General features: G+C 41.0%; 1 protein-coding gene and 2 long non-coding RNA genes across 4 annotated transcripts; 1 reads left to right on the top strand and 2 right to left on the bottom strand.

Annotated features, from left to right (window-relative positions):
• Positions 1–20,048: 20,048 nt before the first annotated feature.
• MYLIP (myosin regulatory light chain interacting protein) lies at positions 20,049–37,929 on the bottom strand. 2 transcript variants are annotated; one of them, XM_075745112.1, is made up of 7 exons: positions 37,589–37,929; positions 36,252–36,442; positions 25,430–25,615; positions 24,475–24,672; positions 23,992–24,156; positions 21,785–22,205; positions 20,049–21,414 (listed from the first exon to the last, which is right to left on the bottom strand). In XM_075745112.1, exons 1-7 carry the CDS (start codon positions 37,673–37,675, stop codon positions 21,325–21,327), a joined length of 1,338 nt encoding a protein of 445 aa, XP_075601227.1. In that variant the 5' UTR covers positions 37,676–37,929; the 3' UTR covers positions 20,049–21,324. The 2 variants fall into 2 exon arrangements, with proteins under 2 accessions (XP_075601227.1, XP_075601229.1); XM_075745114.1 differs by lacking the exon at positions 37,589–37,929 and adding an exon at positions 36,819–37,340.
• Positions 36,938–170,490, top strand: LOC142600462 (uncharacterized). The gene is made up of 3 exons (XR_012833955.1): positions 36,938–37,013; positions 125,835–125,949; positions 170,138–170,490. It is a non-coding gene; the product is annotated as an uncharacterized LOC142600462 (long non-coding RNA).
• On the bottom strand, positions 65,830–71,733 carry LOC142600463 (uncharacterized). Its single transcript, XR_012833956.1, has 3 exons — positions 71,039–71,733; positions 66,876–67,011; positions 65,830–66,304 (listed from the first exon to the last, which is right to left on the bottom strand). It is a non-coding gene; the product is annotated as an uncharacterized LOC142600463 (long non-coding RNA).
• Positions 170,491–202,633: the final 32,143 nt, after the last annotated feature.

Raw genomic sequence — 202,633 nt, forward strand, 5'->3', positions numbered from 1 at the left:
AGAATGGTTTCAATGAGCCAAAAAAATTATGTGATTTTAAATGTTCCTGTCCTCTAGCACAGGCACAGTGCCAGCAAATCTGTTCAAGCAAGCTTTGAGGATTAGGGAGATGCAATTCTGTTAGTTCCCAGGCAGTTGATGTCATGTACAGCTTTGGAGATGTTGCTCAGTACCAGTAGGGTGTATCCTGAGATACAGAGAAAGAGCCGGTGGCTGGTTAGTTTGGAAGAAAACTGCTTATGCCAGGATGGGGACATGAAAACTGTCTGGGTGTAGGTAGCTTCATGAAACTTAAGCAACACAGAATTGTACGTATCAGGAGCACTAACGTTCATGAATTGGATTTACCACTGGTGTTTTCATAATGTCCAAATATTCTAATTTTTACTTTTATTGCTGTTGTAATAGCTCGTAAGGGCAGCAGTTCAGCTGAGGGCCTGATTTTACAAACGTATAAGAGACAGCATTTGCCTGAAAGCTTTTTAGTCCAAATGAGGTGAAATAAATAACGAATTGAAGAAGAAGAAAAAAAGCAAGATGAGGGGAGGAGTTGCCCTGAAGTAAAAGGGCAAATTAGGGCAAAGCCAGAACTTCCAAGTTCAGCATCATGCCTGTAAAAACCATGCAGAGCTGTTCAGCGAGTATAAACCACAACTGTATCAGGACCAGCATTTTATACAGCATAATTGCCTTCATAAGGGAAAGCAATGTGGCATGTCAGGCCCTCTGAAGAAAGAGGACAGAAACACTCAGGAATTTAGCTCTCAAATGGGTATTTTGGGCTCTGGAATGTTACAAAAATATATTAATTTGCTATGGAAGAATAGAGATCAAATTCAGGCTGTCTACAGATTCAGGACCTAGCTATGAGCACCAGGGCCTGATCCTGCTATGGAGGCACAGGGATACAGGATTTACGTGGTGTTCACTACAGCCTTGAATCATGGCTCACTCCTGCCCAAACTCCTGCCTGCCACCATCTGTACTTAACAAAACACAGCAAGAACTGCTAAGCATTGGAAATAAGCTTTCAAGGTCATTGATTTTAGCCATTTATCCTTCCCTGTTTTCCACGTGCTGGATTATGTGGTTTTACCTGAAGCTTTTTTTGAGCTTTCTTTCTCTTCTGTGGCATAAAAAGTCAGCCTGCAGTCTGAGCTCCTTTGCCCACCAGTGTCATGCTCAAGAGCACACAAAAGCCAGAAACACTCATATAAATTACCTGCAAAGAAAGATCAAAGGCAATGAGCTAGTGTTGACTGTTCTCATTCGCTTCAGTAAGCAGCCATAAGTGCAGCAGAGTTCCTGCTGAGTGCCAGTGTAGCCTGCCCTATTTCCTTCAGACCTCTCACCCCAAATAGTGCCTGTTCAGCTGTATTGCTGGCTTCTTTTAGATCCAGAGGAAACACTTGAATTATAGGAGGTAATAGTGTCCTGCAGTAATGTATGAGCAAGAGTCTTTTATATCTCTGTTCCTGCCTGCAAAGCCAGCTGACTCACTCAAGGCTAGATGCAGGCGGTAAGCCGGCAGGTAGGCAGCATGGGCAACAAGGAGTTTTGGCTTAGCAGGACTGAGAACCCAAGCTAACACAACAGCACTGACAAAATCCCTCTGCAAAATCAATTGCTTTTTTGCAGACGTCAATTAGCCATTAGGGGAGATTTTTACAGAGAATCTCTAATAAGTAACTCAGAAGGGAACAGGATTTTCTCTGTGATGGGAAAGATGGAGATTTTGAAAAATCATCTGCTTCCTCTTATTCTGCAACAAAATCTCAGAGTTTTTTGTGCTATACGTGCCTGTATCCTCTGTTTCCCAGCTAGGCACTTTCCCTTCTAAGTGGGCTGCATGGGGAAATGGCCAGATGAGGAACCAGCTGCTTGGACACTTAAGTGAGGAGCAGACTGAGGAAACACTTTGATTTTGATAATGTTTCAAAAAGCCCAAACCTTTTTATGTTGTTGCTGATTTTGGCTGGGGTAGAGTTAATTTTCTTCATAGTAGCTGGTATGGGGCTATGGTTTGGATTTGTGCTGAAAACAGTGTCGATGATAGCACAGGGATGTTTTGGTTATTGCTGAGCAGTGGTTACAGAGAACCAAGGCCTGTGCTGCTTCTCACTGCACCCCACCAGTGAGTAGGCTGGGGGTGCACAAGGAGTTGGGAGGGGACACAGCTGGGACAACTGACCCCAACTGACCCAAGGGATATTCCATACCATATAATGTCATGCTCTGTATATAACTGGGGAAGCTAGCCAGGAGGCAGAATCGCTGCTCAAAAACAGACTGGGCATCGTTTTTTTTCTTTCCTCTGCAGGTGGTGAGCAATTGCATTTGTGCATCACTTGCTTTTATATGTGTGTGTGTGTATAACTGCAATAGAATTGCTCCTCCCCATAGAAACCACTTCTCAGAAATATGGACGGAAGTAGCTGAAGAGTTCTAGGGCACTCCTGGGTTTTGTCTTGGAGTGGTAAGCTGGAGAAATATTTATTTGCAAACTTCGGTCAGGGAACAGGGAGCCACAGAAATGACTTGTGGGATCCTAGATCTGCCGAATAAGACCTGTTTGAAATGACAACCCACTGAAGAATACAGCATGTCTTGAATGAGTTTAGAGCCTCCGTGTAGAACTTTTATAATAACAAAAATACCTTTTCATTTCCTTAGTGTGTTAACTCCTACAGGTTTGGACACTCCCAAACAGAAGAAAGCAGGTGACTTGCTTGTTCTTCTGCTGTCTTCTAATGTGAGAAGCAGGATATATCTTTAAGAAAGTCGGGATGGATTTGCGTTTTTGGTCCACGTTCTATCTAAGAAAGTCCCTGTGCTGTTTGGGAACAGGCAGCTGTGACATGCCCTGACAGAGGTTTTGCAAAGGAAGGCAATATCCCATTCACTTGCCTCTCTAACTCGAACCCTAACTCCCTCTAGAGCAAGGACTTTTCACAAACAGGCTGCAGCCTGTAAAACACAATAAAATTCACAAAGTCCATCAATATTCATAAACTACAAGGGGCTCTGGAGAGATTCTCGAATGCTTTATTACTAAGGTAATTTCCATGCTTTTTCTAGATTTTATTCCGTCGGACTTCTCCACAATACTTCCAAATCACCCATGTTACAGATGTCATCTGGGGGAAATAAAGACACTGCCAAAAAGCACAGTCCTTAATCTGAGTCCTTTTTTGTTATTTGCTCTTGTTTTAGGTAGATAAGGTTGAACAATGTGATCACATACATGGTTAGTATGCATGGTTAGTTACATGATATGCCTTATCTGTTGTTGCATCTACAGTTGCATTTTGACGTGGTACAGTAGTGTAGTATTAAAATGACCCCCCTGATCATTCCCATTTCTGGTGCACAGAATTGCTTGGCACATGGGAACTAGGCTTCCTTTGAAAGAAACTGCATGAAAACCTCTACTCCGGACATGCATCAAACATGCCCCAGCTCCCAATGAGAATATATGGCTCTGGACATATGACCCGTCCATCAGAGAGCTTCAAACCACAAGCCTGGGGATGATCAGATGACACCCTATATGAAACCAGATGAATTCAAGCTCAAGATGTTCCTTGTGCAAAAGGCAGAAGGGAAAAAAGCAGCCTAGACTGTCAAATCAAGTCAGACAAATGAAGTCAACAGCAATGGTACAGATCATTGTCTTCCCTCAAGATATTTGCTGTGTGTCAGTCTCACTGACTGACTGATTCTCTCTTTCTCTATGACATTTGAAAACCAAAAATAAATTAGGAATCTAATATAAATAAATTAGCAGTGAGGACTGTTATTGCTATGCAGGGAGGCCTGTAAAATCTGGGCTAGGAGCCCTAGAAGTTACACTACCGAAGAGTGAGTCCTGGTCAGCCATGCCCTTTGCCTTCACAAACCACTGATGCCAACCCTGCTTGGGCTGAACTCTGGGTGATGAAGACTTTGGTGTGGCTTGAACTGTGCCTTGCTGGCAGATGCAATGGTGCATAACTGTGGCCCTGCCTTCTTGTATCCCTCAACAAACCCTAACATTGCCACTTCTTCACCTGAGTGTTTTGCAGTCTGAACTGTTTCTTAAGGATAGCTCCAATTTTGGGGAATAGCTGAGTGTAAGTAGCTCCTATTTGCTGTTACTTTGCCTGTGTTAAACATTGGATTTCTCTTGGAAAAGCAGTGTTATTTATTGTCCTGCCTCTTGCCTGTGCTCCATTCCCCAAATATCTTATGAGGCCAGAGCACTCCTCATGAGCTGAGCACTGTGCTGGGTATGCTTCAGATCCTCAGTGTTTCCCTAAGTCTCCAGTAGAGACGGGGAGATTTATTTGCAATATGAATTGCATTTGTGTGCTTTATGATTGCACTGTGCTTCACGCATCAGAGCTTCTCGATACTCTGTTGTCTTGTCATTATTCTGAACACAGACGGCACTGAGAAGGCACATCCTGCGCATCCTGCGCACCGGGGACATATCAGGCCAAGGGGTCCAGGCGAGCTAGTTTTTCCAGCTGACAGCTAGAGGTATGACAGCACCATGTTGAGCTGCTTTTGATTCACCACCTAAAGAAACCAATTATAGCTAGTCCATATGGGACTAGCATGAGTTTTGAGCCAGATCTCAGGACCTGTAGCAAAAATCTGAGCGACACTGCACCAGCGTACCCTGCCGTGGGTGTAGTCATTCCAGATTGCACAAAACCTTAAAATAGCAAATCTCTCCAAATTCGCATTATCTTTCTTCTTCCAGTTCTTACTGGTTTCTCAAGGAAATGTCTTATAAGGGCTGCCAGTTATACCCATCACTTTTTAAAACAGTCAAAGCATCCAGGTATCTTTCAGGGTAATCTCATTTTCAACCTCTTCTGTTTGTTCTCACAAGAATGTAAATATGACTTCAAACCTTCAAACCGTCTTGTTCCATTCTCACGAGATGACAGTGACCCATGAGGGGTTGGGATGCTGAGGCTGTGATGGGTTGTCTGCTGCAGGCTGGTTCTGTAGGTAAGATGGCAGGTCAAAACCTTCTTAGCCTCTGTCCAAAAGTCACTGAGCTGGAATCCTACCCATGAAAAACAGACTCCAAGAAAAGGGCAAAAACATAGCTATCATTTTTTTCTGTTCTAGCTACAACGTTAAATATGGTGAAATGATTGTACAGCATGAATAATTATTATAGTCTTATTTGTGTTTATGCTGTATAGAGGAATTAAGCTCCTTGAAAAATTTAAGAACAATGTAGTCACAGTCCATTGGAAACAATTACGAGGGCAGAAGAACCTGAGATGTAACATCAAATACCTTTCATTTTGTGTTCTTTTTTTCCCTCTTCTTTTTCCCTCTTAGTTTTTCTTTACATGGCTTTGCTGACAGCATTATGTCACATTTTTCCTAGATAACTTTTGTTGTGAATTTTGTAAGATGTTTTTATCCATTCTTCAAGGCTGATGATAAGACGAATTACTCAAGGCACCCTATTGTTCTGTGGTTCATATCAACTTCATGATTTAATCATTTGACATGGATCTTTGTACGCTATTTTTTCTATATATAAATCAAATGAGAATCAAAATAACAAAACACAAAAACATACGTTGTGAGTGCATTGTCAGATAAGGCAAGCGACCAGGCTGCCACTAACAAGGATTATTGATATATTTATGAAAAGAATCCTCCGTTTCCATCTCAATGTACAGTTGATTTGAATGTCATTAAGAAGTTCATTGCTTAGTGTTGGGGAAAAAAAAAAACCCATTAATTATAAATAAACAACCAGTTCTTGATTTTTGCAATGCTTAGCATAAAATTACAGCACTAATAAACCGGCACACACAAAAGCCTCTGGCTTTTGGCTGAGCTTAGGTGGGACTGAGGTGCTATTGATGGGCAGAGATCTGTAAGCATTGCACTCAGACCTGTTTCAGGTAGTCAATTTAGATGGCAGAGCTCACTTCCTAAGAGAAGAAAATGGTGTTATTACTAATTTCTTTCTGACTGACAAACAAAATTCAATGCTTGGGTTAGGCTTTTCCCGGGAACTTACATACACGTAGCTGTTCATGTCAGCTCTGTCTGTCGCATACAAGCAGGACCACAACAAATGATCTGGAAAAAATCATGTAGTGTTTTTCTCCTGCAGGCTTTGAGGAAAGAAAAAGAGGGTATTACAGCACTGGCATATCCAGGTAAATTTATCACATATGAAACTAAAAGCCTTTATTTTGGTACTTAAGTACCTCTGAACTCCATGGTCAGCCACCTAATAAGCGTGGCCTGTGTTCAGCCAAAGGCCAGCAGAGATTCTCCTTCAGTGTATGTGGAAAGGACTTGCATCTTCATTTCAGGTATCCATGGCTGGTGGTGCCATTGTATCTTCAGAGATATTGTGGCCATGCAATAGTTCTGAATACATTTCATAGTGGAGAGATAACATAAAGAGGTTTCCATATGCTACTGCCTCTTCACTGAGCAAGAGACTCTGCATGCAAGTTGGCTTTGCATGACTGTTGGCTTCTTCCAAAAATACAGCTGGTCATTAAAGCAACTGTTCTTTTTTGTTGGTGGTGTTAAACTGAGAGATAAATCGAGTGTTTGTGGGTACGTTGGAAGGCAGGCAAGTAAAAGAGAAAACAGAAAACCAGAAAGAGGCAAATCCATACAACACACAGCATGATAGCACTCACAGAAGTAGGTTGTGTGTCCCTGCAGTGTTTTTATTTGTCTTTCACCGCGCCATAGTGTGTGGGAAAACAGGCCTCATAACCTGCTGAAACACTGGAGGAACACAGTGGGCTCCTGTTCATGTTCCTTGAGGGACTTTAACTTACTGAGACTGCCCTTAATTGTTGGGATTGAAATGATAATCAAAGAAGGGCTTGAATAGGGATGTTGGTACTTTTCCTTGTGTCTACAGAAGTGAGAAAAATACCTCAGGTCAAGGTTGCTTCCCCAGAGATGTGTTTGCTCAGCTGTCTAACAGGTCTTGCAGTTGGCAACACCTATATTTAATTACAACTTCAGCATCATGGTAATGGAAAACTGTTTTTCCTCTGCCCTCAGACTCTTAGATGTCAGGCTCATCTGCTGCTCTTTTCCAACTCCCTGATGGAGCCGTGGTGATAACAAGCCGGTGCTTCCAGATGCACTGTGCATAAATACTCCTGGAAGCTACCCAGAAAATACCCTCCAGGAAAATTCCAGAGACACTCTTGATGATTCACTCAGTGCTAGTGAACCACCTAACTGGATGTGAGCACTCACCCTGTTGGAAAGGGCTTAATCTAATAAGCAAAACAGGAGACTGACTCTCAGCCCTTTTAATTTTTTTTCTTCTTTCAAAGCCATCTGCTTCTCTGACCTATTTCAGAACATGCAAATTCACAAGCGAGGTGAAAATTCCCATCGACCAGTAGCTTGTGAAATATAATTACTGTACTAATTTTGAATTCAAAACGGTCAGCACAGGCTAGGAGTGCTCGCTCAGCAAACACGTTAATACAATTACAACAAATATTAAAAACAGCCACACTGAGACTTGGCAATGACTCTGGAAAATGACAGGTAGCTTTTTGGGGGTCAGAAAACAGACAACAATATGCCTGATAAATGTTTTTTTATATTGCACATATGCATTGTCAATAGAAAAAGTTGAAGGCAATAGGAAATGATGGTGAGAGAGCATTGCATCCAGGCTGCTTACCCAGCAATGCTCAGAAAACGAGAGGCTCTTATGAAACCTCTGCTCTCTTGCGAGGTCTTTGCTACCTTGTATGACCTCTGTCAAGTTATGCGCTCATTCAGCACTGCAGCCTGTCTATAACAGGGGCTAATGAAACTAAGCCTGCTGGATAAATCCATGTGGGATTTATGGCTGTGCAGTGCACAGCGTTTCAAGGTATACAGTATCCCAATTTGACAGTATCAGTGACAGGGGTAAGGCTGTGAAGCTGTTTAAAAAGAAAATCTTAGAAAAATCCTGCTTATGAGATAATTTTCCCATTGCTTCACAGTGGAATAGAAGACTGAGATTTAATACTATATTTTAATGGAAATATTTTTGCTGCTTCCAGTAAAGACAGTACATGGCTGATATATATTTTTTTTTAATTCTTTCGGGAACATCTTTGGGATTCATCTAACATTAAAGAATGTGTTTTGATGCTGACAGCGGGTAATACATGAGCCAAACTCCATAGTAAATTGTACTAGCACAGCCTTGCCAAAGTAACCGGGAACGTCCATTTTGCCCATTAGCATCTCTAACACTGGGGGTGGGTTCCGGGCTGTGAAGCATGGCAGAGGGAGCTCAGCTCGACAAAGCAAATCCCCACCTCTCTTCTGGGGAAGCAACACTCTTCGACCTGCTGCACTGCTTACCTTGGAAGAGGAGCTACAGGTGCCGCTGGTGTGCTTGTAGCAGGACCTGAGGGAATCCAAGTAGCAACCCTTTTGCACGTTGTCTCTGTTCCTTGGGAGGGTCTATGTACAAGGTGTGCATGGAGTGGGAGGGGGAATATGTCTCTCTGCATCCAAGACCAATTTCAGTCTGTTGTAGCATAGACAGAAGAATCAGAGAGCTCAGCAGGAAATACACAGAAGAAATTCCTAATGCAAAGATAAGACAAAATGTACTGATGGATGGGGGGGCCCGGCATCCATATTGACATACATACTTAAATGAAACAGCCCAGTGATTAGAGCACTGGTTCAGATGTAATCTGACTTTGGACAGACCTGACTGAAAATCCAATTACAAAAGGCAATTTCCCTTTCCCCTTGGCGCTGCAAGTCTGCAGAGTAGGGTCTGGGGGCAGAAGAAGACCTAGGGGTGCTGCTAGATGGGAGTGCCAGGCAGCACAGCGCTGGCCTGCTGCAGGTACTCGTGGGAGAGTATAGAAGCTGCCCTGCAGGTTCAGGACAGTAATCTGCAGTGTAAATGTGTTTTAATAACTAGCTGGGAAAAGCATCCTACATCACATGGCTGACATCGTGTGAGAACTCCATGTAAAAGCAAAATCCAAATCCAGCTCTCCAGTGCTGAGAATTGCTACTTTAAGCATAAAGTCATTTCTCTCCTCCCTCCCCAGTGGTAACACATTCTCCAAGTCAGAGCCATTTGAATGAGGCAGGGTAGGAAGAAAAATAACCACAACTGAATAAAAAATATATATATTTATATGCACAGATACATAGATATATGTGAAGACATGTATCTATATGATCTAGATGGTACACACAACAAGGAGTTTGCATAGGCAAGAGCTTTTAGGATGGCAAAACAACATATTTTTCCTTCGCGTCATTCTTAGAAAATTTTAGTCAAGGTTTAAAAAAACCTCTGTCAGTCTGAAACAGACAGGCAACACAGTAAAATAAATTTTGAGTGATGCAAATTGGCATAGTTATTTGAATAGAGTTAGAAGCAGACATCATAATTGTTCCCGCCTGCCTATATTAAATGTCTCTGCTATACAAAATCTTCCATGAGCTGCAGTTCTCCTTTCTTTTAAGTGGTTGTCCAAGCTTGTTTACTATTTATGGTAAAACAATACTGAACATTTTGCTGTCATGTTGGGTCACAGAACAAACATAAGGACAAACAAATGAAAGAACACAGGCAAACAAAACTAAGAGGTCAGTGTATAGATGTCTGACATTATATCTGACTGGAAATGATTCCAAAAGTCAACATATGCAAGTAGTTAAATGTGGCTTATATTTTCCCTTTGGTCCAGGGCCCTGACTTTCTTAACGGCAAACACTCGCAAACACACCATCTGTTGTTGAAGAGTGAGCAGTTTAATGAGGAGGATCAGATTCTTTCCGTCTCACTTATTCCTTGGTGCCCATTCCATTTTCTGGGCAGTTGTCGTCTGCAAGTAAGACAAAATTTCCTTTGGTTTGCTTGAGCTGTTGTTCAGACTCTTAACTCATTAGATTGGTGATTTGGAATGCAATCAAGGGTGTCAAATACATTTTATGTTTTTTAAATCAATTGCTTTTAAAAGGAAAGAGACCTGACAAAAATCACTCAAATATTATTGTCAGAGCAGCTGTACAGTGTTTTAAACCATGTTTTAAACCCAGAGGTGTAGCACCAGCAAGAGCAGTCACAGATACATGCACCACAAATGCTATGGTCACCTCACCCTGCCTTTCACCAATCTATCGATAAAACTATGAAGGGAGGCGATACTGGTGTCTCTGTGTCCTTCTTCATTTGGACCATTTTTTCTGAGCTTTGGGGCCATGGTATGGTACATCACCCACAGCCCATTCCCCATGCTGAGCTGGCGCACTCATCCCTTGTGGGCCTTTTCCAAATGCCGCCCTTTGCTTTCACCTCCCCCTGGCAAAAAGGCTCCAGGTCCTCTCCCTCCAGTTTCCCAGTGCTCTTCTCCCACTGCAAACCTACCAGGAGGAAAAGCAGGATGTTTTACTCTGGGAGATGATGATCCTCACTCGAGCTTTACCCAACTGACAGCCACATTAGCAACCAGCAAGGAGCCCGTGAGCAACCTGAGGCTTAATTTTCATAAAACTGAGCCATTTATTTCTTTAATCCCATTGCACGGCTAAAGAAGCCTGACTGTCCAGGTGGAGCAGCAGAGGCTGCCACGCTCCATCTCTGCCAGCTACTCCCTGTGGCAGTTTGGCTTTACACTGCGTTTGTCCCAAGGAAAATGCCAGCAGGGGCCATGTCCAGACAAAGACATAACTGGATCAGTCCTTATGTTTGAGATGAAGGTCCTGTTACGCCGTTGTCCCCATGAAATATGGTCTCATTCATGCCTCTTTTGCACAGTCCAGCAAGTCTAACGGAAGTTTGGAGAAACTGGGAATCCAGTTAGTCATAGCAGCATTGACGGCAATGTATGGTTTGGTGGGGTAAGCAAAATGAAGCTCAGAGAATAACTGATATCCTAATTAATGTCCACGTAAATGCTTGCACAATAAAATGAGTCTTAAGACTCACCTCCCTTAGCCCAAAGCAGCTCTGGAGGAAATGGACATTTTCCAGAGAAGCAAAGACAAGGCAAGAAGCAAAGATAACCCACCCACTATGAGCACTTCTGTCGGAACAGAAAGACCTATCTTTTGTAGGAGGGCGCAGCATTTTCCAGAGGATGGAAATCCCGAGGTAGTAATTACCTGATTCTTCAGCTTACAAACCAGAAGGAAAGAATGAGTGTCAGGGGGAAAGAACATGTCTCGGTATTTAACAAAAACGAGAGACATGCCTGAACTGTGCAGCTGAGATCCTGATCCAGATGGCAGTCTCAACTTTGAACTCGCAACTGGAGGTTTATCTGATTTCACTTCAGTGCCCCTTACAGATAAAATCCAGGACCAAAGTCTAGAGAGCTCTAATGCTGGCCTCAGACTTGGGCCTGTATTTGTGGCAAACTGTGATATCTTATAAAATCACTAAGAGGAAATATATATATCACAAAAAACCCTGTTAGGCAGATGGCTAAGAACCAAAAATTCCAGTCTAGACTGGAGTCTGCTGCAGGTTAAGTCACTTACAGCAGAGAGAAACAAAAGTTTAGGAGGATTAAACAATTAGCAACTCTCGTTTATTGGTGACTGTGCAGGAAGCATTGCTGTAAATTCTTTCTTGTCTGGGATGAGTTAGCTACAGACATGTTTCCTCTCAAAGCCTTTATAGATTCAAGAACATCACTATCAAAACCCCAGAATTACTGACAGTAGTTTAGGTCCCTAGGTTGTTTTTTTTCCTCCAAAAGATAATAGAAGCATCACTGGTTTTGGACTACACATCTGTAAGGCCAGCTGTCTTTTGCTTCTTTGATAATCAATTCATCAGAGATCCAAGTGCCCACACTGTGGCATCTCATGTTTTAAAACACACAGCAATGTCCTTCATGAAAAAGGCAAAAGATCGGGGGGCACAGGCAATTTGTAGGCAGAGCCAAAAGATTATAGGTAACTGTAGGGATTTGGCTTAAATGAAGAGTGGGAAAAATACTGCTATGTAGCAAAGAATACAGCAGCGTGCAGACAGAAGGTGGTTTCGAGTTGAGGCAGCTGGTGTGCACCTGGGTTCGGGTTCAAGAAATCAAGAGCACAGAAAAGGACAATCCAAAGCATGAGACTGAGTCAGGGGAGCAGGGCAGGGTTTTGTGGTGAGAGGGGGAACAAGGAGATTACAGGTAAAGAAACTGGTGGCTGTGGAGGGCAGAAGACCATGGTCAAGCCAGAACATTACGTTTTCAGATGTGAAGCCAGAACATCACATTTTCAGAACAAGACAATGCCATGGGGGATAATAGATGTAACAAAGCACGCAGCAGAAGCCATAACTCGGTAGAAGAGCTTCACATTGGGTGCTGTGTGGAAGCTGAAAGTGAAGTTTCAATCTGGTGATGGTTTGGTGATAGAATTATCATTGAATTTGCATAACAGTTTCCCTTATAGCTGCTTGTTTAACAACCTGCAAAACTTTCTGAAAATGCCTTATCCTGCAACTGAAAATTTTCGTGTTTGCACTGAAGCAAAAACTATGTGTGCCTGTGTGAACGTCTCATTCTGTTCTGAGGGTACGCAAAACTTGAAGACATCATTCTTATGACCATTTTCATAATCTAGCCAGAGCTACAAAGGAAAATACCCTTTCACCAAGATAACTAGCTTTTTCCCCTTTGAATACATTCACTTTACTAGAATAAAACACCCTACCAAAGTAAAATTTCACATGCAAATTAACCTTACTTAGGAGAAATGTATTTTGATAGGGCTGCATTGGTTGTAGAAAAGTGAGTTTGCAACCGTGTAGGGGAATAGGGAAAAAGTCCTAAGAGACTGACATATGACCTTGCACATAGATAATACTTCTCGGTAGGTATCCAGTAAGGTGGTGGTGAAGCTACAGGGTGTTTCACACAACAGCGCTGTATCCCTTTCACAAACAGGCTGGGCAAGAACAGGGTCCAAGGAAAAATCTGCCCTCATGCAATCGTAGAGGACTTGAGTCTTTTGAAGAAATCCAGGGAGACAGCACTCCGCTGAGGATTAGGTGTGAGGGCTGTATCTGCGCCACCAAAGCAACCTTGTTTCTCTGTGGCTGTGACTGGTATTAGACTAGGTTTTGGCAGCCAGGGGTTGCTAATTTAACATTTGCATAGCCAAGAGTAGACAAAGAAGCATATGACACGGTGCCATTTATTATTAAAAACCACAGCAATGTATTTGGTTTTTGGGGAGTTGTCCTTTATCACCGTGTCATTTGTTCCTTACCCTTGCTGGTTCCTCTTTCCAGTCACATGTTCCCCTCTAGCTCAAGGACATGATTTTCAGGACAACTTACAGTTATGCTGCTGACTCTGTGTTCATTAGACCACACTCTCTTGCTGGTGTTATTCTGCCTCTTTCCATTGCTACAGAGCTCCCTGCCACATAGAGAAAATGTTGTTTGCAATCATGATGTTGGCTTGCAGGATGTGGCGGTTGATATTGAGGGAAATCCTTCTGGTAGGAAGATGACTTGAGGGGGAAATGCCAGCACTTGGGCACCTACCCAAGATTGCGATCTTTTGGGCGACAGCGTCCATTGTAGCAATACACTTGTGTGTCTCCTTCCTCCCAAAAGTTTTTCTACACCTATCATTTCTACCAGTCTCCAATGTCTCCTCCAAGAAGGGGCTGACATTATTCTTAAAACCAGAAACTGACCAATCTTCTCTCTCTCTCTCTCTCTGTCTCTCTTTTTTTTCCTTTTAAAAAGATCAGGGAAGAAAGCCACGGTGCTCTTCTTCCTCCTGTTGCAGCAGAGGGATTGTTCACTCAGGGAACAGAACAACTGTGGTCATTTACTTCTTCAGCCCCAGGGGAGGTTCAAATGCACATCTCCCCCAGGGCAGGAGAGCCCCAGCGACAAGTTGGCAAAGCACCACCTTACGGGTACTAAATACAAAGACCCTGCAACTGCCCTTCAAGACTAACATGCATGTTGCCAGGGCACTGCCCAGGCAGGGTGCTCTCAGGACACTTCCGTATTGCTTCACTTTGTGGATCTTGGAGAGATGGAGGAGGAAGTCAGCTGCTCAAACCACAGCAGAGCTGAAAGTACTTTTAAAAAAATTCCAGTTCAAACAAGGACATAGGCAAACAGTTTTAAGGTCAAACACGGAGACCCGGTGTGTCAGTGTATCTTCAGGGCTAGTTTGCTGCTGGTCATGTGCTTTCTGCATTGCCCTTTTGGAACTTCAGCTTCTGAAGCAAGAGTTGGGTTGGCTTTAGAGTGGAAGCCAAATTTTTGGCCATGTTCTCTGTGCCTAGTTTACTTCAATCATCAATAGTGTTTGAATGAGAGTCCTCTATTGACTATTTATAGTTCTAAACAAGGAAAACAAATACCGCCTCTTCAGATGAGCTGCCAATGTCTCTGTAATTCCCGCAGTTGTAGTACTATGATTGGAGTTTGGTGCCAGATGCATGGATTCCTCAGACAAACAGCTTTCTGGCAGGAGAGAGGAAGATCTGGCTCTGGCAAGCCTGTTTATGTAAAAAGTTGCCATGTTACTGTCTATCATTACCTGCATTGATTTGCTTCGAAGAAGCGGAGAAGCTAGACACCAACTACTGGATAAAAATAGAGATTGCGAACACCTTCACACATACACACATCTGGTTAATCCCATTATAACCACTAAATGACCCTGAAAGGGTAGCTATAGACAAACATTTTTGTTTAGGCACCCCAATGGTAAGAGGAAAGATTAATTTATACTGATCTTTTTCTTGCTGCCCCAGGTGGAGATGGTGCCCTTTGCACTCCTGACAAGGCACAGAGAGATCCTCACTGGATGGTGCTGGCCAAAGAAAGTCAGATTCTTTCCCAGAGCAGAGTTTATGCGGACAGTTGATAGAAGAAAGGTTGGCTTCAGAGCCTGGATCTCAGAAGTCATTGGTGAGAGAACAGAAGAGTCTTCAGGAATAAAGAAGGCTCAGCAAATAGTGGATAGGCTAAATCAGGTCACTCAGGAGAGGGTCAAAGTGAAGGCAGAGAAATGCATCAGCTTTCAGGGGCAGATTAATTCCCCTCCCACTTGTGTCTCGCCCTTCCCCAGCCTCCAAGCAGCTGAAAAGGATTCTGCATTTTGGTTGGGAAGAAATCAGCAAGTGACCTGTTGTTAAGCTCTGGGAAAGCTGGTATGGTTTGGCTGGCCTTTTTCTTTAAGGAACTTGGTCTGTGCATGAGTGCTATGAAAGTTAGCTGCTGGCCAGCCCCTACAAGTCCCCATCCCAGCAGGAACAGGAAGTCACTCCAAACCTTGCTCACCATCTCTGAGCATAAGGGAGCACTGGCCCCATTCACTCTCCTGGATCCCTCGCATCCTGCTCTCACATGGAGAGGAATCACGATTCCCACTGAGTTTTCAGAGTTGCCACAGTTTGTTTTCCCACAACCGCACCAACCAGTGATTCCTTTAGCTGGGGCTCTGAGACCCCTTCCTCAACGCTACTCCTGACACCTTTTCCTAGCTCACACCACCCTTTGCAGGAAACTACAAGATCCTAGAGCCATGACAGCTTTTACCACCCAGTACTGCTGAAGGAAGCGCTGAACCAAGGGGCTCCAGCTGGTGGTTTACCTTGAAGTCATGTGATGTTACAGGCTCCTTGCAGACCGGGAGGTTTGGCTGTGGCCTGCCTGGAGTGTGCTCTGGTGGGACTTTCCCCAGGGAGTTACTGGCCCGGCAGCATCTCGCCTGCCCCGGCATGCCTCCTCAGCCGCCAGGCCCTGTCCTGCCTCTCCCAGACCGCTTCCCACCCAGCCCCTCCTGCTGAGGGCCAGCAGCGCTCCCTGCCAGGCCACCTGTCCTGGGGGCAGCCGCAGCCCCGGACCCCGCACCAGGAGTCCCCTGGGAACTCCCTTCCCCAGGGTTCCTCCAGCAAAGCTGCCCTCAGGCCCTGCTGTGGGAAGTCCACCTCTCTTCTGGCAGTCTGCTCCGACTGTGGTTTTACTCCCCTCCACAATTTTACTAAGGTTTCTTACTTTCAAACCCATTTATCAGTTGCTACTTTCTGTTTTAACAAGCTCCTGCTGGCTGAACCCATGGGCACAAAGGTGACCGAAGCACTTACCTGGCACTACAGCATGCTCTCACCGAAAACAGGGAGGGGACAGGAATTCAAGAAAGATATTTGACCAGGCATTACTGAAGCTAAGATTTGTCAAGTCGTAATTTTAACACTCCACAGAAAGTTTGTTGTTTAAAACCATATACAGGAAATCTGAGCTGTAATTTTCCCCGTCTTTGATCAACGTGCCAGCGTGCTGCTGTGAAGTGAAATAGTGTAGGCTGACGGATGAGAATTTTCCCCCAAGGGCATTGTGTTAGGAACGCAACAGTGCCGATTTAGCAAGGAAATACATCTTGAAATATACGAATGCTGCTGTGTACATGCTTTTATGGCACTTGGGGAAGAAATAAAAATAATTTAAAAATACAGAAGCCTTCATTCCACAGTTCTTTAGTGTTTTAACTTTTGTACCTACCTTGAAACGAGCAACTTCGTGCTGGAGGACAGACCAGTTACAGTTGTACCCTGACACAATCCAGCATCCTGCCTTTGTAGCCCCGTGCAGGTTGAGCTCTCCAAAACAGATGTTCGTGGGAATTGCACCTAAGTGGTTGAAAACACAAGTGTCCGCTTATCTCTTATACAAACATTGTGGATGGAGATCCGCAAGGTTGGTATGAGAAGCAGCCGAAGGAGGGAGTCTTAAAGCAGCAAGATTGGCCCTGTTTTAGCTAGAGAATGTGGAATAAACAGATAAGATGGTTTCTACACAGAATTTTGAAGGCCGCGGTGCTTGGAGTGAGACCTTTTGCTTCATTATCCATGAAATGAATATTCAAGTTGACAACCCTAAATATGCTAATGAGCTAAAAGGAGAGTATATAGTCATATACTAAACATATATGACTATAGTACTGGACTCTTCACCCAAGTCATGTTAAACGTCACCCCTAGGAGGCAACAACTAAGCTTGGGGTATAAAGGATATTAAGAAAGTTACCTCTGAGGAGGGAAGAAATTGAAGACCCCAAAGAGGCAGTCGATGGGCCGTGCTCCTTCTCCTCCACCGAAGACAGGGACACCTTCTTATTAAGAAACTGTGATTTCACCTTTTGGTGAAAATACCCAAGATAGTATTTTGCTGGCATTATAACGATAATCAGTCATATATATTAGCGCTATTGCAGTGAGTGCATTTATCAACTACAATTCTGAACTCTTTAGATCTGTTGCTTTAATAAACTTTCTATTAGTTTCAACTTTGCAAAACTGAGTTAGTGCAAGACCTTTGGGGGGCTCTGACAGGCAAACATTGACTCTGATATGTGGCTATATGCATATAATCCTTTAGACGTGAACTGTTGACCAAGTCTGGGACTAAGACAGGACTTAGTCGCACCTAGGCTCCTCTCTAAGGAGTTTAGAAAGCAAGGGGGTCCCTTCTGAACCTCATGACTGAATGGGAGAGCCTCCCTCACACAGACTTTACCTTTTATGTGACAACACTGAGGGAGCAAAGGGAGGATGAAACCACTGGAGAGCTGGGAGTTCCCTGCCCTAGTAGCACAGGATTGCTAGATCCTTGTCTTCTTTATTAGTAACATTTATGTGTAGCCATATTTTAGTAAGAACATCTCTCCCACAGTTCAAAATCACAACCGTATCTCCACTCGGCTGCTTTTGAATGCTGTTCTACCATCAGGAGGTCCATGGAACTAACAGGGATCCTGCTCTTGAATTTACCCAGCAAGTCATGCTGTCTCTGAAGGCAAGTTTTTCCCATTTACATACTTGTAGCAAAAACTTGTGGGACTACAGCAGCTGCATTGCAACTTTGAAGATAAACAAGAACTCAATTTTCAGTGAGTTCTCTTGCCAAGTTGTACTAGCTTTGAGTAGCTAATACCAGTACAGGGGCTAACTTCATTATGAGTGCTGGTACGCAGATACTTTAAGGTGTGAGAGGCACCAAATGAAGCTTTGTGATTGATCCTCCCACTCCTAAGAAGGGTAAAGGACACAAACTGCAGTTGTTTCCACAAACTACTCTGTTGGGGCTTTTGGGGTTTTGTTTTTTTCCCCTGCTGCCATAAATTACAACATCCAGACAAAGCTTCTTTTAGGAGAAAGAACAGCACTCTGGCAAACAAGACCTGACTCTTTCTGCTGTGTGGCATGTGGAGTTCAAGACATACTATTGTTTCTTTTATACTCCTCACAGCTCATGTGAATTGAACACAGTACTCACAAGTAACAGTGTACTGAAATGGCAAACATTGAGCAATGCATGCTGCAGCAGTTTTGGATGGTTAAGCAAAAATTTTCTAGCATAGTATGATCAACTATTTCAAACAACACTTCCAAAGAAAGCTGTCTGAACAAATCAAAGCTATTCTTACATTGTTTTGCAACTTCCTATTAGATCTTACATATCAACCAAGTGAGGCTTTTAGCGATTCGCAACAGATCTCACTCCTCCTAACTGAAAAAGCCATTAGCCTCTGCCTGTGCTCCAGGTCCTCCCTTGCCAATACAGCACTAGGTTCCCAACAGGCTCAGGTACAACCAAAACTCAGCAGACTCTTGTCTGGACCTGTACCTCAGCCCTTCTGCCTGATCGTCTGCAGCACAGAGTAAGTTTATGGTAGTGCCAGGCTTTGCCTGGATTCCACCTCTAGCACATAACCTGTCAAACCCCGCCTTGATTAGAGTTCTAACTACTGGAATTATTTTTGTTAATGATGTCTAATTACACAGCCAATTTAATGACAAGGACCTGGAGTTATGCTTGCCTATTTTAATAGCTTGATCTTGTTGAATGCTTTACATCAGATGCCTGTATTAACATCTATTTATATTAATTTACAATCCATTTCAGCCAGCTGCCACAGGATGATGGATTAGATGTTACTAATGTAATTCTGTTAGCACAAAGTAATCTTGGGAAGCGAGGAAAGGTGGCTTTAGCACTATTGTGCACTGGTACGGTAGCTGGATATAGTCTTCTCTGAAAACACTTGCGTATCTCTTCCTTCCTGTAAATGGCATGTAGGGACAATGCAACTTCTCTCCAGAACTTTTATCATCTTTGAAAATGAATTTAGTAGCACCCACTTGCCAAGAGATTAAATTTCTATCTGTAAAAGGGTAAGTTATCTTGTGCCTAATGCACTTAACAGAGATACAGCTCTTGCATTTAGAATTCATGGCCTGATTGCCAGCCACCTTCCCCCTTCCATGATCAGCAGCGCTTCAGAGCTAGGCTAAAATAACTTTAGGTCCAGAGCCTCAAGCTTCAATCCCTGATAAGCCATCTTGACAACAGGGCATGCTACTCTGCGGTAATCTGTTTTAAATAGCAATAAAATTTAAAAGGCCATAGTTAAGTGACCAGTTCACACTCACCCCAATAGAGCTCTGTGGATTCCAGAGAGCTTTGACCTGATCCCAGCACTGGCTTACATCCTTCAGCTTACTGGCAGGGGTAAGCCAGAGGACTGTGCTGGAAGTGCCCAAGCACCAGCTCTTCAAGAATGTGGGAGCAGAGTCATAAGTTAGTGAATATGAATAGCTTCAGTCAAAAAGACACCAACGCATCTGTACTTAAGATCTTCCCTAGACAGGATTGCTGAAACTTCAACTCTATTCTCAGGCTGCACTTTTTTTTTTTTTTTTTCATTTCTCCAATCTCACTGGAATATACCCCATATATTTGGGGCAATTTACTGTAGGAAAGTTCTTCAAAGTTAGTTCTGAAGGCTGCTTTACAGTTACAATATGCCAGCTATTTTAAGAGTACACTGCCTGAACAAAGGCGGTTATTCCTTGCAGTTTTCTTCCCAACTTTGAAATTTGCACATACCTGAGGAAGATTTATTACCTCTTAAAACATGACACAACATTCAAGACTAAACATGAAAATATTTCATACTGTATTTTCAGTTCAGTAATGCCTCAGATGAATTTTAGAACAAAATTAAAGTCTTATCAATAACACAAAGTAGATTTTTGAAGTCCTTTATTAATCTGAATATAAAAAGACAGAAGTTGCCTAAGATATAGGACAAAGCTCTTGCTTCATGAGGAAACAAAATTTTCTTTACAAAGTGAAAAAATAAATACCCTCTTAGAGTAAGGTTTATATGCTAATGTGTCATAAAAAAGTAGAGTTTTAATATTTTGACAAAATGTCTGTGCAAAGAAACAGATGCATAAACACACATTACTGCTACATTAAGGCAATATGAAAAGTATAGTCAGAAAATTTCAGTAAAGTGACAGTGTACTTTTCTAGCTTTAAGCCAGTATTGCACCCAAACATGGCCTCTAGTTCCCTCTGTACCCTGGAGAATACACTAGGAAACCAGAGCCTAAAATGTCCAAGTAGGGGGGTGGAGATTAAAAACACTTTAGCAGGAAATGACCTACCCAATAAAGATGTTAACTGATGAAAGCATTTAAAATTATACACAACCCTTTAGAAACTAATGGTACATGTTTAATAGTTTAAAAAAAAAAAAATCAGTCTCCAAGAATAAAGCCAACTTAAATAAAGGGCAGCTGACTGCAGCTCCTGAGACCACCAGCCAGGTTGGATGTGGGACACCGGGGAGTGCCTTGCCCACAGAGCTGTGAATGAAGGCCCGTAACAATGCTTCCTCAGAACACTGCCAACCAGAAGACTTTCCTGACCCACTCTTTAACAAACATCTCCTACCCTTCCAATGCTCTTCTCCAAACTGTTTTCTACTTAACAGAATTCTGAATTTAACAGCTGCTTGACGAAGCCTTGTAACTTCAGTTTAATAACCATTTTTAAAATTTCTCTCCACTTAAAGCAGTTTACTAAAAGCAGAAACTATGAGCCATACTAAACTGATATTTGTAAAAGCTAGTCTTACTATTAAAATAAATGGAGTGACTGTACTAAAAAGGATTTAGAGAGTGTAAAACAAAAGGCTGCGCTGCTCTTGCTGGGTGTATCAATATGCATATGCCAATTTCTCCAGGGTTACCTAGCTTTTTGGCAACTCTGCCATGCTACAAACTTGCGCATCATTCTCTTTTTAATAACATGAATTGATTACACTTCTGCTCTCAAAGGATGTCCCAAACCATTTTGGACATGCTGAACAAAGAATATGTTCAAAAATGCAGTATTTTTGCTTTTGATTGGGGATAGGTGCCAGAGTGATTGCCTTCTTCACAATCAATGGTTGCATTTCATATTAGTGCAGTTTAAAAAAGTACATGATGGGTTTAAAGTGTATACGTAGATCATATCACAGTCAGATTGAGAAGACTGGTGTGGGTTGGCAAATACACGTGCTGGACGTGCTCTACACGAGATCTGCAAACAGGACACAACTGGAAAGAAAAAACACCAGGAAATTAGTTTACTTCATATTTTGAGAGTCTCTACACTTATCGGAGACTTCCCTCCACGTACACAATAACAGAGCACTTTTCCATAATCTCCATATTTAAAACAGGGTATCAAGAGATACATGCAGCTAATTCTTACCCTCACCACAAGTTAAGTTAGCACAGCTAAAACTTACTGTCAAACACATCATCTAAACAGGATGTTCTTTGGAATTAGTTTACGACAAACAATTTTAAAAATAAGTTTTACTAGAATAGCAACATAAACATATTAATCCATGATGGTTAAATATATGGAAACCCAAAACTTCCACATATTTGGTAACTCATATCTTAATGGCATTGCAATTACCTGTAACTGGGCAGCACAGCTCTTGCAGCATACTGTGTGGCCGCAGGGACAAAAGGTTGAATTTATTTCTTCTTCACAACACACCATACAGAGCATGGACTCCTTTAGCTTCCGCAACTTCTCTTGCAGAGCTTTTGTTTGTTGGCAGCTAAGACCCTCACAGTTGTCACAGTTCATGCTGCTTTCCGAAGACTTAAGGGGGGAACTTGGTGGAGTTTGGTCACTTCTTGAAACAAGATCCACAATGCCAGCATTATACAGAGCTCGCCTTGCATGATCATAAACTTCTTTTGATGTTCTTTTAATGTCAAAGACGTATTTTTTACCAAGATTAATGTTTTCATTCAAGAATAGAGATGCTAAGTGGCCCTTTAAGTCTCGACTATACTGCATCATGACAGCACTGGTGACAGTGTCACACCTATAAAACAGGACAAGTGCAAACTTGGTTAGTTAATACCGATAGACCTACCCCTACAATAATTTTTTCCCAAAGTTGAAGCAACAGCTCTGAAATTAATGCAAATAGAGAAGCTTGATATAATATTTAAGCTCTTGAATGTTGTTTGCATGACAACTCTACTTTGAAATGTGTAAAATGGAAGAGTGACAGTTATTTTACATCTTCAGATTGTGAAGTGTCTGGTAAAATAGAGTCAGCCTATGGAAGGTACTTAAGGCATTATGCTAATATAAACAGCCAGCACTTGCTTAATCCACAGTTCAGCTTGGCAACGCTTCTTTACATGGTAATTTCCAAACACTGCATTAAAGAATTCCAATTAATAGTCTTTGGCATAATGCCTCTTTCTTCAGACAGGCTCTCAAAATTTTTTACCATAGACTCAAGTAATATCTAACCAAATTTCCACTCAGTACTTCACATACTAGTATTATATCATCTGAAGAGAACCAGTGCAAATGCAATGTAGAGAATTAAGCCATTTGTATTTGCCACTGAGTATTTCAGCTACCCTAACCATGCTTGTCACATATTTCAGTGACAGAGTTAAATCTGCAGAAGCCTATGCATATCACTTCTCTAGACAACATGGGAAAGAAAATACAAACCCAGAAGACAAGGACTACAGCCTCACTGGGCCTAAGGTTCAAGATCTAAGCTTATGGCCAAATGCTACTGCCTAGCTAAAATTCTGATTAAATTAAAATCAGAAACCGCAAAGGACAGCAGAAGTTACAAGCAGAGACAAAGTTAAAACTATCTAAGAAGTTACATAGTGCTTTAATTGCCTGGAAAAAAGTATGAAGAGTACAAAACAGCAGTGCAAGGGCATATAATTACAGAGCAAAACAAGACATGCTTAACATCAGGCTCACAAAATAAGCAGTGGTTAGCTGCCGATTAGCTGCAGCATTTATAAAGGCAACTAGTTGATGTTCAGTACTGGATTAGAATGATCTCCTTTGAGAAGTTGGATGTGGAAAGGTCTTTGCCTAGCATGTGCACTTTCCTTTGCTTTAAGTCCAATTCTTCTCTTACAAAGTAATTGAAACCGATATGCGGTAGTTAATTTAGAGAAAACACCACTGTCTTTGACAGTTATTTCTACTGATCAGTGTTGGACCTCACAGCAGGAATGAAAGAGGGTTTAAAAAAAATCATCCATGAACAAATGAGTATAGCACCCTGAACTCAAAGAACAAAAGCATAAACAAAATGGATAGCTCCTGGCATGGAACAAAATCCTGGGCATGTGAGCAAGGACAGAGGAATTGTAGGAAAATTTAAATACATGGGATGGGAAGGTGGCATACAGACAACTTCTAGCAACTGGAGGACCCAAATAAAGGAGAAACAGGAGTACGTGTGCATGAGCTATACCTACATATTCTGAAAAAGAGGATCTTCTCCTTTGGTCTCTCATCCTCCCTCTTAAGATAGGGACAAAACCCCAGTATGCATTGTTTATGAAGTATCAAAGAACATAGTAAGTTTATATTCTGAAGTGCTGTTATTCATAGTGGAAGACTGAGAAATTTTACTTGCTTGTCTTGTAGTCCCACACCACAAAATGGAAAACAGCAAAAACCTGTTCAGCTTCTGGACTTAAGAGGAAAGTAGATGCTACAAAGACAATGAAATTTTGCAGAGAATTTCTGAAGTGCAGTCAGACTGCTGGCTGCTTAAGCACTTAATTCAAATACTGTGGAGAACAGCAGCAGTTGACTCTAGTGGCAATACTGACCTGTAAAATGCATGCGTCTCTGTAATTGCTCTATAGAGCCCACTTGCTGCTCTTGTACTGATCATCTTAAACAAGAGAACTACACTATTACCAGACTCCTTGGTAACAGTCAGATATACATTCTTCCCAGACTGAGTTGCCATTTGAACAACAGGATAAGCAATCCTAAAAATGAATATAAAAAAGAAAGGTTATTTAGTTTTTAATAAGGGCATTTTCCACAAACTACTACGGTGCACTTTTATCAGAAGTTACAATGATCTCCAACTTGTCTGCAATGCTGGATTCAAGATGCCATCTCAAAAATATATATAAAAATCAAAAATATTAAGGCCAGTTGTAGTCTTGATTACAAGCAGGTGGTGCCCTCAGACCCTACATTCCAATAGCTCCTTTTAGTAATTCATAGAGCAGTTCTGTGTATTTATGTAAAAACTAGAGGCATGCTCAGTACTTCTGAAAATAGTTCTACAAAATACATACCTGTTGATAGGACTGAAGTCATCTTTACAGATGGATATGCCTTCAGGTCCAACACCAATAAGGAGTTTTTGCCCTTCACTATCTCTCACTGAGTGCCACTCTACCCCATAGTTCTCCAGTGTCGTAACAATCTGTAGAACTTGGTATTCAGCAGAAGCTTGGCTTAGGCCTTCTAGGTCCTTGTGCTTTGCAACAATGCTGTTGATAAAAAGATTAAGGATAGGTGAAATAACTCAAGTATGTGCTGTTACTGGCAGCAGCTCATTTTAACATGGGTTATCAGATGACCTAGTTAAACAGATTATTAAATGCTCCTGACCTGCTTTATCTGGTTATAGATTTCCAGTAATCATTAAATGGAAAGAACTGCGAAGTACCAAAACACCCTGAGAGTGTTCATGAAACAATACCATGCATTTGCTTAGAAATTAAAAAGCAACATGTAAATCAAAGCTTTCCAACCCCCCCCAACATATTTTCCTGAACAACTACTAAGTTAATAACTAAAAAACAAAATCTACAGAAAAGCATGACAAAGTTGCTTGATATTCAGGATTTGAGCTTACGAAGGTGTTTTGGGAATCCTGTTTACTTCTCAGTGTAAGGGTACTAAGCCAGATAAATTCTTGTTACTTTCTTTCAGAAGTGTAGGTTGACGACATACTTGCAATTTGATTACTTTGCTCCAAGTATTTAGATACCTATATTTCCCCAAGTACTAGAGTTCAACGGCTTTTGCTTATCACAAAAATATACTCATAATTGAGCTTAAAAATGAACTGAAGTCAGAACATTAGTTAAACATTCAGGTTGTATTTTGATCTCCAAAACTATCTAAATTATTAATTTTTATTTTTTTTAACAAGATACACTGTAGCATCAGCAATTAAGGGCATAATAAAATCTTATGCTTTTGGTGTCCAAAAAGGAGGTTATATCATTGTGCTCTTTTTACCTCTCCAAAATGGTAGTGGTGAGCTCTTTTGCACACAACTCTTCATAATTGTACTTGGCAGTGTTCTGGTTATAATCTCCAAACTTCATCTGTGCCAACAATGCACTAAGTTCAATTGCATGCTCTGAAGAACACTGAAGATTACCAGCAAGAAGATCTTCTTTTATATGCAAGAAAAACATATGCCTGCAATGGAATCAACAATATTTGCTTATACAAGATGTTAAAAGACATCTGTAATCAAGTATCAAATAACATTTCAGATGTTTGGTAGCCGTCTGGTAATCAAGAATTTGCAATGAATATACCAAGTAGAGAAAGTCTGGCAAAAGGGAAGGAAAAAGGCTTCTATCTTTTTATTCACTTACATTTAAAGATGAGGCTACAACTGAAGACAGAATCTAAAAGCACTATTAAAAGAATGAGCACTTTAATATCATAATCTTAAGAATAAAAACTGCTTTAACTCTTAAGGCCACTTAGTTGCTAAATTGAAATTAGCATATCAATGAAATATATTTGGATTAGTTTCCTATGTTTAAATTTCTTCGGTTGCCCATTTACAAATTATCCTGCATTTCAGAAAAGCAAATTTGTGAAGAGCAGCCCAAAGGAGCATACACACATCTATCATGCAACAGAAGCCACACTTTCTCTACACAGCTGAAATGCTTCTGCCACCAGTCAAAGGGAAGGTGGTGCTTTTGCCAGTGACATGATTGACAGAATAACTTGAAACATCTGAAAAGGCACTGTGGAATAAAATACAAAAACATCTAAAGTATTTGTCAGACCAACCTTTACACTTGGGATCAAGGCAGGTTTGACAGCTAGCTGGAAAATTCACAAAGCTGCTCTTAATTATCTAACAGGTCAGTTAGACAAATCAAAATTTCCATCAACGCTAACAGCAGCCTCCTAATTTCCCCTGTAGTCTAACTTAATTTCTATAAATCCATCCTTATCTCCCCTCAGGGAAGACAAAAAACTTTCTTAGCATTTGTTCTTAAGATTCAACATATTTACGGAAACCAGATGCAGAAGTAATTACATATCACTGGAAAAAAATCTCAATAAATGAAGCCTATACCCACCAGGATATGTCTTAGCTTCCACAGTAATAGGACATTTACATTTTACTTTTTCTAAAATTAAGTGTAATCTTCTTTTAAGAAACTATATTGAATCATTCATCACTGAAGTTGAAGATGCTAGTAAGTGATTAGCTTTCCTTCCAGCAGCAATTTTGGATAATATCTCAGATATATCCTGTTATAGCACCCTATAATTCAATGTACAACAGAACAAATAGGGCTAATTTTTCACCGCTATGAGCAATTACAAAATTTGCAAAATTTGTTTTCATTCTTAGCTCTACTATGGTAAATGCTGCAGCTAAGAAAATACTGGGCCAAAAGACTCCCCAAATCCAGAACTTTTGCAATCAGGGAAAAAAAATAGGTATTAAATTATCCCATAAGCTGCCCTACAATCCATTTCATAGAATCATAGAACAGTTTGGAAGGGACCTCAAAGATCATCTAGTTCCAATGCTCCTGCCCTAGTTCCAACCCCCCTGCCATGGGGGTTCCTGCAGCAAGTAACAGCTCCAGCACCTCCCTTTGCATTGAAAGCAATTTGAGGCATGCTAGAGCTTCATGACAGTTGTGATGCAAGTGCTAAATTGCATCACTCTGATGTCTAGACATCTGTCTATACTTCAGCAGTTCTAGTGGGGGGTCTGGTCCTCACTCTGTAAAGGATACAAATTTAGGTGGCAAGAGGACCAGAACTTCAGACAGTACTCTCCACCATTAGCAGGTTATTCCTTGTTTAGGCTTTTTTTTGGAGCAAGTTCCAAACCTCTGCTCCCATCCCCTTCTCCTACCTTGCTAATTCATAACCTTTGGCTTGGGTCACACAAAAGCCTGTGGCTTTTAAAATGCATTGTACACATGTACATTGTACACATTCCTTTTGGGGCTCAGTCCATAAATCTAGAAAAAACATTTGATGAATTACTAAAACACTATGGCTGAAATACATTCAAATAGTAGGCATTTCCCTAATTCCAATCATTATTATGTAAAATAAGTGGCTTTTCATGCCCTTCTGATCCTCTGTTAGTACCAGAACAGGTTTTCCAGTCATTATAATTATGTACTAATTACACATACAGTATTTCAAAGAAATATCTGACAATTTTCTTCTGATTAGCTGACACATTTACAACTACCACGCCTAAATGCTTTAGTTTATTTAATGCATACGACAGCACTGACTACATAGGGAAAAGTCAGTCTTCTCCCCTTGCTGAGAAGACCTTATTGACATCAAGAGAGGAGCTGAAAAACAAAAGATTGCTCCTACAAATACAGATGCATTACAGAAACAACTACAGCACAGGCATGGCATGTCACATTACATTACTAAAAAGCCAAGTAATGGCATAGGTAGATAAACAAGTTTAAGGTACAATGTTAAACAGCATCACATCAGCTGATGTGCAGTAACTTCCCATAACTGAGTCCTAACACATAAGGAAAAACACAGAGTAAGCTACTTTGTGTTTTTCTGATAAAGGGGACAAAGGTACGGCATGTAAGGGACAGTTATTGCAAAGTAACTAAAGCTATGCAAGTTCATGTCTTGGCTTCCACTATAGTAAGCTATTTTGCCAAGCCAGAGAACACAGATAAAACCACCTGTATTTAACAGTCCATCTCACAAAATCATTGGTTTGCATGTAAAAAACCCATTGCTGGCCCAAGCCCATTGCCTAAACTGCACCCATAATACACTGGAAACTAGTTAACATAGAGCATACCAGTGAAATCAGTTTTTGAATGGCAATGAATGACTTCATATTGATCCCCTATAGCAGCTACCCTGAACCAAAGTTCAAGCAGCAAATTCACTGTTGTGCAAATTCTGAGTTGCCCATTCAGCCAACAATTGCACTTCTCCAAAGTGATATTAATATCCATTTCAAAAATCATTCCCCTTCAAGGTTCAAAACATGACACTAGCCAGAATCTAATTATAAAAGCAGATTTTTCTTTTCACACAAAATTGAAAAAAGTCTTTTAATCCTTAAACAAAAAGGCAAAAAACCCATATGCTTTTACTGCTGAACACAGTCAAGCAAAACTAAAGCATTAGGAGCCTTGAAGCAGTTCCTTATCTAATTATGGCAAAGTCTAAAGGACTCAACAGATTGTCTGTAGAAAACCTGGTCATATTACAGATTCTATTAGTTACCAGAAAGTATTTATGTAAGTTTTTGTAAATTAGATTGTGACCCAATTACTTAATAGCACTCAATCCACTGTCCCTCTCCTCTCTAGGAATCTCTAGATACAATGAAAAAAACTGTTAAAGCTTTTCCCACCTCTAAAGATACTTAGGTTGTGCAGTAAAAGGGTACTCAGTTTTTCAAGGAATTTATTTCAATGTTAGTATTTTATGCTTAATGGATTTTTTTACCTAGCAACTGAACTGTTTATAATTGAAGTCCTCTAAAGGTTAGATTTCCAACATTGCTGGTAGAATGTCTTAGTTTGATCACCATATAAGAAACTAATTGTTTTCGTTCCTGCATAATTCACCACTTCAGTTACACATGACACATTAATATTACCTGTTACAAATTTGAGAAGTAACTCAAGTCAGATAAAAGGTATGTTTCCTATCCCCCTCCCCCAATATTCTCTTAGCACATTCTGCAGCTTTTTACTACTCTTGCCAAAGTTCCATTTTATTTTTAAATCCTCATAGAAAACAAGCCTTCACAACCCTGAACTTTACCAATCAATTGTTGTGGCTCCTAGTCATCTTAACATCTGCCAGACTTGTTGGGACATTGAACAACTAGCGGCAGCTTTAACAACAAACAGACCTTTCCATTGCACTTGTAGCCCGAGTTCTACACATGACAACATTAGTACAAAAAACAGTCTATAACCTAAACCAGCACTAGTTCCCCCCCAAAACCTCATGCTAGCTAGATATTCCTATATATTCAATTATAGAACATTTCCTTTGAGTTTGTAGTTCAAATTAGTACATGGAAATACTGATTAGAGTACAAAGCATCAAGTTTACCAAAGCTATGCTTCATTAGCCACTGCCCAGGAAGAATTTCTTCTTTTCCAAAGGAAGAAAAAACAGTTTGAGAATTAGAAAAGGATCACATGCTTCTTCAAGCACTAGTTACATTGGTGATTTTATATATTCATTTTGTATCCTTATTTTTGCCCCAGATCTTTTCATATAATTTAAGTTCTACGTGCATATTAAAACACTCAGTAAAATCAAATGTACAGTGTATTTTAGTTGCACATAAATAATTTGATACAAATACTGTAGAAAGGGGAATTTGCAAGGAGATTTCAGTAGATGGCCCATTTAAAAAAAACCCCACAGCTATCAAACCAAAGTCACAATCCTAGATATCACATCAATTGCTTTTTGCCTCCCTCTGAAGTGATTTATGCAGGCTGACTATACTGAACACCACTTCCAGAAACAGAGTTGGAAGACAGGGACAGAGAGCAGAATAAACCCCCCATAATCTAGGAGAAAGCAGTTAACAACCTGCTATACCACCTGGACACTCACAAGCCTATGGGGCCAGATGGGATCCACCCAAGAGGGAGCTGGCAGAGGAACTTAAGAAGCCACTCTCCATCATTTATCAACAGTCCTGGTTAACAGGGGAGGTCCCAGATGACTGGAGGCTTGCCAATGTGACACCCATCTACAGGAAGGGCTGGAAGGAGAATCTGGGGAACTACAGGCCTGTCAGCCTGACCTCAGTACTGGGGAAGATTATGGAGCAGTTCATCTTGAGCGTGCTCACCAAGCATATGCAGGAAAACCAAGGATCAGGCCCAGCCAGCACAGGCCTACTCCATGCAATGCTACAGGCTTGGGGCAGAGTGGCTGGAAAGCTGCCTGGAGGAAAAGGACCTGGGGGTGCTGGTTGACAGATGGCTGAACATGAGCCAGCAGTGTGCCCAGGTGGCCACAACCAACAGCATCCTGGCTTGTATCAGGAATATTGTGGCCAGCAGGAGTAAGGATGTGATTGTGCCCCTGTACTCAGCTCTGGTAAGGCCACACCTCAAACACTCTGTCAGTTTTGGGCCCCTTGCTACAAGAAGGGCATTGAGGTGATGGAGTGTATCCAGAGAAGGGCAATGAAGCTGGTGAAGGGTCTAGAGCACGGGTCTTACGAGGAGTGGCTGAGGGAAGTGGGGTTCTCTAGCCTGGAGAAGAGAAGGCTGAGGGGAGACCTTAGTGCTCTCTACAACTACCTCAAAGCAAGTTGTAGTCAGGTGGGTGTTGGTCTCTTCTCCCAAGTAACTAGCAAAAGGACAACAGGAAATGGTCTCAAGTTGTGTCAGGGGAGGTTTAGATTGGGGATTAGGAAAAATTTCTTCACCAAAAAAGTGGTCAGGTATTGGAACAGGCTGCCCAGAGAGGTGGTGGAGTCACCATCCCTGGAGGTGTTCAAAAAAATGTGTAGACATGGCACTTTCAGGACATGGTTTAGTAGACATGGTGGTGTTGGGTTGACAGTTGGCCTTGATGATCTTAAACATCTTTTGCAACCTTAAAGATTCTATGATTCTATTTCACTACAATGGAATTCCTACAGGAGGCAAATCACCTAGTTACTGTTCATACAACTGAATTGGCAGTAACAGCCCCACAAAATAAGCACTATGAAAAAGTATATACATAATACAAGATTAATTTCTCTTAACTCATTGAAGATAATTATGTGCATTAGGATTCAAAGTTCTGCACTGCAGACTACTTCAATCAAGGAAAGGAAAACAGGACAAATAAAACTTTTAATGTAGTCTTTAGACTTCTAAGTTCTATGCTTATCTGTGGAAAAAGTGACAAACCCTAATCCTTTACCAATTAAAGTATCTGCATATGACTAATGATTCCTAAACTAGAAATACAGCCAAAAGAACCCAGTCTCTTGCCAGACTACTGGTGGGAACCTTAACATACATCCCAAGGAACTGTCCCTTCTCTGGGGTATGACACTCCTTACCACATGGTAAGGCTCTTTCCTGCTGCTAAGTAACTTTCCCACTCTGTAGTCTGAAGGCATCAAAATTAAGAGGCATAATTGTTCTCCTGAAAAATATATTGATAAAGATCTCTTAGCAATAGAATATAATTGTTTTTAAAAGCAGACATAAGGGCACTCCAAATGAAAAAACAAAACCATGCACAGTTACAATTATGTCCCTCAGTATCTTTGTTCTTATTTGCTCTCAGCAGAGTGGGGGAAAGGTTACCAACTGCAATTCACATCTGATTTAGACAAACAGGCCCATTAAACTCACCCTGGTGTCTATTACAGCAAACTTTTATTGCATTGTAACATACCATGACACTGCTGCACTGGCTAGCTAATGCTATGAGATAACAGGATGTTTTTCTTATTTTCTACCTACTACATGTATATAACTGCTTACAATAATTTACAAGCTAGTTCTTCGTTTTAACTAATTCATCAATACAACAAAAGCAATGTCCTTTGTAAGTATAATTCAAATACTGGGAATTACCACACAACTTTGAACAGCTTCCAAAACAATAATTACCTATCTCAAGGCTGGCAAAATACAGCTATTTTGATTGCATCGTGAGATTGTGTGGCTCATTAGAATCTGATATTTTATATTGTCATGGCTTACATATCAATGTTTGGTTTTCAGTCATATTACACAAGACAAATAACTTTCCCATTTTGAAGTACATCTGGGTAAATCTTACATTGCTCAAAAAACTATTCACTTCAAAATTATTTCCACTTGTGCAATCACTGCAACGTTGACTTCATCCTGCCAGACTTAAATGTCTCCTGGACGACCGTTTGGCAGCACAGTTTGCCTGTTGTGCGTCCCGGCGAACACAATCATTGTTAAGGTGCATATAAGTTTCGATATTTCTCCGCTACACGTCTCACAAAGCAAGCTTTTAGCCAGAGCAGAAGTTGTTTCTGCCCCGAGACAGAGGTGCGGGCCAATGAGGAGTTGAGCTCCTCGGCCTGCTGGGCCGTTCCCCAGCGCCGCAGCCGCCGATTCGCCCGACCCGCCGAGTAGCAGCTGTGAGCCGAGGTTACTCCCAGTCAACGACCTGGAGTTACACCGTGCCGCCTCTCCCCGCCCGCAGCCCGCGGGGCAAGCGCCAGAGCCGCACCCCGCTACCGCGAACGCCGCAGGCAGCGCAGGCAGCGCAGGCAGCGCAGGCAGCGCAGGCAGCGCAGGCAGCGCAGGCAGCGCAGGCAGCGCAGGCAGCGCAGGCAGCGCAGGCAGCGCAGCTCCTCCCGGCCTGCCGGGATCACTTCCCCGTCCAAAAGTCTCCTAAAAATTCTGGTTAGTGCAGTAGAACCGTTTCTCCAAGTCCGAGCTCCTCAGGAATCCAAATGCGTACGAATTCGATAAAAGAAACACCCATAAATCATTCTGACAAAACCTCGCCTTTTTTTTTTTACTAACTGTTGCATTACCTATCAAAAAAATACAGTGAAAACGAACATGGCATAAGCCAGAGCTTATGATCTACATCTTGGACTATCCCATGTATCTTTAAGCAAAAAGACAGCAGTTCTTTTCAAGCCAATGCGATTTTCCATTAAAAAAAATGTATAGTTATTCAACCTCCTCTATACAAGCACACTGTTCACATTTCAGACTTGTTTGTAAAACTCTAGTTGACAGCAGCAGATTAAATTTGAATAGCATTCTTGCACTGAACCACTTTCATTCCACTGAAAACAATTCTAAACTACAAAATCCTGTGGGGAAATTCAGTACCAGTCAAATAAAAATTAGAAATTGAGATACAAAGAACAATAGAAATAAACCACTTTAACCCTGTAAAAGGAAATAAAGTGTAGTAAGAAGGGGGGTTTGCATGCAATTCTCCCATTCACAAAGTGCTTAGTGAAGGTGGTTTGTTGCCATAGTGGTCAAAGGAACAATTATAACCTGCACTGCATTTGCACTCAGTAGCAAGAAGGCACCCTCGCATAAGAAGATTAAAATGCACGAGGTTGCAATCTTCCACTGGATTGCACAATGAGTAAAAAACCAGCAGAAGCAGAGGTTGATGTTCAATTGCCAGATCGGCTTTTCACACAGCATGTAGAAACCTGAACATTAAATTGCTACAGATGTACACCTTGGTTTTAAATTTAAGTGCAAGAGACAAGTATCTCTAATGAAGCAGTACAACTGGGGTTGACAAAGCTTCCAAACTATATAGAAAAAACCTGGTAACAACTCAGTCACAACATTCCCTATTACCATCATGATGAAGCATATCAACAAAGTTTAGAATTACTCACAGCTTCCCAGATTTCAAAAGCAGTCTCAACATGCATCCAATTTATATGTAAAAACAGCATCAGGGGCAGCAAGTAAGACTGGGAGGCTTCCTCAGCACTACAACTCTGCCAGAAACACCCTATACATCAGTTGTGGACATAACTGCTAAAGGAAACCAAGGGTACCCATCACTATTTCTTCATCGACCAGCACATTGACTTTGCAAGTAAAGGTAAGAAACAAGGTGTCAGCTGCAACTGTACAGCTAATCCTTGCAATTCCATGATACACCTATTGGTTTAAAGTTCAGTGACAGGTTTAACAAGTTTCTTGTTTTCTCCTTGATACCCCATGTGCTTATGTGCAAGCTAAGTATGAATGCACAGCTATATGTGTATGTAAATCCTCAAGCAGGCCTGAACATAAAAAAAAAAGAGTTGATCACTGAAACTCAGTGTCAGCACTACAGAAATATACATTAACCACAAGCACTACTGAATTCTAGATCTGCGACATATAGACCATTGGGCGCACACAACTAAAAGGCAGCTATTGCAAATTATTTTACAACTTGTATTTATTTTTGGTGACAACACTAAAAATACTTGGGATGTAGACTGAATAGCTTAGCTGAAGCCTCAGGACTATTCATGTTTGCAAGACAGAGTGACATTAAATACTAGTTTCAGTGCCTGTTGCTCTCTAAAACGGTAAGTAATTATTTCCAGAACAGAATTTTAATCATCTCTTCTGATGATTGACCCTCAGTTCATTTTAAAATTGTTTGTTAAAAATATTAGTTTTAGAACACTCTTAATTGATACATAAAAGAAAGCATGTCCCAACTGCAACCTTTTCAAGTCATCTTTATAGTGGAGAAGTACTTGCTACTTTGATGTATGTATACAAGCTCTGTTACATTCTAGTTACACAACCTGTCTTTTAGGCCCTTGGGGTATGTTTCACCAGTGCAAGCTCTTTATTAACTTGCACTCGCATAACCTGCCAAGTCTTGCATTGACTGTGTTGGAGGCAGCAACACAGGTGCTTGCAGAAACCTTGTGAAGTTGAACATTCATTAAGGATAGCATGAAACTGCCAATCATATCAGCTTTAGGTTTCCTCAGATTCACCCTGATTTGGCCTGTGTGTGGAGACACGTCCAACATGCTCAGGGTAATCTCTTCTGCCTCATCAGGTATGAAATTATGTTGCTCCTTTTGTTCTACACAAAAATCCTTCATTTGGTTTTATACTTATTCTCACTGAGAATATTTAAATAAGAGGACAAGTTTCTTTAAGAAAAGTACTTACAGAGAGCCCAAAGGTATGCCATAGATAGAATTTATTTTTCCCAAATAAGGTACATCAAAACTGGAATTTGGTTAAAATGCACTTGAAACTAAAGCTGTTATATAGGACAACTACGGTCTAACTCCATAGCATTCTGAAAACTTCAACCAGATCAATGAGCTGAAACCACTGCTCCCCAAAAGCCTCTCCCCTGTACATTAGTTCAAAAATAAAACAATATATGCATACTCCTAACTCAAACCCTTTTTCCTATGAAATAAACACCAAACCATGCTATAAGCCTCTGACCAAACTCTTTAGACAAGTATTCTGTGCAGAACTACCATGTTGTATCCATGGTCTTAATTTTTAAAGTACCAAGTTAAGGCAAGTAGTGAAAACATGTTTTGGCATTATCATATAGACACTCATTTTCAGTTTGCCCCATTTGTATGACCTGTACTATCTAAAACTACCGGGAAAAATTAGTTGAAAGGTCAGCATTAAATATATGTGCTCAGCTTTCTTTACAGATAACTCAATTGTAACTCATGTGGTAATCAAACTCAAGGTGTAAAAGCACATGTTCACTACTAATCTTCAAAAACTAATTCTTACAATTGGATAACACTAACAATTTAGTCAGGAGGACTACCCACACAAGAAGCAAAACAGCTGTTTCTCTTGTAGCCTCAACGGGCCTGTAGCTATTTGAAAGTTACTGTAACATAATACCAGACAAAAAAGAATTCAGCAAGTTTTTTTTGCTCTGTGGGAGGAATTGTTTCCTGCCTTTCTGTGGTTTAGAACGACCTAGAGTAACACCACTAAACGGAGGTTACTATCGGACATGCAAATGCTACATAGTTTGCTACTCCTAACTTAAGTTTCTTCCACTTCCAGCATTACGTGCTCATGGAATTACCTACGGTCATTACTCACTGTTAGCTGCACAATACTTACAATATTAACAGTTTTATTCTTTTTTTTTTTTCAAAAAAAGCATAATACATTTAAATAACACTAAGTTTTTAAAACTACACAGAAAAGTCAAGCTAAGATTACCAGAAGATGGAAGAAATAAGGTCAGTGTGTAATCACTTTCATAAGTTACAGAAATTGAATACAAAATAATAAATTAGATCTACTTACAACCACTTTTACTTTACCTTGTCTGTTCTTGTAAGATAAGATGTGGCTCTACAAAAAACTTGACTCTTAATTTGAATCGATAAGGGGCTAAACCATCCATCTGCTGAGAGATCCTGTTCCTCAAATTCAGCCACAGATTCTCCCCTTTGCTGCCAGTGAACTGCAGTCCAAAATAATCAACTTCTATAATCCCCAGCCTTCTGCAAACCTGAAAGAAAAAGGTTCTTTATAACAGCCGTACAATGTAACAATGAAAAATACCACCTGAGTCAAGTACTGTTTCAGACTGCTCACTTAAAACACAAAAAAGAAATCCTGCTGTAAGCACCTTTATACAAAAGATTACTTGATTACTTGGATTTTAAGTTGTGTACAAAACAGCAGGTAGACAAATACTAAGAATAAACTGGGAATTTCTCCAGTAGTCAAAAACCACATGGACCTCCGTGGCCAAATTCCTCCTCAACCCCAGGACAGACACTTAAAAGGGTCAGCGGATTTCCAAAAGAGGAGAGTATCTCTTATTCAACATCACAGCCAATAGTGCTTTCTACGCAACAAAAGAGAAAAAAAGTACAATCCACAAGTTTTATTTAGATGCCACCAAACTAGGCTGCTGCGTTTGGCTCTCTCCAGCATCCTCACGGCAGCCGCCGCAGCCACATCGAGGCGGTAGCGACAGAAGGGCGAGAGCACCTGGACAACAGCTTCAGCCAGCACGGCCCCAGCAGGCGACGGGGATCATCTCGGCACCGCCCGGGTGGCGTCACCCCGGCCAGGTGGGTCCCACTCGTGCCCCCTACCCTCGGGGCAGTTAGAGCAAGCCGCAGCAATAAGGCTGAGGCCTTCCCCTGGCTCCCCCGCCTGCCCTTCCCACACGCGCGATAAAGGTGAAGGTAGAAGGGCCGGAGAGCCCCGAGGCGGGGGATGCAGCAACCTCTGCATCCAATATGGAGGGGAAAAAAAAAAAAAGGAAAGCGGGGAGACTGCGGCGGTGGCTCCCCGCCCCCACCGCCGCGGACGCCCGTGCGCAGGGTTGCGCCGTTGCACGGCCCTGCCTCGCGCCACCGCCGCCCTCAACGGCCGGGGCGCGCGCCGGGGGCGCCGCGAGCTGGCGAGGCCGTGCTCCTCGCCCCTCTCCCTCCCCCCCACCCCCAAGGCGCGGTGGCCTGGGGGGGCGTGGGTGTATGTGTGCATGACGCGCACCCGCCGGCTCTCGTGCGCGTCTGTCAGGCACCAACGGTCTGCGCTGCCCAACGATCCCCGTCACCCCCTCGCCCCCCGAGCTCTCGCGCCCCTGGAAGGCGGTGGGCCAGAAGGGTGACGGAGAGGAGAAGGCAGCGCGGCCCCTCACCTGGTTGAGGCAGTCCTCGCCGTTGGCTTTCGCCTCTACCTCCACCTCCATCACCACCGCGTCCGGCCTGGTCACATAGCACAGCATGACTGGGGCCAGCCAGCGCCGCCGCCGCTGCTGCTGCTGCCACAGACAAGCGGAGGGGCTGCTGCCGGCGAAGAATCGCAGCTGTCGCTACAAGCTGAGGTGCGTCCCCGGCCGCCGCCTACGCCACCCGGACACCGCCAGAACCAAAGCAGCCGTCTCCCGCTCCCCTAGTGCTTGCGCTCCGCCGGCCCCGCTCCCTCCACATATACCCTCCGTCTCCCCCTCCCCCCTCCGAGCGGCACCTGCGGACCAATGGCGAAGCGTCGCTCATCGCTGCGGGCCGCCGCCGCCACCAATCAGCGCCCCCATCCCCGGGAAACTGCGGCGGCCGGGAGGGCGTTTGTTGTGGTCCCTCTCTGGCGCCCCCTGCCGGAGCGCAGGGCCGCGGGCCGCCGGCGGGACTCCCTGTGGGCGCCCCCCTCTTCCCCCCCGACCCTGCCCGGCGCGGAAAGCCGCAGGCCCTGCCCGGCCGAAGGAGCCGGTCCTCGGGGAGCTCTTCCTCTTTAGCACCCGGCGTCTCCCATTTACCTTCATCCGTCGTCACCTGCAACAGTCCAGAACTTCTTACCCTGGAATTACGTCCGGTTAAATCTCAGCAAAGTAAGTTCTTCTAAGTGGAGGTGGAGACCAAGCCCATTTGGCAGGAACTCTCTACAGAATTAATTTGAGAGCAAGTGGCCGTGAGCTAGGAGACAACCAAATATTTTCATGGCTCATCTTCTAGGCTTTGTGAACACTCCTTTTCATTGAGCGGAAAATAATATCCAGATTAACGCTCGCTCTCCCATATTCTCTTTGGTCTTTGCCCAATTTTGTGTTATGTAGCATGCAAAACACTGGAAATGTGGAAATTTTAAGGACTGGTCAAGTGAATTGCAGTCTTCATGCACTGCCATGCTAATGGATGATGGAGCTTTTACACTGGTTGAACTCTGTAAGTATGAAGTTTGTAGGTGATTCCTGGCCAGGGGAGGAACACCTGCACCACGTGAGGCCTTAGAAGTATTTGTTTGACAAACATACACGAGGTACATAAAGCAGTTTATGGCTGCTTTAACAATGTAAATTGAAACGACAGGGAGGACTAAGTACAAAATCCATGCTGTGTAGGTTCCCTAAAAGAAATGCAGATCAAAGAAGTACTGAGCAGTGCAGTGGTGAGGAACAACTAGGCTGTCAGAGGAAGACTAAGAGAGGAAATGGGGATCTGAAAATGCAGTGAAGTATAATAGAAGGAACAACAAACCTCAGCACTAATGCAAGGTCACCACAGGGCTGAGTATTAGCTTCTGTCTGTGTATGGGTCACTTCTGTCTGGGTATTTCTGCTGTGCTTGTCAAGGTTGTTAGTATTTTCAATTTGTATTAAAGGAACTCTCAGAACAGATGCTTACTCTGCTGGGAACTCTGCAAACACAATATATGGCTATCCTGATAAGTGTAGATAGGGCTGTATCCATTTTGTTCATGTGAACTCTGTAACTGGAAGACTGCTCAGTTCTGAACGAGGCAGAACAGTAGGAGGCAAGTAAGAGTTAGGACATTAGATGTCAAACCTGAATGGTGTTGTGTTTCACCTGTACGCTTACTAGCTCAGATTTTTCATGCCCAGGTCTACAGTGTTTAAGTTGAAGAGCTTAGAGTCGTCAAAAGCCAGACTCAGAGAGTGAAGGGTAGAAAAAGGGAAATAACGTGAAAGAAAGACAAACAAAATCATAAAATTATGTTAACTCTATGATTTTATGGGGAAAAAAAAAACCTCTATGGGAGTGACTTATTTATGAGGGAATTAGCCACTAACAAAAAAAAAATCACAAAGTATTTTAGTATGGAAAAAGGCCTGTATTCTCCATTCGTTCTTTTGTTTCTGTTGGAGTGGATGCAGGAAATAAAATTTTAGTTTTATTTTAGTTTTACTTCTATATATTGCAGTGCTACAGTATTTTGTGTGATTTTTGTATTTCTGTCATAATCAAAGGAGTCCTAGAGTTGCTATGAAGAAGCAGCACAAAAACTGCCATGATGACTCATGCCATTAGTATTCTGATATCCTCTCCCTGACAGTAGCTCAGATCAGATGTTACAGAGGAAAGTGCAAGAAATCTTTATGTAATTGTGAGATAATTTTCTTGTATATTTTCTCTAGCACTAAACAGTTAGAGCTAGCTTAGACCTAAAAGGTTAGTCTTTACTTTTTTATCTGTGTTACTTGTATACTAGGAATCAGTTCATCTTGTGCTAGGTGTTGTCCAGACAAATAGAAACAGAAGGTTCTTGTCCCAGAGATCTTACCTTTTCTATCTATATTAATATCCTTTCTGTGCTTTCTTTTTATCTGACTTAATGTAAATGCAGGTGTTCTGATTATGTCTGCAAAAGTGTTATCCCGCTTTGAAACCTGCTAAATGGTAAGCCACAAAAATAGCTTGTGGCAGTAAATTGCATAGATTGGTTAAGCCCGGTGTAAAACAAGCATTTCTTTTCAACAGTGTCATCTGGACACCGTTCTCATAGAAATACGTTCCATTTCACAGTCTCTCTTTGATATTTTATTCATGCTGTACAGGAGAGAGTAAAGGACCGAGTCCTGCATTAGCACACAGGAGACTGCTCTTGCGACAAGTGGCTGTTGCAACCCTTTGGGCTCTATCTGAGAGAAAAAACTGAAATGTCTTACAGCCTCCTGCTTCGTTTCTTTGATGAATCAACAACACTCAGTGAGGCACACTGTCAAAGTGCTCATAGCATGGATGTTCACCCTTTGTGTATCACAAAAGAACATTGTTTATCAACATCTCAGTGCTATATATCATGAAATGCTATGTGCTATACCACAGTAATATCTCTATGATGGATCAGTCGTTTGCTATTGTGTCAATTTGTATGTAAGTAATTCACCTTATATACATTTAAATATATTTAAAGTTTCTTGCCTAACACCTGTTGATTATTTTTCTTTGATACAATCCCTCTACAAGGTTAATTTTTGGTCACATCCTACTTCAGGTAGCAAGCATTAGTTGTAGTGTCTCCTTGTCAGACATTTAAATGGAAAGCCTGTGAAAAGCCCATTTGCTTGGAGAGGGGAAATAATAAGTTCCAGACCTTTGATTTTTTTTTTGCCAACATGGCAATATTGACCCTTGTTTCCAATAAAGGCTAATGCCTTTCCTTGTACAGATTTTTGTTCACAAGGTTCCCCAGGTAGTTGCTTCCAAGCTATTGCCATGATACTCCATCTTGTGAGGAATCCAGTAGTGTAGTTATGGTCTCACTAACCAGATGTTTATGCAAGATCTTCTCTAAAATCCTCTCTTGTGTTGCTTGTTGCTCATGGTATCGACTCTGATCAAATTCAGGATACTTTACCGCTACAGAGTATAATGCTATAGGGTAAAAGGTCAGAAATGCTCAGCTCCTGCTTGTGCTCAGGATGAGGCTCCACAGAGTATTCAGAAGTACCTATCATTTATCTTTACTGTCCATTGGTGGCAGTTACATTAAAGGCATGCATGGAACTGCTGCATTATTCCAGCTCTTGGTGCCAAAGATGTGCTTTACAGACTGTGAGGGAGACGATAACCCATACAAATGATTAGCTTCTGCAGCCCTGTATAAAACAGCAACCTGCCCTTCTCTAGGAAAGCTAAACACCAGCAGACTTCTCACACTGCTGGTTGTGTGTAGTGCCTTTTGTTCTGGCAAGAGTGAATGGCTGCACAACAAAGTATTTTTAATTGTAATACCAGTTTATACAATAATCAGAAGCAGTATGAGGATGTTAGTCCCTGGTTTTCTGTTTCCCTATTCTCGTACCTCATATATGCTCTTGTCCTGTTCTGATTTATTGCTTGCTTATTTGGTTTGGCTTAAATAAGAGATATTAAGTAGGTTTAAATACATACAGATTGTTAGGCTATTGACAGATCATCGGGTTACCCCCACACCCATCGCAAGAGTGCCACGAAAGGCCCAGCTTCATAAGCCCAGAGGAGCACAGGGGGCACAATGGCAGGCAGGAGCCAAAATTAAAGACTCAGAGGAAAGGAGGCCCTGTCTGGTCCCTTCCCAGGGTTGTCCCAGCAGAGCCTCAGCCCCACTGCACAGTCATGAAACCCATCACCATGAGCCATGGGGAGCAGCTCTCCATGTTACCTTTTGGACTACGGGGGCTGCTAGCTAAGAGTGTGGGACACATTAGGGGAGGCAGGGGAAGAGCTTTAGGGGATCAAACAGGACTTATTATGGGATGTTTAGGGGAGGAACCAAAGGTGGGACGAAGGAGGGATTTAGGTGATTTGGGCAGGAAATAAAAGAGTCCATCCATGCGCAAAGAGTTGGCTGACCAGGATGCCCTGCACCTCATCAGCACAGTCTGCTCTGTCTCCTCATTAAACTCCACATTCAACTGTTTTGCAGTGAAGGGCTCTTTACTCTCTGTGTGTATGGGGTATCTGTGGTGCAGCAAATGGAGCAAGTGTGGATGTGATTGCTAGCAAAGATCATGCCAGACGAGCCAGTGAGTAGGTGAAGTGGGCTGGGGGCCGGGATGGGTTTGGAGGTCTCTAAGGGCTGCCTCTGGGTATGAGAGTGGCTGCATGTTTATAGAGAATGAGAGCACAGTGGGGCAGCTATAGGGACCAGGGGAGTCCTGGACAGCTTTGTGTGTGTCTGTGTGATGGTCTGTACCAGTAGCTAAGTGGGGTGCATCCTCAAGGGCTTGTATGTCCAGGGGCAGCAACTGAGGAGACTAGGATCAAAGGGCAGCTACTGGACAGACTGCCTAAGCCCAGCTGCTGGAGGGTTTCAGCTTGGGATATGTATATATATTCCCACTTACGGACCTCTGTCCAGCTCAGCCAGAGCAGGGAGCAGAGGATGAGGCTGTTGGTGCTGTCAGTGTTGGTGTGAGTGCTCTGTGTGTCTGTGATCTGTACATCCAGTGGTGTATATACATATATATATGTGACATATACATGTGCTTTGTGTGCATCTGTCTACTGGGAATACATGTTCAGCCTCACTACTGGTTGGACCTGGGGGCGTGAAATGGCAGCAACCTCGCTTCTCTTGGGCTGCCAGATTAGGTATATTTTCCACTAACACAAATCCTTAGAGAAAAGCACTGGAAAGCACATACCACACCATTATTACTTTAGTTCTGCTTTCCTTTTTCCTTTTTATTTTCTGACTGTCTCTTTGTATTCTGTATCAAACTGAGTAACCAAGGACCAGGTCGGCATAAATGCATTTTAGGAGGATTTGAAATGAAACTGAGTGGGATCACAGGACTGTAGTCAGTTTCTTCTGCTGTCTCCTCCCTGGGTAAAATTGCTTTGTGCATGAACACAACGGTAGTGTCTAGTTTCTTTCTTGTCACTGTCAAGGCTGCTGATCATGTTGCAAATGTACATCGCTCACATTGATGATGGTCTTCTGACTGAGAAGCATGGAGGAAAGCATCAAATTTGGACCTATTCTGACAGTGATGGTTGCTTAGGGGAAACACCATCATCCATCCCTAAAGACACAAATAGTTTCTTTTCTACTTGAAAGATTCTTTTAGTGTTCTCATATATATCATGCCTCTGTCTTAACTTTTTGAAAAATATTCCTCTGCTCCACATTGTCCTGTGGTGCTTAACCAGCTTCTATGGAAAAGTGCATGTCAGTGATTGACATGCATCCCACAGTGCTGGTTCGCCTTTACCAGTATAATGAACACCGAATAATGTGCTAAGATTGTCCATGCAGCTAACAGGCCCTAAGGTGGCTCTTTTACTAAGCATTATCTGGTGGTCATCCCCAAGGCTCTTGACAAAATTAAAAAAAAAAAAAAAAAAAAATTGAGGGTACCTGGTCTGGGACATTTTAAGAACATAAAAACAATCCCACCAGATCAAACCATGGATTCACATAGGTCTGAATCCTATTTCTTGGGGATTTAGTCCAGCGGTAGACTGCATGCTTAACATGCAATAGGTACTTGTTGATACCTATATGCTGCAAAGTGCCTGAGGCCAATAACTCATGGTATATCAAAGAGTATAAGAAGAAATTCTTATTCTTACTCCGCAGAATCCCCTCCCAGCTTCCACTGATTTGCAACTCAGAGACTTCCAGACTGGTTTTGTGTTAGATAAATAATTTCGTCAAGTAGAATTGCACTTCCTGCTCAAAAATCTTCCCAGTTTGAGACCAGACTCATCGTAGAAACCCTGTTCTAGTTGTTGGGACATGTATTGGCTGCTTGTGAAATCTATTAAATCTATTTTATAACCAATTTATTTATAATTGATCGCAGAAAGAAATCCCTCAGTGTCTCCACTTTTTCAGAAGCTCCTAACATCAAATCACCTTTGAATTTGAGCTTGTTTTCCAGGTCATCGATTCAATTTCTGAGCATTTTACTTCCTTTAGTGCTTGTAGGATGGAGTCATCATTGATTATTTTCATGTTGTTAAAATGTGCTCTCATGGTCTAGAATCAAAGCTTTCACAAATTAAATTCTCACTAATATTTTTTCCTACTACTGTCAGTATAAGCTCATATATTTAAGCTGTTTGCTCTTCCCCACACCACTTTCAGAACTGCCAGGACATTGAGAAAAATGGGTCGGAATTTAAACATTAAAATACCAAGAAATACTTGGTATACTAGCTACTTTTGTATGTGTCAACCAACCAATAACCACAATTTAAAAAAAACAATTACATGTATGCTCATGGTTTCGCCCCAGCCAGCAGCTAAGCACCATGTGGCTGCCAGTAGGATGGGGAGGAGAAGTGGAAGAAAAAGATATAACTTGTGGGTTGGGATAAGGACATTTTTCTGGGACAGCAAAGGAAGAGGAAAATAACAACAACAATACTTATAAAAGAATATACAAAGTGGGAGATACACAATGCAATTTGCTCACCTCTCAGAACCAGATGCCCAGCCCATCCCCAAGCTGGAACTTCTCCCTGGCTAGCTCCCCCTTTTATATGCTGAACATGATGTCATAAGGTAAGGAATATCCCTTTGGCTAGTTTGGGTCAGCTGTTCTGTGTCCCTCCCAACTTCTTGTGAGAATTAATTCTATCCCAACTGTAAACCAGGACATATATCTAGGAAGGTTTTACATTGTCATAATAATAAAAGTCAGTTCCACAAAATACAAGGGATATAATAAAAAAATAAATATCAAAGGTATTTTTTATTCTGTGTTATCAGAGCTGTCAAACATTGATTTTATAAATCCTGTAGTATAACACTTGTGTTTTTAGCTCTGTCAATCAATCAGTATAACCCTTTTAATATGCTCTTATTACAAATAACACTTAATGAAGAGACCAGACAAAATACATATTTCTCTATTTTTGGTTGATTTGATCTGTGCATACGACCTAACTTTACTTACACTTATTTCTGCTGTTTCTCTAGTGCAAACCCGTCGTTTGTCGGAAGAAAATGCAACACACTGTCACTGATGGAAAAATTGAAAAAAAACCCCCAACAGTGTCATTAAGACTTGATATGATAACAGAGAATATAAAATAGTAAAATAATGTAAATTCTCGTAATCAATTCTTCTACTTTTTTCTAGGTTTTTTTGCAAAGTTGATTTTTAATCTGTGTGTTTTTCCCAGCAGTAAGGCATAGGACTTTCAGCAGTAGTTGAATTTTAACATTATTTGTTCTCAGGGGATGGAACTTAGTTTTAAAAACTAAGTGGGACCTACTTTCAGTATGACATTTGCTACGAAGTATAAGACTACTGGGGAGGTATATGTACCTTTTCAGTGATGCTTTATAATATGCTAGATGATGTATATTGACATTTTAATTTTTAGGGCTGAATATATATTTCTAAATAACCATCAGTTCAATTATTTAATCACTGAACTACCTTTCTAAAGCAAAATATGAAATATATTGCCTATTTATATTTTGCATGATGCAATACTTTTCTAATACTTATGAAATGAGATTGATCTGTTCTTCTTTCTCACATAATTCCATGTAATAATAGCAACAAAACACATTGGGAATGGGTTTTGATGTGAGAATTGCCCTTCCTCATTAATACAACTTATGAGCTTCAGCTTCTTTCAGTATAATTCCACCAAATTAAGACTATATTAAGACTACCATGCTTGTCTTACCTATCTATTTATTTGTGGGGTAGGGTGTTTGTTTGCTATTATTTTATACTACCTTGCAAATTTCAGTTTCACTTACATGCATAAAAAATACAAAAACCCCACCTCAATTCCAAGAAATTATGTTCTGTGTGAACAGTAAATTTTTGTAACAACTGTAACAGAGGAACTTTGGAGAGTCTATTTTCCCTCATTTCACAGACCCTGTAACCCTGAGCTCAGATTCATCCTTGCTTTTTTAAGTACCTGTCTGGGTAATCAAAACCGTGTATGATAAGGCACATAAACAAGCAGAGTGAATACTAACGGCAAAGATGTTCTTAATTGTAACATATTTTAAAATTTGGAGTTCATGACTTTGCAAATACAGTAACTATTCAACAAACTATATTAGAATAATTTAAAAATGTTATTCAAAGCAAAAAAGTATCTCCTCTTCCTACCTCTTTTTCTTCTTTCCCTTGTTACATTTCATCTCATCAAAGAGCCTCAGTGTCACATTCTTGTGCTCTACAGAAACATTAGCTCCACCATGCTGACCTAACCGAAGCTAACAAAATTGTTAATAGCAGTAGTATTTTATTAAAAAAAGAAATCATGTTTTCCTTTTATGATTGGAAAATATAGGCTTCTGAGGTCAGATGATGTCACACTGGTTATTTGATTGCAGAAACTGAAATTATGTGAGGTGAATTCCTCCAGAGTTTTGATAGACAAAAGGATCTCTTTCTAATTCTATTGTCCTGTAATAATGGTCTGTTCTTCTGATTTTAGACCTACTTATCAGATTTCATGGATCCATGTGCAGGTCAAAACATTTCACATCATGTTTTAAAAAATATCCAATCTTACGAATCTTTCACAAAAAGTCAGAAAGGGACTTGGGCATTTTCTGTCAAGGAATTTAACAGTAGGTATTCCCCTGACTTCTTTTAAATATTAATTCTGAAGAAAAGAGACTATTATGGCTACTGTTATCAATTCAATTTATATTTTTATTTCACTTTTAGAATTTACAGAAACATCATCATTTTCTTTAATCTAGCAATAATTTTTAATGATTAGTATCTTTACAATGTTTTATTATATTATTTTATTCTACAACCTAATATCTCAGTTACAATTAGTATAAATTTTATTCACACCATTCTTATCACCAATTTAATACATAATTTGCTTATAGCCTAAAAAGGAGCAGTAAGAAATACCTGGTTTATTATATCTGTGTCTTCTGATATACACTGTTTGCTGCTAAATACCATGTCTCCCAAACATTATTATTAAAACAGTTTGAGAAGACAGCATTTGATAGCTATCAGTTATATTTACTCAAAAAAATATAGTCTTTAGGAATTAATGTCCCAGTATTTAGCAAATGAATGTCTGAAACAAAGGCACATGAACACAAAAGTGATCTGATTGCACAGTTTTATGAGCATGTTTTCTAGGAAGGCATTTCAGTGGACTATTATCTTTCAATTGAAAGTATTTGTAGTCAATACAATCACGTTCTGTTTTAAATGTCAGCAAACAAGATTGCCAACAAAACAGAAGCAAAGCTGGTTGCCTTTAGAACCAGCATAACTCACCACTATTAGTCATTCTGTCTCTTACAATATCTTCAAATTGGTCTATCTTCCGTAACTTCAGTGTTCTTATTTCTTATTTCATAATTAGAAAAAAAGTTAGGGTCTATAGCTTTCATGACCACAGTAAAGAGCTCATAAACTAATTGGAGGGAGTAGTATTGTCATAATTATCAAATGTTGCTCATTATTTTTAACAAAAGCAAAACTCTAATCAGACAAAATATCAAAAGTTCCTCTTCTTTAGGGCTTGAAGCATGCATTGAATTTGTTGTGAGCAGAAGAGGAACAGATATCAAGTTGTGGTAATTCCAGTTAGGGGGAAAAACAATGAGTAAATTAAGATAAGTCAGAAACTTCCAACTCTGCCATAAAAGGAAAATAAATCTTTTATAAAGGTGATTGTTCCTTTCTGTGAATAAGCTAAGAAAAGTCAAAGTAAGCAAGTGTAGGTTCGGAGGAGTTAATGCAGTGTGTGGATGTTCTCTCTATGTGCCATGTTTTAGGGAGAATTTAGGTCAAAGTCAACGATTTTGTCACTTGACAGATCCAGTGCTTATCACTTCTGCAAAAAAAGGAAGATCTAAGCGACACAGAATGCTGCCACCCTGGTGGCACAGTGTTTTTCTGTGCTGAGGTATGGAGTAGGTAATGGCTTCTTTCACAGCCCTGAAGGGAAACTAGCTCACAGACTAGCTGCTTAGCCTGCGTACTTATATCAAAGACAGCACACTTAGGGAAGGAAATTTAAAAAAAAAAAAAAAAATTTTGTTATTTAGTTGAAGGAAAAAAAAAAAAAGGTTCCTGCTAGAAAAAATAGTTCCTGCTAAAAATATACACACATGTATGTGTATACATATATATGTATGTATCTTTGTATATGTGCACTTGTACTTTGGTCAATACCTTCTGAGTGTGAAAGGTTAGTTATCTTGCATTGTAAATGCTTCCCCAAAAAGGTGATACCATTTTTTTTGTGAAGTCAATGAAAAAAATTGCCACTTTCAAGAAATGGATAAAGTGTGACAATTGATTTTCTGAAACATTTGTCTCACAGTTACATGACACATTCTTAGCAGGATTGGGAACTTGTAAGACAAGAGGCAAAGCTCACAATACTGACTGTGTTGTGAATTAATTTGTTTGCATGAATCAGATCCCCAAACTGACACTTGCTTAGTGTATTCTTGAATGCAAAAGAAAAACAGTAATCATTTTCTGAAGGCTGCGATCTGATAGGTAGACTGCTTATTACAAGTATTTTTAATAAGCTCATGAAAAAAGATATTTTATTCATAGAAACTGCCCAAACTTAGCTGTAGTGGTCTTTAGGGCAGTTAATGAAACTGCTAACAGAGCTGGTAGAACTTAACTTAGTATGTTATTTGATTAAACTAGTATAGTAAATAATCCAAACATAAGTCACAAATGTTAGACATCTTTAAGGATACATAGTTGATATATGTGAAAGGCTCCAATAGCCACATTTGCAGCTTATTGGCACTGCAGTAGTTCTATAGTACAGGGATTAATCTATTGCTGAGCTTGAAAAGAACATTAGTGAAGAGAAAAAAACAGCAAGGATTTTGGGAGGTGCATATGTAGGAGAAAGAGGTTGGTTGTTTGCCTGGTGCAATTTGGGAAACTAATTGGAGCAGTCAGCAGTGAGCTGAGGATCTATGGCAGTGTAGGGGAGACAAAACAGATGAACAAAATAATACATACAAGTTTAGAAATAGAAAGAGATGCAATGAAAAAGTTATGTCCTTGATAATGAAAGAAGATAATTAGAACTAGATTTTCTTTCCTCATGAAAGACTGGAGGAAGAAAACTATATGAAAAGCGATCTGGAGATTCTTCTGGGAGACCTCTGTGCACTAACCACAGAATACATAAATGAATGCAATACTTTACAGAGAACATAATATCTTGATTCAGGATCATCAAAAACATCAAAAAGACTTTACAATTATTTCATTTTCTCTGCATTCGTCTTCTTTTGAATTTGGTTTCATACTTGAGAAGTGTTTGAGAAATGCCTACCTGCAGATAGTAAAATATCTTAATAACCTCTAATGCCACAAGTGAAAGCACGTAAGATTGGTCAGAGATTAAGGCAAAATCCAAGAAAAGTGTGCCAGAGCTGTGCTTTTAACTTTACAAACCAAAAAATACTCACATTTCTCAAAAAGCAAACTGGATATGCAGAAATGGGTATCCTGTATGAAAATCTCTCAAAATTATGGTTGATTTACAGTAAACCATAGCTGGGAAGAGAACAAAAATAAAAGTTTAAAGTTTTCTATAAAATAAATGCTACAAATCTAGAAGTCAGATAAATTATCCATATTCTCAGAGGCTACTTTGTATGTTCTAGAGCTTAGCAAGAAAACCAATAATTTCCATAGACTGCTTTTGCATCTGCAGCTTTTGTGGTAAAACGCTATTGCTCTGAAAGAATTCTAATGTGTTTTGTTGTAGTCTTAGTCATGTACAAGTCATTAAAGTCAGAGCCCATCCATTGTAAACTCATCATTATTGCGTAGGCCAAGGTTGAAAAGAAAATGTCTGGTTTATGAGTCCACTCTTCTAGCTCTATATCAGCTCTTGTAGACAGAAAAAAAGTGCTTGAGAACTGACAATTGTTTGCAATTTCCAAAACCTCAGTTCAACATCCATTAGCATCTCTTTGAAGACTCTTGGCTAAAATATTATGTCTGCACCTGGCAGTTCTCACAAAAGTTTAAAGAAAAGAAAGAAGTGTAGCTACAAAATAGTATGTGCACACATCTGACTTTCAGCACAGAAAATGCTGTTTCACTGTCTCTGGAGCTCTTGGAGATTCATAAATTCCATTTACAAAGAGGATCATATACTCTTCATATTAATTACTATTTTAGACTGAGGAGAAAACAAAATCAAACCAGAAAAAAAAAGAAGAGTGATATGCCCATGAAAGAGCACAGGACTGTATCTCTTGCTTGAGGAAACCTATTTTTCATGTGCCATCAACATGGGCTCTTTCACTTGACTTGCTCTGTATTTTTCACAGAGCTCTAAAACTACTTTAATGTCAACGTTCATATAAGGCCAGTATAAAACCATCTGTCTCTTCCCATAGATTTTTAAATCCCTAAATGACCTCCAGATAGTTTTTAGAAGTTTTTTCTTTTCTCTCTAGTGTCTTCGGAATCACCAACCTGGTACCTTGAAATATCTCCCATCTCTAATTACTGAGGCCTTCCAATTAACTGGTGATGCCTTTAAATATCTCCCTCCTCTTATTACTGAGGCCTTTCAATTAACTGGCGACTGGAAATATGGTGTCCTGTACATTAGTCTGAATTACTGTTGCGGGAACTCATTCTCAGCAGGAAATCTGTGAGTCAAAACCTACATTTTCTAAGAACCCAGTTCCCTTTTTAAGCTGTCAGCACGTAGGTAACATAGCCCTCGATCTTGTTCTGCTATCCCTTTATCGAATGTTCACAAAGGTTATGTTTGTTGGGTTGTTGTTTTTTTAAAATCAAACCACTCCCAGTTTTGTATTCAGTTTGCAAATCATATTTTGGTAGGTGGAAAAAATTATGTGTTTGTGAAGCTACCTTTGGCTACGGCAGAAAGTCGTTAATGAGGAGTTTCAGGGAGTGCTGGCGCCCCATAGATAACAACGATTTCCATGAGCATCAAAACTAATGAAGTCTATGGATTCGTCTTGTGGTTGGATTCCAGGCTGTTTAATAACCCGCTGCCTCTCACTGAGGCTTTTCCTTCGACTGGAGCATTCATAATGTCCCACTCGTGCGGTTTCTCTGGTGTCTAATAAAGGCTGGGTTCATGCTGCAGTCTTTCCTCAGTGAAGGGACTAATGCTGTCTCTCTTCTCTACACAAGTACCCAGTTTCACAAAACTTTTATAATAACCTGGTATCTCTGAGACAACTGTCCCTCTGTCAGACTTAGTTGAGACTGGTCAACAGTTTCAGAAGTTACTGGATTAGGGATGAGCAGAGAGAACAATTAATTTACCATATTTCCATATTTACTTAGGAAACCATGCTCAGTGTTTTGCTCTTGATGTTTTTTACATCCAGCAACTGAGGCCACAGTCTTCATGTCTATTTGTTTATGCATACCTATCAGTTTTTGCTAGTGAGGGATAAGCTAGCAGTCTCTGGGTTTGACGATATGATTGTAAGAGAAGTGTGTTGGTAACCTTCTTGAACTATCCGTGGCCCTTTCCCATAGGACAGACTCTGTAATTACCCTTCAGTGTCTTAAATTCCCTTAAATTTTCTGTTCCAGGCATCCTGCAGTACCAGCTGCCTGACGGAACACTGCCCTCAGATTGCTTGTGCAGGCTAACTAGGTTAGGCACGGGTTTTTCTGCAGCAATTGCTTTTCCAATGACTACTTGCACCCCTTCTCTGTTGGAAAGAATTATCGGTGAAGACCAATATTTCAGGGAATATCTATGTATGTTGTGGCATTTGCTAATTCTAGCATGCTAATTCTATTATCATGTATTTGCATTTCTGTTTGTTCAGCTTTGGCCTGGTAATCATGTTGCTACCCCAATTTTTACATGAGTCTTAGATCAAAGCCATCCTCTATGCAAACTTGCATACTCTACATCAAAACCAATCTGTGGCACTTTGTGGTGAAACACCTCATGCCAAACAAAACAAGTGTGGCGGTGGGTGTGTGGTGAATGTCTTATAAAACAGGTATTTAAGTATATGCTAATATGCACTCTGCTAACAGAGTCTGACAGAACCCTGCAGATACAAAATGGAGAGAAAAACATTTGGCATTAGTCATCTCACTTAGAAATTCTTCCTGTGTAAACAGTAGCAAGTGTTCCCTTTGATATATATATGTATTTACTAATTTTTACTATGTGAAGCATTACTTCACTGAAGTGTTTAATTTCTTCTTTAAATGTGAAAAGTTATTCCCTTCATTTGTCCCATTGCTCCCTGAGGAAAAAACATTTCAAACATTATTTTAGCATATACTTTACCATGGTCTTTTGTTGGAGTCACAAACTCTGGGACAGCACGACCCTTTCAGCTCTGCTCTGCAAAGAGGGGTTTTTGCCTTGGACAATATCTTTAAATGATTTTTCAGTGTTTTGTTCTCCTGAACTTCAACTGAGATCAACCTCTTGATGACAGCAAGAACTTGCTGTAAGTATTAAGTCAGTAATAGGTACTTTAATACCATTGCAAATTACACGCCTCATGGAGACAGAGGTAAGGGCTTAAAGTAGTTTCTTTAACTGCTGATAGTCTTTCTTTCAATGCCCCATTACTTTTTGGGGTACTATACTGTCTTGTACATCTGTGTCCAATCAAAATGGACAAAGAAGTATCCCGTTTACTGTCACATCTCCATCTTCTACTGTAAGTATTAGCTTTTGCAACGATGGCGAATTTTTTTTCTGAGCTAAGCGTGCTGTTGTCATTCTGTTTTGCTGTATGTATACCAGCATGCTCTGCTAGTACTTGCAAATTCTTGCAAAGTAATATAGCTCACTGAAGTTCCTCTATCTTATGTTATGACTAACAAGCCAAGCTCAGCTTGTGTTATTTACCACAGCATGTGCTGGTTTTTTGCAGGCTTACTTTGACCTCCACATACCTTCCTGCCTTAAGCTTCTTTTATCACAACTGCAATATCTGAGCTTTGTCTATTCTCTACAACTGTTCTGGACAAAATAATTTCTTGTTAGCAAATTCTGGTTATTTTGTCATGGACTAATTTTAGCCTGCCTGTTGCACTTATGCTGTCATACACGCTCTCAGGTTTTCATCTCATGTCCCGATTATAATTTGGTCTCCTATGAGGCCAAAATTATCAGTTTGTCTTTTCTCCTTTGGATTGCAGACTCTGTTTTTCTAAAGTCTTTCTGTACTCTTTGGTGGATATTTACATACTGTAATTTAGATGACTAAGAAGGCTCGTGTCCTACAGCTTCCTATACAGTCAGTGAAGAGAGAGAGGAATTCCTTATGAGGTTAACAACAGCATTTAAACTAGCTCCTGCTCTGAATTACTCTTTAGAGGAGCCTCCCACTCCCAGCCCTTCCCTTCCTCTCTCTTTCCAATAATAATCTATGAAGCTATCTCATTTATAAGACTAAATTTAGGCAGTCTGAGTACTCCTAACTGCTCAATAATGTATTTTTCATGTGTTTTATTTCTAGATGCTATAATGGTACATTTCTATAAAATTTTATAGTTAGCTTTTCCTGTTCGAGCTAAATGGAAGCTATTAAAATCGTGCAATGCTTCAGAAGCATTGTTAACAAAATAAAGCCACCTTTTGACCAATCATCCCGGTTTTGCTGGCATCCACTGATTTAACCTTCCCCCGTTGTCCTCTGCACTTTACCTCTCCTGCAGAGCTTTTAACTGCCCCATCCCTTTACTGAGGTTATTTTCTCATTGGTACCACTACTCCTGGTGTCACATCCCATAGCTCAAAAATCATTCAGAGCCAAATATCTGACAGAGCCCTGCTTCATTCAGCTTCTCACTCTGACTGATGAGCGCTGTCTGCCATAAGCCTCTGAATAATCTGAGTGTCCACTTGCAGCTGGCTCATGTCCCAGCTTCTTAAAAAATAGAGTTATTCAGAAGCAGTGCTTCTCCAAAACATTGATATTATAAATCTGAATATATTCTTCAGAGCAAATCTGAAGAAAGGCCCAGAACATAAAAGTCATAGCCTTTGAAGCCTGTTCCAACCCTGGCATGCCCATTTTGGTTGGCATTAGTCTACATTCAGCTATAACTAATAACCATCATCAAAGAGAAACAGTATCGTAGGGTGAACTCTGCAAAGCAGATTCCTAAAGCATTTTAGCCAGATGGCTGTGCTAATCCATGAAGACAAATTTACAAACCAAGACAAAAATGTTCCAATGTTAAGAAACAAGTTGTAAATAGGGGTGCTAAACCAGGATGTAATTTCTATTGGAAGTTATGTGCAGTTCCATTAAATTATTTCCTGTTCTCTAAAAGATGTAGAAATAATGCCTATTTACCCTGCATTAAATGTGCAGTTAGAGCTTTTGAAGATTTGCATCACTCATACTCATTGCAAACATTTAACTATTAGGGAGTGAGGGATTTTGAGGGTGGAGTTTTGTGTTTACATCTTGCAGACAGCTTATTGAAGAAAATAAGATTTTATTTTAAACATTTTTAGTTAGGATTTCAATGAATCTTTTATGATTTTTCGAATTTGAATAAGTTGCTAGGAATCTGACATGCAGTACAACCTGCAGATTTAAAAGTACCTGATACTATTGTTCTTTGTTATTTAAAGTACTACAATATGTCTGCATCTTAAGCATGGATTAGAGTCCTGATGCTTTAGGCATTTCAATAAATGGGAGAAACTGGTTCTGCTTTTCATATTTGTACGCTAGGTATGATTGAGTACTCTATAACAAGAACTGCTTTCATCATGTCTTGAAATGGGTCAGCATCAGTCTAAGTATTTTAAATGGGTATCACTAACCTGTTGAATCATCCATTTAAAACAGAAAATTGTTCCTTGATTCATGGATACCTACAAAAATATACAACATAGTATCAGAGTCCCACATTTGGAGCTTTGATAGAATTTTGGGTAAAGCTTATCACTGTTTCTACTCATGGAGAGTGCAGAGTGCTTTACTGGTGGTAGCATTTTGGAACAGATTTTCAGGTTTTCAGCTACATTGATATAATGTAGGTCATTGCTGTTTGTTACCCAACAGATTCATCAGTATTTTATGCTCTCATGGTCCTTAATAATATTAATATGGGCTAGGTCTGGAGGTGCATGTACCTCAATGTGAGAGGACAGAGTGCTGATGATGAGAAAGTAGATCTGAAGGATAAACAATTATTTTATCTCTGATGGTATTTATAGGCCAAAGTGGCTTTCGTCCCTTTACAAGAATTAAGAAAAGCCCAATTAAGTAAAACTTCATTATGTTAATTAAAAGAATACAGCAACCTAGGACATTGTGTTAGGAGAAAATATACCGAACCTGGCAGCCCAAGGGAGGCAAGGCTGCTGCAACTCCATGCTCCCATGTTCAACCAGTAGCGAAGACAGACTGTGCTGATCAGGTGCAGGGTATCACCAGACAAGCATCCTGGCCAGCCGCTGCTTTCCACAGGGCATCCTTTGGAAGCTTTAAGGCTTTTAGCTGGAGGATTTTGTACATCGATCATAACAACTGTAATTATCTATGTTCCCTACACAGGCCTTACCGAGGATCATCTTTACACCCTCTTTCCTTAGAATAGCCATGAAAAGTTGGAGTCTGCAATGCATTACTGTTAATGCAAAAAATCACTGTGGAATGAATAAAGTGATCCAGAGCCCCTCCCAAGAAAAACAATTAAGAAAAGCTTGACTGGAGCAAGAAAAAAAATCTGTTTGAGGAAAGAAAGGGCTGGACCACATCTGTCTTTAGATTATACAGCAAACCGAAGTGAACACAGAGTGAGCAGTAGATAAGTAACCTGGATCATCCCAAGGGATGATAGTTTGTATGACATCTTGCGAAGATTTCAGACTTAAAAGAGTTACTCATCTTGTCTGCAACATGACAGCAGGATTGAAAGCTGCTTTTGAGTTTCAGATAGGTTTTACACTGCTTGAAAGAACTTCACAAACAATGATTTCAACTGCCTTTAGGCGTTTCTCTTGCTTATATCATGTACGTAAAAAAAAAAAGAAAATAAAATAAGACTTCTTAATAAGACATTCATCTGAATAAACTTGTAATTTTCTTGTATTAAAAGTGTTTATAAGGTGCTGAATACAATGCTTCATCTTCACAAACTATAAGGCAGAGAGAGTTTGACAAGCAATTAGGAATCTCAAGACAGAAAGCACTATCAAACTCCAAGGTATTCTTATTATTAATCATTGTGTAGATCCCTACTCCTGTAAATCAACAGCAGTACATTGAAGTCAATGGAGTAATTGAAGCAACATTGATTTTTCAGAAGCTGCAAAGCTGACCCAAAGCATTTCAGTTTTCTTCAGGCTTCTTTAAAGAAATATACTTATATTTTTTCTCTCCTCACCCTTTTTTAAGTCGAAGAAAGTAAATACCAAAGCTAGCATTAATTAAGTGTTTAGAATTGAGCACATGAGAGGATTAAGAATGTATATTAAGATTTTTTTCAGCCTTTCATGTATATAATGTTTCTGTTCCTGTTTCTGAACCAGATTGTAATTTCAGTTATGGCAATTTAGTTATGGAGCATTGCTAGTGAAATACAGTGCTATTATTGAGATAACATCTGACTGATAGTATTTTACACACACTCCAGTAATAAATTTACATTATAGTAATTTTTTATATGGGAAAATTTTGCCAGAATACGTTACAAAATATTTGTGTAATCACCTGCACTGTGTGTTATCAGAGTGAAAAATAGATGCAATGGATTAATGAGAGCAAGGTGAGTTCCTACATACATCAAATAAAATACTGTGCTTGTTGAAACTAAACTTCTGTGTGTCGATTGTTATTTAATTGTTCACCATTAAATATGCAGGATATGTCAGATAACACCGGGGTAAAAAAACCCACTTACCCTAGTGTTTTGGATTGCCTGAATTTTAGGTAGTTCTTTTGAGCTATAACATTTCCAAAAGCTAAAACGATGGAGCAATGGAGAGGGGAGAACATCCCTGTGGCAGCACTAGAAGGGGTGGCTGGAGAACGCCACTGTTCACATCTGTGCTTCCATACCTGTGTCTTCTCTACAAGGCGGGAAGGACGTACACTGCCATTTAGTAACCCCAGTGACTCTTGATCTGCAGTATGCTGTGCTCCCCACTCCTCCCATCACATCCCATTCCCCCAGAGTACTCCTCCTCCCAAGTCACAAGTCTACACAAGTTACTGCAAGCCTCCTTCTTTCCTGCCTTTTCTCACAAGCACATGCTACAACCCCTCACCCCCCACACCACGCTACCAACCCACCTCCTTTCTGCTGAGATCAGGCTCCTCCAACCTTGGAGTTCTCCATGTATTGCACACCTTACGCTGCCTCCTTGCGTCTGGCTTCCCCACGAGGCTCCGGTACGTGTCATGCCAGTGTGGTCTCCTCCAGCTCTTCCCAGTCAGCTGCTGTTTCTGCTGTCTTTCTCCTTGTGATCCGTACTTCCATGGCTACCAGCATGCACTGAGTCCTCTCCTGATTTCAGCACCTTGCCTACAAAATCTTTCTTGTGGCAGATGATAAATTCCAGGTACAGGTCGCATGTACCGAAAATCCACTTAGTGGGATTCTGAAGAAAAAAAACACAAAGTAAGATACGTTCAGAAGAAAGGCCCACAAATATATCATGGTCCTACTAATTTCTCAAAATTAGCATTATATTAATACATTATTTGTTTGAACTTGGTGTTAAATATGTGCAGATTCTGTTACGCAACATATCACATCACAGAGAATACAGTGTGCCGTGAATTTATCACATCTGACACGGAATAACCTCAAGCAATAGGTCAAAATGAAAGCACGTTTTTGATTCTTACTCACAGTCAGACCCAATTACCCCATGGAAAATATCCGGTTTTGAAAGAATGGATCAGATTTGGAAGCCTGGAAAGCAGTCACTTACAAATCTGCGTAGGGTACTTCACCAGATCTATATTTACCCGAGCCTTGTCAAACTGCCTTCAAACAGATGTTGTAAATAACTCTTGTCTTGAGTCATATCATTTTATTGCTAAAGTAAATGAACTGAGGAGGAGACAGAGCAGAGCAGAACAGAAAAGGTCAGCATTACTCTCTCTACAGTGACAATAAAACGTGCTAAAGCGGGGGTACCAAAACAGCGGTGGGAAGAGGGGAATTGAAGGGAAGGATACCACGGTACCATCTTGCAGTAGCACGTGATTCGTAAAGCAGCAATGCGTGAAGAGGAGAAAGGGTGATTCACCTGAGATTTAACACTACTTAGTACTGCAGCACCTCTCATTTCAGGGATCCGAAAGCATACGTCTAGGCTGCAAACTCAATGCTGCCCCTTGGTATTACGCTTGCATTCTCTGCAAGTAGCAAGTCTGAAAAAAAGGACCTCAGGTCTGATCAGCTGCCATAGAAATGCAGCCAAAAACTATTATACACCAACTTTCAGTATCTTTTCGAAAGAGGAATGGTGTTTTTACCCCAATTTCATTGAAAAAGAACTGAGGCACAGCTAGGTTAACTGCCTTTCCTGAACTCAAAATACAAATCAGTGGCTAAGCTTTCATTACAACCCAGATACTTTCTTAACTGTGTACCATCACTACTCAGAAATGACCTATAAAAACCAATATTGTCTCAGAGTTCCCCTGAATTAGCTAAACAGGAGCAGCAGTTGCTGTTGCAGCAGCAGCCAGTTTAGGTCTCTCTGTTCTGCTCTCCTGTCACACATTTCCCATGACTAGCTGCCTAACTAGGAACTTTGTGCATTTTAAAATCACATTTTTAGACGAATAACTGCAATTTCTAAAATTTTATTTCTGTATTGGACTATCACGCTATATAACTGAAACATAATGTCTGCTGACAATTGTGCATTTCATATACACAAGGGTATCAAACCTAGTAAGTAAAGAGCACTACAGGAGTAATTGGTAGCATCAACTTTCGAGTAGATTGGTTGAATTTAACAAATCATGAGAGAATTTTTGGATCAGCAAGCTGGTAAGCCTAACAAGCGCAGCCTCTATTCTTTCCATCCCTGGCTCTCAGAAAGATGGAACGAAGGAGAGGAAGAGATACTCGATACATCGGCAGAGCTGCGCCGCTGATTAAGAGCATACCAGAAAGCTTACTCTGCAGTTCCGAGCCCTCGGATGCCATCTGTCTCTCCTCCTCCTCCTCCTCAGATCTGCAGTGCTGGACAAAGAGATGGGAGGGCTCTGGATAACCCAGCCAGCCCCAGCAATTCACTGCTGCTCCTGATCTAGAAATGGAGGGTTTAACTCATCTCTCATTTGCATGCATGTCTGAGGCACAGAAGGGAGTCTTTTGCTCCGGATGATTTTCACAGAACCGATCAAATCTAGCTAGCGGAGGGGAGCATTACTTTGCTCGGTGCACTGGATATCAAGAAGCAATAACTGTGATATTACGTTGCTAGCTATATGTGATGTGCTTAGTACACGTGAGCCCATCATCGTCTGCCTTCAAAGATCAATCACCTCTTGGTGAAGAATGTCCCTGGTTTATACTGAATTAAGGGTGCTATAAAAGTAAATTAGGCAGGACTGGAAACTGAGGAATGCTTTTCCCAGTTAAGAATGCAAGCAGCAATTATTTAGGCAAATTGCAGTTGGAATTTGGCCAGTAAAATCAAATTCTGTTTCTATGAGAAGCAGCACAGGATCCTTAGGAGCACAAGTCTAATCTAAAAAAAGGAGAGGAGATGGAATAACTGCTCTTTTTTTTCTTATCTTAGTAATGTTCTTTCTTTTTCCTGATTTTGGCTTATAAATTACTTCATTATATTCTCTATTCATAAACATTCTACGATACAGTTGCCTGGAAGTCTAATCCTACAACTGTTATTGCAAATTAACAGAAATATGATTTGAAGGGCTATACATTCAGGATAAAATATCAGAAGAAATCCCTTGATCAGGAAATTAAACATATTTTGGTGAACTGAGTACAGGTCTCATAATAAACACATATATTCTAATATAAATGTGGAAACTCCAAACATGAATTTGGAGACTTGTTTAATTTTTATATCTGAAGCAGACACTTGTTGTTTCTCTCATGATTATAAAAGCCAGAGAAAATAAAGGTGTCATTTTTGACACAGATGTAAATTTGTGTTATGTTGGACATTTTTTATTTGTTTGCAAAGCAATTTTTTGTTGCATGGAGTGTAGGTGAATTTCTAAACAAAATGAAGGGCAAAGTGTAGTCATAACAAGCAATGTTCTCTGAACCTGATAAGGCTGTGGTTTGTTAGAAAAAAACCCTACGATAACGAAGTATAGTACAGGTGGATAAAGATTTGTTGTTAATATGAAAGGTATGAAAGCTGAACAAAGAAAACTGTCAGGATAAGATGATTTTAACTTTTAACTGTACATATAAATATATATATGTGTGTGTATGTTGTTGAGAATGAAAGGAAAATATTCCTTCAGATGGCTTTACAAAGGGAAGAGCTAGAAGAAGCAATTTTCATTTTTCTTTTGTAATCTAGGTAGTGTAAAATTATTCCATCTTCACAACCTCAAGGCAAAGAAGACAGCCTGCTTCTGTAGCTATAAAAAACAATCTGTCAGATTTTTTAAAGGAAGTCACAACTGATTTCTCATAAAATAAAAAGCAGGAGGATTAGAGCTTTGCAGTGACAATGAAATCTGCTCAAAACTTTTACAGTGAAACCCAGAGCTCCAGCAAGGTCCTGCTGGATGCACCGATCCTGCAATAAAAGCAGTTTAGATTCTGTAGGTTCAGGGCTTGAACTGCCAAACATTTAGAAGCCCTTATTAATCCAGATTGAAATTTTTGCAAAGGTGCCTATATTTGAATAGAGCTGAAGGTTAACCAAATTAAAACAACCTGCAACATACAATCCTCACACCTACAGCATCTACACAATCCTTGTCCTCCCCTTAGAAAAGTGGTTGCAAGGTGGGTGGAAAAATATTTTTCCGAAAACACATGTACTGTGTCATGTAATGTGTTAAATTTACTATTCTGCCATATTACATGCTACTATGTCCAACTGGCATTCTTTTTGTATACTACCTATTTGCTGTTACAGTTAATTTCTAGCTTTGGGGTGATGTTCAGTTGTTTCCCTTTTGTGGATTTGAATATGATCATAGTCTCCGCAGAGTTTTCAAGAGCCCCAATATTAAGTTATTGGACTACCCTCTAAGAAATTACATGGAATCATAGAATCATAGAATGGTTTGGGTTGGAAGGGACCTCAAAGATCATCTAGTCCCAATCCCCCTGCTGTGGGCAGGGACATCCTCCACTAGACCACGTTGCCCAAAGCCCCATCCAACCTGGCCTTGAACACTTCCAGGGAGGGGGCATCCACAGCCTCTCTGGGCAACCTGTTCCAGTGCCTCACCAGCCTCACAGGAAAGAATTTCTTTCTAACATCTAATCTAAATTGACCCTCCTTCAGCTTGAACCCATTACCCCTTGTCCTGTCACTACACTCCCTCATAAACAGTCCCTCACCATCTTTCCTGTAGGCCCCTTCAGGTACTGGAAGGCTGCAATTAGATCTCCCTGGAGCCTTCTCTTCTCCAGGCTGAACAAGCCCAACTCTCTCAGCCTGTCCTCCTCATAGGAGAGGTGCTCCAGCCCTCTGATCAGCTTCGTGGCCCTCCTCTGGACTCGCTCCAACAGCTCCATGTCTCTCCTGTACTGGGGCCCCCAGAGCTGGACGCAGTACTCCAGGTGGGGTCTCACCAGAGTGGAGTAGAGGGGCAGGATCACCTCCCTCGACCTGCTGGTCACGCCTCTTTTGATGCAGCCCAGGACACGGTTGGCTTTCTGGGCTGCAAGTGCACACTGCCGGGTTATGTTGAGCTTCTCATCAATCAATACCCCCAAGTCCTTCTCCTCAGGGCTGCTCTCAATCCATTCCTCGCCCAGCCTGTAGTTATGCTTGGGATTGCCCCAACCCACGTGCAGGACCTTGCACTTGGCCTTGTTGAACTTCATGCGGTTCGCACAGGCCCACCTCTCCAGCCTGTCAAGGTCCCTCTGGATCGCATCCCTTCCCTCCAGTGTGTCGACCACACCACACAGCTTGGTGTTGTCGGCAAACATGTTCTTCTCTGGGTCTAAAGCCCGGTCTAGTGCCTATGAAAGGACTCTGATGAACTTTTAAACACTAAGCTCAGGGACCTGGAGTAGAATCAAAGGAATTGAGGCAAGGACCTAGCTTTTCTGCTCAGAACTCTTTTGCAAAGGCTGGATCATAGTCTTATTTAGAGCTGAACAAGCTTAATTTGTGCAAGTAGGGTGCGGGGAAATCTTCCAGTACTGCTCACGCTTGGTCATTTGCCAAAACAAAACAGAATCTGTATCCAAACAACTGAGTACTTAAGATCAGGAAATTTATGTCTGTATTTGTTTCTCTAGTAGTTAACATGTTGTGGAAGGCGTGCAAACAATCAGTCCCAAACCTCCTGAGTACAGGCAGTTCTCTGTGCCAAGTTATTCAAAGTCCAGGATAGTATTTAATCTAACAGTTTACAGAGATTGCCATTGTGTTAGGTGCGGACCACCACAGAGAGCTAGCCCAGCTCTAGAGCAGATTAAAAAAAGATTCAGACCTGTCCCTCATAGTTATTGAGAGATTTTAAAGGAACAAAAGGAACAGCAGCCTACAACTACTTGAAGGGCAGTTACAGAGATGGTGGAGCCAAACTCTCCTCGGTAGAGAATGTAACAAGGCAATTGCCACATAGATTTGGGTTGGGCGTTAGGGGAAATACAGAGACACGGTGGAACCTCTGTCCTAGGAGGTTTTAAGAACTTGGCCAGGCAAGGCCATGGCTGGCAACAGTTCTGCTTTGAGGGGACTTCCAAATGTCAACTGGCATTTCTGTGACATGGTGATGTCAGATAGACATTTTCTGTAGGTTTACTTACATAATCTTGTGCTTTTGAAAATCTGTACTTTAACAGGATTTTAACTTTCACAGGAATGGAGACGGAAGAAGTAACCATCTGTAGGAAAGAAAGGATACTCTTCGTGCTTGACTGATACTTTTCCAAGTCTGAGGACAAACATCAAGTAGGTATTTTGTTACTGACTGAAAAGATGTGATGTTCACATATGCCCCAAAGAGGTAACATTCACCATTTTTAACTGAATTGTACCTGGATTTTGTGCATGCACACACAAACCTCAAAATTCAGGGTAGGTGAAATCTAAGGGACATAACTAGATCACATAGAACAGGCTGGCATTCCACTCTTAAAATAAAAAGTGTATTTTCCAGATAGATGCACTGTGCGGATACTACTCATTGCATCCAGGTAGTTACCACACTGCATCTGCCTTTCCTGTGCAAGTGAGAGCAGAGTATGGTTGGTCCTGGAGCAATACATTTGTTTTATTGTATGTAGATGACATTGTCCTTTTGCTTATTTTAATGCAAGTCTCAAAATCAGCTTTGCTGTTAACTATATTATATTTAGAGATACATACGCTTTCATCAAAAAGAAGTTTCCCCCTCATCAAGAAACACGTCATAATTCTCAAAGCCCGAGCACGCAACCTGTCTTCAGCTTGAAGCCCTGTTTTTGCAAACAAGCATCCATTTTCATTTACTTGAGGAAGCTTTGGTCTGGGGAAAGGTGCAGTACTGGTGGCTGACTTATTCTGCTTGCAGTCAAGTGGAAGAAGTCTCACCCAATGTTACTGTAGTAGAAACACAGGGAAGGAACGAGCCATGTAGAAATCTGCACAGTTGCCTGGAGGCCAGAGCCGAGTTTACAGCAGGCTGCTCACCTCTGATCACAACAGACTCTGTAGCAATGCCAAAAATCAACCATTTGTACCAGACTAAACAGAATACTACACCTATTACAAAATAATAATGTGTCAAGAGCAATTTTCTTTAGAAAATTCGTTATTAGTCATGGTGGTTTAAAGGCTTCCTGCACAACTTAAGAAAAAGGGGAAGAGAATATGTTAGAGCAGAACTAGGAACTCACCTACCACATTACTTAATGTTCACTGGAACTTGAAAAGGTACTCAACCATTTCATAAAATGATAACTCGTGTAGCGTTACTACTGTTTTCTTGCCTAGAAAAGGAGATATTATTTATAAAAAAGTAAAAGATTGAGAAAGCAGCTTGGCAAGATGTCCTGTCATGTACTCCAGATTCCTCATTTATAATTTATAATTTCATGAGGCCATTCAGTTTGTAATTTCCTTTCTTCCCTTTTCTATCACCAAAATGTAAGAACAAAGACAGAAATAGTGAGTCAGAGAGAAACTTTTGCTGCTAGATATACCCTCCCCCTGAAACTAGAAACCATATTATGAATTTATCCAGTAAAGCAGAACAAGTTAATTAGGAAGCTAAATCATAGAAGTATTTTGTAGCCTCAATTTTTATACATACGCATTTCTATAGGTATTACATATTTTATAAATTATGTGCCCACCTGAAGCACATGGCAATGGTACCCACCAGAGCTGCATCAGGGAGTTGTCCTGGCTCTGCAGCCTCATAGTGGCTCCACAGAAGTGCTTGTTCACTGAAAGGGAGACACGAGTACTTTCTTTCTGCAGATGAACCAGAAGGAGCTCAGGCTTCCTTAAACGTGTCTGACATTTTCATCTGAATAACCTGTAGTGTACCAGCAGACAGATTAGGCTGCATTTTCATGGCCTGTTTAAACCAGTCTAGATGTAGACGGCAACTGAAATGTGTGATCTCACCCTTCCCCGGCACCCCAGGAGATGTTGCTGCTCCCGGCTTTGCACTGCTGCTTGCGCTCGTGCGTGAGGGAGAGCAAAAAGTGGCCTGGCTGGAAACTATCGCTTTTTGCTGGGTTTTCAGACAGAGCAGCCCCCTGACCTCACTTGCATGAGAGCGCACAAATGCAAGTGTCAGTGCAAGGAGGCATGGGGAAAGCATGGCATGGAGAAGAGGGGTGGGTAGCAACCATCTCTTTCAGCAGCAGCTATAAGTTAGCTCAAACCATTCAAAACAATCACACTTACTCTTCCATGGTATCTCTTCTGTGGGGATTGGAGTACCAGTGAAGCAGTGTCCTTCCTGGCTGGGAACCCGCCCAGGGGCAGATTGCAAAGACCAACCAATTCCTCCACCTTCCTTCAGGGTCTTGATCTGTGGCATACAAAGCTCTTGCCTCAACCTCTCAACTTGTCATTTGTACGTACAGCATGGGCCAACTAGAGACAGCACTTTCAGATTGAGCTGCTAGCAAGGAGGTTAGACATCTAGTGGAAGAAAACATCCATGTTTTACTTTATGAAAAACTTCTCACATTTCCAGTTGGACTTTGGTTCCCTTATAACACACCGGCAATGTAAGAGGCCACACATGGGGTATAGATACTGGATTGTGCTATAAAGGAGCTGTGAACCTAAAAAAGTTTCATCTGCCTGGAACACTTTGGGACAGAAATACATTGCACCTGCCAAAGGGGCAAGGGAAGGATGAAAGGCTAATGCTATAACTCTATGACTTTGTTACTGCAGGTCCTGAAATATTGTTTGGTTGTAAAATTTCACTACTCATGTCCCATGATGAAACATGGGCAAGTCTATATCAAGCAGCCACTGGCTTTCTAGGGATGGAAATACAAGGCTGAATGAGGAAAATTGTTTTAATGTATTGATGACAACTTGCAGTTTGCATGCAACAGAATTGTAGAATATCCATTTTGATAGAATATACATGACAGAATTCAGAAAAGGGAATAATATGCTACCTTATCACCTGTGGGACAAACACTGCCTGTCGATTTGTGTGGCATTTGCATGTACATGCAAGAAGAGAATTTGTAGACATACAAATAGAAAGATAAATGGATTTTGTAAAATCAGAACTCCAGTTTGTACTGACACAGTTCACAATAAAAGACTGAAGAGTGCTTATAGTGGTCCTGTTTTGGTAAGCCTTTAGCTTTTGGAGTGGTTAAGTAACAGTTTTCTTTTTTGCTCTTTGTAAAGGACATGTAGCACTGTGGAGGAAAAGAGAGTGGATTTGAAGTCCATCTTAAAAGCAGTAAGCTTTATCATTTTATCATCATCATTCCTACTGGAAGGCTGTTGCAGAACTTCATTGCTCTTATTATTAGGATTGTTCTTTTAATTTTCAGCCCAAATCAATACACTTTCTGAAATAAAAACAAAAAACCAAACCCCAAAGTTAGTTGTTCAGCTGAATTCTCCTTTGTTCCAAATTAAACTGATTTCATTTTGTCATTTCCCTTAGCAGAAATGACAAACAATTATACAGCAACAGTTTTACCGATGTCCTCTTTATACCCTTTATAGCCCTTTCTGTGTTAGAAGGCATACATCTCACTTGAATTTTCTTGCTTCTAGACCAAAGACAGCCAGTTGTTTCAAACTCCATTCATAGGTCCTATTTTCTGAACCTCTTCTTTCTGCTGCTCTCTCTTACAGCAGCCTCAGAGCGGGGTGCCCTACGCTGGCACACACCTCCCGTAGAAGCCCCTACAGGAGGACCAGAGCACAGAAGTTCTCTCCCATGTGTTTTATATGACATTTTTTGTTAATGCGCCCCAGAATACTATTTCCCATTTTGGCATCACGTTGCTGGCTCCCCTGTAACTTTCTACACCACCACCTTGTTTTCTGCCATGCTGTTTCTCTGCCAGATATTCCCCAATTAGTATTTCTATGTATCATTTCCCTTCCCTGAGCACAGCACTTCATGCTCACCTTTCCTGCAGTATTTATCCTGGAGGTGACATCCATATGCATATCGTCAGTCAGCCTGACTCCTTTATTACAGAAGAAATATGTGGTAGCTCTTCTAGAAAACACTGCTTACAGGTGTGCTGACAATTAGCTACATCTGTAGGGGGAAAAGAGACAGGCAGGGCTGCATATGGTGGAAAAACATTGATCAACAATTATACAATTAAATTGTAGTGTGGATTCAGCAGGCCCTCAAAGCTATTTTATGTTTGTAGATCATTACCTAGAAGTGAACGTACAGGTGTCCTGGAGAACATCACAGAAAGAAGGCAAACTGCACAGTAGATTTATGACAAGAAAAAATGTATGCATTTGTGCTGCACCCCGTGAAACCGATGGATTGCGGCAGAACAGCAGGGCTGTAGGAGTCATTTGCTAGTGAAAAATGTGCAGAGCTGGTTTAAACCTTTCAAAGTACAAAAGGGAACAAGAATTCAAGCTCAGGCATGACAGTTACCATATGCCAGGGTTTTTTTGTGTATTCTTCCTAAAAAACATAGGGCGGGGGGTGGGGAGACCATCTCATTTAGGCATAGGTTGCCCTTATTTGCATTTATGGAAGTGTGCGAAGAACTTCTCCAAGTCCTTTGAGCTCAGGTCACCCACAGAGCAACCCTGATACTCCAGAAAGGACATGTTTTCTCTGTCTGTCCTCCTGCTCACCCAGGGAGGCTAAGCTCAAGCGGTCAGTAGAGCTGCCCTCCTGCCTCCACCACCCGGCAGAATGGGGCAAGGGGGACACACTGTAGATGGTCCAGCTCACACGTTACCAAGGGCACTTCATGAAAAACTTGAAAGCCCGTCCCTGCCTGATATCAGAGCTCCTTCTTATCAGGAGGTGGCACTGCATAAAAGATTGTGCTAATTGCGACAACCCAGCCTTTGTCAGCAATTCTTTGGGAGGTGACAGCATGGAGGAATGGCAGGGCATTTTCACAAGGAAAACTGAGGTACCCCTTTCTGTAGCCAAAACAGTTTTGCATCTGCATAGCTTGATGCATATCATCATCCTACCTGATAATTTCTGCCCACTCTAAGCTGTATTGGCGTATTATCTGCTCTTAGTTTACTTGTAGGAATGGTGTTCAATGGGAAAGGTCTGTCACTTTCTGCAAAACCTACTTTTACGCAATTGATCTGCATGGTCTGAAAACTTCATTTAGAAGGAATAGAAATACCTAGGATAGCAAAATAAGGACTGTTAGAGTAATGGCCCTTATGCATTACTACTACGAGTTTGAGAAATGTAGAGTAAGTTATTTGGTAGGGTAATGTAAAATGGAAGTGGGAAACCATAACAAAAATTTTGTGTCTCAACTATAATCACTCTATCAGTGTCTATCAAAAATTGTTCACCACAAATGACAAAACAAGTGGAATTGTCCCTGCTTATGCATAACTATTATGTTGCATAGTTCATACACCTGATACAATGGAACATAAACTGGGTTTTCAGATTCTTCAGTGACGCTGATAACTATGTATATTTGTGTGTGCACACATGTACATACATACAGATGTACATATGTAAGTATGTACACATAGATAGATATATAAAAACACAGACGCAACATTGCACTTGTAATTTTTTTGCACTTGTAAAGTGTGGGTAAAACCAGCAGCTTAAAATGTCATATCAACTATACACATTTTTCACTTAAAAATTCCTGTGAAGTTGCTTTACTCAAAGTTGTTTTCATTATCATTTTTCTGTGAACTTCTCTTTGCTTTCTTCTGATTCTTGAAGTTAGTATTCAGGTTGAAATACAAAGCATTCCGAATGAAATACAAAGCATGGATCTCACTGAGAGCTTGCATGAACTCAGGGCCAGTGAAATCACATCCTTGAATATTCATGTCCTCAGGGGCTGCCTGTGCCTCAGTATTGAATAGCATCCACAAGTATTTGATTTGCTACTCTCTTTAAAGCCCGTGACAGATTGAAGACACTTGGTCATTGAAACTTCCCTCCAACTCCCTGCTCCTTGTCAGAGGACCACTGATTAACGCCTTAGAGGAAAGATTTATCCTCAAAACTTCTCTTTTCATGATATTGACTCTCAACCTGTTCCTCAAGGCTTGGCAAGAAACATATTCCTGGCCAGAGACTCTCAGATAAATTTAGGATTTGTGTGCAATGACAAAAATTCATATTCTCATCATGATTGCTGCTGCTAAGAGCAAGTGCTGGTGAAGCTGAGAAGAATTTGGCTTGTTGGCTGTCTACGAAACAAATTTAAAGATAGTAGTTCCAAATAAAGACGCTTATGAAACTGAGCATCACCAGACTGTCACTGTCTCTAAAGAAAGCAGTAAACGAAATACTTGCTGACATCCATTAGCTGGACTGGTGGCAGTCTAATCGTGCAGTTTAATGGTTTTAATGGTGTAGTTTAATGGTAACAGACCACCATGGTGGCAGTCTAAGGTGGCCTTGAGGCTGCTTTGGTAAATGCATGGCCTCAATGCATATCGCATCCAGGTATAAGGGTGAGTGTGGGTAAGGTGGATAATCAATATGCCTTGTTCTTGCCAAAGTCACCCAGGATCTCTCTTAAACCAGATACTCTTTAAAGGGGAAAATCCATGTTGATTGTAGCTGAATGTAAATAGCCATTAAAATATTGGAAACAAACTTACAGAGGACAAACAAAACCCAATAAAATAATTTTGTAAAATATAGAGTTACAAAAATACATTCCTATATGTCATTGTGGATCTCTGAAACTTAAACTGAAAGAAGAACCCAAAATCTTCTACCCTGAATGTTATCTTTAAATATTAACTTTCTTCAGCTCACCTGGGTGGTCTTACTCTGTATCTCCAACAAATGCTGCTAGGAATCTTTGTGCTCTCTCCATCCATTTGTTCAGCACTGAACAGTCTACTTTCCCAGGATTTGCCATATTTCTTAGTGATTGCATTTCTTGATTGTTTGCTCATCCTACAAAAAAGTGCCAGATTATAGGAAGTTTTTTTCCCTGTGTGCCTCGGATCAATAGTTGCTGCGCTCAAACTACATCTGCTGAATACCCTGGGGGTATTTAAAAGACGTGTACATGTGATGCTTAGGGACATGGTTTAGTGGTGGACTTGGCAGTGCTAGGTTTATGGTTGGATTTGATGATCTTAAAGGTCTTTTCCAACCTAAATGATTCTATGGTTCTATGAACGACTCTCTGGATTGCCTTGTCAAGCATTATGTAAGTGAGGCTGGATAAACTGATTTTGGGTAGGACTCACTTTCAACACACATCGTATTCCACAATGAAAACTCCTTTTGTAGAGGCTCAATATGCAGAAGATACTGAATCAATTGCAGCAGCTATTGATCATCAGTGCAGATGACTGACTTTGACTTTGCCCCTAGATCCTGTTTAATGCCTTCCATCAAATCCAGTGCTCTTCAGTATCCTTTCCGTACAACAAGAGGGACAAACCCAGCATCACTTTTATGGTTTACAATTGGCCGTGATACTTTTGGCTGATGGACTTGCTACAGATGTAGTAAGTAGAGACTCATACAGCCTCTGATCCAGCCCTCAGACAAGGACCTAAACTCACACTATCATGATCAAGTACTCCGTCCGTAACTTGAGTCACTGCGCCTGGGATCACGATGGTTCTCTGTCTTACCACTATGGATAATGACTGATCTCTGCAAATCAGAAAATCACAAGCAGAACAGTCAGCTGGAAAGACATAAGTTACTTGTAGGCAAAATAACTTGCTTACTACATTCATAAGACAATCTTTTGGAAGACAATCTCTTTCTGACTGCAGCCTGGCTATCTTATCCCAGAGGCCAAAACAGATGGCATGAAGGTCTCCTTGTACTGTCTGCTGCCTGGCACACATCTGTCACCAGACTTCAAAGTACAGGGATACTTTCTATCTTTTCTAGAAGTGTGTCAATATGAAAAACTGGCAAGGCAAATCTGATCTAGGCCACTGACCTTTGAAAGAATTATACTTTGAACTTTGCCATTAGTCACCCGGCTCAGACAAGCAGTGACGCAGTGACTGGCTGATGCACTGGGTGTTCATTATTTGCACCACCATGAAGACAACATCAGTTTGTGCGGATACAAACCAGCATGTGAGCATGAAAAGATATTATTTACCTTAAAGCTGCTGTAGTTCTTCTAGGTGTCATCAGTGTGGAGTTCATGGCTCAGCCTCCGTGCTCACTTTCTTGCTCCCTCCATCACCTTCAGATCTGAATTATGAAGGAACAAGGAACAGATGGATGCCACTGCTTTCACCGTTGTGTGAAAGCATGAAAAGGCACAGAGCACACCGCCAGCACTTACCAGCTTAAAGGTTCCTCTGTCATGCACAGGAGATGCACATACATCTACAGCAGGGTCATCCTGCACCCTGATGCCCACTAGATCAGTGCTGGCTTTTTCCAGGGGAACAGTAAAATTCCACAGCTGAGTACAGGTTTTACTCTACAAGGGCAAAATAAATTGGGAAAGGAAGAAAACACTGGCAAAAGGGTAAAGGATGGGGAGAGAGGGTTTTTGAAGTCTGATGGATGACTCAGTTTATTTGGCCTTGCATACTGCTGATATGCTCCCTATTTAAAATTTGTACTGAAAGTTCTTCACCTGTAACTCTTTTCAACACTATCAACACTAGTAATAAAATTTATAAAATCCTAATCTTCCAGTCAGTCTTTCTCACTCCCTATAATTTCTATGCTCTGGAGGGCAAAGAGTGAGCCTATGAATCCACCTCACACAATTTTCTTACTCTTTGGAGTTTGGGAACCTTACCTTTTTTTTTTTTTTTTTTCCTTTTCTTTTTTTTTCTTTTCTTTTTTTCCTGTCTGAGATGACATGAGTGTGAGCCATATGATCCCTGTTGTTTTCTTTTTCCAGCTGTTCCATGTATGGTGAAAATGACTCACATGAAGGACCGTAAAGATGTACTTGTGGCTTGCTAAGAGGAAGTTTTTCCACTTTTTTTTTTTTTTAAATTTGCTGTTTTTAAAAGGAATTCATTAATTCTCCTGCTTCATTGGCACATCAGGAAACTGATGGGTCCAGTTTCTCTGTGCACCAAACTATGACAAATCTTACCAAAGTTGTTAGACATCCATACAATCCTGGTCATCATCATCTATGCCATGGAAGCTTGCAGAGAACTGAATCAGTGAATTTTGAGGCTGTCATGGAAGAAACTGGGACTCAATTGATGTGTAAATATTCAAGACTAGCCCTACAGTAAATGAAACAGTTCAGAACTTATCATGCTCTTTTAGCTGTCTCCGAATGTGCTGGACTCAAGCTTTCAGCTGGCATTAATTTCTTCTTGATATCGGGTCTTATTGTCAGTTACTGATGTATTTAGACAGAAAACAATAAATATCTTTTTCTTTGTTAACAAGCTTGCCAGCATGACATAAGGGCTCATTTTTTTAAAACTAAGATTTCTCTATTTGTCTCTAAAATGTGTTTTTCAGTTCTGGAGGACAGAACTGTAATCCTATAATCCTTTTATATTTTGCCATCTTAGGAGTTTACTGGCATACCTTATATTTATGGACATCCCATAGCGAATAAACTACACATAACATTACACACACACACATCCCCCACACCCCCCCAAACCATCAGTGGTCTGGCCAGTGTCAGAGCCACAGTGAAAAAGAGACAAACTAGAGGAAAAGCAAGCATCTGAGGATGGAAATGCTTCTGTATGGTCTAGATGGTGAGACAGGAGAAAATGTCTTTGTTTCTCTATGATAAGGTAAAGGTTTATTTTCTTTAGCATTACAGGTAAAGTTGACGTTCTAACACAGAAATCGCGGGCTGTATTTTTCAGGAAGAAGATTGTGTGCTAGGGATGCCAGTTTATTAGAATTACATTCCCTCACGCTTCACTTTCACTCTCTACTGAGTGTCAGGGTCCGGTCTTTGGAGGACAAGTGACTTGCTAGACCACGGCTCCCTCCTTTCTCTGCACCCCTGGGATTTATGAAAGGTACAAAGCTGCCTTTCAAAATCTGCTCTGCTTTGCAGTTATATATAGATCACTTGCTTTAATCATAGTGGCCACAAGAAACAAGCTTTTGGAAAATATTCATGTTATATTCATTCATAAACATATTTTATATGAGAACAATGTTCTTCAGTTAAGAACTTTAAAGTTGCAAAATAAATACTTTAGCATTGAACTAAGGCTGTCCAACCTCCTGCTTCTTCTCTCTTCCATTCATACCATGCCTGTGGGAAGTAATCTCCTTAAGTTCAAAATGGTACAATCTTAGGCCGTGACAAATTATTTTTCTTATAGGAACATACTTCATCTAGTACACAGCCAGATAGAGCTGAATGAGTGAGCAGCTATTCAATAGACTGCTTTCTTCTCCCTTAGCATCAAGCCCCAAGGTCTATTAACATCACCAGCCAAACCCTAGTAAAAGGGCCATTATAAATTTTCCCGGGGGTTATCGCTGGCAGTCATCCCTACAGTATCTTGGTGAATCATCAGCATGTTCTGGCCTAATTTAAGATTTTTAGGCCTGATGTTTTGTGACTACTTAACATTGCACAGTTCCATTCATTTCAAACGCAGCCACAAATGCTGCAGCACTGTCACACGTCAGTCTCCTTAAACAAGGTGCTCAGAAAATTAAGAATCCAAATTTGCAGCTATTTATGAAAAAATTTGGCTTAAATGACTTACCTCACATAACAGAAATCTGTTGTATAAGTAAGATCAAGTTACTTGGTATCATATTTGTCTTTTACAGATAATTAAAAAATAATATACTTGAGGCTAATCAAACTCTCCATCCACCTCTCCACCTGCCTCTCTGCCTTGACAACGTGTGAACCTGCTGGGCAGTTTCAGCCCAATTTCACGGGAGGTCAGTGATGTCAAAGGTAATTAACACTCTTAAGATTGCATGCATTTGGGTAGAGGTGGGGACCCAGACTGGGCTCAGGCACAAGCAGCAGCCATTTGCTTAGGCAAACAGAGAAGCTGCAGAAGAAGCAGAAAAAGGGCTTTAAGGAATGGAAGGCTAGAAACTACAGGAAAACAGGTTTTGCTAGTTCTGTAGTTCATGGAAAGATTTATTTTTCCATGGACTTGCATACATCCCAAGCTTTTTAGGTAGAGCCCCTCTTTTTTTATTAATCTCCTTCACTATACAACCCTAATTAACTCCCAGAGAAAGCTTAGGGAAAAAAAGAATAAATATCTTTAAAGACTGCACGAGAACCGTATATATGTCAGCAGGAAAGGTGAGGATAGCAAATTAAACCTGCACGAGGCTGCCTTAATTCTGCCATTCCCTACCTCATACGTGTTTGGTGCTTGAACCTTAGAAACCTTGCTTTTAACAAGGTGTTTTGCAAATCTAATTTTTACACATACACAGATGGGAGCCGCAGGACCAAGAGTGTGTGCAAAGCATTTCTAACTGCAATATCATTCCTGCAGTCGAGAGTTTGAAATATAGAGTTCTTCACATTGTCCTATTAGTGAATTGCTAAATCTGGCATATTTTAAATTCACAGTTTGACTATATTATTTGAAAGCAGGAAACAATAACTGAATTTGCTTTTAGAAATACTTAAGTGATAGCAGGATGGGCTGAGCATGCTTTTTCATGTTGATGCAGCTGGGTCCTGAGTTAAAAAACTTACTTCGTGGATTTCAAATAACACATTTAATGTCTTGCATTTTGAAAGAACTGAACAGGCAGGGTTTCACTGATTTCAACAGACTGACTTACAGATAGCAAAAGGGCAACAAAGTTCTATTTGTACAATTTTTTTCTAGTATTCTTCATTCTCACAGGAAAAACATTAGACTTTTAAATTTATCGTTTCCTCATTCAGGAACTAGATGATAATTGACTGAAGGAAAAAATATCCCACAAGATATCTGTAGTTAATCAGTGTTGTAATATATGAGCCCAGTGAGTAGGACACGGCGGTAAGCAAGATGTAAGCCTTTAAGCTGCACATACAAAATACGCTTGTACGAAGGCAAGTGTTAATTACACATACGTCTGTGCCTGTCTTTCTCTCCATATATGTGTATGTACACTTCGTCGTGTGCAGAGATTAATTAGGGAAGAAGCCATTCTGAGGAAAGAAGAATTCCAAGGTCCTAGATCAACGTTCAAGGCAAATACAGACAGTCCCGGGCTCTCACAGACTGCAATGCTCTGGGCTCCGGGGTCCAGGTCACCGTGACGAATTTGACATATGCTAATGTAGGTCTGGAAGCCTAAGGTTGAAATTTGCATCTGTGCATGACTAGGGCAGGAATTAAAATAATACCTAGAGAAAAGCAGAAATAAAATGGTGGTGCAGGGAGCATACAAATGGGTCAGATGGAGCTTTGGCAAAGTGAAACACCTGGCATATATTGGAGGTGCCTTACTGACTAAATGGGTTAAATCGTTACAAATCCTTTTGAGTCCTGTCTTGTGGCTGAGGGTTTTGACTCAATCTGATGGCAGAGGGAATGAAAACATCATTCGGTGGCAACAAAATCATGTGTGCCTGAGAGGTTTTCTCTCTCCTGTGATGCCTGGACTCTGGGATTTAGCTAGGAAGGGTTGGTTTGAAAAGCATGGTAAGCATCACACAGGAATTCATGCCCTAAATCTCCCAGCAGCTCTGGCCTTGCCCCCTGCCATCAGGAACCCTACTCAGAAGTGCTGTCTCTCTCTTGAGAAATAAGGTTTTCCTGCTCTGTTTTCCCACTAGCAGAAACAGCCATAACATCGGAATGAATAACACGGGAATTGCAGGCAATGTTTCCTGATTTGCCTAAAGAGAGAAAAATGCATGGGGAATAACTGACAAAGGAAAGGAGAAGTTGTGAATGACAGTGACATATCAAAGCATTCACTTAAACATTTGATGGTTTTAACCCTCTGTGAAATTCCAGATGGGGACTTGAAAGCAAGAGAGTCTGCCGCCCGCAGCCAGGTCAGTACTTCATCTTTTCTAATGAGGTGGCATCACTCAACCGGACAGAAATAGACTGCTCCTCCACAGAATCTAACAGCCAAGCAAAATCCACAGGAGTTCCTTATAGTTCATAAATACGGTCAGGCTACAAACCCATGATTTAAAGGCCTTTAAAATCACTGATTATTTGGGCATCTCCTGTGATAAACTGTCACACGATTTAATTATCTTCCGCAGCATCAATTTAGCACGATCCCTCGAGACATGCCATTGAACTCTGTCTTCACACTGAGCGAATGGTTCAATTACATCCTTTTCAGCCCTTTGGACGCAGAGGAGAGGCACATTTGTCAGTCACACGCCCCACTGAAGTACCATACTTCAGTAGTCATCTTTGGCAACTTGTCCTTGCCGCTGTTTTTTTGCATCTGTGCCAGCTACGAGCCCCGTGCCCCATCAAAGAGCAGAAACCGAGGCGGAGGAGAGCGGAGGAAGCCCCCAGGCACACACTTGCTCTGCCTGCTCTTTGCCTTCTTCCCTGTCACACCTTCCTGTTCCTGCCTGGAAAGCAGTTTCCGAAGGGAGAATATTTCCACCTCGTTGCCTTGCGTAACCTGCTGGTAGTTACGGAAAGAGGCTAGGAAAGCATTCAGAGATACGAATGCTTAAGCAAGGCTTCATTCCCACACATTGCACAGGGACCCCGCTCCGCCCGTTTGATCCTGCAGTAAAGTTGCATAGCTGGTACGCAACAACCTCCGTGAATTTTGTGATGACAGCAGCTCACAAAATCTTGTGAGACCATAGGAACAGCATATGGTCTCACTGCAGAATAAAACAAAGCTGAGCAACCCCTCCTACACACCCACTACCCCTCAGTTCATAACAGAGCAAGAGAAAACTGTAAGGTGAAGATACTCTACAGCTGAATGCCTGGGATTAAGAACCCAGAACAGCAAAAGAGAAACCGCAAACTTTTTCTGGTGTGGAGACGTTTATGAAGAAACCTTACACCTGAGCGGGCCAAACTTCACAACAGCTTGGCTCCAGACCTGGTGTTGTGGCTCAGGGTTATCTCTGCTTATCACAGGGAATGTTGTTTTGAAAGAAGCATCCTGTTTTTTCTGAGGTCCTCGCCGTTCCCAAGGTTGTCCTTTAATCCCGCAGCACGGGTTAATTCTGCCTGGCTGAGGGGAGCGCACCAGCAGCGCAGGAGGTTGGGGCTGGGCAGCCAGGCCCTGCACATGCCCTTGCTTTAGCTAGAAGTTGCACAGACTCCTGCTGGGTTTTTGAGAAAGCCTGATCCTCCTCGTAAGGGGAGCAAAGCCAACGCTCACATGCTGGAAAAATCATTAAAAGCAACAAGGTCGGCAGGAGCCCGACAAAAAAGATTTTTGCCTTTCCAAAATTCAAAAGATCCCTGGAAATAACTGAACAACAATCGAGGTAGCGGTGCTGAGCAAGCTTCCAAACAGCTCTGGGACTCGAGACAGCAGATGGATACAGGGAGATGGGTGCATTAGGTCTGCAAAGTCAGCACTACCCTGTTCCCTTGCTTGGTTGAATTCCTGTAAAGGAAATTCTTCTCCCAGTACAGTTTGAGCATCAGTGGTTTTGTGGATAATCCACTAAATTATTGTTATTAATATTACGGTTATTATCTTTAAAGGGCCTCTCAACCAAGCTCTATCTCATATCTTACATGGCTTTCAGAAAATTATTTAAATTTGTTACTTTCCATCAGTATGAATCACAGCTTGCTTAAGTGCATAAGGAGTATGGCAAGGAGAAAAGTCATTTATGTGAGGGAAGCGGTCAATTACTCCATTGATGTGTGCTGGTTTATAGGCCTTTCACTGCCAATCAGCATCACAGCTTTTCCTCTCTTTTTCTGAACAAGTGCACATTATTTCATGCAGTTCAACTGATTTTAGCCTGACAGCACTCTGTAAATAAAGCTGTCCCTTGTCAAACAGTTAACTTCTTTCCCTTTGCACATCACCTCTGAATATTGCCGGAGAAATACGCAGCCACCGTCGGTGGTTATTGGCCCAGCCAGGCACCAGAAGGCAATCTGACCATCTCCATTTCACTTCAATGCAAAACGCAGCTGGAGAACAAGAAGTGTATTTGCAGCCTGGGAGCTATCTCAAAGCAGAGCAAGGTTCACGGTATCCTCCTCTGGAGCCTTTGGGCAGGAGGCAAATTCCAATTACTTGGTACAAAGTTGAGTTATTTTGAAATGTGAAGACTGAAAAGGGATTTGGTTTTGTGGTCTTTTGTGGGGTTTTTTTTTTTTTAAAGAATAGCTAAGTGAGAAGCAATCTGATGGGGAAGCAGCAGCAGTCTCATCACTCCGGCACCAGTTTTATCTGCACTGCCCGTTGAGTGTTTTGTTGCAATATTTCTTAGCTAGTGGTTTCAGCAAAGGTTCCTGTTCAGCTAATAGAGACATAACCATATAAGCTGCTGAAGACCCGTTCCACTTAGAGAAAGGGCTCTTGAATCTCTGAAACAGCCCCTGTTGCACCAGAGACCTCTGTTTATGCAAACTGCCCTAGTCTCTGGCAAAGGCTGTGCTGAAAACAACAGGAGAGTGTTGTGTTCCTCCGGACAGAAAAAGAAAAATAAAAGCAGCATTCAACCAGGACCTCCTCAAGAGGGTCTCGCCTGAGTGAAACGGTGCTGGAAACTCATAAAAGCTTTGCTGTGTCCTACCCAGCTGGGAAATGCGCTCGCTGCACAAGAGACAACTTAGTTCATTCACGCTGTACAGCAACATACACATTTTTCCAGCTCAGTGACTCTTGATATGCAGACATGGGTAAAGCCAGAGCGGGGAAGCAAGCTGAAATGTTGTCTGCATTCAGGCTTTTAGCTCTAAGACAATATTATCCAGTGATCAGGCTACTGCTGTCCAGACCCAGCTGTTATTTTTGGATTTGCCCTTTTCCAAGTTTGTGACATCAGACAGTTACTGAAATTCAATGTGCCTCAGTTCCTTCATCTATAAAGTGGGGGTGAAACACACATTTAAGTATGAAGTCAAAATGTTTTCAAAATGCTGGGGTATTTTCCTAAGAATGACTCCGAAAAAGCAAACTATTTCTGCCTTACAAGCTACCATTAACTTGTAAGTTGACCTGTCATCTCTTCAAACATGTGGGTGGCAGAATTTTTTTGTGACTAAGTTTTTATTTTGTCCACCAGGAAACTTTTTCTTAAAGTGTTGATGGTAAACGGTTCAAAGTATTATGAGAATTGTCTTTACTTGTCCTTACGATGAGCTAAACTTTGTCCTTCTGCCCAGAGAGAGATGAAACCAGTCAAATTGGGGATTTCTGAATATATTTCAATTTTATTTCAAAAGCAGAGACAGGGGATGAAAATTGCAAGCACTGTTAGAGAAACCAAACGTTTCCGTACTTTGCAGCCTATTTAAGACTTGCCTGCTGAGCTTTTGGACTGTAGCATCAAGTTAAATGACACTCAGTATGCCTATTTGACCAGTGGTTTAAGGTGAGGAAGGATGTAGAAGGATTTTATGATCAAATGTAGCAGGTGCATAAGAAACAAGAGAATCCTAGGGTGTAATAATATTGCGGGAATTGTTATAGAATAATTTAAAAGTGTAATTGGCAGAGGCATTGTCTGACCTGGTCAACAAGGGAAAGTTATGTATTCAATTATAAGTTAAAATCAATATATGTGAAAAGAAGTCCTAAGGTATGTCTTTAAAAAATACAAAGGTAACACTAATCAAAAAAGATAAAGACAGTCTTTTGGACACTGAGAATTAGGTTCACTTGCTCAGGTACATCATTTACTTATGAACTGTGTCACAACAGTGCTTAACATTGCTGAATTCATCATATCGCTTAGCTCTGGCAAACTTACACACCAATGAATAAGCTTTATAGGTGAATATTTGCATTTAAAAAAATCCAATAGATAACCTTTTCTAATCCAGCCTACCTTTTTATACGCATGGTCTCTTTGCTGGTTTATCAAAAGCAAAAAAAAAAAAAAAAAAAGCATGCCTCCAAGGCTTAAGTGGCAGAGCAGAGCCCATGTGAGGCTGCAGGCATCAACCTCGCGGGAGAACGCCTGTGCTGGCCTGATCTGGGAGGTCAGCTCCCAGAGGGACTGGGTGGCAGCAACTCCAGTACTTATTAAACACATTCGTTTACAGCTCCTAGGACTACTTCACACCTCTCGCTCCACCAAACAAAGGAGCGAGCCCCGTTTATTAGAAGCTAGCGAACACCGCAAGCTGGTATCTTCAAAGCTTCCTGGCCCTTGTGCTCAGGAGCATCGGGGTCAGCAAAGCAGGGCTTGGCTGCTGGCATCAGAGAGTCTCCTTAATGTTTTCAGGAATGGTGTAAATCTTCTTCATAACAAAACTTGAAATTAAAGTCCTTATAAATGAACATTCCCCCCCCCAAAATAACAGCAAAGATATTCCAGAAGAGGATGCTGAAGGTATTTTAGCAACACAGCAAGATGTCTGCAGCATAGCTCAGCTCTGCCTTAACCTGTGGCATCCAGAACGTGTCTAGTTTAATCTGCTATTTTCCCACAGCTTGTCCCTTGGCTTCCTCAGCCATCACAGCCCTATATTTACACAGCTGCCTCTGAAGCTGTAAGTCAGCAGCAGTGATTGTTGCACAAATAAATGGAATGTGGATGTTGCCAAATATCACTTATCGTAGTTTTCCTCCTCCTCCTTAAGTAATTTATATTTTGGCACTAACAGGCTTCCTGAAAATTAAAAAGAAAGTACTTTCCGCTGTGTTTCATGCATAATGCATATCTGTTTTGGCAGAAAAATTTTTGAATAGCTTTAGGATGGGAGAATATTCAGATAAGAGAAGTTTCAGCATAATGCAGCAAGAGCCAGTGTCACATCGAGCCCAGGTACGCGTTACCTACCGCCCGAGCCACAGAGCCTCCTCTGCTCCCAGCCCTGCACACGGCCATTCAGCTTTAGCTGGAGAAACACGTCCTGCCAGGTCAAGCTCATTAACACAATCTAACACGTAGGGGCCAGGCTCAGCAGTCGCATTTGCTTTTCTCCCTCTTTCAGTCATACCCTATGGTGCTCAGGTTATCAGAATAGCAAAACAGCTTTTCACAGCTTAAGGATGCATTGTAAAACATGACATTTTTTCAGCAGCATTTTGATGATCCCTTCTGCTGGAAGTCAATTGATATGACGGACCTCCAACATCTGTTTTCTTAATTTCTTTTCTTAGTTACACCAGTTGCAATAAAGGAATTGATGCCATTGTTTGCCTCTGGAGGTGGAAAATAGCCCCTGCATGCAAAATGAACACTGTGCAACAGGGAACACCATGCACTGAATATGGAAGGCAGATCAGGATGAAGACATATCTTTGTTCCAAAATTAAGTTATCAAAAGTCTCTGAAGCTACAAACGTTGCCATAAATAGAACAACATCCTGCATTACTAGAGACTTCAGAGGAGTCTGTTTCACAGTACTTCATTCCTCTAAAAGTAGAGATAGGGGTAGACAGGGTTGTATCAAGTTCAATAACACAAGAGGTGTGTTATTGAAAGCAAGAAATATCCAGGTATCCATTTAGCAGCATTGAAACTACAGAGTCCAGAGTTATTTAGGCTGGAGGAGTCACTGTGTCACCGAAATCCGGGAATAAACCTCGTAACACCAATGTAGGGTTAAAAGGCAGGCAGCACCTCTTTATTGCAGCGCTGGATGCATGGGGGATAGCTCCACCCAACGTTCATGCCAGGTGATCACCAACACACAGGTTATGTGGGATCAAAACATACATATTCATCATTTTTCTCAGAAAAGGCAGTCCTATGATAATAATTTCTTAGAATCCATTTCCATATTCTCCTCCCTGTCACGCATACTCAGTGATTTGAGTTGGTGGTCCTCAAGGGTCTCTGGTGGTCGTCAGTGGTCTTGCACCGGTGACCGCTGGATGACCCCCTTCATGCAGGCATGCGCAGTATCCTTGTTGTAGGTGCACCTGTCCATAGCAACTTACTTCATAAGATTAATATCTCCAAACCTATTGTTCAGTTTGGTAGGGACTGTACATGGAACAGAGCAGCGTTGTACCTTGCCATGGTCAGTTAGCTTCATTACCTATTACCTTGGTTACGAACTAATTATCTCAACCTGATTCTATAGTTTCTGTTTCACGGCCCCTATCCCACGGTTACAACTGACATCAGGTTGCCCAGGGCCAGCCCCTCTAACACATCCCTTGGAGGGGCATACCTCCTGGGGTACCCGTGCCACTGTGGGATCACCCTCAGGGTGAAACATTCTGCTTTCTATCTGCAGTTTCTCTTGTTGCAACTTGTGTCTGTTGCCTCTTATCACTGTGCACCTTCAGGAGAAGTCTGACTCTATCTTCCCTATGCCCTCACGTTAGGCAGGGGTGTAGACGTAGTCTTTACGCTAAACAAACCCCATTTTATAGGTAAACCCATTCAGCAGTTTCTAGCATTGAAGGCATTCGTTCTTTCCCCACTCTGCTCCCCTCCCCAGAACACAAAAGCTGTCAAGACAATTTGCAGAGGTTGAGTGTGAAGAAATAGCACATCAGGAGAAAAGAGGGTCATAAGAAACCAGAAGCACCTCAGTCTCACCCTTCCTTTTAGCAAATGCCTTTGGCAGTTACAGCTGTGCCAACCAAGGATAAAGATAAATCTGAGCACATTTGATCAAAACTACTGCAGCAGGAAGCAGCCTGCTTGCAATCCCACTATGTTTTATTACAGCCTCACTGAGCCACACAATCTGTCAAGTTTTGGTCAGGGTCAGTGTGTGGGTGGAAAAATTGAAGGAGAAAGTAGCAGTACCTGCTGTGGGAAGAGGTGTCAGCTCTCCAGAATTTTATCTCACATGATGAGGTATTGAAACACTGCTGTCACACCGCGCTTGCGGAGTACTGCAACACTGTTGGGGATATAAACATTTAGATCCAGCAGGTTTGTGCTACAGACCCTGAACCGATAAGATCCCTCCCACACAGGGCAATGCAGGGTTAGGTGGGATGCCCCAAACCTTGGGTCTTCATCTTTTGGGGCTCCAGATGCAGCAGCGGAAGCTGCTGGGCAGGGGGTCACCCTGGAGCTAGGACCTTCAGCAGCACCAGCAACTCGACACATGTCTGAGGGAGGACTGGTGACTTTCATAGGTTAGCAAACCTATCTGCAAAGAAATTTTTCCACTTTGTTTCCCCATCAGTCCTAAAATTGTGTACTCTTTGCCTTCCTTGCAGCCTGAGCACCAGTCTGCATGCAGGTAGCCTGCAAGACTATCTCAGGCTCGGCTGCCAGGCAGACGCAGGAGCTGTGAGCACTGCTCAGGCTTCACAGCATACTCCTCTGTGCACGGGCACCCATGCTGCGGGGCAAAAAAGGGGCTCAAAAAGCTCTTCACAATAGATTATGGTCCAGGAGAGAACCAGCTTGCTCCTCAGACGCCACTCTGAATTTGCAGAGCTGCCGTCAAGGAAACTTGTACTAGAGAGTACTCCTACAGCACAGGCGTCCAGACGCGAGTGGGCTGGGCTATCATATGGATCAGATAGGGCAGCCACATTTCATTTTTCCTGCTAGCAATCATTTTGATAAGAAAAAAACCAATATAACAGTAGGGAATCTCTCTAATTACAGTCTCCCAGATTGCCCTGAGGGATTAAGCAGGAAGAGCTGTCACCGAGCTGCGAGAAGGCTGCGAGACGTCAAGACAGACTTTCCGATGTCGGGGCCAGCAGGTTCAATGGGGATTGGTAGAAGCCAGCTCTCTGCAAAACGTCTGTACAAGAAAATTCATTAGCACTGAAGATTAATGAGAGTGCTATTCTTTGAAGAGCTAGAGGCTCATGTAAACCTTACTGAGTTTTATTACACCCAATAAAAAAAATAAGTCTTTTGCTACTGAATTTTCCTTTTAGATGCTTTCAGTTAATTACACCGCCAGTATCTGCAGCCGGAATACCTTGTCTCTCTTTGTAGCTGGATCCTTTTTCAGCTGAGGCCAAATGAGACTTCAGCCTTTGAATGTACCTGGAACAGTAAGAAGCTGTTATGGCCAACAGTGGTAGGTTCTTGCAGGTGCCAAAAGGATTTGGGAAGACATTCCTTCATTTTGAATTTAGACCAGGTGATGATACGTGAATTAGCACTATTTAAGAGTACCATCCTTATCACATCCTTAGTAACTAATTTTTCTGTAATCAGTTTTAAGTTCCAAATTAGAATATTCCTATATTCAATTTATGCAGGTAATTTTTCCAAAGTTATTATTAGCAGTGACACAAAGTAAGTGTAGCACATGCATTTTCAATTTTCATAAAGAGAGACTGCAAACCTAAGTTTTCTAATGCAGTTCAAGGCTTCTGGTATTTCCTGAACTTCCTTTGACTTCTCACTGTTAACTCCAGCCAGAAAGTCCAATACAATATATCCTGTGCTGCCAAAGAGTAATTATTTCACTCACACTAACCCATAAGGGGGTCAGACTTCATTAATTCTAATCTATTTTGCACAGATATTAAAGAAAATTAATGTTCAAGTTTAAATAAAACACAGGTTTTAAATATAGATTAGCAATATCTAAGAAACTAAAGAGGTTAGTACTGCTCTTATTGAACTTACACCCATGGGAGTTCAAAAGATGAAGAAACAGACTCTTTCATTTCTTCTTTAGTTAAATGGCCCAGATTCAGTGGTGTCCTACCTGACTGCTGAGTGAAAGCCAGACATTTGTCATACCCAAGTATGTTGTTTACAAAATTTAAACTGTATAGAAACAATGATTATTTAATATTTGATTTCAACAATTCGGTAAATCCTTACAGTTGGTACACTTCCACCACAACAAAAATTGAGAGTTCTTAAAATGCTTGCTCTTCCTCATTTTTGGAAAGCAATAGAGCTTTTGTACAATCATGGTAGGAATGAACAAGTTGATCAGAAGTTAGAGACAACTGTTGTCATTGTAAAGAAACCCACTTATTCAGGTTGCTCCTATAAATTGGAAGAACCACAGCTGGATGGAGGTTTCCACGTGACTCGCCTAATTTGCCAGCAGATCAACGTGGTTAGTGGCGTGACAGCTGAACAGAAAGGAGTGTCTAGCTGAGCTATAATAGCACAGGAGTTCTGCTGAAAAATCAACTGGGAAAACCATGAACAGTGCCCAGTCAGAGCATACAAGGAGTAAGAATACGCTGGTTTGATGGGATTTCTTTTATGGTTATGGCACTGCACTTTCTTACCCGGAGCAGATTGTATCCTTGAACAAGGCAGTGAAATTGCTCTGGCAGATATCCTTACCAATAAATAGTATTAAATATTATTAAACAGAAGCTTCATAGTGCTATTAAATGTGTTTTAAAGCTGGATAAGCAAGAAGCTCAGTCCTGCAACTCATTGCACACTGGGATCCCAAACAAAAAATATGTGTAAAAGTGACCTCTACAAGGCCATGTAATGCTTCAAGTTGCGTGGCAGGTAAGGAAGTGTTTTATTAGATACAGTCCAGAGTACTTATTGTAATGTTGAAACTTAAAGTCAACGGTGGAAGTGACACAAGCTGTTAGCAAAAAGTCAGGAGAACAGAGGCACATCATTTCTCAGCAAAATGAGGATATAAAAGGGAAATTGTGCATGCAATAAGCAAGCCAATAGCAACTGTCCAATATGTATCACTTCCTGTATATTTTGGTTTTCCTTTAGTGTTCCATATTTTTTGCTTTTGTCTACAAAGCATGCTTCAGTTAAAGGAACTTTTGCCTATATCCTATCTAAAAAATGACACCCCAGTAAAACATTCCTTTAATGTATTGTACTCTTTGGAGGATCTGTATGCATCGTGTTTTCTGAGCGTGGTTAAGCCATTAGATTTCAACATCTCAAAGACCGAAAGAGGTAATGTAAGAACACAAGTTAGTCATACCGCTTGATACTGACCACTGATGACAGGACATCCTAATACTAGTCAATACTGCTTAAGGAAATGCAGGTGTATGTAGAGAGAGAAGACAAACACATGGCCTTTTTTATACTCACGATTGACACCAAACATTCAAAATATATTGCAACTGTGGCCACATAATCCAAATATTTATCCTGTTGGGAAGTAGATTTATCTATTAAGCTCCTGATTACCAATAAAGACTACTAATCTAAGTAAATGTTTCTTGTAAGCAGTGGACTTGAGTCCTTTTCAGCAGGAATGTGGTCATTTGAACTGTTAGCTGCTTTGAATATGGAAAGAAAACCGGAGGCATGTAAAACAAGAATAAAATCATATCTAGCATTCGTAAGATCTTGCCAATTCACTGTTTGCATCCTTATTGCCTCTAAAGCAAAGGGCCAGGAGAGACTTCAGCTCAGGTGTAAAGAGCAGATACCTAACACTTTTGCCTTGCTATACAGGACAAAGAATACCATTATTACATCACCCAAACACCTCTCATTTGAGGTGAGGATGCTTTGTAGTTCCAGGAAGACTTTTTTGCAATGCTGATTTTGAAGGATACAAGTTATTATGATGCCAATGGCAGCAGAGTTTGGGAAAAGTCCATCCAGAGCAAATGAGGGAAACCTGAGATTTCAATGATTTATAGCTTTGTTCCGTTCCAGGCCGTGACATAAGAGAACAAGGGAAAAGCCAGCAAGAGGTTCAGCTGCCCCAGCCTCATGCTGTAGCATACAGCTGCCAGGCTCTGACAAGTGAGACCCACTTGCCTCTTTTGAAAGGTTAGTGCTTCTAGATGCTGTTAACATACACAATACCCATATACCTCTTCAAATTTGAGGGCAGTAAACCCATTTTGTAGTTGCAAGCCCTTAGTGAGGCAGGAGCCTTCCTCTTGGTGCCAGAAGTTACCAGCTTCCATCCTTCACCTTCTCCAGAGGCTGCACTTACCTTCCTACTGGGGGAGTACACTGCCTGCCTCCCTGTTGCAGATGGGATTCAGGGCTCTTCACGCTGCTACATTTCAGAGGAGATCCTGTTTGTCTCCCTTTCCTCCTCCTAGACAGCACACCTCCTGCAGGACAGATGGCCATCTTTCCTGGCCTTAGAGAGAAGCCCCAGGCACTCCCTGCAGCCTGGGACACTTGCAGGGCTCCATCCAGCGTTTGAAACTCACTCTGTGTTAAAGCCTCTACTTCAGCACACACAGCTGCCAGGGAAACTGCTCTGTGGCACGCTGCTACCACCACATCTGAGGCTGCTACAGTAGAACAAATTCACCCAAGTCCCTCTTCTCCACACCCTTCTATACAGATCACTCAATCAGTTGGCTCTGGGAGCTGCACTCTTATACGGTCCTCACGTGAGCACCAGCTGTAGCAAAGGCTCGGGGCACCTGGGTCAAAGGCAGCTGATCACGCTGGTTAGGACCTGGTAGCAGCAGGTATCCTCAAGTTTCTTAAAGGGCTCCCAAGCATTCCCTGGTGATCTTGGACCTTGTCACCAGAAGGTCAAGAAGCTCTCAAAGCCGAAGCCAGAGACTGCTGTGCAAAATACTGCATCTGTTGGCTGCCTCTGATAGTTATGCTCTCACAATATCCGGTTCATAATATTCTGAATTAAGCCTCTTTTTAAACCATATACCTGATAGTGGGTCAGTAAAATGATGTGATTTATAAAACATGAAAAATGGTTGGGAATCATTTTTCACAGCAGGTCCAGCTCAGGCTGTAGCTGTCTCTCACTCCAGCCAGGTCTAGATGTTGCAGAAGATCATGAAATACTTGCACTTCTTCCATTTCAACTTTAAACTACTACTTCAGATGCTGAAGCTGGAAGATTAAACCCCTATTCACTATTATGATTTAGGGCACCAGTGAATGTTTGGGTAAGCCATGCCTCCATCCGGTTTTTAATCCTACTAAATTCTTGATCTCCACCCTATGCTATAGCAATGAATTCAAAAGTCTGTTTCCACAGAAAAAACACGACACTTCCTAGGACTCATTTTGCTTACGCCTATTATCATGCAAACTTCTCTTCTCTGCTACCGGAAACGCAAAATCTGGGTGTTACGTTGACCCTTCTACTTCATTTAATATGAAAATGACACTCGATCCCATAGGCCTTGAACACAGCCCTGCTTTTGTGGATCAATATTATGAGTCTCATTAAAAGACAACCCAAACCCTTAGTTAGCTCAATAACGCGACTCACTTCTGCTGTTATTCTGACTCAACAAGTATGAAAGGTGCTACTTCTTATTCTACCAATATTAGGCACGAGCAAATATGGTTTATAGTGCGATAGTCAAACCAGCTGTAAAAATTAATAGGTACTTCGCTCAAGTTCACTACTCTGTTCCACTCCAGCTGGAATGAAACTCATAAAACTTAAAATGCAGTTGAGGGAAGGCTTTCACACCTTTATTGCTTGATGTTGTTTCATGAATCATTATGCTGCTCTTTTAGCCAATCTGATGACTGTCAGGGCATGACACAGAATTATTATCCAAACAGGAAATTTCAGGTCCGGCACTTGGTTTCCTGTTGACACAATTCACATGATGCAGGATTGTTTGGGTTTTTTGCATTTTGCATATTTTCCAGTAGACTATCAATAACGAAAATCAATCAGTGGCCGATAGTGAATGTCAAGACCCCCGTGATGCTAAAAAGACAGTAGCTTTTGAATAGAAAACAGGTTTCTGGAGGCAGGGGGCAAGGAGCCTCAAAGGTGCAAAAAATTGAGAAGTTTGGCAGACTGCAGCAATGCTTCTGGCACTGGGTAAAGCCCATTTGTCAATGCTTATTTTAGGAATCTGTCATTATTTGCCTACAACTAGCGACTACACTGCGTGTTACTTTGTCTAACATCCTCACATCAAGACACTGTTTAATGATTGAAGCAGCACCGGGGAAAGACGCATCAGAAGACATTAGAAGATTACACATCACACCAATTTAATGCATTACAGAGCAAATCAATTGTGATGGATGGAACTTCAAATAATAATCTGATTACAGAGGGACAAAACCAAGAAGCATCCAGGGAATACCATAATGTGGAAAACCTGTAGATTAGATCTGAAATTAATCTGAACTAGATAATCGGTTTTGTATTCTGGACTTGCATGCACGAAGGTGACTGGCAAAAACGTACGTCACCCCAAGGGCTACCATAGGAGTCGGGGATAGAAACCCTCTCTTCCTCGGTGAACATCAATGTTGCCATTCATTTCCAAAGGGCTTGCACATACCAAGACCAAATTTGGCTTTATAGCTTTTCCATTCTCAAGGGCACATTTCTGTTACACTCCACGGGTTTTAGCCCATTTCAGAGGGTTGTGATGAGCTCTTTGCAGGGGGACAGTCTAAGTAAGTCCTCTACCCTGCAGACACTTAAGCATGTCCTTGTGTTTAAGGCTACGAATAGTCACACTGACTCCGCTGAGATTACTTGGATACTGAAAGTCAAGCACATATCAAAGTGTCTGCAGGACCGCCGCCTGGGGACTGAGGCACAAAAGGTTGCAGGAAAAATATTCCTTAATGAGATTCTATTAAAAAACCCACAAATGTTATTAAACTTTGGTTAGTTTGTTACTGATCGAGAAGTACACTGACTGGAGCAGTGTGTATTTTCCACTGTAATTTTTTATTATTTGGATACATGCTATTATGCATGCATACAGTGATGTTATCTACACTAATATCTTTCAGATATTTTACTTTGAATATCAAAAGCACATAAAATCAGTTAATTCCTTTCATGTTATGAATGCAGAATACTAATTGTGAAGCTATTAGTAATATGCATTCAGAGTATATAGCGCACTGACTCTGGAAGATCCACAATTGAATGCTGAATAATTCACAAAATTTGACAAAATGCAAATAAGGTGACTGACATGATATCGGAATGCTGAATTCCCAGAGGAGTACAAAGGAGGTATTAGTGTTTTGTTCGTCCTGTAGAAAAAATTACTCGTGAGACTACGATTTAATTCATTTCAATTTTTATTAAACCCCCTTTCATTATTCTGACCCATTGCATGTGACAGCTGCATTGCAAAATTAACACTAATTTGCAAGTGCAGCTGGGCTCCCTTGACAGTGAGACAAAGCCCAAAACATTGTTAAGAAAGAAATTAAGGATGGAGTTACATGTATCCTTAATTTTATAGTACCTATGTTTCAGAATAATTTATTATAAATATAGCCCAGTGACATCAGTGCAAATTTTGCACCTATGCAAACTGCAGTTCCCTGCTCCTGACTCTCTGTGACCCAGATCTCTGCAGATCGGTTTGGGCCAAGTGTACTGCGCATTACTATTTAATCGTAGGCAGCTGATCCCTTCCTGTTTACTCTTTCTGGGCTACAAACACTGCCGTGCAGAGATGTGGAGTTTGGGTTTAGGGAACTGAAAGACTGGTTTTCCCTTGCTGGAGGCAAGCTGGAGGCAGTGACAGCTTTGCGAGGGAAAGGAAAGTTTCTCGCAGACTATTGCAGCGCCAAACACCAGCACATCCTGCCCATTTTGCAATAGCTAGCGTAGCAAGCCGGGCCCAGGCTCAGCCAGATACTTGCTCGTAAGCATGTGTTTATCCAAAGGGATTGCTTGAAGTTTAAGATTTTCTTTGATGGACTAAGGCCTTAAAAAAAACTGTTGGAGCTCTTCGAGGTTTTCTTCTGCTATATGTTAATAAAATAGCAATAACTAAGGCAACATTTTAGCTTTTGAAACATCTAATATATATATAATTTCCAAGTTCTAAAATATTTAAGTTCCAATGTATATCCAATTTAGCTTTGGAAAGTTCTAGTATAGCAACTTTCAACCTGAAACTTTAAAAAGTACTTCTTATTTACAAATTATCCAAAACCTACGTGCAAAAAGACGCTGACGGAAGTTAGCACAAACAATAAAGTCAGGATTGAGACCCCAGCTGTTGAAGTGTTCTTGCTGGTCAGACACTCGCCTAGAGATGGCCACATCAGGTTTTACGTGGCCGTTTCCAGAGCTCAGATCCCACTCGAGGTTCGAGACTGTACCATGCCTCAGATATAATTACCCAGATTTCTAACCTTCTCTGCCCTTCCCTCCTCTGGCCTATGACTCTCAGTCTTAGTTTGAGCTGATCTGTGTTGCTAATGTCTCTTCGTGGGTGCTGCTGGCAGCGTCCAGCAGTGACCTCTCTCATCCTGCATTTTCTGCGTTTCACTACAAGCTTTTTCTATTAGCAAAATCTCTTCTTGCCCCTTTAGCTGTCATGTCACACACCTACCAAGCTGTTGATGCAAGCCCAGGTCTTTGTGAGCCTGTCCTGTCCTTTTTGGAGGTGGTTGAAACATGCTGACAAAATGCCACGCGAGGAGGACTTCTGCCTTACATTTTCAGTGACACATGGAGCATTGCGGGCTCCCACATCGTCAAGGTAGTCCCTCTTATGTCACTTCTGTCGACAGGGGTCAAATAAAGTAACACCTTTAGCACTTCAAAAGCTTAAGTTTATTGTAGGATGTTTAAACCTTCACAGCATCTTATAGGTTGTTACACAATGTGATTTGTTTGCGCCCACTTACTTTGTGGCAGTGTTTGTCTGCGAGCAAACCTCCTTGCAATACCCGACAGCATGACACCACGTCCAAGGCCTGAACCAAATCACTTCAGAACTGCGCTGGGCACCCACCAAAGCACTGTGTTCTGACACGCACACGGAAACCACAACCCTTTCCAAGAATTGAGAAGAATACAGACAGACAACTCCGCGGCGGTATCGTTGATGTGCTCACAAGGTACTTGATGTTCGAGGTAGGCTAGATTAAAACCTGCTTTGGTCATCACATCCTTCCATGGGAATTAATTTTAAATAAAAATGGTATTAATTGGAAATTTTGGCTCTTGATAAAATCAAGCGTTCCTTTGCATTAAACTCTGCCTCACAGAGAGAGAGAGGTAGTCGCTCTATGATTTGTCTAATAAAATATATTATTTGTCTAATAAAAGGGAATGTTCAGATCTATCAGTGGTTTGCTAAACATCTCATTCATTTTGGTTTGCATAGTGAAGCTTTGGGATGAGGGTGCTGATATTTTTGAATACCTGCCAGTCCCCAGGGAAGCTGGAAAAGGTTAAAAATTTATTGCAGGCACTCTGAATACACTAATGTCTTGCAGACAGAGCTGGCATTGATCCTTTCCCATCTCCCCCTAAATCTTCAGCAGATGAGAGTAGCTATTTGCTTTCCATTGTGCCAGCAGAGCTCCTTGAAGAGAAATAAAATCTTTCTAACTTGGAACATACTGCTTGGAGCAGAGTTGGATTTCTGTTACACAACGACTGATTATTTCTGTCCTAGCAATAGCTGGGGCGAAGAAATTGTGTCTTCAAGAGCATCAGCACTAGGTGAGCCGAAAAAGAACTGACAACATGGAGATGTCAGCAGAAGCACACAAGGCATTTATTTGTCTGGGCATGGGCAGAGCAGGAGTAGCAGCAGAAAAGCATGTTTGGTTTTTTTTTTTTAAATTAGGAAAAAAAGGTGGAGAGTGTTCAACTAGGAAACAGTTTAATTTATATGAATATAAGGAACATCTCAGTATAAAGACAGGAATTTTATTGTGATGGTGAAGATAAATGAGGAATGGTGTCACATCTTCCAAAGAATTTCTGGTGCTTCTTTTAGTAGAGCACTTATTGAAAAAAATCGGGTTGACTCCTTTTTAGGAGTCGACAAATGTTTCTTAGGAGCGCATGGCACACCTCAGCTCCAACTCGTGAAATATTAGATTAAAATGATACATGCTCTTATCAATATAGCTTTATCAAGATGCTACCAAATCTCTTGCACTGTAGTACGTGCCGTTGAAAAAGATGGGGTAGTTCCATTTAGTTCCAAATTCAGCCCTCAGAGATGTATACTCTCAGCTCTTGTGAGAATTAATGGAAAGAGTACATGAAATCTGGCTTTAGAGCACAGCCCTTTATGAACTCTGCTTCTGAAGCATTTCTCTATTGCTTTGATTTACAGAAGTATGTGCTACAGTGTCACCTGAAGATCCCACCAGCTCTTGGGAGCCCTTTGAGCTGGGTACCATTCAGACTTGCACCTGGAGACAGGCTCTGTGGAGTCCCAGTCTGATTTGTTGCCCTCTCTAGGCAGCACGGAGGGAGCCAGAAAGTTGAAAGATGCCCCGTGGTATTCTCTGCTTCCATATAAATAAACTTCTTTAAGACATAAACAGGGTTAAGCTAAATTGTATATGAATTTACATAACTATAGACTTCTAAGCAAATGCCTTTTGAAAGGATTTGGCTGGCTAGGCTCCAGCACCATCCTTTTATGAGAAGCTTGGGTAGAAATACAAAGTAAGACTGGCGTAGCACAACCTACCAAGGTGGCAGATAATTTAAGAGGAGCTGTAGATGTGCCTCAGCTGGAGACACTTGCTGTGTGCCCCAGTCCCAAGAGCGGTGGTGTCTTCATACAACCGCTCATTCTTCTGGGCAGCTAATAAAACCCAGTGACTTGCTGATAGTATATAGTTACCAGAATTTTGCACAGGAAAGATCTGACTTGTTATCAAATACAGAGCTGATCTTGACATTAGTCTTTTTATGCACAAGTCCTATTTTACGTGACCATTTTAAGGGGAATGTATTCATTATCAGCTACATCCCTGACACATTCAATAAATGCACGTACAAAGAGTAAAGCTCTACTTTTGCCCTGCATACCACGGTGCAGAAAGCAGCTGTGTAAGGCAAGCGGAGTAAAAGAATATGGATGGTGTTTGCATGAATCCTGTAATCCAGAAACCTCAGACAGAAAATCTGAATGGGAGCGGCAGGCTGACTGGGCTGCCCTAGGACTGTCTGGTTGCAGCTGCAGCCTGGAGTTACCTTCCCAAACTAATCACCACTTTGCTTGCAGAGGACTTGTTTGTGAAATGCCTCTGCACGTCAAGCAGAGCTCTCACCTACATTTCTGACCCAAGGAACACCACTCTTTTCACTAAAGGTTGCGTAACTGAACATCTGAATGCATTAAAAAGTGCTCTCAAATCATATGGGAAATCCAGGATTATTTTTTTTCTTTCTGGTATTCCATTTTCCTACGAAAAGGCTCTCTTTCTTTACAGGTAGGTTTCTTGTTACCTTCAAACGTTCTTCTCTGCCTCTCACTGATCGCCACAGCCCAAAACTTTCACCATTTGTATTAAGAGATGTGACGGGGAGGTTGGGAACTGACTTGCAGGCTGCTTTTAACTTCAATTGCTTTTTAAATCAAGAGCAGCTAAAGCACTGGAAGACCCTGGATAAGAGACAGCTCTGCTCTGTTTAAGAGAGGATTATTGTGGTTTAATTTAAACTGCTCCCTTAATCAAATTGACATAAGCTTGCTTGATATCTATTTAAGTTTCCATATTATTTTTTCTCTTGTTTAATTAAATCCACTTTGAATTATGCTTTAAGGCAAACCTGTGCAACTCTGTATGTACACAAGCTCTCGGATGGTGTTACCAAGATCCCGTTTGGAAATGGTACAGCTCATTAGCTTTGCTGGCTCCCAGACAGTTCAGAGCAGTTTGAATTTCCTGCCAATTCAATGGTATTATTTAGTTTCTACTTAAAAGCTCGTGTTTCCTTTTGACCCACGATGGTCACCAAGCGCAAGCACTGAAGGGCCTGGTCTTTCATCAGCGTCTGCAAGAGCAGAAGAGCTCGGAGACTTTGGATGAGTGCAGTGCATTGCCTTTTGCTTCCTTTTACTGCTGTTCTACGGAACAGAAGGAAGAGACAATGTGAGCTTTTGTACAAAAGTGAGGTGACCTTTCCAAGTTACATGTGGGATCTGCTGCTGTTTCTATAGAGACCAAATGCATTAACCTGAGTCAAGTGGGAATGCCTGAGGCTCATTGAAAGGGATATCGGTTCTCAGAGAAAGCTGGAAGATTTAAGTAAAAGGGTTGATTCATGTGTTTTACTTTTTAAACAAAGGGAAGCTGCATTTAAAATTCTTCAATTGGATGTCTGAGCAAAGACATACTTTTTGTGTCTGGTTTCAGCTTCCAATTTCCAACTTGCATCAGCCTTACCAAAAAACTGTCCTACTTTAGGGTCTCAAATGCTTCTTTGGCTGAATAAGACTGTACAAGAATTGGTTTCGGACCAGTGAAAGATGTTTCTTGTTCAGTCAAAGAGTCTAAGATGCTGTTTAGTTTGTCCATCCTGCGTCCATGAATTCATAAACCAAAATCAAATCTCCACTCAAAGCAGGTCCTAAGACCTAACTCATTCCCTTTGGACCTAAACCCATTTTGTTTCAATATTCAGAACTAGTGCACAGAATAAAATACTTTTGACAATGTAAGAAAGATTTAAAAAAAAAAAAATTCTGAAGGGATCAGTTGCATTTCTTTTCTGGGAGCTGACAAGAAAAGAGAATAATGATAAATTTCTATACTAACTAATAAAATAAAGTGTTTTCACTGATTTAAGGTTCTAGGCATATTTAATTTGCAGGTGGGTGGACATGAATCATGTCACAAGCACTACTTGCTGTCATCTGTCTAGATATATCCTGTCTGATCACAGAAGGAAATTCAGCTTCTGCCTATGTGACCAGGGAGTTCAGTTTTCTGGTGGGGGAACAGAGGGTAAAGCTAGGATTCTCTCCAAATCCAGATTTCTACTTCGTCCAACAGGTACATTTCATAAAATAGAACTTGCTCTGTGGAAAATCATGCCCCAGCCCCTTCCAGTGGTTTCCCCTCTGTGTATTTGGGACTCTGAAAAAAGGGGGGTTTTTGTTTCATGATTTTTCTCTTTTCATCTCGTAGGCATGCACTTATATGCCCATCCCAGGCTTTGGCAAGGGGTGTGTGCCTGCTAGGCTGTAGAAGTTAAAAAAATAAAATAACAGGGAAAACCAGCTCATTTAAAAAAAAAATAAAAAAGGAAAGAAAGAAAAACATAGTTACAAAATGGCACAGTTTAAAGCCTGATTTAAAGGCTAATTTGACAAATGTTGCATAGGAGACAACCATATAACTTACAAATAGGAAAAATTCCAGTTATCATCCATGAAAAAGAGATAGTGAGATTAGTTTGAACTGTGTTGAACCTTTGACTACTTTAAGGAAAGTATTGTTCAAAAAGGCAGCCAATGCACAAACAGCTCTTCATCTTTTACCTAGCTCGGCTGGCTTTTAGATGAAACAAGTCAGATCAAAGTTTGTTTTTACAAAGTCTCCTTTAGATGCAAGAGTCCCAAAAGTACTTTATAAAATGTCCCTTTGAGAAATATAATATCTATCCGGTAATAAGTTGGAAATGCAGAATTTAGCAGAATAAAGAGAGATGCTGGGTATCAGCAAGGAAATAATTGGTTTTGTCATCTCAAATACAAAATGAAATATTTCTAAATGGCTTGCATTTTCCATTCTGCTCACCGATCACATAACACATACAAAATGCTGTCGTAAGGGCCTGAACACTCTATTGATCTTAACGGTTTTCATGGCACCGCTCACTGCTGCGTGTTAGCATTCCTGGAATGTTTAATGGTCAATTTTAGGACGCCCTTTAAGCTATCATCTAATTGTACAACCCAAGGGTGAAGGTTGTGTCCCAAACACAACTCAAAGTACCTTGCTTTTCCTGTTTGCTGGCTTGCTGCAGCTGGGAACCAGAGATTGTCCGCTGCCTATACCTGGCGCTCTGGTTGTAACAGGTCACGGAGCGAGAGGATGCGGAGAGGAGGAGAGCACTGACGAGGAGCGGAAAAGCTTTCTAAATTGGAGCTGTTCTGATCCGGTGCTCTGTGGGTACATGCTCTTTGCTTGAAAAGGGTTAAGCTTTTTATTAAGGACGTTCATCTGGGTTCGTGTGGGTGCTTTGTGTGCCTGCACAATACGATACCTCCAGATAAATAAAGGGCATCAGTTTTGAACACAATCCTGGTTTATCCAGTGCAATAGCACATGCATATGAATAGACTGGAAATATTGACATAGAGTAACGGAAAAGGTTAAGACAATGTTTGCTCAATGCTGCAATCCAGAAGTCATTTTTGTGCAGCAAATTCTGAGATTCCTGAGCAGGAAGTAAACAAAAAGGTCAAAGCAATTAACAGATAAGTTAGGTGAGCTCAGTGCATGCCCAAACAGGCACAGCAAAGCACACTGCTTGTTCCAGTCTGCTGGTCAGCCTGAACACATTGGCAACGTCTTGCTGCCTACGGTTTTGCAGTTGCATGTTTTCCTCCCTTGCAGGGGGCATTAAGTCTATTCTTATTTTGGGATGTGTGACAGGCAGCAAAGGCATCGAGGCCCTGCTGGGGAGGAAGGAATACAGGGGTGTACATTTGTGGGGGTTGTGTTTTTTATCGAAATAGGGAGCTGCTCCTGTTCATATTGGCAGTGGATATATTGACTTCTATAGGAGCAGAACTGGGAGCCGAAGGAGTCATCAATCTTGTTACAGAGTACTGAGCAGCATATATGTGTATAATAGATGCTCAAAACAGTCTGTATATTTTTCAGTTGCAAGAGCAATGTATCACTGGATAACATACCTTTATAGGAATTGATCTGACAGCCAGAATCTGTAACTAAGGACAAGCAGTGCGGTTCAGGAAGGTGGGATCAAGCAGGCTGAGAGTAGCAGCTCTTCGAGTCTTCCTGGCTAGCAGCAAGCAGAGCCAGTTACCTGGCCAGACCCAATTTGTCTTACTGCTGCAAATTACACCATCTGCACCACCTCATGCTGGGCAGCAGCGAAGCAGTTAATGTGACTTTTGTGGGAGAGATATGAGCTCCTTACAAGCCTAGGTAAGTAAGTCAATACTACAAAGCAAACTCCATAAAGAACCTTAGGTTCTCTGGCAGACAACCTTCATTAAAGCAGCAAGCGAAGCAGTACGTTTATTTTCCAGGGGTCAACCACTTACACCTTATACTTTCAAAAATGAAATTTATTCCCTATATTCCAAAAGACATTATACATAGTAGTGCCCTTTTGGGACTGTAAAATCAAAATCTCTGACATTTGCCTGAAATTTCTGTCACGAGAAGGAGGGCATAGGGATTGTGTTGTTAGAGCTAGCAACAATACGAAGGACACTAGAGTGCCCCGCAGTGCTAGAGCTCTCTTTTTGAATACCTGAGCCACTCTTGGCTGAGATGGGGTACCTACAGGAGAAAATCAACGCTCCAGCAAAGACTGGAAATATAGATGGTTTCCAGAGAGAAACAGAACTAAAGCCTTGGACTGGCGCTCCTCAAAACTCTACATTCAGCTGCAGGTATTTTTCTAGCAGCAACACACTGATGCACTGGAGTAACTTCACTTGGAATCTCTTGGGATGTTCTTTGCTGGTGGTATTTAAGTCCCAGACAAATCTGGTGACCTAAATATAGGTGACATTATCTTGTGAGGAGGCCAGACCAGCCTGTTTCTTGAAGTCCCTTCAACACTGTCTCTTTTGCTCAGGGTCATGAAAACTCTACCATAGCCCAGGCCAGTTCTAAGACTTCAGAGAAACTTCAGGGAAGATGCAGGAGGATGACGTTTTCCCTGGCAGAGCAGTCTGCCCAGTCACATGCTTTACTTGTGCCGCAGAGATGGCACTCAAAACCTTGCAGTGTCCTTTTTTTCTCCTCGTGCATGATTTTGGTGATGGTAAGTAATATTGGAGAGGTTTTTACACAGTTTGTCAACTACTTTCTTAGCCACAAAACATGGCAGCATGAGGGACCGCTTGTCTGAGGGTAGACATTTTTAAAATTGAAAATAAATTTCCAAGCTGAGGCTCATAGAAGTCAAAGGGGAATTGCAGATCAAAATAAACACACAAAATGAATATGAATGTCTCCCCATATAAATGACTTTTATGGAAAGCAACTTTTCTCATGCCACACATTTGAGATACTCAGGTAAATCTTAGAAATATGACTCAGAACACTGAAAGTAATGCACAACATGTACAAAGTTGCCCTGTTTTCCCTGGCGTCAGTTGCATTCGAGATCTTGGGAACAGCTTGTATTACCTCATTCATCAATCTCTTGTCCTGTTCTGTTCCCACATTGTTCTAACTTGAAGTATAAAAAACGTTCCTGTTTTATTTAATCATTTATATGTAACAGATATCAGATGAGAAGGAGGGCAAGAAGAGTGAAAGAGCTAAAGCAGTGCCTGTTAGGTACGTGCAAGTCTATGAACTAGCTAACCTGGAGGTAAACCAAGATAATGGATACAAAAAGCTTTTCTTTTGGTAGTTCTTCAAGAAATATTTAGACTTAAGAAACTAAATGTGTTAGACATTTCATAAAGAGCTCGGTCTATGCTCAGACTACCAAACTGACAGGCTAAGATGAAAAGGAGAATTAATTAGGTTTAGTCTTAGAAGGAAGAGGGGAGCTGTTGGAAACAGATCAAATTCTTTCCGGAGAAAGTTAGAAGCTGTTTCATTACCCAAAAAAAAAAGAAGAGCAAATATTTTTTGATCTTGAAATCAACTGATCCAAAGCAATTTGCACCTGACCAGCTGAGGAGTATTTATTCAACAGCCTACAATGTAATATAAAAACACGTAAGCTAACTAGAGTCAAGCTGAGTAAAAGCAAACAGTGTAAATTACCTGGAATAGACTTCCATTCTGACGTGATTAGACTGCTTTCAGTGCTTAAGATATACTCTTTTAACCTCAAACCTTTTCACACCGCACTAGCACAGAATTCTTGGTTCTGCTCTTTTGCTGCAGAACGTTGTACTGTGGTTGAACAGAAAAGGTGGAAAATAACTTAATTTTAAGTTGATCTGAAAGGTCTTTTTTTCTTTTTCCATTGTCCAGAAAAGTGTTTTGAGTTTAAAGACCTTATATTTGACTTTTAGTTTTATGTTTTCTACAGATTTGTGTTTTTTTCTCACCATTTTACATGTCTAAGTAAAACAATCTTTTGGGGAAAAAAAAAGTTGTTTTGAAAAATTTAATTTTAATGAGGGGAGGGGCTTGCTAAAACAATTTGAGTTTGGTGGTAATTTGTACATACTTTTGATCAATCTCATTTCTTGGTAGTTAAAAATTATTTGCTCTGGGCCCATCAGCATTTTCAGTGTATTTAACTAAAAAAAAACCCCTTTAGTTATCCATGTGCATCTGCTTACCTGCATCAAAGTGCAGTCTTAATATCAAAGTGGAATTTAAGCATCATGTGGTCCTGCTAACAGACTTCTGACCGCTGAGCATGAGAAAGTTACACATCCTTGCCTTGCTCTTTTTGCACTGCAGTGTGCTCAGGGAATGCCATGAGCGACTGTGGGCTGTAAGATGTGTATCCACTTAAAAGATTTCCATCCTAAGCAGACATACAACAAAACGTAATCTCCCTCTGCACTACTAAGGACGTCTTTCCTGTCCTACACTATCTAAGAAATATCCAGTTCATCTATTTTCTTTCTGAGAGGGAAAAAAAAAAAAAAGAAAAAAAAGAATTTAAGACCTTGGAAAGCCTTATGACTGCTAGATAGAGGAGCAAATTTGGATAATAGGGCCCATGTGATCAGGCTGACTGACAGTACATTATTCGGCCTAAAGAAGAAACAACTATGGGATTCAGGAAAGGTGAAGATAGGTGCCTTCGAGCAGTGTTTTCAAACCAACAACCACTGAAAATGCTATAACCAAACACCTGAAATATCCTTTCTGGGATATATACTACTAAATCCTATCCCTAACAGTGCTTTCCAATGTGAAGATTTAGAAGGCAGAATAGTTTGTTTAATTAGTTAGAAAAAAGGTATTATGCCTAGGAGTTACTGTATTTTCATTCCTCTTCTTAAAACTATTTTGCCTTCTCCATGCTTAAAGGACAATTTAATCTAATCAAGATAGATTTTTATGTCTCAAGATACATATTTGGTCTGAGTGCCCTTTAATGTGCTCCAAAGAGCCGAAATACCCCTCTGAAGCTGTCGATTGGGCAAAAATGTATGTTGCCACATGTGTATAGAGGAAAACAGTTGCAGAAGTGTAGGCAGGGATTTTCAGAGGTAATTAAAGGGAAGAGCTCAATAGCAAGCACCTCTGCTCATACCACAATTACCCTGGGGACATTTAAGTAGAGAGGAACATAAGAGAAACCAACACAGCTCAAAGAGAATAGAGTCATCGGTCTTTTAAAAACAACTCAAACTGCTTTTAGGAACTGTGCAAGGATAAAAGGAGTGCACCAAGTTTGGTTAACAGCATACCCAGGTATTCCTTGCATGTAATTCATGCTTACTGTAATAAACTGCCCCTTCCTTCTCATGTTAGCTAGGTTTCAAATGACTGTAAGAAATGAGCCACGGGAATATGGCTGAAACAAATTGATGCGCAATATTTGTCACCGAGGGAGGCAGACAGTGCCGTGTGAGGGCACAGGCTGCATTAAAATATTTGTCAGCTTTTTAGACAGGCAATTATCACCTCAGTCTTTTGTAGGCCTCTGATACCTAATGTCATAGTCACACACAAAAACGTTCTCTCTCACTTCTGCATTTGCCATTTTAACTGCATTTCTCTAATTGAGCTCTTTTGATGGAGATTAGCAAGCTACTCTAACATGGCAGCTATGGCAGTTCACCTGGAAGAGATGAGGGTCAGCGGGGTGAGAGAAGCTGCCAGCCAAGTTAATCATCCTCTGAACATGAAAATGACAGAGGAGGGAGGCAGTCTATTCTGTGCAAATAAAGACCTTTCGTGGGAGTAGCCGATTGAGCTCCCTACAGCTTGTTCACCACAGAAAGTGAATAATAAAAGGATTCGGGGGGGGGCAAAGGCACATGCTGTACTGCTGACAGCAGTCAGAACCAGATTATTACATCTTACCAGAAATAAGTACCCCAAAGAGAAAGAAACCTGTTACATACGGATATCCCTGGAGGTGAACGCTCAATGTCTTTTTTCCCTTAACAGACCTACCGGGTTCTGGAGGAAGCTTTCAGGACTCTGCTTTTAGCGAGTGAGGAACCTCTTTTTCCCACCCCCAGGCTCACTTATTCACACCACAACTTCAAGGGCAACAGATGAGCTCAGCAGCTCGAAGTCACCACAAGTGTTTCATGACTATGGCTTAAAAGGAGAGGGAAGAGACTTCACTGCCTGTTGGCTCAGGCATAACAGGTTGCAGCTTAACGCAGAGCCAGTGGATTTTTTTCTTAATGATACAGTGCTATCTTCGCCATGGCAATGCAGATTAGAAACCTTTAACCAGCTAATGAGAGAAGGAAATGCAGAGAGTTAAGCTATTGTAAACACAGCTGATTCCACCTCTGGTATGTCGCTTGATCTCCAAACAGTCTTCCAAAGGAAGGCAAAACACCTCTAACAAAACTGCGTTTTATCTGGAAGACTGAAAGGCTTCCTGTGAAAGATAAAATTGTATGTGTTTGATCCTAGCATTTATCTTATTGTTCCGAAAAGCACAAAAGACAGAAATGTTTCGACAGTAGATTGTCAGTCTCTGGGGTAGGGCTGAATTTTCCAGGTATGTCTATAGTGCCTAGTGTAATGAATACCTCTGCAAGCTAAGTAAGTAGTAACTACTGAGATACTTCTAATGTCTACTGAGATGCCTCACAATATGTGAACAAGCACCAAATATAAACCATTTTTTAAATATCTAAAATGTCAATATCAGACGGAATTATTTGTTTCTCCACCAGTAACTCCACGAGTGGATACATAAATAGAAAATCTAGTTATATGTAACTGCTGCCTGATGTTTAAAGATTAAAAATCAGATAAAATCTCACACAGTTTCCATCGCTGTAGTCTGCATACACCGACTATACTTGTGAGCACAGAAAATCAAAACCATTCTCCTAAGACAGAGCAATTCCCTACCTGAACAGTACTCATCTGTCTGTGTTCATGCTGAAAAATCTCTGAAAATCTCTCTGACACATATTTTCCCGCAGGCACTGAGATATCCAAGTCACTCTGCAGTTAGCAGGTGTTAGGAACCTAAATGACTTTGGAGATCTAAGCCTTAATGTCAGGTGAATTCTTTCTACCTTCTTTAACACCGAGGTCCTTTATGCAGAAGGCTGAATACTGGTTGCAAATACTCCGTGATGACTGCTGAGAATATGGGACCTTAGCAAGGTGGCCTAAAACGAAGCTATGCTGTGCAATACTAATATACCAAATACATTACTCATCCCTGCTTCCGGGCTGTTTAATTATGTGGCTGAAGGACGCTATTGCGTGAGTCCTTCATAGAGATCTGCCAGTATCCTTTAAGGATGAGGCTTGACTGTACATGATAGGGTGGATAATACATCTTTTGTTGCTATGTGGGTAAGCACAATAATCGAAACTATTTAGAGGATAATTGGTGTGCTCTATTTTAAAAGGAAATAATCTGGTTTCCAAGGGGACTAGCTATGAGGCCTAAAGCCTGTAGTTTATCTCAGTGTAGGAATGGGATCATTATGGAAGAAAACAGAGCACCCATCCAATTCAATTACCCCAATTGTATTACGAATGTAAAAGAGGAAATTGTATGTATCCCAAAAAGGAAAGTTTCCCACTCTTCCCCTTCCACCCCGCTTGGAACCTACCCTGGTAGGTTCCTGTACACTACAACGGGGCTTTTGTGCTCAGAAAACTTGCAAGGTTTGTTCTTTGCAGATTACCCAGTCACCTCTTAAACCCTTCTTCGTCATACATGATCAACACACTGGAGCTTGTCAGGCTGTATTCATCCACCCGGTAAACTGCCGCCTCTACAACTCCCTGCTGGTATTTTTGCAATCAACAGAAACGTAATTGAAAAAAAACCCACTGCTCTCAAGGGGCAAATTGTTTGCCAAATATAAGTCAACTATTATAAAATTTGGTCTCATTTTGGGAAAAATATTACTTGGAACTTCCAACTAAAAAAAGTTAAGGGTGGGGAGAGGGGAGGAACTATGTTACGCACTCCAGAAGCTTTTTTTCGATACCTGGACATTGCTGTGTTGCTCTCTTCTGACTGGATCAACATCCTCAGATGACTAGGAGGTTATGTGATCTGAACAGCTGATCAGCATATGGAAACTGAAAATACTGCAGTGGGAAATGAACTGCTGAGGTTCCGCTCATGAGGGAGCTGGTGCCGGGCTGGGATATTCTGCCCGACCAGCGGAGCTACCTGCCCTGCTGCTGGGCTGGTGTTTAATTCATCACTGCAACCACCAGCTCTGTTGCACCAGTTTCTAGCATTTTATGGGCCAGGTGGTCTGCTAGTAGAATTCACTGTAAAGCTGTATCTTTCTCCTTATCAATACTTTTACCTTCTCCCTCCTTGTTAACAGGTTTCCTTTCCTCTTCTTCAGTAATCTGGAGTCTTCAGTAACTTGGATCCTGTTTTGGTTCTGTGTGCTGACTGCATATGCCTGTGACCAGATCAAATTAATCAGGCACCATTAAAAATGAATGAATCTGAGCCTATTTTGCTATTCTGTTTCAAATACAGTCATAGATCTGGGCTGAACTTTGATCAGTATGCTCTGGAAATACTTTGGCAGTCCTGTTGTGACACCCAGAAAGCATGCTCAGAGGGCAGCACCAGTGCATTTTAGGATGATTTATTGCATGTAGAGAATAGCATGAAGCGTCAAACATCCATCATATTTGTACTGACCTAATTGAGTAAACCAACTTACTTTTTACAGGGAGTTGTGAAGGTCTGACCATAAGAAGAGAAAAAAAATATATTCCAGGCTGTTTAGTACGTTATTTTGTTCTAAATTATTCAGAGCTTCTAAGTATTGGCCTAGTAGCACAGGTTTGACATTTGGCTTTTTTCCTTCTGCAAACTTTGAGTTCAGTTAAGCCTTAATAATCAGTGCCTGCTCACTGGAAAGGAACGGATGGACAAATTCATCAGAATAAGTCCATAAGTCAGTATGGTAGCTGGAAAAGCTGCAAATCCTGTACATTGCTGCAGATGGGACTGATATCCTGATGATCTACTGCCGGTGGCTCTGGCAGGTGATCAAAACGAGCATTCGTCAAGATGGCCACATCGAATCTTGCCTATGCTTCCCACTGCAGCTCTGGTGCTGTACCACTGAGGCTGGGCAGCTGCTCCTGCCTGAGCCAGCCAAGGGAACCCTACCTTGTGCTACATTCGCAGCAGCGACTTCAGTTTTCTGCCTGAAAATAGCTGGAAAAATCAAGAATCCTCTGACCCTTCTGTTTCACAATCCTTTGCAGGTGCAGACCATTGTGAAATAGATATTCTAAAGATTCTTTTTTTTTAACTTTTTGTGGCTTGCGGTCTGAAAAACTTGGATTGGGAGCAGATGAACAAGCACTTGAGCAGCCCCCCCCCAGCTGTTTCCTCTTCATGCTCTGCCAGTTGGGTCCTGCTCTGTAGGGACATTTAGATCCTCATCCATTATAGATTTTAGCAGGAATTAGGCATCGTGCAGCTGGGCCTCACTATACATTTGTCTGGTGCAGAGTTCTTTCATAACACAGAGTTTGTTTTAGGAGCACGGGATTCCAGGAGACTCTGCAAGCCATCAGAACCAGTTCTTCAAAATGCAGATAACAGCCATTCAACAAACCACTATGCACCGTCAGGTGAAAACTGCCTCCATTTCTCTATGCCTTCCACAGAGACTTTCAATGTGTGACTGAAAGAGAGCAAGCCCATCACAATACCTGTCTAACAAAATGCTTATTTTTAGTCAGTGCTGGCAGCGTCTCACTTCCAGGGGAAATAAACTCAAATATGAATTAGATTCCCTGGAAAAGAGTTTGCTATTAGAAAGACTTCCAATGCAGTTGTAATGCAATGGATAGCAGAATTGTTTTACTGCAGGTGAAGCATCGTTTAAGAAAAACCAAGGGTTCTTAAACCATATAGTTCTTGACAGCACCACTTAGAATAGGAAATATCACAATGCAACCCAACAACAGCTCAGGAAAAGTTGCCTTTTAAATGGCAGCTAGTAAATGCCAGGGGCAAGGTTACAAAGCAGCTCGTTAGCAGCTCAAGTGTACTCTAGCCACTTCTTTCTGTCTTTCTCTGTCACAACAGGAGGCAATTTTAGACTGCAGAGCACAGATGTGTCTGGCAGATACATCCTTCTTCCTGCATCTTAAATAAGTGTCTCAGAGATTGCGAGCCATTAATCTTATAAAAAACAGGCACTCAGATAGGATTAGAAGAAAAAATAACTATAAAAATCATCTAAGAATTGTCACTAGCTGTAAGAGCCAAATGGACACCTCCTGCAGGGGAAAACCATTGTCTGCTATTCCTATTATTACTCAGACTCCTAGAACAAAGGCCGGAGGAATCCGTTTATCTGTGTATTTCTAACTCGCCCATCCTTTTGGGACCAAATGCCAATGCTAGGTGCATTCCCTTAAATATTTTATTCAACCACTCCACAATGTGTGTTTAGGTACACTCTCACAGTGGTGATTAATATAGTAATTTTGCACTTTTGTGATTATTTTTGATTGGTGAGTGAAATGAGCACAGCTTCTTCTCCCTCAGCTCCCCATGCTCAGGCTGGTATCCCACAGCCAGGTCCTTCCCGTCTGCCAAGGCAAAAGCAGGGAAGTATTTCACCCAGGAGTGAGTGAACTGAACCTCACTGCTTCACAGGCGGGGATTTTCCTCCCATCTCTCCAGGCCACTGAAAATGGAGTCCAGCAGAAGCAATGTGACAATGTTACGTACTACAGGGTACATAAATACTCTAAATATTCCAATAAACAATCAGTCCAAATGTCATGGATCCTCTGAGACTGAGAAAAAGGATTAACTCAATCTGATGTTTTCGGAGACTGGAGCATGGGTTGGTTTTAATGAGTCATTTGCACAAGGTTGCACACGAAGGCACTGCCAGGGTGGGAGCTTTCAAGTCCTGTGTCTAGGACTTGGAGTTCATTATAAATGACCCTCTGACTATATTTTTTTGTGCATTGTACTTAGTAGGTAAGCACCAGATAATCTGAAGAGAAACGAATAGTATTTTCCAATATGACTCCTGAAAAATGTGGTTAGCCTTCGACTGAATCTCAGCACAACTGTTCAAACAAGGGCTTGAAAATTATGAAACCCAGAAAGTTGTTCATTTGCTCTATGCCTTTCATTTCCCCATCTGGGAAAGCTGATACGTTATCCTAGGTACATAGGTGGAGCTCAGTTGCTTGCTGTTTACAGTGCACTTCTTTGACATATGCATACAAAAAGTGTTTTGAAAGTGTAAGTTATAAGTGCTGACTGTAACATTTTCAACATTTTCAATTTCAGGTGAGTTTCCCCTCAACACTAAAATAAAACAAGACTTCTAAAGGATATTTTTCCTCGCCCAGCTAGAAACGATACATGTAAAGTAATAAAAATGTTGCAGAAAAGCTTTGGTTACATTGTTTGACAAAAAAAATTAATATTAATTTGCATTTTTCAACTACCCTACAATTTATCACTGTTCTCAGAGCTGGGGAAAGGGTTTTCTCTGCACTCCGTTTCTGAGAACACGTTGAGTCTTTGCCAATCAGGAAAAGCCCTATTTCCTTGAGCGCAAATTTATTCTCCCATCTTCTTCCCGCCAAAACCACTTGTGTTCTGTTTTATGACACACAGCAGTCAAATCACATCCTACACACAGAGCCGGACCCATCCACAGGGTGAAATGTAGCACTCATACTCTTGTGCACACTTGCTCAACACAATTCTGAATCACTTTGCCTTCTGAAAACCACCTCTTTGAGGAAGAAGTTAAGCTACCAAAATCTATGTTAATTCACTAAGTTCTCGCACAGATCTTTTATCAAAACAGCCCTAGCTGGCTTTAATGCTTTACTTATGCTGCGTCGAATCTCATATGGTATTTGATATAATTTACTGCTTTCAGTGCAAGCTTCTTTCCAACTTGTTTCTTTTAAATGAACTGTTGCTTTAATGCTGTAAATATTCAGCAAACATCAATATTATGGCCAGCACAATGCGGCTCAGTGTACCAGTGCCAGGTTTTCATTGATTGCTGCTTGTATGTGCCAATTTTAAGACAGGCTTTTAATAAGCTCAGAATATGTTCATGGGATTGGTCTCAAAATGTCTCTAGTGGAATAATCAAGCTTGTAAGAGGCTGTGGAGAAAACCAACAATATTATTCAAAGGATCCCAGTCCAGACACTCAGTCAAAACAATTCCTGGCTTAGCCTCATTAAGCAGGTCTCGCGCTGAATGTTCAGATGACAAAGGCAGCTCTGACGGGCTACTTAGGTCTTCCCCCAGCCTGGCACCAGGGCCTTTGCAGATACTGTATTGCCGCCCCGTGGGGAGACTTCAGGCTGCTCCCAAGTCCCGGTCCCCAAGGCCATCGACATGTTTGTTACTCCTCGGGACTCCACTGCAGCCAGGGATCCCAGCCTACCTCCATGAACTCTCATCAGCCACATTTCACAGGCTGAATGCAGTCCATCCTGCCTGCCAGCCCCTGCTGCTATCCCACATGTTGACTACAGATGGTATCTTCATCTTAGGCTCTGGCTGTCCAAAGACCTGAGCTACCTCCAAAACCCTGGGCGACTACCACCCACCCACTGATGCAGAGTTTTAAAGTGCTGGGGCAGGGGAAGATCATCAGGCACTGGGGCCTGAGGGACACCAGCCTTCAGCCTGGAGGACCCAGGCAGCAGCAGCAGGCCATTGCCTGAGGGGATCGTGAAGAGGGAGAGAAGGGGACACAGGTAGGGACAGTATGAGCAACAGCAAGATAAGATACCCAATTTTGGTGGAAAGTACTAGGGCAGAATAATGTAGCACTTTAAAGGAGAAGCCGTTTGGGAGGTGGAATGCAAAGGTGAGCATGAGTGAGGGCTTTCCCCTGTCTCTTGATGTCAAACATACAGAGCTGCTCTGCACTAGCAACACATTATTTTTGTTACCATATTTCAGCAATTCTAGCAGTTCTGCAAATGAGAATTGAATTAAGCCTGGAGCTTTCTGGGAGGAAAAAGAAAGGACAGAAACAGAACAAAGAAAGGCACAAGAACAAATGGAGGATACTCTTTTCAGGTGGGAGCTGTGGTTGTTACAGTTTGCTAGGACCTTGGAGATAGTGAGCGAATCTTTAAAGCCAGTGTGATGATTTGACCACATTAGTGGTGCATATACTAAAGAGAAGAATCTGAGAAAAACATATTTTGCCAAAATGGAAAGGAAATAACAACACAGTGGTTGTCAAGTCATAGACTTACAAGTTGATTTTAAAGACATTAGACTAAAACTAAATCTTTAATCTTTCCAGACCTTAAGTCAAGAAAACAGATCAGAATTAAGACCTGAACTCACTTAGGGAGAAAAGCTACATTTTCCTTACAACATTTTCACAGACCAGAATAAATACATTATGTTCTGGAAATTCCTCTTGCAAAATGTGAGCCCTTGTCTGAAGTTCAAATGCAGGCGTATTTCACTGCCTCATCTTCACCATCCAGCACATTTTGAGAGCATTGATTCTCACTCTAGAATCAGTGCTCTGCCTTCTGTTAGCGACTCAGGCGTGTTCCCAGGGAAACATTAATTTGACCTGTGGCAAAAAGACATTCCTCAGTGCAGTTCAAGCTGGGATAACTCAAATGTAAATGAATAGAACAAACTTCAGTCTTTCTGTTTTTAATAGAAAGTATGCAAACCCAGAAAAAAACCTGCTATTTACGCAGCCTTTCTATGACGTGGTTAGGTTAATTTTAGATTCTGGAGGTGGTGCTGGTTTTGCTGTTCTTTATTTTTAAAGCCTCGTCACCACACAAACATTGACTTTATCACATATTATACCATTATGTTATTTCCCCATTGCACGGTTAAGAATGTGAGTTTGAGAGGGATGTGTACAAGTCCACACAGGCTACAGCAGGCCCTGGAAATGAATCCAGGTCTCCTGAATCTCAATCAATTACTTTGTCACAAGATTACCTTTCATCTAGGTTAGGTTTCTTGCTTTACTTGTACAGAGACACCAGCACCAGACTTGCACAGAAATAAGACAGAGTTTGAGGGACTGAAGCACATATCAGACCATTTTCCACAGTAGTCACTGTCCTTTTTGTCATAGGACAATTAATATGTAAGCTTGAAGTTCTGGAAGAAGACCTAGTGTGTTCTATTTTCTTCCTCTCCCATCCTTTAAAAACCAAACCATGTCCTTTAGCCTTGAATGCTGAAGGCTAAACTCCCACTTTAAGCACATACAGAGGAACAACCTCTTGCTTTTGCTCACATCAAAATCCTGACGCTCCTTCTAAAAATGAGATAACTGCTTTGGAGAGTGAATCAATCAATTGAATTACCTTCTTTCATGCTAAAAATATGTAGTTAGAAATTGTTTGTTCAGGTGTTTATTTTTCTCATGTATTTCTGGCTTTGCCTGAGACTAAAATTCACGGTGTCCAATATAGTTCAGCGACAGTCTTTTTCTGTCTAATGAGATTTTTTATTTTTTCATGATTGACAGGCTTTACAAAACTGATCATGATTTCTCCACAACACTGACTGCTCAGTGAGCTCACAGATATTGTGCAGCTGTGTAACAAAAAAGTGTGTTATTTGCTGGAATTGAAATATCAATTAGATCATGTAATAAGTTAATTCATATCTTTAATGAAGAGTGATATTTTCCTTTGATGTGCAGGAAAGAAAGTGCCCTGAGTATCAAAAATGTTTGCTAAGTTTGCTGCAGAAGGCAATTGCTCCTTCTCTCCTCTTTTTGAAGTATTTTGCTTAGAGCAGGGTGAAGCTTTTGAACTGAAAGATGTTCACTGAGCTTAATGCCTCCTGTCAGACTATATGCATCTGCCTCCCTAAATAACATAAAATAGAAGTCAAACTGGAAAAGACAAAAGTTCTTGCATGGTCTTTGTTTTATTTATTGATCTCAGGGGAAAAGAATGGGTCAAGAAAAAGGATATGAGGTCATTTCTCACTCTTAGATGGATTTCATTTTAAAAACAGGTCTGGGTCGAGGCTTAATTCCTTCTCCCACTTTCCCTGACAACTTTCAGTGCACCTGTAGCCACTGGAACTGCTTGGGTCTCAGAGCCCAAGGATGACAGTCTATGGTTGAAACGCACAGAGGCAGTGAATAAGTTGAAATTTTTCATGATTGCCAAGGACATTGTTTGGCTTAAATGCCGGCCATGTCTGACAAATAACTATGAACAAATAGTTATAACAACTAACTATGAAGGACTTACAGTCAAGATGCAACTCTGGAATGCACTCTGGTCTTCTGCTGATAGGTGTCAAAGGAACTTCATATAACATCAGGTATATTAGATTAAGTAGGATTTTGATTGGTATATTTTTCTCATGATCAACTCAGGATCCTCAGCTGTGGATGAAAACCAAAGCCTAGAGTTAGTTTAACTGGACTGATGAAGACAAATTCCCAGCTCCATATTCTGGAGGTCCCCAAGTTCTGATTTAAATTAGCATATCTTGATTTGGATACATCTCAAGAACAGAGCAGGCTCATTTCACAAGGTCTGCGGAGTAGGTCTTCAGCAAGACTAATCTGTGCCTGAGCCAGCAGAGAGCTTAACAAATGACCATTCCCACAAGAAGAGGCCATTTGCAGTTCTTTCCAGCTGGCCTTCCAGCTTCTCTCTGTTGTCTGCTTCTCCAAATCTGATTAGGCAGGAAAGAAAGGATGGAACAGCAGTCAGGAGAATAACCTAGAACTCTTCAGACCTGCGTTCAGTTTGTTATTTTGCTGCTCCATGAATTCAGGTTAAAAAATGGAAGAAGAAACCTATTAGGATTACTGAATTTAGTCCCAAGCAACTAGGCAATCACATATGCAGTGTTAAGGACAAATACTATCTATCTCCTTCAACACGTAGCTTAAAACACCTTATAGCAAATGTAAGTGTTGGAGGTTTGCCCCAGCTGGCAGCTAAGCCTCACACAGCCGCTCGCTTGCTCCCTCCTGGTGGGATGGGAGAGAGAATCAGAAGAGTAAAAGTGGAAAAACTTGTGGGTTGAGATAAAGACAGTTTAATAGGTAAAGCAAAAGCTGCGTGCACAAGCAAAGCAAAGCAAGGAATTCATTCCCCACTTCCCATGGGCAGGCAGGTGTTCAGCCATCCCCAGGAAAGCAGGGCTCCATCACGCATAACTGTGACTTGGGAAGACAAATGCCATCACTCCCAACATCCTCTCCCTTCCTTCTTCCCTCAGCTTTATATGCTGAGCATGACGTCATATGGTATGGAACATCCCTTTGGTCAGTTGGGGTCAGCTGTCCCGGCTGTGCCCCCTCCCAACTCCTTGTGCACCCCCAGCCCACTCGCTGGTGGGGTGGTGTGAGAAGCAGCACAGGCCTTGGCTCTGTGTGAGCACTGCTCAGCAGTAACGAAACCATCCCTGTGTTATCAACGCTGTTTCCAGCACAAACCCAAACCATAGCGCCGTACCAGCTACTATGGAGAAAATTAACTCTATCCCAGCCAAAACCAGCACAGTAAGATTACTCATAGGAAAAATGACCCAAAATAGAGTGTGCTTCAGGAAGAAAGATCAGGTCTACCCTGGTACATATCACAGAGATTAAAATTTACTTATTTCACAGAGGTGCATCCAGAAGAAGTGGCAAGATGTGACAGTGAAGTCTCTGCAAAAAGAGGTAGCTGAATTAGAGAGTGATGTTTACTCACCAAAAAGTTCTAGCTCAATGACCCCAGCTCTGCACTTAATTGAATTGGTATGTCATTGAAGGAATGAAACCATCCTTGGGATGATTTTGCTTTTAAAATTTAGTTTGTGTTTGGCTAAAAGAATTGAGGCACACAACTGTTTTGGTTCTTGGCTGTCGTTTAATACAATGATCCATGTTTTTTAAGAATTCTTAGTATTAGATTTACAATTTGGCCATAAAACTGGAAGGATCAAGCCAAAATGCTTTTTCTGAGAACCTAAAAATCGCTACTCATTTTTTTGGAAGGGTAAGCCGTTAACATAGAACTGCTAACAGCAATTAGTAAACCATCCTTGTACAGAAATAAAAGCATCAATTATATCAGCTGCTTTCCAGTTCTATTGTAGCACATTAAAAAAAAATAATTAAAATGCTAAAAATTACAGCCCATGCCTAGAGTTGTTTAAATGATTCAAAACAAATGTGTCATAATTTGCCTTCCATAATCTTTTTCTTCGCCTTTTTCTCACACACAAAAGGCTAAAGCCATCTTCTTCTGTTTGAAGAATTTTGTCCTCTGAAACACATTTTCTGCAATGCAGTAGGCCTTTAATGAAGCAAATAGGATTAGGCCACTGGAGGAAAAGTTTATCCTGATTTTTGAAAATCTAAATCCAATATTGTTTGAATGATGCTGGCCCTTCTTTCATTAATCCTAGTCGAAAAGATGTTCTGAATTTTCTGTCAAAGGACATTGTATAAGAACAGGAGAGTGATATGGGTTACTAGAATACCTCTGCTCCTTATAACAGAACATTTAATCGGGCCAACACTCTAACTCTTTCCATTGCCACCATATAAATACATACATTAGAGAAACAATATTTCGGGCTGTCCCTCTCCAGGAAACTCTAGTCAGGGTAAAACAGCCTCTGTATCCAGACTTAAGAGCCATGGGCAAGTCTGGATAGGCAGCCCACCGCACAGCCACAGTGCAAAATCGGGGCATTAGACACCTCACAAAACAAACCAGGTCATCCAGGTAACTGCATGGTTCTGCCAAGAAAACTGTTTCTGAACTGGAGGCTGCTCCCAGCTCAGTTATGCTGGTCAAGATCGCATCTCATCTTTTCCCTACGTACGTAAGTGGATAAAACCTGCAGAATAGCTCTGCTGGCCTGAGCTGGAGCGATTGGATGTGGGAGCCTGTCAGAACTGTGACTGAAGGCACGAACAAAGCTGTAATCTCTGTGGCAGTCAGCACGGAAATCTGCCTTTGCTATGGCCAAATTCAGTGCTGCCAATTCTCCTTCTCAACTATGCTGGCTCTGCCTTTTGAACTACCAAAAATTAAGCCAAAATTTTCCCCACGTATCCTGTAAACAATAGAGTGAAGAAATGCTCACGTAACAATTTCCTTCCTGGTTTCTTCTGACCCAAATCATGCAGTAAATGAGGCTTTCGAACATGCTGTACCCTTCGGCTGACGCCGGGTCTGTGGTATAGTCATTAATCCCGATCTGCACAGGGTAGATTCTGTGCTGCAGTTCAGCGGCTGTCATGAACGCTCGTACTGCTCCCCCAGACGTTCCCGAGCTGCCACATCTAATCCTGGCTGTACTTCTCCCTTCTGCTTCCCAAAGGGGCAGCGTTTGAATAGCCAAAGGATCTGCTCTACCTTTGGCAAAAACTTCAGGAATGCTTCAAAAGTCTTTTTATGGTTTTCTCTATGGAGAAAAAAAGAATCACTGCAATATAGCACGGAGAAGAGATAATGCAGGACTACAGCGATTGGCTCCAGCCCATCACAGCATCTAGCCTCCCTGCTGTGCCCTGTATATCATAAGGCATGCATTTTCTCTTTCTAAGGGCGAGGCATTTCACTGGATGTGTGTAAGTGGGAAACTGCATAACTGTGATACTGTCCCTCAGGAAATCATTCCGTTTAGTGGGTTAAATCCACCTCCATTACAGCTAAATTTGGATCCAGTTCTGAGCAGGTGGTGTTTTAAGAGATCTTTATAGCCTAGTGGACATGAGGTCCACTCAGTGGTCTTTCTGGGGGCAGAGGGTGCAGGGTGCAGTGTGGGGGGGATGGATTTCTCCCTACTGCCATTAGCTATGGCCACGGGGGTGCTAGCACATTGCATTTCCCTCCCACTCCATGAACTCTACTCATCCCAAGCCAAGCCACCCCAAGTGAGCAGTGTCTACCAGCTCGCATAGCTCTCATCATGCCAGGCATCTACTGCACTGATTGAATCTACTCCAAACACTTTTGTCTTTATCCTGCCTCTCTTTTTTGCCCATGCCTTTTGAAAATATTGTATCTTAAGTCAGATTTTCTGCTTAACCAGCTGCATACTCTACATGTATATTACAGCCCACCACACCTATAACCCAGTTTCCTGTTTTCTTCCAAGTTCACAGTCTTCGTGACTTCACTTCCCAGAGACACATAGCTCTGCTTGTTCTCACTGTTCCTTCTGTCCTACTCTCAGTCCTCACCCTTGCCTCCCTTCCTTCGCAGCACTTTGTCTCCACCTAGCAATCCTCTGCCTTTTCTCATGCCATTTTTATGGCCTTGATCAGCATTTCCTTCTTTACCTGAGCTTTGTTTCTCATCTGATTCAGTGCTGCCCTTCCCCATGTTTGCACCTTACAATTAATCATTGGATTATGTCTGTCTCACTCTCAACACAAGACTCTCAGGTCACACAGCTCATCTTCCTACAATACTCATAGCACCTATGGTGTTATATAAATAACCCAAGTGGGCACTGTATCATGTAAACTATGTCATACAGCCTGGGCCATGGCCAGAGCACAGACGGAGATTTCTATTCACGGCATCATCCTCTGCCTGTTCCCCTGTTCTTTGCGTATTCTTTTTCTGCAGATTCTGAGAATAACCGGTGCTTTTCTAGAGCCCAATTCCTGCGTATTTTCCACTGTGACTCAAAAGACAGAGACATTTTCGTTTTCATTTCCTCAATCTTTTGTGCATCAACAAAAAGACTGTAAGGAATACATTACAATTACCACTTCCTCAGATGCACTCATCTGTTGAGAGCACTCAGTGCTAAGCCAGTCTTCTGCAGGTGGGTAACTTAATGCTTCCTCGTCCCACTTTTATTTATCTTAAGTTAATTGCCAGAAGTGGCAAGCTCTCCACGTTCTGCACTGAATTCGTGATCATACAAATACTTAAGATGATGGATTGTGTGGCTGTGACAGCTACCAGTAAACCAGAGACGGAACAGGGATTCTCAGAGCCAAAACCAAGAGCACTTGAAAAAGCTGGTGCAGACAGGATGTAGAAAAAGACCTGAGGTTGATACACATTCAGCAGCCGGTGACAGAAAATCCTGTTTAGAGTTCTCAGATCCATCTTAATGCAATAAGGTCTTTGTTTGTAGAAGCAGACATTTCTCCCTGCTCTCATTTTTACACCTAGTGGGAACAATGGCTTACACGTAAAGTGGAGTACACACCACTGTCACTAGCACATTTTCAGCACTGTAGTCATGGGGACTGTGAGGTGTCCCCATGACAGAGCAGAGTATGACAGCTTTGTATGCCAATTGTTTTTTAGCCTGTCTCTAGAGCAGAACAGGGGTGGAAGCTTTCACCTCCTCCCAACAGAAGGTCTAATCATAACCGTACTGGCTCTATGAACCACAGTGATAGGTGAGTTCTTCTTGTGCAAGGCACTGTGCAAACATAAGCAATTCCACTTCCAAAGAGCCAACAGTCTGACGCTTTCATCCAACAGTCAGATTGCCCTTGAAGTCAAATTGTTGGCCCTGCCTTGCATAAAGCTATATACTGTTGTATATTAGCAGGATGGAGCCCAGAAGAACAGGTGGTTATTACTGCTTAGTGCTCATCACTAATCTGTTAATTCCTTATAGATACAGGGGGATGCATGTGTTGTGAGGAAAGACAGAAATGCTAGAGCAGTGCTGCTGTGACTCACCAACCCATTGGGCTTTGCACAAGAGGAGCTTTACAGGAGGTGTCGCATCTATGCATGTACTGCGTTGACTTTCTCAGCAAGCTCTTCCTAACAATGTTTCTGGTGCATATACTGTTGTGAGAAGCCAGCTGGCTGCCATCTGAGAGCAGATGCCAAGTGGCTGTCAGATTGTCATCTTGGGTTTTAGTATTCAACTCGTCTTTCTGTGAATTGGCTTTTGGCCTTTTTTTCTTCCCCAGGAAGAGTTCTGCCTGAGCCAAACAACCTCAGATTTATCTCCTGTGAAAGAAATAAAAGTATGAGTCACTATTGCTTCTGGTAAAACAATTTATAAATCAAAATTTCAGTGCTTAAAGTGGTTTTCCCACTTTTTTTTTTTTTTTTTTTTGTAGTTACATAACTTTTCTCCTGCAGTTCCTAAAAGAAATCTCAGAAAAACACATAACAGCCACTTCAGACAATTTACTCATTCAATCTGTCCATTATGTAATTAATTAGAAAAGCTGAGAGAAATACAGTTTTTCAGTTTCTGAGCTCCTGATGTTCACATTTTCGGTTTTAATAAAAAGGCTGGTTGCATACGGTCTTCAATGTAGTACTGGTCAGTCCTGGAGTATCCTGGTTTTGGCTGAGACAATATTCTTCCTAGCAGTGGGTATAGTCCTGTGTTTTGGATTTAGGATGAGAATAATGTTGATAACACACTGATGGTTTAGTTGTTGCCAAGCAGCCAAGGACTTTTCAGCTTCTCATGCTGCCCTGCCAACGAGAAGGCAGGGGGGCACCCAAGAAGTTGGGAGGGGACACAGCCAGGACAGCTGACCCAAAGTGGCCAAAGGGATATTCCATACCATATGATGTCATGTTCTGTATATAACCAGGAGGTGGGCCAGGAGGCAGTTTGACTTGAGAACTAGCTGAGAACTAGCTGAGTATTGGCTTTGGCTGTTGTTGGCAGTTGGCCTGTGCATCACTTGTTTTGTATATTTTATTATTGTTGCTGTTATTATTATTATTGCCTTCTTTTTCTGTCCTATTAAACTCTCTTTATCTCAACCTACAAGCTTTATCTTTACTTTTTTTCTTTTCAATTCCTTACCCCATCCCACTGGGCAGGGGGGCGGGGGGGAGTGATTGAACATCTGTGTGGTTGTTTTAGCTGCCTGTTAGGTTAAACCATGACATGGAGAAATGTCACCAGTTTATCCAAAGATGCAAGAGAAAAATAAATGAAAATGAACTGAAAAATTCTCAAAATTGTACAGCAAAAATCCCTGGAACAATTTTTCCAGAAGTAGTGATCCAAAAGATGCAACTTCAAATAGCCTTAAAGGATTGCTACTTTTAAGAGAAGGGCTTCACATGCACTCTTTGGGAATGGAATAGTTTTTTTTAGATGTGTCATGTCAGGCAATTTACCTCACTGGGCTTGTGGGAAAATAATACCCTCAAGAGTTCTGGAGACCAGAAGAGAAAGAAGTTGTTATTGCCATTGAAGCAAGAAAGTATCTGCTAGGAAGATACACAAATAGAAAAAACATGTTTTCCATGAAAACTACTTGCTAAAAAATATGCAAGGGCCCAGCAAAGAGACAGTTCCAAGTAACTTGTGCCATCATGCGGGATTTCCATTCTGTGTTATTATTTGACCACCTGTCCTGGTTTCAGCTGAGAGGATTGATTTTTTCTTCATAGTAGCTAGTTTGGGGGATACGTTTTGGATTTGTGCTGGAGACAGCATTGATAATATAGAGATGTTTTTGTTCTATGGACTTATTGTTGAGCAGTGTTTACACGGGGCCAAGGCCTTTTCTGCTTCTTGCACTGCCCTGCCAGCGGGATGGCTGGGGGTGGACAAGAAGTTGGGAGGAGACACAGACAGGACAGGTGACCCAAACTGACCAAAGGGATATTCCATACTATGTGACGTCATGCTCAGTTTATAAGGAGCTTGGGGGAAGAGGGGGGGGGTGGCGGCGTTCGGAGCAATGGCATTTGTCTTCCCAAGTAACCGTTACGCGTGATAGAGCCCTGCTTTCCTGGAGATGGCTGAACACCTGCCTGCCCATGGGAAGTGGTGAATGAATTCCTTGCTTTGCTTTGCTTGTGCGCGCAGCTTTTGCTTTACCTATTAAACTATCTTTATCTCAACCCATGAGTTTTCTCACTTTAACTCTTCCAATTCTCTCCCCCATCCCGATGGAGAGGGAGTGAACGAGCAGCTGCGTGGTACTCAGCTGCCGGCTGGGGTAAAACCACGACACCACCTGAAGCCAATCACACTTGTGTTAAATCCTATTAATGCAGGGTGCATATTTGTTATATTATTTCAAATTCTGCTAAAAAAGTAAAATAGTTGTTTCTTTAAACTTCAGGCATTCACATTTAACTTCTGAAAATAAAATATTATTCAAGTTTATCCAATGACACAAATGTAAGCATCTGCTTCTTCACCACCGGAATGAAATGGCACTAGGATTCTGATTGAAACCAAAGGGCTCTCAAACAGCCACCCCAAAGGATGGGAATCAAAGAGTGCATGTTCTTACTGCCCCCACTAATGTATGAGCTAGAGCACTAACCAAATGGTAAAGAGCACAATCGGATGCATAGATGTCTGTATGTTTTTGTTTAAGAGTTACCTAGGATTAGTTTTACAGAAACACTTTAGTTCTCATGAGTGTAACTGCCAGAATGAGAATCACATTTCCTGGCTTAGGAATAGATGAGGACCTCTTTGCACCACTCCAATCTTCAGGAAGCTCTCAGTTGATACTGCTACAATAAATTGGAACTTTCTCCTTTTTTTCCCAGTGGAAAGAGGATAAGGCCAAGGAAAATGAAAGGAGGAAAGATGTTTCATATACACAGAGTTTAAAGAAACAGGTTTGAAGCACATGAATCAGAGCAAAGCAAAATGCACCTTGCAACACCCAATAAAAAGATCACTAAAATGTTGATGGACTTGAAAGATCACATTGGCCTGTGCTGCCAGCTTGCATAGAACTAAGCTGGTAATGAGAAAATGCATTTATTTTTAGGTCTTTTGAAGAAGGAGAGGGCTGATGTCCTGACACAGCAAAAAACCTTGGGATGCTGCCAGCACTTGGCACGGTAATCCTTTCTGTATAGCTCACGTGGTGAGAAATGCTGGCTTGGGTGAAGAACTCTTGATGTCATTTTGGTAATAGCAGTAGGAAATTAAAATGTTAAAGTAGAGACAGCAAAAAAGAGCAAAACACAACATCCAGTGCAGCAGCATGCTATTTCCTGGGTATCAGTGCCTGGGCTGGCAAAGGCTGGAGGCTCCTAAAATAGACATTGTTCAGTATTTGTTGCATGTCCTGAAGTGCCACATCTGAATTTTCTTGAGGTATCTAGGTAAAAATGTTCTCTCATTTGAAAGAGACAAACTGCAGCAAAATCAGGTGCCTCTTCCTTTACCACCGAGCTTCTAGTAAGTTTGCATTTCTAGGAATTTGTAATAGCACCAAGAAAGAAACCAAAGCATTTTAAACCAGAGTTGTGATTAGAGGTATTGCTGCAGTGACTCTGGAAAGCAGGTGTCTAAATTACTGTGCTTGAGGGCAAGAAAAGCCAGGTAGGAAGAAGTGCAAGCAGCAGGGGTGTACCCCTTCCAGTATCCAGCCAAACTGGGTTTTAGGAGAAAGTAGATGATGAGAAGAAAGAAGACATGAATCACTGCAACAGAGATACACAGGAGAGGCAGGGCAGCCCCCAGCACACATTTCACTGGCTCTTGACAGCTCTTCATCTTAATTTTGCATCTTAACACCATTGGCAGGTTAATAAAATGAAAACAAGGTAATTATAAAGGCACGGCAAGGGCCAGCAGCTCCAGGAGCAGAGGTGGCTCCCCATGGGGCTCAGCATGGCCCATCACACCATCCCAGCCAGGGAGCAGGACAGGCCAGGGGACATCAGGGACAGGGAGGCCAGGCCAAGGCTACGCTGGGACGTGGCCCATGGCCAAGGGTAGGCTGGGACGTGGGGACCCGGAGACTGGCCCTGCTGCAGCATCGCTGGGGCAGGGACTGATGGCACCAGACAGCTGAGATGGGGTCCTGGGCTGGGCAAGGAAATGGAGGCTGTTGGTGCCCTTGGGTCCCTCACAGTTAAAGTTGTACTTGTACAAAGTTGGATAGATCCAGACATATCCAGGAAAAAATGCAAGGCCTCGTTCAGGAAAGAATCCACCAGTTTTGTAGTAAAAGATGATTTCAGTCAGACATACCAGGAACTCTGAAAAGAGAATAAAAACATATTTGGCATGTGTTCATTAAAATAAAAGGAACAAACCAAGTATGGATTTCTTTAAAAATATTTGGCTGTTTTTGAGAAAAAAAAATTGTGTTTTTCTAATTTATTGTTTCTAATCTTCATGTGTTGTTTTTCTCCAATTTTCTCTGGCTCATCTTAAAATCACTGCATTTGATGGGAAGCTTGTCATCTGACCAGGCTTGTTGAAATGAACATTTCTCATGAAAATTTTGTTTTCGTGAAAATGTGAAATGGCAAAGGGTTTGCAAAAGAAGGAATCTTTAAAAAAAACCCCCAGGGGTAAAAAAATCTATTTTAAATAGCAATCTTTGAAATATCATCAATTTTTTAAAATTCAGTTTGGCCTACAAGGAAGTCCATAGGAAATGTGAAGAGAAAAATCTCCCCATGGCTGGTGTCCAGGAGTTACAGAAATATTCCCATTAAGCAGTGAAATGGTACACAAAAGACGTGAAGAGCTCTAAGACTGTTTTAGTCCTGGTCTGGCCAGATCGCTGAAGGTCTTGCAAAGAGGGACAGGGAAAGGGACAGTTCTTTCCCACAGGGATGCTGAGCTGCAAGGAGAAGAAGGATGCTTCTGCCAGCACTGACCATGTGGTCTTCCGTGCAATGGAGGATGGCCCTGGGGCTATGCCCAGGCTCTTCACCTCACCAGTGGCTCTGGGAGCAGTGTCTCTTGGCACACAGTTGGGGACAGCTCAGGGACCTCTGCCAGGCACTCCCTCGCTTGGGTCACTTTGTCCTTGACAGCTCCCCTTGCATCACTGCCAACCCTGGCTGCTGTGACCACCAACCCATTTGCTTTCCCAGGCCGTGACACTTGGTCCTTTGTTCCTCCTGTGCTGCCAAAGGCACGCACTGATGCTGCTTCACTTTGAGGAACATTGCAGCCACATATGAGTGTGATGACTGTGCTGGCCTGGGCACTGGAAGAGGAAACCTGGTTCTCCCTGGATCCCCCTGTCTAGATCCTCTCTACCCCAGGAGGACTGGGGCACCACTCCGGCCTCTTCTGCCCCAGGGGTGTGTGGCCATGCCACTGACCTCCCTGTGTCTCTTTACAGCTCCTTTGTAGAGTCCCAGCTTCACACCAATGCCAGCAATATCTCATTGAAAACTAACAGCTAAAAAGCTTTACTGGATTTGGCATAGCAATCCTGTTGGTTTCTCATCCCATGGGTATATTTTCCAATAAGTTCTAATTTAAATGAATTTTTTTAACTTCATGGTAATCGCAAGCTTACAATTAAATGTGGCATGTAGTTTGCAAGAAGAAAAACCAAAATATTTTCCAATAATGGCTACTTGGGGACTACGAGAATAGCCTAAAAATATTCAGAGCATGTAAAAACACGAAGCTGTAAAAGATCTTTTTTTAAAGTAAAATTAATGGGATGAAGCTGAGCAAAGAAAAAATATATGTCAGATGGTATCAGGAGGGTTGGCCTGGCACTCCATTAAACTGCAAAATAATCTCCTGATGGAAGCAGCTGGAAGCACGATTAGCCCCAAACATTTAATGCAAGACAAGGCAAAGCAATGAATGGAGCAATGATCTTTGTGGCCACAGAGCACCACACTAAGCAGTTAATGAAATACCCTTACACTGGTATTTCAGTTGAACTTTTGGAACTGGTGTAATGGTCTACACTTCATCCATACCACATATGTCCATTATATGCTCATTTAGAAAGGAAGAGGCCGGGTTACCTGGAGCAAGAGCAGGAGGACCTGCAAACACAGGTCTTGCTTCATGCAGAACCACAGAGCAGCCACGAGGGGAACTTCTGAGGCTTTTGGCAGACATGAAGTATTTCCGTGTCACTTAGTAGCTTCAAGGCCCAGGGGCCTCTTTCTGGTGTCACAAAGTCCACTGTCTTCAGATGTCAAGCTTGCTGGAAAATACAGATTCAGAGGATATCAAGCAGAGATGCCAGCTGTTAGATAAGATGCTGTTTCTGAATTGTCAATGGAAAATAATTTCCTACAACATCGTTTGACAGCCCTGTCTAGTCACTTCAGGTAAGTGAAGCGATGTGGTTTCCACTGTTTCTCTGATGAAACTTTTTTGACCCAATACATTCCGGGCAAAGAATTGCTCCAAATACTGATCCCAAGTTCTCCTTTGCTCAGATTTACTACTCAACCCCCAATTAAAGTTCTTCACGTGACACAGTTGTCTGATTAACATTGCTGTTATATAACTGGAGGAACTGAAACTATTGATGCGAAGTGGATAAGGACATCATGTTATCCCATTTATGATAGTCATCTCCTGATGCATCGCAGTGTTGCCAGGCCCCTCCCAGAATGACCGTAGGCAAGAACTACCAGAAAGATTTTATGAGAACATCTCTCTGGCTGCCACCTCAGCAGCATCTAGGATGCAGATGCATCTCAACATCTGCTCCATGCTATCAGGTGACAAAGACGTATGAGATATAGATAGCAGGCAATTAAAATTCAAACAGTTTACGAGTGGGAATAGTGGTTCAGCTACATAGATCACTTTAGAAAGAAAGTTATTTTTCAAGGGGACAGCAACACTGTACAGTTAAGCAAATCATAAACTCTAGGGTTACCTTGAGAAGATGGATTGCTGAAATCAGTGTTTTTCAACATTAACCTTTTCCTTCTGGAAAGGTCAGTTCATGCCTCTATTTCACTGAACATGGGAGCTTAAGTGCTAGAATTAATGCATCTTAGGAGCAATCACCCCAAGAGAGGGCCTGTCAAAGCTGTAACAGCATAAAACAAGTGGATTTGTGTGTTTTGTCAGTCTGCCACGCACAGCTTTTACAGTCACTAGTATAATGCCCTTTTGGAAATCCCTTAGTGATAGCATACTTCATTTGTTCTACATTTAGATTACCACTTCTAAACAACTAATATGGGGGCAAAGGGGCTTTGGCTTTTTAGCTACAGAAGTATACGGAGATATTATGGTACTGCAGAGCAGCTCACGCAGCATGTCCCCACCTTATTCATAAACCAGCATCCCAGATTTCTGGTGTTAAACAAGGTGATGGCAGATTGGAAGCTTTTATTCCAAGATTTTTTTCTGAAGTTTTGAAACATATTTTCAACCTTGAATAAGCATTTCCTTCTACAAATGGCCTACTAGGCAAATAACCCCTTGTTTCCTCATCTAGCAATGGTCTTATTTTATGTCATTAACTTATTGCTCCTATTAGCAGCATCAAAATTCAGCAAACATCCCCCACGTTTGCCAGCAATGATGTATTTACAAATTGGGCTCTACAGCCATTATGCTTTTGCACACAGAAGAGACAATACTTTTAAAATGTACATCATCTAATGTAGCCTTAGATGATGATGCTTGAAAACTACTTACCCTAGTATAAAATATTCCATCTGATGATGTAAAGAGCCTCTTGGAGAAATGTTCCCCTACAAAGTGTATGTTAATCTTACAGGCATACTAGTCACTGAAATCCCTGGTTGAAGCTTTGAATTATCCCACCCCATCAGACTTTTATGGTTTTCTAACCTCAGCCCTCACTCAGAGACACAAGGCAGCATAAAAAGTTGAAACAGTATGGGATGTGCAGGCTCAGGAACACACTGATACCGTGTGTGTTACCGTGATACATTGTGCCTTCCTCCCCTCTGCTGAGGCAAATGCTTTCGCTCTGTTCTCTGCAATATCCCAGAGGGGTCCATGAGATTTGTTGATACTGAATATATTTTTTGACTCATCTAAAAGGGTAAGTCTTTTGAGTTAAAAGAAAAAAACCAAACCTTTAAACAAGCATATATTACCTTTGCTACTAGAGGCTAGGTTACCCTTTGAAAAGTGTGCTTAAGAAATCAGTATACTTCTAATATGCCACTCTCTCCTAGATTCTGTAAGGGTCCATGTAAATCTCAGCTCTTTCTACAAGTATCAGGAGCCAGTAGGTGATAAAGACAGAAGGACATTCCTAACAACAACAAGCACTCCAAAGTTCCTCTTATCTGCAGAAAAAATCCTGGGCTTATTAGAGCCACTGAAAAAGTTTGAGGTAAAAATGATGAAGAGGCTGTTGATCAGGAGAAGCAGGTAATCTGAATTCCTCAAGATTTCTCCCCCAAGGAAGACATGGAGAGCAGTCTGTGCTCCATCCATGGTACCCTGCAGACAGACCAAAGAATCTCAGTACGCAAGAGGAAGCTGTCTTGTGAATTGTGACTGCTTCTCATGAGTGGTGACAACAAGAACAAGAGCTGGATCTTCACCAGTATTTGAAATTACAGCAGTGTCTCCCTTTCAATATGACTTGTTTAAAAAAATGCCTTCTCACCAGAGGAAAGCCCAGCACAGGTAAACAAAAGCGCTGGTCATTTCAGAACAAGTTAAGTTTTTACTTGTTCTGAGAAGTTAAAAAAAGAAATCAGTTAATGAAGAGGGAGATGATATTCTTCTTTCTTGAATCTAGCTTGTGTTACCACACAGACAAGTTCTTAAGATACTTTAAGGTCAGAATAAGTATTAAGATACGATCAAGGCTCTGTCTGAAACTTGGAGGCAGTGTTAGAATGGAGTTATTTGGGGGAAATGGGAGAAAAATTTATAAGAAAAGAAGAACTCAAAATGAGTCAGAGGGCAGAAAGATGACTGACCATGTGCAATTAAAAATATGCCAACTGCACAAAAGGAAAAATTTGTTGTGAAAAAAATTGTATATGCAGTAGCTGGAAAAAGTTTAATAGTTCCGAGTTCTCACTGGACAAGTAAACTAAATAATTCAAGGCACTTTCACAGCTACTGAGCTGAATTTATGATTGCTGATCTCGCATATGGTTCAGGGAAATCTGCACCAGTCCATATCATTATCACCTTCAATTCTAACTCTCTTACAGTTACAGCAGTTTGGGAATGTTCAGTGTGAAAATTAAGTTCTTTACAAAAGCAGAGCTAGTGAGATTCTGGCTTTACACTTGATTCTTCACTTTTCAGTCATTGCTGCCTTTATTTCTATTTATCTTGCATTACAGAACCACCAAAGGAATCCAGAGGTAACTGGAAAACCACTGTGCAGAGCGCTGTACAGACAGCTAGAGACAGTCCCTGTCCCAAGCAGCAGGAGAAACAGCAGCAAGCTTCTAAAAGGTAAGAAAATAGCCACTGTTTAAAAATGTTTTTCAGGGCTGGAGTGTTGATAGATTATGTATTCTATCTACTGGGGCTGCATCATCTTCAGTTAACAAGGTTACAGTAAAATGAGTCCTAGTATCACCACTTTGGGGATAACGCAGAGCAAAATCATGGGGGGAAAAGGCAGCAATGCAATGGCTAACAAACAGCATGTAAGTATTGGAAGATAAGCACAAAATATGAGGGATGATTATCAAAGGTCTATAAATATAACCTAGAGAAAAGAAAACTCAAGGGGCCATAGCTTCTATCTATAAATACCTTCAAAACATAAATATAAATGAAGGAAGGGAATTACTCAATCTCAGCAGATGCTGAGACACAGAAGCAAGCTAACAAAGAAGGAGTTGAGACTAAGCTCAGAGTGTATTTCTGAATGCTAAAACCAGTTGGAGTCTCTTTCAGACTATCAAAAAGGGTATCATCCTGGTAATACTCAAAGATATATTCAGTGAGGCATTACTGGGAAGAAATGCAGGCAGAGTGCAATCTTGCAAAGACCTGGTTGACCAAGCGACCTTTCTAGCTCCCACATCTGTTTGGTGTCAGGCATGGCCTGAATGGATTCTCAACCCTTGGGACAGGTGTTTACAGCACTCAGGCTCCTGCAATGCGGCAGTAACGTAGTAGCTGGAGAGCAACGAACCACATGTCTTGGTAACAAAATAGACATGAAGAAAGACCTTTCTGAAATCAAAAGACAAACCAAATCCAAATTAACTTGGGGAGTTTGAGACTTTTTAGGTCAACTTCACCCCAGAGTATTAAGGCTTTTGTCTTTCCTTTTGTTAAGGGGAAGCTTGTCAAGTACTGACATGGCCCATAGCTATTCTCACATGGAGATGCTGTCCTTGAAAACCTTGGCTCCTAGGATTCCCAAATCCAGATGCAACATTGCACGTGGGACTGGCAGTCCCCCAAGCCTGCCTGCTGGTTATGTCTGAAGGTAGCTTATTTTGTGCACGTTACTCAGGGACAGGGGACTCTGGGGGTCCCAATGTAGCCTTGGTTGGGGGTAGAGTGTAAGTATCCTGTGGGTTTCTGTAAACCTTCCCTAGTACTGACAGTTACAGTATGGTCAGAAGGAAGTTCAGGCTTTGGCCTTGTATGAATAAACTGCGTGCAGGAGCGTTGTTAATGCGACAGCCCAGTTAGGAAATCACATAGTTGTGGTGCTCCACGGTATTTGAGCCTCATTCATTTAAATTTTAATTTCTTGTTTAGATGCAGGGCTAAAAATGCCTATTATTACAGATGCAAAAATGGGCAGTATAGTGCACTATAATGCAAATATTACTATAGAACAACTAATTTGTTCAATTTCTTAGGGTTTTTTACATCTATACTAGCAACTGCAACATTCGGGAAGAATTGTCACATTTAACACATTTTACTGTCTTGGCTACTGAATCCTGAGTAATGACATTATTTCAGATGCGTTACTGATGAACAATTTTCTTGCAGTGCAAAATGCCAGGCTTGATAGAGAGCAAAACAATAGTTTCTCTCAGTCCTGCCAATTGCCAAGCACTTCAGCTTCTAGCATCTTCAATGATTTCCTGAAGACCAACTCTCTTTTAGAGGCTTAGGATCCTTTAAAGCCCAACTAACTATAAACAGCATAGAAGAAGGAATAATTCTCCCAGTTAAGCCTCCCACAGAGACTGTTCTCTCTGCCAGCGTACAGATGAATAGACTTTGAATACTAATTGTAACACTGTGTGTACTCTTCCTGAGCTAATCAGCTCACAGAGTACAGACAAGCAACTTTTATTATCAATTCCATTCCACCACACAAACCATCCTGAAATGCTTTTCCAATAGCTAATTTAGAGACCTCCCGTTGGTTTAGTTCAGGCTGCGGAAGGTTTGTAAACAAGCTGTGTTATTCAAGAGGAATTTGCTCTCCCTCAGTGTCTCTCTTTCTCTCTCTCTCTCTCGTCTAAAGTATTAGGATCTAATGGAAATAGTTGCCTAAGAGTGGGAAGCAAAACATGTTAATACCTACTAGCAAAAGCACATGTTCAACGTCTCAAGAGGTTTCATGTGCAACAGAGGAGAAAACTCACCTGCAGACCTAAGTAACAGTGTATCATTTGCTTTCTGAAGTAAAAAAATCATTGCCAAACAATTATTTTCTCCTTTTGAGAGTGGAGTAGTTTTTACCGTTAGAAGTTATATACAAATTTGGTTTTGTCCCTCACTTTGGAATGAGATATTGTATATATGATCAAAGCTCACCATGATAACCTTCATATATGAAACCTCTGCTGGGAGCTCTGCCAACATGAGCTGCAGTCAGCATCAATAAGCTGAATCCCAAGAGCTCTCCCACACCTTGTATGGCTGTTTACATCTATATCGAATGGGTAAAGAAGTGCTGCTAAAACTCAGTATTTTCCATTGGTACAAGAGACCACAACAGCAGTGTGGTGAAGACACTTTCAGACTAGGTATTCTCTACTTTTATGTCCCCGGCAAATATACTCCTAATCTGTTCAGAAGTCTGTTTTGTTAAAAAAAAGAGTGCTGTTTCACAGAAAGAAGCCTTCTAATGTTTCTGGCACTGCTCTGTTTTAAATCTTTGGGAAAAGAGAATTCAGACTGACTGTGGAGAAATAGGCTTTCTTTATAAGCTAAAATGTGTGAATAGCTGGTAGCAGTCCTCAGGGGAAAAGAAAACCAAAATCCAATCGCTCCCTGCTGCCCTCCCCCGCCCCCCCAAAAATTAAAGAAAAAAACAAAAAACAAAAAACAAACAACCCCAGAGAGAACTCCTTATCTGGGATGACGGGAGTTTTGTAATTTAATAGTATTCTTACTAAACAACAAAGATTTTAGTGTAGAACAAATGGACTCTTTGTAATTGTTCCCTCCTTGCTGAAAGTTCATTTGATCCTATTGTGTCCATGTTCCACTGTAACAGGTTGTATACTATTCTGAACTGCACCAAGGAGCTGCTGCTGTTATGTACTACAATCTGGTGCAGGAAGCTATTTGTAAGCCATTAAAAATCCACATTGAGTTGAAGTGTGGGCATACATTTTCCTGCCATGGAATTAAGATGCAAAACAAGGACCTTCTCTTCAGATAAGCCATTCACCAAATCCCCAATTCATGCTGAAAGAGGAAAACCACTCAATGATCTGGTCTCTTTTACAGCTGAAAACACATTTATGAAAAAGTGACTTAATTCTTCAGCCACTCTCTGTAACACACATTGTTCAGCACTGGAGCCCCATTTTCCAAAGGGCTTAATAGCTTTCTTGACCAACTTCTGAAATGGGAAGTGCAGACCAAACTCCCCTTCTGCTGAAGTCAGTAGTAGAATCCACTTCTTCCATCACTAAGAAAATAACTGTGGTTCCCACTGGCAGTATGAATACCTCAGGAAATAGTATTGATATCCCACATAAATGACCCCTTTTTTTCTCATCCACATTGACTGTGTATGCCACACCAGCTTCTTATACAATGTAAGAAAAGAGTCTAAAGACTGTTTTATAACTGCATGAAAATTGGATCTTGTCTTCACTTCAGACAAGGATCTCTTACATTTTCTTTGGCTTTTTCTCGTTAGTGAGGAGATGAAAATCTCAAGCATCTCATAGCTCATTATTAATACATAGTCATTCTCTGCTGCTCACAAGGGAAATGGAGAGACTGACAGCAGGCCCCAGAGACAGCAGCCTGATTATACAACCTCTATACATAGACAATTCCTAGTAACTGCTTAGAAGAAAGGATCAGTTACAGTTATTACCAATACTTGTTAGGTACCAGTAGTGTTTGTGGTGCTCTACAAGGCAAACACTGTCCTACTTTATCCTGAAGAACAATGGATGTCAAAAGACTCTTTTGAAGATGCAGAGATAGTGACAACTTACAATGTTCCCATCCATTTCCTTTTTGCTTTCTATTTTTGCTCCTATCATTAAAGGGCTTGTAAATAACAATGGAATGGCGAGGGCAGGATAGTGACAATGGCTCTGATGAAATGTGCTTTGAGGAAGAATTTGAATGAGGAGAGGGAGATACCCACAGGCTGGGAGATAACATAGCAGCAAGCAAACATGAGGGAGAACAAGTGAAAAGAGCACTGGCATTGCAGTGATGACTATACAAGAGGAACCAAAGTCAGAGATTTGGCTTGGTGAAGTGTTGAGATGAAGCGTTTGATCATGGAAGAGAGAGTAGGAAGATTCAGTGAGACAAAAACAGGACTCAGTTTTCAGGCAGGAGAAGGTGGTTGTAAGAGCTGCATTTCTGACAGACCAGTAGGGAACAATGAGATTATGTAGAAGGTGGGGAAAAGTTAGAGGTTATCATCTAAAGATTCTCAAGATGAATGAGAGTAGGATTATTACGATATTACTCATGTATTTAAGGACATAGAACATTAAAATGCATTTAGGACATGAACAGAAGGAGCCACCAGACAAATGAAGGACGGGAAGGAAGTAGTTTAGTCAGGTTGGCACACATCACTGGGGAAGGAAACAGACAGGAAAAGACCAGGAACAAAACCTATTAGGAGAAAAGAAGGTAAGTTGATGGAAAAAGCTTGTGACAGAGCCTTTCCATCTTCTTGAAGTCAGTAACACTTGTGACATTTGGAGAAAGAATGGCAACAAGAAGGCTTAGGGAAGGAAATGAAAGTCTCAAAGAGGGACTTGATGGGAGCAGTGGGACTTCTGCTTGAGAAAGATTTGAAAAGACTCTTGGAAATAATTCAGTACGGACAGCTTCTCTGGCTCCTGAAATGCCCTTCCGAGACATTCAGTGGTGGAAGAATTGCAAAGTAGAGCCTAAAGAATTAACTTGAGCACCTGTGAAAGCAAGAGAAGGAGCAGGTGGTAAGGAGACCTGGAGCTGCAGGGATGCTGTAGACATACGATAACTTAGAGGGTATAGCAGAATGGACAAGGAAAGGGGAAAGGCACAAGGAGCATTGAAAGAGCAAAGGCTAGTGATCACTGAAAATTTTGACAATGAACAGTCAGATAAGGGACAATTAAGCATCTATATTCAGTTTGGTTTCTCAGCAAGGAGGACATCTCTGATGTTCAAACATGCTCAGGGTTCTGGTAAGGAAGAAGATGCCACACTGATGCAACTCTGAATTTTTTTTAAAAAAGGAAAGGTAGTGAAAATGAAGGCAGTCTACAAACCTGTATTTACTCAGAGATAAGGATGAATATAGTGTATTCCGGTATCCTAGCTAAGAGGCTGCCTGGTTAATCTATTCCTTCCCATTTTGCCGACTTTGACAAGACTTAGCACTTGCTTGAAGTAACAAAGTATCAGTATTGGATGCAATCAAAAGCCAAGTTCATGCATTTGTTTAGTTTCATTCCTTATTTGATCATGCAAGTAATCTACAGGGCAGTACTTAGCAGATGCCACCTTGGCTGAAATCAGCAGGTGTGGGATCCACTAATTATAGTACCTCAGCTACTTCAACTTGTGGTTTCTGGACCCCGGAGGAGACATGAATTACTTCTAAGGAGTCTGCCAAAGCAAATCTAGAATCAGTGGGTTCAGATTTGCTGTACAGGATCTATATCTCCAGTGAGAAATTTCAATGAATCTGTAAATTAAAAAGGAATGTCCAACTACATAGTAGTTTTCAGTTCCTTCTCTCCAATATCTTGTGGTTGACCTAAAGAGATATTACAGAAAAGTAATTAAGCATGCAATAGCTTCCCCTCTTCTTGAGTTCTATGAAGACTTTCCTGCTTTCCCTTCCACCCCCGTGGGCATTCCATGCTATTTAGAAAGTGTTTGTTCAAAGATAGGTTAATCTGCATATAAGATCCTAAGGATGAGATGTATATCTGAGGTCTCTCCATTCTAGAACTAGACCACATGCTGTACTTACACGTAGTAAAGTGACTTGGTTTTTAATAATGAGACTATCACAGTGGAGCATAAAGAAAGGATTTACACTTTACTGCCCAAAGTAATGGGTAACTACTCTTTTTTCTTTCCAAATATGCTACTTTTATCACCATTTATCCTACTCCTTTATAGAATTCTCTCACTTCAGTAACTCCAAGGTTGTTTTTCACACAGAACGAACTGAAATAGGACACTGGGATTTGCTTTCAGAAAAGAGGAAGGTTACCTTAACCATACTAATTAGTGTTCTAGTACCTCCTTTATTTTCAAGCTATTAGTTTGCTTAATAAGAAGGGCAGAGGGAGAAGGTTTGCAGAAATATAGTTTCACATCAAAGTTACAAGTTACAAAGCTACATCTACAAGTTACTTTTCTCCACTTACAGTAACCTTCCCTGTTGGTTCCCTGTTCCCTATGGTAACACTCTCTCAAAGATGTTCAATATTCATTACTTGCTGCAGTCCTTAATTTGTACCTGCTATCTTCAGAGACTTGTGTTGACTGTCTGTCTCAATGGATGGGTTTTTAACATGGGCTGATATGTGAACATCCTTGCAGATGCAGGACTGAACATATCACTTATGTAGGTCCTACCATTTATGTATATACTGCAGTATATGTTTGTTTTCTGATGCAATAGTGCAGTGGAATTTCACCTATACATGATGAATTCCTCCCTTGTTTGGCTTTTCACTCTTCTTCAATGCCAGTGTGGGGAACCAACCTGCAATACACAATTTCTGCAAAGGGGAAAAAAGAAAAAAAAGTATATTAGTAGTCTGAGAACCATAATAAAACCTGGAGTTTTGATTTGACTGTTAATTTCTACACGGTATTCTGCAAGCAAGCAGGAGCTCACTCTTCTTGCTCCAAGCTAAGTAGAAGCTATTAGTTTCTCGGCAGGACATACCCTGAGCTCAGTGTCACACTATTAAATCTATACAACTTCTAGGGGTCTTGCAGTTCGAGTAAAGTGAGCTTGCACCTACCTTCAAAACACAAGAGAAATACACTCTTCTGGTCTGTGGACAGAACTACTGTATCCTTGTTTCTCTGATTATCAGATAAGAATACATACTACTTTTCCTCAGAGCAGTAAGAGAAGGAAAAAACAAATACTGGTAAGTTGCTTAATACGTATTTCAAGATTAAGAGTTAGATCTTTTTATTAAGCCAGGCAATTCTCCTTTTTATTTCCACAGGCAGCATTGTCACTTTATACTCCAATCTTAGGTCAGTCTTTGAGAATAAATTTCTTGCTCTTTCTTATCAAAAACCACAGCAATAGGGGACAATAAATGCAGATGTATAACCTTTGCTGAGGAACATGCAATTTGCTGTACACTCCTAACAAACAAGAGGGATTTGCCCAAATGCCTAACAACACTGGATTGTACAAAACAATTATATATCCTCTAATCATGGAGGGCTCTCAATCTACACTTTTGAAGGAACATTTAAAGGATATATGAATATGTAGGAGCCAAGATCAAGTAGATGGATTGACATTAAAGGGAAGAAGGGGGTCATATTTAATGTAGTTCACATAAGTTGCTCCAAGTATAACTTCAAACAGTATCACATTTTTTTATCATCTACTCACTTAGAAGTAAATATAAAACCCTTCTTTTGATTTTGTGTGAAAGACAATACATCTATTATATTTTTGTCATGCAGTACAAACCAGCTACCCAGTGACACTCTGCTTTTTTCATTCAAAGAGAATTGAAATGTCACATTTAACATCTTGTAGGTAAAGGTGCATGAGCTATTGGAAAATCAGGGAAGTCAGCTGATGAACTGTAGAAAGTTCTAAAAGTCTTTGCCTATGTTTAAGAGGTCCACCATCTTCTACAGAAAATGCCAAGACCTTGTAAGAGGACTCTCTACTGCCCTTGTGTTCAGGGATTACTCAGAGCTTTTTCTTCTCCACAGAGGGCACTGCAAGCAATAGCAAAGCATGGTGTCTTTGAAACAGGATGCTCCTCAGAGAATGTTCTGTCTGGATGACAATCATTTCAAAGTAAAAAACATTTTCAAAGTAAAAAAACCCCTTATTTACTTCCTCCAAGCCCTCAATTTCTGCCCTTGGAATCTAACCAGCATACTCTATAATAGGGATGACAATTGGCACCATGGGGGCTGCATCTGTGTCCTGGGATTAAGGTGGTCAGTAAGGCATCCGAATAGAGAACAATGCTGTGCACAGCTGGTTACAGACCTAGTTTAGGTGTGGCAGGATCAGCTGTACTGATCTGACTGCTAAATGTCTACCCAACTACAGCAAAGTTGTACCAGGAAGGACAGCAGCAGAGTTCTCAGGTGGACCTCAGGTGAGCAGACTTCACTTTATTCAGGGGACTGTAAGCAGGTTCCCATGGGAGGTAGCTCTGAAGGGTCTAAGATCTCTGGGAAGCTGGCAGGTCTTCAAGGACAGCATCCTCCAAGTGAAAAATGATCCACTGTGATATTCAGAAAGACAAGTAGATGCTTCATGAGACTCTCTTGGCTAAGTAGGGAACTTGAGATGAAGCTTCAGTGTGAAAAGGCAGTATACTGGAGGTGGAAGCAGGAACAGGCTTTAAAGAATGATTATAGAAATATTTTCTAAGCGTGTGTGTTGGTTTTGCGTGGCAAGGTTTTGGTAGCGGGGGGGCTACAGGGGTGGCTTCTGTGAGAAGCTGCTAGAAGCTACCCCTGTGTCTGATAGAGCCAATGCCAGCCGGCTCCTAGACGGACCCGCCGCTGGCCAAGGCCAAGCCAATCAGCGCCTCTGTGATAACATATTTAAGAAAGACAAAAACAGTTAGAGAGAGCTTTTGCAGCCAGAGAGAGGAGTGAGAAGATGTAAGAACATCTGCAGACACCAAGGTCAGTGAAGAAGGAGGGGGAGGAGGTGCTCCAGGCGCCGGAGCAAGATCCCCCTGCAGCCCGTGGTGAAGACCATGGTGAAGCAGGCTGTTCCCCTGCAGCCCATGGAGGGAGGATGAGGGGGTGTAGAGATTCCACCTGCAGCCCGTGGAGGACCCCACGCCGGAGCAGGTGGAGACACCTGAAGGAGGCTGTGACCCCGTGGGAAGCCCGCGCTGGAGCAAGCTCCTGGCAGGACCTGTGGAGCCGTGGAGAGAGGAGCCCACGCCAGAGCAGGTTTGCTGACAGGACTTGTGACCCCGTGGGGGACCCACGCTGGAGCAGTTTGCTCCTGAAGGTCTGCACCCCGTGGAGGAGACTCACGTTGGAGAAGGCCGTGAAGGACTGTCTCCCGTGAGAGGGACTCCATGCTGGAGCGGGGGAACGATGAGAGGAGTCCTCCCCCTGAGGATGAAAAAGCGGCAGAAACACCGCGTGAGGAACTGACCATAACCCCCACTCCCCGTCCCCCTGTGCCACTGAGGGGGGCGGAGGTTGAAGCCGGGAGTGAAGTTGAGCCCGGGAAGATGGGAGGGGTGGGGGGAGGTGTTTTAAGATTTTGGTTTTATTTCTCATTCCTCTGCTCTGTTTTGCTTAGTAATAAATAAGATGAATTCCCTCTCTAAGTTCGGTCTGGTTTGCTCGTGATGATAATTAGAGAATGATCTCTCCCTGTCCTTATCTCGACCCGTAAGTTTTACCTTTTCTCCCCTGTCTAATGAAAGAGGGGAGTGATAGAGCGGCTCTGGTGGGCACCTGGCCCTCAGCCAGGGTCAACCCACCACAGTTCTTTTTGGCGCCCAACGTGGGGCACGAGAGACTCGAGATAAGGATAGTAATTGGAAGAGGTAACGGGCAAAACATTGACTGAACGTAACTTGAGAGTGATATATTTGTGAAGGGACTAGAGATAGATTTTGTGTGTAGATTGTCCACTCTTGTTTGGTGTTGTGATAGTGTTGTTTTGATGTTGGTGTGGGGAATTCTTTTTTTTTTTTCTTTTTCTTTGTTGATGTGATTAGTGTTTGTGAAGTTTTGTGTTGAATGTATATTTTAATGGTAATTCTTAAATATGTGATTCACAGAGGCGAGGGGTGGAATGTGTTGGTTTTGCGTGGCAAGGTTTTGGTAGCGGGGGGGCTACAGGGGTGGCTTCTGTGAGAAGCTGCTAGAAGCTACCCCTGTGTCTGATAGAGCCAATGCCAGCCGGCTCCTAGACGGACCCGCCGCTGGCCAAGGCCAAGCCAATCAGCGCCTCTGTGATAACATATTTAAGAAAGACAAAAACAGTTAGAGAGAGCTTTTGCAGCCAGAGAGAGGAGTGAGAAGATGTAAGAACATCTGCAGACACCAAGGTCAGTGAAGAAGGAGGGGGAGGAGGTGCTCCAGGCGCCGGAGCAAGATCCCCCTGCAGCCCGTGGTGAAGACCATGGTGAAGCAGGCTGTTCCCCTGCAGCCCATGGAGGGAGGATGAGGGGGTGTAGAGATTCCACCTGCAGCCCGTGGAGGACCCCACGCCGGAGCAGGTGGAGACACCTGAAGGAGGCTGTGACCCCGTGGGAAGCCCGCGCTGGAGCAAGCTCCTGGCAGGACCTGTGGAGCCGTGGAGAGAGGAGCCCACGCCAGAGCAGGTTTGCTGACAGGACTTGTGACCCCGTGGGGGACCCACGCTGGAGCAGTTTGCTCCTGAAGGTCTGCACCCCGTGGAGGAGACTCACGTTGGAGAAGGCCGTGAAGGACTGTCTCCCGTGAGAGGGACTCCATGCTGGAGCGGGGGAACGATGAGAGGAGTCCTCCCCCTGAGGATGAAGAAGCGGCAGAAACACCGCGTGAGGAACTGACCGTAACCCCCACTCCCCGTCCCCCTGTGCCGCTGGGGGGGGCGGAGGTTGAAGCCGGGAGTGAAGTTGAGCCCGGGAAGATGGGAGGGGTGGGGGGAGGTGTTTTAAGATTTTGGTTTTATTTCTCATTCCTCTGCTCTGTTTTGCTTAGTAATAAATAAGATGAATTCCCTCTCTAAGTTCGGTCTGGTTTGCTCGTGATGATAATTAGAGAATGATCTCTCCCTGTCCTTATCTCGACCCGTAAGTTTTACCTTTTCTCCCCTGTCTAATGAAAGAGGGGAGTGATAGAGCGGCTCTGGTGGGCACCTGGCCCTCAGCCAGGGTCAACCCACCACAGCGTGCAGGGACAACATTAGGAAAGCCAAAGCTTACCTAAATTTGCCACCTGTAAGGGGTATCAAGGGCAACAAGAGCCCTTAGTACTAAAAGGACAAACAGGGAAGCTGTGGGATCATTGTTACATGGAGTGTGTGACAGTAGGCGCAGATATGGCTGAACTACTCAGTATCTTATTTGCCTCAGTCCTCACAAACAAGATTTCCCAGATGGCTGAAGAAAGGCAAATGATGCATATCTCTTCAGAAGAGGCCAAAAGAAGAATCCAGAGAACAACCAGCCAGTCAACCTCACTTTGCTCCCTGGGAAAATCATTAAACAAGTCCTTATGAAACACATTTTTGGGTACATTGAGGAGAAGAAAGTGATTAGGAACAGTCTGGATTGAACAAGAGTAAGTCATGTCTGACCAATCTGATTGCCTTCTGTGCTGCAATGACAGGATCTGTGGACAACCAGGAGAGCAATGGCAGACATTTACCCCAACTTTAGCAAGGCTTTTGACACTGTCTCCTACAGTATTCTTGCATCCAAGTTAGGATGATGTGGTCTGGATGGATGAACAACAAGATGGGTAAATAACTGGTTGAATGATTAGGCTCAGAGGACAGTGATTAATGGGACATGCACTACCCAGAGGCTGGTGGCTAACATAGTACTGTGGGGGTCAATCCTGGGACCTATCCTGTTTGACATCTTTATAAACAACCTAGAGAAGGTGATGGAGGGCACACTGGCAGGTTTGCAGATAACACCGAACTTTGCGAGGGAGGGGAGGAGGACTGTCCCTCCTTAAGCAGGAGAGCCCTGCTTGATGGTAGAGCTGCCATTCATGGGGGCCTGCACAGATTGGAGGAATGACAACAACCTTATGAAATTCAGTAGGTATAAATCCAAAGGAAGGTACACAGCCCTGGGAAGGAAGAGACTCAGCATCAAGATGGAGCAGGAACTGCCTGGCTGGGAAGCAGCTCTGCTGAGAAGAACCTGGGGGTGTGATGAGCAGTAAGCTGAACATGACCCAGCTGCGTGCTTGGCAGCAAGGAAGGCCAGCAGAATCCTGGGCTGTACAAAAAGGAGCACATCCAGTAGATTGCATGCTCAGCAGATTGACGTGCCCACTACTCAGTACTCATTACATCACATCTAGATACTCTGTCCAGTTTTAGACCTCTCAATACAGGAAAGACATTGATAAACTGGAGCAAGCTCAGTGGAGAGCCCCCAAGACAGTTGGGGGCTGGAACTCTTGTCCTATGAGGAGAGGCTGAGAAATCAGGTCTTGTTCAGCCTGGAGAAGGTGTGAATTCAGGGGGAACATAACAGCAGCCTGTCAGTACCTACAAGGGGGTTATCAAGAAGATGAAGCCAGGCTCTTCACAGTGGTGTATTATGGGAGGACAAGAGGCAATGGGCACAAACGGAAACAAGAGAGGTTCAGACTAGCTATAAGGAAAAGCATTTTCCCTCATGAGGACAGTCAAGCAGGGGAATACATTGCTCACAAAGGCTGTGCAGTCTCTAACCTTAGAGATTTCCAGCACCCAACTGGTTAAAACCCTGAGGGACCTGGTCTGATCCCATAGCTGGCCCTGCTTTGAGCAGGAGTTTGGACTAGAGACCTGCTGTATTACCATATGATTGTCTGAACATGACAACCAGTCTAGTTTCTGCGGCATCATGAAGCTTGAAGTGCTGTGACTTCTTTCTTTCCATTGTCTTTTTAGATGAGAACACTTTGATAGAACTTGCATGAAAATGAAAGAAAGAAGCCAGATCTCAGTATCTGATGCTATCCTGTGCCCTTTAGAGCCATGTAGCAAACTAGTGTCCCAGACACCAAGCTTGCTAGATGTGAAGGGAAATGTGAAGTTAAGGATTCCCAACAAAATAACAGACAGCTGCTGTATCTACAGCAAGGAAGGCAAAACAGATAATCTGCCATTTTTTATTGCAGTGGTATTAATACTTTTATTTCCAGTTGCAATAAAGTTGCTAATATCAGCAAAAATTATTCTATGATTATAAGACTATGCAAATACCTGTATAAATGAAGTGTAGCACTCAGATTCCTGGCAGTTGGCCAGTGTAGCCTTCTGTGTGAACAAGTTTGGCTATTTCTATATTAACAGCTCATGGTAATGCCTCTCTCCTGGGCTATCAAGTAGAAGATTACCCTTCACTGTATGTTTCTCTGTGTGGGACAAAGTCTAGCAATGGAGCTGCATTTACAGGCAATAGAATATGTAAATTGTATGCACTGCAATTAAATAAATGTCCATTCTTCTGAGCGAGGTTCATTTAGGAATGCCCTGCTGGCTTTAGAAAAGGATTGTAGTTCATAGGTTCCTGATTGAAACAATAAATGAACTGTGTGAGTGGTAAAGTTAACTGGAGGAACAAACACAGAAGGTTTGTTCAGTGACATAAATTAGGATTTAGAATTATCTCAACAGTTTACATAACATTTGCTGCGCATGAATCCATTGCCTGTGGTGTTTAATATTGCATGTATGATTTGGCAGATCCACTGCAATTTTACAGTGAAGCAAGGACACAACAGATGACAACTCTCCACAAAGCAAAAAAAAGTGATAGCTGTATTCATATATTGCAGATGTAGTGAAAAAGATCTGGGGTTTAGTAATTATTTATTTATTTGCATATGGGATTGTTTTGTCTGTTTTGCAGATTTTTGGTTTGAGGTTTTTCTTCTTTTTTTTGGTTTTGTACATAGGTCACTATTGCCTAAGAAAGAACCTAATATTTGTAAAGTACCGAATATTTAACTTCATGAGATACTTTGAGTACAGTGTCAAATGCTTCTTCTAACACAAGGACAGTAATAAGGAGCAATTTGAGATACTAGTACCGCTCAAATCAATATAGGAAAGATGATAACATTGCGGATAAAAGGGCACGCAAAAACGTGCGTGTGTTTTGTCCATGTAATTGTAACTTTATGCGTTCATTATAGCAGATTTTAAATACTTGAACTGAGGAAGCTAAACATGCCCAATCACCCTACACAGAAATCCGTGGTTAGAAAAGTACCTTGCCAGAGAGCATTTCAGAGCTTTCATACCACCCTGCTACACCTTGGCCAAGAGGACTCAAGGAAGACCTTCAGCAGGCAAAAGACTTGCAAAGGGTGCACATTACAGATATAACTCTTGCTCTGTGCAGTCAGCAAAAACTGTTTCTAGCACTGAGATCTATAGTTCTGCTACATTTAGTGCCTTCAGCAAAACCCACCCCAAAAAAACTAGAAAACAAAACCCCAAACTAAACAATTCCCCCCAGAGGATCTGGGTCAAGAACTTTCTTGTTGCCAAGCAGCAACTTTGTCCTTACTGCAGGGTAGCAGGGGATAAAAGAACCTCTATATGCAATCTATCCATCTAATACATAGATGGAGATGCGACTTCTGGAAGTCCCAGAAGGTGCAGATATGGCATACGGGCGTGTACTAGCCCCTTTGAGCATTGCGTGCCATCAGTGATAACAGGGTTAGTTAAACACACTCTGCTGAAGAAATAAACAGCATTTTCTATTCACGTGCCCAAGCAGCAAGCAGCCAGTCATATTAGCGCTGAAGGAAGGAGCCTAAGGTTTAATTTCCAGGAAGGCTGCTTGTATAACAGCAGCTATGTCAGAAGAGCAATATCTAGTTTACACAGCAAAATATCCTTGAACTATTAAGCTGCAGGCAAAGACTGCAAATCAAAATTAATTACAAGTGTGTCTTGGCTGCACAGAGACAGAAATGCTGCAGCCCAGTAGAGGAGCAAGGAAAGCCAACCAGGACACTGGTGAACCTTTAACAGGAGTTTATATTTTGAAATGCATGGAGTACATCACTGGGAGGGACAGCGTGTATCCATTTTCCCCTTAATTTGGGGTACTTTTGTTACTGAGACCAAAATAAATGTTTCACTTCTGTGTTTTTTGAACATAAAACTGTAGGACATTTTCATAGGTGAGGATGACAACTATCTTTTGGCTTTACCCATCTTATTCCAGGCTACAAATAGACTCACCTTGTCGTTGTGAATATCCTTTGCCCTCCTCCCACCCCCACCTGTTTATTCAATCACGACAACATTTTGGGATAGCATTATCAAATGGCTAGGATAAATTTCACTGCGACATAGCTTGGCACAGCCTTTTAAGTGAAAGCTATTACAGACCCTGATAACGGCACCCCTAGGTACAATACCCTATTCCAGAAGATCTGTATTAAACGTTATGAATTCCAAAATAGTTACCTCCTCTGGAACAAAATCATTAAGCTGAATAGCCTGACTTAATTTGACTTAAATGTCATCAATGATTCACTCTGTTTTAATAAACTCATCTGTTTTCATGTCACTTCTGTAATTTATGCCATAAAAAGCCAGTCATGCTGTTCCAATGCCTCAGGAGCACAGTTAGAAACTATTTGAAAACCTTTCAGGGCTACCTTCTCAAAGGTTTCATGCCACTGTAACAGATGCAAACAGTGTCTGTGAAGGTAGAGTCTTTCCAGGGGAAGGCATCACAGACAGCTTTGTGGATACTAGAAAATTTAGAGCAACAATGTATTAAAAAAAAAAAACCAAAAAACCAAACCAATCACAAGTGCAGTGGATATGCTTTTGTGACATCTGCTTCACTATAGAGCTCAGAAGGAGAGTAGAGTAAGAAGCAGAAAACATAAGGAAACATAAGGAAATGGATGTTTACGGGAATATTATTTCAAAATGGTAAGTCCGCAAACTTGCCTGGCAGCTTAGCAGGTTCACTGTTTTCCCTAATTCTTAAGGAAATAAGTGCCAGAGTTGTGGGTCTGAGCCAAAGGATAGGCTTTCTTCAACACATACACTCTATTCACCCTGACTTTTCATTATACGTGGTCATCAAAGTTGCCTCAGGAAATCTGTGTAAAGCTATTACATGCATTCAGTCCACTGGCAATTTAAAATGCAATGTACGACTGACTGACTGATATACTCCAAGTACACTTTTACCTGTGGGAGGGCAGGAAAGAAGCTGTAGTAAGGATCTCACTTCTATATATTGAGCTGAGTAGTGCACAGATAACCATCCTAAAGGGAGCTTAAGCACTCCGCAGTAGAGCTGCGTGTGATAACCTCCAATGCACAACTCCTAGGAACATCTTCTTGAGCTCTGCTTGCATTTAGACTAAAATTAGAAAGCATCATTTTTAGGAGACTAGGGTATGGAAAAAAAATATCATTCTCTAAGGATATTTCCCTTTGATGATGGACAGGGCTTATATATAAACAAGTATAGGACACCTAAGTTTCATAAGGTTGGTACTTACTACTGTGATGGATCCAGTCTAGGAACAGATTTTGCCAGGCAGGCAGCCTGCCCCAATCTACTTCAAAGCACAGTTGGGAGTAAACAGGTATGCTAATGAAGAAATTACATATGCTACTCATTTACCAGCTCCCAGTGGAGCCTTAATAGCAGAAGTTGATTACACATGCAGCAGCAAGAAGGTCCTATACCTGCTTGGGTACAGCACTCCTTTCTGTGCTAGAAGCAAACAGGACAGGCAATATACAGCCAAAATTAATTGTAATGCATCTCCTGGCCAGATTAACAGGACCAAATGCTCAACCTGGCTGGTAGTATTTCTAATTAGAGACTGAAAGACACTACTTGATATCAACTGTGATTAAAGAAAAAAACCCCACAATTAAATGAGCATACAAATATCCTAGGTATATTTTGTTTGTTCTTTTTCCTCTCCAAATACTGGACAGCTTTGTGTGCATGAGTTAGTGATGATTGGATATTGCTGAAATTGTGTTTGCTTTCCATTCTGTTTGAAGCAGCTCTACTGGAACCAGGTTTGTTTATTTACATGGTATTTGACAAATAGTCTCTGAGGCTCAGTTATCAGGGATTCATGCTCACATCTCTTATTGGAAACTCCATTCTCCTAATTGTTGCTGTAAGCAGGACAACACAAGAGGTGGTTTTGCCTCCAGGCTATTTCAGCTGGGTCTGGTATCAGCCACGTTTTATTACAACCTTTATGACTGGGATCTCTTTGATTGCCCTTCCTAAGACTTATGGTTTCTTTTTCTTTTTTCTTTTTTTTTCCACTTTCACGTACACTTACACACACAGGGTACATTTAAGGGAATATGCTGATCTTAACGACCTCTCAGAATTTATCCTGGGGCTAATCAGAGGCTTGCTGTTTTATGCTGGCTAAATCTATCATGGTATTGAATAATTCACAGCCTGCCTTAAAGGCTCCAGACTAGGTGATTTACCCCATATTAATGTGATGCTTTTGCATTTTAATAGGCTTATGTTAATGTTTTACAAAATGATAAAACATGCTTCTGAACTCTCCAGCAACAAGGGATGATGGTATGAACCACATAATTCTAGCAAAAGACAGCCAATAACATCAGATTTATGAGTGTCACTACAGCATCTGTCATAAGCTTGGGCCAGACCGAACCATTTTCTTGAGTTTTACCCCTATTCTGATTGCACAAGTGGCTTTTCCCAACCTGTCTGACACTTTAATGGAAGTAGTCAGGCATAAGAGAAAAGGTGGGGCATTGTGAAAGCAGAACTAAGCTTTCCAAAACTGTTTTAGCACTGAGGTTTTATATCCATTTAAGAAAAGACCTAGAAGAGAACAAAAGGGATTTCATTGCTCTGAGGCTGGAATTTCAGAGAGCAGTGCTCATGAGTGGGGTCATACTTCTCCATTTGAAAGGGAGACAGCCTGTCAGGAGAGCTCAATGTGTTACAGAATCGTAAAATGCAGGCCAGGTGATGTGAACACTCACACCCCTTCCCTCCAGCTGTACCACACCTTTCTTAGCTGCTCAACAGGTCGCATGTGTGCTTTTAATAGCCTCTCAAGAAAACAAATGAATGGCATTTATATCTTAAAATCTGCTTATGTGCTTGCTGTGAGAAGGCAGTTGGGGGGGGGGAGGAAGCTACACTGTCTCTTAAATATCTGCTTTGTATACTTCACTGGTAATGGTGTCATTGTACCTACACAGGATGGAAACAAAATGCTTCAAATACTTCAGCCCTGGATCTTCCAGTAGCTGGCAAGGTGGCAACTGAACTTCAGCTAAATGCAGCCTAATACTTCAGGGAGGGAGGGGGAAGCTGAACTGCTTACCCATCTGACAGTGGTCAACTCAAGCTCTTGAGAACAGGGCTTGCTGACAGTTTGCATGGAAGATGGTGGCTCTCCATCTTCATAGAAGGAAGGGCTAGAGAAGAGAAAAAAAAAAAGGACAAAGAAATAGGAATAGGGAATGGGCAACAGTACAGAAACATAACATGAAACAGAGCGTGAGGCATTATCTGGATTGCAGTCTGAAGTACCATTTCCTATCACTTGCAGACAAAACAATTTCATTTACTGATTTAAAAAATAATGTTTTGTTCCAAAAGGCAACAAAACACCGACACTTTTATTTTCCTCACATGATTTTGTGTTTCATAACTCTTCTGACAGGAAGAAGAGGGCAGCAGTTAACAGAGTAAGCCATCTAGAAATGCTAAGATCTTGATGCTCAGGTGCTCACCCAGCAAACAGAAAATTCTTTTTTAGTTTGTGTTTCCTGGCTTGCAGCAGAGACCCTAGCCTTCATTTCACATCCTCCAACCCAGTTCCTCAAATGTCAAGGTACAGAAGCCATCTCTAGCATAATGAATATGCAATGCACTATGGAACATCTGTTGCTGTTTTTTAAATGGACTGCAAGCAATTATGGAACTCACTTGGGATATAAGAGACCCAGGTTTTCATTCAGTGTTAATTTAGACAACATGGTAGCCTCTGGCTTACTGGCTGTTCTGGGGTGGGGCTGCGTGTTTCCAGAAAATTCATTCTGCACCTGAGAGATTTTCATGACAGCTGGAATGTTTTGTTAAGACATGTCAACGTGTCAAGCAAAATGTCTACCAGTTCTTCAAGGCAGTTCTAAAAAGATATTACCGAACTATTTTTCACACCACATGCAATTTAACTGTGGACACCATGGCTACAGTTCAAAGAACAATGATATAAAACCTGAACATTTAAAAGGATAACAATACCATCTGGAATTTAAATGATTGCTACTAATACACAAGCTGGAAGAAACACCAAACTGCATGCTTGAGAGTTTAAGGCAATCTTTGCTACCAGAAATTAGAAGATCTATTGCAGATTATCCTATCACTGCCTAATTTAGAGTTACATCAATTGGAGCATTGTGTGCAGTCAGACAGGAAACTGAAGTATGAGGCCATGCTGGGATTTATGTTCTTCTATATCTATAGCATGTGCAAAACTTAAAAACAAGCTGTGCACCTTCAGAACTTTAGAGAATGAAGTCATGCATGTGGCCGATTGAGAATATTGTTGCCTGAGATTAAATACATTTGAAAATGTTGGTCATAATATACATCTGCCAATGCAGTCAAGTCCCCATAGGACCATTTAGGTTCAATGCCATGCTGCATCATAGAAAAGAACTGAAAACAGCCTCAACAGAGGTGCTATTCCATCTCCCAAGCTCTGAGAAGGATCTGTGTACAGCATTCCTGATTGATATAGTCTAACCAACTTGTTAAGGCTTCCAAAACAAGCAACTCCTTAGCAATGTTAGGCAATCCATTTTCAGTGCATCATAAGTGCTGGAAAGTTTTACCCAATGCCCAGCTTACCTCTCTGACTGTAATTCAAACCTACCAGTTATATTCACAAAAGATATGGAGAGCATATCTTCCTCTCTGCAGCAGCCTTTATGTTTCCTCTCCTCTCCTCTCCTCTCCTCTCCTCTCCTCTCCTCTCCTCTCCTCTCCTCTCCTCTCCTCTCCTCTCCTCTCCTCTCCTCTCCTCTCCTCTCCTCTCCTCTCCCTTCTAATTCTTTCAACTTTTCTCCATGTTTTCAAACTTCTCATTATCCTTACTGTTATCCTTACTGTTATCAATTTGTCCATCTTCCATGAAGAGTCATGCTCAAATTCGACACAGTACTCCAGCTTTGATGTAATGAATGTTGAATAGATCAGAAAAAGAGGCTGATGTGTCTTCTAAGGCAGGCTCCTGTCTTACACTGTACTAGAGCATCTTCCTTTTCTGCAACTGTTGCCTTATGTTCAGCATTTGATCTACTAGATCTGTCAGGTCCTTTTCTGCAGAGCTGTTAGCAAAAACCAGATCTATCCTGTGCTTATGTAGTTGATTCTTCTTGTGTAATAGTAGAATTTTTCCTCATCCTTACTCAGGTGCACCTCACTTTTTCAAGTCACTCTGTGGTTTGTTAAGTTCTTTCCAAATTCTCATCTTTTCTCCAATTTCTCAGTAGTCCCTCTTAGTGCTCTGTTAGAGAATCATAAAATCATAGAATGGTTTGGGTTGGAAGGGACCTCAAAGATCATCTAGTTCCAACCCCCCCTGCTGCGGGCAGGGACATCCTCCACTAGACCCCATTGCCCAAAGCCTCATCCAACCTGGTCTTAAACACTTCCAGGGAGGGGGCATCCACAACCTCTCTGGGCAACCTGTTCCAGTGCCTCACCACCCTCACAGGAAAGAATTTCTTTCTAACATCTAATCTAAATCGACCCTCCTTCAGCTTAAACCCATTACCCCTTGTCCTGTCACTACACTCCCTCATAAACAGTCCCTCACCATCTTCCCTGTAGGCCCCTTCAGGTACTGGAAGGCTGCTATAAGGTCTCCCTGGAGCCTCCTCTTCTCCAGGCTGAACAACCCCAACTCTCTCAGCCTGTCCTCGTAGGAGAGGTGCTCCATCCCTCTGATCAGCTTCGTGGCCCTCCTCTGGACTCGCTCCAACAGCTCCATGTCTCTCCTGTACTGGGGCCCCCAGAGCTGGACGCAGTACTCCAGGTGGGGTCTCACCAGAGTGGAGTAGAGGGGCAGGATCACCTCCCTCGACCTGCTGGTCACGCCTCTCTTGATGCAGCCCAAGACACAGTTGGCTTTCTGGGCTGCAAGCGCACACTGCTGGCTCATGTTGAGCTTCTCGTCAATCAATACCCCCAAGTCCTTCTCCTCAGGGCTGCTCTCAATCCATTCTCTGCCCAGCCTGTAGTTATGCTTGAGATTGCCCTGACCCACGTGCAGGACCTTGCACTTGGCCTTGTTGAACTTCATGCAGTTCACACAGGCCCACCTCTCCAGCCTGTCAAGGTCCCTCTGGATGGCATCCCTTCCCTTCAGCATGTCAACCACACCACACAGCTTGGTGTCGTCGGCAAACTTGCTGAGGGGGCCCTCCATCCCACTGTCCATGTTGCCAACAAAGATGTTAAACAGTGCCGGTCCCAGTACCGACCCCTGAGGAACGCCACTCATCACTGGTCTCCACTTGGACATTGAGCCGTTGACCACAACTCTTTGAGTGTGACCATCCAGACATTTTATCTGCAAATGGAATAAATATAGTTTCTATCCTGTTGTGCAGGCCTATGACAAAATCCTCTATATCAATATGGACACCTTATAAATGCTAGGATGAAATAAAAATCTTTACTTGAGTCAGCATTTTCTTGAAACTGCAGTCAAACAAGCACAAAATTGAGACTAGAAACACAGATTTTTTTCATTCTTTTGCTCATTAAGTACTTGTTTGATACAGTTAACAATCTAAAAAATCAAGCATTCATCTCATTCTAAATTCAAACTGAGTTAATATCAGGAGCAGATGACATGTATTTCTGTTTTAGCACTAGTCAATTTAAACATCAGTCATACAAGAACAGATTTACAGCTGAAATGAGTTGCCTTCGCAGAATAAATGAAGCAGGAAGCCTGTTATTTCCTCACTCAATCTTTTGCATATAGTATATATATTGTAAGTATAACCCATGTATTTCAAGGTCTGAAGAATTTAAATACATCCATATCTTGCAAAAGGAGTCTTAAAAAATGCTCTTAAGACTGATTATTCTGGGGCATGAGTCATTTGGGAGTGTATTACATAATAACAACCTCCAGTGGGGAGTAATATTTGGGAAAGAAATTTTATTCCATAGTCCAAGTCTTTTTTTATCTTTTCTAATATCAAACTTTATGGAACTAGCTCTTCCTCTTGTGGTAAATTATGATGTTACCTAACAAATCTCTTTGACTTTAGAAAAAATTTCATCTATTTCCCTACACTTACATAGGAAATTACAACAGAACCAGTTATTTCCCTGAAAGATTAAACATTTCTGCAGCCATGGCATATCATTGCTATAATTTGGTCACTCACAAATCCTCTCCACCAAGTTGCATACAGAGTGTTGTATGTTTCAGATAGAGTTTCATACACTAGTAGAACAGCAACCATCTTTCTGAAAGAAAAATCAGGACAATGGGATTTCAAGAATAGAAGTGAAAATGTTCTTACTGGATCTTGTGTTCCTCACTGATCAGAACATGAGTAAGAACTGTGTGTCTTTACAAATTCTGTTCAAGGCTAAGAGTATATTTGGTGTCTCCATATGCTGGGAAATTCTTAATGCTCATCTGTCTTGCAGGACTTCTCAAATATTTTTTTCAACACTTCAAGACTTAAGTGAGAGGTGCTGTATAAGTGGAAAGTATGATGCTGAAAATTTTTTTATTACTACTTTTTCATGACTTATTACTACTCTTCAATCAATTTCTTAGCCAAAGCACTTGACAGTCTCATTCAATCATCTATATAGTAAAATTCCTTATTTACAAAACCAAAAGACTTATCCTGATTAAATTGTCTCCCTTTAAACAAAGATGAACAATTTTCGCTGTGGGTCTTCAATACTTAGCTGAAATATAACCAAACAGATATCAAGATATGGTAAGAAGCATCTTAAGAAGCTACTTAAATTATGAGTGGCTTTGTGTAGTTTTAAAATTTGCATCTTTTCCATTCTGAGTGGCAGCAGAGTGGAGACTTATTCTTGTTGCATGGATATGTTGTAACCAACCTATTTTTCACAGGGCTGTCCAAAGGAAAAATGATTAATTAATTAAAAACTCTACAGAAGACAATGCCTAAAATAGGATCACCAATTATTGCAACTACATTGCTCCACATCATGAGCAATGGTTGCTTGAGAAGCTGAAGAGACTTTGTTCTATGCCATTACAGAGCAGAAGGTCTTTTAGCTGTAATACCCTTGGATAGTTGGGATGGTCACATATGTATACTCTGTCTTACACAGAGGAGTTGAAGCCATGCCTGGCATTTTTAAGTGCTACCACAAAACAAAAAATCAACGATAATGGTTTTTAATACTCTCTGAGTTGCCACTTCAGGGCAAGGATTGTTTTCGTGCCTATAGGAAAGCTAATGAAACAGGGCCACAAATTAATTAAAAGGTCAAAGAGCTTTTAAAATTGAAATAACAAAAAATAACTGCTATAGTAATGTATTTCACAGAACCAGCCTGCACACCCTAAAGAACCTGCCTAGAATGGCTGAGCCAGTACAGAGCAGGTAATAATTAACTTCTTATGTATGCCAATGCCACTTTCGGACTTAGAGCAAATCTTTTTGATGCAGCTTTAGCTCAGTATTTCTTTATTCACCATGGTCAGAGAGAATGGATCATTCTTTTTCTTTCTGAAACAGCCTTTTATGTACTTGAAGACTGTTAATTCAACTCTGATCAGTCTTCTGTTTTTTACTCTCAGTAATACCAATTCACTCAGTCTTTCTTTGAAGATCATGTGTTGTACACTTCTGCCCATTCTCATTGCTATCCCCCAACATACATCTGAAGTGTTCAATTTTTTCTCGAAGATGCTCTCTTCTTGACCTAGCAGGTCTGCAGCATACTATTAAATACAGAAGGTTTCCAGAAAGTTGGTAAAATACATTCTGTTAAAAAGTTGAGCAGCAAGTAAAAAGCTAGAGGAATGACAGTCCATAGCAATGCCTAGAGCACTGTTCACTGATGTTACCGTAATAGTAAGTGCATGCTTGTGTGAGAACTGGCAGGTAAACATCCTATCTGCTATGAGCAATTTCAAACCTCCTGGGGGCAGTGGAGATAAGAAACCAACACTCCTATCCTAAAAGCAGACTCCAGCCAATTCAGTTTAATAGGTAGATCTCATCTCTCCAGTGCTGCATCAGTTCAGTGTAATGAAATGAGTCATCCTGTCACCTCTTCCTACTCTTAATGCTGTCAGAAAATTGCAACAGCTTAAGCAGTTCAGGAAAAAGTCTCTTTCTGATGTTTCCTAAACTTAACCCACTTACAATCCATGTGTTACCGAACAAGAGTACAAACTGAAAGCTTCCTAGCAATATTTTGGTTAATAACAGAGGGAATGACTGTTATTTCCCAGAGAAGAAAATGCGAAACAAGTTTAACGAGATAAAATGAGCCTGGAGAGGGTTAATAAAAGCCGTTCCAGAGAGATTGCAAGTAGTTTTATAAAGAACATTGTTGATTGCATGCCTACTGGACAAGTTAATACAACAAAAGATGTCTGAGGAGAGAAAATGCACAGAAGATTGAGACTGGTTTGTACACATTTGAAAAAAACTCTGCCACCATGAAAAAAACAGCATGCCAGTCTGCTTTCAAATATGTAATCAGCGCATTTTGGTTTGTTGATGATAGGGGGGTAAGTAGATAGCCATGTTCAGGTTAGCACAAGTGACTGTAAAGTGATTAATACTTAAGATACCTGAGGCAGAGTAACTAGAAGTTCAAGATGTAATTAAGAAAATAAAGAACATGAATAGTAATTCTCTTTGCACCTGGTGAGAAAGAGCACATTGCTGACATGGTGTGATAGCTACAGATGGTAACTGAAGTGGGAAATGCGTGACAGGTAGTGACAAAATGCAAGGATTTGTAGGACTCTTCCAAAGAAGACCTGATTTTCAAAGGTGCTTTCAAGTCAAGAGTATACAACCCTATAAGTCAATTGGAGAAGGTGGGGGATGACATTTTGTTTGTTAATTACAAATACATTAATGGTAGCGAATGGGAACTCACTAGTTATTTAATCAGTGTGTCATTGCTCTACTGTAAGGGTTTATTTTAAGACTATGTTAGGTAGTTCTCTTGTCTTAAAAATGCATTAGCAATAAACTTTAACTTCTCTCATACTTCACAATTTAGGCAGATGTTTACTGAAGTATAGGTAAATAAATTGAAATAATGAGCACATTTAATTAGGAAATTAAATTGTCTGAGCGCTTATATCCTAAGCTGCATAGAACATGAGCCAAAGACAAGGAAACAGTTCCTGTGTAACACCTATCAATGCATGCAATGATGTAATGTATATATATCACCATCAAGTAACATTTGGGGTTCCATATTCGCCCTGTCTCTATGATTCCACTTCAGTTTTGCTTGCCTTGCAGTTAACAAGTTAATATTAAATAAAAAACTCACTAACAAGAAATACATAAATGACTGCTCAGATATTTATGTTAGAAGAAAAGGCTATAATCTTTTTGCCATTTTTAAAGGATTAAACAACAACCTTGATAAAGCAGTAGCAACTGCTTTCATGCCTGAGATTGGTGGCATTCAGTAAGGTCTCGAGACAGCAAAATGTCCTAAAAAATAAAGTTGCTAGTGTAATGCAGTCACCTTCAGCAGTGCTTCCACCACCATCTCAATTCGCCACCATCTCAATTATCTCCCTCATGTATTCTAGCATCTGACAGGCAAGCAGCCCTGAAACACATATCACAGTCTATGCTTCCTCTTTCATTTTCCAAATAACATTTAGACCTAGGTATGACAGAATAGGATGTTGTGGATGTTCTCTTCTCAGGGAAGGGGTTACATGCTTAGAGGAGCAAAAATATCCATGAGAAATAACGAAACTTGAATCCATTTTTTCCTGAAAAGTATTTTGGTATTTTCATTGACTACCTGCTTCTTCACACAGGATTCTTAATACCAGTCTCTCAGCCTTGACCATACAGCAAATCATGCTCCCATTTGCTCCTGGCTGCAGAGGACATATCAGCTCAGTGGCAAGAAATATATACTTCTTGGAAAAACATTCTTTGGGCATGCAATGGGTGCTCTACTCCCACAGCACTTCTAACCACCTATGAGAAATGAAAGTCCTGTGTTTGTGCCTATGGGAAGATCTTATCCACACCACAAACTCTACTGTGGAAGCAGAAACTAACCTGTAGGGCAAAACCCACTTCTCAAGAAATTAAAATGGCAACATTCAGCTCTATTCTTTTTACAGCTCAGAAGGAAATAAGTTATCCTGCAGCAAAAACAAGCAAAGATGTTGGAGCAAGGAAATTGCATGTGACTTTTTGATCTCAAGAGCTGCTAAACTATCTGACTGGAGAAAGAAGAGGGGAATTTCAGGAAACAAAGGCTAAATAAAAAGAAATCAGGCAGCAACTCAATTCCATACTTTTTGGTTTATTTCCATATGGGAATTTAAATTGATGACTTCCTGGGTTGCAGATTAAAAGGTTACAGAGGATGCAGATAATCTTTCATGCAGAGCATGTTGGAGGTTTGGAATTCACTCTCCAGTGTTCAACATAGCAGTTTTAATCCTCATGTTAGCTCTTGGGAACTATCTGACCAAAGGTAAATAGCCAACTTGTCTCTTAATGAGGATCTGGATAACAATTTACAGTAACCTTAGGTTCATGTGGAAGGGATACTGCTTAAAGTATGTGTGCGGTTTTCTGGATGGGACACTGGAGCAGATTTAAATAAGTTTTACTGAATGAAATTAAAGAAATGTTTTTAGCAAGCTATAAAATTAAATAAGTTCAGCATAATCAGATAACTTCCCTAGTCAATCATACACTAGAAATTATTTTTTTGCTTAGCCAAATCTGCATTTATATGTTCCAGATACCAGCCTCAGCAATAAATAGGTACTGTATTCCTATAATACATAAATGGCCATTTTCATTTTTCACATATCAAAATATTTTTCCCAATATTTTTAGAATACTCTAGTGCCAATTTTTCTTAACAGATACTTATTTCATACAAGATATACTTTCAAACGTGAATGTAACTTACCCTATAACTGCTGTAAACTAGTATGAACATCCTAAAAATATTTAGCCCCCACTTCTTCAAAATCAGCTCTTAAAATTACTCTGTTCATAAAGACCTTTGATATTGGATTTGGGGCTCTATTCAGATTTAGTAAATAAATTAAAACCTTAATCTCAATCTACTATCATTGCTAGTAATGAAACATAAACTGGATGCTAAATGAGTGAACCATATTGGTGTCTTTTCCATAGGAAATACAAAAATATATCTTGATTTTGATAAATAAATCACTGTTAGTTACAGTATGTCTGTAGTTGTGTGGCTTGCGCTACTAGAGAAATAAAAACTCCAGGGCTTGCCTAACAATGCAATTTATCCAGCAATTGTACATGGCTTAGAAAGGAGAAACATTGCTTTTCTCCCTTTCCTCATGGACATATAGATCCTTCCACTGACCATCTGGCTGGTATACATTGAATTCCAGTGGTCACCACTCATTTCATCTGGACAGCAGTGGCCCCAAGAACTAACATGCTCATAAACCCTCTGTTAGGAGCATATTATACCACTAGATTTTTAGGCAGGACTTGAAACCATTTCGTATTAAACCAGAAGGGCTTTTCACCAAGCAACATTCATAGCAGAATCCCCACTCACTTTAGGAAGATAAAATTCAGCAAGGACACAGTAAGAGTTATCAGAAATCTGTATTTACAGCCAAACCCCCTGAAATTACATTCTTGCTGCCTTGATAGTAGGAATCAAGTAAACAAAGATAGAAACCATGTGAATAAAAATATTCCCATGAATCTGAAATTTGGTCACTATGATTCATAATTACTAAATAACTTATGCCTGTATTCTTTTTAAAGACTAAGGTCAACAGTAACTTCTGGTGTTTCTTGCTTCCTATTTTTTCACCAGATTAGTAACTGCAAGACATCTCTCTCATTTTAATTGGCCAAAAAGGAAACTATGAAGATTGATCACCAACTACTTTTTCCAGACTTTAAGATAAGTAGGGTTAAGAAACAGAAAGAAAATTAAATAAGAGGAGGGGGAGTATAAAGCAATGTTTAATGACTTTGGCATTATATCTTTTAGTACTGAACGCTAAGCAAAGCCTCAAACTGAGATCACAGTTGAGCAGACAGAAAAGGAAAATATCATTTTGTCTGTGAAGTTCTCAGAAAGATGAACCTGTCAAGAGGTAGAGAAATAGGTCGCATGAAAGTTAATGGAAAATAATAAATGGAATACATTGTGCCACAATGCTTCAGCTCAATTAAAAGTTCACATGCTGAATGCCATTTAAATTGACAGATACCCAGCTCTTATCAGCCTCCTTATTTATAGTCTTTGCATTTATAAAGGCTGTTGTTTATTCCACTGGGTAGCCTCTGGAATCCTCCTGTTGCATTTCTTAGTCAAGAATAATTGAAGTGTAAAGTAGCGAAATGCCAGGATTCATAGGAAAACGTTTCATGGGAGAGTGTTTCTCTATTACAGATGTTCAGGTGCTTCAGGATACACTGATGTTAGAGAGACTGGATTTTTCCTTCTGTCAGCATCCAGCACTAGACTGCCATGAACTAACCATTGCTCTTTGACCATAGCAATGTCATCACTTCAAAAGGCAGCTCTAACACCCCTTTTTAGCAGTTCAAGTCAAAAAAGAGTGGTTTGGAAGGCAATATAGGGAACATATCATACCTGCATGACATGCCGCACTGCTGCACCCCAGCTTTGCACACAGAGGTGTAATGAGAATAATGAACTTGCTGAAAGGGCTATAATATTCTAACTGGTGGGTTACAGCTTTATCCTTGCATTACTCTGTTGCAAAAGGTGGGTAATAGAGATGACTTGAACCACTTGTAGATGAGACAAAGATTTCTATTTCTTATATGGGAGGGATGACTTAAAGCTGAAGATGAGACACAGAAAGATACCACAAGTACTACTAAAATTGGGAACATGACTGCAGCATGCTGAGAGAAAAAAGGTAGGCATCAGAAAGGTGCACTTTTTGAGTTCTCCATGAACTCTCATTCTCTCCAGGTCAGGTCTCACTTAGAGCTCCATGTTTAAGTACTTCATCCTTCTTCTTAGGTTAAGCACTTCACAAAACTTGCTTGTCGAAGGGTGATAGTGGCAGACATTGTCTACATAATTGCTTGCTAGTCCTTGAACTTGCTCAAGAAATGAGAGCTCTGGCGTGTAGCCCTCCTTCAGTGCCAGGATCTCAACCGTATTTCCTCCAACTCCACAGTAAATGCCCGCATTGTGTAAGAGTTGGGGAGCACCTTTCACTTCCCATGTTACAGCTGTGCCACTGAGCTGCCTACACTACCAGAGGCAGCTAGCAAGAAGGAGCTTGACATTGCAGGAATGGTCCACCACTACAAGGTGGGAGGGACGAGTATGGATCTCTGTTTTGTGATGAACAGATGGATGCCAGAGTGCCATGAGCACACTAAATACAACAGAAACACACAGGGTGTTTGGTACCTTTCCCGACTGAGAGCAGGGCTGAGACAGGTATTAATCATTTCCTTGCTCAGACTGTGAGACTGGTGTGCACCTGCAGAAGCCTAAATGTTGGGCACCAAACAGTTCCACTGCCAAAGTGTTAATGGGATGCTTCATTTTAGGCAAAGATGTTTCTTGGTTAAACTGATTATGTTTTAGCTCCTTCTCCCAGGGCTTTCATAGCCCTGACAGAGTAGTGATTTTGGAACAAAGACTGTATCAAATCTACAAATGCACAGGTGTTCCAGGCACGGCGGGAGGCTGGACTACATGGGAGACATTCAGTGTAGCCTTATCTGGGGACACACAGTGCATCTCAGTGGCTAAGAGCAAAACAAAACCCAAGAGATTCATCAGTGAAAGAAAAACAAGTTCATAGTGCTGCGGCTCCAGTTAACAACAGATCCAAGAGCTGCGCTGCTCTGACAGCCAGGCTGGCAAACATCAAAGCCAGAAATAGGGGAAAAAACCTCTTAGAACTCGCATAATGGCACAAGTACACAGACATCTTTTCAGAGAGGCTATAAATGAAAAGGAGAAGAACTGTTCATCCTTAGCTTACAAACACGTACATGTGCACTGCTACCATGCAAATCAAAATATCTGTGTTTGTGACTTGAAAAAAGTCATACCTGTTTCTGAAGGTCTGATCCTGAATTAGTTGCTTACATTTGACTCTCCCAAGCTGTATTTGTTCTAAGGACCTGAGTACTAAGGATTTTGCACTGAATTCTTGCTGGTTCTTCCTTGTTCAGCATAGCTGAGAAATTGAGCACTTTGGGTAGCTGTATCCTCTCCTCACCCAAAGCCTTAGGCTTATTCTGATGTCAAAAGCCTGAAAAAGAACACATCGAGGGTGATTTTTAAAATGCTTCTAAGTGGAATTTGTATTCAGTTAAAATTTAAGTACTGCCTACAATGCGTGTAATAAAATGGGAGCACGCTTTGGAAAGCCCTGATTGAATGTGCATGTCAGCTGGTGCTCTACCAGCCTTATGCAATTTGGTTTTGATATAATGTAATGGAGCACAGTGATGAAAAACAGCAATCCTAGTAAGGCTCCTCTTTTCACAGCTTATTTATTTTTAGCTGCTGAAGCAGGTGCCTCTATACCCCCCTCTCTTTCAGAGCACGTAATCTCAAAATAATTAGCTAAGATGACTTTTTTTTGTGTCATAATTAAATGAAATCTAAGTAACAGACTATTACTTTTATATTGCAAAACCATAGGGGCAAATTTTCAACTAGTACCTACTTGCAGCACAGATGTCAGCCGAAGAAAGGAAAAACCTAGAGCAGCAACTTTACTCCCGGGAAAGCAATGGACTAACGGGACCTGACTGGCCTGTGGGTGCTCAGAAGGGAGCTGGCTGCATTCCACGCTGTGTCAGTCGTCTGCTCTTTAGCATCTAGGCAAATCAGACTGTGCTGTGACTTGTATAAGGTGGATTAATGTTCAAAGGAGAATTGTATGAAGCTACCAAATTCATTTCTGTGTGATTCTGGTTTTAACGCAGGTTTCTAAGGTGAAAGGCTAATGCATTAACTCATTGCATCAAGCACATCTTATTATGCAGAAGCTAATGTTAATACACTCCATTTCCTACATTTTTAAGGATCTGATGCTTTCAGGGATTTTTTTTCTCCTCATCCTAATTGTACTATCTGCATCTTTTATCTAATTTACCATGTAGTTTGTGTCAAAAAGTTCCTTTGAACAAAACAACAATCAGGCTTTCATGAAAACACAGATCATCAAGGAAGCAAGGAAAGTAAGCTGTGGCAGAACAGAAGAGGATGCTATTCTCAGTCCCAGTGGGCAGCAAAGCTACGCAAATGAGAGTTACCTGCTGAATTGAGTACATTCACTCTTGGAAGAAAAATGCCTTTTCACTTTAGAAGTGTATGTAATTATCCTCTTTCTCTCCCATGCATACTCATCTGGCACTAATTCTGGCCTTTACAGGATGCTTTTTATGTCAGTGTTGAAAAAAAAAAAATTAAAAAAAAAAAAAAAAGAAAAAAGAAAAAGCTGTAAGTGTCCTGAACAAGCACTCCTGGCATAAAAGTGCTAAGCCATCAGTATAGAGAATAGTCTGTGACACTCTAGCCTCAAAGATTTTGAAGGATGTATCCAAGGCCATGTCTGAAGTATGTTGTGCTGAACCAGCTGAGATGGCTGGCAGCGATAACTTCTTTTCCCATCCTGCAGAGGGATGTAGGATGTAGTGTAGGGAACCTTGATGAAGTTTGCTGCTGACATTTAAATAAATTAATGATGTACTCTGTATACAAACAAGAGAAGCTGATGTTTCAGCAGTGATGGGCCTGATTAGCTTTTAATGATGATGAAGCCAGCACGTTAATAGTTTGTGTTGAGATTTTTAAGCCAAATTTTCAGTGAGCCTGTTCATATGGAAACATAATGCTTTCACTGGTATATTCAGCTATGTGAAGGTATGTAGATACTGGCTAAATGTAAATTGTGCATTAAACACAGGCTCCTGTTTGTCCCAACACCGGAATTTGTTCAGAGACCAAATGTGCCTCCCTTCATGCCTACACACCTGTTTCTTTCCCAAATAAACCACAAATCTGAAGGTGGAGAGGAAATAGCATGCATCTGGGTCTCTCCCAGACACGTCACAAGATGTCCAGCAGCTTTATACATGGGAGCTGAGAAGTGCCTCTGGTTCTGTTCATTTAGACATAGCCACTGCCATTTTCCTGTCTGCTGCACTTCCAATGAAGGGGAGTTTCTGTCCTTCTGCAATGGAAGCTATGAGGCAGTTGCTATTTTATGAGAGCAATTGATACAACATATTAAAAGAATGACTTTAAGATGGATACATTACTGTTATTCTTTCTTGATTTATTGCTTCTTGAGATCTAGATATTGTCAGTCTGAAAAAGAATGGATACTTTCTGCATATAGAAAAAAAATTTCTATTTCTATATAGTGAAGGGAAAGTGGGAATGTTCAACTCTGCCTGGTAGCTTCAAGAAACTCATTGAAATTCATATTATTTTATGATGCAGTGAAGATATGGTATTAGGAAAGCATTACTCTTGACCAAGACTACAGAGGATCGATTCACGCGTCATTCTTAAAGCTTAAGTGACTATTAAAATGCAGACAATGTGGCTGAGTTGGTGAAGTAATCTCAAGTCCTCGAAGAGGAGATGTTAAGCCAGCTATGGAGACAGGTGTAAGTTGCTCAAAAGCTAACAAAAAGATAATCTTGTTCTCTTACTTCTCTTACCACTCAAGTGTTGCTTGCAGCCCCTCAGAACAGGCACAGACACAAATAAATTAGATCATCTGTCATTAATATAATTTTTGTGCTTATTTTTATTAAACAGCAGGTGGTAACATGGGATTTTAGGGGTTTATTTCTTTTTTACATCAAATAAAGATTTTGTAATAAGAAAATCACCAATCTATCTTCCTGTCTGGAGGCAGGTGAGAAATATTTTTTCTTTCCTACTTGAATACAAAATCTTAAAATTGTTCCCACCCCCCAAAAAAGACATCTAAAAAATCACATTAAGACATTGCGATAGGGCAGAGACATATTACAAGTCCACTGTGATCCACTTTAACTAAAAAGATATTTTTCCTCTAGACATACAGGCTTCTCTAAGCATAACATCCATGAATGCTGACATAAGTTAAAGCTATTCAGTGTTGTACTTGGAGACCACCCCCATAGGGGATTTTGGTTAGAAGCTGAGACAAAGTGTATTTTGTAGGTAGTTTAATGTCCCCTTATTCTAAAGGCTGTGAGAAAACATGACACCTTTGGAATCAGGAACTTGCGTTTTGTTCAGCTCAGGTGCGGACAGCTGTATTTTATGACATTCTAAAGTAAGAAGAGCAATGAAACCTGATTTCCTAAGGATGTCTCTGGCAGCTGGATTCACTGGCACCTCACACAGTGTCAGTTCCAGCTGATGCTCTTTCCATTTGGAGTGCTTGTAACCTATAGACTCTCCCATATAGACTCCCCTGTGCTTCACAAGGGTAGAGCTCATGCTACAGTGGGCATTCCCTTTACAAGGCTGCTGAAGCTGCCTCTTCTCTGCCCCCTGGAAATTGTGTAGAACATTCTACCTTTGAGACAATGACCTCTTTCAAATTTTGAATCATTCAGACAGCTTCTGCTAAAGTCATCAGGCACCGATCAGACAGAGAGGGACACTGTGTAAGTCTTGTTTCCTTCTGAAACTAGTAAAAAGGAGCTGCCATGCCCGCCCCAGCAGGATTGTGACAGGGCAGACCCAGCTCCATATCCCTCTGATCAGCTGCAGCGCGCCTCTCACCGGTTCCTGACGGACGCTCAAGCAACGCCACAAGACAGTTAATGACAGAGGAGACAAGGCAAAAAATGAAAGAAAAGAAGTATCCTTAGATCTGTTCAGTACCATTCCCATTTTCCCTCTCCCTAGCAGTAGAAGCGTACATTGCTAGCTGACACTGCCTCGGTCTCGCTCTCGAACCCTGCAGGAGAAAGCACGGACGTTTCGAACAGTGTTAGCTCATCCTGGTTCTTTCCCAGCATATCATGTTACCTTCACAACTGAGAGAAGCATCCTTTACTTTTCACATTGAGGTACTAGGACATACATAGCATTTAAAATGTCATATTAATTTCCGTGGGTTGCAGATTGCAGTCCATTTAGTACATGGAGAGAATAGTACCTGTGCGAGTAAATCACAAATGATGTGGCAGGTATTTTTAAAGAGTACCATGTAACGGTGTGTCAAAGTATTCTTCTTCTTTTACAGTGCATTAAAAGAAATCTTACCCTTGAAATGCTGAGAAAATAATTTATCCTGATTTTTTTAAAGCCTGATTCAGTCCTCTTAACATAATTTCCTGAGCTTTGAACTCATTGAGTCTTCTAATAATGTCCTTAAATGAGGGAAGGAGGTAATTTTCTCTCTCACTGCCTTTAGGGGATCATCAATCATGCATCACTCATAAGTGTTAGCATTGCATCATGGCTGCCTTTTTTTTTTTAAGAAGCCTAATCATGCATGGAGAAAGTGGTGTAGAGTAAAAGTTTCCATTTATAAATTGCACAGTCTTTGTGCAGAATTGCTGTACCTCCTGTGAGGCAATTTTAGTATAAAGCCCTACAGTGAATCAGATCCCTAGCTACAATATTATTTTTTTTATAACCTTTCTTTCACCTGCTGCCACAACACATTTCTGTAACAAGCAAATTCCATGGTAGTTATAAGGATGGATTTATAAATGAGTTGTACTGTGATAGTATCACAGAAGATGTGCTTATTAAGCCAAGGGACAATGCAAGCATTGAGCTATTTGAAAAGCCAAGCTACTTTTATTTAAATCCCAAGAAATAGGCACAAAGATATTAAGAACTGGTGTGACTGAGCACTTATTCTCAAACATTTGCATATTCAGTTAATTTCAGTATTAAAACACTGTCAAATTAATATACTAGTCTTTTCCACTTGGAAAGTGGATTAGATCACACAAAATGTGATGGTCTTCATCTGAGCCCTCTGCTGACTTTTCCCACATTACAAAAATCAATATTTGCTTTTCCAATAAGAATTGCAATTGGCAGTAGGCGATTAGGAGAAACGAAGTCTGAATACTAACTGTACCCAGTGGCAATAAAGGTACAGGAGGAAAGCATGAAATAATTTCTGAATCTGACTGTCTGTTGAAAATAAAAAACATTTCCATATTAGACATCACTTCTTTCAGGAAAACGAATCAGAGATGGAACAAAATATCCCTGGTGCATTCCTGCTTATTCAGAAAGTTCTGTTTCCTGAATACACCAGTGCACAGCACGGGACGATGTCTCTGCTCAGCACTCCAAGGCCCCATAGCACAAAGCGCTGGTTCAGGAACAGTCCTCCCAAGGACTCCCAAGGACTGTTCTCTGCTTCTTTCACCCACTCTTTCCACTTTCTTCTTCCGTGAATTTCACATACCTTTCCATTCAAACAACACTCTCTGAACTTCATTCACTCCTGTAATACACATTTCTAAATGGCCTTACATGAACCTTTGCTGTGGGCAGCTGCATGCCCTTGTCAAATCTGGCACGGGAGACACTATTGTTTCATAAAGATGCTTATTTGTTTCTAAATGCTTGTGGAAAAGGAACACATCTTTTCCCACTATGGTTTCATTACACTTTAAACCAGTCTTTCACGAGGTATATATAGTAGCAGCAGCAGGGAGCAGCCTACACTGGAGGCTAGCAGTCTCACAGAAATACTGTGCAAATATGACTTACTGCTTTCTCTTCTTTCATGCGAGACTTGAATAACTGGCACTGCCTCATGCCTGTCAAAAGACTGCTCTGTAAATCCATTCTGAGCAAAAAGGAAAAAATAAGTAAAACGCACATGTTCACCAAGTCTGTTTTTTCACCTTTTGAACTCTAGAACAACTTTTTAAAGCAATCAGCTCTAAGTGCAAACAATATCCTCCTGTCACTTAGCCTCCTTTCCCAAGAAACCCATTTGCAAAGTATTATTTGTTTATTTCTCTCAGGACAGAAATAAGCATTAAACATGGGAAAGTTAATACACTTCATAATGATAAACCAGGGGTTTAAATGAGCACAAAACTTGCTGAGGCAAAGCCTTTAAAATTATTTTAAAGCTCTAATAGGATCCCTTGCATGCATGTGAAACATATATGCACACAAAGCACTGACCCAGGACATTGTCACTGCTGTTTCTATTATCATTACGACTTTGCAAGCTGTGTCTTATTAATGAGCATCCAGTGCAGTGCTTTCCCTATCGTGGCAACCACTGTATCTTTGACATGTCCCCCCTTTTTCTGAGATCCATCCCCTAATTAATATGAAACTGCTGTGAAATAAGGTAGTACTACATGTAACAGAAGAAGCACAGAGTAGATTTGCATATTGGCAAGACAGTCCAGCATAACGCAGAGATACCTGTGCTACCTGAATGACCAGCAGCAATCCAGCACTCCACATGCAAAGAAGGGAGACATTGAACAAAAGAAGTGAAGAATCATTGGTTTTAAGCATACAAATATTTGGAGTCCTTCTCCTTTGCAGCCAGCCACCCAATCATGCATACAGAGAGCACACACCAAATTTTTCCTCCTTGCAGAAGAGAATGGAGAAGATACAGCAGTCACTGAACCAGGCTAGCACTATGGAAGCACTTAGCCTGTTCAAGAGAGGAAAGTAAAGAACAATCACCAAACACAGTCTTGCTTCTGGAAACAGATGCCACAAAACTGCGTGTACACAGGGAAAACCTCATTTAAAGGTACGATGAAGAAGAACTGCAGCAGGTTTTACCTCCTACTTAATTCTTGCTGATTCAACTTAATTCCTAGGTTCCCCAAGGACAGCACAGCTCCCATGGCTGTGTCTTTTCTCATCCCAGAGGCATATATGATGCAAAGCTGTATGCGTGAACAGTCTGGGCTGCTCTGTGCTTTCAGAAGAACAGGCCTTATCTCCTGCAGCACACTCAATCTCCCACCGGACAGCTGACGCCACTGGCACCTATTAATGCAGTACCTTGCCTGGGTATGTGTCGCTTCCATGTGAGAGCACAAGTTAGAGAGGTTTCCTGGAAGTCCTAGTGTATCTGTGCAGAGACACACATGCCTGGTCCCATGGAGCGAAGCAATCTATTGCAGTACGCAGACATGATGGGCTCCTTATTGTCACCGTCTCAGATCCAAATCCTTTTTTCATGCAACTTTCTCAACTGTTCAGATCAAGACTTCGTAATTGACCCGGCCAGCCAGAATTGCAGTATTTCAGGTTTCTTTCTTGTACCTTCAGATTTTGTTTGGCTCCAAATTCATCTGTCAAGCAAACAAGGATAAAAAGAAAAATAATGTGAGCTGCTTAGCAGGAAACTTTATCCATTTAAAGGAAATCCTCAAATAGTTATTAAAATGCAAACTTAGCTTTTCTTTTCTTCTGCTGCACAGAAGCAGTCTCAGTGAGACAGTCACTAGCGCCTATTTACAGAGCAGATTTTTTCCACTCTAATGTTTGTTTTAATGGCTGTTTCAAGTGCTACATATAACCAGTGAGCAGTTAAATTTTGTGCCTGTGAGAGAGCTCTTATGTGTTGAAATCCTACAGTATTTTCACTGCTAAGCAACATTCAGTTTCTAGCCTCTACCCAAACTCTGATATTCTTTGTTTTCCACATCCACATTCTGGTCTCCATCATACATAACTCTTTCAAGGGATCTACACATATAAATGCTCATTGACTACTGCCTAACCCAAAACTCATGCATGATTTCAATGCAAAGGCTTGCACTGACCTCACGGATCAGAACTTTGATGAACAAAAAAAGCCTCATAACGGTAGACGCATCTGAAGAAAAACTCCCTCTGTTTAAGTTAAGTGAATTTCTTTTTTTCCTAAAGCACTTATCTCTGAGTTCAGCAAAAAGAATATTAGACATTTAAAAAACATTTCTAAAAATATTAAAGACTCATACTTTTAAGAGTATTTGCCCTACGTCAGAAAACATCTTTTAAGTATAACAATGCTGTTTAGAAGTATCAAATGAAACTTTTTTTTTCCCAAGACAATGTCAATTTTTTAAAATAAATTGAGCCTTTTGAAGATGGTCAATATTGTTGGAATATCTTCCTATGAATATGATAGTCAGTGAGCCATCGTGCTAGCCAACTTTACTGAAAGGGTCAAAATGCAGGTTGAGAGCTTTACAAATCTATTTGCTAGCTGCCACCTTAGCAAGGTGTCAGGCTGATAGAGGCCATGACTACTCATTGGCCAATCTACACCCCATTTCTCCTAAGAGAAGGAAATAAATGAAAAAGGCTGATTGCATACCTAACCGGATCTTGCAGATACAGGAACCCATAAAAACATAAATATTTACTATGGGAACCTGAACAATGGAGTGCTTTTACCACCCAGTAATGTGATAGTACTTGGGAAAACTATTCTTGCTTCATTTACTAGTTTATAGGCAGACAGAGACCGCTGGCTGTAACAGGGACTATCAAACAGATTTGATTTGTCGGTTTTGTTGCTCCGGAGTTGTGAAAAGTTAGCAAATAGAAGTTGTTTTTCTACCTCCCTTGTTGCCACAAGTACCTAATGTAGGAAGAGTTCTCAGAAACAACAGGTGCAAAACATACATTTTGATTCTTCTGACTTACAGGTGAATCTTATTTTATTGGAATCAGCAAGATCACCAGTGACTGAAAAATATTCTGATTAGTCTGTGTTACAATGACCCTTCTCATTTTTATATGTTCACTGCAGTTTAGGAAAAAATTCTTCAGAAATTCAGTCATAAATAGTCATCAACAGAACATTTTCAGACAACATTAATTCCTCTTCTGCACTGCAGGAATTAATCTTTGTAAATATATTAATTACCTAGAAATATATTAATTACCCAGAAATATAGTGAATTGTGAATTTTTGCCTTGCTGAAAGTCAGTGTATCGGGGCATGACTTGGTGTGGTGTGCAACTACCGTGCCAGCCTGTTGGAGAGGGCTTTCACTCCCTTGGAGTACAGTTGAACAAGCCTGAATTTTGCAATCTCCCACCTTCCTCTTCCAGGTATCCACCTCTAGTCCTTTCCTGGGTGATGTTTTAAGAGATCAAAAAAGACATCATCTCACCCATCCAGATGCATTCAGTCACTTCATTGCACCGGCAGAGGAGCAGTGTTCCACTGCAGGCTATGGGTACAACGGGAGATCAGACCTCTGCCTACAGCACAGTTGCAAGCTAGCTGCAGCCTGGTTATTACTGACAGACAATTTCACCTCAGATTCGCAATGAATAAGTTCTATGCTGGCCAATCTCCCCAACCCAGGATGTTTTCTGAGCAATAAGAAAACCCTCTATTCGGTATCCTACATGATAGACAAGATATTTTAGAGGATAGGCTGTGCAGCCTTTTGCTGTTGATGTGCAATAGGACAGCACAAGACAGGATTCAATCTCCAGTGTGTAAATTTGTGTATCATTACCCCACAAACATACCTTTGAATGCCATCTCTTTTGCAACAGAGACCTTTTACAGTCTATCTCCATCTCCTTTTCTTCACAACTACTTTGATACTTAAACTCTTGCTCAGTTCAGCTTTCCATGCATTACATGATCCAGCTGGAAGCCTTCTCTTGTTCTTGCTTTCCAAACCCATGGATTTTCTCTAGCTCAACACATTTCTCTTCCCTCTTCTTTCTCCTTTTGCAGTCTAGAGCCAGATTTTTTTCTGTTCCTTCACACTTACTACTCTTGCTGTAAACACCTTCTCATCTGTAACCTGCCATCTGAAACAGATTGCCTCTTTTTCTCTGCCTCATCAATTCATTCTCTCTTTTCAAATCTCAATCAAAAGCATAGATTTTCTCCCTGCTCTATATCTTTTCATTTTTTTCTTTGTGTTATCGGCTTTATGCCTGACTGCCTTAATTAACTCACTGTAGAATGTCTTTACACAACTACTTTCTGTAATTTATAGTCTGCTGTATCTGCGAGGGGCATTTCAGAGTATATTATTTATGACATTTTCTGTAAAACAGAGCACAATTGTATTCCTGTGGTCTGCCAATAAATCAGTCTTACCAATAACAAAGTTACATCCTGAAAAGGAAGACTGTATTTCATGTCTGTACAATACAATTAATGAATTAAATGCTTGTCTTTTAAAATTTTCAAATAATATTTGGATCATCTGAAGAGTAGAACTCATTCCAGGTAAAAATAAGGTATTTTGACCAAGTTAAATGAGTAAAACTTGGTCAATCATAGAATCATGGAATGGTTTGGGTTAGAAGGGACCTCAAAGATCATCTAGTTCCAACCCCCCTGCCATGGGCAGGGACACCCTCCACTAGACTACGTTGCCCAAAGCCTCATCCAACCTGGCCTTAAACACTTCCAGGGAGGGGGCATCCACAGCTTCTCTGGGCAACCTGTGCCAGTGCCTCACCACCCTCACAGTGAAGAATTTCTTCCTTATATCTAATCTAAATCTACCCTCCTTCAGTTTAAAGCCATTACCCCTTGTCCTATCACTCCATGGCCTTGTAAACAGTCCCTCTCCAGCTTTCAAGTTATGACCAAAGCTCTCTGCTAACTTTTATGAATTATGGATGTGCATTGGCAGCTGTAGTGCAACTCCAATTCCTACTGAACACGTGACAAATTCAGAAGTGGTCTATTTGCAGAGACAATCAAAGGGCAAAAAGCAAATGACAATCTAAAGCTAATGGCAGAAGATATCAGATGTGTGTGACCTTGTCCCTCAGGGAGGCACTGGTCCTTGCTGCACACTGGCAATCTCATGGTCAATGCCATTATGTCAGTAAGTTTCACAGACTGTGAAAGTATCATCCCAGAAAATGTATTGTCTGCAGACTGGGGACACAAGAGATGTTCACACTGTTCTAGCCCACGCTCAAATGGACCTGGGGATAGAATTTTACTTGCCAGTTTCTGCATTAATTAATCCAATTTATTTTTCTCATAGAAAACTTAAGAATTACAAAAATTTTGGACAACTGCATTTATATTTTACTGGATTTAATTATACCTGTAGCCAAGTAACTGATAAGCTAAGTGCTATTCTAGGTCATACTCCCTGGCAGTAATCTTTTAAGAATACATTCTCAGGGAGGGAAGCAGGAGATAGAAGATAAGGAAATAAGTTCAGGAGAAAAAGAAACCAGGCCACAGCATACTTATCAGAGACAAGAAGGTCAGATGGCTGGGCAAAAAAATGCAGGGGAAAAAAGAAGTAGATATGTGCAGTGTGGAGAAAAGGATATGCAGGAGAAGAAAACTTAATCGGGTCCTCAAGAGTGCTGTTAATGTTTATCATAGAATCATAGAATAGAATCATAGAATGGTTTTGGTTGGAAAGGACCTTAAAGATCATCTAGTTCCAACGCCCCTACCATGGGCAGGGACACCCTCCACTAGACCAGGTTGCCCAAAGCCTCATCCAACCTGACCTTGAACACTTCCAGGGAGGGGGCATCCACAGCTTCTCTGGGCAACCTGTGCCAGTGCCTCACCACCCTCACAGGAAAGAATTTCTTTCTAACATCTAATCTAAATCGACCCTCCTTCAGCTTAAACCCATTACCCCTTGTCCTGTCACTACACTCCCTGATAAACAGTCCCTCACCATCTTTCCTGTAGGCCCCTTCAGGTACTGGAAGGCCGCAATTAGATCTCCCTGGAGCCTTCTCTTCTCCAGGCTGAACAATCCCAACTCTCTCAGCCTGTCCTCACAGGAGAGGTGCTCCAGCCCTCTGATCATCTCCATGGCCCTCCTCTGGAATGGAAAAAAAAAAAAAAATCCCTACTCATTTGCTTTAGATAAATGAAATAGATATGCTTTAGATAATGCTTTTAGATAAGCTTTTTAGAAATGCTTTAGATAAAAGAGATAAATCTATTTATTAGTCTTCTAGTCTTAGTTTACCACATCACCCATTGCTGTGGTTGACACAGGGATGACATGGGTCTGTAACAGGAAACATCGTCTCTATTAACATGTGGTTGATAACCTGAAAATGCAAGAGGCCCTGTTTTATGAATACATTCCTATGCAGCTCCTTTCTGTCTTTCGGAAGACAATGATGTCTTTCATATAATGCAAAGATTTTAAAAGTAGTAAAAAAGTGGTCTGGTCCCCAATTTGCTGCACTGTTAATTCTAAAGCAGTTTAGCGCCACTGTGGGAATGGCATGCCCTGCCGTTCAGGGGAATAGATGTAACCAGTGAAAAAGACAAAGACGGTTTTGCAGAGCTCTGTAAGTGTACTGATGAGAACTAAAACAGATGCCGAGAGAAGTTTTCTGGATCAGTGCCTTTACAGCCTAAGCAATTTGTTGACATACCTGGACTGACTGTGTCGCTGGGGCAGGGACCGATGGAGCTGGGCTGAAGTGGGACTCCTGTGCCATGGGCAGGGGTTTCCCGAAGGGCCTTCAAAGAAATAACACAGTCTATCTAAAGAAGTAACTATACATCAAACTCTCCATTCAAAATTTTCTTAGGTAACAAAGAAACATACATTGTCTGAGTTTCTATCAAATATATACCACACATCACCAGCATAAAAATTCTGTCATATGTTGTTTTCAGGTAGAAAATATCTAAGCATTTAGAGGTGTTTTGTACTACGTAACTCAAAGCACACACAGGGCTGATTACAGCAAAACCACTAGTAGCTGTGGGCTGACAGAAAGCATTGCCTATGACTGTGAGAAAAATCTATTTGGCAACCGAGAGGAGTTTGTCTTAACTTGTTTTGCTCATTTGATTTTAAAGACAATGTTTATTGTCATAGAAACGCATAATTATGTTTCTACAATCTGCAAGTGAACAAGACTTGGGGAAAGGGGGAGAGGAGACTGGCTCGCATGGCATGAGAAGGCAGCTCCCTGCCTTCAGGAGCTCACTGAAGGAGAGCAAGGCAAGTTCGATGGCTCCCAAAGAACAGAGGCTGTTCCAGCCAGTGCCTTGCAAGGCAACTGTCCTGCTGAGTTAGGAATCACAGCCCCATCCTTCTCACTAAATTTGAGCACGCTTGGTTTCTAAAGACTACTCTGTTCATTTGAAAAAGGAAAAAGTGTATGGGCATGAATCAGCGAGCAGTAGTAAATAAATAAGTAGAACTGGGAAACCCTGTTCTGCAAAAAGTGAAACTCACAATTGTCTTTCTGAGCAGCCGTTCCTCGGGATCCAACCCCATTTCTAAAAGGCCTTTTAATTTATATATTTCCTGTCCTTAAATCAGGTAGCCTCCCTGACCCCTCCTCACAGCTTCCATGGTGATTCTTGGCCATCAACCTACCCAAAATGCAGACTTAAAAAACTGATTTGCCTGTAGCAATTGTCCATATTTTTTCTACTCTTCTTTGAACAATTAATCTTCAAGTCCTAACAAACTTTCACTGGTGGCTTTCTGCAAGGCACAAAATTTTTTCCTGGCATTCCCAGCCTACTTCAGTAAAGGTGAAGTTGTAATATACTCAATGCTCAGAATACAAAACAGAGTTTGTACTTTAATACAAATTCAAAATAGGAAAGGGAATTCATATTTGTAGATCAAGGTTTCCTGATCTACAAATATGAATTTGTAGGCAGGTTTGATATGAATTGTATGGCAGGTTTCTCCTGCCACAGAAACTCTGAGGCAAAGTTATGCAGCTTTGCCACAAAGTCCGTATCAGAAATGTACTTAGAACCTAAATCCTGTGATTTCACTTTCATTTTTTACCTTTATAGGAATGGTGTATTCTCTGGGGGTATCTTTACCCTGAAGTATTTTCTTTTATGGAATAATGACTAAGACACTGATAAGGGCCATTAGAATTATCAGAGTTTTAAAAGGATCTGTGCATGTTTGCATAAATAATTAGGTTCAGAACAAGTATTCTAGATGAGGACTTTATATTAGCGCTTGCAAAATGCTCCCACCATGAGCTTGTGTTTAGTTCTAATTGAAAGTTGTCTTAATTCAGTGGCATCAATTACCATTTCCAGTGACATAATCTTTCATTCATGTGTTCAAAATAATAATTGTTGCTTGTCATTTCAGTTCCATGCCCCCATCTGCACCCACACCCCAAGAAGTGTGATTCAGCATCCCTGATGGGAGGGGTTGGCTCACAGAGAGTATCTATCGACATGACATTATGGATGCTGAGAAACATGGGCTGCTTGGTCGCTGGAAGAGCTCAACAGAGAGACAGACATACCACTATGCAGGATCATCTCTACTGAAGACCCAGCAGGCTCACTTTTTATCATTCACACCATCATGTGTTTTTTCCTCTGCTTGCAATTTTATCATCTTATAACACAAGGCATCATATGCCAGCAGGCATTTCCGGGTAGTTCAGTTTATTTGGACAAAATACATGTTTATGAAGAGAGCTGGAACTCTTTAGGAAGGAACTTGTTTTTCTTGGCTTTGTTTCGAGAACGCAAAACAATTAAGTGATTGCCGCATTTTCTGCAGGCACCCAGTTATGTATTGTTGACTTTCTCAGCTTTTGGGACCTATAAAAGTCCAATGGCCAGAGAGGTTGGAAAATGATGAGACACTTTTTTTCCACTTTTCTCTCCACCCTTCAGAATGGTTCCAAATATATTTTAGATTACGGAAAGTTGTTGGTTATGGACTACTTTTTGCAAGCACTCTCTTCATTTTGTCTAATGACCATTTTTCTGATATCCATGTTGTGAATGGCAAGTGAGATGGAAGCTTTCTCTCCATCTCCTTATGGCAGGGACTAGAACAGGGTATAAGGATAGGAAAGCAAGCATACGAACAATGATGGTAGAGATTTCCACACAGGAAAACAAAACTGATGTAGGATGACATCAGCCCTTGGTCCTCCAAATAACCACCCATCGACACAAGCAGGAACTCAAAACCAGGGAATGCAAACAATCTCATAATATTTAGACCAGAAGGTACTTTTGAAATGTCATTGCGCTTCCTCAGGTCTTTTATTGGCTGAGAATTTTCTACTCCACTATTTCTAGCCATTAGTACTTGGGTCATGAGAATAAATGAGTGAATGCAGAGTGGGTAGAGAATGCCCTTGTCCTCAGGATGGATGCATTAAAACACACTCCTAACAGAATGGGGGAAGAAAGCAATGAAACAACAGAAAGGAGAGATAAGAATAACATGATCCTAGTCCTATAGCAATGGGTCATACCAAGTGCATGTATGTATGCATGTTATACAATCGTAAGTTCCTAGTCACTGGAGAACATTATGGAGATTCTTGAATACTCTTTCAAAACTGTACAGTATCCCCTCCGCAAATTTTTAATATGGACCTTCAGACTATCCATCTCAGCATGACAGTTTCTCAGAAACAGAGAGAGGAGGGGTAGAAACAGTCTGTAGCACAAAAATAGAATTCTGGAAGTACTACTATTACTGAGCTAAAGGGATGGCAATATAATGTAAACAAACAATTTTTAAGAGTTTTGAAAGCAAGCTCCCATCTGTTCTAGATACACAAAAATGCTACAGAAGGGACTGTAATTTACAGCATAAATGGTAGTATTGTTAACGTCAATTTAACAGGAGAAGGAAAACTGCTATACATGTCAAACACCATAGTATTATATAAATGATCCCCAAAGAGCAGAAAATCAAGACACAGAAATAAGCTGGTATGAGTTATTCCACAAAGAGGCTGAGGCCAGAAGCCCACATATACAGGTATGCCTGATACACTTTGTCAAATCAGTGCTGAAACGTACTCTGTGGTAAATAAATTATAATAATCCCACAGGTTCTTCACATTTTCTGGGGAAAAAAAAAAAAAAAGACTTTAAAAATATCTGATATAGTAATGATTCTGCCAATAATCCATATTCACTCTATAGCAGCTGCTGTGAATCACTGCGTTTCTCACTCACAAACCCAGAATGGCAAATAAGGCTGTTTGGGAACACAGGTCCTCTCCAGCAGGGCTGTGTGAGTAGTGTGGCATTTGTAACAGCACTTAGATGATTTGGAAGCACAAGCCCTCCTCAAAGTCACAGCACAGACAAAAGAATTTAATCCACCATCACAGATGCAGGATTCCTTTTCTAAATGGATTGGTGATGAGAGCAGCTAGAATTACAGACATCAGAAAGAGTTATTTCGTTCTGCTAGATGAGAGGAAAGAACATTTTCCAGTTCTTCAGCAGAAATGCACTTGCTGAAGTCATTAGGATGAAATAGGTCTTACCCTTAGGAAATTAGACTAACTGCAGGGATGTGCACTTGGCCTGTTTCATAGAGGTGACTATTTTCCTGCAATTACCTGGGAAGGGGAAGGAAAGGGAGGCTTTGATGCACTACCTAGAACCACAAATATTATGGACAGATTAACTGAATAAAGATTCATATTATACATGGAAAAAAATGTTTTTCTTTATTAAACAATTATTTTCCTCTTAATACAATTGTTCCAATTTTTATCTTGATTTGTGTTACTACAGAGTAACTGTTGTAAATTTAACATATTCCTTGGGAGGCTATACAAAACCCAAAAGGTGCAAAGGGCATTTTTACATGGGGAAAAATTGGAAACACATTGCTGCTGGAATACAAAGGCTATACTTGCCCATCAATGAGGGCAAGCAGATGTTTTGCAGCAATATGGCTCATCTGGTGGGCCAGAGGTTTAATGGGTGCCATCGCCACATTGCCAAAAGTTACAAGTCAAAGCTACAAAACCCATGACTTTAAAAAGACAATTTTTCTCCTGTGTGTCAAGGAAGAACTTGGAACTGTTCTTGGGTTTTTTGTAAGTTTTTCAAAGATTTTTTTTGTGAAATGCTACCCAGTGTTGTGACAGTCTCTACCATGTGTTAGAAACTGGCAATACTGGTGACCTGCATCAGCACATAAGGGTCTCCAGCCTGTCTGAGACAGTCTCAAATACATTTTAAGTGCCATGTGAATCATGTAGGTGGTTGGGATACTTTCATCTAAAAATGGGGAGCAACTTGTTTAAGAAAAAAGATTCATCTAAAAATCAGTTTCTTTGATTTGAAGTGAGTATGATGAAACAATGCAGTTGTTCAAGTCTCCTTTTCCACCGTATCCCAGCCCTTACTGGGATACCTTTAGAGCAATGACAGATCCCGATCCCAGAGGATACTGATGAGTGGCACAAAGTCCATTTGGAGGCCAGTAACTAGCAGTGTACCCCAGTAGTCAATAGTGGGCTCGGTCCTGTTTAACATCTACATTAGTGATCTGGATGATGGGGCAGCCTACCCTCAGCAACCCGGCTGATGACATCAAACTGGGAGGAATGGCTCATACACCAGACGGCCATGCTGCCATCCAGAGGGACCTTGACAGGCTGGAGGAATGAGCTGACAAGAACCTCATGAAGCTCAACAAGGGGAAGTGCCAAGTCCTGCACCTGGGGGGTAACAACCCCATGCACCAGCATATGCTGGGGGCTGATCTGTTGGACAGCAGCTTGGCAGAAAAGGACCTGGAGGTCTGGGTGGATACCAAGTTGGCCTTCTGTGCCCTTGTGGCAAAGAAGGCTGATGGTGTCCTGGGCTGCAATAGGCAAAGTATTACCAGCAAGTGAAGGGAGGTGATCCTTCCCCTCTGCCCCGCACTGGTAAGGCCACACCTAGAGTGCTGTGTCCAGTTCTGGGCTCTCCAGTACAAGGGACATAGTGGAGAGACTCCCATGAGGGGCCACAAAGATCATTAAGGGACTGGAGCATCTCTCCTATGAGGAAAAGCTGAGAGAGCTGGGACTGTTTCACCTAGAGAAGACAAGGTTCATGGGAGATCTTACCAAAGTGTATAAATACCCGACGGGAGGGTGTAAAGAAGCCAGAGCCAGGCTCTTTTCAGTGGTGCCCGATGACAGGACAGTACAGCGGCAACAGGCACAAACTGGAACACAAGAGTTCCAGCTGCCTCTGACCATCAGGAAACACTTTTTCACTGTGAGGGTGACCGAGTGCCGGCACAAGTTGCAAGGGAGATTGTGGAGTCTCCCTCCTTGGAGATGTTCAAAAGCTGCATGGGCATGGTCCAGAGCAACTGGCTGTAGGTGTCCCTGCTTGAGCAGGGGGGTGGACCAGATGACCCCCAGATGTCCCTGCCAACCTCAACCATTCTGTGATTCTGTATTTATCACTTGCCAGGAAAGGTTGGTACTGTCTTTGTCTCCATAGATGATGTCCACTCACAACAGAAGACTCTTATCTTTATTATGACAGTGCCATATACAAGACTTCCAACTCCTAAATTATTTCTGTTTCCATGTTTACTGTCAGTACAGAACACTACATTTGAATCCTTGCCTTTATCAGCAAATTGGCAATGTGCTTTCATGACCTTACATATTTAATCACATGTTGCTTCTAATCCTAATGTGCAAGAATTTGTTGAAAAACAAATACTGCTGGAGTTTCATTAGGTTACTGTATTTCATTGTAAATTACGTTTCTTTAGGGAGACACCTAGCATCCCAATGAACAATAACAGATGTGACTGTTTTGGCTAAGTACCAGTCATCAGATAAATACAAATTCCTAGAGGATGCTTTCACCATAATAAGCTTTTTGTTGTTTAACAGTAGATTATCACTGACAGTAACAGGCTGCTGATAATTGCCCATTAAATCTTTTGACATACAGGATACATACGTAGCTGAGTGCTGAACAACTTCGTGTGTAATGTCTAATACATGGAAGTTACTGAAGGAGCACGTTTCTGCCACAACATAGACACACACATACTGTGTTGAGGATAGGAAGATGCCTGAGTTAACGCATTACATGAGATCACACTTCAAGTCAGACTTAAACAGGTGCTTGTGAAAGCTTACTGGATGTTTCGCTTCATGGTTAGAAGGGTCAGAGAAGAAAGACGGGGAAACTGGCTTATAAAGGGTGATGCATGGGGGAAAGCATTGGGAATGACGAAGGGATGGTGGTGCTGGGGAAGTTAGGTGACGCCTGCTCTGAGCAGGCAGGGTGGGGAAGATGCCTGAGGTAGCCTCCATTCACAGCACAGATACAGGATGCTGGGAAGAGGAGGTACAAGAGAACAGCTTCAAGCTCTGACAGAGGTGTCAACAGAGCTGCCAAAAGTAACCACTGGCAACCTTACAAATGGAAGCTGGTACATTCACAAAACGCAAGCACTTGATTCTTAAAGACCATCTGATATTATTGAGAAACGTAAGAGTTTCTGAAAGACATATTTCTGTGCTGTAATAGTTACATCAAGTAATTCAGACTAGATAGTCCTTTCAATACAAGATGCCATTTCTCCCAGACATCTTGAAAGTGAGAAATAATGACCTGATTTGAAATGGCTAGTGCAGTCCCAGTGTGTTCTTATCAGCACTAGAAATTTCATGTGCTAGACTAAGAAAAAAATTAATTCAGAAAAACAATTATATAAAAGAATCAAAGCAGCAGTTAGATAAAAGACCAGTGAAAATTCAGTGCAGATATTTCTCTAATGTTCCTGTCTTTCAAGAAAAAAAACCAAGCCAAATTCTTTAGCAAAAGACATGAAGGCTTTATTTCAACAGGCCATAGTGATGATATCAACAAAGTATATTAGTACAGCTAATTTATGTGTATAATAGTCACTACATCTGTACAGACTAGAATTTGAATACTCTAATATTTATGTATTTGCTTAAATTATACTAAGACCCTTAACATTGTCAGAGTGGTGTAAATTGTCATCTGCATAAAGGAAAGCTAAGCCAACTACTATGTAATCTGCTTATGCAAAGGGCACAGGCTCACAGATACTGTCTATGCAGTTAAGAAGAGCAATACGTATTTTGGTCAAGAAAGATTTCTGAGATGATATTAACTGAAAATGCAACAATTGTTTCATCACAAACAAAAAGTAGAGGTAAAATAAAAAACACATGGAAAGAGTTATTCTGCACTGCAGTTCTATCCTGAAACTTCAGCACTTTGGTGCAGTATTTACTATATATCTTTTATGTTTAATGCAACATAAAGCCATCACATTTAGAAGCAGTCCCTAGCTTCAAGACCTGATTCTCTGCTCTGTGAAATTAGGAGTACCTCAGCTGAAAGAAAAATCAGTCACATAAAACCTGAATCGAAATTTTCTTGAAACCTTGGAGCTATGCTCTTGGCTCCCCTAAAGCGAACATAAAAATGCATGCTCCGATTTCTGAAAGCATATCAGGAACGTTATTTAAGTTACATGGCAAACAAATTACACTGAAGATACGACCCACAAGATCCTGGAAATTGTATTGTTGCAGAGCTTAGTCTTTGGGAAAAAAAGAGAGAATTCTACTGACACATACTTAAAAAAAATAAAACCAGTGTTTTATGCTGGGTGTGTGGAAAAGGAAGGGAGTAAAGCTGATGTTAGTGGGAAAAAAACAAGTGCAATATCTCATAACGAGGGACTTCTTTGTTATTACTACAGCCAGCAGTAATAGACTATTATGCATGGACATTTACGATACAAGGAAGCAAAGCATTAGAGGGAGCTCATATGGCAAGATTATTGTGATATTACCCTAAAAGAACTTATTAAAAAAATCTGTGACCATAACAAAAGGGTTCAATGAACTGCTTGATCACAGGAAATAATAGAACAATGTGCATCTGGATAAAATAATCCATGTCATAATTCAAAAAAAACCCAGTGGCTAAGAATAATTGGAGCAAACTGAAAAAAAAAATGCAGTCCAGTTTTTGCATTCACTTCAGTCAGTTGATGTTTTTTTGATACAGTTCCACTGACAACATAACACTGGGAAGCCATTGTTACAATGCCCACCTTACAACACTACGCATGACTGCAGGTTTTCTGTCACACTGCTGTTCACAAGCCCTTTTCTTCCCAAAGCTGGCTAGTACCCTACACATTAGCTACTACATTAGCAAATAGTGAGGTGCAATAGGGGTAGAGCTAAACAGCCAAATGGTGGGTGCTGAGACCTGATACCCTGCAGTATACGCATCTGGGGGCTATTACTGTGGTTTATCCATAACCTGGTTCCAAGGACCCACGCTCATTTGTGGCTGGAAGGCACTAGGCGCATTCCTAGAGTGTATGCTTGGGCTTACTTACCATTTACTTCTGGACTATCCACACATAATTGAATTCCTGAACTCCCTATAAAGAGACTATTTTTCCTAACAATTAGGGTATCTTTATAAAGTGCAATTTGCTGCCATGGATACCCGAGCTATTTCTGAATTAACTAGCTCAGGTACCAGCTACTCAGGTCCTTGCTTGGATATACAAGAAGTAAACATGCAAGTGTCTTTCTTTCATTCTCTGATTAATTCTTGCACAGACTCAAGGGAAATCTCTGTCTTAGAGTCCTGGGAGGATGACAGCTTCTTCTCTCATGAGCCACCAAAGCTGTTTACCTTCTTGAACAGGAGAGAGAGCAGGGGAGTGGAAAGGTAAGACTAAGAAAAGTTTGGGACTCAGAAGACTTAGGCTCCAATGCAAAGCTGTCTCCAGTTCTGTTTAACTGTGGGGAATTATTTTCCTACATTATTTTGTTGTAAATAGTTTGTTGAAGTTATTTTTGACATTGGGTAAGTACATTTCATTAATGTTAATGAAATTTAATTAATTTCAAGGTAATTTGGAAACCTCAAGGAAGTGTGACTCAGAAATGGATCCATTTTATGTTTTTGGCCAGCTTTTGTGTACCCATGATGAGAATGTTTGCGTCTGGGCAGAGTCCTCAGTAATTGAAATATGATGGTTTATTTGCCTGATTATGTGGGCTCTTCAGAAAAAGCTGGGGTTGTTCAACTTGGTTCCATTCAGTTCCATTCCATTCAAAATCTAATAAATAGATTTTTAAGATATATAATCCCGTGACTACGAGATCAGTCTGCTAGCAGGATCTAAACCATTCAACACCTAGAAGTATAAGAACTGTAGGCATTCTGAGAATTTGCGATGCCAGCACATAATAGTGATTAATAAAGTTGAAAGAGAAACCTGTGCTGCTCTACTACCACATAACCTACACCTCTGCAGAAGTTTCCTGTCCACCTACAAATAACTTGCAACCTTTATGTACAATCTCAAATTTGACCCAGAAAACACAGACAGGATTTGGGTTTCGTCTCCATTAATCCCAGCTAATGTGGAAATGTTTTGTAGTTCTGCTCCTTTGTTGATTAGGCCAGAAAATGATCAGATCAAATACAGTGTGCAAATAACCTGCACTGAGAAATAATGAAGCAGTTCTTGCACAGCGTGATATACCCTTGTTCCCAGAATTTTTCCAAACTTTTTTCTTCACAGAAACAACCAACCAACTATGGCATAATAACATCTCAGCAAAGCAGTCTACTTGAATGCCATTATCCTCTCTGGCATGAGGATATTGTCTTATGACTTAGTTGAGAAAAGTATCTACTTAATATCCTTCAAAAAAACATACAATGTTTGATGTTTGATCACAGTAACATGGTGATACTTTGTGATGCTACAAAGATTATTAGTTATGCATTTATGAGATCTCTCTATTCCTGTCAGCAAGCAGATACCCCACATCTGACTTCAAGTTCATTTTCTAATTGGTGAACATGTGTCTCTACTATGCCTCATGTTGGCCTACTTATCCTAATTAATTCTTGTCTTGGTTATGTTGTTGAAGAGAGTGGGTATATGCAGAAACTTTACTTTGTGCTGATTTTAAGGAGGGAGAACAAAAACATTAGGGAGACTTTAAAATAAGTTTTCCAGCATAGGCAGGATTTCTGGTTATTCTGGCAGTTCAGCTAACTGCATTTTAACATCTGACATTTGACTAAATAATAAAAGTCTTGTTCAGTCTTTAGGCAAAACTCTACTTTAGTCCTTGCCACCTAGTGAGAACTTCAGAATTGGGTCATTAATACAATTCCACAATTGTGGGAAAACACATACATGTCTTCCTCTGCAGCACAAAACCAAACAGAAAAAGCTGCCCTAGCAGGCGCTTTGGTAAAGGCCTGTATGTGACACTTTGCTTTTGCTTCATTTTTTTGGTGACTCAGACGGACCAAGACAGACGGACATACATAGTGTCTGAAGATGATTATATGCCAGGTGGAAGCATTTTCTAGAACCCAGAGCAACAACCAGCTTACTGATTTAAAGCTGTAATTGTTGGGTTGTTGAGATTTGTTTGTTTTCCAATTATGACGGGCAGAATAAAGAATATTTCTATCTATAAAATATTAATGGCACTTAAGTTCTTCAGGCAAGAACACAGTAATAACTGGCATTTTCTTTTTTGTAGATTGTTATATTACTAATGCCCTCCAGTTATTTTGCTCTAAGTCGAGACCACCCCCCTGTTATTAACTCACAGCCAGCATTTGAATTGTCATTTGCATAAACTTTGCCTGCCTCTGGCAAGAAGACAGGAGAAATGCCTTTTCTGAAATCATCAAAAAAGTACTTTTCCAAAAATAAATTGAGGATTGCAGCCATTTTTCAGTTTCTGAAATAAATGCAGCTTTCCGCCAATGTACCAAATTAGTATACGTAGGGAAAACCTCAAAGAGAGCAAACTGTATTATAAATACAGTACTTGTTAAAGTGTTGTTAAAGGGCATTTGAATTGGCATGTTAAGCTGAATTAAAATGCAACAGCATCCAGAAGTAGGACTAATTCTTGTAAAGGTATTCTCTAAGGACTGATGTAAAAGTAAGCCATCAGAACTAACGTGCTGATTGTGATATTGCATTTTATTCTATCATCTCCACTTTTTGCTTAATGTTAAATATCCAATCCTGCCTGACTGATCTCTCATTCTAAAAATTATGGGTTTCAATGTGGGAAAAGGAAGGTAGATTTACATTAAAAAATTGCTTCAGTGTACATGTACTGATAAAACAACTTTGAAAAAGAAATGTATAGTTGTGTTTTTCCCCATACCTTCCTTCCCATACTACTCCTGTACAATACCTTGTACAGTATTTTAAACCTCTAAAAAATGACATTTTTCTCCATTCCTCTTCTTGCTTGCCTTTTAATTTATAACAATAATAAGTGCCTTTCACATAATAATGGTAATAATAGTAAAAGCTCTTACATGTTCTGGACTAAAATCAAACATTACAGGGCCTCTAGATTATGGATCATTTTCATAGGCCAGAATCTAAACTGAAAAACATGCATTTCTCTGGATTTACATTGACATAATTGAGATGGGAATCAGATGCTGTTCTATAACTAAAAGCCCAATTATGTCAATCAAATATATCTTCAGGAAGCTAGAAAGCTACATAAAACTTGATCACCCTGCTAATACTAATATATAATTAGTTAATAAGCCCCTACAGAGGGGAAGTAATTTAAAAAATTATAGTGCTAGTTGTATTGCATTTTAAAGACTAATGTCATTTCAAAAAGGTGCACCTAACTGGGGTTTTTTGAACTGACATTGCACTACCACTTTACTTTGCAGCAAGCTTAGTAATTCATTTAGGAGCTGCAAAAAGACAAGTTCAGAGAGAGAAATCACAAGTCCATTATGTATATGAAGTCATTTGTCATCATGGATATTTTATGAGAATTTTATGAAGCTGTAACAGATGGTGGAACTTTTACTTGGGCTAAAAAGAATTTATGTTTCAAAAGCAGCTCTATTTGATTTCATCAAATACATTTTCCACACATGAAGAGATTGCAAAACATCTTAGTCTTCTGACTATTGAAAGCTCTTTGACATGTAATATTTTGTCAGTAAATTTTGACACGGAGTCAAAGCCAGCTGAGTAGAATCAGATTATGCAGAAAATGATGCATGGAATCTTAATCTATAAGAAAATAAGGACAATTTTGTAAAATGTAATAAAATAAAAGATGGAATAAAACCATGGAAATCAGGATTTGTATCTTATTATAAAAGAAGTGTCTTTTTCTTATAAAAAGGAGAATAATCAGTTCTCAGTAAACACTTTCAGTCTTTGGATGTAGTACTCTATCCCTAGTAATATGGATATTAACAAAACATGATTTAGCTCAATTAATGTTGCTGGTTCAGCAGCATATTCTGTAAAGATGGTTGTGTGCGTTCATCAGCTTCCACCAATAGAATTCACTTGTCTAAAGTATCCTCTTAAGAGATACTTAAGATCCGAACCATTTTTTCTTGTGATGTTGTGTTTCTTTCAAAAACTTTCCCCATACTTGCCCCAGCTCTAATAGCTGATAGAATGGCTGGTGAAATAGAGATTAAATGGGAGACTTAGAAGTGCCAAAGTAGTCCAACGCCACTTCTCAAACTGGTTCTACCACGGGCAGACTTCCTCATATCTACTCCTTTCTAAAAGATATGCTATGATTCCCTTAATCTGTGTATGTCAAACATCTTGCAGTTTTGAAGACACACAGAATCTTTTGTGTTAAAGGCATCAATATCATGTTTAACAATAGCCTCTAGTGATGAACCTTGGATAAATGAATGCACCCTCAAGAAAGAAATGACTCTGGTTTTAATAATAATTGAAGAAAAAAAAATAGATTATAGACTGAGGGCAGGGAGAAAGAAGTAGTTAAAACAAAAGGAAGGAAACCCTAACATACTGCAATAGCAAATCCATCCTCTTTGATGCATCCATGGGCAGCTACAATTCTGCTTTGTAGCACAAATGGCCCAGTGGTGTGAAGCCACTCAAAGGTAATTTCTTTGGTGCAAAACCCACAGAAAAGCAAAAAACCTGACGTAACTCAAAATTCGTTAAAAATACAAAGCAGTTCCTGAAACTTCTGAACTTTGCAAAGGGGAGAATAACTTTGTATCTGTGACTATTAACTTCTAGAAACTTCGGTGTGTGCGTTTTTGGTAAAAGGAGAAAAATGGTAATTTTTCCCTAAACCAAGATTTGTCCTCACTGTTTTGGCTTTTCTTAACCCAACTTAGCAGTTAAATTGAAACACAAACATTGACTTTGCAAACACTCGAAGTAAAATCAACCTGATCGCACACGTTCTTACTACTTCCCCTAAAAGAAATTGCGGTATAGAAAAACTACTCTCCTTAGGATTTGTGTACACACAACGTAATGTTATGGCAGAGAGAGATAATCAATTTCAAGATGAAAGTAGCCACAGGAGAGCCTTCTAAGTGCCCAGCTCCTCTTGGGCCAATGCACACTAGGAACTGCTGTTCTCTGCCTGTACTCTGAGGGAACACAGCAGCCGCTCAGAGCTGGGTCAGACACCTCTGCCTCATGCTGTGCTGTGCAGGATAGGTGTTTCACCATTTCAGCATTTTGTTTAAAGCTCTTCTTCCTGATTGTTACTGTCACAGCCTCTTTGTAACAGAATTCAGCAGGACATCATATTTCTAATCTCTTTGTATCAGAGTTGAGCAGGACATCATATTTCTAGTCCTTCTGCTTTGAAAGATCCAAGGAATTCTTTTCAGCTCAGCTCAGTTCTCTCATTGCTATGTAAACCTACGCAGCTTGGAATTCTGCATTGCAGCTCACACATCCAGTGAAATGCCACAAGCACTGAAGTATTTCCATGAACTTGACTTCCTGTTCTTTTCTCAAAATAAATCTGTAAGAGATGATAAAATCTTGCAAGAGAAAGAGACCTGAACCTGGCAGGTTAAAATATATTCAGTTGTAATTGTAAAATTTTTAAAATCACACTCATTTCAGATTTTTTTTCTTTTTGCTATTGATATTAAAAGTGGTGTCCAGTTTACAACAGGCTTTTAAAACGTTTTTGGTTTACAACTGCTCTAGAGTAGTGCAAAACATTAGTAGCCTAGATTAAACATGTGGATGGTATCCACATCTCCACAAACACTTGAAGTACCTGAGGTCTTCCCCATTGAGTCCCTTCAATGGGGAAATTGGCTTAAAAGTGAGTTAGAATGAACTCTATATTAAAAGGCTAGTAAAGAAAAAGAAAAAAAAAAAGCCTAATTCCCTTGCCTATTCTTGCAAAAACAGACCCTCTGAACTTTCTAAAAGAGAATATTCACATGGGTAAAGTTACTCACCCTTGAAAGTGTTCAGAGCTTCAAAGATATTTTATTTTATAAAATTTGGAGTGCTAATGGTAAGGTTGTGGTTTTTTTGTTTTCTCTTGGTAGTCACTTTGCTCTCTTTCTGTGACTCCAACAAAGCAGGAAGAGAAAAATACTTGATATGGAACATATGACTCTTAATGTCACTATTCACTGTGAGATTTGGAAAGTGTAGTAGCCAAACCTGCACATGTTTCTGCAATGCCTAAATTTCAAGTTGGCAAACTCCCTATGAAGGTTACTCTCAATACATTTGCCAAGATTTTGAAACACTGCCATACCTGCCTTTAAATCATACTTATTCATGGCTTCAGGAAGGATGTTTCATACAAAGAAAAGGTAAGCATCTCTTCAGATGCTCTTCCAATCCCTATATGAAGGGGTTTTTTTTTTCAGATCTTCTCCTAGTTTAACAGTATTTTGTCTGCACCTAGTTTTCACTCTACATCTGTGGATTTTCAAGTGTGTAATCAGAGATGCAATTATACTGCAGCCTTTGCCTCTGCGTGGGACTAATAGAAACCCACTATAATAACCTTGTTAACTCCTTATGCCTCTGTTAATCTTATCCAAAACAGGAAGTACATTTTTAATTATTTTCCTTCTTATTCCTCGTATTGTTTGTGGGACTGAGCCTTTCCTTTTGTTTTGTTTTATGAATCTATTTACATCTCTGGATCATGGTCATGTTCTCTTCTCTGATCCTGTCCTCTCTCAAACATAGCTGTACAAGCTCCTGCTCAGTTGGCAGATGCAAATAGGAAACACCTTCAGGAGATGGGGTAGGGAATTCTGAAAGTCATGTTCTTCACTAGAGTTTCTGCTCTGGATATTGTTATTCCTGTATATTGCTGAATGGTTTGAACAAAATCCTTCTTTGTAATATCTGTAATTTACACACTTTATCTTTTCCCCCCAACTCCTAATCCTGTTCTCTCTCTTCACTTTCTCATCTTCCTTCTTACAATCATCCTAATTGATGATAATTTAACCTGAAAGATTAAATGAAAAATCCCCACTGTATTGTAAAAATGTCATGTCATCTGCAGCCACATCTTGGCCTATAATAAATTGCACCACTTCCTTACAATGCTTTTTTCAGTTTTGTTTTGTTTTGTTTTCTTATTAGAGCATGGGATCATCAGCTAAAAAGTCTACTATACCACCTTTGCACAATGTCTGGCACAGTGTGGCCCTGCTCTGAACTGTCCCACAAGTCCCACACTAATTGATCCTTTGGTATCTACCTGCTAAGCCCACAGGAATCAATAGTTCTATTGATAACACACTTGGGAGAGGAAAGCACTTTACCCTGTGCCTTTAGAATGGAAAGAGGCAATGTTCCAGGTATTCTCTTTACCACCAGTTCCCGAGTTTGCTAGCTTTGAGGCTGCTTTCTTGAAGCTACCTGAGCAGTCGCCTTTAACTTTAGCGGGTAGCGACATATAAAACATGGAAAGTACATCATATTCCTGTTCTCTTTGATCTGTTACCCCAAGACACAACCTTACATAGTGGGGCTTGATATCACTGACGTCTCCCTGATCTGGGGCTAACATTCTTTCGAAATTCTGCTCCTTTAGAAGTCCATTGATTGTGGAGTTTCACATGCTGTGTACTTGGCATCTTCCACTAAGTGTAGCCATCTGTTCTAGTTCATCATCATACCAGTCAGCCCTTCGAAACATCACAGACAACTTTTTTAACACTAAAATGCAAAGACCACCACATAGCAGTAAGCAGGAAGAGAGGATATATTAGGCAATGCTTGGAATAGGAAAGACAGCAACTCTCAGATAAGCTATAGATACTACATTCTCATTTGAATGTTAGCACATTGCTAAGGAGATGGGCAGGAAGAGAATTTGGAAGGGGGATCTACCTTAAGGAGTGGGATGACAGAAGTAGGTTGCCAGCTTCCCATCAGCTAGACTTCGGTTCAGAACTGAGGACAACATCCAAAATACCAGATGTTGCTGTTTATCCCAATCCTTAACTCAAAGCATCTGGGATACATTCTGGGAATCCTAACTAAGAGACATTGATGATCATTGTCTCAATTTTACACATAGAGAAATTAAGATAGAGAGAACTGAAAAATTTCCTTCAGGTCACTCACTAGATCAGGAGATGTATCAATGCCTTTCCTATCCAAATAAACCACTATGTTGGAACAAATTTAAATAATTACTTTCAGGATTGGGTCCACAGATTGCAGCCACAGAAGCAGAGTTATTCCATAGATAATTCCACACAGAGTCTCTGTTACTAGATTGTGATACTTCTAGAGGCAGAAATTAATACCAAAAAAAAAAGCAAACAGCAGCTAAAATAAAAGCTGCTGAGCATTCTAAACTAATAATTTAATCTCCCGTAAATACAATTCCTTCAAAATAAAGATGTTTAGAAATAGCACTTTAGCAGCCCTCAGCATGCTAGTGCCATCACCAGAGAGCTTCATGCTTTTCATGCTCTGGGGAATGAGAAGTACTCATCTATGCTCCCTGCATTATAAGCCAATCTCATTATGCCTTCCTGCTTCATAATTAGAGATCTTATTAACAGAGATGAATTTGATAAAAAAATAGGCATTACAAATTGCACAGTTTTCAAAAGAAGAGGGAATAATTTAGTTTTGGATGCTAGTGAGAACGTTTCTTCTTTTACCCCAATTGCCAACACCTCTGTTACTGTTAATATCATTAAATTAGATGTTTTAATGAGAATGTCATTAGTGCAGACCATTTTTGAGAATTTTCAAAGTAGAAAAACTCCAGCTAGCTAGAAATAATCAGTCAAATCTTAACCTTTCCTAGACAATGTTGACTTCAGTAGAGCTGTAAAAGTTCCTACTGATTGAATGTCAGGCACAATCTAACATCCAACAACTTTTGGTTAGATTGGAGCCTTTTCCATTAAGTTTTCCCTTCTGAAAATGGCTAGTAATAGCAGACTGCAGCTGTCAGTATTCATTATCTAGTAGTTCATCTACTTTAAACAATTGTCATTTATATCGAAAGCTAAAGCTAGTGTGTAACTATGATAGTTCACGTGTCATATAACCTCTCAAAACTATTTCCCTGGAGTGTTTGTAGATTGTACCTCGCTGGAAGTTCTGATTTTGTCTTTTTTTGAAAGTACGTTGAAAGAAACAGAGGGACAATATTCACAATTTCCAAACTCTTTATTGAAACTGTAGTTTAGCTAGAAAGTTTAGATTTTGTTAATCACCACCTACATAGCCTCAAATTCCTTTTCAACTGTTCCATTTGTGTTAAGCAGGACAAGCAGGATGTTAATTATGACAGGGGGATGCCCGGGTGGCTAGAGCATGTGGCCTGTCAGGTGCCAACGCTGCAATGGCACATCAAACAGCCCATCTGTGCCCAGAAAGGCCACAGCATTTACCTTCAATCTGTAGTGAACTGGGAAGCTTAGAAGTACGTAAGCTCCCAGTGCATGTACAAAGCCAGGATGTGATTAGTGTCCAACAGCCAGGTGGACTGGGGGAATAGAGAATCAGGCCTTTTTCTGCTGGTGTTTTGCTATCATAGTTCTTCTTGAAGACAGTGAGAGCTATGACTGTGTTTGTGACTGTATAATCTCCCTGAATGCCTCAAAGAATTCCACATTTGAGTCTTTGGGGTAGAAAGGGATCATTTACATAATGACAAACCAGTTGGTTTAAAACCTGCTAAGGAAATGAACTGGTAGAGTTGGGAACTGACTTGTGGTTGGGTCCCACTTTTGAAGAGGAGTAGCATACAAAGTCTTCACCCACAGAGGAAGGAAGGACAGGAACTGGGAAGTCTCTTCATGTCAGTTCTGATTGACTATACCTTTATTGCTCAAAGAGTCCTGACCATGCCATGTACAATATTGAGATTATTCTGATATACAGTTATTATACTTATATACAGTTATGATTACTAGTATTTTAGTATTAAAGGAAGAATAAGAAACTGTATTTGGTGTACATGCAAGGCTTTGGTAGCAGGGGGAGTTGCAGGGGTGGTCTCTATGGGAAGAGCTGAGGGTCTATCCTGTGCTGGATGCAGCCTTTTCCAGCTGGCTCAGCACCAGATTCACACCAGATCAAAGCTGCACCTATCAGCAAAGTTGTTTCTGGTGCCTCAGTGAAAACATATTTAAGCAAGCAAAAAAAATGCTGAAGCAGCACAGGAGGAGGGAACATAGAGTGAGAATCAGCAGAGGGGATGCCATGGTCACAGAAGGAGGAGGAAGAAGTGCTCCACAGTGCTGGAGCAGATATTCCCAGCAGCCTGTTGAAAAGCCCATGTTGGAGAAGATTTTACTGACAGGAACTGCAGCCTGTGGAGAATTCATGCCAGATGGAATGGGGGAAAAGGAAGGAATGGCAAAGAGAAAATCACTGTACACTGACTGTAACACCCCCCCTCCCACCCTCCCCTGCGCCCCTCTAGGACAGAGGAGAGGAGTCAGGTGTAAAGGAGTGAAGTTGAGCATGGGAAAAGGGGGAGGAAAGGTGGTGTAACATTTGTCTGTCTTTGCTTCTCACTACGCAAATCTATTTTAATCGGCAATACATTGAATTAATTTTCACCAAGTTGAGTCTGTTTTGCCCACAACAGTAACTGGTAAGCAATCCCCCTGCCTTTATCTTGACCCATGAGCTTTCTTGTGCCTGTTGCTCTTCCTATTTTGTCTGCCTGTCCTGTTGAGGAGAGAGGAGTGAGTGAGTGGCAGGGTAGGAGTTTGGTCCTTACTTACAGTTAACCCACCACAGAAACACATGACTAAACCTCTTTAATCCCAGAAATCAGCAGGCATCTGTTACTTCAGCTCAAATAATTTCTGCATGTGTCTCTGAAAAGCTTTCATAATAATTATTGTACCTTAAACTAAAGATTGCTTTGATGAAAGCAGCCTTCTCTAGGTAAGACAAAGCATAATTTTCCCACGATCAACAAGGAGTCCTGCTTCAGTATACCACAGATAACTGCTACAGTTCATAGATGGTAAAGTAGTTTTGTTCAAGTGTTTGTGAATCCTGTTTCTTACATCAAATAACTTGAATAGCTGATAAATGGAATGAACTCAACTAAGCTCTGTGCTATATGAAAGGAAGAAAATGAAACATTTCTTAAAAGAAGGCACCACAAGAAATAAGCAAATTAAGGAATATTAATATTCAGGTCCACTCTTCTTGTTTACAAAAGCTAGCTTGAAAAATTCTTGAAAAACAGGTTTCAAATGACAAATGCCAATTTGACAGAATATAATTGATGGAAGAATGCATCTATTCACTGAAATTGCTCAGCAGGAACCTTGTTCACCTGTCAGACTTTGCAGGCTGATGAATTTCTGCTAGATGGCTCCTCTGCTCCAGGGACGATGGGGATGACTTCTGTGTCTGAGGCCTGCAAGCTTCAGATTTCCAGGTCACTGAGGGAGCAAGAATTCCTTCTGTAATGTAGTGCCTTGAAATCACTTAACACAGATACCGTACTGGAAAAATAATAATAATGCTTTATGCACACAAAGGCACTCTAGATGCCAGCTGGCCTTAGACAAAAATGTGTACTGCTTTGACATTTCAGGTCTAAATGGGTTCCTTAATGAGAACAGTTTTGTTAAGAAAAATGGGAGAACCTGCCTTGTGCCTGTAGATAGGTGGATGTGACCATACACCACCTACGTTTTTAACCTCATGTAACTTACAGAATCATAGAATCATTTTGTTTGGAAAAGACCTTTAAGGTCACCTAGTCCAGCTGTTAACCTAGCACTGCCAAGTCCACCACTAAACCATGTCCCAAAGCACCACATCTACACATCTTTTAAATACCTCCAGGGATGATGACTCATCCACTTCCCTGGGCAGCCTGGTCCAATGCTTGACAACCCTTTCGGTGAAGAAATTTTTCCCAATATCCGATCTAAACCTCTCCTTGGGGCCATTTCCTCTTCTCCTATCATTTTTTACTTGGGAGACTGACACCCACCTGGCTACAACCTCCTTTCAGGTAGTTGTAGAGAGCAATAAGGTCTCTCCTCAGCCTCCTTTTCTCCAGGCTAAACAATCCCAGTTCCCTCAGCCACTCCTCATAAGACTTGTGCTCTAGACCCTTCACCAGCTTTGCTGCCCTTCTTTGGACACACTCCATCACCTCAATGTCCTTCTTGTAGTGAGGGGCCCAAAACTGAACACAGCACTCAAGGTGCGGCCTCACCAGTGCCGAGTACAGGGGGACGATCACTCCCCTAGTCCTGCTGGCCACACCATTGATACAAGCCAGGATGCTGTTGGCCATCTTGGCCACCTGGGCACACTGCTGGCTCATATTCAGCCAGCTGTCAACCAACACCCCCAGGTCCTTTTCCATTGTGCAGTTTTCCAGCCACTCTGCCTCAAGCCTGTAATGTTGCCTGGGGTTGTTGCGACCAAAGTGCAGGCCATCACTGAGCCTTGTTGAACCTCATACAGTTGACCTCAGCCCATTGATCCGGCCTGTCCAGATCCTTCTGTAGAGCCTCCCTACCCTCAAGCACATCAACACTCACACCCAGCTTGGTGTCATCTGCAACGGTACTGAGGGTGCACTTGATCCCCTTGGCCAGATCACTGACAAGATATTAAGCAGAAGTGGCCCCAGTACTGAGCCCTGGGGAACACCACTTGTGGCTGGCCACCAACTGGATTTAACTCCATTCACCACAACTCTTTGGGCCTGGCCATCCAGCCAGTTTTTTCCCCAGTGAAGAGTACACTCATTCAAGCTGTGAGCAGCCAGTTTCTTCATTAGAATGCTGTGGGAAACTTCAAAAATCCTTGGAGAGATACAGCTGTTATTTCATAATTTTATTTTGCTTCACTGCATCAGGATTCATCTTTCACTTGCTCTGGAAAAGACAGTGTAATAGTATTTTAAAACCATATTCCATTAAGTTATACTTATGCAACGTTGCTAACTTCAATAGGCATCAAAACTTCGCAAATGGTTCTCCCTCTTATGACACTACAAAATTAAAAGTAATTCTGTTCCTGAGTAATTTTTTTAGAACTAATAGTTCTGATAATTTTATTAACTTTTATGGACTTTCAGATTCTTTTTTTCTGAGGTGGAAGTATAATATGACAGCAACTTTGAACCTGATTTCCCAAGGAAGTGAGACTTACGCAACAGTACTGTGAGGACACCCCTTCCTAAACCTGTGAGTCCGTTGAGCATTTCAGACTTCAGATAGATACACAGTTCTCAAAGACAGTAAATTCCTATACATTTTGTGAAAACCGATTGCTAGAGACGGATCAAAATTAGTGCTACCACTAAGGAAAAGCCAGCTGCAGTTCAGCCAGTTGGCCAGTCACCATGGATATCATGAACAGGCAATCAGCACACGATTATTTCAGCAACAGCATATGTTGCCACATTCTCAGCCAAACTGGCAAAAGACATGGGAAGGAGCTGGAAGAAGTACTTGAGCACTGAGGATGGGAAGGACTGAGGAATGGGGGAGAAAAAAATAATGTAAAAAACTTCATTAGTTCCACTGTTCACAGAACAACTCAGTTTGGTATCTTAAAACTGTAGATTTTGCCTTGTATAAAGGAATGTATGAATCTCTTATGCAGCTGTACATGTACTTTAACACAAGTGATTCCTGCCTTTTAGTCTATATTTTTTTTTAAGTGATGATTTATTTACTATAAGATGCATTTTAATGGAGAAAAAAGAGTCCATGTTTCATTTGTGAATGGAATGAAAAGCAGGTTGTTCTGCTTTATAGTACCATGGAAATGTAAAGCGAGAGCTGTTGAAAAGGATTTTTAAACAGGAGAATGCATGGAAGTAGGTGATGCATTCTTATTCTGGTAATGACAGAATGGACTAGTGGCACCATCAATATGTGTACGTAAACTTGATTCATATGAACTCAACAGAATCACTAAATTTTACTAAATAAAGCTGGATTGTTCTTCATCTCCCAATGTTTGTTCTTCAGCCTATCTAACAGTTCAAAGACACTGAATGGTTTATTTAAAATCAAATAACTTCTGTGAAAAATAAAATTGTCAGTTACAAATTAGATAGCTACGGTTCTCCTCTGTGCCTGCAAAAAAAGTAGGAACAAGGGCAACAAGAAAAGCTTCTATAGGTACATCAGTGATAAAAGGAAGACTAAGGAAAATGTGGGCCCTCTCCAAGAGGAAACAGGAGGCCTGGTTACTCGGGATATGGAGAAGGCTGAGGTACTCAATGACTTTTTTGCCTCAGTCTTCACCGGCAAGTGCCCTAGCCACACCACCCAAGTTGCAGAAGGCAAAGGGACTGGGAGAATGAAGAACCACCCACTGCAGGAGAAGATCAGGTTCAAGACTGTCTAAGGAACCTGAAGGTGCATAAGTCCATGAGACCTGATGCGATGCATCCACAGGTCCTGAGGGAACTGGCAGATGGAGCTGCTAAGCTAGTATCCATCATACTTGAGAACCCATGGCAGTCCAGTGAAGTTCCCACTGACTGGAAAAGAGGAAACATAACCCCCATTTTTAAAAAGGGAAAAACAGAAGACCCGGGGAACTACAGGCCAGTCAGTCTCACCTCTGTGCCCGGCAAGATCACAGAGCAGATCCCTCTGGAAACTATGCTCAGGCACATGAAAAATAAGGAGGTCATTGGTGACAACCAACATGGCTTCATTAAGGGCAAATCATGCCTGACATGATTTTGGCAGCCTTCTATGATGGGGTTACAGCATTGGTGAATAAGGGAAGAGTAAGTGATGTCATCTACCTGGACTTGTGCAAAGCACTTGACACTGTCATGCATGACACCCTTGTCTCTGAATTGGAGAGACAGGGATTTGATGGATGGACCACTCAGTGGATAAGGAAGGAATTGGCTGGATGGTCACAAAGAGTTGTGGTCAATGGCTTGATGTCCAAGTGGAGACCAGTGAGGAGTGGCGTTCCCCAGGGGTTAGTATTGGGACTGGCGCTGTTAAACATATTTGCTGGCAACATGGACAGGGGGATTGAGTGCACCCTCAGCAAGTTTGCCAATGACACCAAGCTGTGTGGTGCAGTCAACAGGCTAGCGGGAAGGGATGCCATGTAGAGGGACCTTGACAGGCTTGGGAGGTGGGCCTGTGCAAACCTCATGAAGTTCAACACGGCCAAGTGCAAGGTCCTGCACATGGCTTGCAGCAATCCCAAGCACAGGCTGGGCAGAGAATGGATTGAGAGCAGCCCTGGGAGGACTAGGGGGTGTTGGTGGATGAGAAGTTCAACATGACCTGGCACTGTGCGCTTGCAGCCCAGAAAGCCAACCGTGTCCTGGGCTGCATCAAAAGAAGCGTGACCAGCAGGTCGAGGGAGGTGATTTTCTCCCTCTACTCTGCTCTCATGAGACCCCACCTGGAGTACTGCATCCAGCTCTGGGGTCCCCAGTACAAGACAGACATTAGGCTATTGGAACAAGTCCAGAGGAGGAACAAAAAGATGATCAGAGGGCTGGAGCACCTCTCCTATGAAGACAGGCTGAGAGAGTTGGGCTTGTTCAGCCTGGAGAAGAGAAGGCTTCAGGGGGGACCTTACAGCAGCCTTCCAGTACCTGAAAGGGGCCTACAAGAAAGCTGGAGAGGGACTGTTTACAAGGCCATGGAGTGATAGGACAAGGGGTAATGGCCTTAAGCTGAAGGAGGGTCAATTTAGATTAGATGTTACAAAGAAATTCTTCACTGTTAGAGTGGTGAGGCACTGGAACAGGTTGCCCAGAGAAGTTGTGGATGCCCCCTCCCTGGAAGTGTTCAAGGCCAGGTTGGATGGGGCTTTGAGCAACCTGGTCTAGTGGAGGGTGTCCCTGCCCATGGTAGGGGGGTTGGAACTAGATGATCTTTGAGGTCCCTTCCAACCCAAACTATGAAAAATGAAAGTATTACAGTCATAACATTAATTTACATATGCACATACATGTATACCTGCATACAAAAGTATGATGTATATTACATTATTCTTTTTTTCTTAGTGATAGTTAGGCTCTTCATAGAAAAAAACCCCCGTGGAACCTCATGCTGAAATAAACCTCTGGACTAACATGAATATTGTGATTTAACCTAGCAGGCAGCTAAAACAACCACATAGCCATTCGCTCACTCCTTGACCAGTGGGATGGAGGAGAGAATCAAAAAGCAAAAGGTAAAACTCATTGGTTGAGATAAAGACAGTTGAACAGGACAGAAGAGGATAATAATAATAATACAAAACAAGAGATGCACAGCAGAATTGCTCACCACTCGGAACCAATGCTCAGCTAGTTCCTGAGCCACACTGCCCCCCAGCCAACTCCCCCAATTATATACAGAACATGATGTCATACGGTATAGACTGTCCTGTTGGCCAGCTTGGGTCAGCTGTCCTGGCTGTGTTCCCTCCCAGCTTCTTGGGCGCCCCCCATCTTCCCCCTGGCAGGCCAGTCTGAGAAGCTGAAAAGTCCTTGACAGCTTAGCAACAACTAAAATATCAGTGTGTTATCAACATTATTCTCATCCTAAATCCAAAACACAGCACTATACCAGCTTCTATGAAGAAAATCTAACTCTATCCCAGCCGAAACCAGGACAATATTTAAGGCTGAGAACCTTGACAAGACCTCATTTCTAGTTATACAACAATTCCATCAGTAATTGCTGAATATTTAAAATCTTGTGTGTTTGTATGTATTTGAGTCTTCATTTACTGTTATTCAGAAAGCATTTTCAGAACCCTCAGTATCAACTAGGCTAATCTGAAATTACTGAATTACTCCTAGAGCGTGATGATTTAGTGGAAGCAAAAAACCCATAGCACTGCCTGATTAAAGCAATACAGTAAAAGTATTACAGTAAGAATGCCATTACAGCAAGAACCAAAGAATCACCATTTTAGGTCAATCTTCCACATAAAATCTGGGGCAACCTCTACTTTCAAAGATCTGTTTCTTCAGTGCACTGACTACTTCCAGAAATTGTACATATGAGTAAAAAGGAAGTACAAATGAAGACATAAATTGTCGTAAGCTGAAAACGTAATATGGTATTCCAAGCAAATAAGATTATACAGGCATCACCGAATCACAGAATGGTTGAGGTTGGCAGGGACATCTGGGGGTCATCTGGTCCACCCCCCTGCTCAAGCAGGGACACCTACAGCCAGTTGCTCTGGACCATGCCCATGCAGCTTTTGAACATCTCCAAGGAGGGAGACTCCACAATCTCCCTTGCAACTTGTGCCAGCACTCGGTCACCCTCACAGTGAAAAAGTGTTTCCTGATGGTCAGAGGCAGCTGGAACTCTTGTGTTCCAGTTTGTGCCTGTTGCCGCTGTACTGTCCTGTCATCGGGCACCACTGAAAAGAGCCTGGCTCTGGCTTCTTTACACCCTCCCGTCGGGTATTTATACACTTTGGTAAGATCTCCCATGAACTTTGTCTTCTCTAGGTGAAACAGTCCCAGCTCTCTCAGCTTTTCCTCATAGGAGAGATGCTCCAGTCCCTTAATGATCTTTGTGGCCCCTCATGGGAGTCTCTCCACTATGTCCCTTGTACTGGAGAGCCCAGAACTGGACACAGCACTCTAGGTGTGGCCTTACCAGTGCGGAGCAGAGGAGAAGGATCATCTCCCTTCACTTGCTGGTAATACTTTGCCTATTGCAGCCCAGGACACCATTAGCTTTCTTTACCACAAGGGCACATTGCTGGCTCATGGTCAACTTGACATCCACCAGGACCCATCATATGAAACAATATTAATAAAATACATTTTCTTCCTGTTCAACATATTGTTTAAACATCCAAGGTGACTTTGCAACGTCAAGGCAGATGTGAGCAAAGTCTTTAATATTACTGCATGTACAAGACAGTGCTAATACAAATAGCAGTGTTTAAGTCTGTTTATTGCTTACTCAGTAAAAATAATTTCCTAGTTGAAGATGCTGGTTGCAGGATATACCTAAGCAAACAAATAAATAAAAATTTGATATTTTATGAAGCTAACAGAGATTCAGAATGGAAGAGCAAAGGACTCTAAGACAGACTTTTAAAGCCTGACCTTGAATATGTATCTTTGGACTGAAACAAGTTTCTAGTTTAAAACCTGAGAGGAGTTCATAGTCCTTGTATCTCCCTATCATACTGCTGGAGTCCAGAATGAATTTAAACAATAAAATCATGCTGAAACTCTTAGTTTATCACAGAATTGTTGGAGGCATGCTGCAAAAATGACATAGAAGTCTACGAGAACAACTAGATATTTGGCTACTAGCCATGGATATTATTGCTACATAAACACACATGTAAGATTGGGAAGTTAAAAGTTGAATGCATGAATTATTGAAGAAATGTTTAATACACTGCACTGAAAGAACTAAAATTATTTCTGAAAGAAGTAAAATTCCTGGAAACACTCTGTGTAGCTTTACTTTTGTTGTTCTTTCCCAGTACAAAGGATGTATTATATTCTTAAAGCATTTGAAAGCCTGGAACTGTCTTAGAAAAGTATACATACTAGGAAAGTTTTCTGATTGTAAATAACATTTACAATTCTTCTGAGAACAAAAATAATATTTTCAAGCCTTACCTAGTTCCCTTACTCTGCCACAAATGTTGCGTATCTCTGGTACTGGGAAAGGCAAGGTTTCAGATGCATCTCTAAAGACAATGTATTTTCTCTTTCTCAGTTTAATACAGACATTTTGACGAAGGCTTTTTAAGCCTCCCATACATTCCATGTCAGAGGTTTGGTCAGAAAAACATTAACCTCACTCTCTCTCATTCCTGGAAGGTCCAGACCATGAAGACTTCCTACAGACCCCAATACTATATCCCACAGCAGTATATCATCAACAAATGGGTCCAATTCAGTTTTTCCATTTTGTGTACTGGGATATACAGGCCAGAATGAGAAAACATAGTGCCTTAAATTTGTCACCAAAACAGTCTTATTTTCAGATGTGGCAGAATGGGCACACCCCACTTTTAATGACCTCAAAAGCCAGTTCCGTAACTGCAGGCACCTAAATACAAACATTTGGTGTCTCTGTCTCAGTGTTTTTCATACGAACAATATTTGCACCTTGATATCCATCAATGACAGCTACTTTCCAAATTAAAAGTATATCAAAAAAAAAAAAAAGAAAATTGAGAGAGCGAGCGAGCAGACAACACTTTAAATCAATACTCATCTATGCAATTCTCAGGTCCACCCTGAAGCTATGTAATTTGAAATATGGAGTACTTTCCAGGAGGATGAGGTACTTTTGCTGTAGCTAGTAAAGCAACTCTGAGTTGTCACAACAACTGTAAATAGACAGATAAAATAAATCAAACTGACAAAATGCACTGTGTTAAGAAAGTTCTGCAACAGCACAAGAACCATTATGACTATTTCATTTCATTCAAACTGAATTATGCTCAATAAATAAAACAACATGATGATAAAAAAAAAGCTCTGTCTCCAAGCTACTTGCAGCATAAGTGGATTAGATTCTATGCATAACGGACTAGTAAACAGCAGACCCATATAAACTGAGGAAAAGAGAATTCCATTTCAAACACTGAAACAGTAAGAAGTTGACAATTGCACGGAGTTATTAGCCAAAAGCTAGGCAGTCAGCCAGAAGGTTTCAACAAAAATTGCCTTAAGCAAGAGTAGCAAACAAGAGGAGGAGTTAATGGTAAAAAACCCCCCACAATTAAATTCACTCATGGGATGATATGTGTCACCAGAAAGGCCAGAATGACAGATGATTAAGATCTTGTTAATGAGAAAAAAATCCAAAAAACAAAAGCTGATTTAATGTAAGAGGAAGTCAGTGAAATTAGCAGTTTAGTACCAAATACAAATCTAGAAAACTCCATTAACAGCAAAGGGACAGCCATTTTATTCTGTTAGTCTGTTGTAATTCCCTTTAGAGTTCACTTAGATGATGAGCGATTAATGTCAGTGTGTATAAAACTAAAAGTGTGTCCTAACTGGGTTTGGCTGAGCTAATTGCCTCTGATCAATAAAACTGACACATAGTATACTTATTCTTCAAGAATCTCACTCTGGGCCTCATTCCACTTTCCTCAAACCATGCTTCTGACATCCAGGGGAGCAGAAATTGGTCACTTTAATAGAAAATTGAAAGTAACACAGAAGAACTTAAATAGAACAGTAAGCACTGGGGAAATGTGTATTTTATTCAACTAAAACCTGCTTGTGCTTCATGATAGATCCCATCCACTCACAGCAGTTCCTGGTATTTTTGCAGTCCCTTCTCCGCAAATAGCATTTCTGCGTCTTCACTTACACCAGCACAGAGACACCAGTAGAGCCTCCTAGTGCTGACACAGCATACAGCAATACAAGGGGAGTCCCTCCTCGAACAACTCCGAAAGACACAGGCTTTGCAAAAGTTTGCTCACCCCCCACTCATCCACCCACCCGCTTCCTCCTGTAAGTGTAGCCACAGTCACCCCAACATTTTTTGGCACTGCAATGAAAAGGAGAACACACAACTTTTTCCTCGAACAAATCAATTATGCTTTATAGCCTAGGGGAACATCTAATCATATGATACAATGCCTACTCTAGTAAAATTACACACAACAAAAAATAGCAGATGCAGACACAACATAACTACTTAATACTACTCCAAATATTATTGTACAGCATTCCTTCATACTTAATACATCTTTTTAATTTCCTTGACAATGGGGTCAAGATTAGTTATACAAGCTACGCAGTCTACACAAGCATGTCTTCTAATTAATAGGCTAAACCTGCCTGATATAGGCAGCTGCTGCCTGTAAGACCATGGGATCCTCCTCTCAAAGACAAAGCAGCATGGCTTCTTTTGAAATTAATTGTTATGAAGTGCATCCCCTCAGATCATTTCAACAGTAGTGACAATGTACGAGTCACTGGAAACAGCATAACCTAGTATTCTGCGAGGAGGCAGGGACATGAGGCTTTTGTCGACGCTTTTTTTTCACCGAAGATCATCGGCATTGTCCATAAACATACAAGCAAAACATTGTAACACAGATCTCTCCACCCTGCTTAACAAGGAGAAAGGAGCTTTCGAAAGCAACACTGTGATGATGTCAAATACCAGGTGGTCACTACACACTGAGCCTGATGCCATTCAAACCAGTAGCAGTTTTTAAGGTGTCCTTCTGAGATTAAATAAGCCAAGAATTGTACTTAATACATTATCAGTAATATTTTGCTCATTTAAAATGCATGCACTTCCAGAGAAATTAATACTAGCCTAGCTCTATTTTGTTTTTCTATACACAGCTGTGCCCTCTAGTGGAACTGGCTAATTCACGACAAATTTCGTCCTTTTCTCAAAATCAGCACACTCTATCTGAACTACATTCAGTAGGTGGAGTTATGATCCTTGCTTTCTTTTAGTAAGCTGTTGATTGACATCAAAGAATTTAATTGTACAGAAGTTTCAAGATACTGAGAGAATTCAAATTACAACATTTTAAATAAAGTCCTAATTTTTTAAGTATCCTTTCTATTAGTTGTTATTTTGATAGAATAAAATCCTGTTTTGTGGTCTTTTAGGTAAGGTGAGAGATAAGGTCCATTGAACTAATTTGGGAAGAGACACAATTAGTTGAAGTAGTCTGGAGCAATCGCTGATCTATTCTGGTGACACTTTCTTAGCAAAAGTACATAAAAAAAGACAGAAAACTTCAGTAAGAGTAGAAAATACAGTTGCAGTCCTAACTTTCATTTGCAAGCTCAGCCAGATCTCCACAGGTGGAGAAACAGACAGAGCACACAATCTTATTACGTAGTACCACACCTGACAGGCTTCAAGCTGCAGCAGGTTTAACATTTTGTCTTTGGTCGTCTCACTGACAATTGCAGCACTGAGGAAGGGATGGTGTTGGCTGACTAGTTAAAAAAAAAAGCAAAAAGATAAAAGACTAGGAATAAAATGAAGGCAGAAAAGAGGATGCGGGGAAAAGAAAGATATCAGGAGCCCATGTCCTGCATTCTAAGTAGTTTTCAAGCTCTGCCACCTTCAGTGGTGACAGCAAAATTATTGTTCCCATCTCCACAACTGAACAAAACAGTGATGGAAGATTAAGAAAATACAAAGTCATCCCACTGAATCTGGGTAGGCTTTGGGCAAGAAGAGAAACAGCAGCCACGTTGAAACAGTTACTCTTTTCAGGACATGTTTTCCCACTACATCCAGTCAGGTATAACTACAGGCTGCTCCCCGAAACATCTGTCCCCAGGCATGAGCTCCTGTCCCTTCCCCAAGATCAGATTTAGCATTTAAGATCCTGCAGAAGGGATCTGTTTAGCTTCCTAACTCTGCTAAGCCACCAATTCCCTCCACCTCCAGTTTTTCCCTACAGATCAGGAAGGTATCAATTCATCACCTGTTCAATCACCAGACACATTGTAAGAAGAGTGGGAGATGAGGCCCATGGAACGTTACCATTACTTATCTCTATCACTATGATGTGCCCCACTCCAAAGTCTCTTTCATAGAAACAGTGAAACTAAAGTAGCATATGTTTTGATTATTTTGTACTCCAGTTAAGTCTCATTTGTAACAAATCTATCTGGGCTCATCAATTCCAACTCCATTCAGTTTTTCTAATCATTATCTTAGTGCAGGTTACTATACATACAAACTTTTAGTTTGGACTAAGCCAATCTTAAAATTTTCCATGTAAAAATATTAACTATATAAATATAGCTATCTTTCAGGCTGTCAGAAAGGCAGTCCATTAAGAAGTTAGTATCTAAAACAGGTCTTTCAACCTATATTAACCTGGAGATTAAGTCCCATACCTGTTCTTGTGTGAACCAAATTAAGAACATTTTTACTTGTGGGACAGAAATAATTCTTCCAGTTCTCATTAGGATTGGAAGTGGTTACTATGCATATCTTCTCATGCTAGTTTCCAGGAAAAGCAAAAAAAACCCCAAAAAACCAAACAAACCCCCCCCCCCAAAAAAAAACCCAAACCAACTTGCTTTTTTTGAGATAAAAAGATATTATCTATTCATATAACATAAAAGCTTTGTGTCAGCTGCAGAGGCTTTATTACATCGCTAAAGTCCCAAGAGTTAGAACAGGTAAGAGCAGAAATTAACACTTATTAGGAAGCTATAAAAGCTAATTTGGAAAAGGGAGCTCTCAGAAGCTGCTAGAAATGGTAATGAGGCCTCAGGATAAGTGAGACTATGACAGACAGTTCTGATGATGTAATGCTCAAATTTAGTTTCCACTTATGTCATGTGACCCTGCTGAAGCTTTGGTAACATAAAACTTTTCACTAGATACCAACCTTTCTTTTCAGCATGCAGTGGAATTCCTGCAAGAAATGCTGAATCAGACCTTAATATACACTTTTATTCTTTTATTTTAGCCTTTCTCAATTAAAATGCAGTAATAAAACTTTAGAATTAAAGTTTATCTCGGGTATTTCTAACAACACTTAAGGTTTCTATCAGTACAGAACTAGCTAGAAAAATAAACCATGCATAGAGTCCAAGAGGTATAATGTCCACTAGTCACCTTTTAATCATATTCTACAGAACTTTAAAAATGAAAAATTATTTTTAGTTTGGGGGTGTAAATTTCATAATGAGAAATTGTTAACCCATGCTTTTAGGACTCCCTCCTATATTTTTAATTCCTGCATGTGCTATAATGGCACGTGACAAGATTAAAGCAAGTACTGTATCATTTGACACAAGCTGTTTCCATGGGCCCAGGAGCCCCTCCTAAGCTTAGACCTGGGCCTTCAGTCTCTGCTTGAGCTTTGTTGTAGGGGTGCTGTTCTCCAGCGGTGCCCTCACTGACACCTTAAACCATTTACAATTGCATGCAAAACATTGTTATGAGTTTTTCATGTGGGAAGTGGAACTTGGATTCAAATTCATGATACGTGTATTTCTGAATAGGAGGCAGAGGAGCTGGTACTTGGTTCTGACACAGAAAATCTGAGCTTTGCTCCCTGTTTCAACTGAATGGATGTTCTGTGTTATTTTGTATGACTTGCGCTATTTTGAAAGGAATTGAAAACTGGACCAAGATGAGAGTTACTAATGAGAGCAGAATTCAGATCCGCTGGACTGTGGTGTATCTTTCAAGTTAAAGGAGGCCTGATAAAGTACTTCCACTTCAAGCATTCAAAAATTATATGAAGGCCAAATTCAACATAGAGATGGCAATGAAAGTGTACAAGACAGTAGCCTTTGAATAGTTTCTTTTTAACTGCAAAAGAAGCAATGGAGTCTGAAAGCGCTTACTTACTGTGCATTATTAGAGCCACAGCTGGCAAAAGTATTCACAACAAAATTGAAAATATGTAATTCATGTCGTCTCAAAAGAAATGTGAAAATTAAAGGTTAAAACCCCTTGTTTTCTGAAAACTTTAGTTCCCATAACATATATATTAGCTGAGGACATAGTGCACAGCTTTTGTCAGCATTTGTAATGCATGTCTGTGAATACATCAGAAAAAACTTGTTGATTCAAGCCCTTCCCCTCTTAGTCTGGAGAGCTAACAGTCCTGGGAAGTGGAAAGTCTCTACTTTCAGATTTTGTTTTTAGGCCAAGCAAGAGAAAAATACTGTCTAAATGACATATGCACTTTTACAGAACTTCATATGTAGTCTGCCATGAAAACAGTCTTTCAAGACAAGGTGAGCTACATCAATTTCAGTGCTCGGAATGATCAATCCAATCATTTTTTCTAGCAAGCATTTAACTCTTAACTTGTATTAAGGACACAGAGCAATACTGGTTTTCAATAAACCACATCAGAAACAACCTACAGGTTCCATACTCTTCTAAAAGCACACAAGCAGAGAATGAATGGGATTACGGTGTATATTTTTCAGTTGATTGAATGTACCTCGAACCACTCCAAGTATACTTCTGCAGTATCAAATGACACACCCAACAGTTCTCCTCTGCAGACATTACCCTTCTAACAAATTATTTCAGTGCTCTCCAGTTTTTTTGAACTTTTAACCAAAATTGAATTGGTTAGCAAATAAAATATTTTTACTTTGAAATCTCAGCTGCTTTATTTAAAAATTTAAGTCTCAATTAAATGGAAGTGTAAGATTTCTCAGATTCATCTAAAACCTGGGTCCATGTTCCTCAAACATTAACTGAAAACACATAGGGTGGGAGACTCTTTTCTTATTACTGTGACAGTAAATACTGTCACCCAGAAAGACCAGCCAATTGTTCTGAAAAGGTCTGATCCCACTCAAACTGTCTCAGGATTAGGTGAATGACTCATAACTGTTAGTATTTGAACATATAGCACCTAGAAGTTTAATTAAAACTTTTCATTGCAGTATCTACTATTTGTAGTAACTAAGTCCTTTTTTTTCCCCCCCCATTCTTTTTGAGAATCACCAATATCTACAGAAGCGTGGTAGTCTCTAAAGAAAACAGTGGTGGGCCACATAGACAAACCTACACCTCAACTTTGTAAGGACTTTGAAATGCT

Source organism: Balearica regulorum, chromosome 2 (assembly GCF_011004875.1).
Source record: "Balearica regulorum gibbericeps isolate bBalReg1 chromosome 2, bBalReg1.pri, whole genome shotgun sequence".
NCBI classification, from domain to species: Eukaryota; Metazoa; Chordata; class Aves; order Gruiformes; family Gruidae; genus Balearica; species Balearica regulorum.

What these genes read in the sequence shown, in the direction of transcription:
- MYLIP (XM_075745112.1), bottom strand. Translation starts at nt 37,675, where the DNA reads ATGCTGTGCTATGTGACCAGGCCGGACGCGGTGGTGATGGAGGTGGAG. An exon ending in GCGAGGACTGCCTCAACCAG is followed by an intron (nt 36,443 to 37,588) that starts GTGAGGGGCCGC and finishes TTTTTCTTTCAG; the next exon opens with GTTTGCAGAAGGCTGGGGAT. An exon ending in GACTTCAGTCCTATCAACAG is followed by an intron (nt 24,157 to 24,474) that starts GTATGTATTTTG and finishes ATTCATTTTTAG; the next exon opens with GATTGCTTATCCTGTTGTTC.